The sequence below is a fragment of the Callorhinchus milii genome, unplaced genomic scaffold, assembly GCF_018977255.1.
Source record: "Callorhinchus milii isolate IMCB2004 unplaced genomic scaffold, IMCB_Cmil_1.0 Scaffold15, whole genome shotgun sequence".
Classification (NCBI taxonomy): Eukaryota; Metazoa; Chordata; class Chondrichthyes; order Chimaeriformes; family Callorhinchidae; genus Callorhinchus; species Callorhinchus milii.
The window spans coordinates 10,039,555-10,246,759 of record NW_024704756.1 but is presented as its reverse complement, the minus strand read 5'-3'; the positions used below and the strand labels follow the sequence as shown (position 1 = coordinate 10,246,759).

The 207,205-nt window shown below is 38.0% G+C and overlaps 3 protein-coding genes across 18 annotated transcripts in view; all 3 read left to right on the top strand.

Annotated features, from left to right (window-relative positions):
* Positions 1-25,929: 25,929 nt before the first annotated feature.
* Positions 25,930-78,446, top strand: hs6st2 (heparan sulfate 6-O-sulfotransferase 2). The gene is made up of 2 exons (XM_042340711.1): positions 25,930-26,542; positions 76,272-78,446. Exons 1-2 carry the CDS (start codon positions 25,944-25,946, stop codon positions 76,966-76,968), a joined length of 1,296 nt encoding a protein of 431 aa, XP_042196645.1. The 5' UTR covers positions 25,930-25,943; the 3' UTR covers positions 76,969-78,446.
* Positions 78,447-100,644: 22,198 nt separating this feature from the next.
* On the top strand, positions 100,645-192,867 carry mbnl3 (muscleblind-like splicing regulator 3). 16 transcript variants are annotated; one of them, XM_042340851.1, is made up of 11 exons: positions 100,645-100,704; positions 142,527-143,410; positions 172,035-172,199; positions 173,742-173,942; positions 175,473-175,709; positions 177,166-177,219; positions 178,970-179,120; positions 180,327-180,362; positions 183,861-183,955; positions 184,417-184,490; positions 187,714-192,867. In XM_042340851.1, the coding sequence occupies exons 2-10, from the start codon at positions 143,237-143,239 to the stop codon at positions 184,471-184,473; spliced, it is 1,170 nt and encodes a 389-aa protein (XP_042196785.1). In that variant the 5' UTR covers positions 100,645-100,704; positions 142,527-143,236; the 3' UTR covers positions 184,474-184,490; positions 187,714-192,867. The 16 variants fall into 16 exon arrangements, 13 of the variants coding, with proteins under 13 accessions (XP_042196785.1, XP_042196788.1, XP_042196789.1 ...); XM_042340854.1 differs by lacking the exon at positions 100,645-100,704 and adding an exon at positions 124,214-124,439; XM_042340855.1 differs by lacking the exon at positions 100,645-100,704 and adding an exon at positions 127,534-127,664 and having other exon boundaries at positions 187,717-192,867.
* A 9,406-nt stretch (positions 192,868-202,273) lies between these two features.
* LOC103177969 (ras-related protein Rap-2a) overlaps positions 202,274-207,205 on the top strand; it is a 14,544-nt gene continuing 9,612 nt past the window's right edge. Inside the window, exon 1 of the mRNA XM_007892399.2 lies at positions 202,274-202,966. Coding sequence (XP_007890590.1) covers positions 202,376-202,924 — 549 coding nt within the window. The 5' untranslated portion in view covers positions 202,274-202,375 and the 3' untranslated portion in view covers positions 202,925-202,966. The remainder of the gene's footprint in view (positions 202,967-207,205) is intronic.

The following is a 207,205-nucleotide window of genomic DNA, read 5'->3' as shown; positions in this document are numbered from 1 at the left end:
TATACTTCATTGTTTTTTTCCCCATCATCTTGGAGGAAAAAGAGATCGTTTTTTTTGCATAGTGTATTAAATTTTGTACAAAATCATTGCTCCATGTAAAACTAAACCAATTGTGTTATGCTGTATTTATGGCACTCCGCAGTGTTTGAGTCCCGAGGCAAATCATATCACAAAGCCCAGTAATCCACCCTTAGTCCCCAAACCATATAATACAGTGAATTAATACAAGTAATTCAAAATTAAGATTATTACCCAAGAGATAAATCAGTAAATAGGGATGTATTGGTATCTGAATAGTAGTGTTAGCTTTCAGAACTTATATGGTTACTGCTTTACGGAGGAAGGATAGCTACAACTGGGTCTGAGAGCAGAACAAGACTTTGTTTTGATTAATGATGTGGCTGTGGCCTGGTGCAATATTTAATTACTTTCTATCCTTCAGTAGCATGTGTCCCTTTTTGCTTTAATTTGCATAAGAATATTCAGTGCTATACAATACTGCTCCCAAAATAAATAGACAAGAAAACAACTTTATGTCAAAGATGTTTTTCATACAATAATTATTCAGTTCATTTACTTTTGAATCTTTTGATAAACCTGTAAGCTTCTTTATGTGCAAGATAAGGACCAATGTATCTTTAAACTCCACCGTTTTCTGTAAATTGGTTGTGACATCTTACTGTGAATTATTATATATTAGCTTAGTGTTCTGAATCTATTGAACAAAAAATATGTGAATGCTAAAGACTGTTGAATATACATTAGTTCAAGCTATTATTTCCTGGCTTCAGAGATGCTAATGATATATATGCATATTTATTAAGCCAAAGACCAATCCTGATAACAATGGGCAGTTTGCATCCCTCATTGTCAATCAAGGATCACAGATGGCATTTTCCCTTCTCCCCCCTCCCCTCCGCATTCCATTAGATAGCAAGAGAATAGTGGGGTGATTCACTAATTGTTGGGGAAACTTTACCAACTTCAATTGGTAGCTTTTATTCCCCCAGTGGTGTGATCTTGTACACGTAACAATAATGCCCCTATCAAAATCGATCAAAGTGCTTCTCGTGATTTTACTGCAAAGTGTAGTAACTGTATATTTATAATAATAATAGAAAGTCCGCTGAGACCACCAAAATCAGTATATTTTCTGATGATGAGATGAATACCTCTTGGATGCTTAATGGCTGAAAATCAGTTAGATAACTAGGGATTAGATCCACCTACGCACAAACACCCACAGATATAAATGTCAAGATGCCCAGAAAATTGTATCTGTAAACAGAGGGGGCGAAATATCTAATTGCAAAGGACAAGGTCTGCTGAATCTGAAATATTAAGCAGTCCTGCTTTATAAGTTGAAATCTTTTGGGTTGAAAGTTACTGGATACTATTGCATAATAACTAACAATAATAATCCTTGCATTTGAGCTAGCCCCTTTCATGTCAGTAGGATATCTCAAAGTGTTTCCCAGGATTTACTGTAAAGGGTAGTAACTGTATTTTGTAGGCAAACATGTTTCAGTAATCCCTTGTATAGTATTTAGTATGAATAAGGATGAGTGATACACTTTTTGTGCCCTTTAGAGCCAGAGTCTATATCTGGCTCATTTGCAAAGGTCATTTCTAATTGTTGAAAGGGTAAATTTAAATAATTTTAGATAATTTATTTGCAACGTCGACCAATCAGAATTTGATTGATGGATGTTCTCTTAATTCATTCTTTCCCAGGATTTAAAGCCTATAGTTAGGGCTCCTTACCACCCTCAGACATCCCATCTTCCTATGATTACAAAACAAGCTTGGTGTCACTTAATACAACAACAACAAAATTCCATTTATAGAGCGCCTTTCGCGTGGGTAGGACGACCCAAAGCTCTGAACAGTCAGATGTTGGGGCCCGAGCATGAGGGAGGGGTGGTGTAGGGGTGAGGAAAGGCAGAGAGGTGGGAGAGAGACCGAAGGCACGGTCGAAGAGAAGGGTCTTGAGACCGGCCTTGAAGGAAGCGAGGGAGGAAGCGAGGTGAAGGGACTGTGGGATGGAGTTCCAGAGTGTGGGGGCAGAGAGGCTGAAAATATAAATGTTAGTGAAATCTGCACTGCCAAATGTTGCATTGTGATGTAATTTACTCTGAACTCCAATTTACCTCACACTACTTCCGGGTCTAAAGTCCTAAATGCAGCAGATTTAAATTTAGGCGTAGACATAATCGCTGAACCAATGAGACACTTTATTTGTAAGTAAGCAAATCTAATGTATCCAAAATACATTAGTTAATGGGAGAATGGGATGCAGAAGTGAACAATATCCATCCATAAGAAACTGAGATCTGCAATGTTGGAAAAGGGTATTCACAACCAAATGGTAACATTAACTTTGGATACAATTTGTGTGGCTGAAGGACAAGTCTATGATGCAGTCCATTGACTCCTCATTTTGTTTAAACATCAATTTATTATTTTCTTCCCGTGCTCATTCAACAATCTATTGTTCATTACTTTTTCATCACTTTGTGATCAGTACAATTTATATCTGTCCCCTGAACATTGTGCAGATGAACATAATCATCACTTCTGCATTTGCACAGTACTCTAAGTTTATTTCCCACAGTGTAATATAGTATCTTATTTGATTTATCAGTTGAAAGACATTTAGTCCTTATTTGAACATTTGGTTCAGTTGTGGTCATGGTTTTGTGAATGCTTTTTATGATTTCTGTAGTTCTTACTTAAGAATTCATATCCCTACATTCCAGCTAAATTGCTTAGGGGAAGGAAAATACTGTAAGTAATATTTGCACACGACAATACCTAAACCTTTGAAAGCAGAGGTTAACTTAGTCAACATGTTTCATCAAAATAAGAAATTACCCCAACATTGCTTTGCTCTTGACTTCAAATGCTTATGTTCCTGTTCTTTGTTCAAGAAAGACTTAAAATTGAAATGCACAGTTGTTCCAAATTATATTGGCCAGATTATATTGTTTTAAGAAGCATTTTTCATAATAGTAAGTACTTTACCAGAGTGCCATTTCACCATACATGTTCTAACTGATGATACCACATCTCATATTTCACTCCCTTATTGACCAGCTATTGTGTATCTCATCGCACATTGCCACTCCTCACTGCTAATCTTCTCATCCTTATGTTCTACCCATCCACTCAACACCATTTCCTGATCCATCACGTGGGGACGTCCTCCTGACATTATAAGGAGTTATACAAATGTAATTTTGTTGTTGTTGTAGTTGTCACAACTAAAGCTTACACCTTGAGCCATAAAAATAGTCAATATTGGGGGAGGTTATTTCACCCACAAAATATACAGTCAATTCACTTTATAGTATATTCTGTGAAGTGCTTTGAGACGTCTTAAAGACGTGATAAGGCGCTATAACAAATGTAAGAATTATTATTATTATATTGGTGTCACTTAATACAGAAACAACAACAACAAAATTCCATTTATAGAGCGCCTTTCGCGTGGGTAGGACGACCCAAAGCTCTGAACAGTCAGATGTTGTGGCCCGAGCATGGGGGAGGGGTGGTGTAGGGGTGAGGAAAGGCAGAGAGGTGGGAGAGAGACCGAAGGCACGGTCAAAGAGAAGGGTCTTGAGACCGGCCTTGAAGGAGGCAAGGGAGGAAGTGAGGTGAAGGGACTGTGGGATGGAGTTCCAGAGTGTGGGGGCAGAGAGGCTGAAAATACAAACATAGGGTTTGGGGACAAATAATAAGAATAATTATCTCATGGCGTATAACTGGTTTTGGGAGGTGCTCCCTTTGTGAAAAGCCCTATATAAATGTACGTTTGTATTGTATTGTCTATTTTCCTCTGGATCATACGTCTTAACTTTTTAACTTTAAGGTAACTTCTTGAGTTAATTTTGAACAAAAACGTCACTTACTCCCATGACTTCAAACTTGCCAAAAAATGTAAATTGTTTTAGCAGGAATTTAACAAAAGAGGCATGGAGCAGAGCTGCTGGAGAAGAATGAAAAATGTTATTAGAGCACAGAGGATTCACCAGATCTTTTATGATAACTTCAGTGGGGAAAGTGGGAAATGAAGTCTGCAGTCTTTGGAGGCAGGGTAAGTACGTTCATCCAATTGCTTTGCATTGCATCCTATTTACATTCCAATGAAATATCAAGCTGGATTCAATCTGTTTTCTTCAATGCCGAGGTTGGTCCTCTTATTACAGAAAAATAAATCAATTGCACTGTGGAGCATCTCTTTCATTGCATCTTATCACACATACAGACTTCCTCAAAACAGGCAATTTATGTCATAACAAATTCATAGGTCATGAATTAGATGCTTGAATTCCAACGTGTCATTGAGCCAGCTTAATTTTGAAATGTCATATTGAGGCGGTGGGGCTGAACGCACTCTTTCAAATACGAGTGGATTTATATAGTCAATGATGTCTTGCCATTACAAAGCTATGGTTACAAGAAGTCAGTTTTTATAACATGTTAATATCAACGGTCATAGCTAATTAATGTTTACATTGACAGTCTCACTTAAATGCCATAAAATATTAATATCTTAAAGATAACCCAGCCTCGGCATGACATAAAATTAATATTATTACAGGAAAATAAATCAATTGCATTGTGGAGCATAATTTTTTCGACACAACATCACAAAATTGAGCATTGATTTTAGTTCTATACAATTAATGTTTAATTTGAAGGTAAATACAGTACATTCATATTTCACCATCTTTCTTCCTTAATCCTTCAAGCCACACTTTTACTGTGCTTGAAGGGGTGAATGATCCACAGCCTGGCTTCTGTCAATAATCCTCTGATGGTTTAGGAGAAGCAACAGAGCAGCCCAGGATAGCTTTCTTGTTGATTTCACATTTTGAAAGTGTCTGGCTTTTTAAGTAAGTCATAGCTTTAATTAGGACTTTTCGTTTTATTATTAAATCTCTATGCTACATCCTGCAGTATCCCTTCATCCAACCTCCTGTGTATCTCGCATCAACATATGCGAACATTGAAGAAAAGGATAATTTGTATATTTTAAAATAAATTGTATAGTTGATGCTGAGGGTAACAGGAGCATAAGTTGCTGCAGCTTAGATTTTGCAAATAGTTCAAATCAGGCATTGACATCTCCAAGGTTTGAGAGCTGTGAGCTATCAGCACAGCAATTATTATCTTCGAGGTGCCATGAACTTGTCAATATTGTAGAGTGAGCATGTGGTGCGATAAGGAAATAATACCTGCTTGAAAGTATTATATATAATACTGTTTAAAAGGTGTAGATGTGTAATAATAATAATAATCCTTGCTTTTGATATAGCGCCTTCTCGCATCTTCTAGACGTCTCAAAGTGCTTCACAGAATATACTGTAAGGTGAATTAATTGTATATTTTGTGGGCGAAACGCAGCAGCCAATTGCGCCCAGCAGTATCCCACAAGCAGTCATGGATTGAGTGACCAAATTTTTTTTTCTCTTTGAATAGATTATTATCTTGGAAAAACAATCCGCCAATCGACTAACAACAAGGTTCCTACTTACTGCTAGGTAAGCAGAGACGTGTGGAGTAAGGAAATTTGCCCAACGTTTTGCCCAGCCTGGGAATTGGTCTCTCGCTTGCGAGGTGACTGTTCTAACCACTAATCTACAGAACTTGGTGTAGATTGTGTTTCAATCTATAAAATACCTTTAAATATCTAAAATGATGTGTCTTTTCACCACCTTTTTGTTAATGTGTTTTCTCCTCCCCTTCCTCTCATGATCGTGGTAACTCATGCGTGGGCAGCAGTGCTTCTTCTCCAGGGACTCCTGTTGCAATGTGTGTAAATACAGAATCAAGGTTGGCTGTGATATTAGTGAGGCCCCAGTCACATTATTAGGATTTTATTTTACACAAGAGCTGTAACAACATGTCAGATGATACTGAATATTATTCTAATATTAAAATTGTGATGTAAAAATGACAACCTCTTAATGTTGTATCATGTTTCAACTCAGAAACACAGCTCTTTTAAGTGGCATCAGAGACATGAACCGAGAGATCATGAACATTGAGTTAATTATCCATTAGTTGAGATAGCTTGCAGTCTGTTTGAGCTTTGCTGTCTGAGTGCACTCTTAATTGTTCTTAGCAAGAGTGAAGATGGATGGATTCTATTTGATCACGACAGGTTCTTCACATAGTGTTTTGTGCAGCTTTTAAAATGTAAAGAAACCCTATGTTTATTACATCCTACCAAAGCTGGTTAGATTTGATCAAAATATTTTTAAAAACAATTTTCTAAAGTGGGAGAAAAAATTATTTGAGGTTTGCACCAAGGCTATTTATTGACTTTTACCTACAGCTTTTGACGTTGGCTTTTGAAGGCTTTACAACCGATTGGTTTGGTCCTACTTGTGGCTTTTCACAACACTTAAAACCTGCTTTCATAAAGTATGTGGTTGCTCATCAAAATTCAAACTGTATTTGGAGGCAGTGAAACATGGCAGCAGTCTATTTCTATAAAATTTTAATTAGTCAATACACCAAGCTTTTCAGTAGTACAGGGAATATCTTGCGAGATGAAGAATCTCATCATCTACAGATAACCTTGTAAAATTCTTTGTATCCTTAGACGTTTAGTGCGTTAGATCTTGTTTAGGAATACTAAAGAAAAGGGTAGTAGTAGTAATAATAATAATCATAATTCTTCCATTAAATGGGTGGTATTGTTTAAGCAGAGGAGGGAGGGAGTGGGAGATGATACCACATGAACAACTGCTGTTTCAGCTTAGGTTGGTCTGTAGGCTTTCTTTGGTTGTTACTTACATAATTAATATCACCTGTAATTCCCTTTGTACATATATGTTTGCACATGACTTATACAACTTGCATAATACATATGTATTTACACGTGGTTTACATAACTTGCTAAGTGCAAATTGGCTTCCATGTTCACATACAAAATACACAGTCACAATATTACAGTATATCCTGTGAAGTCCTCATCAAATGAAAGATACGGTATCAACTTCAGGGATTATTACAGTATTATCATTATAAATAAATGTGCAATTACACAACCTGACTAATAGACTCCACTATTCCTACTAGTTCAGAAAGGTGCTTGAGGAATGAAAATAATTCAGAAAATAACGAAATACTGGTACTTAGTGAAATAAATCCTTGAGAAGATGTATTTTCAATGTATCAGTGCCTGAGCATCCTGAACAAGCAAAATCTTCCATGTCATTTGTGCTTAATTTGTGTCAAGCTGTTTGCATTTTAAAAGTATGACAATGCTGAGTGTGAAGGGACTTTGAAATGCAATAGCGTTTATTGTTGGAGACAACAACAACAAAACTTGCACTTGTATAGTGCCCTCCATGCAGGGCCGGGTCTCAAGAGCTCTTAAGAATGGCGGAGCCTGACTCCGAGCTGGTGGGTGGGAGGGGTGGGGGGTGGGGGGGGGGAGGGAATGGTGATCGTAAGTACAGTCGAAAAGGAAGGATTTAAGATGGGGCTTGAAAAAGGGGAGAGAGAGGGCAAGGCGGAGGGATTGAGGGAGAGTATTCAGGAGCTTTGAGGTGCAGTGGCTGAAAGCACGACCTCCAATGGTGGACCAGAGGTTGCGAGGGACAAGCAGGAGGCTGGAGCCAGTCGAGCGGAGGCGTCGGGTGGTGGATTGGGGAGTGAGGAGGTCGGAGATGTAGGGAGACCCTCGAGTTGTGGAGAGTTTCCCAAACCCACAGTGATTATGGTTTAGGATAGCTCAACCTCAAAGTGCACAGTACATACTGATCCATTCAATGGGATCTGGTTTCCAACCACGCAATAGCTATCAGCTTGAATTTTATTGAGAGAAATTTACTTTGAGGCATCTCACGCTAGTGATAATTATTCAAATTCTCTACACCTATTACAACGTTGATAGGGAATTTGAATAATCTGTTTACTTACCTGCAGATGGGACAAAAATAGAAAACTCTTTAAATGAAAGTAGCAGGGCATTGCCTTCTTCATATTTTCCTTCTCCATGCCTCAAACCAATTGTTGAAACAGAAATCCTAAAAGGGAACAAAAGTAGAAATAAAAAGAGTAATAATTTCTGTGTGTTAAATTGGTGGGAAACAATTCCGTGTTTTGGTTTTCCTACAGGTCTTATTATCATCATTCCACTGGGCATTACACAAAGCCAGTGTTAATATTTTTGTCACCCAAGTAATTATTGAGCTATTTTTGTCACATGTACCACATTGGTAGTGCAGAAAAAAAAACAAATTTGTATTATTTGGTCCACTTAAGTCACAGCTCGAACCAATGCACGGTTGTGAATTCAACATCACATTTATTAAGTGAAGGAGGACAATATATGTTGGAAGCTTTCCCAGGCCTATTGTTATTAGCAGCAAAAAATATGCTCCTCTCACTTAGCTTTAGCTACCGCATCTTTTCTACTAACTGACTATCTTCTTTACTTATTCGCCCACTCAAAACTGTAAATAGCTTTGACAAAATGTTCTCAGGTGATGATAGCCCTATATAAAATACAGTGTACATTACAGTGCCATTTATTTAAAATCAAATTATCTACTGCATGAATTGTGCTAGTATAAACTCATCAAGCCAGTGGCTGCATGAATAGATCACTCCAAATGACCTATTCCATTAATCTGTGGTTGGCACCTTGAATTATAGCATACTTTGTGCATTTTCTAATATGGAAATGAAGCAGTTTGTGGTTCCTGTAACTGGATGCTTTCACACAGTTTATTTTCTCTTCGAGTAATGTTTGCTTTTAATTAAAATAAATAATTTAAGTGTATAATTTACAACCGTGAGTAGAATACCCTATTTTTCTGCTGAAGCCACCTTTATGAAATATCATAATTTAGATGGAAAATAGAATTGTCCTTGGGAATTTTAATCACATTAATTGACTGGCTAATAATTAATTAGTGTAGTATTAATTAGAGCCTAATTTAAACTATTAAAGACTCTCGGAAATGATATGACCTTGAAGTTGGTACATAACAATAACGTGTATTTTCATTATGAATCAATACAGTAAGTGTTTTTTAAAATAAATTACTGTTACACATTTGGGAAATTACTGTTCATTTGAGCTGCTATTTCTTTCAAATTCTTTTATTGTGTAGTTAAAATAAAAAGGAGATGAATTCTATTGTATTGTGTAAATTGATGCATTACTACAATAAAGCATACCTACCTTTCACCATGGAATTAAGAGCACTGAACTAAACAAGCACCCCAAAACGCTTAGAAGCGTCCTTACTATTCTGATTCATTTGATGTCTGAAACGAAAATACCTTGGCAGCATATGCACCAGAAATGGTTTGTTTTCTCCAGATTGAAGGGGATCCAGATTATTTCCATTTATGGATATTTCTCCTTTGAAGTTAGTGTATGATAGGCTGAAATCATTGCTTAAAATTTAGACAAAATTCATATGATTGTAACATTAACTGAACAATCTTTATTCAAGATAATGTCACTGTATCAAAGGCAAATCCCATTGCAAGGAGCATTCCTCTCCTCACTCAATTCCAGTGGGCAAATGATCCTTAGTAACCATTCATACCCACCCCACCCCCCCACCTCACCTGATCTTCATGAATGAATAGCAGTAGATGAATACATTTTTCCTCTCTGACAACTAACATTTTGATTTACAGGCTGTGCTTTTCATCTAATGAGTTTGTGGGTAAATTACAACCATAGATTATTTACTTATTAATGCAGGACTGAAATTAAAACCATCTTAATTGCGTCTTGAAGTATATATTTCTTCTGAGACTGATTTAATAAATTACAACAGGAAAGAGCAAGCAGAAGTCTTAAGCTCCCAAAAAGTCTATCAGAAATCCATTTAATCCCAGACCTTTTCCCTAAACCAATTCATTAACTACATTTTCACAATCTGTAGGGTTGAGAGTGCCACCAGATTTTTTTATTTCTTGTTAAATGGAAAAAGAATTCTGAGCACATTTTTGTAATTACTTATCTGAGCCAAAGTAGTCAGACGGATAGCCTCTAATTTTTATAAATCTATTACATTTCAGCAGGAATGAACCATCTAAAATCACTTTTGCTGTAAGTAATGGCGTATATACCCAAAAAGATCAATTGTAAAATATTAATCGTATCGGCAAGAGTAAAGCATTGATCCTTTCATTTTGCCAGTTTCATAACACACTTTCTGAATTTCTATAAATAAATCCTTCACATTTTCTATCTATAATTTAATAAATCCCAAATCAAATTGATGACTAAATGAGAGTTATTGGTGAAAAGGAGGGCCAATTGAAACTAGAATAGAAAGGTGTAGAGTTGGGAGTGTATTTCCACATTGTTAGTTCCTGAATTTGAAGTGACTTCTGGTCATTAATGTCTGTGGTTATGGTAAGGCAAGGAATGTTTTAAATAAAATAACAAACCTTCTAAAATAAGATGAAACCACAGTCATTTCCAGCCTCTGTTTCGTTTATGCATTTCCTCTGATGCGAAATGTGGTTCCTCTGAAAAGTCAATATTCTTACTTTGTCTGCTTTAGCAGCTTAATGTGTTTAACCTTGTGGGTGGAATGTCAATCCATTGACATTCAGGACAAGAGCTTATAAAGTACACCAACCTTGATTGTGCCAGAATCTTACAGAGTTATATTTTCCGACACATATCAAAAAGTTAAAGGCACATCCCTTTCTCTTCTCTCTAAGATAATAGTACTATAGGGGTAATAATTGTGAGGTGTGTTGTTTTAACAAAGAAATGATTATAGAGAAGTGTTTAATAGCATTTATCTATGGCTTTTTTTAAAATTAACTATTTAAAATAATTTGTGAGATAATAACCAACTGAGACAGCAGCAGGGCATAAACATGCCATCTCCCATAGCAGCCATGGTCTTATGGGGTTTAATGACAGAATATATCTGTTGGAAGATCTCAATTTTCCTCCGCTGAGCCGGGAAGGAAATTCATTGGAGATAAAAGCAAACCAGAAGCTGATCGAATTTGCACTTTGATACATCATTGTTGAACAGAAATTGGAAAGTCACTTTCCATGACAGAAACTCTTGTGCATTATTGAGGAAAAAAAAGTATGTCTGGGTTTGTTGCACATTTGAAGAGAAATGAAAATGACCAGAATCCCTCTTTCTTTTGTACAACATACATAATTTAATCCAATTTGATTTATATATGCCATCTGCTGTCCTATCATGCAAACTGACAAACCAGTGAACGTGCCCAGGAAAGCTTGAAAAAGTGAGTTTTATACTGAGTGTTCAGATTTTTTGATTAAAGAATATATGAGTTTTGTTCAGCAGCTGATTTTACGATTGACTTTCCCAACACTAAGTCAAGATAAAGAAAACATTGTGCCTATTGTGTATTTTTTTTAAAAAAAGCAAGAAACCTTACACTTAGAATCCTCCAATTTGACATGATACGTTGAAATCTTGTTTTAAATATAAACCCATTCTGGATATGAACTTAGTTGCCTCAAGAATAAAAAAAAATGCCCACACTTAGGATAGAATGCTTCTGGAAATGAATTCGGGAAACTGTGTGATTCACATTATTTATTTTATTGCTTTAACAAATAAAATGGTGAAAGCAATCAAATGAAACTACTGATGCATTTGTGAAAGCAAATCCACTAACTGAGGAGCAAATATAACCTTGGATTTGCTGCTCACTAGGAGTCAATATTTGTCCCGTGTCATTGACCTAGGGTCAGTGGTAATCTAACAAGTCAACAGAAAGGCAGCTCAGTTTTTAGAATGAATAATCATTTGGAAACTGGCAATGTGAGCAGAGGCGCAGACTGGATTTGCATTCAGTTAATTCCACTCAGACCTGATCCAGATTGTCCAAGGTATTTAAATTAAGAAATGCCTGAACCTGTGGAGCTGGTTACTTTTCTGCCGATTCTCTATTGACATTCCTCAGGAGGAAAATTTTCTTCCACCATGGGAGGAAATGCAAACGCTAATCTAACGGAAACCGTTCTTGCCATTAGCTACTTATCAGTTGTCCCATCTGATACTGATCTTTGCAGCTGAGGTGCTGATTCTAATCTCCTGCTTCAGTGTCAGATCTTTGTAGCTGACCTCTTCATCTGTGTTTGGTGGAGCCAAGAGCTGAGCATGCAGAGACATTATTAGATTATTAAATCAATGACACTAAGGTTATTAGTCACAGGCAGTCGGATTACCTGACACTGTAATGATGTTCTACTTATAGCTCTGTGCAGATTGTGTCCCTGAAGTGTGGAAATTATGACTAGAAAATTAATTTTTTGATTCCACCAAAGAAATATTGGTATTGGAAATTATACGGTGCCTCCACAGCCACATTGAATCAACATTAAAATGCTCAGTGGATATAATAGTGGAATGTTTTATCTGCATGGTGGCAATTTTTTAACATGATTTTTAATGGAGTGTATTTTAAAATGAACATTCGTCTATAAATCATGATGTTTTGCAGTAAACCAAACCACCCTGAACCATTCTGAGTAGGGTGGAGATGAGATATTCACTCTCTGCAATCTTTGCTGTGTGACCTCTTCAACATTCACTCGTAGACACAACCCATGGAATTTTTAAAAAAAAATTAAATTGCTAAGGAGTGGAAAAAAGTACTTCGCAAATCATTATACAGAGGTTCAGATGAAGGAAGCCTTCCCATCTCATCCTTTGAGAATAGCTGCCCTACTGTCCTCCTATTACTGTTTCTTAAATGAGTTACTGTTTCTTAAATGAGTCTACAATCTTGGCCTCAATAATCCCTTCCTGGTAATCCATTCCAGTTGTTAATTACCTTCTGGGTAAAGAAATAGCTCCTGGTGTTTTCTTCAAATTATTCTTTGTGACCCAGAACCTGTGTCCCCCTTGTTCTGCTGCCTCAGTGCATCCGAAAGTATTATTCAAGTTAACCTTCTTAATCCCAACTGGAATCTTATATACATCTATAACGTATCCTCTGGGGCAACTATTTCAAGACTGAAGAGCACTAAACTATTTAATCAATGGAATTACACATATGAAGTTAAAAGCTCTAACTAAGGACATGCCTACACATCTCAGTCTTATTGATGAGCCTGACAGGTTTATCAACCATGAATGTTGCATTGGATTATCACGGTCCTCACTTGGCTTTATCAGAGTTTTTTCCTTGGAACCAGGGAAATCTCACTTACTTTCCTTCCTGTCCCTTCTCCCCCCACATTAAAGGTTCTAGTTTTGCTATGCTTCCTTCTCACATTTACTCTTTCATGCATGTTAAATCTTAATTTTAGTGAAAGAGTGTTTTCCAATATAAATCAGTGATACTGCTGATCAAACAATCTGGACAGCCTGTGTCCTTCCTGTATTACAATATTTTCAATTGGCAATCAATGCAGTTGCAGCTCATCATTTCCAATACAATCCAACTTGCAGATGCAAGATTTATAATTGACAATATTTGAGGTTTTCTTTCATCCAAATCTTGACAATATTGTGAATGAATCTTTCACTCACACTAAAAGTGAACTCTGCAGTTATCCCTCACTTTCATTCTGAGACAGACTAGGTTACACAATGATGAAGATACCTCCCCACAGGGAGTAAAAGAAAATTGGTGACTGATTTGCCCCAAGTTGATCTATACATCTCCAAGCTGCTGCTTACAGGATGATATAGATGGAATCTTAATGTTGGTTGCCTGAATACCTTCCAAGTTGTTTGGTACAAAGAGACTTTAGCAAAAGGAAATAACTAAATTAGTGGGTGAGAGGAAGAGAATATACCTTTTTGAAACTAAAAATATCCTATTTGACTGAAATTCAGAATTATAATTACGGTACTTTAATCGTAAGATTTCTCCTGATTATTTACTCCCAAGCCAAACATGGTAAGTTACCTGATTCCAAATTTCCATGAAGTTGCTTTGCATGTATTGAACAGGAACCTAGAGTGATCAGCCTGCTGATTTTCATTCTGTAAACAAGCTGAAGATGTCTCACCTCTGTTCACTGTCTTCACCAGTCTGAAAATTTGCCATGTGAGTAGAACCTATATCTTATCTATGGCAGTACCTCACTTAGGGAAAGCAACCTCTTCCACTGCTTCCTCCTGAATGTTCCAAGTTCTCTTCACTTGGGTTAGTGGAGGCAACTCTACAAGCGGATTAGGGATCTTAGCACAAATGACTACATCAAGGCAGTTTAGCTTTGATTAATTTCAACGGACCAACTACTTATAACATACAGGGCTTTAGAGGAATATTACATGAAGATATTGCATATAAATATCTGCACCTTTACCTCTTGTGGTTATTCCTCAAATTATGCAATTACTGGCAACATGAGCTAGATGGAATCTTTTGAATGATTAATGTCTCGATATTTTTTCATCTGGTGCTCTGACCATACTAGAGATTCTCTCAGAGTATCAAGAAGTCTGATAAGACTACACAAAGTTAATAGAAACCTCTTTTAATCCCAGAATAGCATCTCATTCGATCCACTGGGAGTCAGAACCGAGAATGACAGAATGAGTTTGGAACATTTTAAGTTGCTTCCAGAAAAATAGCAAGTCTCAAATTTGTTTGAATATTTTATCTCATTCAATAAATTCATGTGTGTGTATGTTTCCTTATTTAGTTCCCTCCGGCACTCCACTCAATCATATACTACAGTTGTTTAACTAGGTATAGAAGTGCTTCTTATCTTGTAGTACACAGCATTGCACCAGCTGGCATATAATGAAGTAAGGGAGATTAGAGATGAGACTGAGTGAAGTTTTTCCTTGATAGATTTTCCATTTATAAACGATGTTTGTGTAAGAACATAAAAATGTGTTTTAGCTGGTGCCTGAAAAAATGTCTGCGTAAATTATTAGCAATTATTTTCAGTCTCAACAGGATTTGTGTGGTAGAGTTAAACATACAGTTCAGATAATTCTGGTAAGGATAATTGGGGCTTTGGGAGAAGTTAGTTGTGACAGCCTCAGGGATTGCAGAAGCAGCCTCAGAGAAGGAGGTGACAGTTATGGTCTGAGAAAATGCAATGGGAAAATCATTTGCATGTGAGCAGAACTGTGCAAAGACATTGCCTGCTATTTGAGCTGAGTTAGCATCACCTGCTTTCTAATTTTTCTTCCATCTGTTAAGCCGTTTCAATTGCTGGGGTTATCTAGTGATTTGTTTAGTTTAATGAAAATGCCTCAATTGTCTATTGGTTATTAGAAAATTAGTCCCCCTTTCCCTCATCTTAATTGTGAAAATTGTTCAGGAGCATCCAAAGGAATTTATATTTCAAGATGGTTCTACTTGTTCCATTGTGTAAAATCTGGTGAAGAGACAGACATGATTTGATGAAACTCGCTGAAAAGGTGTTAACAATTAAGGCTCAAAACACTGCTTTTATAATTATATTAAAGTATTTTGAAACAATTGTTTGTTAGAGCTTGGTGGTGAATTACTTGCATCAGCCTACACATTTCATGTGAAGCAGTTGGTAGTGCTAAATATAATTCTAATAGTGCTCATTCTAATCAGCTGAATCTACTAAAACATCATCCAATAAATATATCCCAAACATTTATGCATCATCTATGTAATCATCCGAAAGATATATTAGGCTCAAACTACAATGGTATGAAAATTACTATATTGCCCTCATGCAAAAATAAAATGCATAGATCTTGAAGAAACTGATTTCACAAGATTGGTTTGGATGAAGAAGTCCCTCTGGTGCATTTGATCTCTTCCACATTTCATTCCAGATCTTCTAAAGATAAATAAGCTTTTAAAATTAGACCAGGGACATAGCATTATACAGCTAACACTGTTCTTAGAGTATTCCTAACACCCAATTTTAATTATTTTTGTAAATGATCTCATCGTGTTGTGTGGGACGCAGACTAGTTATTTATGTTCACTGCATACCTTGAATATAATAAAAGCTACAATTTCAGGCATAGAGGGGCAAGGCTTAAATAAAACAAATCAAATCAAATGCTCAACATTCTACCCTGTTACTCAGATACAGTGATTCCCAGCCTTTTAGAGTAATATTCCTAGAGCAATATTGTAAATATTATGCAAGATTAGATCTCTATTAGCAAAGCAGATTCCCAACTGTACTCATACACATTAGCCCACAGATTTTTCCACAATATGCATATCACCTGTGCTTGATGTAACTACTTGCAAAACTGTTCAGAAGACTTGAGATCCATCACAGTGACCTTGCCCACTTTGCAAACAGGTTCAGCAAGGTAATTGCCCATAAATTAATTTATCTTGTAATTGCTAATGTTGAGTTCTAGCATACTACATGTTTTATCATTTTAGAGGATTCGTTAGTCTCATTTAAAGAGGTAATGCTACCATTTAGAGAGCCTTGGAGCATGCTCAGGCCCTGGAGAATTTCTTCTCCAGAAACACTGTTGAAATATCACCACTCTATTTTTTAGGCCAGGAGAGTTTGTGCTACAGCAGATATTATGTAGAGTGCAGCAAAATCTGTTGTAATGTTTTTTTTAAATCCCATTTTGTCTTTTTTCTTCCTCCAATAGTGAATCATTCCATGGTATGCCTCCACGGGTACCAGCAACCTTCTATTATCTCTTCCAAGCAATCGCTCCAAGTATAAACTTTGATAGATTATGATGCTAAACCTCAACTAAACCTGTTCCTCTGCTCACCCAACATCCACACATTGATAGTTTCCAGCAATAGAATAGAAATGCTAACCATTGTTTTCACTGTCTTTCTCATGGAAATTGAGACCAAATACTTTTCTGGTCTGTACCACTACAGATGATGCATTTGGAGAGAAAACAAAATGTGGTTTGGGGATTTTTTTTCGAGTGTATTTTTATGTTCACCAAAAAGAAGAATGGCAGTACTGGGAATAAAACATTTTTTCAGCTCACCATCCAATGAACCACCCAGTGTTAGTATTGAGCACTCACATTGACCCCTGATCCCAATCTCAAAATGGAAGGTACATTGCACCAATGATTTTCAGCTGCTGTGGTAGAGGTGCGCAGATTGCCCTGAGATATGAAAACAAAGCCAAAAAATTAAACTTAGGAAGGAATTTAAATTCCTAATACTTGAACATATTGAGAAAAAACTATTATTAAATCAAAATATTTCAGTGAACCCTGCATACTCTTTAAATGTAGTTTTGGTATTGAAATCTGTGTTGCATTCACTGTATTTTTTAAACTTTTGTTTTAACATGCCAAATGAAGGATTGATTTTAACCATTAGGGAATAATATTATGTACTGAGGAATCTAGAAAGAAATTCCATAGAACATTACTCAACCTTCAGTTTCATTGCTTCCACGACTCATTTCATTACATCAGGTCCTGTGCCTCTATGCGATTCATAAGAGTATGTTTTACATCATTGAAATTCATCATGGTGAAATGTGCATTTTAAGATGAAGCATTTAATGATTGTTTGGCTGAAATCTAATATTTAATTCATAGTACATTAATAAGTGAAGCAAACTGAAGATTTTGTTAGGCAAAACACATTAATGCGAATTAGACTTAAAAATTCACAGTTTGCAAATGATCTGATACAAATCACATTTTGGTGCATTCTTTTTTTTAAAAATGTTTGTAATACATAAAATTCTTGAATGCATCCCTTAGTTTATTTACCTTGATTTGTTTACAGATGAAACCCTTGAGGATTACCACTGGAACGTGGAACTCTGAAGTTCTATACACAAGATGAGACAGCACTTTCAGGAGTGGAGAAAATTAAAGGGGAAAAAACATGTTTGAAATAATATAAAAATCAACAACTATCCATTTTCAACTTTCTTTTCAATATTTCTTATTTTTTTCCTGAGAAATTCTGTGGAACGAGGAATGTTACCTCGAGAGTAAATAATGACTGGAACAGGTTACCAGGAAAGGTCATGATGCTGGACTCATTTTAAATAAAAATAGCCTGATGTTGTGATGGAAGGACAGTAAGGTAAGGATAAGATTGAATGGTCTTCTTCATCTGAACTTCTCTTACAAATACCTTAGACCTTAACTTGGTCAGTATTCTAGAAATCCTCTCTCTTGTGATCTGAAACTGATTTTATCATTCCATGCTTTCTTAGGTATGTTCTCCACTGCCAGGGAACACAGCATTTAATGACGGAGCCTAGAAAAGCCATCCAATGAAGCAATGAATAATACTGTAGTGGAAATTTGGATTCAAACTTGTGACCCAATGTCAAAGCCAACAAGTAGTTAAATGCAGAATAAGTTTGTATTTAAAATGTCCATTTTTATTTATGTGGCAATTTTAAGTGTGCTGTAATTTTAAGAAGACATTTTGATGTATGTTTATTATTTTTCCATGGACTGGTTGAAGCATGACATTTGAGAGGCAGAGATGTTAATAATTTTTCCGCCCAAGGTGAGTAATAAAATACTTTTGATTACTGTCATGTGGGTGATGTTTTCATGTCACAATTATTTTTGTGATTTATCCTCAACAAGGTTTGACATTCAAGGATCACAAGACTTCCTCCTAGTCATGACACGGCCTTGACTGCACAATAACCTAATTACATTGGGATCGGTTGTCCTGTGGAACAATTAGGTGAGATTAGCCACATTTGAGCAGTCCTTTATAAGCACCAAATATGTCAAATAAATGGAATATATTATTCACTTTTAATTACTCTAATGCCTGGTACATAATTTGTTCTAATGTTAAATATTGGTGATTGACTGCCTACTTTGTCATAATATCTATCTTTCTCTGTCTTTGTCTCTAAAAATCTCCGTAAATTAGACATATTATCACCTATATTAATGAACGTTCCAGAGCTGGATTCTCAAGGCTAAATTAACTTATTCTTTGGCAGTGGTATACCTCGTAATCAGGTTTCATTATGTACAGAGGCAAAAGCTGTCACTGTTTGACAGGTTTTAGGGATTAAAATGATCAGCCTGAAATTCTCCTAGAATTATAAAATGGATAATCATTTAATTTACATTGCTTTCTTAACCTTTTAAGCTCATTGGGTTTAAACGAGATATCTTGCATTTTGTATTCAGTTTAATCAGCCTGAGCAGTGATGAAGAAATGATGAATGGGGACATCATTTTGTACCTACATATTTCAGAAACTGCTTATCTGCAGGGACTAGCAACATTTGTTTTGGATTTTCTTTTTTTACCAATACAGTACAGATAAAAACAGATCAAGTTACTTTGCGCATAGAATTGCATTTACTTGCAACTTTAATTAAATCAAGCATAAGCACTCACAAGGGATAAAAATATAGCTAGACTTCTGATTAGAAGAGCATTTATTATTAAACTTGTTCTTTTTATAGGAATGAACCAAACATAAAAACTGAGGAACCTTATATGCTTATATTACTTAAATCATAATAAAATAATCATTGCTATGATATTTAACTTAACTTCAATATTCCATATGGCCTTTCCCTTTATTGACCCAGGATCAAGTGTGAATTTAAACAGTAGAAATGCAATAAAATAGCATAGTTTACAATTACAATAAGTCTCAAGAGGTGGAACTAATATTTTCTATATAGGGTTGTTTGACAGTATCAGAGAAATAGGATGACGATTTTTAAACTGAAATATTTAAAAAATATATACATTTTTACATGTTGTTCACAAACCCAATCCACTTCCAACTGTTAAGAATCATGCATTCTTATGCAATGGGGAAGTCCAGTGTGTTGAACTGCATGTTTAAATTATATGTCATTAATTGTGCATGCAGTGTTCCCTAAGAAAGATGATGGATGTAATTGCATCTGGTGTACTTAAGCCATCGCTCAGACTTTTTCAAGAATTTTGCCTCTTTGAAAAACAGGGATTTTTAATGGTTCAAAGTGAAAGTTCTGTGAAAGAATAGGTGAGAAATACTGCACCATTCAACCACAGGGAGGTATTATCTTTTCTACAATTCATTGCATGGATGAGAAACAATAAAATGAATTGAATGGTGAAAAAATAGTGTTGAATTTGTATCCAACACAAGGGTTTGAAAACTTGGCAGATAATTTTGTTTGTGACAAATGGTTGAAGCTCACAATTGTATTAGTAGATGCAGAGTTCTTCTTTAAGATTATTAGTGTCATCTTATTTATTGAAAAAAGCAATACAATTTTGGCAAATGCTTTAGATGACATGAAGTAATAGTATCAAAATAAAACTGAAGGGAAATGAGAGCAAAGAGACAAGTTGCTGTGAGAAATGAATACGGCATGTTATAATAATAGCAATTCTTACATTGGTATGGCATCTTTCAAGTCAAGAGGATATTTCAAAGCACTTCACAGGTTGCACTGTAAATTGTAGTGATTTTGTACAGCCAATATGTGCACAACAATGTCCTACAAACAACCGTGATGTAAATTACCAAATTTATGGAATGTTTCCACAAAAAACAGATATTAGAATGAGTTGCCATGAGAAACTGGTGCATGCAAACGCCAAAATGGTCCCATTGTGCAAAATCCTCCAGCTAACAATCTGGATACAAAATAGAATTAAATATTTTTATCTTACCCTTATTTTACTTGTATGATATATACTAAGATTGTTTAGCTTACAATCCGCTCAAGATATAATTATTGTTATTTTAGCTTTTAACAGATACTATTACCATTAACATAGACTCTTTATTCTTTCCATTTATATTATGTAAGCATTCTTTAACGTCTCTTCAAATGTAATTAGCTACCATCTTAAATGTATATTTGTGACGTTGGAAGATTAAATTGACCAGGCTGTTTGTTACATTTGCTACCTTCATTGCAGAGGCAACACTAATATTTAGATCCACGACTCCAAACAACATTTGAAAAGGTTGCCATATTGCAGCTTATAGCTTAAAAAAAACACTGCTCTTCCTGCTTCATTTTCATAGCTATGGTTCTACTTCTAAAGGCACCCAAGAACAGCAGATTTATGGGAGCAGTTGAGAAGGGATATAATCCCACTGACAATGTTATGTTGTTGTATGATAAATTTTAGACCATGTGAGAGGATGATGGCATCTTTTTATCTAAAATGAATTATCAAAGACATGTATAAATGAGAACAGAGTGATGAATTACTGAGGGAAATAGGAACATTACAGCTGCAATATACAATAAGGCAGATATATTGATATAGAATACAAGTCACTGGTTTGACAAAAGGTAGTGCAAAAGGAATAAACTACATTACACAAGCAGTTAATATATGTGATTAAGTACATTTCATCCAAATTTATGTTGCTTTTATAATAGCTTATGATTTATATAATAGCTCGTTTTACATCCTGATTGGTTGGAAGTGGTTACATTTCTTTAACTTACAGTTACCTACAACAGAAAAATCATTTTTTTAAAAAAAATTCATCTAAACCAAATGAAATAATTGCAATTGCCTGTTACTAAGGAAAAAATATTGATATGATCTCCACTTTGAGCAAAGATTAAACCATGTAAATATGAAAATAGTTGTATAAAATAATAGTTTTAAAAACGGTCCCTTTAGTATTGAACAATATTTTTTCATCTACTGGTCAACTCACCTTTGAAATGCTGAGAAGTTTGAATAGCTTTGGTGCTTCTATATAATGTATGTTACAAGCTAGTTGTCATGGTCTTGTTCAATTATTCAACAAGATTTATTTATGAAGTGTCTCTCATGGTGTAATTAATTAAGTGGACTCCAATTCTAATCTGGCCTTGTATTGAGAGAGGTGCTGAATTTAGATGTTTGCTGCCTCAGTTTGTTTGAAATTAAATGTGTGCTGAGACAACAGGTGCAAAATATTTGTTATCCGTCTTTATGTGATATCTCTTCCTCTCTTTCAAGTCTCTTACACTCCATCTTCCATCATAACTACAAGCATCCTGCTCTCAAGTGACTGCAGCGTAACTCTGAAATCAGTGACTGGAGATTTCGCAGAGCAGGATCTATGGTTATATTGTCAGCTTTACCACATTCAGATCAGGTAAAGCAGAGGTTTTCATGTGTGTATTTAAATGCATACAGGGAATTCCATTCACCAGACACTGGTTGCCAATTAGAGTTTCAAAGTTCAAAAAGAGCTGTCACAATAATCTGCTCTTTTTCTCCCTTAGACATTTAAAGAAGTACAGCAGGCTGCCTGATTTCTCTTTAAACGAAAGATTGTTTGGGTACTCTAGTGGTGGCACAGCACCAGTAACCAGGATCAGTACTGAAGCCAAGTGTAATCGGTAGTGATTGATATAGAGCGTTTGGTGTCAGTGCAGCAAAAAGGATTGCAAGGCACCAGCTCCAAGCATGAACTATAACAGAGGTGTAAAAGGTTCAAAGAAGCAGCCCAGCATTCATCACTGCTATTTTCTTTCCTTGACTGCGGTGAGGTTCCAAACCTTTGCTTAGTGGCTCCTGCTGAAGGTCCAGCCAAGGTAAAGGTCTCCCACCATATTAGTTGATAGATGTGAAATCACATCTCAGGATTGTACTCCCTAAATGAATAGGTTCTTTGCCCTTTTGCTTTCAAACATTTGATCACTCTTTGCTTGCTTGTCTCGTTGATAGACAGTCGCACCAATTTAATTAACTGATTGACTGCTCTGCTCTTTTGAGAGTGCAAAATAAAAATCAACAAACACCCAAGCTTGTGGGGAGAAGGTGACTGAAAGCACAGATGAAAAGCAGAGACTCCAATACTCCACATTATCTGCTCCGTGTTTCATTTTTGCAACAAGGTGAAATTTGTATTGTGAATGTGAGCTAGGAAGTGTAGTTTAAAGCAATGACAAAGGCACAATGTAAGCAGTATTCAGAAAAAAAAGTTTTATTCATGTGTTTTCTTCCTTGACCTGCATGAGAAGCAGGCATTAATTTGCTCAGCCTATCATATGCCACTGTGACCTGGGTGCACTCCTTTTCAAATCTTCTTTGTTCATTGATAGTCTCCACAAATAGATGATTCACCCTCTTAAGAGAGCATGGAAAAGAAAAAGTTTTTTTGAAAATACATTAAAAGAGAAACATTCATTATTATTTCCTACAAATTACACAACATCTCACTAGGCCATGTTGTCCACAATGCTACAGCCATGGTCTGTTCAACACACACATCTCAATATACTGACTATTATTCCAGCACTCACACATTATCCTTTTTGCTTGAAGTGAAGTAATTTGTGACCTTTTTTAAGGGATTCAGTGGGAAACAGTAATTAAGTGAAAAGTTAGATCAATTGAAATTTCACCCCCATGTTTCCTGGAGGGAATATAGTGGAGTTATATTTCTTGTTCATAACATCATTAAATTTAGGGCTGTTGGCCCAATACAAATTCTGAGCATGAACATCAAAATTGGATGTTACTATAATTTTTTGTAATACTATTAGAACCAGTTTTGGACAATGGTTACTTGTAAGCTCTTGGGCCATGCACAATGTTTTAATGGGAAAGCAAACTTAATTGATTTGCAAGCATTGCACTTTTCAGTGATTGTATAAGCAAAGGGTGATACAGAATTACTCCTTGCTCACTTACGTGGCTAAACATTCCACCTCGCTGATGTAAATTCTGATCTCTACTTTAAATGTTTTTGATTGCATTACTATTTATCATACATTACAAGTCATGCAAGCTTTACTAAATTTTACCAAATATTCAGGTACAATCTGGCCAACAATAAATAACCTGCCAACTGAATCTGAGTTGAGTACACCAAATGCTCAATACCATTGAAACAACAGAATTTAGAAAATAACAGTTGGTCATTACCCTGCAAGTCTCCAAAGGCACAGGTTGTTAACCAGTTTGGATTTTTTAATATGTACACTTTAAAATACAAATTCATATTTTAAAAAAATTACCTACGATTTCTGCTTTTCAAGAAAAAAGGGAAACTTATCAATATTGTCTAATTTCCCTAAAAGGGAAACTTATCAATATTGTCATTGTTATAAACAAACATCGGGAAAATAATGTGGAAATAAAATGAATGAAGTGTAAATTAATAATTTGTGATATGTAATTACTTGATTACAATTGTATAATTACTTGAAAACAATAAAGCAATGGACCACCATTCTAAATTTTTTTTGTAGTTGTTATCAGTGGTATATCTGCTGTGTAGCTAGCCAACTGTTGTGAATGCAGGATTATCATCACAAAGCTCTGTCAGCTCAGGCTCCACAGCTTTTTTTCATCCTTTTGAGGGTAAATAAGTAACATGTCCCAAAATACCCTAAGGATGGATGGAGACTGTCCCATCTGAATAAATACCATGCCTTGTGATTATCATCTAAGTACAGGGGATAATGTCTATCAGGGCTATGTAGTTCAGTTCTTGCCCTAAACAGCAATTCTTTGAAGTGGGCATGGATGCTGAATTGATGCTAGGAGTGTAAAATAGAGAGCTCTAGGTTTCATGCAGAAGGCAGTAGGAGTCCAGAAGCTGCTCTGGTTTTGGTACACAGGCAGTAAGTACAGTACGCAGATACTGAGATTGGTGCACAGGCTATCTATACACATATGCATACACAATACAGCATGTACACAGTGTGCACAGGGTTCTAGGGCTGCTGTCATCATAGGACTGGGAGCATGTGGGTACTGGGAATGCAGAAGCTTGCCTTAAATATTTCTGTGACCACAAAACTAACAGTGTACAGCAAAATGTGGGCTTGATGTAGCGGGTACTCGAGAACATAACAGATACAGCTAAAGCAGCAGCTGTCGTAAGCACAGTTACTAGGAGCTACAGCTGTTGCCTCAGTGTATTAGCTGCTGTGGGCTCAGGCTGTAATGGGCACAGGCTGCTGATTGCTGTGAACATGGCACACATGGTTCTGTTGGCTCAATGTAGGGTTTGCTGTGAACACAGCACACAGGGTCCTGTGGGCTTGGTGTACAGATTGCTGTGAACACAGCACACAGGCTGCAGTGGGCTCTGTATGGAGACTGCTAGGAGCTCAGTGTAGGGATTGCTGTGCTGTGAGCACAGAGCACAGGGTCCTGTGGGCTCAGTGTGGAGATTGCTGTGAGCTCAGTACACAGGGTCCTGTGAGCTCAGTGCACATGGCCCTATGGGCTCAGTGTGGAGATTGCTGTGAGCTCAGTGCACATGGCCCTATGGGCTCAGTGTGGAGATTGCTGTGAGCTCAGTGCACAGGATCCTGTGGGCTCAGTGTGGAGATTGCTGTGAGCTCAGTGCACAGGGTCCTGTGGGCTCAATGTGGAGATTGCTGTGGGCTCAGTGTGGAGACTGCTGTGAGCTCAGTGCATAGGGTCCTGTGGGCTCAGTGTGGAGATTGCTGTGAGCTCAGTGCACAGGGTCCTGTGAGCTCAGTGTGGAGATTGCTGTGAGCTCAGGGCACAGGGTCCTGTGGGCTCAGTGCGGAGCTCAGTGTGGAGATTGCTGTGAGCTCAGTGCACAGGGTCCTGTGGGCTCAGTGTGGAGACCGCTGTGAGCTCAGTGCACAGGGTCCTGTGGGCTCAGTGTGGAGCTCAGTGTGGAGACCGCTGTGAGCTCAGTGCACAGGGTCCTGTGGGCTCAGTGCGGAGCTCAGTGTGGAGATTGCTGTGAGCTCAGTGCACAGGGTCCTGTGGGCTCAGTGTGGAGACCGCTGTGAGCTCAGGGCACAGGGTCCTGTGGGCTCAGTGCGGAGCTCAGTGTGGAGACCGCTGTGAGCTCAGGGCACACAGTGGCCGCTGCTGACAGAGTGCCGGCGGCAGACAGGCGCGGGGACTGCCGGGATGTTGGAGGTATAATCGCGGCTGCGGCCGCCGGCAGAGAGGGTCCGAACCGCGCGAGGAGCTGAGAGCGCGAGCGGGCAACGGGCAACGGGGCAGCACCGACAGACAGACAGACAGACAGACGATAAATAAACGGTCAGTCAACGGTCCGGGAAATGGTGTCGGATGAACGGTGCCAGGAACATGGATGACAAGTCCAACAAGCTGCTGCTGGCCCTTCTTATGCTCGTTCTCTTCGCCGTCCTGCTGCTCCAGTACGTGTGTCCGGGGAACGAGTGCCAGGTGCAGCGGCTGAGGCTCTTCTCGTCAGGCGGCGGCGGCGGCGGCGACGGCGACGGCGGCGCGGGGGTGGACGGCCCGGCGGCGGCGGCGGCGATGGCGATGGCGGCGGCGGCGGCTGAGGGGGTCGATCCGTACGGAGCCGAGGACGAGAGCGCCGGGCGCTTCGTGGCCCGTCTGAACTTCACGGAGCGCGAGCTGCTGCGGCGGCTGCGCTTCGACATCAGGGGCGACGACGTGATCGTCTTCCTGCACATCCAGAAGACGGGCGGCACCACCTTCGGCCGCCACCTGGTGAGGAACATCGAGCTCGAGCGGCCGTGCGACTGCCGGGCCGGGCAGAAGAAGTGCACCTGCCACCGGCCCGGCAGGAAGGAGAGCTGGCTCTTCTCCAGGTTCTCCACCGGCTGGAGCTGCGGCCTCCACGCCGACTGGACCGAGCTGACCAACTGCGTGCCCGCCGTCATGGGCAACGGCAAGACGGCGAAGCCCGGAGCGCCGAGGTGAGGGTTGGGGGGGGGGCGCGGGGGCTGGAGTGAGGGGGTTTTGGGGGGGGGGGGGGGGGGTCGTGGTCCCGCTCGGGGGCTGGAGTGAGGGAGTGTGGGGGTGGTGAGGGGGCTCGTGGTCCCCCTCGGGGGCTGGAGTGAGGGAGGGGGTCGTGTTCCCCCCCCTCGGGGGCTGGAGTGAGGGAGGGGGTCGTGTTCCCCCCCCCTCGGGGGCTGGAGTGAGGGAGGGGGTCGTGTTCCCCCCCCTCGGGGGCTGGAGTGAGGGAGGGGGTCGTGTTCCCCCCCCCCTCGGGGGCTGGAGTGAGGGAGGGGGTCGTGTTCCCCCCCTCGGGGGCTGGAGTGAGGGAGGGGGTCGTGTTCTCCCCCCCTCGGAGGCTGGAGTGAGGGAGGGGGTCGTGTTCTCCCCCCCTCGGGGGCTGGAGTGAGGGAGGGGGTCGTGTTCCCCCCCTCGGGGGGCTGGTGTTGGGAGAGAGCTGCGGATGGTCTGGGGGCGAGGAAGGGTCGAAAGTCTGCTCCGGTCCATGTGGGGCTCCAGTCACCGTCTCTGCTCGTTCACTGAATCATTATTCTACGAAGAACTTTCTTGGGGAGAGGGTGTGGGTGTGTGTGTGTGTGGGGGGGGGGGGGGGGGGGTAGAGGCAGCGCTTTATCGTAAAACTTCAGCCCAAGTCAGAGAAGCCGAAGGCTGTTGCTGTTTTTTTTAATAAAAAAAGGTCCAGATGAGAGGTTTTATTGCGGTTGGAGCCCGAGTATCTATGGAGGAGGATACTCAATGCCCAGTATTTCTGTCGCTGAAAGTTTCGAGTGCACGGATCATCTTTGTTTAAGTTTGTAAACGGACCGAACTGCCCCACTGTGTGTTATGCACGAATCTCTGTCACACTGTTCGCTCGGCTTTCCAAACGGATCCTAATTACTCCAGGGAAGGAGGAACCCACCCCTCTGCTCTTGGAAACGCTGATTTTTCTCTCACTCTCGGGAAGTCCCGATGCATGTGATGGTTTTGAGTTTTAATCAAACACTGGTGGCAAACCGGAACCCTCTCACGGTGCAGTGGCAAGGAATGATGTTCTCCAGAGATTCGTCTCAGTCGCACTCTCGATTAAAAAAAAATGTGTTCAAAGTAACCAGACTTTTTTCTTTGCAGATGCGTGTTCAGTTTAGCGGTTTGTCAGCGCTTTTCTGCGTGGATGCAAACCAAAGATATGTTGATTACTGGAATTTGAACTGTCAGCGTTATCACTTTTTTGAGTATAGGTGGGTGGTTGATATCCCCCCCCCACTCCTTTACTTGAAGATAGTTAATCTGGGATTTTACTGATGTTATTTAGTGCGACATTTGGTTTGTATAATTAGACTAGAATAAATGTTGGGATACTATGGTTAAAAACAAGCGTCTGGAGCAGACCATGACTTATTCTGGGGTCGTGATACAAAGCTCAGCGAAATGTTTTATTTGTGGCAATGTTGATGCTGCCTCCCTGCTATTCTTTGGATATATATTTTTTAAGTACAGATGGTTGATGTATCTCCTAAAAGTTTTTAAGGTGCATTTTTTGACAGTTGTGGGATTAAAGGTATTTTTGTGATTTTTACCCAAATATTTATAATAATAGTAATCCTTGTATTTGCTAAAGCGACATCTCAAAGCGCTTCACAGAATATACTGTAAAGTGAATTGACTGTAGATTTTGTGGGTGAAATGCGACAGCCAATTGCACGCAACAGTGTCCCACAAACAGGCGTAGATTGAGTGACCAACTTTTTTTTGAAGGGTTTATTACCCCCAGAAGAGCGATCCACCAATCGACAAACAACCGGGTTCCTACTTACCGCTAGGTAAACTGAGGTGTTTGGAATAAGAAAACTTGCCCAACGTTTCCCAGCTTCAGAATAATGATAGACTTTTATAATGTTAACAGTCTTTTTCGGATGTTGTATGACTTGGTTTGCATCTACAGCATATTTCTATTTTTAAAAAAAATGTAATTGAGTGAAATTTTTCATGCATTAGAGTACACGAATAGATGGTGAATATTAGAAGCAATATATTTTGAAAAATCATTGTCATATACCCTGTAAGACTTCATGCTACTAGATTTCTACTGCAGATTTATCCTATCTCTGATTTTTCAGAAGGTGTCTGTCTTCACCTGTAATGTAAACAATTTGTTTTAAAGTTAAAGATTTGGTGACTTGGGTTGTACTGAAGAGGAATGGTTGGTATGTTAATACTGTTTTGCCCACAAAATTCACATTCAACCCACTTTACAGTATATCCTATGAAGTGCTATAAGACGTGATGATGTAATAAGGCGCTAAATCAAAATGCAAGGATTATTATTATTTTAGTGGAGGTCAGTGTGCTTGTGGGCAGTTTGATTGTGAGGCTCTTCACATCAGGAAGCTCTGTCAAATGTAACTATAAGTGAGAACAGTAGAGCAGAAGCAAGAAATGAATCCAAAAGGTGTAAACTGGATAGATATGGGAGGGGAAAGGGGAAGAAGTGAGAGGAAATTACAGGGCTTGGAATGATGTGTTCAATTGACAAGTTAGTGGGAGGAGGTTGTGCAGACCTTTTGCCAAATAATTTTGCTGTTGTAAATCTTGCACTTATTTTAATTTTATCATTTGTGAATTATGGTCTGGTTATGAAGACATTGTGAAAAGCATCTTAAAGTTTTGCAAATTCATTGCTTACAATATACATTGCAGAGTTATTTATATTTGTGTTTCATAAAGGTGATGGAGTGGATTATCAGTGCTTGGTAATGAAACGTTCCACCTTTTGCATTCAATGTTGGTTTTATTATTATTATAATTATAATGTTGGTTTCAAACTGGTGTGCTTTCAATAGGACATAGTGGGAGTTCAGTGAAGAGTACTGATGATAATAATAAGAGTACTGAGACTGAAGATTCCAATTTGTGTGAAACTTGAAGTAATGAGGGTTTTGTTGGGAAACAAAAATTGACAGGCAGTGATTTAAGTGTTTAAAATGTTTAGGGCATGGGTGATATTGGTCCCTTAAAGCTCCTGAAATAACACTTTAAAAGTGTTTCTTATGCTTCATGTTTCATGTGCAGTGCAAAATATCAACCCAACATACAGTAAAATGCGGAGCTGACAAAATGTGCATTTTAAAAATGATTCCTGTAAACTGCTGTGTTGACTGATTCTATTGTTAGAAAAGAGCTGACTTTCTACCAAGCAATCAGCTGGATGGGGATGAATTCAATTCTTGTGTGTGTTTTCTGGGAAAAAAAACAGGAATTTAATGTGATAAACTCCTTTTTTTGTCTTTTCATCTTGTGCTAGCAGGTGTCCTGGGTACTGATTGTGGAACACTTCTTATCCATGGGCAACACTAGAACCTCAAATGGCCAACTCATTTTACTCTGGGATATGGATTGACCTTTTAGTTACTTTGAGGTACATAGTGTATTAAGATAGTTCCAACAGCGAGTTATTTGCAACTTTTAGTAGTCCTGAAGTAGGTTGGCAAGGTTGTTTTAAGTTACTTCAGCAATAAATATAGCTGGAAATAATGAAACACTGATATGGTATATTTTTGTTTATGAAGATTTAATTGTCTGAGAAAATGCTTTTGTAACATTGATCTTCATGTCCTGAATGTTAAGTGATCCATTCCTTATTCAAGTAAAGTGAATTGATTATAATAATAATAATAATAATCCTTGCATTTGGTATAGCGCTTTTTACGTCGGGAGAACGTCCCAAAGCGCTTCACAGAACACACTGTAAAGTGAATTGACTGTATATTTGTGGGCGAACGCGGCAGCCAATTGCGCACAGCAATGTCCCACAAGCAGTCGTGGATTGAAAATGACCAATTTTTTTTTATTATTGTTTTTGGTTTTGGAGGGGCTATTATTAGGCGTGTGGAGTAAGGAAACTTGTCCAAGGTTTCGCCCTGCCTGGAATTGAACTCAGGTCTCTCGCTTGCAAAGCGAGTGCTCTAACCACTGAGCTACAGGACTCTGTAAAATTATGTATTTTATGGGTGATTTGTAGATGCAAATCCTGACTATTGTTGGTATTTGGATTAAAATTAGGAATAAAATGTTGATTTCAATTCACAAATTGGTTTGCGATTGTTGGCTGTTTCTAAAAACTGACAGTTTTCAAACATGCAGTTTTGTGATTATTGAAGGGCTAATGGGTCGCTTCCAAATGGGATTGTGTACTTAAGCAGTAGTGTTGCTGTTGGAACAAAATTAAGTTGCTAACGAAAATGACATGTTAAATTGGACATAGGAAGCATAAACAATATTTAATTTAAATCATCAGAATCAACTTAAATGTTGAGCTAATTTTCTTCAATGATTTAATTGTTGTATTTGTCAGATAGCCTTCAACTATGGCCATTTGGCTTTCTTAGTTTCTGTGAGCAATCCATTGTCTATTTATTGAATTAATTTAACGTACCTTTTGAAAGAAAGCAGAGCAATATAAATGAGAAAAGCATTGATTTACATCAAATGGATTAGACCGCTGTGTCCAGAGTGCTGCATTAATTTGGTTTTGGTAATGAAGTTGGAGACAGTGTTGCTTCACTTGGCATCACATATCAGTAACTAGATATACAGTGGGAGTTGTTAATAAATTTTACAGTAAAAATTCCTGTCTGTTGAGGAAGATTAAATTTACACCCATTTAGTTCATTATGTTTACAAGCTGCAACATTTTACATTAATTTAATGTTACAGCAGCTCCAAAGTAAATGCAGTTGATTCCATTCAAGTAAACTACTGTAGTTACTTGAGTATCTTGCAAATAGATACTCAAAAGAAAGCTTGTGCTACCATTCTTAATTTCTGCTAATGATTAGTAACTATTTTTAGTCATGAAGCTGGACTTTAATAATAATCCTTGCATTTGATATAGCGCTTTTCACGTCGGGAGGACGTCCCAAAGCGCTTCACAGAACACACTGTAAAGTGAATTGACTGTATATTTGTGGGCGAACGTGGCAGCCAATTGCGCACAGCAATGTCCCACAAACAGTCGTAGATTGAAAATGACCAATTTATTATTGTTTTTGGTTTTGGAGGGATTATTATTAGGCTCTGTGTGGAGTAAGGAAACTTGCCCAAGGTTTCGCCCTCTGCCTGGAATTGAACTCAGGTCTCTCGCTTGCAAAGCGAGTGCTCTAACCACTGAGCTACAGGACTCCACAACACAGAGGGATTCTCTGAAGTCTGGTAAATTTGGTTTAACCAACCCTTTGTTATTGGCATGTATTTTTATATGTTAAATCGTTACTTCCAGGTATATTTGTTTGGAATCCACATGCTGATTATTGCACTATTTAATGAGTTTGAATTTCTCCCTGGATAGAGAAAACAAGAATTTTTAACTTATTATCATAATGCTACGGTGGGAAATCCAAAATTCCTCTATCTTTTTGGAAGTCTTAGAAATAAATTCTTGGAATGCCACAAGAAAACAGAGTAAACAGATGCTGTCTTGAGCACATTGTGTGAATTAAATAGGTTAGGCAGGTGTTTGGAGTGAGAAATGTAATAGATTATCAGTCTGTCAGCTCTGCCAGTGGATATAAATTGATGCTAAAAATAAGTGAAGTGTTGTTAACATTTTACATAACAGAATAATATTTGGTATGTGAATAATGAAGTATTTTAGTTATTGTTTGTTTCAAAAGATTAGCATTGGTAAAGGCTTTTCTTTTTTAAAATGTTGTATAACTATGTTCACCTTCATTTTAAATTATGGATGTGCAGCTTTCATTTGAAGAACCCATATCTAGCTTGAAGAATCCTTATCTCTCTTGAAATCTAAGTCTTCAGCAGGAAACAGTTTGAATGCAAATCTGACGGTAGTTGATATCTTGCATTCAGTTGAAGGAATGCATTTGATTCTGTAGAGATGTGTTAGTTAAGGCAGAAATTTAGTGTACTGCACAGTAATAGTACTTGAGGATTAAGTTGACTATTTGCCTCACCATCTGTTCCTGTGTTGGTTGTTCTTAAAACAAATTGAGATTGGTTGGAAGGACCATACCTGGAATCTTTCTTAATTTGTGCGGTTCAGTGCAACAATATTCACATACATTTATCCAACTGTCAGAAAACTTCCAAAACTAGTTTTAGCTTAAGTAGAACAGCTTTTCCTCATCACAACCTAGCATGCTAAACCTTCCAAAAAGAACACCCCTTTCACTAATCTGCATATTCATTGCCTTGGCATTAATCTGAATGTTCATTCCTGAATAACAGGTTAACTGCTGGAACTAAATACCTGTAAATGAGCCAATTCATAGCTAATTTAGTAAATGGATTTTGAAGTTGTAAGTACAGTATATTGGAGTAAGTAGGTCCTTGAATAAGTAGGAACATATTGAGTGGAGAATACTAGCTTTCAGAAGTAAGGATTAGGCATAAATTTATCAGACACAAAATGTCTATTACAAAATAAATATGTTGGTCAGCAGATTGCAATTCATTAAAAACTTGAGTTTCTTATTTAAACTAGTTATCAACATTGATGACTTGGTTTGGCTTCTGTTAAGATTAAATGCCTTCTTTGCTGTTTATTACTTTCAATGGTACAAGTGATTATTTTGATGAGTAACAGTTGGAGAGCAATGAAATGAGTTCCTGCCACTCCCTCAGTGATCCATTTAGTTATTCAGTGTACAAAAGATCCCTGAAGGGATTTAGTTTAGTTGAATTGTGCTGCAACAAATCAAATACAGTACAGGATTGCTGTAATGTAAGATGGTTTATAGTTTGTTACATTTGTATTAAATGTGGATACATTTGAAATCCGTTTAACAGATGTGAGGGACTTAATTAGAAAGCTGAAGATGAAATATTATAAAGCTTTGAACAACAGACTCTTATTAAAATAGTATAAAACCATGTTGTCTGAAGCAATTGCACTGCATGCCCTGCATCAGTGTGAAGAGGGTTTCATTTTACACTGCTGCACAAAACATTAGTACCTCGGAGAGTGGGAGGTAAATTACCAAAATGTACGAAGCAACACATAGAAGCGAGCACATTTTCTAAGCACATTTTCTGGCACACAAGATTTAGTGTTCTGGCTTTTAGTTGCCAGCATAGAAATTGAATCAGCGTAAATAATGTTGGACTCTGGTGACGTTTTAAAATAAAAATGCAATCTTGCTTATTGTATGTTTACTTCTACAGTCTGTAAAGAACATTGAGATGTTTCAACATTGTAGACAGTATACCAAATGCAAAGATTATTATTTTCGGATTGTCTAGTATTCTTTCTACTAGAGCGCTTCACTGCAGCAAAGCCCTTAATGTTCTTGTAAGATTGGCTTTACTTAATAGAATGGGTTGGTTTTGCTTTCGTTAATTACACTGTGTTCCTGAATTTGGCTTTCTTTCCCATTTTGCTCGATTATTGTATTGTTCACTAAACAGTAAGACATTCAAATCTGTCAAGTGGGCCTTGTGTCTCACCACTGTAGCAAATCCTTTATCATTACAGATGCCACAAAAATGTGGCTGTAACATTTTAATTTGGTTGGAATTTATGTTGGACTGTAAATTGAATGTTGAAGTATTTCAGAGTGCCATGATGTCAAGATGATTAATGTTTTCAAAGAGCAACAGTTTGAAAGACTTGTCAGCATCATCTGTATTTCCATTGAACTTCATTGGAATTGTAAGGTTGTGGGTTCAAGCCCCACATCAGAACTTTGAACTCACAATCTAGGCCGACTTTTTAATTCAGTGCTGGGGCATCAATGAAACACTAATGGATATTAAAGATCCCATTGCACGTTTCTGAAAGATAAAGACATTTCTTCTGGTCTCCCGGCTAAGAATCATTCAAACAAAATTGACTTCATGGGTGTTTGTGGGATATTGCTGTACGCAATTAGCTGCTAGGATCACCTACAAAATACTTAGCCACAACACTTTACAATGAATTTTGTGCAGTGCTTTGAGATGTCCTCCCAACATGAAAGGCACTATATCAAATCCAAGGATTAATTAATTAAAATTCACAATTTTTTCTTCTGGGTTGATTTTTTTCCCCTTTGTGTGTTGTATTGTATCTTAATAGTTTAGTTATTTAGTATTGCAAAAGCAAATATTCTGTTTTTTAGAATGACACTTCCAAGCTTGGTTAAATTATTTGCCTCCAACTAAATAATTATCCAGTTAACAATTTGGCCATTCCCGTTTCATTAGTTTGACTAAACATCAACAGATTGTTGTGGAAAGTGGTGATGATGGCTTTCTTCATCTACAAACCCTCCCCCTTCCCTCCCATCCCTATAGAACACATATAGAAATCTGCTTAATCTGGAAAATGCGTATAAGGTTATTTTAACATTAATGCTAATATTTTATGCATCGTTCAAGGTAACTGGAAGCTGATTTAACATAGGAATGCCAAGTCCTTTGTACAGCAGTATATGGATGAACTCTGAAAAATAGTGAAGTAAGCAGCCAGAAATTGCAAAAGACTTGTGATTCAGGCTAAGGCAATGTTTGCATACAAAGCCCTTATTATGGTGCTATCAGCAGAATAAGATCCAGCGTTCATATTGTGAGTGGCAGTCAGCCATTCACTAATTATTGGGAACCTCTCCATCTCCCATTTTTGATAGCAACTGAGACAATCTGAATATAGTACATGTGAAATCAAATGAATTTTATCTTAAAGGTTATTAACAATGTTTTGTAGCCTCAAAGGTACAATATTTACAGAAGTATGCAATTAAGATGGAAGTTTAAAATGCCTGTGCGTGAAATTAGTGAATGGAAATTGAATAGTGCTGTTGCACTATTCTAAAAGAAAGCAGGGTATTAAAACATCTACATTTAGGTTTTATTTTGACAGTTGGGATGTGGGGGGAGGGGCGAGTGAAGAGGAGAAAAAGAGTATTCATGTTCTACAAATAGGGATTTGTCCCGTTTTGGAAGATAGCTATACGATTTCCTGGATGGTAGACGTAACATTAAGTTCCTTTTGTGACTGGATACCTAGAAAAATTGCAACAGCTTGTGCTGCCTTACGAAAAGGGGTCCTGTGAGATTGATTGTTCTAAAAAATACTTTGGTTTTCTCTGTCGTCCTTGCTGATTCCTGCCCACCTGCATTATCCTCTCTGCCTGGGTGTGGAGAAGGAAAAGAAACATTTATGTTTGTGCCCCTCCCCAATGGCTCAGTTGGTGAAGCTAGTACAGGGTAACCTCAAGTGACAGCTTGGAATTGGCATATCTCGCACAGTCATTTTAATTTCATGGTCCTTTAAATCTCCAAATGCCATTTTCAATAATATCAATCCAATTTAACGTTTTTTATTTCTGCATTCTGAAGCAGTACCAATATATTTTCTTGTAGAATATGAGTTATAGGTAAATAACCATATTTGGATCCTTCAAAACATTTTTCTTGTCATCTCTGAAAAAGTGATGTGGGCAAATTTAGCTGCCCTGTCCCTAGTGGTACTAAACTGAACTTTTGGATGTGTATGAATTAAATGCTGAATTCATTAATAGAGCAATGTGCACAAAACAATGGGCATGTGTTGCTGAGTCTTGTTTCGGTGGATAATCTGTTGAACAATAAGAACAGACTGTCAACATTGAAACTATGGAGAATAGAAAACTTTACTGCTTCTGGATGCTAATTTTATTTTGAGACTTAATGGAAGCTGTGATCATCTATGGTCTGAGTGTTTATTTGCTATGTTGCTATGTTGTCTATTTGCTATCTTGTGGAATTGCCTAAACTATCAATTTCTTAGTCAGGCATTAAATATGGTAACTTTTATTTTTCTGTGATGCCTTCGAAATGCATGTGAACTGCTAGAACCAATGCTGAAGACAAATAACAGACATTTCTGTTGTTACTAACACAATCTCTTTTTGTGGCCTACTTGCAGCATTATTATTATTATTATTACAGTATTACAGTATTATTACAGTAGAGGCCATTATTTAACAATTGACAAATGGAATAAATATATAAGGTGATGAAAGGTTGGTTTCACAAAAACTATATTAATATTTTGGCCAAGTATAAAATATTTCTTTTAAAGTTTATTCTTTAGTGCAATTAATATAACTGGACAGTTAAATATACTTTTTGCACTAAATGAGGGGCGCTTGTATAAGCCATGGCACATGGCAATGAATAATTGATGTTAAATGGGTGTTTTGTCCACAGTCTGTCGTTTCTCTGATATACTGCTATATGTTCCTTTGCCATCCATTTTCCCAACAGAGTGGGACAGTGAATTGTTATTGTATACACGTGTATGTTTGATGAGTAAAATGTGTGAATTTAGATAAGGTGGTCTTTTATTGGTGTGAATAGAAATTCCATGAGGAATTTTTTGCTGCTGAGTTCATTGTTCTAAGTGGAAAATAGATAAGATTATAATTCTACAGTTCTTATAATAACCAGCTCTTAACTTATACTGCTGGAAACTATTTGAAAATGCTTCCAGCAGTAGAGCAATTAGGAGTGGCAACAGTATATATATATATATACATATGAGACTTTGGGATAGGAAATATATATATATATATATATATTTCCTATTCCAAAGTCTCATTTTACATGGGCTGGGGAGAGTTCTGCATTTGCGCACAGTAGTGGGTACTGGAACAGGGGAGGGCCATTTCCCTTGTTGTTGGCTCAACATACCGAAAATAGACCCATCTTTGATGGCATAAGTGCTATAATATAAATGGGCTAATAAATAAGTTAGATATTTATTCTGCAATAGCAAGCTTATAGTATTTTGAATCGGAGATATCACATTTCTTATTTTTAAGAGGTAGAGGTTCAGTTAAAATAATGATCTGATCAAAATAGTACTAAGGCCAAATTTCTGATGTCAATCCTGTGAATGTTTATTTACCTTGTGATGAGGATAATGATTGATTGATTCTGATTTGTTTTCTTGGAATGCTTGTTGGGATATTTAATGAGAGAGGTTAAAATGAGAGAGCAACAGAGTGCAATTAGCTGAGGGTTAGAGAAGCGTGCAGTTTTTGTAAGAATTAATAAAGCTATGTTTGAGGACCAAACATGAACATGGTAAATTTCATGCAGTGATTTAGCTACAGAAGTACACATTTTGGGACAGATCTTCTCACTGAGCTTTCCTTCCAAACCAATTCAGGTCACATTTTAACTTTACTTTTTTTAAGTTCATCCTGTAATTATGCTTCTGTTGAAGGGTCACCCACAAAATATTTTAATATGATCGACCAGCTGCATATTTACATTTTCTGCTTTTATTTTAAGATTCCAAATCTCATCCTTTCCTTTCCAGCTCTTGTCTAATAATTATGTGCTTTGCAGTCTAGCCCAAATATGTGTATTTTTGACTAAATTGCTCCTCACAGTAAGCACAGCTTAGCTTAATTTTAAGACTCATTTGTGATCCAGAGTTACTTAATTAAGTCTAGTTCTGTTGACCTTGAGCTCCAGCTAGTATGTAAATTGAACTACATACTGGTTTAGCATGTAGTTATGAAAATAATTTCTTCAATAATGATATGTCCTGCATTTTTCCATTTGAGTCACTGCAGGCAATGAGTTAATATCTTAACAAGTGGGGCCATGTATTCCAATAAGTCTGATCCTTTTGTCTTTCTAAATTATACTAATTAGAAATTTGCTTGGCTTGTTTCAACCATTGGAAACGGCTGATTCGAATCCACTTGTAGCAATAAAAACAGTGACATATTTGACACTGCAAATATAAATTGGTCGGGACAGTTACGTAAACAGCTTGCATTTATATAGCGCCCTTCATGTGAGTTGCCAGGAAGTGAAGTGATTTGAAAACGAAAGTGAGGATCTTGAAATCGATCTGTTCTGCAACAGGGAGTCCATGGAGCCTGGCAAGAAATGGGGTAATGGAAGAAGGGTACGCAGCCTGGTATAGATGAGGACATGGGCAACAGTATTGTCTCATTTAAACTTTATTTATACTGGAAATGGGGAGACCAGCGAGGAGTGCATTGGGAAAATCGAGGTGGGAGGTGACGAAAGCATAAATGAGGGAATAAAGAGCCATTTTAAATGTACTTTAAGTCTGGTACAAAAACTGAACTTTTAACAAGATGGGTATATACTTGGCTTTATTTGACAAAGATGGGCAATGCTCCATATCAGTAAATGACTAGCCTTACAGCCTCAGGCTTCTTGTCACAATTTTACACCTTGAATATTCTTGCGTCCCTAGTGATTACTTCCTCAGACCTGAAATTGTCCAGAAAGGTTTTCTTTACAGAAAGACAACAGAGTCATTTCACTATAATATTCCTAAGGGCTCTGTCCATCTTCATCAGCTGCCAACGATGCTAAACATTTCCATCTTGTAAATGATTCACGTGTTTCAATCTGCAATTATAGCAGTCGAATATATTCATCCATTAGGTTTCAATTAAAGTGCTATCACAAAGACAATGCAAATGTATTCAGCAAGTCTTAATGATTCTGTAAGGTTTTTCTCTTTCAGAGATTTTCCTACAAATCATGTCAATGATGTATTGTCCTAGATTTAAAGGTCTATTTCCAGTGTTGCTGTGATCATTTCAGAAAAGTATAATAGTAAGTTTTCATGCTACGTTATTTAAATTCTGTAATATCTTGTGAAATTCCAGAAAAAATAATTTCTTTCTCCCCTCGATATTAAAATTTTAAGCTGTATTTATGAAGTCTTGAATACAATAAATCGTTTTATTCATGTTATTCATGTTCTGAAAGTGATGTGGAAAAGAAATACAGTAAATATTTTGAATATTTTGAAACTACTACATATCAACATGTATAATATCATCTGATGGAGTTTGAGAGTGGTATGCTGCAAAATGCTACCATTGCTCTGTAATGAATGCAGATTGGTGCCATTGTCTTGCACCATTTCTAATGCAGAACTTATAACTAACCCTTTGGATATAAATATTAAAAACACACTATCATTCAGTGGGTTTCTCTTCTCCGTGAGTGGTTTAGATAATCATTTTACATGTTAAATCTATCATCTTCTGATGTCTGTATCATGTCTGAGTAAATCTATAATTGCCCATAGTGCACTGTGTAACTTCTGGGTACCATCATTCAGGTCAATGGGTTTAAATCACATACTGAATTTTTAAATCTGGAGTACTGTTGATAATGTTTATGCTGTGTTCAGTTATGAAGAATCAAATTAGATTAATTACAAATACGTTAGCTTGACTTTATTTTGTAGCCTCTTGAAGTGAATCATGTTTTTCTAGTTCTGTGCATCTCAACTGAAGTTAGTTTGTTCATATCTAGATTATCTATGCTTTCAAACCTGAATCATGGCCTGACTCGATCATTTCTCCAATGTGAGAGCATTGAGAACAGGTTCAGCTTTTTGAGCCTCTCCTAAACGTAAAACCCAAAGTCCTAGAGGCATCCTTGTTTCTCTTCTCTGAACTGCCACTTCAATCGATGACGTTGGTGAGCATAAGATTCAGCTCATTTGTGATGCCCTCCTACAAACCTGGTGATGAACATCGCATAACAATGACATCTGTAAAACAGCTCCAAGCATGAGTTGGCACCTTCAGCACAAGAGATTTAAAAATAACACAAAAAATATGATCTGATGAAGAGTCCATCATCCAGGGGTTTTACAACTTGCGTAATCTGTCACATTTTTCGTTCTGTTAACCTTTTTCAGGTTATTTTAGTTGCAAATTGCGTTCAAGGTTGGCAAGTCTTCAGCATAACACACACGCAATAATATATACATGAAGGGTATGTTGTTGAGCTTGGTTTTCACATTAGTCACTTTTTCATACTTAAAAGGCAAGTATTATTATAAAGTTACGCTGCTAGCAGTATATTGTACTGTGCAATGTATTTTGAAGACCCAGTGAGACCATGCTTCAAAAAAAAAAGAATTTGGTCACTCAATCCTGACTGTTTGTGGGACACTACTGTGTGCAGTTGGCTGCCTCGTTTTGTCCACAGTATATCTTGAGAAGCGCTTTGAGATGTTTTGAAGATGTGATAAGCTGCTATATCAAATGCAAGGATTATTATATGACTGCTTCTCACACCAATTCATTCCTTAAAATGCATTTATATTGCAAATTCTAGTGGTTCAATATAGAAATTGTCCAGAATCAGTTCTGTAGTATAATTTGTCAATGGGATAACTAGACACAAGTGTAACTTAATCTTGCTATCAAATGCATTGTGGTGACAAGATTGCTGCCTTCCTCCTTTAACCATTATTCCCATCAGACTGCTTACAAAATGTCAGTTAATGTTGGTGCATTAGTAACTGAGAGTTATGAAGGTTGTGAGACATCTCAACATTTCAGCTGCTTTGAGACTTTCATTGCTGTCTGTGGGTTGATATTACCATGAACAAAATCGTAGGCATTGTTTAGTTTTGAGGTATGTCTAGCACTTGAAAGATTTAACATTTGTTGCATTTGGCAATATTCATGTTTGTGATGAAGTAAGCATCCATTATTTCTAACTAAATTTCCAAGCAGCAATTAATTTGCAAGAAAAACATTTGACAGACATGTATTTTAAAATGTCTGTAAAGGCCGGTTAAATACGTATTAAGATGGCTGGTAAGTTCAGCTGCTTTTAGGTGGTCAGTGCATGTAAAATTCATTCCATAGTGGTCTTTGAAAACTGCTAGTAATGTATTTAAGCATATCCTTCTCATCCTGAATCTATTTTGACTCGAGTAGTGTTATTCCTGATTTCCCCACCCCCACAGAACATTTTTTTTGAAAATATTCCTGAAATTTTACTTTTCCAAAATGTGTAAAACTGGTGGTAAATTAAATTGACCATTCTAGAGTTGTATCCCTTGATCCTTCTTAAATAATCAACTTGTGATTGCCACTTTTCAGTCCTTTGGATTTCACAAATCTCGTAACCTTTCAAAACCTATAACGTAACTGATACAATTCATAGGGAGTTGGATATTACCTGGAGATTTATGTATAAAAATAGTAATTGACGGGATTGGAAACAAACGTATTAGAAAGTAAAGTACTTCTGTCTAATAAGTGGAATAGATATTAAGCAAATATCAGTGGGTCAAGAATAAATAGTACATTTTTAAGTCAGGTCTTGGAATTTACCGCAAACAAATGAATTCATGGCTAATTCCACATTTTGTAGACTTTGTGGGCAATTCTGTTACTCACCATTTGCTCTAATTCATTTGGTTGACTACGCATACAATTTGAGTGTGAGTGAGCCACGCACCTCTTAATCTTCTGGGAAGTTGGATGACTTCAAATGAAAAGGTCATTTTGTATTCTATACCTCTGTAACACATAGCAAAATAATATATGATGCCATTTCAGTTCATAATTATTGATCCAATAGTGGAAGCTTGCTGTCTGTTACAAAACTTGCTTCTATCCAATAAAGGAAAGTTTCCAAAAACTGAATCAACCTAGTTCAATGAATGCTACCTTGTATATTATGGTAGGGTTAGAATCTGTTTCAAGGACATCTCACAGTTAAGGTGATATTGATCAACTACTCTCATGATTCACAATATGATGTACAGTGCAGCCTTCAACACTGCAAACCTATTTTATCCTATTCATAAAAGGAATAATCATAGCCTGCTGTTAAATTGATTTTTTTTTGTATTGCCATTACCAACAGGTCAGTTAATTGAGTTTTGTTACCCTGTATTCTGCTGTTGCCTGCATTTCAAAACTTAATCTGCACTCTCCATGCTATTGATCTTTTGATGTGCATTTGCAACAAAGCAACCTCCAACTGGAAATTTATGTGCTGTAAAGTTCCCCAGATGTTTTACATTGTGCATGGGAGTCACAAATAATACAATTCAATATTGATCAGGAGACAGCAGCCAAATACAATTAGTCCAGTCTAGCTGGCAACTAATGAGGTAATTAGGTGAGGTGATACCACATGATATCAAAAATACCCTGTGCAAAAGGGCATTGTATTAATCATTGTTAAGATTTAGGTTATTTTGTAAACTTTTCAATATTTTTGTGAACAATTGTCCTGTTAATTACCTTTTTTTAAAAAAAAGACCATTTTTGTTCTTGAAAAATATAATGGAACTTGGATCTCCTGGGTGATATCTGCCATGTTGCTCATGAGGCTTGTGTCAATTGTAAACTATTGAGTTTTATTTGTAATGTGTTCTAATGCATGTTCAGATAATGGTGAGGAATTCACTGTAAAGATTTTCCCATTTTTTTGCTTTCTGCTTCTTACTTTGTGGGTCAGAGTTGCACAGTTACTGGCAATCCACACACATGCACTTTCCAGTTGGGGATTCGTTGGATTAGGTGCACTTTTCTCTCCCCAACCTTGCATGCTGAGCAGATTGTAGTTTCTGATCCAAGATTAGTCAATTGATCAGTACAGTTAATTGAATTTGCAACGTTCTAGTTTATTTGGATTAAGACATAAAGCCATCAGGGAAGCTACATATGAACTATAGCTTTCCTGTCTTTGTAGCTATACATTGTTTCAAAAGAACTACATGTTGCTTGTGAGTTTTGACTGCTTCTTCATGAGAATCTGTGCGCTTGCAGAAAATTAGTGACAGATGAAGAAAAGGCAAATGAAATGATTGAAAGTGATGGCATGAGGAGTGTGAAGAATTGGAGCAAAGAAGAACTGTCCAAGGAGAGAGGGAAAACCACAGAAGCGAAAGGAGGGGAAAGGGGAAGAATAAGAGACCTAGGTGAAAATTGATTCATCAAAATAAAATCCCTAATTTCTTTCCAGGAGATATTTCTAATAGGATTGGGTTTGGAGATTTTTTTTGTATAACCTGAAGAATATTATATCTTGATTCAATTTCTCACTGACTCGAACACTGGGCAGTTATTTTGACAATACAATACTTCAGCCCACCCTCCTTCAAGACCCGTGCTTTTGATCAAAACTTCACAAAATTGGTTCGGATGAAGAAAATCGTTCAGTCAATCTTATCTTATCTTTCCAGAATACCCATCCTGCCATCTTATTATAACATCAAGCTGTGTTTTAAAATGAGTCCAGTGTCTTGGACTCAACCATCCTTTGCCTCAACCATCTTTTGTGGCAACCGGTTCCTGTCATTAATTACTCTCTGGGGAAAAACTCTGGTGACTGACCTAAATTGCCTTTAGGGACTCTGAACTTGTGTCCTCTTGTTCAGCTGTTTCAGAGTATTATTCTAGATTCACTCTTTCAAACCTATTTAAAATTGTATACACCTCTATAAGGTCTCCTCTGTGATGAATTATCTCAAGATTGAAGAACCCTAGCATGTTTTAATCACTGCTCAGAATCTTGATTCATTGTATGCTGAATCAGTTGACTTGGAGCTTGTTAAGGAACTGTAGAATTCAGTTATATTTTCAAGGATTCCAGAGTGATTTATTGCAACATTAATACTGGTAAACGTAGCTAGAGATTGCCTGTGGTTTTCCCTTTATCCTGTTAATATAATGCTGTTATCAGAATCAACAGCTGAATTTCTGTAGTCAACATTCTTTGAATGTTGTGTAACATGGTGTTTGATATACTGTAGTATGTGTAATACAATTGCTTTTTTTTAAATTTAAGAGCTAGACTCCATGGATATTAAGCCAAGAAAGGTAGATGACTGTCTTCTGGCCTGTTCAATGCTGGTTTGAGATGGCTCACATTTTCTCCTCCCTTTTCTTGCTTTCCCATTTTGAAGCCCTTAGTTATATTAATACTGCCTTTGAGCAGCATGTCTGAGACTGGGATTTAGTGACAAATGTGACATATGCTTATAGCCGAACTGGATACATTTACACTTGTAGCCTGCAAATGTTTGAACCACTAAGCCCAGGACTAGAGATGCGTTTTCTCTGCAGACTGTTAAAACTGTGGTGCAGTATTCTATATTGGTTAGATGAAGCTTCGAAGAACACCAAAATTGCTACAATGGTGACAGTCAAGATTTGTTTTCCTACGTATCTATCAACTGTTTCTGCCGAGTGAAGTAATTTATAAAGCCAATGTACTACAGTTCTGATAACTTGACTTAGGCTTAACTTGTAACTGCCATCATGCTGTCAATATCCTAGCCATATTTACTTGGTTTTCCCTTTATCCTGTTAATATAATGCTGTTATCAGAATCAACAGCTGAATTTGTATTCAGCTCCACATTTGTATTTTTCACATGGCCAACTCGCCACTCCACATAACTCGTCACTGAGCTCTTTTCGCTTGGGGTGATGAATTATCAGGAGTTTACTGTATTTTGAGGGATCTTGGACGGGTATTCTTATTTATGTTTGTCATTGGGAATCTAATGAGTTCAGCGGCTCAGATTTTTGAAATATTGAGGAAAGACCCTCAAACTTTTTACTGAATATCAACCATCATTCCATTTTTAGAATATATGACTAACTGAACTAGTCAGCTTTTTTCTCTGAAGCCAAATTGCAATAAGAAAAAAGATTGTCTTTTGAGATGTTGTCATTGTTTTTCATCCACTGTAGTTTTCGCATGATTGGCAGTAAGGTTGTGGTCTATAGTTATTGGGTGTAACTTCAATTCTTCTCCTCCTGCACAATGGGTCAACAGTTAAAATTGCTGAACCAGGCAGCAGCTAGTTAGAGAAAAAAANCCCCTGAGAAAATCCATTTGTCAGTATGAGTAACAAACCAGAAGTATATAGTAGTCCCAAACTGATTAAAGCTAATGCATGTTTTTGAATATGAAGGTGTTCTTGTAGGAAATGTATTGAAATGTACCCAACCAAGTATTTTGTGAAAATTCTCTAGAGAAAATGTTCAAGAATATGGTGTTTAATCTGAATAATGTGTTTCATCGGGAATGATCTATGATCCAGTATGGCTTTTTGACCCGTGCTGATCCTTGCTATTCACCGTCATCAAAGCTTTCATGCGCTTCTTGGTTTGATTTATTCATTCATTGCAAATAAAATATTCTGTATTTGGCATGCTAAATGCTACACATTTCAAGTCCCTTATTCTCTTTTAGTATGTGATACTGTCGAGCAATGCAAGTTTCAAGCTTCAGCCTGTAGTTTGTCATTTGCCTTTGAAGCTTCTGAATGCCCCTGACTTATGCTGTTCCTGTCTCCCTTCTTTTTGCCTGTGATCTTGCTCTCTTTCAGCTGCCATTAACATTGCAGATTGACACTTGGAGCATTAAAGGCACACAGTCCCTTAGCAATGAAGGTTATAACATTCCAAACAACACCTTATTTACACATATAGCACAGCAGTTATTTGCAAACCAAAAGAATAGGAAGCATGAATAGGAACCTTTCATTTTGTGATAATAAAACTCCTCAAAAAGTAAATTAATTTTCATTAACAGTTTTCTGCACTCATATGCAAGTGTCATGCACCTCACAATTAGATCAACAAGTTCAGTATTTTAATATTTTGCAGAACTGTTTTGAATATTGTTGAAATACATAATCCCAGTAATATTGATATTAACCTAAATCAGCATTACATTTAAGATTGGGGATTTGTTGTCAATTTAAAGTGACTCTGTATGTAGCATTTTGTATAAATTAATCCAAAATAATTCTTAAGAATTTATTTGTTAATGTAGCAGTGATTGAAGTAAGGAAGAGTACTAAATATTTAAAGGGAGTACAATGCTCTGCATAAAAACAGCAGAACAACAGATTTTCAAGATATCAATCAACATTTAAGTTTGTTTGGCCACTTCTTATTTCTCTGCAAGATTGTTTTTATTGAAAAAAGTCCTGCTGGTGCATTTTTTTCTGTTGTATTTGTGCAATCAAACCTCTGATCTATTTGTAAACTGTTTGTGAATTAGGAGCCAGACATTTTTAAATTGCTTTAAGTGTTGCATCTTGAATTACAGCCAAAAATAGCTGTTTAATTTATATTCCAAATGTACCATTATAAATAAATAAGGAGAAATGCTCAGTTTTTGTAGTTGGTTGGAAACCCCGTTGAGCAGCAGCACTTAAAGCTTTGTGGCTTCTTCCTGGAGTCGGCAGGACATAATGTGATAAAAAGGATGTTGGCTTGTGGCAGCATCTTTTGATCTCAGTGGGTATTTTTTCTTTGCAGAAAGATTAAAAATAACTGGGAGCCTTGCATTTACTATCAGGAGATCATTGTACAAGCAGAATTGGTGTAATAATTTATTACAATATTTCAGGCTTTAGTAAGGGGATGAAATTCTGCTACTAGTTCTACATGCCATGACCTCAGTAATTGTCTGCAAGCATTGAAGAATGAAAAATTACATTTTCTGCTGATCTGACTGAAAAAGTACTGTATTGTTCATACTATCATCAGTAAATCTCTGTCAAGCTTTGAACTATTCAATTACTTATTGAGAAAAATACAGTGTAGATTTTTGTCAGTGGGGCTGCTGTGTAACAAACCCGTCAATATCAATCTAATATCTCAAATATGATTGCAGTTTTTGCATTTATTTCTATGGATGTTTAAAAGTGACTTATTTATTTTGTGGTGGTACACCTGCTCATAACTTTTATTGTACTGCAAGATTTAGATATGGTTATCAAATCATTTCCCTATGCTATTTCACTCTTGCTATAAATACATTTTTATTAACTGTTTCCTTGTTTTTGCTCTCATTAAACATTTTTAATTTAGGTCAAAGACCTTCCCATATTTTATATTTTAAAAGAACTATAATCTGTGAAGGTGTTAATTTTGTAAAATTAGCAACATTGTTGAATTTTATAGTTGTATTCACCTATCACAATGGAATGTGTCGTACCCTTTGCTGGAATGAATCCTGAATTCTAAAAAGCTGTGACAAGCAATTGGTAGTATTGGGTGAAATCTAAATTTGGTAGTTGCATATTAAAAGAAATGGGTATTAAGCATAAATGTGCAAGCCTCAAATAAAAATTAATGACAAAAATAAACTTAGTTTGGTGTTGAAAATCTAATTTCGGTTTAGTGGTTGTAACTTAGAAACATCTCTTTTTGTGGGAAAGAAAGAATCTATATTCACTCAATGTGAAGTAGCAAAGATACCCAACCCCTAAACTAATGCATTAGTCTAGACTGGGATTTGGATTTGTTTGTTCTGCTCGTTAAAAAGTTGTTTCATTCCAATTCCATTTCAAGGTGTATATGGGTGAAACCACGCTGCACAGTTTCAGACGTTTGAATGGCTTGAGGATTTCACCAATAATAAACTTTCATCCTCCACACATGTGACAGAGCTAGTTCCTGCTCCCTGAGCTATAGTCAAAAATGCTATAGTCAAGGTTAACGCCACCAGGAATACAGTATATTTAACCTAAATATAGGTTATTTGACCTATTGAAAAGGTCAATGGAATTTGATTTATTATGCTTCTCAATGTCTTTTGATTTGAGAATATATTAATGCTGATGTATAAATTGCTTGGGTAAATATGAGAAATTGCATGAATATCAATTTATGAAGATATCAATTGCTGTTAAATGCTACAATAAATCTGCCAGCAAGTTAGTCAGATGTAAATTATTTTATAGTTGTTTTTGTATATTTTTGAATGACATTGGTGCATAATCAGTTATGTTATCTGTACCATACAATTGACAAATTAATTTACTTTTTCTATGATCAACCATTGTATTCAAAAATGCAGAACACATTTAGGACATGGTGAGCTATAAGATTCTGTAGAAGGCACCCTTACCCTTTCATATTTCTTTTACATCCCTTCATTTGACATCCTAAGAAGAACCTGAATTTGTTTTTGTTTGGATGACGAGCAAAAGAGATTTTCCTTACAGAAGGGTGTAGGCTATTCTTGTAATATAATCATCTCAATGTCATAGTGTCAGTTTCAAGGAGACAATGGCATAATATGTGCAAACTCTCCGTGCCCTTATCCTCCTATTCATTATACTCAAGAAATGAGCAAATCCCACATCCTGACAGTATAGTAAGCTTAGTGTGACATGTCAGGGGCCTGCCTGTAGAGAAATTAAATGATAAAGGTTTACTCACTGCATTTCATTGGTTTACTGCTGCTGCTACCACGACATTTGCACTGTGCTCCATTTGTCTTAATCAACGGCTCTAGTTAGGTTTTGTTATTGCACTGTCACTGCAGATTTGTACTCTGTGATAACTGATCACAGGTTTAGTTCAGAACTACCTTGCTCTTTTCCTAAAGGAGGTAATATCTGGGCCTGTGTTCAAGAATAACAAACAGGAAAAATATTTTTTTGGAACTTGGATGCTATCAGGAAACATTTAACATTTAGATAATCTACACCTAAATAAGACAATGCTGTCGAACCCACTGGCCACTTTGCTTTTCAGTTGTGGTCACTTCTACATTGATGAATCAACTTACGCTTCACAAAAGAAATAGAATATAAACTGCAAAATCACTCGCTTCGTATGATTGGACGCGCATGTTTTCTGTACATTATAGTGTAGCGTTATCCTATCATGCATACGTCATATCCGCAGCACATACTCTCAATTTGTATTGTGTGCCATTGTGTATGATGACATAGCACAGTATTACCATTTCAGTTGGTTGATGGAAGTAAAATTTTGTTACTGAAAATTTATTGTTGCGTAGAAATCACAGCTGCTAATTTGCAGTGCTGAAATAATATATGTAATGGACATAAATGTGAAAACAGTATACAGGTATACATGTACAATGTTCTGTATGTATTGTATACGAGTCCTTTTTTATTATAGTGTGGCCATTTCTGTCTCTCAGTGGCCACACCTGTGACCACTTGTCAATTTGAGTTGGACAGCACCAGAAGAACCCCATTATTTAAAATGTCAAAGCATATAGATAAGTTTTTAAGTGATAAAGAAGAAATATTAAACATTAGGAAATGGCAAATATGTTTCCACATTCTGGAACTTCATCCCACGGTCCCTTTGCCTCGCTTCCTCCCTCGCATCCTTCAAGGTCGGTCTCAAGACCCTTCTCTTCGACCGTGCCTTTGGTCTCCCTCCCACCTCTCTGCCTTCTCTCACCCCTACACCACCCCTCCCCCATGCTCGGACCCCGACAGCTGTCAGCGTTTTGGGACGTCCTCCTGACGTGAAAGGCGCTCAATAAATGTAATTTTGTTGTTGTTGTTCACAAATTTAAGTAGAAGTCCATAAAATGTGTGTTATGAAGAAATTCAAAGAACTAAATACCCCTTTAGTTTATGACTGGGGGACAGCTAACATAATTTGACATTCATAACGAGGAGTGAAACTTGAATCAAAGAATTAAGCTAAATGTCAGTGGGGGGAAAATAATCACTTTTCTGAAAACGTGTATATAGAAGCCAAATGTGGAGTCCTGTAGTTCAGTGGTTAGAGCACTCGCCAAGCAAATGGGTTTGATTCCCAGCAGGGTGAGACCTTGGGTAAGTTTCCTTACTCCACACGCCTGATAATAATCCCTCAAGAAAAAAAACAATAATAAATTGGTCACTTCAATCCACAACTGTTTGTGGGACACTGCTATGCGCAATTGGCTACCTCGTTTCACCCACAAATATACAGTTAATTCATTTCACAGTATAAACAAAACACAAAATACTGCAGATGCTGGAAATCGGAAATTTTCACTTTACGGTATATTCTATGAAGCACTTTGAGATGTGAATGCAAGGATTATTTTATTTATATTTATTTAAAACAAGGTGACAGCATCAAGCAATATATTTCCCTGGTTGTTTGAAATTGGCAGTAATTGCACTGATCAGTGGAACTACATCAATTCCAAAATAGTGGAACTGTACTAAAATGGGTCTGCTTCACATACAAATTGCACTTGACAGCTTTGAGTTTTGTACCAAACCAGAAACCTGAAGATGCCGTGGCAATGTACAGATTGCTACCAAAAATACCAATTCTTAGTGTTTAGAACAGTAATGAAGTTGAATGTACATCGTGTATGTGTGCTGAAATTGTTACACTAGCAGAAACACAGTGCAAAAGCATAGTCATGGCTCTTTTGGAAGGTGTGAAAATTGAAATGGGTTATTGATTTAGGGGATTATTCCCTCCGATGCCAGAAGTTTTGTGAAGAGTGACGGTTTGCTTAGGAACGTGTTCTGATGGCTGGATATGGCTTCTATATGACTTTTAGAGGAACTCTGTTTTCCCACTATTGATGTTGGACTAAATTTTCTCCTTGTGTTTTTTTCAATATCCATATTATGTCCAAATATCTTGAATGGATACAATAAGTTATCCATCTAGACTTGTTACCTTCTAAGGAAACCAAATGTTGTGTAATTATGATAATGATAGCAATTTGGCTCTGAAAAGAATTTAATTCCGTAATTTTTATGGAATTCATATAAATTGATGGAAAGGACTCGTAAGACATTTAATAAACCTCTATCCACGAATCTTTAAATAAACTGGACATTGAATTAATAACCAGTTACGTAAGTAGCTAGAGTGAATATCCAGTTGGTAATCGTGTATATTCTACAGTGTAAAAGCTAAGAGGTGGAACTAAGTGGTCCAGGGGCTCTTCACTGGTGGTGGGGTGGGGGAGGAGGCAGGAGCAGTACTATTTGTAATTCTCCAGGGATGTATTCTGTACACTGTTTACACTATTTGTAAATGATGTAAAGGAGGGTACATCTGGTAATAAACTTGCTGATAACAATAAGCGATGTGGTTGAGTAACTCACATAATAGAGATTAATTACTGTTGTAAAATGTGGACTAATTAAGTGAATAAGATCAGAAATGCTAGAATGGTTTTGGTTTGGAAATGTAAGTTAATATACATTGGCGCATGAAATCTGGATGCAACTTGAATGTGTAGAGACGCAATATTTTTTTCTAAACAGTGTTCATTGAAAGCAACATTGCCTAGAGCAGTGTTTCTCAAATGTGGCCACCCCACGAGGTGTGCAGCTGTTTTAGCCAGCTTCACGTCAATGTCTTGCGATACAACAAACTTGCAATACTGATGTAATTGCTTTTTTAATATTGATTATAACTGAGCATCAATTCTGGTCTCTGATAATAAAAATAATAATAATTAATGATGATGATAATATTTTTAGGCACATCTCCATTGGTTTTCATTTACTGTCCTGTTCCTGTTACTGTTGTGTGAGGTTTTACGGAAAAAGGGTTTTCTCAAATATGGTTTGTCAAATGTACAGAGATAAATGAAAACCATTTCAGATGTGCATATGTCTATATTTTCTCTATTTTTAATGTGATTAATTAGTTTTAGAAATTTTTTTAGCACCGCAGCACCAGTAAGTGTTGGTGTAAGTGAGTGTAGGCCACCCAAAAAAGTTTTTTTGTTTGAGAACCACTGTTCAAGGGAGAATCTTCCCAAAGGAACGTTTTCTAATTAATTGTGGAAGTTGATTCAGAGAATGAGGTGCCTCCTGCTCATGCTAAGTACCCTGTTTTTGTGAGCCTAGCCTAACTTTTTCAATTTTTTTGTTTTCTTTTCACTTCTTTTCCCAAATCAATCATTTCAGAGTTGCCCCAAATAAACAATACTTTAGAGGATAAATCTATTGAGCCTTGTTTGATTGCAGTGTGAGTAATTGACATAAAATAGCTCAATTCAGACTCTCAAGAAGTTCATTATCTTTCCCACCAGTCTATCGCTTGTCAGTATGAGTCATTGCCACTTTAAACGTCTTTTTACTGTCAGTAATGCCTGTATATAGATGACCTGTTTAATGGTATAACTGTCTTAAACTAAGTTATTTTGTGTACTGAAATTAATGTTGAAAAATAAAAAGTCTGATTCTATTTGGATGGAAGAACCAAATGACCTTAGATTTTGAATATGATGGGCACACTTGTTTTCCTTGTTGTTTAACTTGTTGTTTAACTTGTTTAACTTGCCCTACTTAATCCTGGGTAAATTCAGTATTTCACTTAGCATGAAAATGTTGATGACAGTGCTCATGTTGATTCTCCACACATTGTGGGCGCAGAGATGGAGGAAATCATATTATGAAGAAAAATATGAAATGGCTATTGGTCTCACCTGGGTCACTCTTCTGCATCTGTTGATAAATGGCTGACAATCAGTATTAGTACTTTAGTATCCCCTCCATCTTCATCAGGAAGTCTTATTTGATATGGAGAAAGGTTAAAAGCAGATGAGGGAGACAAATACTTTCTCCTTCAAGAAGAAAGTTAATGAGGAGAGTTGTGAAGGGCATTAAACATAATTGGTGTTCAGTTAGAATTACATATAACATTACAGCACGGAAATATGCCATTTGACCTAACTAGATCGTGCCAGTGATTATAATCCTCCACGAGTTTCCACCCCTCCTCTCATATCCCATATTCTATTCTACTTTATGTAGGCTCCCTCAGTTGTTTTTCTTAAACTGTTTGTTTTGTAACTCTGATCTCTTAACTCAAGATTTTGTATTTTTTATGTTCTCTATTTTTAGGTACTAGATTTCATAACAGAACAGAAAATTAGTTTTCAGAAACAGTGTTAAAATGGGTCTTAAATGCATTCTGTGAAGTAATATTTGACACATTTCTTGTTTTTTAAGACACCTCAGACCAGTTTGAGTAGATTGATATTTAGAGGGACTAGAACACTGCATTGAATCTGTCCTCTGGCAAAAGTTCAATGGAGCTTGTATCTCTAAATTCTTCTTTGTTGTAGTGTTACTGTCAGCGCATTGAATGCGTCAACACTAGCTGCATTGGAATCTTTTCAAATCTGTATATTTGACCCTGGTGAAGATTGGTCAGTGGAGTGTGCTGTACTGTATTGATGTATTGATTCTTGATTTCACTCAAATGAAATTTTAGATGAGCAGAGTTCCAGATTTATTTGGCAGATTTTAATAGTAAACTGTCAAAACCATGAATTCAATTTCAATGGTCAGTCTTATAATTGATCTGTTCATTTGTCTTGAGTGGCTGACTCTGAAATCCACATTTTTATGTAAAGATGATGCAGAATATGTACCTTTCATGTCATATTGGGCATCTCAAAACTGTTGACAGGATTTACTGTGAAGTGTAGTGATTGTGCATCCTGCAGGTGAACCTGGCAGGCAATTTGCACACAATGTCACACAAAGAGCCAAGTAGTAAATGAACAGTTTTATTTGGGGGATTGTTGGTCAGAACAGAGGGAGTTACACTCTACTGTTTTTTCACCTTGTGTCATTAAAATCCACTTGAACAGGCAGACAGCACCTTGCATTTTTCTCCAAAAATGCAGCACACTTTTCTCCAAAAATACAGCACACCCCCATTGAAGTATCAATTTGCCAATTTTCTTATTTTATGTTGCATAATTTCTCCACCAGGAAGCAGACTACCATACTTTATGAAACAAGGTTTAATTACAGACAGTAATATCCATCATTTCCAGTTCATGACCCATTGCTGTGCAGAGAGCTTTTTGCCAGTTTTAGTACACAGTACTCTTGTGTCCTTTAATTACCACCCTGACATTTAACGTCTCTTTGGCTGTAGGTGATTTTCTCCTTGAATATTTAGCTCTGAAATATTTTTCAATTTTAAAGTTTGATGTTTATCAGTCAATTTCTTTAAACCAGTGAGGAATTATATTAGATTTTGACATAGTTGAGTCCTACATTTCAGGTAAAGTGACATTGGAAATTTAGATTAAAATATTATCTCAGCACTATTATGGGAAGCATGTAGCTCAAAGTGATGAAGCTGAATCTTTGGTTAGACTGGTCCATTCAGAGAAAATCAATTAAGAAATGAATGATCAGGACTCCTCATGGCAAACTGCATATTCAGAGAAGGGGTTGAATGTCTCAAACTTGGTGCGTCATATCCTTGGCATGGATGTATTTTAGTAATACCACTGTAGAACTTGTCCAGTTAACATGACATAAGTGTATACTTGAAAATTACCCAACCTAAATAGACATCTTAGTTACGCTCTTTAACACCCACTTTGACACATTGCTAAATCTTATCAGTTGCAGTACTAAATTCTCAATCCACCCCCATTCCCCAATTGAACCAATAGCTCCTTCCATGTCTTCTTAAAACATATGCTGTTGCTTCAATCAGGAGTTAGATGGAAAACCATAATGAAACTGATTGAACACTCATCACTGATTCTGTAACTGATTTATTTCAGCAAAGCAAATGGGAATTGGAAAAAGATGTTCATTGTCTTTGCTATTGCTTACAAGAAAATTAGTTCTTATTCAGTGGGGCAACCTGTTAATTTTGACCACAAAACAAATCTCTTTTCTTATGTTCTGTTTATTGAGTAAGTTATGCCAGCCAGACTGGTTTGTAGTTTATTTTCTCATAAACTAAGTCCTGGTGTTGAATTGTAATGATCTTATCAAGCTTTGCAAGATCTACTACCAGCTTATGAATGAGTGGAAATCCTGAGATTGAATTACATTCTTTAACTTTATCTTTTATCAGATTACTGAATAGTATTGTTCCACAAATAATAGTTGTTCTTCCTAAAGTATTCTATTCAGTGTGTGAATTCCACAATTGTGAGGTTTAACATACATAGATGTTATTACATTCAAAGTAATTGTTTCTTGTCAGCCAGATGTCTGACATGTGCGGAAACCCCTCACCATTGCTTAAGAGTATCCAAACCAAGCTGTCGTTTCCATCCATTCCACCTACACGTGGAAATCCCAGAGATAGATTGTTGGAATGGAATGCGCACTCTTTCCTTGAAAGGACTCATCCTGCTTACCTAATTCCGGAAAGTATTAGGCACAAGTTGTCAAGAGCCAAGGCTTGGGGATCCCACAGTGTGCGTTGGGGTACTGCTGGAGGCTAACCAGCTAACGCTGCATAGCTTGCCATTGATATTGCTTCCGATAAGCTTTCCCGCTGCTTGTCCAGCTAGGACCACTCTACCTGTTTAGGGCTTTGACTTGCAAGGTTAACAGGAGCTGAGTGGGATGACTATTGCCCCCAGTGAATGGTCTACCCTTCCAGGACATGCTTGCTGTCATCAGCAGTGCCCTTGAATACCGTGGACCTGCCTGGCTCAGCTCCAAGGAGACTCCGCTTAATTCAAAGTAAGAGTTTATACAAAGTTTATACAATTGTGGGACATTTGCCTACAAAGATATTTGTCCACACAATGACATTTCAGAGTACCAAAGCTGTTTTGGTATAATTTTTTTAATAGAATCTAGCAGTAAATTGTCTGTCCTCAGTTTTCAGTGATTTTTCTGTTGAGGCATAACCGGTTGGAAACTTTTTCCCTACTTTTACAAGGCTTTCCATGAGTTGGGAAGAAGATGTCTTGTTACTACTTAAAACACTGCTTTTCATAAACATGCAATCATTTATACACACGTGCTATGTGGCATAGATCAGAAGATATCTAGAAAATCTCTTGCTCAGCCAATTGAAGGATCAATATGGTGAGAAGTACAGCCACCTATGACACAGAAATTAAGCTTTTATTTGACTCAGCATGATGAAACCAACCAAGAGGTTAAGGATCTATACAATTTTTCAATACTTGAGCATTGAGGTAAATCTGTTCATAACAATAGTGTTTGTTTTATATATTTTTAAATATTTTTAAGGTACATTAATTTCTATACAGTAATTAGAAAAATCTTCCAATCTCCAGCAGTGCTTCTGTTGATATCTGAATCTCATTGTAGCTATGCATAGTGATACATAAGATGTAGCGGGATATGATTTAGATCTCACACAGGGTTGATTTTTCATCATTTGGAAATTTTATCTGCACCAAGAATGAGACCAAATTCAAACCTCAGATCTCTTTATGGTTAATAGATAATCTGTTAGGTTAATAGTTATTTTAAAATACATGCTGTAACACCATATGGATTCCAAAGTCGTTGTGATGATGGTTTTCAATTTTCTTTTAAAATAAATCAATTCTTACATTTGATATAGCACCTTTTCAGATTGGGAGGTTGTCTCAAAGCACTTCACAGGATATACTGTAAATTGTAGTGACTATATTTTGTAGGTGAATGAGGCACCCAATTTTCATAACAGCAGTGTCCCACAAATAGTCATGAATAATGACCAATTCTGGCCAGGGGAACAAAATTTTGATTTTATTAATGCCACTGTAGGTAGATTTAGACTGGAAATTGCTGGAAAGGAAATCAGGTAGGCACTTATTGACTAGTTTCAACATATAATTTCTTGAGCTACATATAAAGGGGGAATGCAAGAAAGTGGAAGAGAAAACAATACTTTTAAAAAAAACTGCTAAAAGAATGTGAGAAGGAACTTTTAACACATTCATTTCTACTTGTTGACTAATGACCAAAATCATTTTTAGTAAGCTTTTACTGAAATAGAAATGCTCAATTTGCCTTCTGAGGCACTTTAGTATATGTATAATTATGGAAAATGTTAAGAAGTGGAATATCCAACCATTTTAAATAAAATAAGTAGTTGAATTATTCTAGTTGAATCGATCATAAGGCAGAGTTCAAACCTAATAGATTTTTGAATTGCTGAATACAGTACTGTTACTCTAATTGATTAGTTCTGGCCTTACTAACATGCCAGCTCAAATTAATGTTAATATTAATGTTGGATGATTTGTGCTGGCTTCTTCACAGCTTGATAAGATAGTGGAGCATTATGTTTGTTTGATGTGGAACCTTTTTGGAAAAGCTTGAGATCGTCTTAAATGTGTGTAATTTTGCATTTCAATTTTATAAGTACCGACCATAGTGTTCATTTGGAGAAGGAACAATGTTTCATCAGCATCTGAAATACAAAGGCAGGAAATACTGTATATGATTATAATCTTTTATCAGAACCATATGGATTTTTTTTACCAGCTGCATTTCTCCCAATGTTTTTTCATTTCAGATTAACAACATCAACTTGCATTGACATAGCGCCCTCCACTCAGGGCAGCATCTCAGGGCGCTTAACAGTGGTGCAGCCTGACTCGAAGCTGGGTGGGAGGGGGGAGGTGACTGTAAGCACGGTGAAAGAGGAATGTTTTCAGGCGGGACTTGAAAAGGGGGAAGAGAGCACGACCTCCGATGGTGGGGCAGAGGGCGCGAGGGATGAGCAGGAGTCCGGTTCCAGTCGAACAGAGGCGCTGCATGGTGATTGGGGAGTGAAGAGGTCGTGCTTTCAGCCACTACGCCCCAAAACTCTGGAGCATTCTCCCTTAATCCCTCCGCCTTGCCCAGATTAATAAATAATAATAATCCTTGCATTTGATATAGCGCTTTTCACGTCAGGAGGACGTCCCAAAGCGCTTCACAGAACACACTGTAAAGTGAATTGACTGTATATTTGTGGGCGAACGCGGCAGCCAATTGCGCACAGCAATGTCCCACAAACAGTCGTAGATTGAAAATGACCAATTTAATTATTGTTTTTGGTTTTTTGGAGGGATTATTACCAGGTTTCACACCTTTCTCTTTGTAATTCATGTACTGAAATGTTAAGGTAATGTTGAGACTTGATGCTTTCATACTAGAATTGTATGAAATACAATTTTCACCCACAAAATATAGTCAGTTCACTTTACAGTATATTCTATTAAGCGCTTTGAGACGTTTCAAAGACTTGATATGGCGCTATATCAAATGCTAGGATTATTAGTATATAAATAAGTGTGTGTGGGGGGTGCATGAGAAATGGAAGGGATGAACAAAAAAGGTATAGAGGAGGGTTTAACTGCAAGCAATGAAGTTAATACATCACAACAAATTCAGCTGGATGGCTTGCAAACATCTTTCCCAGAAATGGATTTTATTTTGTTGAAGTTCCGAACAAGCTGTTTTAGTTGTCTTGGAAATGTATAGGTATATACTATCTATTATTGAAAATGTATTAAATGGTATATAGTATTAAATACTGTGCATCATGGATCTGTAGGCACACCAAGTAGTGTTTACCACAGCTGGTCTACAGTTTTGAATTTTTAATCATCCCAGATCATTTTCAGTAAATGGAACTTCAGGCTCAATTAGTGCTGTCAGGTTCAATTTTTCATTTATCTACTACCATAGCTTTTCTATCCTGTGTTTGCGGTAATTGTACAATCAACGGGAAAGATGACACTGGTCGAAGATGGATGTCTGCAGTGCTTCCTCTTCTGCTGCTTGTCTTTTCTCGAGTAATTGTGCAGAGAAATCTATCTGCATTAGGTCATCATACAGAATTCAATTGCTCAGTTAAACTATTGAATTGTTAACAGTACAGCAGCATTTTAAAAACTACACAAAGTTGATTTACTTTTTGCTAGATTAAATTGACCATAAAGATTTCACACCATTTCACATTGTTCATATTGCAGCATCTCTTTGCCATTCATTGCATGATTTGTGGTTGAATATTGGGCATTGCCCAAGGCTGTTCGTTTCTCAATATTGCAAATTAACAACAGTGAGACAAGGATTGTTTTAATTAAGCAATTTTCATTTACAGTGTAAGTAATATTGCTGAGATTTGTTGTAAGTTAAAAGAAGTAAGCTTTCTTTTAAATACAATATTACAATCTGTCATCTGATGTTTACTTTATAAACAGTACATATTGAGTGCAGGTTGCACGAATAAAAACCCTAGGAATGAGCAGAGATGAGAACCACTTACATTGCTATTTTTAAAAAATATTTCTTCTCTTTCTTTCCCCCACCACCCACCACCGCTGCTTTTCCTTCGAGAAACTCAAAAATGTTAAACGTATCAGCTTTACAATACTTAGTAATGCTTGTAGTAATGGCCCAGATTTGTTGGACTGAATGACCTCCTTTGTGAAAAATTCTCAGTTTCTGTTGAGCTCTATTCTAATCAAAGCATTTTATAGTCTGTTTCTATTACCTTGGGAGGGCTGAGGATTGTTTGGCACTTTCACATATAAGCACACACTCAAAATGTTAGTTTAATAATGTTATACTTTAAAAGTTCTTGGGTGGTCTTATTTACGGAACCATTTCTGAACAGAATTGAAATTTGCCCTGCCTATATCAACACTGCAGTGGTGCAAATCTATGTATGCCGAAACCAGCTTCTTAAGGGGTTCATGGCAGACTCTAGCGCAATTCATTTTCTAATCGCAAATTGTCTATACTTATTTTGGTTTTTGTGATTGAAGGAAATCTGACTGTATTTTGGAAGGATTTTGGAGCCCTTTTTTATTTTTGGGCAAACATTCCCTTAATTCAAGTGATGCCAGCTGTTTCCAGTTTTTTCTTCCAGAACAGTGACACTAAATTTTGGTTGCAGGCTTGATGGATACAATATATGTGCTATTTCTAAATGCTTCAGTTTTTGTTGAAACGTTTTCTGCTTTTTTTTAAACGAACATAGTATTGTCAGCTTATTTTCATTTATATCATCGTTCCCACTTGTGTCTTTCTTGGCCATACTTTCTGAAAATAGTGCATTTAATTTAATCTGAGAATATCACAGTTTCTGCAGATCATTACTTTTGGTGCAGTTTGTATACTAGTGAATTGCGAAGGCTCTACCACCTAGTACAAAGGAGTTGTGAATGCAGACAGAATGTCACCAGTGAAAGCATGCGGAAGAGCACTCCAATATCAATTAACTTGTCCAAGGAAAAGCAACTATTGATTTGTTTTCCCTGAACCTTAATGAAGCATGCTCATAATTCTTCAGGGGCAGTAAAACTTCTGAATCTGAAAGGACAAAACCTTTTTCTATGAAAGCAAAACCTTTTTCTATGAAAGCAAAACCTTTTTCTATGAAAGCAGTCTGTTTTTGGAACTGATGTTCTGCCTTCATTTGAAGCTACTATCATGGATTTTGTAGAAAATGTTTAAACTCCATTTTGTTTTATAAATCTTAGAAAGAGCAATTCTGTTCATTAGGAAGGTACATTTGAGATTCAGACCCTTATTTTTGGTGGAAAAGAATATATAAAATGAATTTTATTCAGATGACATCTTTTAATACATGTGAATTACAGATTCACTCGATCACTTGATGTAACTTCATTGGCCAATTTATTGGGCCCCATAAGTGTGAGATCTTACAAGGAGTGCATTTGATATACAGTTCAAGATGTATGATGAACATCCTAATGTAGATTTGCAGCATGGATTCAGCCCAACTAGTCCATGCCGGTATTTATACACCACCCGAACCAACCCTCCTAATCCTCTTTCCCCAAGCCCCTCTATTTCCTTCTCCCTCATGTGATTAGAGAAGGGAAGCACTTCCAGAAGCTTGATCGAGTAAATTAAGTGAAAAGCTTTGATTTTTTTTCAATAGAATGTAATTACTCTACTAAGTAATTGGTATTCCAGAATAATCTGTTAGAAAAATATACTGGTGTAGCTTTGTTAGTACTGTGGAAAGAAAACATATGAGGAATTTTCTTCTACCAATATTTCTTTTACAAGCACCCAAATTCTTTGTGAAATTAACTACAGTGCACCCTGAAGACAAATCAAAATTTTCTTCTAAAATGTTCTGTAGCAGATGCTAATTGATGTAGAATTAATTGCTTCTTTTGGAAGTTGGTTCCATATACAGTATATTTAGAATTGGGGGTGTAGAACATTTTCTCCTGCTTAATGATCTTAATTTTAAATCCGTGCCATACTTGTCTTCTGATGATGTAAATCACAAACAGCCTTCTTATGTCTGTCACATCTGTGACTGCCTAAATCATATTCTCTCCCATCTTCAATTTCCATACAAAAACATTTTTAGCTCATAGGTTGTTTCTTCTGAACCCCTTTGAACGTTTTAATGTCATTTTCAAAGTATGATGCCTGAAATTACACACCACATTCCCAATCAGCCTTACCAGCGATCTGTACAAGGTTAGGATAACCTCTTTTGACTTGTAGTCAAGTTGCAACTTAGTATTTGCTTTGTTGGTGGCAGCTTCACATTGATTGGAAATATTCAGTGAATGATCAATAATAACTTCTAAACCTTTTTTCTTTTCCACCTCTGCTGATGGACAGTTCTTTATTATGTATGGTGCATGTTTACTATTTCGGGTTTGAATATCCATTGCCTACTTTCAAATCCATTAGATTAAAAATAACTTCAATGAGGCATTTGCATAATAACTTAAGTTTACACTTCAGTACCTTCAGATTATTGATAAATTGGATCCAATATCCAAACCAAGAAATAGCAATGAGAAACTGCTAAGATTGATTAGCATACCTATTATTGGCAAATCAGAATGCTCAAATAATTAACTTTAAATGAAAGACTTCACAGGGCAATTGGATAAAACTTTTTAAGAACACCCTTGTCTATCACAGTTAAACCAGGAGATGCAAGTAGACATCTAGGACTATTTGCTGAAGGTACAGTTTATTGAAAGCAATGTGGAGTAGGTACCCAGCAGCAAAACTCAAAAAGGCCTGGAAAAAACATTTTAGAATCTTGCCTTACATTGCCAGTGCCAGTGATTGTTACTGTGAGGTTATTGAAGAAGAGCCAATTTTATACAGGGACATGCAGACTCTGGGGAGGAGAAGGTTGAATGAACTCTGGCATGTCTGGAGACGCCATCCTCTTCTGTGCCCTGAACCCAAATCCCTTTTTAATCTCATCGTACAGGCAAAGTCTGTTCAGTAGGTCAGGTTAAGAATATCTTCTCGAAATGATTGCTCCTTGGAGTGTGCTTGAAAAAGATATTTTCTCTTTATTCTGATTGAAAGCCAAACTATTATTGCTCTCAGGTTAGAGGTCCATTGCAATGCACTTTATCCATGTGTTTTCCTGCATGAAACTGGAACAGAATATTTAAGAGATTTTGAACAAACGGATTCATGTGGATCCTAGGTGACCTGTGCTACCCCAAAGATTTGTATCTTATTGAAACAAGACCCGTTGTCCATGTCATTGATCTTAGTTGGTGGATATTGAAATGATAATCCAACTTCTTTTAACAGTCACTAAATCGTAACTTCTTTTCAAGGTGATTCTCAGCTTCCTTAACAAGAATCTTGAGCCTTTGGTTTAAGATGGTTCATGTCAATTCACATGACTGACGGAGAAACTGCTGCTTTAATCCATTTTGGAGCTGGGTAGATGACATCTGGTTAAAGAATTCCAGGAAATGTGAGGGTGTATATTGGGCCCACAAGCAGATGCTACAATTGAAGAGGATGCTATAGATCTCTGTATGGAGTACACAAAACAACCCGCATTTGATGTGAAAAAAATATTCTGTGCAGTGTTTCTCCCCTGCTGAGAGTCTTAATTGGTAGTGTTGTTCAGTTTTGCTTTTAAAGAAATGCAAAACAAGAATGAAATTCAAAATGTAAAGAAACATTGGCTACAGATTGTAAAGAAATGTATACATTTGTTGTTTTACCAATTTTAGCACAAAAACAGATGTTCCTGAATATTAATATAATTTAGTGAAGGTAAATTTGAATGTAGAATTGTTGATAATTTTCATCCTATTGCAGAATAAGATGCACCAGAGCAAGGACAAAAATCTGTAGTAAATAAAAATATTGAAAATGTTATTTTCCTGATGTGCCATCTTATTAACATGATCAAGCTAGATACTGCATATTCCTGTATATAATAATGAGCCTTTACAAAAATTGAGGCATTGCAAATCAGAAGGCTAAACCATGATCATTAGTACAGTATAGCCAATACCCAAGGTGTAAGCTTCATAAAATAAATCTGGAAACGTTGTTTGATTATGATGGAATGTGTTTTAATAATCTTTTTAAAAAGGATTACTTGGTAAAATGAGTCGAAGGCTAAAGTTGCAATCATAATGGACCTTATTTCAAAGCCATTATCAAAGTAGGGCATTGCCTATTGCTAAATGAATATTCTACCTCTGGCACATACATATTTGTCAATATTGCTTTAACTAGCTACTTGGAAAATAATAAACAATAATTATTTGTTTTGTAATCAGTACATTGATGGCCTCCACAAATGTAACCATCATGCTGTTTTAAGAAAGTTTGGGTGGGTGTATCTGATTGTACCTGGAACAAAGTATCATCAGAAAAAAATCTGGTCAAAGAGTTAGAGGCAGATGCTTACAACAGTTTCAAGTATTTATAGAGTGAGTACTGGAAAGAATCCACCAAACTTTGATCTTTCTACTTCTATATCCCATAATTGATAGCACTCCACCTTTGAGAACTTAGAATAGTGCCTTTTCATTTTTTTACAGAACAGCCCCATGTTTCAAAATTTATCAATGGATCTATAATACTAATCTGGTTGAGTCATAAATGCAAGCTGTTGTTTTCTTTCTGCTGATTATCCTCTGATACCTCGTCTAAGTCTGGACATTTTGTTGATGCTTGAAAGTAAGCAATGGTAGGCAATCTGCTATTCAAAGGGAGTGGAGGAAGGGAGAGAGGGAGAAAAAGGAAATGACAATAGAGCTAGATCCTGTTAAGTTAACTTGTAGTTAATAGTGATTGAACAGATATATGGTAGTAAAACTCAATTTGAAGATGAGACCAATTTTAACTGCATTTTATTGTGATGTGTATCTTGCAAACTTGTTTTTTTTTAAAAACAGTGATGATGATGCCCTTTTGAACAGGACGGGACTTCAAAATCCTATTAATGTTCCCTTTGTGAAGCCTCGTTTCTCTGCAAAATGGATTTTTTTTTATTTCTCAACTTTTAATTCTTAGTACCAGATAATCTTTTTAAAAATTCCTAACTAGCCTACAGAACATTATTTGACTTTGCAATGCTTAAACCACCTTTCAATTAATCTTCATGTCGACTAAGGAAAATGAATAGTCTTAACTAAAGGTTTTTTGGCGTTAGCGACACTGTCCAATAAAAACTGATTTGATTCAGATATATAATTCCATTATAAGCAACCATAACTTCACTTATAAGGCTTGCAGACATGATTGTAATGTGACGAGTCATAGTATTACCTTGTGGTAAGCACAGCAGTGATAGGGAGCACGACCTATCTCTCTGTGAGTCATGTTTGTGGGGATGCAGAAGATGAGAAATGGTGCAACAATAGTAGCAGTCTGAACCTTGTGATCAATTACATGTCAGCAGAAAGAACATGATTTTTAAATCTATATTGTATTTCAAAACCCTTCGCTGAAGCCTGCAGTGCAATCATTTTGTGCTGGAATCTTTTAGAGGGTAAATTATATACCCCAAAACATAGATAGAGGCTCAGTACTATTTCTTATTGTGAAGAAATAGTGTTTTAATTGTGAATATCTTAGATTTCATAACCTTTAACTTCCACAATCTTTCCAAAGTGTTCTGAGCTTTGTTAGTATGGGAACCTAATTATATTTCTGGAACAAATATTTTTTTATTTAAAAACACTTAAAGTCTAGTTGCAGGTATGGATAGAAAGAGATGTCAAATTAGACAGCTAGTTTGAGCCTTTCAATTTCTTTATTCTGCATTATCTTGTACAACGCATTGTTACAACGTATTCTTGTTAGATACCTTTGGGAAAAGGTTACTGTTTTATTACTTTATTGATATGTGATGAATTCTACCCATGTTGTGAGGGTGTCTTCTACCACTTTTTGAAAATGTTCAGACAGTTCAAATATATGTACTGCACTTTATTCCTTTGTGAAAATCATACTACTATAGTATCTTTAATTAGTTATTTAAACAAATGAGATTATGTTACTTATAGTATATTTTTCTGAGTGTATTGGAGCATCATTTACCAGCAGTGCTGGTTTGGATTTTAAAAAATTTGCATGAGGACAAAAGAACATCTGGATCCTTCCATCATCGATGAGGTGCTTTTTTTTTGTCCCATCTGTGAATGAATTTTCCAGTCATCTTGGATCCAGTTGAAAATTCTCAAACTTCTCTTTATCACACCAAATAAATAGAATTTGAATAAGATGGTAACTACCAGCACAAATACATTTATGATTAGTTATCTTTTACTGGCCAACACGGGAATCCTCCAGGTCCTAAGCTATGAAACTCAATTAATTCATTATCCTGTATGTTACCAAATTCACCAAAAGCAACTAATTATACGTTGCCAGTAGTGGGATGTTGTTGGTGATAAATATTGTAGCTGCCAAAGTCACTAAACCTTAAAAAACTTAGAACAACAAAATTACATTTGTATAGCGCCTTTCATGTCGGGAGGACGTCTCAAGGCGCTGGACGGACAGGGTTTTGGACCCAAGCTGGGGATCGGGATCGGAGAGGGTGGAGGGCGGGGGCAAAACAGGGTGATCGAAACCACGGTCAAAGAAGTGGGTCTTGAAGGTAGTAAGGGAGGGGGCAAGGCGTAGGGACTACAGGATGAAGTTCCAGAGGGTGGGGGCAGAGTTGCAGAAGGCCCATCCGCCAATAGTGGGGCGAGAGAGGTGGGGGACGTGAAGCTGGCGGGAGCCCGCTGAGCAGGATGGTGAGGTTAGGAAATCACAGAGGTAGGGGGAACCAAGACCATGGGGGGCTTTGAAGGTGAGGACCAGGATCTTGAACTGTATCCTTTGTGTGATGAGAAGACACTGGAGTTGGGCAAGGATGGGGGTGATAGTGTCACTGGTGCGGGAGAGGACACGGGCTGCAGAGTTCTGGATGATGCAGTAAGAAACACTTTTGAGACATTTCAATGTGATAAGGTGTCACATCAAATGCTTGTATTATTTATTTTAAAAGAACTACTATATTTTAATTATATGCTTTACTCCTTTTCCATAATTAAACTTTATAATTGTTACTTTTTGAATATAAGTTTTAATTCTTCTGAATTACTTATGAAATTGGGAATTAATTTTTGTCATATTTGACTTGTTAGAATTACTGGGAGCGTCTAATAGAATCTGCCAGATTTCTTTGTATTTCTGATTTAGCTAGGTTTAAAGCCTTTACTGCCTCAAGGATATTTTCAACAAAGTTTTGCTGCAGCAATTTATGTTTATTTTCCTTTGATACGTAAGTACTCCATGGCTGTTTGTGGGATGTTGTTGTGCTTAACTGGTGTTTCGCCCATAAAATAAAGTCAAACCACTTTACAGTACATCCTGTGAAGTACTTTGAGATGTCTTGATGACATGATAAGGCTCTATATCAAATGCAAGGATTATTATTATCTTAAAATGACAGCAATGCATTATTTAATTGAACCATTAATACGTTGTAATGCTTTGTGTTTAAATGAAGCTTTCTTCCCTGAGATTCTTAATTTTCTTTTGTCCTGTAACAAATCCTTCATTTTTAAAGTTTTAATATGTAGAATCATTTTGCCATAATTTGTCTTTCTTCATGTACAGCAACTTGCATTGTATAGCGCCTCTTCATGTGGGTAGCATCTTGGAAAGCTTAGAAGCCCCCATGCAGCATTTCTGTATTAGATTAAGAATATTTACTCTCATGTAATTCCTTCCTCCATTCCCCTCCTCAACACTGAAATGATTGATCTCACTTGTCTGTTAATGGTTTAGATTATGTGTGTTCAAGGACACCATGCCTGCTTCATCACATTGTCATGTATTGTGTATTGAAAAGTTGAAAGTAGCACCTGGATATTTTTAGTAACTGTCATTGTGAAGTAACAGTTACTCTACATATTGACAAATGCAATTTAAATATCCTTAATTACATTGTTTAGATTGAGAGAATTTGATCTTACATTAAAATAAAATTAATGAACTGCTATGGTTATCTTGGCTACTTATTTTTTTTAAACCCAGAGAAGTGCAGCTTTGGCTCCTTGATTTTGTTGTGACATAGCACTTCGGCTCATTCTTAAAACAAATTCTCCATTGATGTCATGAGCACTCAGGTTTGGAGAAAAAATATGTTAACAATTTAAAGGATGTCCGAGTCAATCTTAGGTCTTTTAACTGGCAGATTTTTGAAAATGGTTACAGATATCTGAAAATCATTTTCATTTAAACCTTGTATAAAGCAAGATTTCCTATCTGAATGTAATAATTAGAAAATTGTCCATTTCAGTTATCCTGCCATTTCTCTGAATTGTATCCTGACCTCATTGCAATGGGCCATAATGGTCTGGATTACATTAAAAAGAAGCATTCTGTGCTGGACTAACCCTGGAATTCTTCCTGAGGCCCTATTTATACTGCACACTTGATAGCGAGTCCAAAATTCACTGCCAAACATGCAGTTATAAATACAGCAAGAAAGAGATTTTTCAAGGAATACTATGCAGTTTACTATTATCGGGAACATTTTAAGTTTGCCTAAGAACCAATTTAGTTTCTAATACATGTGTGGTTTGATTAAGTGCGGTATTTTAATTAGAATTATTAGACTGCTTAAAGTAATATTGACTGCCTTTCAATACTAACAGAACCATAATTCTTTTTCGTTACCAGATCATGTTAAGTTAGTGAAGTGAGTTGAATACACTGCTGCTTTAGAGCTGAGACCGACTTTTATGATTCTGAAATTTTATAGCATTAAACAAAATCGATAACATCCAAATCTAAAATTATGATTGTCTGCTAATGTTCTTATACTTTGTTGTACTTCAGGCTATTGTCGACATTGATCAGTAATGTACTGATTGAATGTTTGCATTGATTTTTTTACTGCAATTAAGTTTAAAGTATTTATAATGTTTTACTAAGAATTGGAATAAAGTAAATAGAAACCCAAACAGGGATTTCTGTACTGATGAGCTCTGCTTGAAATTAGCTAGATGTTAACATGATTTTAGGAACGCAGACTGCCTGAAGTACTTCCGCAGTGAGTAAGCTTTTCTCTTTAATCTGCCATCACCATGTGGTTTTCCCTGCCTGCTGTGCTTCTCTTTTCTGTCCCCATTATAGTGGTAGAAGCCAATTTTATAGGAGGTAAAAGGAACATTCAAGAATGGAAAATGTAATGAGCACTTGCCTGAAGGTCATATGTTCAACGAAGTTAGCATTGAGCCCTGACTTAAGATATATTGATCCTAACTACAGTCTGCTATTGCATTGTATCAGTGCCTTGGTCTCAACGAACTTATTTGCTTTAAATAAGGTACTTAAGTGGGATTTGTGATGTTTGAACAGCTTACTGAGTAAATAAACAAAATGGTTTATTCGTTCTGTTTATAAAGGAGAGACTTAATTTGTAGCAATGGAAACAATGCTGCCGATACACTCTGACTCTGATGCACCAAACATATAACCAAAGCAGTAATGCTCCTCTTCTGTTAGAAACTTAGACATTTTCTGCAATGAAGGGGGCTGTTTGACTCATTCTGTCAGTTGCAGTCACCTGTTTAGGTAGACTTGAAATAGATTTGAAATTGGTGGACTTCAGTTTTGTTACAATGAGCAGTGCATTTTAAGAGCTGCTGTGTTATGCACTGGAATACCAATAAACTCGACATGAAGTCATGGGATGTAGGTGAGTCATGACTTGGTGAATTTCTAAGGCCAAATAGATTAGGAAGGAAGGTGAAGGCATTTTTTTCTTCCTGGTCTCCCACATGTTATGGAAGTGAAATTGCTATTAGAACAGTAATTTTCCTGTTACAGACAGTGGAAGCTTACTAATATGACCAGAGTGAGCAATTTTGAACACATTGCTGGTTGACCTTGCTTGTGATCTTATACAGTATTTCTATACTATATAACATTGGAATGAAAAAAACTGCAGAGATTTGATCACATTGGTGGGCTGACCTTAAGGCGAGTTTCCGCGTTTGCACAGAATAATTGTATTCTGCGCTTTGGGACGTCTAGCATTTTGGGACTTTCTCCCGACGTGAAAGGCGCTCTATAAATGTAATTTTGTTGTTGTTGTATCATTACTGTCTGGAGCAAAGCTGAAATTTAACTTGGGATTATTGGTGTGTGTTTCTGTATAGTTATGGGTTTGCATTATCGGTGCTAGCAGCATAACTGTACATAAAATGTATTTACTTGACATCAATAGCATTGTATTACAAGACGTGTATGATATCCGGTTGAATCAGGACGTGAGGTGCCGAAGCTGTGAATTAGTTATTGAAACATGTTTTTCCTCCCTCATAGACTGTAAGTTGAAGTGTAACCATCTAATGGTAAATGTGTAGATGATGAAGAATCTTTCTGATAAGCAGAAGTACAGGTACATCTATTATGCAATTGCAGTGATTGAAAAACAATAACAAATAAGTGGAAAAATAATATTTTCCAACTTTCAAACATTTTTATTACATAATTATTTTTCAGCTGAAATGTAATGTTTCCTGTGGGTTTAAGCTCCACACCAAGTTTTTAATTTATAATCCAGGCCAGCACATCCCAGTGAGGTATTTAGGGAGTGCAGCATTATTGAAGACTGAAAAAACAATTAAAAGGACAATATTAGAATTGTGTACAGTCAATTACTTCTGAAAATGTAGTAGTAATACTCCTTGCATTTGTTATTGCACCTTATCACGTTGTCAAGGCGTCTCAAAGCACTTCACAGAATATACTGTAAAGTTGCATGACTGTACCTTTAGTGGGTGAAAGTCCCACAAACAGTATGAAGTGAATGACCAATTTTATTTGAGGGATTGTTGGCTAGGATACTGGGATAAACTCCTCTCTCTTTTCAAAGAGTGTCATGGGATCTTTAATATCCACCAGAACAGGCAACAGCTCAAATAATGCAACACACCCCTAGGACTGTATTGGAGTGTAAACATGGGATGTATGGGTTCCATGTCCTGACGTGCTGCTTGAACCCATAACCATCTGACAAAGTATCCTTCTGAACCATGCTGACATACATAGTATAAGGTATCTCAATATTACCACAAATGCTAAAATGAATATTAACACATCCAGTTGGTCTGCCTTGAGCTGGCATGCTAGAATTTAAGACTAGGAAAGGCAAAGTAATCACAATAAGTTTTAGATTATTTTGGTGTCTACTTGGAGTCGCTCCAGAGTGACTCTCGCCTAGATGTTATACGTCTCCTGCCCCTGGGTCAGATGATTGTGGGTTCAGGTCCCACATTAGGACTTTGAGCTTGCAGTCTCGACTGACACTCCAGTGACACTCCACTGAAAGAGCACTGCATTGCTTGAGTTGTCATCCTTCAGAAAAATAATGTTTCTTATCCTCTGCCTGAGAATATTCACAATTGACCTTTTAAATAGCATAAATGTATGAGCAAGATCATTATGGTGCACAGTCTTTCCTTTGGGTATAGTAACAAATGGTATTAGTATGCCTCTATTTATTCATCATCTACTGCATTAACACAGTAAAAGGTCTTGAAATCTCTTCAATGCAATGTGCTCCTGAAATCATTGTCCATGGTACATACCAGGATTAATCCCAATAAAGGCACCTGCACTTCCATTTTTCTGACCTGACTCAAAGGTTTAAAAATACAAGCTGAAGTAATTGCAACAGTGAATATTTTCAGACTGTAAATAAATTAATATTTAATATAAAATAAAATGCCTTCAGATATATCATAAAATCATGTTAAAAGTTAAATATTTCTTTGGAATTTTTTTTAGAACTGGAGTGTAAAGCAATCGCCCATATAGTATGAAAATTGCTTAAAGGAAGGGTGTCTATTTTTAGTTCTGATTTGGTTTGTTTTTCTCCTGGTCATCTCACCCCAAAATCGAATTCCTTTACGACCCAACAAATTTCACCTCTGAAATATTAGGAACCATTGCAATAAAAATATTAGATTCAATGAGTACCATAAATAGTTTCTTCAATAGCTACTTTTCTAATAAAAGTTCTTCCCTAATCCCTTGAGCTGAATGAAAATTAAACTGAACATTTCACCTTTGAAAGACAATTCGAACTTTAATTTCAGGTTTTTCCACCTCACTTAATGTAGCTTGTCTCTTCTAATCAGCAGAAACCAATCTAGACAAGTTATAAAAAATTAAGATTGGGAGCGGGATGGTTAGAGGCAAAATAAGAAACACCTCTAATGCTGAAAACTTGCCAGGCAAATTTGACATTGGTTTGTTAGCAAGTGTTGTAGGTTGCTGGAATTTCATGGAAGGACTATATATTAAATTCAAAAATATTACATTTTGCACACATTGCTGATAGATTTATAAAGTAACACCTTGCTGCAAAATCTGTATTTTAAAAAGATGGTAATCTATAATCATTTTGGTGTTCTTATCATACATTTATGAGCAGCTAAACGTTTAGTAATGTTCACAGAAGTCATTCATCCATCAGCATTCATTACCACAGGAACTGTGCCCCTCCATAATAAAGGCTATTTACAATTGCAGATTTGGTCAGTGTTCCTATTTATTAATTCCTGGCCTTTCTTACCATTGCACCCTGAGGTAATGATGGACCGGATTCTGTGGTTATTTCCACTCCTCCATTGGACAAACATAAAAAGACCTAATTTCAGTGTGGCGCACTGTGACCCTGAGAAATCAAATTGCCTTTGAATTTGAGTTTAAAGAGTGTTTGGGGAAAAACTGCAGCTCTAAGTCTGACAGGTTGAGGATATCTCTAATGATTTAGATGGACTTTTGCGTATTGAGTGATGGTTTGAAATGATTATTGCTTAATTTGGGGAAATGCACCCTTTAGTTTAGCCTCTAGTAGCTGGTTCAATACTGTTGATAATTAAGTTGCTTAAGGCAGCAGTTTCTTGATCGTGGTCCGATAGCATAGATTGAAATAAAACAAATTTTGTGAGGCTTTTCAGTGTCTGAAGTAATCAAATTATTTTTTGTTTGCAGCAATACTGACTGGAAGAATATAGAGAATTTGTTTATTTGTTAATCTTATCTTTAGAGTGTAAAATAATTACTATTGCAGAATGCAAGCTCAGTAGGGAAGGATGAATGTTTCATCATGTGAGGAAGTATGGCTTTAAAGTGCCATTTAAACTTAATCACTCCCCTAGGAATCGCGAATTCTGAATAATAAACTTAAATATTCTCTTTTATAAAGATGTGCAATGAATAATGTTGAATTCATGATAATGTCCAATAATTCTCTTGTGACAATCACTGGTTGCTGAGTTCTTCCTTATTTGTGTAATAAAACAGAAGTTACCGCTGTTTTCTGTTCTGTTGTCTGGGTTCCATCAATTTAATTCTTCCACTGCAATAAAACTAAAATAAATTGCAAAAACATGACTGTAGCTTAAGATAAAGGCAGATCTTTACGCAAGCCTGGTCAGGGTGTGATCATGTTGCTGATGCTGTGAGACAGTTTGCAACCACTGCAAGGTCATTTTGGGAGGATTTTGTCCTTCCTTCAAAATGGGCATTGGGAGCCGAATGGCCTTTTAGCACAGTTACCTCATACTAAGTTTATATCTGGAACTTTTATTAATGTAATTGAGTTTATTACAGTACCCTTTCTTTGAGCATAGTTGCATAGATTTTCCAGACCTTGTAGCTTTTAAAACTGTTTCACTCGTTCAGAGCACACATGACCATCCAGTAGCAGACACTATAATTGTTGCCCTGAAGGGGCTGATTGGTTGACAATATTGAGCAAGTTAAACCATTTGATGAGATTAAACTCTATTAAGATTGTTTCTACATTCAACATATTTTACTGTACATGTTCTGTCACATTATACTAATCATAGAGATTATTAAACCTTCCAATAAATTAATTGCAGCGTACAGCTATCACTTTTTATGACAAGGTATCTTTCTGGATTCTCAGATATCATAATATCCAAATCTTGATCACTAATAAACGATTTGTTCTGATTTGATTTTTTTCCACAAGAAATGTAAATGCCTTTTGATAGCTTTATGCAATACATACAATTGAAATGCATTCTCTTGGAAGCTGAACTTGCAGATTTGAATAGAATTTAATTTGACAGGTGGCTTTGGTGGAAATAGATTTAAAGAGAGTAACTTTACGTTGGCAATTCTTATTTGCTTTCCATTTTACTTTGCTCTGACTTAAACAAGAAATTTTATTATACAGTTTGATAGTAACTAATGAAACTGATAGCATTAAATATTTAAGGAAATAATTATCTTCAACCACAGTTTAACATGCAATCGATGGATTCTCATTTCTGCTAGTGCACAAACTTGCAGGAATATATAATATATATATTATCAAATAAGAGGAATTAAAATTTATTGTTATGACTTTATTAACTTTTAATAAGCTATATTTCATATTAATACATAAAAATGTGTTTCTGGCTTAAACTGTTTGTTTAAAAGCCTTGGAATATGACACAGTTAGCTTGCAGTACATCCATATTCATCTTGTAATTTTGGTTGAAAGTTGGAAGTGGAAATCAGAGATAATTAGTATATCCATGAAAATCTTTCCAGCAAGTACAGCTTTCTCAATCCACCATGTACCATTGTGTTACACTGTACAAAATAAATGTTCATTCCATATATGTTTAAAAGCTAAAATAAACTAGAGTCAAATTCACAAATCTGGGTGACGAGATAATTGGAAGTTTTGATTAGGAGATTTGGGCACATTTGTTATGTTGATGACTTGGTAGAAAGCCAGACATTTGCTGCAGTTTGCTGCTCAATCGAAGAACCAGAATTTTAAAACAATAATTTTCCACTGAAAATCTAATTCTGTATTAAAATAAAATGAACAGTTATGTTACTGTTAGGCATCCCCAAGTTAATTATATTCAGTACATTTCTGTAACTGAGGGAAACAAAGCTACTGCAATGTGAGGTTATCTAGTACATTGGTTAGGAATGTCATTTTTATAGCAAAACCAATACAGTATTTGGATGTAAATATAATAATGATATCTAATACAAAATTGTGTCTTAGATTTTACTCTCTTAGGCATTTACTGATTCCATACAAGAGGAATCTAGTTATAAAGAGTCAAAAGTGAAAAGATTGTTGAGATGAGAGCAATAATAAAAATAAGTTGTATTGATTTTTAGCAAAGGGTCTATTTTCATTGCCTTATATTGATTCATGCCATTTTCTGGTTTGCCTTTTTCAAAGCCGCAAAAGGACCTTGAGGTTTTCTGGAGCTAGTCAAGGTAACTTGCAGGAGGACTGTATTGTCGAATAAAAGAAACCATGTCATTCATACAGAACAGACTTCTAAATATGTTTAGATCTATTGCATCTGAGGCAACTTCTGCTGTTCTGTGGACAAATAGCTAAGATCAGGCTTTGTTAATCTATGTTAATGGTGATCCTACATTTTAAGAAGAAGAATCTTGAGACTTAATTTTAACCTTTGTTTGTACTTTTTTTTATAATTCAGAAGACTTGGATCAAGACAGGAATTATCTGTCAACTATATATATCTGCGGCTATTTAAACTTTGGTAATTTAACCTCTTGAGAGCCTAATTTCAGTTTTCAATTTATGTACATTTTGCAATTTTCTGCATATATGGTGAGCGTTAAAACTGTAGTCGGAGAAATATACAGAGCTGAAATACATTTTCAGTGAAATCTTGAGCTTTTAACTTGCATTCTATGTCATAGTGCAATTCTTAATGCTCCTTTTTCACCCACACATTTATCTGCATCTTTGTTCTCCTTGGAGAATGTTACCATTTAGGTAATAGTAAGATATGTTACTACTACCATTTAGGTAATAGTATTACCATGTTTCTAATCCAACTTTTTTTNCTACTAAATGTACTGCTAGACTTTATCAGGAATTGAACCTACAACCTCTGGTCTTTGAAGCTAGATACTGAATTGAATAGTATCTTTATCTGAGGCTATCTAGGGAGGAATTTAGTAAAACCTTAACTGAAAGCTGTCACTACAGTGCATATCAGTACTTCAACATTCTCTGTGGTTACCAGGGCCCTTACAAGAGTGGTGATAGAGTGAATCAAGTTGATACTAAGGACTGTATTTCATACTGACGACGAAAATGAGAGCAGGATAGCTTACTTTTACTTGTAGATTTTCTGCACCAAAGTACTGAATATAAGCCATTGAATATGGCTTGTGGAATTTCAACAAACAGTCTTAAAGAGGAAAGTATCCCCATTCATATCTCTGAGGTTCATTCAAAAAATCTGAATTCTATACCATAAAGGTTGGGAATCTGCCCTTTAATAGAACAAATCTATTATTACAGTTTATACACTAGATGAACAATGAAAACTGAAAACATACCGTTATATTGATGAAAGAGTTGAAAAGGTTTGCATGAGGTCATTGCGAGTCTACAATATTGCTGAACTGTGATATACAATTCTATGTCAATATTACCAATTTTATTCATGCCTTGTTGATATCTTTTTAAGTATTTGCTTTATAAGCTACTAATGGTACATGAACTGAACATTAAATTTTGAACACTGCATCCCTAACTGTCCAGCGCATTGGGATGTCCTCCCGATGAGAAAGGCGCTATACATATGTCATTTTGTATTGTGCATTGTCTTTGCTGCATTAACTGATCTTATAGGCTTTAGTGCCAGGTAGAATGTATTGTAAAACAGTGACCCCTAATGTTTTTTTAGTGCCAGTAGATGTTTTGTGTTGGATTGTTGATTTACTTGTAGATTTGGGTATCTCAATGAGAAATAAGCAAATGTGAAAAATCAATGTATTCATTTTAATAGATTCTTCCATAATTAATCTTTTAAAATTAGTCTATTTCATCCAAGGGTGTGCAACAAGAATAAAAANCCCTCTCTCCCCCTCTCTCTCAACAGAATTGTTTCAATACAATTTTAAAATAAAGCTGCCGAGGTATAGTTTCATGGATAATATTGAGTATGGGGAGCTGCATGATGATTGTAATAAAATATAATGACTTATTTCATGTTGGCAAAAAAAGTGAGAACATGAGAGTTAATGATGTCATACCCATAATTCTCTGAAACATATTCATTTGTGCATTTCTTTTGATAGAAACTACTACTACATCACAATCCTACGAGACCCAGTGTCACGTTATTTGAGTGAATGGCGGCACGTGCAGAGAGGGGCAACATGGAAAGCTTCGCTGCACGTGTGTGATGGAAGATCTCCAACTCAGGAAGAGCTGCCAAGCTGTTACCCAGGAGATGACTGGTCAGGTTGCAGCCTGACAGACTTCATGGATTGCCCATATAATCTGGCTAACAACAGACAGGTCCGCATGCTGTCTGATCTCAGCCTTGTTGGATGTTACAATTTGTCTTCTATGGCAGATGACAAAAGAAACCAAGTTCTTTTGGACAGTGCAAAAAATAACTTGAAACACATGGCCTTTTTTGGCCTCACAGAATTTCAAAGAAAAACTCAGTATTTGTTTGAAAAGACTTTCAATTTAAAGTTCATCACTGCATTCACCCAGTATAATAGTACTCGGGCTGCCAATGTTGAAATTGATGAAGAAACTCAGAAGCGCATTGAAGAATTGAATTTTCTGGACATGGAACTTTATGACTATGCAAAAGACTTGTTTCTACAGAGATATCAGTACATGAGACAGAAAGAGCACCAGGAGGCGCGGAGAAAACGACAAGAGCAACGCAAATTGCTTCGGGAGAAGCAAGGCCACTTTAATGAAGAAGCTGAGAACTCAACAGCTGATTATATTGGCCATGTAGAGAGGTGGCGATAATGTGGCTGGACAACCTCCATTTTAAACTTGTGATCTAGGAAAATATTAAAATTTGTCAAGTTGTGCAAGCACTGAAAAAAGTCTCAACGTAAAATTGAAGTATGTTAAAACAGTCTGAGGTGAAATATGCCTTTGCTTTTAATCTGTAGCTGTAACTTAAATTTGCTGTTCACCTTCATTGTTCTCTATCGGTTTTTGTGCTTGTTTGACTGTTAGCTGCTGTGGCTAATTATGGGGAATACAGTCAATTTAATCACTTAAACAGTCTCATAGGTAAATTTACATTCATCTAAAATATTTTAAGGGAAATGAAATCAGCTTTCCATTAAAATAATGTTAGGAAAAATGACTACTTAATGTTTTGAACAAAAAAAATCGATTTATTTATGAAGACACCTACAGTTCAAGACTTCTTCAGTCAGTTAGTATTGGACATAACAGAAATTGGTTTCTACCTTGGCAAAAGATATTGCTCAAAATATTTCATATTTGTACACCAACTCAATCTGTCATTCCTTCAGAAATGTACATATATTGAATTCCTCCTGTTTTTTTCCTCCTCTTTTGATGGTGTTTACTCTTATGGTACGATTAGATGGTCTTCTGGTTCTTCACCCAAGCAGCCATTGTTTGTTATGTGAGCCTAGACAATGGCCGTATTAATTTCACCCAATCCTGTTCACACAACATTCACACGCTCATTTTCCAGCAGGAGGACCTGAGATAGCAATTAGAACTGGAAACTCTGACCCATTTTTTACCTTTCCATATCATGGGCACTGAGCAAAGTGTAGCGTCCTCAGCTGCTCAGTGCAGTCTGAGAAGGGAAACTGATCTTCTGCTCTGGAGGTTTAGGTCTATATTGAATGGTAGCCGATAAACCATGGGATGAGGAACCCGTTATACATCTTTTTAAATGTACTGTGTTGAGCTGACATGTTTAAGACCACTTCTTATGTTACAATGACTGTGCCTGATTTATATGGAGTTGCTAGAGAAATGAATTGTGTCCTAGCTGCTACAATTTTCTGATTTTATTTGGTTTTAATAATATGTGATAGTGTCTTCTTAGCTAGTTAATATTAGTTAGTAATTATTATGATTAATTATTCCTAAACACTCCAAATCCTGCAACTGTAACTTGAAATTTACACAACAAGCAGCTCAAAGGAACAAAATGACATGGAATTTATATTGCCTCCAGAAGATTCCACACATTGAATAATTGGGCTCTAATAAGTAACTATATTAACTATACATTGGTCAGTATTGTTCCTCATGATTATAGCACATCAGATAAAGTTTGTTTGAGAAAGAAATTATCTGTCTAGGGGAAGGGAGTAAAAATCAAGAATTCTGAGAAACAAAGCAGCAGAGTAGATACATTAATGTATACATAGAAGATAGATATAATCTAATGACAGTGTGTCAATCTGAGTGGAGAATAGGATGTAAACTGTTACAATGATGTACATTTGTTTTCCTTCTCTCCCCCCCCCCCCCCCCCCCCCCCCCCCCCCCCCCCCCCCCCCCCCCCCCCACCAATTGTTTGGAAGTGTTTGTTTCTGAAAAGCATTTTGATCCAGTTTAGCCTGAAGAAGTGCGGTATGGCGAGTTTATTGCTCATCAAGAATTCCTTTGCGTTATCCTTATGACATATCAAAGGAATGTTACAGATCAGCAGAGATTCCTTTGTAAGTTGTGGGTTTTTGAATTGTAAATAAATCTGTTACAAGAATTTTAATTCACTGTTTTCTAAAGTATGATATATTTTGTTGCATGTTTTGCCTTATTTTCAGAATCTTCCTCTTAATTCCTTGGATCATCTGAGAATATGTCTTTCATTAGACTTGCTACAAACTGTAGCTTTAGTGCATTAAAACATTTCCCCCACTATTTACAATTTTGAAGTACTGTTCAAGAAATATGGTGCAGCTCAAGACTCTGAACCATAGTTGAGAAAGTGATTTCATGAATCCTTGAGCAAGTGGACTCCAAATCTACATTATTCAAATAGGAGAAAAATCTTCTAATTGAGTGTTTTAGTTGAAAGAGTCATTACATGACAAAATACAAGAATAACCAAAGGCCTTTTTGTTACATTTGTAAATGTCTTCGGTTTATATAAATCTTCTTTGCCTCTTGCCTTCAAAATCCACCTCTACACCTGCAATTTATTTTGAAAAGACTCATCTTTTCAACTGCAATTTTGGTTGCCCCCTCGTCGTCCCCCCTCCCCCCCAGGCACCTTGTCATCTATGTGAAACGCTTTGAGCTGTCCTCCCAATGTGAAGGGCATCATTTAAATGTAATTTTAATCTGAGTTACAAAATACAAAGAAGTTCATGAACTGCCAATTGTGGGTAGTTGAATCTGATGCAAGATGGAAATGAGAAGTGGAACATGTTTTCTGGAACAATGCACAGAAGCTATACATTAAGTTGAGTATTATATATTCACTCTTCAAAAATTAATTTCTCTTAGGTGCATTTACTATTAAATTCAAATGACATGCAAATCATATTTTTAATATAAAAAATAAAGGAAAGTCTGACATTTCAGTGTAAAGTTAAATATTTTTCTAAAAACCTTGAGGCTTACAGCACTGAAATAAATGTAAGTGAACAAGAATGTACCCAAAATTAAAATTTAATGTTACCACTCAATTAACATTTAATAAAGAGAGTGTTGCAAGAGGCAAATATGCCGTGGCTTTTTGGTCTGTCTATGAGCAAAGATTTGGGAGATTGGACCTTGAACTTTCCCTTCTAGGAAATGGCAAAATAACTGATCAAATGGTCAAGAATTGGTACAACACATCCAGTAAGATGTGTCTGAATAATAATAATCCTTCAATTTGATATAATGCTATCATATTGTGAATACATCTCAAAGCACTTCACAAGATTTACTGTAAAGTGTAGTAACTATATGTAGGTGAATGCAGCAGCCAGTTTGCATACAGCGATATCCTATAAACAGCCATTAAGTTACTAACCAATTTTATCTGGGTGTAGCTAGCCAGGATACTGTGGAAAACTCCCTTCTGTTTTGAATAGTGCCATTGGATCTTTAACATTCCACCTCAGTAGCCATCAGACAGACATGTTCTACTTCTGAGGACTAATTTATTTTTTTTCCAAAGGGATGAAGTTCATTCAATGTTTCATTCTATCAACAAGGATCAATAGGAATTGCAGAATATCTGGGTTAAATCTAATATTACAGATTTTTTTTGACACTCAGGTGTTTTTTTTCTAATATTGATAAAATATTTTGCATCCCATGTCACATTTGCTATTTATTCTGTAAACAAAAAGGGAGAAATCAACTTGGGGTGCTAATATGAAGCTAATTTGTTTTGATAATTCTTTCAACTCAGCAATACTGGTATTAAATTCCAATATTGTCAACTGTGAAGTAGGCCTCATGAAAGATTCACAACCTTTTGTTAGAAATTGTTTCTAATTTTAGTTTGGCTATTTCATGGATGCATTCTTTATTCTATTGCTTTAGATTACAAGAAATCATATTGACACAAATTGCATAAAAGCTTGATATTGCTTTTTAATCATTTTGTCCACATTTCATGTTCTACTTCATTGGATCTAATATGTCTAGTGTTTTGTCTCCATGTGTTTTGTGAAGTTGAAATTTAATTTATGGATTATATATTCCATAATGATGAGCCACGTGTCTTAACAAATGGCTTCATTTTCTTTTTAATTTGAATGTGTGCATGAAGCCCTGGTTTACACTGATTCTCTGCCTTTCCATTTATTAACGTGTTTATTGTATATAGTGGTCTATTATTTAAAGGAAGAACAAAAATTGTGAATTTACAGGGCAGATTTTTACTTTATTTACACCATATGTGTTAATCCTAGATTCATGCATTCCAAATGTAAAGACTGATAAATAATGACATAATTTGATTATGTGACTTGAATAACTAGAACTGGGAAATAAAAATATATAAATTCAATTTCCTTGTAAAAGTATCTGTTTAGTGTTTGGATCAAATCAGCACACATCTCCTCTTTCCCCTCCTCTTCCCCTAAGCTTGAGGCCAGAGTTAGAAGCTAAGCATGCTTTTACTTTAAAGATGTTTGTTTCTTTGCAAGTTTACCAGATGATCAGAGGCACTAGTGTGAAGCATAAACACAAAGGGCAAAACTTTGTAAAGAGCACACATTGCAACTGAACGCCATGCAAGCAATTGAAAATGAATAATACCACTTTGATATAATCTTTCAGTCTGGCAAGTACTCTATTAATATTTAACTATAATCCAGCACCTATTTTGTATAATCTATGTTAAAAATTGCATCCCATGCTGAAACACAAATATATCCACTTACAAGCCCCTGAATCCCAATCAATTTCTAACATTTTCAATAGTTGCATTGCACCAGCGTGCATGTTTTCCTCGTTCACACAGAGAAGCCCAGACCAAAGTCTAGACCAGAGATATAGCAATACCAGTAGAGGAGTATCAACAATACCATCACATGTGAGCACCTGTCTGAACTAGTGCACAGAGTAACAACAGGATGCCAAAGCTATGGAAGTGAACAGTACTCCTCAGGGGGAGGAAGATACTGATCTCTGCTTTTGTTTGGGATTTTGCTATCACGTTTCTCTGTCTAATTTGAAGAAAACAAAACAAAATTCATCTACTCAATTGGTTACTGTGATTAGTTAAGTACGAGTGCTATTTATAGTTTGGCTGAATAATTGTTTTCTTAGTGAAGAGAAGTCAGGAGAGACGAATAAAAAAAAGGCAGAGGAACAAAAAAGGTAGAAAACTAGAGAGAAAGTAGTTAGCGGGTAATGCCTTTACCAACTTGGCCAGTGTCAGGGTTCTGAGGACAGTATAATTTAAGATTTAGCTGCTTAAATTCTGGAAGTGTAAATAAACTGTTTTAACAGCGACCAACAGAGGGCGATCTAAGTTTGCCAAAAATGAACTGTTTGTGATCATGTTTGTGAGCATTTCGTGTTGAAGGTGAATAAATGAATTTACAGTATATTTCATGTGGAGTATTTTTATGTTTCTAAAGTACTCTACTCACCGCAGTAATTATTGTGCTTAATAAACGTTTTGCATTAATTTGTCCGCTCCCTCCGCTCAGCGGACTCTAGCCTGCTACATGTCCCCCGCTTTGCCCCCACCCTTTGGAACGCCATCCCACAGTCTCTTCACCTTGGCCCCTCCCTTGGCTCCTTCACGGTCCGTATCAAGACCTTCCTCTTTGACTGCGCCTTTGGTCGCCATGCTATCCTTACCCTCCCTGCCCTACTGATCCCATCCCCAGCTCAGATGCAAATCTTGACTGCCCAGCGCCCTGAAACTTCCGACGTGAAAGGCGCAGTACAAATTATTGTTCTTATTTATATATAATCTACTTCCTTGGCTCCTTATATCCCATTGGATCCTTGTTTTCATTTTTAAATCCCTGCACGGTCTCACCCCACCCCTATCTCTGTGACCTCTTTCAGCATTACCAATCTAGCCGCTCCCTTCGCTCAGCAAGCACCGTATTGCTTCATGTTCCCCAGCCATATCCGCCCACTGTCAGCAGGCGGGCTTTCAACCATTCTGGTTTCTGGAATTCCATCCCTCTGACTTGCTTCATCCCTCCTCTCTTTCACAGCACAAAACATTTTTTGAGCATACTTATGGTTCTCTTTCCCCTCCCCAGGCCCCTCAGCTCCGACCCCCAACTTGTTAGGGTGGACGATTGATTATTTAAACATTAGAACAAAAGATTGCTTGAAGTATCTAATTATTACAAGTCATTGTTAGACATAAAGATCTTTGCAGTATTTATTGTAGATATTTACAATGAAATGCACATCAACCCTACAACAGCTAGATGTCACTTGAGCACTACACACTGCTAAACCCTCTATCCTGACAAGTAACAATCTGTACTGTACATGTAGAGCTTTGTATCTGTTAATTGAAATGGATAGGAACCACATATTTTGAAGATTATTTTACAACTGCTCCCCATCGTTTCATTGGATAGCAAGTCCCCATGAAGCACAACTTGATGTTGCAGACACAATATCAAATGCACCGATTATTATTTAAACACAAAGACCTAAAACAAAGTTCAAACCCAATAATGGATGTTTCAAGAGGTGACGTTTAATTTAGTTATTTATCTCTGCTCCACATTGTGAACACTGATATACCCAAAACTTAACTGGTGTTAACTGTTCAGGATACATTTGTTTGGCGCATTAGATTGCTCTTTTGAATGTTGATCAATGTAAAGAAAACTCCCAATTTTTTTTATTATTCTTAAAAGCACAATTACAAACAAGGCCAAGTGGAATATCACACATGAATTTGGGTGCCAAAGAGCTGTTCTTTTAATCCAGGACAAGTCGCATCTTAAAGAATTGAGAAGCAGATTAAATAAAATAGATACATCTGCGGTAGCTTTTTAAGGCGTGATGCATATTTTATCAATTTAGTGTTTCTATGCCTCAAAGAGCTTTTTTTTGTTTATTGCTTAATTCATGTTGCTTCTCGCTATGGAATGAAACTCAAGCTGCCTCTCAGTTGTGTGAAAGTACAGTTTTACTGTTCTCATAACTCTGGTATGTTATACTGTGGTTTTAATGCTAAAGAGTTGGGTGTGATTGCAGGCAACTGCTCTATTGATTTAGACACTATATGTACAAAGGAAGTAAGAGTATAACAGGTTATGATTGGTGAAACATCAATTTGTGCTTTTCTCAACTGTGAGAACATGTAGCTTTGGAAAGCAGTAAAAATGGTTTGATCTTTCATCGTCTTGGCTCACAAATGAGACCTGAGGCATGATCACTTGAACTAAATATCAGTGGGCTGATGCTATCTATTGATAAGTAATGAGTATACACATTAAATTACTTAATTTACACATCAATGCCTTTAAAAAGATAAGGATGGTCATTGGAATGTTAGCATTCGGATGAGCAAATGTGGATATTTATTTTCAGAGTATTCAGAATACGAATGAAGCAATCTCACAAGAACTATAAGAATCAAGATGTTTATGGCTGAGCATTGTATCTGGCTACTACTCTGTATAATGTACCATTTCCTAAACCAGGGGACTGAGCCCAATTGTAACACCCCTAGTGGAACCCCAACTGAGATCAGCTAACTAACTACAGACCTAGAACCTTTCTGTTTTTTTACGACTTAGCTACTCGGTGGATAAACATTCCGACGTATCTGAGAAGATTAAACTGGTTTTAAATCTATTGCAGATTGAAATTTGCACCATAGTCCAGATGTGATGGATACTGCTCTGAGTTTCATTTTTAATATCCCAACCTAGGTTCCTCTCCAAGAAAGCTTTCAGACAATTTTTCTTTTTAATGTTAAACACCCCAAAAAACAAAGTTAAACCTCATTTATTAGCAAGGCTGTTTTTAATAAAGAGTAGCTCGGGGGCTGTTGACAGGAATGCTCATCTTATTTTGATCATCTGCTGTTGAGATGAAATGACACTGTTATAAATCTTTCTAAAGAGCTCCTTGGTTAATAAAGAACTTTTCCAGCAACTCTTGCAAAGGTTTCAGGGTGATGTCTGAATACAATGAATGAGATCAGATTGAGATCAGATTGCCGACCAGTTGAAAAAATTAATACTCTTAAGGGAGGCTGGAAGTCTTTGCCCAGCCCAAGTCAAGGACTATGTTCAATGAAGAGGACGAAAGTGGTAAAAATTCAAAATGTTTCATCTGAATAAAGGCTTCCTGCAATAATAATCCTTATAATTATATAGTGCCTTTCACATTAACAGACCACCTCAAAGCACTTTGCAGGATGTACTGTTAAGTTGTCTTTGTGTTTTGTAGGTGAACTTTGTGCGCCCACCAATGTCCCAGAAACACCCGGAAATCATGTGATCATGTCACTTCAAAGCATTCAGATTATAAAATGGTATCGTTAATTTAAGAAATGACAATTACAGGAAGTCAATCCTGGTCCCAGATCCAGTGTGGCCACTTGCACATTTAGACTTGGATCAAATTGTTTATTTATTGTGCATAACATTGGTGACATAAGTTTCTATTTCTAGTGGTGCACTACAACAACAACAACAATTTGGATTTATATGGCGGCCTCCACACCGGATAGCGTCTCAGAGCGCTTCACAGTAACGGATCCCGGGATCCTATCCTCGTAAAGATGGTGACTGATGCTGACCTTTGGACACCGACTGCCCTCTGGTTGATCTTCCAAGCAGCCATTATAATAATAATAATCCTTACATTTGATATACCACCTTATTATGTCTTCAAGACGTCTCAAAGCGCTTCACAGAATATAATGTAAAGTGAATTGACTGTATTTTGTGGGTGAAGCGCAGCAGCCAATTGCACACAGCAGTTTCCCACAAACAGTCGTGGATTGAGTGACCAAATTATTATTTTTTTTTGAAGGAATTATTACCCTGGGAAAAGTGATCTGCCAATCGACTAACAACCGGGTACCTACTCACTGCTCGTTAAACAGAGGCGTGTGAAGTAGAGAAACTTGGCCAATGTTTTGCTCTGCTGGGAATCAAAGCCAGGTCTCTTGCTCGTGAGGCGAGTGCTCTAGCACTGAGCTACAGGACTCCACAGGACTCCATTCTCCATGTTTGAGCCCACACAATGGATGTTGACGGATGATTTGTTTACAAAGGAGAGCATCACATCCAAGTGCTAATGCTCATATACAATGTACATCCATGAATTTTCCCGAGTGGTGGGATTGGGGCTGGGAAGTGTGTTTGATTACTGAACAGCAATCGTGCAGGGAAGAAACAAACTACTTCTGAGCTCAATCATTAGTTCCTGAACTGCTGCCTAAGATCAACTTAGCACAGCATGAAGATTGAATTTGAGGGCTTTCCCTGAGTGGCTTATTCCAGATAGAGACATTACCAGAACAGGCTTCCGCCTCAAAGGAATGATGGACACAGAGAACTAGAAGCAGGAAATGTGCCAAAGGTGAGGAAAGGTAAATGCAATGTGTATAAATCTATCCAACTTTGATCAATCATTTCAATCTGTTTTTATTCATCAAAATAAAATATTATATTGACTTATGCGTATGGAAGCTTAGGGAGCAAAACTGGAGTGAATGGAGTAGTGATTTAACTTGATAATATTACCCAAAAGTACTGGATGAAAGGGGGAACATTCTCCCTGAATTCAATGGCACAAGTTTAATTTTTTGAGTACATAAGGAACACAGCTGTGTGTGAATAAACCTTTGGAGAGGATTCAAATGTTTTGAGTACACCAATGAGATCTACAACATTTAGACAAGGTTGATTCTGCCCAGGGTGAAATCACGAATAAATTGTGAATATGTAATCAAGGGGAAAAAATCAAAGAATACTCGACTGAATCTGAATGCTGCTCCCTCAGGCAGTTATTCCTGATTACATTTTTGTCATCCACCCACAAGATAAAGAGGAATATGGCTGTAATCCTGTTTTTCAGTCAAGTTGCCTTGGAATACCTTTGCAGATGTTCAGCACATTTTATGGGCAGGTTTCTTTCCTTATAAGGTTGGGATTTGAACTATAAAAATAAGAAGGCATCTGGAGGGAGGGTTTGTGTTTCATCAACAGTTTCCACATTCCTGCTCACTGTAAATGCATTGTCCATGTAATTCAACTATCTCCACTTGAAAGCTTGCAGTTAACTTTTTTTTACTAAATGATACATCGATGGCATCACTTGAAAAGTTTCCTCTGTTTGAGATTGCGCCTTACCCAAATTTTAAATGCACAGACACTCTTGGTAGTTTATTCCTTGGCAATAAACTGAACCCTATGAAGGGATTTCATCAATTGGCCCAGTTAATTATCAAGTTTGTCAGGTGTCAGCATGGCTCAGTTGATAGCATTCTCGCATCGGAATGAATCCCATGTTGGGATTTTGAACTCACAATCTAGGCTGGTACTCCATTACAATGCTGGGGGAGTGCTCCATTGTCGGAAGTGCCGTCCTTTGAATGAGATATTAAACCATCTGCCTGTTTATTTAGTCTACGGCAGTTTGTAGGGCATTGCTGTGTGCAAATTGGCTGCTGACAAAATACACTTTACAGTATATCCTATGAAAATCTTTGAGACCTGATGTGAAAAACACTATATATCAAATGCAGGGATTATTATTGCTGTGATTTCAATCTTTATTCGGATGAAACAATAAATCATGGTTCTGTCTCCCAGGGAATATTAAAGATGGTATTACCTGTGGTATTACAAAGATGAGCAGTGAGGTGTCCAGGCTAACAGTCCACTCCCAGATGAATTCATCCAAAATAGATTGATTGTTTTTCTTCTCATTTTAGTTTATGGGCATTAACGGTACAGATTAGCTGCTGTCTTTGCCAACACACATTACCAACAGTCATAACAATTCATAAACCCTCGGCAATGTTCAACAGACAATGTTGCTACTTCTTAAAAAAANCTTTTCAATCACACTTTCCATAATGCTTTTCATCGTTACAGAATGAAGTTTGTTACTCTTAATTTGTTACTATTCAACAACAACAACAACAACTTGGATTTATATAGCGCACTCCACACCGGACGGCATCTCAGAGCGCTTTACAGTCACGGATCCCGGGACCGAGCCAGGGAGAGGGGGAGTCAGGTGACCAAAGGCGCGGTCGAAAAGAAAGGTCTTCAGCAGAGACCTGAAAATAGGAAAGGAGGGAACGAGATGAAGGGCGTAAGGAAGGAGTTCCAGAGCCTCGGGGCATAGTGGCTGAAGGGTGAAGCGGAGGACTCGGGGACAAGGAGGAGGCCAGACCCGGAGGAACAAAGTCAACGGGTACTGTTTTGAGGGTAGAGGAGGTCAGAGAGGTCGGGGGGTGCAGAGGAGTGCAGGGACTTGAATACCAGGGTGAGGATCTTGAAATCGATCCTCTCTGGGATAGGCAGCCAGTGCAGTCTGGCAAGGACTGGGGTGATCCGTGAGTGGAATTTCGTGCGTGTGAGAATGCAGGCGGCAGAATTTTGAATGATTTGGATTTTATGGATGGTCGTGGATGGGAGACCGGTGAGGAGGGCGTTGGAGTAGTCCAGCCACAAAGCATACAGTCACTGCTCTTTACGTGAAATCTTGTGAAGCGCTTTGAGACATCCTCCCAATGTGAAAGGCGCTGTATCACTATTATTAGTTAGTAGTACTAGGGATTGAGAGATTCTATTGTGTGAAGCATATTTTGATGTGATAAGGCAAAATAAATGTCAAATATTTTATTATTAATAATAAATAATCTCATCTTAAATTTTCTCTCCCCTTGGTTTTGTGGGTTTTGCTTCTCACTACTTTCTGGGGCAGGTTTCCATTCCTGATCTCTTTGGAAGAATACCTGTTCACGTTTACTGTAAAATTAAAAATAAATCTGGCCTCTGTATTCCTACAATAACAGTATCATCTCTTACTGATTGTCCTACAGATTTTTGTGTATTGATCCCCAAATTTATACCTTATCCTTTATCCACACATGCTTGATACAACTTTCCCGTTTGATTGAAAACAAGCTACAATCCTTGAGCCAATGATTAACGAATGTAAACTGTTGGATCTGAGACAGTTTCCTGTCTGCCCCTGAGGGATCAGGAACAGCCCATTAATTATTATAATAATAATAATAATAATAATAATAATAATAATAATAATAATCCTTGCATTTGACATAGAGCCTTTCACCTCAGGAGGACGTCTCAAACACTTCACAGGATCTACTGTAAAGTGTAGTTATGTGTATTTTGTAGACAAACACAGAAGACAATTTGTGCATAGCAATGTTTCTCATACATCTAAGTGAATGACCAATTTTTTATCTGGGGAATTGATGATCTTGGACATTGGGAGAAATTCGCTTCTCTAATTACAGTCTGAATGAGGGGAAAAATAAGAGACCAGATTCTCCCTCGACCACTTAACATCTCCAATCTGCTGTACCATTTACTCTGATTTTGTTTTCTGCCTTTTATAAATTTGGCACAAACATTGCAACTGTGCAGACCAGCTGGATCGTCCCTTGGTATCTTTACGGCCAACATGTCTGGAAGTGTGATTGGCACAGATGATCCCATTACCATTAAGTCCTGGCTTAGGGTTTGTGGTGCACTGACAAATGAGCTTATTTGAGAAGACGAACAGTCTTGGAAGCTACGGTGACTGTATGTCTTTGGTTTTGAGTTGATTTTGTTCTGACGTATTTAGCTTTCCATTTGAATCCTTTGCTAGGCCTTTGTTAAGCAGTCATAATTAATTCTATCTTGTGATATCACCCGCTTCCCACGAGTATAAGTCTCACTATAAACTGATACAAGTATGACATTATTACTTAGAGATTCCTGGCATATGACACTTTATCATATGCTCCATTTTACTCTCGGCAGATTTTGTGGTTGTACAGTTTTGCCCTGTTAAGTGAGGCGGTCACATCTCATTGGATATTGGCAGGCCTGGCTAGCCAAATGAGTTGTTCCTTACAAGTCAATTTATCTTATGCTATGCTACTGTTATTAATAACTGTATTGCATCCCGTTGTGATGTCCCAGCTCATTCTTATCTACCAAAGGATACCCCCTCCAAGTCTATTTGATATTCATGGTCTATACTAGCAGTTTATCTGCAATATTCTTCCTGTACAAGTTTCTTGTCTAGTCAAAACGTTTCCCATTTATCCACAAACGCAATTCCCTCCTGCACACATCATTTAACTAGCCACTTATTGAAGTCAATTATTTTGTGCATTCCCCCTAGACAATACTGGAAGCAATTTATATTCTTTCTTTAGTTCCTCAGACCTCTGTCCTTGATACTGTTTATCCCACATGGAATATTACAACCTGATTAATTCCTCTTCCCCTTCATGAGTTTATCAGTTCTTAATCTGATTAAAATGATTTCAGCTTTGTCAATGTCTTAATAGTTCTTTCAGTCATACAGAGAAAGAAAATTTCCATGTGTAGATGCCATTACATATATGGAACTCTCAGTCTGGTTTGAATACTCTTAAGCTTGGTGATGGGTTTCTGTATGTGTTATACACATGGCTGATCAAACTAAAATCATCACACAAGCAAACACCAACAGGTATTTGTGCAGCAATTGGATTTTTATGAATGCCCAAAAATAAAGTGTTGTTGAATTTCACTAGAATTGAGTTGTTGTGTATTTCCAGTATCTTTCTTTTCTTATTACAAGTTATACTGCACAATTTCTCTGATAATAATCCTCTGCAGAAGTGAAGGAAGTTCAGAAGAAAATAGAAGTATTTAAGAAATGTACAGAAGCAATGCATATTGTTTACAATGGGGAATGTGTGTTGTCTGGCAAGTTCATCAGTTGTTAGAGAAGAACCAGGTGGGTTGTCAGGTTCTTTGTTTGTTCTGCAGATTTTTAGTGGGTTTGAATTGTTTAGGTCTGTGTTTCCAGATACCACTAAAATGCATTCTTTGACACTGTGAGAAATAGTGCGCATTCGTAAAACGCTTTAAAACCACAGACTACCTGTACATCATGTTATTTTATTAATTAAATAAAGAATGTTGTAAGTTGTACCTGGAACTGGGGCCTGGTTTCATCAAAAGATTCTTTTTAAAATTTTAGCAAGTCATGATCAGTTATTTCTTATTCTGCTACATGTCTTTTTACTTTGTACAATAATTTACTTTGTACAATAATTCTCTACCAAAACCCATATCACCCATTCATTACTGATTCATGAATTCATTGATTTTATTCCCTTTTTGATTGATTCAGCCTGTGCTGCACTAGGTGGCAGTGTATTACTAATGTCAACAGCTCCAAGTGTGAAGTTATTCCTGCTGTTAAATTCAGCACAGAGTGTCCTCAGTACAGAATTGTTGCCTTTGATCTTTCTTTCCTGCAATATATCAATCTCTGCATTCTTCTGAACCCAATCCATACTTCACCACCTTGTGTCCTTTATAATAAGAATGAATTTAATTTCCCTTGATCTGAAACCTATAATTATCTTACTGCTCTCTTAAGAAGAGGCCAAACATAGGCCTGTAAATAGGATTTCTTATATATTGCAATGAATCTGACCAAGGATCATATTTTAGTAATCTGATTTTTCCAGATCACCAAATGTTAATCAACTGATTGATTCCCTTAATACCGAACTAAACCAATCATCTAAAAAAATCTTGGATTTCTGAGGAATCTTGATTGCATTTATGAACAATAAGGGCTGAATATTTGCTTCAGAAGCACAAATGCTGTATTTCAGCAGATAGATTTTTATGTTTGAAAGTCAGATATGCCAGTTTTACATTGAATTACATTGAACATTACAGCACGGAAACAGGCCATTTGATCCTACTAGTCCAGGGAGTTTGTATTCCATCCTTTTTCACTCTGCTGCACCCCTCTGTTCCCTCATGGATGCATTCCCTCAGATATTCTCCAATGTTTTTCTCTCTTCTGATTTGTTGCACTCGTGCTCAAACAATAAAGTTCCACGGATACCAGCTATTAGCACAATTTACTCTCAGTGGTTAATATTGATGGTTTTATACGGTTTGCACAACAGCACCTTTATTTACAACCTCTATTTCCCCACCACATTATCCATGCACAGGATGATTTGAGATTAGTGAATGACTAAACCTTCGGAAAAAGTATTAACAGCGGCATTGTTAGATGGGGCATGTGTTGAAGCTGAGAGTTTAAGAATGATGATGCTCCAGGCCATGGGTTACAGTGGTTCTCCCTCCCCCAGTATAATGCTGTTTGCTGCACTTTTATTTCAGTTTTAAAAGACTTTAGTCTTTTATGACTCATGGTTTTCCCTTTGAAGGCTGGCAAGTTTGAACCTTCAAAAGATTAAAAAAAACAGAGCAGTACAGCCAGACTCGCCTGCAAGCCTGAACGAATCCATTATTTATTGCACTTGCACTCAGAACCTATTCATCACAAGAAAAAGTGTCAGTCATCAATGAGGTAAAATCTCACTCTCAGCTAAATGTTTGACCTAGGATCAGGGTCCCTATTGTAATCGAACGGCATTGCCAATCTTTCTGTCAATCTCTGTGGATCTTGAGCATTTATAGTCACAGTTTGTTGGTGGCACAGTGTGTCAACTACCAATGTGCTGTGCCATCATGTCACACCTGGATCGACTGCCAACATGGGAGTGGAGGATTCCAGAATGATAAAAATTATGCAAAGTATTTTGCCTACAATATCATACCCCTCAAATCCGTTTGTCCAGAGCTGAATAAGCAAAATTTGTAGAAGTCAGTAAAGAAATAGTCCTGAAACTGATAGGATTACAGTAGAAGTTGTTTTTTTTTACACCACAAATGCATATCGTGTCAACAATGTTTGCTGTGTAGCTGCTGATGTTTCATTGCAGCTTTATCCAACAAAGGTCATTTCACAATCATACACATTGTATTTCTGTTGTGCTTGCTCGCTGCCATTTCTGTGTGGAAAGACACTGAAAATCATTAATGACTGCAGAGGGTTTTTAGCCAGTCGGACACAGTTTATAAAAATCCCCGCTGCCTGTTATATCAATCTTATAGTCCTATAGTCCTATCATAGTAAATTTTAATGTAACTCTATAAGACAGATGGAAATACACCACAATTTTTTATGTAAATAATTTGTTGTTGTTGTAAATAAAATTCCTTGCACTTGAGTAAATTAACATTAAACTATATTCCATGTTACATTATAAATATTTCTTCAGAAGTTGAAATCAATATTTTTGTTTACGAAATACATATTGCTACACTTTACATGCTGTGAAGTGCTTTGAGACACCCTCCACACATGAAAGGCACTATATCAAATGCAAGGATTATTCTAAGTATGAAATTACAATAAATTATTTAAACATGCATAGCATGCTTAAACTATGGTGATAGAGCACTCTGAAGATTTTGCGTCTGATTTGTCTTTTTCATCTCACTTCAGGCCTAACTCCCATAGGCAGTGCACACTCCTCCATCTCTCCATTCCCTCTACATCTACCCATCTGCCTGTTCCTCCAAGTTTCCTACAAATAGTTTTGCAAATATACGCCCAGTCACTGCACTTTGCAATGTCTCCTGTGAAGTGTTTCAGGATGTCCTCCCGATGTGAAAGGTTCTGTACCAAATATAAGGAATATCATTATCATTTGTTGTGTGTGTATATAGTGAGTGGCGATTTTACAATGTATATAGTGTAACAACCTATGCAATTTCATTTCATGTTGTAAAAATTGCTATAATTTGCATTACATTTCATTTTAATTATAGCTTGAGTTTGGTAACTAAATAGTGAAATGTTTACTTGAATGAGTGGAGTTAATTATTACTCAAAGTAGCCTATTCACTTAATTTTGTGTTAATCTTACTACCTTGAATTCTTACCGAGCTTTATCTCTTGCTTTCAATGTGTGTAATGTCCTGTTTTAGTACTGAAAAGGCAATGATCCTTTGAGTGCGTAGAGTAATGGCAGCAGCCAACAGATTCAGGACTGCAAGCTACAGAAGCAATAGAGCAAATGAATAAAACATTGTGCGGCTCATTGGGAGATGCTGAAACATGCAGAGGAGATTCCGGCTGCTGAACCATTAGAAAAAAATGCAGTGCTTACATTGAGCAATGAAGGAGCACCAGTCAATATTTGGACCTGAGCCAAAATAAGATAAGGCAACAGGGGACATCTGCTTCATTGCAGACTGCAAAAAGCCTTTGATGTAATTAAACCTATTAACAATCGCTGAGAACGTGGTTGGGCCTTTTCCAGGTACCAGTGCATTTTCTAACCAGCAGGCCTTTTCCTATATACTTGCCAGATCCAACAACAAGAACAACTTGCATTTATATAGTACCCTTCATGCAGGGTTTGGAAGCAGTGCCTAAATGCAGGTCTGACTGGCAAAGATGCATTGCATGGTAAAACAATAGTATTCAATGGCAAATCCATTTTTGAATATTGATCATATTATATAAAGCTGTATGATCCTTATGTATCTTATGGACTACTTTTATGATCGTATTAGTCAGGAAACACTGTTCCTGTTTTCAGGTCCCTGCTGAAGACCTTTCTATTCGATCGCGCCTTTGGTCACCCTCCTCCCCCTCCTCCTGGCTCGGTGCCGGGATCCGTTACTGTAAAGCACTCTGAGACGCCATCCGGCGTGGAGGGCGCTATATAAATCCAAGCTGTTGTTGTTGTTGTTGTTGTTGAATAGAATAGAATATTTTTTAAGCAATGAAAATACAAGACTTGTAAACTTAAAAGTAGCTGCAGATTCTTGCTTTCAGTAGCCTTGATATAATCTGGAGTTATCTGTATATTTCAGATGGTGTGTACTGTCTGTTTCCATAATTTTTTTTCACAGATTTTGAAGCTTTACAAAATAAAATTTATCATGTCACGCAAGGAAAAGCAAAATAATTTACTGATGTATTCTGGCTTGATTTAAATTTCCAGTGTGATGTCAATTTATTTTCAGATCTTATTAGTAATGTTTCCTTGCATGAACTGAATTATATTGCTACATTATTTACTAGAGCCTTTCAATTGAAAGGGAGCTTTTTGATGAAGTTGTGTTTTTAGAAAGCACCTATAATTTTTACACAAAACCAAAAGTGAAGCATTTACTTTGCCCTTCTTTAGAGAACGTAATCAAAATTGCCATCATAAATACAGGCTGAGATGTCAATTGACATTGGCACATTTCAGAAACGTTTCCAAATTTACAGTTTCATCTTAAGTGAAATTAAGAAAAGTTAAATTTGTTACAAAGCTGAAGGCATCAAATAAAAAGTTCTTTACTTCAGTTCGTATAATGACAAAACTACTAAACTTTACTCAGAACTAATACTCTAACCTAATGCGTGAGCAAGCTGTTCTGATTCTGATAGATAGATAGATAGATAGATAGATAGATAGATAGATAGATAGATAGATAGATAGATAGATAGATAGATAGATAGATAGATAGATAGATAGATAGATAGATAGATAGATAGATAGATAGATAGATAGATAGATAGATAGATAGATAGATAACAGCTCACAGATAACATCATGCAATCCCCAAAGTAAGTCTCACTAGAACAGTATTCATGGCTGTACTGAACTAAGAAGAAAACTGGTGACCAATAAAATAATTATTGACTAGTTGATGTTTTATTTGCTTTCAAATGGTTTTAGAATCTGTTGTGCAACCAAATTGACTTCCGAGTAGGCTGTCAGTGCTGCCTCCTTCTTGTTGACACTCTTAAACAGATTAAAGTGCACTTTGTCTGCATACTAAGCAGATTACTGCTGAGCCATTGCTGTCAGACAAATTGCTTATTGAAAACAAGAACTGCACTTAATGCATTCACAAGGAAACGTTCCATGCCAGAGATTTTTAAATAACATCTGTCGTCAAAATAGTGCTAGCATATGAGAAGAAATATATTTTCAAAGTGTTTGCTTCGATTTTGTAAACTTCTGACAGATTACGTGTCCTTAAACTGTCAGCACCAAGTTGATAAAGCTGTACATAAGGCTAAAAAATCATTTGTGCCGTCGCACTTCAATTATCAGTGTGTTTACAATATCTCTTTTAGCACTGGCCTATTGAATTTCTCATTGAAAGAAGACTTTTGATTCAACCTTGGCACAGTGTCCTTCACATGAAAAGGTCTTTGCTGAAGGGAAGGGGCATCAAAAGGTTGAATTTTTATCAGATGTTCAGTCCACTTGAAAGCATTCCACTTATAAGTCAGTAACTTTACAGCACGGTGTGTGTGTTAATAAATGGACCATACAATGTATTAATGACTGGGAGGAGAACGTGTGAGTACACCTCATATTTGTGACTTTTCCTCATTGCCTATTTCTTATGCAGAAAGATTGAGAGCAGAGTGAGGGAGGGAATGTAAGAGAGAACTTTAGAAATATATAAACTGCATGAATAACATAAGGGAAAGGTCTGGGAGTGCATTAGAATTGTAGGCTGATATCACTGAACAAAAGCTAGACTTTCTCTACCTTTGAAGAAGATCCCTCAGGTCTAAGCTGCACTTCATCAGATTTACTAAATGAGAGAAAAAAATAAATTTACTAAATAAATTCTTCACAACAATCCATACAAAGTGGAGTCATTATTTATTATTTCAGAAATTTATCATTGGCCATTCAAATCCAAGACTGTGACTTTAATTTTATTGATGAAGTGAACTTATTTTTTTAATGGGATTTCATTTATAATTAAGAGACTGGAAAAATGCCTTACCATTTGCGAAGCAATCAATAATTTATCTTGACTTCAGACAATGGTGTTTCGGCAGAAAGGTCTTGCACATCATGTGCTCTCTTCTTTGTGGTGGCCTTCATCAGAGATTGCAGAGATAATCCCCTGTCTGTGGTCAGTTGTCCTACTCCAGCCTCTTAATACAGACAGTACTTGTTCTCACAGGAACTTCAACAATGAGACGAAGCCCAGGCCGAGCCGTCTCCCTTATCCATTACAATGTTCAGCACTACATGTGAGGATCTGACAGTTGTGCCAAATTACTCCTAGAGAAAAGTGATGATGTATGATGCGACCATTCTGTGTGTCGCTGATGGCTGCACAGTCTTGTTATGCCTTCCATTATGTCTGTCTGTCTGGATCAGATATCTATCATTGCTAAATTGTGCAGGATGCAACCGGCAACAAAATATTTATTGACTGTTTTTTAGCTGTTCTGTAATATACATATATGCCTAATTTAAAATGCAAACCGTGAGCTGTATAACTGCTGTGAACCTGTGTGCTCCATTCTGCATATTTTGTGTTTGCTTTGGTGATCCTGCATTGCTGTGATAATAATAATAATAATAATCCTTGCATTCGATACAGTGGCTTATTACGTCTTCGAGATGTCTCAAAGCGCTTCACAGAGTATATTGCAAAGTAGATGGACTGTGTATTTTTTTTGGTGTGGGCGAAACATGGCAGCCAATTGATGAACCATTGCCTCAGACCATGACCTTTTCTCATGTGTAGAAAGGAATGATTTTAAATATTCAGAACTGCAGACATGCACACCATCTATGTCTGTCCAGACATCTGAGTTGGGATTCTTGTTTAAGAGCCACAAACTAGTTAATTATTCCTTACATAAATCTCCTACTTTATCCTGAATTCGAAATATTGAACAAGTCATAACTGTAGCCGGAAAATAACTCTTTTCTGCCTGTTTTTAAAACTTGTGAAGACGAGACTCACAAGTGTTTAAATAAAAGTGAGAAAGCCAAAGTGTCAATAAAGCCCTTCTTTCCCTTTGTTGTTTTTCTCATGCTGTGTAGTCTGTTACATAAGCAGAATTGCCGGATCCTATGGGAGACAGCCTGCAGCAACCCAGCCTTTCAGCTCCTGCTCTATAAGGTACATTTTCAGCATATTTGAGTTTGTTACCAGGTCCTCCACTTAATTGAACATACTGTGATGTCAGGCAGCTTAAGTGGAATCGCAGTATTTATTTTGACCATTCCATATTTTTTTTAAAAATTCAATTTCACAGGTTTATATTGATGGTTATTCGAAAACTAGATATTTGTGATATTTACAATTGCAATTATTTACTTTTATTAAAATTAAAATTGTGGACATTTTATGATACAAAATAGTTAATAGATCTCCCCCAAAATATGCTGAATAGAGCATCAGAATAGCTTTGTTTGTTCCAATGTCTATTACTGTGTTTACACTTGAACAGATGGCATCTATTCCCCCAATTGTGAGACAATGAGACACTATAACTAATTCATCAATTCACAAATGCTTCACAATATGTATGAAAAATTGCTGCATAGTTTATGTGCTGTGTTAATTCAATGCCCATTTTTGTCAAATAATTTATGGATGCATTAAGACTGCAGAGGTTAGCTTATATCAAAAGTATAGAACAAAGTCATTAAAAAACATCATAACTGTAGTTTCTGTATTTTGTCGAATTGTAGACCTTGGTAAAATGGATTCAAGTATCATCAAGGTGATGATTGGTTAGGAATTACTCCATTAATTATTGTAAAATGAAGGTGTGTACTATACATTGCCCTTTGACATTGTCCAAGGCTTGGACAATGTATTGTGTTATTTTGCCATCAGCATTTACATTGCGGGGAGAAATTCCAGAAACATTTCAATCTAGGCAAGAAAACAGGTTAGAATGTGGTGCAATATACCAGCAACTTCAAGATTACAGAGGAGTAATCATAGACATCATGGTATTGAAGCAAAATAGTTCAACATTTACTGCCTCTTAATTTATGTTTATGTTTCTACAATATCAGTGATCAGCATATTAATTTTACATTTTAATTATATCATATCAGTACACATTTTTTTTGATGTGTACATCTGCCACTTACAAATATCTGTCTTTAAATGCATTAATTGAATCACATTGTGTGATAGTAATTTCTCTATCGGAAAGGAATATTTATTACGATTGCATTCAAAATAATTCTATTGTAGCTTTCAGGGGAAAAATGCCTTATCCAGACAGCCAGAAGAACTTCTGGGGTACGATGATTCAATAAACAGAGAGGAACGTGTTGCAATGCAGGGATGAATTCAAGATAAGCTATGACTGCAGGAGACACAGGGTAATCTCATAGCCTGCACTTGGATAGATATGGAGAACACATTTGTTGCTCCTACCTGTGAATGCAGTGCAAGAGTTATCCTTTCATGGAGTATAACTAATGAAGACAAAAGGTTATCTTAAACTGTACTAATAGTTATTGATGAATGTTCTCCATATAGTTACTGTACTTTCATTTCAACCCTTCTTTAGGTTGCCTGTGAGATTCCCAGCTGTGCGTTCAGTTCTACGATTTTTGTTTATCGGGTACATTCATCTGTATCTCTATATTGGTGTGGTAATTACCTTGCTAGGCATAGCCTTTTACATTCTGTGCTTTTCAATGTCGATACAATCAATGTCACTGCATGTTTATTTAATTCGTGTGAAGAAATTTACAGTTATTCGCAATAAAAACAAAGTTTGAGCAGCAAACAAATATTTAAAAAATATCTGCATTGCAGATTTTATCCTTGCATTGTAAAAAAGAACCATTTGACAGAAGGAGAAAGGGTTTGTCTGATTTCATCCCTGAATGTTAATGTTGAGGTCCCTTCTGGTAGTTAAAATGACAGAAGATGATACCTGAGCTGAATGGTTTATTTGAATCAGTAAAGGCAGGTCTTCTGGGTTCTGGCACTTTCTGACATTTCCAGTTGTAATATTTGCCTCTGGTATAGAATACTTTAAGATTCATTCTTTTTCCCCACAGAGTAGATAAGTGGAACAGCATCACTGATGACATAATTAATTCTGGTGTTATTAATACCCTTAAACAGTGTCTGGATCAATACTTGTTGAGAAAGCAGATTGAGGTTATTGGGCTAAAAGCAGATTTGCTTGATTCCTACTGGGGAGGGGAAAGGCACATGGCAGTCTTGGTGATAGGTGATTAACAGAGAAGTGGGGAGTCAATGATCAGGTGACCATGCTTGAAATGAAGAGGGAATGGGCTTGATGGGTTGAACAACCTTTATTTATTTATTTTGCTTATTTTCTTCCATAAATTTGAGTAATCGACCCATCGACTTAATTTCTGTGTTTGGACCCTGCTTGGAGCCACGATTTCTCTTTCAGCAAAGAGAAAGTGACTGTGTGCATGTGTGGGGGGAGGGCAAAGGAAGGGGAGAGGATTGGGTGTCTCCATAGATACAATCAATGTCACTGCATGGTTATTTAACACATTGTACACAGTGTACATTCGCCCCACCCCGGACTAAAAATTCCGCAAGTCTAGGGGCAACTTCCAGAGTGAGAACAGGCCATCTTTCTCCATTGGAGTCAATCAATCTAGCTCGAATAGCAGCTAAGAATTTCAACCTGAACTTTGCTTAATAGTGTAATGCTAGAGCTTTGTTTGGCTTGCCCTATGGTATAACGTCAGAGGGTTGATAGACTGGTGATTTATTGTGAATTGCTGTGCAGTGTGTATTATTCATGTGCTTTTTCTTCTATTTCTTCATTATTTCACCCTTGAATATGAATCATCTCCTTCGTCTGCATTCCTTATACTTCACATAGGGTTCAAATATGTGGTATTTGAAGAATCCATCAAATTTGTTACAATGTGTTGCATTTTTCACCCCATAGTGTTTTTTCCCATAGCATTCTTGTGGGTGGGTTTTATAATCCAGGCAATGATTTCTCAGGCAAATTTAATGTCACAACTCCAGCTGACTTCCGTGATCTCTCCTTGTTTCTTTCTGCTGGTAGCAACAGTATTTATAAAGGTCATGAATGCTGGCTTAGTGCCATGTGGGCCTGTTCCATTGCAGGAGGTTGAGAGGATTGTTTGACAGGCATTTCTGTGGTGAAGGCTCTTTTCGTTTCACTTTCAATTTCTTAACAAATCTTTTGTTATATTTCAAAGTGATTTGTACAAAAGGGTTGGGAATTTACCAGAAATACTGTAGCCTCATATATTAAAAAACAACTCTGTTTTTAGCAAACCTCCGCTGGGAGGAGAGAAAGACACAGAGCATGACAGAAAGCAGACAAGCCAATAGCCAAGCACCACACGTGATTTGCTCTTGCATGGTCAAGTGACTAGAGTCTGTTGGCTTGCTGGCAGTAGTGACAGACATAGGAGTACAGTATTAGGTAATGTATATCATTTAATCTCATTGTAAAAGCTTTAAAATCACATTAGCATTGATGCAGTCTTCACGGTAATGCATAAACTCTTTATTGCAAGGCGAATGCAATCCAGTATTGCATTGAAATAATGGGGGTTAGAAAGATACAAAGAGAGAGAGATCACATTTGACATGATCCCTTAAGATATATTCACTGTCGGGCTATTTTAAAAAAATGTTTTTGTGGGTCCCATATTTTTTCTGTTTGGTCAGAATTGCCATTATAGGACATCTTAAATGTGTGTTTACTTAAGGTCACTTGCTGTTAGAATATTTTTTGCTTGTGTCCAACAAAGTGGTACGGGAAACTGCATGAAGCTCATTCTGTTGTTTGAACACAAGAGTGTGCCATTTTACTGATCAGTTCCAGACCTGTGCCCAGTTAGCTCCCATGCAATATATTCTGCATCCAAGAGATTTGTGAAAAACATTTTGCTTCATAAACTTTATTCATGTAAGGCTCAAGCATTCAAGTGTTGGTTGGTTATTCCCAAGGTTCTGTAAGTGGCATTCCTGCATTTCTGCTGAGAAAGAAAAATGGTATCTTAGTGCAGTGTTTGTCACCAGCAGCTGTGACTGAAGAAAATCTTAGTAATTATAAGTGACCGTTCAGCTTTCCACTTTCTAAATAGAATGGGTGAGTTTGTATTTGAATTGAACATATGAAATATGAGCCCTATCCTCATTCTTAGATACAAGGAAGGAATGACGAGAGATAGTTGGTGTGAAAAAATATTATGCTCTACATGTTCCTGCGTTGACATATTTATGAGTAAATAAATGGCTTTGTATTAAATAAACAATCAGACACCTCTGACAATTAAGAACCATTGCAAACCATTTTGCTGAATAAGCTCAACAGATATAATATACTATGTTGCTTAAAGCGTGTGATTTCTGACTTTTTGTTTTACTTTGTTACATTTTCTGGAGCACAACAAAATTTCCCTTATCCCCATGATGTTATGGAGTTGTGTGTTTGCTCAGGGCAGCAGGTTGTAAATTGGGGAGGATTTTCACATCACAACATCTCACAGTTATTGAAATCATTACGTTTTGTTCGAAAAGATCAGTTTCATTTTCAGTGGAAGGCTATGTAATTCTGCTGTTTTGTGGTCACATCGTTTTTCATGATGCAGTAAATAATAATAACAGGTTGTGCTTTCAAAGTGGACTTTGTCAGGTGTGATGCACTGTTGGTTTGGTACGAGTTGAGATTTAATTGGTCAGCTCTGCCCTGTGATAAACTCACTTTAAGAAGTGAAACTGACTATTTTACTTATCTGGACAAAATTCCACATCAAGTCCTTTTAGTTCAGAGATAGCTCAATATTACAACAGGAGACCAATTGTTATCAAACCATTCAACACCTTGAATCTCAGGTTATACACCGGGATCCTCAAGCAAATGTGAGAGAATAAGTGAAGCTCTGGTTAATAGTTTTCAGAGGTCTGTAAACACTGGAGGATTTTCTAAGGCTTATTCTTTTCATGAGATTTAGTGTATCTAATTACTTTTCTGTTTTTTCTCCCCCACTGGCAAACTCCTTCCTGCTTCTCGTCCAGCCTCTTCTTGTGAGTTGCACCTCCATGGGTGCTATAGCCTTCCCAAGTGGCCATTTTGGCATTGCTCATGTCTGGTCTTTAACAGTAAATGTCATTCAACTATAGAGGGCATCACAGCCAAATCTGGCTTCTCCCTACCTGACTGCCACACATATGCGCGACTGGTAGAGGATGCTGCAGCGAGACGAGGAGCAGGACCAATAAGCCAGGGGTAATTTAGCCTTCCCATGCGGTCAATTTAACTTTCCTTTGCAGTCCAGGTTGAGATCAGCTAACTCAGCACAGAGTGCGGTATGAGCCAGTGAGCTCCTGGTCTAAAAAACCAATGCAGATCCTATCGTTTGCAGGCGGGAAAATAATTGTAACAGATGTTATCAAAGCTTGTCTGAAGAGCGCAGATGTTATAAACTATAGTCAACGTGGATTTAGAAGTAATGCAGTGCAGCATGGCACACAAATTTACAAATTTGAGGAAGTTCCACATGTAAGACTTTTTAAAAGAAAGTTAAAACTCATGGCAAATTAACTTGACTTTAACTTGTTCTCTCACATGCAGAGGTTACTCTTAAGTTTTTTTAAGATAGAAATTTCTCCTCAAAACTTGCCTTCTGACAGCACACCACGGTAACTTGTATCACAGTACATTGCAAATATGTTGTTTTTTATTTTAGACTGCAGTCATGGAAGTACTCGGACAGCTTTATTCTCTATTGAATTTTGCTTGTATGCAAATATGTGATATGCCTCCAAGGCACTGCCTCTATTTCACACAGAGAAGACATGCCAAGCATGTGCATCAGTTTACACCCTTCCCTGAGGCATCAGTAAAGAATTTTCCCTGTGGAACGTCCACTGATTTCGCTAATCCAAGTGTCAGTGTGGGTCACTAATATGTTTCCAGACACTAAGGACTGACAGGCAAGACATGTTTGCAAAAATCTGAACTTGCTCTCAGGGAACACATTATATTGTAGTGTTACTCATACTCACTCTTTGTCAAAGGCTACCATTCTGAACAGTGTCTTGTTTGGAATCAGGATCCGCTCTCAGGAGTACATCAAGGCCCCGCACCATGAAGCAATGGGCTTGGGCTTGCTGTAGTTCTATTAATGGTACAAAGAACAGCTTGGCTCCTTTGGTAGAACTTGCCTCTGGGTCAGAGATTGTGGGTTCAAATTATGAATTGGAGACTTGGAGCACATGGTCCAGGCAGACACTGCAGTTGGGTGAGCAGGTGCTATCCTCCCCCCTCTCCGCTAGTCCTTAAAAACCTCTCCCTCCAACATGCCCTAGTTCTGATGAAGGGCGTGGACCCGAAACATTGACTCATTTTCCTTTCTCCATAGATGCTGCCTGACCTGCTGATTGTTCCCAGCGACTTCTGTTCCTATTGATTACTAATTTGTAAAATAGCATATATTTCCACATTACAATCCATCCTCCATTGCTTATTTATTTATCTATTTGTTAATTTGGTCCAGATCTCTTTGGGTGTTAACAAGTAGCCTAGCCATATATCTTTGAGTCACCAGAAATCTCTATAATAACGTAACCTTGTCCATGTCATTTATCCAGAACAGACCTGTAGAAGTCCAGTCGTCGCTGCCTATCAAACAGAACAATTTTCATTTTGTTGTCATGAAAGAAGAGGAATTGCTTTGGCAGCCTGATTACTTTAAATAGCTTGATAAAAGGGTTTTTAGCATTCTGACAGTTTTGTCTTTGAAGTCATTAGCACTCCTCTGGGGTTCTTGTCTAGTGTTGAGTCAGTGACTATCTCGTTTTCCAAGTCTGATGTGTAGGTCTGAGATTGGTTGGAAATTGTTAACAGTATTTATATCACAAGGTAAATTGATGAGTGCATATGGGATTTTTTTTATTAACTATGATAATTGGATCAGAGTATCAGCTTTGCACCTTAGCTGAAATACAAAGAAATTGAATTGGACTATTCTGTCCAGGCCTGACAATATTAGATATAAATTCAAGTCACTTTGTGGAGCTGAACCTAGAATCTCCTGCTGTAGAGCTAATTGATTGTTCCGTTTCCCCACGTTGTACTAAATTTGGATTTCAAGGAGCTGTTTCTTTGCTCTTGCACAGTGCAATCACATTTTAGAAATGCGTGCTTTCTCACATACTGTATGTAACTTTTGCATCCAATTGTCTGTTATATATAATTTAGCAATAGTAATAACTTGCACTTATGTAGGGCCGATCATGTAAAATAAATGTCTAGAACCACGTTACAAAATTTTATTGATTAAATAATTTTTTAAAATTTGTAAAGGCAAATATATATAGAATCAAATATATATCAGAAATACCATGAGCACTTTGATCTAACATTATCTCTTTGTAGTTCCCTAACTAATCTAGAAACTAAATAAATCCTCAGCTAACCATTTGTTATATATAATTTTCTCTACACCAAGGTTCAAGCCAGCGCTCTCAGCTCTTCCAACTCTGGTTTGTCCAACTCTGAAACGCTCCGAGACGCTACTTTGGGTGAGGGTGCTATATAAATGCAAATTGTTGTTGTTGTATTGCTTGTTCCTCAATCCCTTTGCTCCCACATTACTGCCTCTGCCTACTGGAACTCTTCCCAAACCATTTTCTTTGCTACCTTTATCCCAGCCTTTGAAATCCACCTATAGATATGTTTCACAGGTCAACATGAAGCTCCAAATAAAATTGTTTTTTCAAGCCCTACAAAAAAAATTGTTTTTTAAAAAAAAGCACATGGGATACTAGGCTTTATAAATAGGGGAATAGAATACAAAAGTCAGGAAGTTACAATGAACCTTTATAAAACACTGGTTAGGCCTCAGCTAGAGACTGTGTTAAGTTCTGGACACCACATTTTAGGAAGGATGTCAAGGATGCCAAAACCAAAAACAATAATAAATTGGTCATTTTCAATCTACGACTGTTTGTGGGACATTGCTGTGCGCAATTGGCTGCCGCGTTTGCCCACAAATATACAGTCAATTCACCTTACAGTGTGTTCTGTGAAGCGCTTTGGGACGTCCTCCCGATGTGAAAAGCACTATATCAAATGCAAGGATTATTATTATTATTAAGGCATTGGAGAGGGTGCAAAGGAGATCTACCAGGATGGTACCAGGAATGAGGATCATCAGTTATGAGGAGAGGATAGAGAAGCTAGAATTATTCTCTTTGGAGCAGAGAAGGTTAAGAGGAGACTTAATAGAAGTTTTTAAAATTATGAGGGGATTCGATAGGGTGAACAAGGAGAAACTACTTCCACTGGCGGGTCGGTCGGTAACCCGAGGACACCAATTTAAAATAGTTGTTAAAAGAAACAGCGACGTGTTGGGATCTGGAATGCATTGCTTGAAAAGGTGGTGGAAGCCGATTTGATAACAACTTTTAAGAGAGAAGTAGATAATTATTTTGGGAGGACAAGTTTGCAGGGCTATGGGGAGAGAGCAGGGGAGTGGGATTGATTTGGATAGCTCTTTTCAAAGAGCTGGCACAGACATGATGGGCCGAATGGACTCCTTTTGTGCTGTATAATTCTATGAAAGATCATATATATTCATTGTAATTTTACTAGTCAGCACACACTCATTGTTTTTTTCTCAGAGTTGCTTTTGGCATAATTGACTTAATCGTGTGTCAGTATTAATCATCAGGACACTGAAATGCACTGAATGCTGGTGGAGTGCACAGCTAAGGTGAACCATTTGCTTATTCGCCCCGGGCATTTGCTTGAATGAGTGGCACTCCTGTATCAGAGCCACTCAAGCATCTACAAGTTTAAACCAACCCAGAAACAGCTTTAAAGTGCATTGTATACAGGGCACTGATTGTGTTGGAAACACAACTAATTATTTTTCTTGGACGCTTTACGCTCTGGATTGAGGCTCGCAGGACAATTGCTATAATTCCTTTTTCATGGGACGTAATGTTTTGAAGTCACCTTACAAGAACCAGAAATATGCAGATAATAAGCATGACAAGTGGCAGAAATTCTTAGAAGTGTTGCTTCATAGCTGCATTAAGTGAACAATCTCTGAAACTATATTTAAAAAATACTTTTGTTGAGAGGAGGTGCCCGGCATGCTAACTGTGGCATTCCCAGCCAAGTCAATTATAATCACAAAACAAAGACAATTCATTGTATTACAACATGTGGAAGGTTACAATAGCATTGTGTTCTGATGCTTTTGTGAGCTGCTGGATTTTTGATCTTGTAACTCATGAAATACCACACTCCAAACCACCTATTCCCAGCGACTTCTGTTTTATTTTCAGAGTTCCAACATCTACAGTATTTTGCCTTTCATCTATTATTCTACAATGCACCTGCCCTTCCATTCTTATATAGGCATGGTCAAGTATTAAGTGAAGTTGAGGTTATAGAGCTACATTATTGACCATGAGAGTTTCAGAATTAAGTGAATTAGAATTCCAGAAGCACAAGCTTTCAGCACTAGTGCACACTCCAGGTCACTTTGTAAGAGGCAGGTAGCTTTTTAATTATAGTGACAAAAGCATATTTATTTTATTTTACACCTGAGCAAAATTATTTTAAAAAACAGGATGAGTTTCTGCTAAGCTTGGCCCGGATATAATGTGTTCTTTGTGATGCTGCACAATTGTAGCTAGAGTTTGCTGAGAGGCACGAGGTTTACATAAAGCACTTAAATATTAAACAAATGTCTCATCTGGTTCCATTACATGTAACACACCACTTCTGAATAGAGATTCCGTTGTTTGTGCATACTGCATCTACATTTTACAACCTTCATATGAAAACTGGGGACACTGTTAATATATGTAACAAAAGTGCAACGTTATTGATACTGAATCTCGTGTAACAAACCTCATACAGATCGGAAATAAACATTGATATGAGCTGCACACTCGCAAGAAAAGGTTCTTCGATGGGACAGTTTACACAAGATTACAAAGGCTATTTAATATGAAAGCTGCTTATAACAGATAGTGTGTCAGCATTACATTGTGGAGACTGTGCCAGCAGATAATGACAGGGTAAAACAGAGCTTCACCAAGGTAGCTACAACCACGAGACTGCCAATTAAAGTTACACCTACAAGGTACAGTCATCCTAGGGCCATGGAGAGGCCTTCCTCTCAATAATGAGATTTCTTTTAATAATAATAATAATACTTGCATTTGAATAAGCGCTTTTTCACGTCCTCTCGACGTCTCAAAGCGCTTCACAGAATAGACTGTAAAGTGAATTGGCCGTATATTTTGGGGCGAAACGCGGCAGCTAATTGCGCACAGCAGCGTTCCGCAAGCAGTCGTGGATTGAAAATGACCAATTTATTATTGTTTTGTTTTTTGAAGGGATTATTATTATTTTCTGTGTATTGTGTTAATATGGTAGCTAAATGAAATGCAAAGCACTTTGAGTCCACACCACATGATGTGGAAGCAGGTATGTTAACTGCAAAGATAATTATTAATAATAACAATGTGCCCCTGAGATTCAAGTGATGGCATACATAATAATGTCATCTCGTCGCAGAAAAAAGTGTTTTCAATGCACATTGTTCGTTCTGTCTTTGGCATTGAGACGCTTCTCATTAGTCGCTTTCAGTCTCCTGATTAAACAATGAACATGGCTATGCCCTTGAAGGAATTGAGACAGTTCTGTAAAAAAATGCTCATGTTTTAGTTTTGTTTTCATTGACTGAGGTATAGGTTGTAGATATTACGTGAGAAGCGCATCCCACATTTAATGTTCGCGTAAGGCAGAGAGCATGGGTCAAGCCTGAAGAAATTGTGAACACGATACTCAAGTCTGCTTGATGAGAGGTGTGAAAGCATTTTATTCAACCCTCCCCCCCCCCCACTTTGTACACAAATATTGTGTGATATGCCTAGTGATGAAAAGCTAGTTGCTTCCCTGAACAATATTTACTGTGGGGACAATTCTGCAGCACAGTGCAGCACTGTCCCTGAATGTAATTGGGTGGAGTCAGCATTTTACCATCTCTTGTCATGTGGTTGATGAAGAGGTTGCAGTAATAAGAATGTTCACGACTGCTCCCTTTTTTTTTGGCTTTGATCATTGTGAGAAGCTGTAGTTCTTCATCTTGTAGGCACCTATATAAAGTTTAGGATTCCTTGTACTCCTAACACCTCATAAAGCTTATGGGCAGGCATTTCAGGGAGTTGCCTGAATGTAGATTAACTGTCAGTAGTTTTGTGGAGATGGATTATGTGCACAGAATAAATGTGAAGTTCTATATAAATTCAATAACAAGCATGTATTGTATGCAGTTCTGTAAACTTGTTTCCTATACTTTTGAATAATTTAAATGGCTGGTAACAACTTAAATACATACCTCACGTAAATATTTGAGAAGCAGTTGGTCATTGGGCTATCGTTATCCAAAGGGGATCAACCATATATTCACTAGATCTTCCAGCTTTAGTCTAGCTCTTCTGAAAGAAAAGGATCTCACACTTATTAACCAGTAATGGAACAGCGACTCTGACTCTTGATTCCAGATACTCTAATAATCTTAAGGCTTGCTTTAATAAGTTCAGCAACATTGCAGTGAAAACTATGACATTTCATAACATTTAAAGTAGCCACTATCACATTATCATACTTGCCTCCTGCTTGTACAAAAGGCAAATCACATTGAACCTTTATTGTATGTAAATGCTGAATGTAAATAGGCAAGATGATACTTGTACAAGGAGTTAAGCAAATGCTATCTTAGTTTACTGACTGTTCTAGGCATTTAATTAAGTGTAAATTGCACAAAAGGGTTTGCTGCTTCTAGAAATTATCACCTCATGTGGGTTCTCTGAATATTTTTCGTGGTGCCACTGTGAATAATTAACAATAAATGGTGTGAACTAATGCTCTAACTAGGAGTTGTACCTGCTTAATCTTTCATTTTAAGGCTATGTGGTTAACAGCTGTTGCGATGCAATTATAACTTTCACATTAAGTTCATATTAGAAAGCACAGCAACAGAACAGATTGTTGTCATTGAGGACTGTCTCTCAGGGATGTGAATTGACATAATTTTTTTCCATTTGTTCTATCGTCCCTCCAAAAACAAAAACAATAATAAATTGGTCATTTTCAATCTACGACTGTTTGTGGGACACTGCTGTGCGCAATTGGCTGCTGCGTTCGCCCATAAATATACAGTCAATTCACTTTACAGTGTGTTCTGTGAAGCGCTTTGGGACGTCCTCCCGACGTCAAAAGCGCTATATCAAATGCAAGGATTATTATTATTATTATTATCATAGCGATGTCACTTGCACAGCTGTTTGCTGAATAAGATGCTTGCAATTTAGAAGGGGAATCATTCTCAGAACTTGGTAAATATAGTGAACCTTGGTGTTATAATAATCATATGAATAATCCTTACATTTTATATAGCTTCTTATCATGTCAAAGCGCTTCACAGAGTATACTGTAAAGTGAATTGACTGTATATTTTGTGGTGTTGGTGAGCTTATGAGATTTTCCATAGGGTCTCTTTAGCATCAGGCTGCTCAGTGCTAGCAGAGACTACAAGCCACCCAACTTCAATGCTCAGTAAGTCCCTTCCTGCACAAAGAAACACACACAGACCATCAGTCAGACCAATTTGCCTTCCCCACCCACAGAATGCCTCTTGGCCTGCTATTTGGTTAAAACACCTTAATACACTGCAGCAGTATGAAGACAAGTGGCTTATGGCTTTATGACACTGAATGTATGTATTGTACCTTCATTTAAATACATAATTCCACATAAAAGTTGTACTGTTATAAATCAAGACCTGAGAGGTATAAATTTTATTGTTTTGGATTAAAATATTGTCACATACGATGGTGCCAGCTGCTTTTTTATAATACCTCTCTGCTGGGACTGAAGTTGAAATACAACAAAATAAAGTTGATGTGCACCTCCAGAAAACTGCATTTTAATAACTTGTCATGTACCAGGTTTAATGTGCCAGCGCTGTGTCTCATTGGCATCGTAAATATTATGCAAAATAAATGTTACTATTCTTGCAATGATGTGCAAGGGCTTGTGTCAGTGATTAGCTTCTTACTGGGGTTCACTGTCTGGCAGTCTTCACCAAATCGCTGAATGGAGGTCTGAACGAAGAGAACAGACTTCTCCACTGTTACTGACATTTTCCAGTTGAGACACATGGAGCAAAATTCCACCTGGGTCTAGGTTTACGTTATTAATGTAGCATTTTAGAATGTCTAGAATTTGGCAAATTGTTGAATTCAGTCTTTCTTACCTTTGAAATCAATCTTCTGTAATTCTTAAATTAATTTATTAGCTTCAAAATTAAGGCTCTATTTAAGAATTGCCAAATTCTGTAGGTTCTGAAATGCTACATTAATAGAGTAAATCTAGACCCTGGTGGAATTTCTACTTTGTCTTGTGTTAATATTTATTGATAGTGTTGTCATATTTATAACCTCAATGAGCCACGAGGCTAGATACTTAGAATTATCGTATTATAGCTTATTAAGATATGTTTTCAGAATTGAAAGTCCATGAGTGTGGAAAATAAGGAGTGAGCAGAAACATTATGCCAATTTCTATATTTAAATAAATTATGCAAATATACAAGGATACAATAACACAAGTTGTTCTTATAAGTTGGATACTACAAGCTTTATTGTGTGTACATTAGATGTAGTTTTTTCCAACGTGTTGTGCAAAGGCAAAGCCGATGCAAATCCCTATCATTAGGAGTTATCCAGTGTTGCTTTAAGTATTGATCATCATTCTGTACCAAGCAAGAGATACCCACTGAACAGGCAGGAAACACACAGTGGAGGAAATAAGCGATTACCGAAGGTCAACACTTAAAAACAGTATTACCCTGTTATTTCTTATTTGCATATCACTCAGGCACATTTCTCCAGTGGCTATTTTATTAGCAAAGGATTGAACATCCCAAAATGCTTTATTTTTTACTAAGAAAAGAAATACTGTATCAAAATTATTCAATAGAATACTCTGTGTTTAATACACTAATGTTATGTTGACTGTTTGAAAGTAATTTTTGTCATTATTTTGGTCTTTTTTGTATAGATGTTTATTGCAATTTGTTACTGTTGTATTATGTTTACTTTAACTTCACGCTGAAGTGTGACCCAATAGGTTATTTGCTTTATATTAAAGACTTTTTTTCTCTGTTGTGTCGGTTTCAAATGTTTTTGCTGGTTTTCATTCTATTTGATCCTGAAGTTATTCAGCAGGTGTGGATCCCTAGAGGCGTTATCTTTAGGAGAATCTTTAGTCCCGTGGACTTGTTCAAGCATGTTTACCTATTGAGAGGGAATGCAAGAGAGCGAGATAGAGAGAGTACTTTGAATGACATGTTAAGCTGAGGTCCCACCTACCTGTTAAAGATCCCATGGTGCTATTCGAAAAGAGAAGGGAGTTTCTCCTGACCAAAAATCCTACAAATAAATTGGTCACTTCACAACTGTTTGTGGGACATGGCTGTGCGCAAATTGGCTGCCGTGTTTGCCTACAAATACAAAGTCATTACATTTTTCAGTAAATCTTGTGAATCGTTTTCCCTATTGTGAAATAGGGAATCTTTTGTATTGGAGTGAGTTCGAGGCTCACTCCAATTATGAACAGTTATTGTTAATGCATGTTTTGCTGGCTGCTACACAATTGAAACAAATGCCACTTAGGTTTCTGCTCTCAGCAAGTGTTCTGTTCTTATTGTTTTAGTTAGGATTCCTTTGTGCATGCAGGTGAACTACTTATGTATGTCACTGGGGAGGCAGTGGACTGGATATTGTTTATAATGACAGCAGTCAGGAATGGTGAGAGAGAGGGAGTGGTGGGAAGTTCTCCAGCAATGCTTCATTTGAGTGCTGAGTGACAGATTATTTTGAGTGCTGTTTAAGAGGATTTTTTAATTGTGTTTTAGCTTAAGGCTCACTGCAGGTAGATTCGAGGATGGTGTACAACAGCTGTAATGTTGTCAAACATATTTCTTTAGTGACATTGCATTTCGCCCACAAAATATACAGTCAATTCACTTTACAGTATATTCTGGAAGCGCTTTGAGACATCTTGATGGCGTGATAAGGCGCTATATCAAATGCATGGATTATTATTATGTTTCCAGATGTGCTCTCAAACCTCGCAGTTAATTTATTTTGGAATCTGACGTTTCCTGTTTTGTGCAATATCACTGCACCTGTTGCACAGTAGAAAATTAAGCGGGCCTGGAAATGAGTGCTTCTTACTTTTATCAAAGGTCATGTAGAGATATTATAACGACAGTGAATAACTGATATCTAAATACTTCACAATTTTCAAACTAAGAAATGTAGAGAAAGGCCCAAGGCCCACAGTGCAGAACACTGCCAAGGTTGAAAAGCACAGCAGAGAAGGGAGCATCAATCAAGATATAGTGGTTAGGTGACAATTAACTTGTTTTTTTAAATTCTGCAGAATGTCAGAGAAAGAAGTTGAGCTAAGGGGTTCTACAGATCTGAACGCCCTGAGATTGCAGGAATGAGGGGCAGACTTTACAACAATATATTTCATCTTCTATTACATTATTGATTTGATTGCTTTACAGCTACCATATTATTTACTTTTGTTAGTAAAACCATGTCCGCCCTTGATATAGCCTAAGGTGACCATATGTCCCTGATTTCTGGTGACAGTTCCCAGATGAAGTATTGTGTCCCTGGCCAAATTTGCCCTGTCTTGAGTTCAGCAACAAACTGAGCAAAAACAATAACATTCTAAAACAGATACACTCAACAGAGAAAACTAGCCGTTAATCAACAAGCATCTCCGGTCATATATTTTTATATATGTATATATATGTGTGTGTGTGTGTGTGTGTGTCCAGATTTGGTTTACAAATCATGATCACCCTAATATGGGCTGAATTTCACACAATGATTGTGACATTTATTGCTTATTGATTTTATCAAGAAATAAATTCTGCAGTTGATTCTTGGGGAATTCTAGCCGCAGCAATAGTGTGGTTTGGATTTTTGGGGTGTTTTCTTTTCATGTATGATTGAGGCAGTAATAATATATTCCAGATTCATTATAATGTGTGTGGTAACCGATCCAAACCTACAATTATTTAGATGAGTCTTGCTATTTATTTCTGTCTCAATCCTTTTCAGTTTAGTGTGCAGCTGTTACCCATTTTCCTAATTATATTTGGTAGAACTTGACAAGGCCTGAACAGTGTCTCGCTGTGACTAAGTGAGGTCTTAGTCTTGTGGCCATAAAGAACTTACAGTAGATATAGCAATGAATCAGCTATACAACTGTCCATAGATGTACTGAAGGCAAAAAATAAAGTAGCAAGTAAATTTCATCTTTCATGTAAAATATTTCCTGATTTCAGATTAGTTATTAAGCATTTCATGTTTGTGAGCCATTTTGGTGCGATTTTTAGTGATACCTAGCAATAGGTATAGAGAGAAGGAAGTAAAATAGGATCTGAGTAGCTATCACAAACATTGACTTGGTAAGCTGAATGGCCTCCTTCTGTGCTATCATTTCTGTAATTCTGTAGCACAGAAAGACATAATTTTTACTGGGCTTCAAGGCCACCCAAAGTGATATAACATTCTGGCATAAATGAGTGATTTCTGTTTCCCAGCTAGTTTTTAGTAAAGCCAACCAGACAGACTATAAAAGGCATCTCCCAGACTTTATTGAAAGGACACGTTATATGTATCATATAAAGGAGCGCATTTCAATTAAATGTGATGCATCAACCTGCAGTGACTACAGTGTACAATTTTTTGCTGCAGATATATAAAACTCTTAATGGTTAAAAAAAACTAACCTGAATGCATTTGAATCTAAGTAATATTCAGCACTTAAGGGGTCAAGTCTACTGTACGACATAGTGTCAATAATCTTTTGAACAGGAAATAGCTGAATAGTTTAAATCTATATCTTCTATGGATATAGGAGACATGGGATTAACTCACTCTTCTATTGGCCCATTGAGTCTGGCAGTCAGATGGTTTCAATTTTCAATAGTGCACAATTGAATTGATGGATAGGCCAAATATCAAGTCAGTAGCAGCAATGGCTGAGGTATTAAAGGGAAGTTAAGGCACGAGTGGGCAGATATGTAAGCTTACTGTCGTTTTTGATTGGTGTAGAGAAGCCGGAGAACTATTTTCAAAAATGTGGCCATATGTGAAACAGATTGGGTCCAATAGGGGATCTTGGAATGTGTTAAGGATTGTGTCACTTTCTCAAAATATGCAGTCAATTCACTTTACAGTATATTCTGTGAAGCTCTTTGAGACGTCTTGAAGACATGATAAGGCTCTATATCAAATGCAAGGATTATTATTATCCATGAGTCAAGAATCCTCTTGAACAGCGTTTAAAAAGTCTCACACAAGAAAAGGGAATATTCTCAGTAATTTTGAGACAGGATGTTTCTACTTTAAATATGTTGGTGATAAATTAATTTACCAACAATGCACCTTCCATGTGATTGAAATGTCTCTCATTGTAAACTCCAATTCTCATCACATGAACTTGCAGACAGTTTCAGGGTGACTTGAATGATTTTTTTAAAAAAATCGAGGAATTATTGGCCTTGGAACTGTAGTTTATTCTATTCCTTTTCTTTACAAAAATAAAATCTATCTAATCATAAATCAATTCTGAGATGCTTTTTAAAAAAATCTTTACGACATAGGTCAGAATTGGAAGCCCGCAATGGAGCCATGTTCACGTCCTATTTACTCAACTGAAATGTTGCCAAATTTCAAAACCATCGATGTGCAACCAACCAAAAGAACATAATGTCACTACAATCACCACAGTCAACTAGTTTAAAAGAAAGAACTGAGTTGTCCCACTAGGTTTTTACGAGTTGCTTAAAATAATCTGATGGAAAGTTCAATTGCAAACTTGCAATCCTTCCAGTTCACAAGATCACAAGATCGGTTTAGATGAACGCATCCTTTTAGCCCATTTGATCTCATACTGCCTTCAGCCTCGCTCAATTGATAGCTCTCTTGCCTCTGAAGGTTGCTCAAAAGATTACTGGCTCAAGCCCCAGGTCAGGACCTTGAGCCCAAAGTCTATGAAAACTGATCTTGTGCTTTCTTGCTGTGCATATCCAAAATTATTATTCTAGATTTACTATCTCAATCGAGTTTAAAATCTTGTATATCTCTATAAGGATCCTTAAGGCCTGAACAGCCCTCTTAAGTAGTGGTATCCAGAGCTATATGCAGTATGGCTTGAGCAGATCTCTGTCTCAGACCTCTGAGATACCCCACTGAATACCTTGTTAAAAACCATCATTTATCCAATTAATATTATACAAGGAAAACATTTTTTTNCTCATGGTTGCTTCCATACTTTCCAATGATTGAGGTTAGACTAATTGGGTTTGTGGGTGTCAGCTATAGGTTCTATTATCTTTTCGTGAATATAAGACCCATATTTGCTTGCCTTCAGTCTGCTGGAACCACACTAGTTGTGATCGACTTCCCGATAATGTCTGTCAGTTCTTCAAATCTCTGGCCTTATCTCTTGAACCTGGACCCAGTTCATCCATCCAGGGTATTGGTTTTCAGCCTCTTGAGCCTATGTAGAACCTCAATCTCACTTAACGTCAAAATTCTGGAGCTCAATGTCTGCTAGATGGTGAGCAGCAGGTTTATAATATCTTCCCTTGCAAAAATAAACATACAATAAATAGTTGTTTAATATTTTACTATCTCCTGTTCATTCTTTTTTCAAACCCCTTTGGGGCCCTCAGGGATTTAACAGAGTCTCTGACTACCCTCCTACTGTTTAACTTTGTAAGTATTTTTTACCATTAGTGTTTGGCTCCCCTAATCTTTTTTTCAATTATTTTCTGTACAGTCTAGAATTCAACCGGTCAACCTCTCCTTTCTCTACAAGGTTTGTAAATCTACCTTGTTTCTTAATCTCCCTTTTATTTTCCTATTGATCAGTTGATACAGGCATCCTCTAAAAGCTCTGCATTCTCTCTCTATAGCTCGTGCTGCGTTGTTCAGACTTGCCCTGCTCCAGATTGCAGTGACACATTAACTATGCATGAAAGTGTATATGGTCGTTGATATATGGTACTATATTGTTAATAAACCTACCAGCAAGGAATACGTAAGATTACATTTTATGAGTCGGCAGATGTGCAACTTAAGGAATGTGGTTCTTTCTGGAAAATATAAACGATTGTCACATAGAGTACAAAACAGATGAAAATAAGAACAGAACCAGTTGAAGGAATTCAGCTTGATAGTGTAGCTTTAATGTGTTGCAAAGTTAATGTGTCCTTTCTGGTTAAAACAACAAGGTAATGATAATAATCTTTAGCATTCGATACTAAGCATCAAATTGTATCATAATAACTATTTGTATATATTTTAAATGTTGCAAATGTTGCACATCATTGTAGAGTGTAAGCAAAGTATATGATCAAACAGTATAACATTTCCTCTGAAAGTTCCTCCAATTACTCAATTGGTTAAGCACTGCTTGGTGTGAAACTGATAGAAAAAGGCCCATGAGATCCTCTGTTCTTTTGCCAATCTGAGTTACCTGGCTCATCCAGTACAGTAGGGCTGCGGCAATTGGGCTCAATGCCTGTGGGCTAGGGAGGGAGAAAAACAGCCAGAGTTCCCACTGATCATTCTACAGTGATCTACTACTGAAACTGAAATCTATATATGTGGGTATAGATTTGCTAAATACACAATTTGGCTGAGCTATTTTGTTGCTGAGCCAACCCACATGTACTGTCGTAACTTTCAAGCGAGGTACTTGATGCTGTGGAACCAGCATCAATCAACATCTTGAGCAAATTAGAGGAGGGGGTGATGTTTTGACTGTTCCTTCTTTTAAAAAAATTGAGAGTAAAACATAATTTTGTTCTATTAGTCAACGTGGTATATAGAATTTCATTGGTGCAGCTGAGACATTCGTGGCCTGAAATTCCACCTGGTCCTAGCCTGCAGGACCATTTTGTCATGCAGAATTATGGAAAATTCTTCAGTTCCATCTTAAGCTTTTTGTAAGCTGTTGTTTCTGCTGTTGCTAAAAAGAAATGGCTTCCAAATTAAGACTGAATTTAAGAATTTTTTAATGATTCTGCTTAATCTTTCATCTTAAGGCAATATTGTCTTTTAAGCCAGGGTTACCCAAAAGGGGGTCCGTTTCGGAAGGGGAAGTGAGGATCACAGGAGACGCCCTGGAACACTAAAGGCTTTGGAGGTCTGATGAGCAGATATGATTCCTGGTTCCCATGGTTCCAGAGCACAGTGTTTCAGGGCAGCCTTTTGCAGCACCTATAAGGGAAAGAGGGAGATCAGCGTAGCCTAAGAGGCTGGTCCTCAGTCAGGATACTTAATGTCCTGGGGGTCCTTGAGCCCAGAAAAATTGGGAACCCCTGTTATACATGACAAAAGGGTGGAATTTTCCACCTTAAATGTATTTGGTAAAGTAGAAAGGGCCTGCCTGGAAACCCAGAGCCCTTTCCAGCCTCACAGAGAGATAGGAGTGGATAAGAGTTCAGAATGCAGTCGTTGATTGAATAGATTGAAACTTGGAAAAGAGTAATCCCACAGCAATGAGCTGCACATTCCTGTGTGTGTGTGTGTATTTTATATATAATTATATATATATGTGTGTGGAAATGAATGGTCTTGTGATTTGTTTTTGGTGAGCCGGGTGTCTGACACAACAACAACAACTTGGATTTATATAGCGCCCTCCACGCCGGACGGCATCTCAGAGCGCTTTGGGACACATGCAGAAACCCATCACCATTGCTTAAGAGAATCCAAACCAAGCTGATTTCCATGCACCCTACCTACATATGAAAATCTCAGAGATAGATTGTTGGAATGGAATTTGCACTCTCTCCCTAGAGGGACACATCCTGCTTACATAATTCCCAAACGTATTAGACGCAGGTTGGCAACAGCCAAAGCTTTGGGACCCCAGAGTGTGTGTTTGGGTACTGCTGAAATCTAAGCAGCTAAAACCACATAGCTTGCCATGCTGGCCGGCAAACTTTCCCGCTGCTTGTCCAGCTAGGACCACCCTACCCGTTAGGGCTTTGGCTTGCAGGGTTAATAGGAGCTGAGTAGGATGACTCCCTACCCCCAGTGGCTGGTCTACTGCCCCTTGTAACTGGCTTGTGATGAGCAAGACTGGCTATGCTATCATCAGCAGGGCACTGGAATACTGCAGACCCACCTGGCTCAGGAACCGGACTCCCGAAACCGGCACAGAGGCAAGTCACCTTGGAGCCAATTCAGCTCCAATGAGACCCGCTTAACAACAACAACAACAAGATTACATTTGTATAGTGCCTTTCACGTCGGGAGGACATCCCAAGGCACTTAAATGTTCACAACACATCCAACGAGGTCTTATGAACAATTAGCAAGTTTTTTCTCAAGACAGAGAGAGTCTAGTTTCAAAAGTTACTGCTTGGTGGGGGGGATCATAGAGCCCGTTTTGTAAGTAATTTTATACCCCTATGCAGAATTTAAAAATTCTGAAATCTAATAAAAAATACAGTAAATTATTGCCAATTTGGACTGTTGCTCTACTAAAATTTCCTTGAAGCTATGTGGCACATTTGCCAAGGTGGGCACACACACTGTAGCGAGTTTTACGTGACAATTGTAATTTTATTGGCAGCTTTTTCTATATCACTAATTATTAATGTTACTGTTAACACTATATTTTTTATCCTATATTAACACAATACAGAGTGTTAGCACTTCATACAGAGCTAAGAGGCGTACTGAGAACTTTCCTTGAGCTACATACACTAGATGCTTGCCAAGATTTGAAGCTTTTCATGTGTAGGGGGCCAGGCGGCGTTATTATCTCAGCAGGCCAGGCATTGAGGTTAATGACTTGAATCCTTTTGAACTTATATGTGACAATGCTTGGGATAAAGGAAACTTATTTTTTAAGCGTCAGATGAAATACTTCATGAAGTACCTGCACAAAGGAGCAAAAGTAAGTTTGGTAGTTTTCAAGAGGCACATGATGAAGTCCTGAACAGAGACAAAACTAATCTAGAGTGGTTACACCTTTGTTCGCAACACAGGTATTTAATATATTCTGCCTGAAGCATATTTTTAAGGAATACCGATGCGCTGCAAGCAATTAGAGTTTGATCCAAATCTCATATACACGATGATGAAAATGACCTCCCTAAAGTTTTAAAAAGTAGGTTTGCCAAATAATTTTCTGTACAGTGTGCTTTTGGAGTAATATTTTTAACTTAGGATCTGTAGTTTAGTTTATAATTTAATGTATCATCACTCTTCTAGACAGACTGAGCTAAACCCATGTTAGTATGAGTGACCCCAGACAGATTGCAGCAGATATGATCATTGATCAAGTTTGAGAAATTGTGAAACCTCTTGATGGCTCAACTCTATTCATGTCACAGTGGACATCATAATGTAAAATAAACCAAAGTGCAATCAGTCATCAGAAGTGACAGTCATCTCTATCCTAGTTCTAGCCCCTGCCCTTTGGTAATCTGATCATTTTCAGGGTAACAGTTTCCCAATCTGTTTTCACGCATAACTCCACATTCCATTCCATACATCCCTCTCCTGGATGATAAGTACCATAGGGCAAAGCTGAGAATTCCAAAGATTTCAAAATTAATATATGGCAAACTGCAAATTTTTCCTTGGTTAAAAACCTTGCTTATTTCAGTTGAAGACAGGTGAGCAAAGCACTATACCTCAATGAAGTGTTAAACAAGGAAAGCCTAGGACTAAGTCTAAGGACCACCAACTGATGGCTCGAGTTCTGCAATCTACAGTGTGTCTGGGTAAAATGTTTTTTATCCATTTCAAAGTTGTCAAGTATATTAAAACCATAGCAAGTCTGTATATGTGGTTGAGTCAGCATATCCCTGCTACGCTGTGATTACAAATGATTTGCTATCACAGATTTATCTTCTTGTTTTCACTCTTCTGGCTGACGTTTCTTTTTCCTTTGCCATCTGACACCATGACTTAGCACAAAGAATGTGAGACCAGGCACAATCTGCTGAAGATTTCTTGCATGCTTGGAAATTAAACCACTTTTGCTATTGCACACCTTCTCAAATATCCCCACACTGTGTAGGACTTCATCCAAGCCCCATCCAGAAATATCAGGAGGTGGGAATTGGAAACTCATGACCATCAGTTCAGGTAACGTTTAGCAAGGAATTCATGACTGACATTTGGGGTGCCGTCCTCTCCTATGACGTGCTCAGCACCATTATGATGCAGGTCAAATCTCAAGTTTTCTGTGTTTTGTGAACACTGGCTTGTTCCAAATGCCTCCTGCCACTAGCCCTATCATTGGTGAGCCTTCAGCCATCTGCCCCCGGTCTCTGGAACTTCCATCTTGGAGTCCTTCTGCCTCGTTCCTCCCTCTCCATCTTCAAAACGCACCTTAAGCCTCATCGCTTTGACAGAGCTTTTGGCCACATTGCCCCTTCCTTCCTCGACCAGCCATGGTTGCCTTTTATTTGTATGGAGCTCTTTGAAATGTCCTCCTGCTAAATATAAATTCTTGATGATGTTCAAAATTGTCTCCATGTGTGGCCAATATGTACATAGATAGCAGATATCCAGACAGTAAATATTGGACAGTACTGGACTTTGGAAAATCCACACACCATGTAAGAATGTGGACGATGATTTGTCCATATTGCTTTATTAAAGGGTTACAATAAATTGCTCATTTGGCACATTCTGACAAAGAAACCATGAACAACTTTAACTGTACACAAAAGTGGCTGGCAGCCAAGATTTAAAACCTTATTGCAAGGTCAGTGGTTCCACATTCAATAGAGTGGCCAAGCCATTGGGACCAAGGCCAGCCTTACCTTTTGACCTTCCCATTTTGTAGCAATTTCAATTTGGGCACAATTGTTTAGAGATTGAAGAGTGAACTTTATAATTGGCAACAAAGTCTTACAAACAAGCAGTTCAGCAAAATTTTACCTTTTAACAATATTAGTGTATATAACTGGTACTTATTTGCCTCACAGACATTGATTAAATACCTTTTATGCTGCTGAGATAACTTTTTGTTCAAAACCAGTTGGTTTAAGGCACTTGATGTGGCTCCTTCTATCCATCATGCATATATGGCTTTCACCATTAGGAAAGACCACGCTTGCTTATCTTTTTCACTCTTAATATTTGCCTAAAATTGACCATTCCAGTTTCCTCAGTCACAAGATAAACTGTCATCCTCTGTTTATGATGCAATCTCTGTTTATGGATTCCCAGTCAAAAGAAGCTTAAAGTCTATTTCTTCCACTTGTGGATACATACACCAAATTTATTTTGATGATCAGTGCCTTACTTTTGCATAATTTATTACTTTGCTACATTCCACTATTCCCCAGATCTAACCAGTATAAACCTTTAGAGACATACACACTTCAATGGTATCAAGTCTGAGCTCAGTAACATAGACTAGATACAATCCTCAGGATAAATCTGTCAAGAATAGATAGAAATCCTTCAAACACAAAACAAATGTACTTTGTAATACAGGGACAAAGGCAAACAAAAATTAATCAACAGGAAAACTAAAAGATGTTTGAGAAGAAAGAAGATTTGCAAGCACTTGTAGGGAGACCATTGAAACAACATACAAAATTATACAGAAGCAAGTTAAAAAGAGTAGATATTGGGAGCCAAGAGAAAACCTGGGAAGCAACATAACAGCAGATGTAAAGCATAATGCAAACCAAACCTTGCCAAATTCTAACCTGAAGAGGATGGTCGGGGAAGAAGTTAAAACATTAAAGGACTCAAAGTGAATTAAAAGTAAGGTCAAACAAGAGACAGGAAATGACAGCTCTTTGTAGTTTTTTTTATCAGTCAGAAACAAAGAAAATGCTGTCCAACAATCAACACATGTTCAAACTTTGAAACTTTGACATTAGTGAAGTAGAAGTTCTAAGTAGGCTCAGCCTGAAAAAGCAATATTTCCTGACACAGATGAATTATACACCAGGACACCTATGTTCACTGCCTTTCATAAGGAGAAATGTGAAGCACCGACTGGGGAGCTGCTACCAGCCTGGCAACAGGTAAATATGGTCCCATATTCAAGAAGGTGGAAATACAGACTCATTAGCTTTACCTCAAGAATTGGAAACTGAAGGGAATCCATAATCAGAAGCTAAATGGAACATTACATAGGTAAAAACAACCAGCAAAATGGCAGCCAAACTGCTTCAAAATGGATATTTTTCTCTATTCTAAATTCATACTTTCTTGAGAACAGTGGCATCCCACACTGACAGCAAGGAGCTATATGATGTAATGGACTGAGACATCCAAAGGTCTCTGTTAAATTGCCACACCGGGGACTTTTTTACACGCAAATTCCAGTGGATATGAAGGGTAACATTTTTGATTTGGATTACTAACTGACTAAATGAAATAAAACAGGGGGTAGTCATTAAGAGAGTGTGGTCAAAATGGGAGAAGTACTGCGTAGTTCGATGCCAGGATGCTGTCCAGTTTCCAATATCGGCCAGGACACTGGATTCATTTAAGATTCAGCTCAGTGTTGTAATAGGAAGATTGTAGGGATTCACCCAGAAACCGTGTGACCAGTCAAACCTCCAAATCTCTGCAATATAATAAATCATAACTCGGTTTAGCTTTCCGGTTCTGCGACAAATTGGCGTTGTAAATATTACAAGAATCTATAGGGCCGGCAAAGGGAGAACCACATCCTATTACCACCGCTTATTGGTTCGGCTGCTTAGCAGCAGTCTTGAGATTTACTTGCACTCATCAAATATTTAAAGCACCAGTGGGTCATGGAGATACAAATCAAAACTTGCTTCAGAAGGAAACTTGTAAAATGTACAATAGCTCTGCGGTTGCCCACAATTTCCAACTCTTATGTCCTTAATATTACCATGCGGCTTGTAAGACATTCTGTCCGCATTGCCAAGGGATAATATCCATCTTCCACATTGGATAACTTCTCTTGTAGTGCAATAATGCAGTAGGTGCCCTGATGATTTTTGCCGGTGATAATTATCACATCGCACAGGTCATCTTTGTTCGCACCCTCCGCGTAATGTTGTTGTTCTAGCGATTCGGAGAATGAGAAATCAGATCACTTCATTATTCTTATTGTTTTTAACTGGACTCGGACACGATACATCGAAGGCGTACTACGCCTTTGCTTTTATCTTGTGCCTCTGAATCCTGTGCCTTTGTCTGTGTGTGAGGAGCCACAAGCAAAAGAGAGGTGACATTTGAAGTGGTGAGATCCACTGTGAAGTGAAGTATAGATATGGTGAGTCAGTGTAGGGCATTCCTGTTTAATTGATCTGTTGATCTTGTCTTAGTGTGTGTGTGTGTGTGTGTGTGTGTGTGACAACGACTTTCAAGCAGAGTAAGTGAGGCTTTCAGCTAAAATTGATATGACGACCAGTCAGACTGAACCCTTGAAGGCAAAGCAGTAGATCTGAAGGCCATTGTGCACTTGGGGAGTGTACCATCGCTGCTGAGACAGAAGGGAAATCAGGAACGAGCAGAGCTCAGACACACTGTGGATGGATAGATAGCGCAGCTCAAAGGAGGAATAAAGACGCAAAGCGACATTAGTCAATTGGCATCTTTGCCAACTCTGTGGGAGAGAGAGAGAGAGAGAGGAGGGAGGGAGGGAGTGAGAGGGGGGGAACAAAAAATATTCGTTGTGCTTCGTTATTTTTTTTCCCAGTCCTCACTAAAATCAGCGCTTTGACCCCAACCCCCACAGTCGACGTCCGATTCCCGCAGAAGCCGCTGTCAACCCACCGGGACGAGTGGCCCCGGAGCCGGGACCCCCGTGCGGTCGTGTACACGGGGGCGTCGCTTTAATTTGGTTAAACCTAAATGATTTGGAGACCGGTGCATTTAAAATGGCGGTAGTCGTTACACATCCACACTGAGACCTCACCCAGACTGGTGTGTGTGCGTGTGTGTGTGTGTTTTTCTTTGCTCGGTGGTGCTCCCTCCTCTGCTGTCACAGTTTATTTTCTGGTATGTTCGAGTCGGATTGTCTGTGCGCTCTGGCAATCAGCAAAGAAGCTCATGGTAAGGCTTGTTATTACTGTCCAGGGCAAAGGGGGGTTGGGGGGGGGGGGTGATGGATGGGGGTGGGATGGGGGGTGGGGGTGGGGGGGTACTTATAATTCAGTGAGGGTCGTGAGTTTTACCACGCAGGACGTTTCATGTTGCGCGCAAAAAAAAAATCTTGATCGCCGGAGAGGCTCTCGCACCACGAAAGGGAATAGTTCAGTTTCCAGCAGAACGTCTTTTGCGCCCTTCGAGAGAACAAACAACTGGATATCCGCCAAGACTTTTTATGTGGTTTTTTTTTCTCTCTCACTCTCTCTCTCTCTCTTCTCTCTCTCGCGTCGGTCCTCTCGTGTTGTTGCAAACTGCGTTTGTGCCGTTGGTGTTGGCGGCCGATTTTGCAATGTGGTTTAAATAAAGTTCTCTGCAGAAATGTGCACTTGTATGTAACGTACGTGACTGGGACAAAAACATGTCAAATTTTGCATGTGGTACGTTGAAGAAGTCGAGGCGGATCTGTCGATATGTTTAAGGTGAAGCATTAAACATCACTCGTCGGTATTTTTTTTTGTGTGTGTGTGTGGGGGGGTCATCACCTGCGGATTGCATCGGTCTTCAATTGAACGGAAAAAAAAACCTAAATTCAGACGCCGAACTAAAACAAATGATCGCAGCGTAATAGATGGCGCAGCAGAACGCCACATTAACAATTCCATCAATTATTCACTCTTTCGTGGCAGAAAGGTTATTTTGGGGCATTTTTTTTTTTTTTTTTGCAAACCCAGCCTGAGCTCACTTCTTGACAGGAGAGAGCTATTTCAAAGAATAAATCAATACCCGATCTGATTGTTTGCATTAGTCACAGAAAGGTTCTCGCTTTCATAGTAGTGGGCAGAGCATTTTGCTTTGAGTACATTTTGCATCTGGAATCAAATGACGGACTCGGTGGTTAAAATTATGTTTTGAGTTTTGCAGTTCGGGGGACTTGAGTGGCAACACCTTTTTTTGCAATCGAGATGCATAGAAATCTTCAGGTCATAAACAGAATACGCCTGGGATGGAAATTCCCCATCACAGCTGTGGTAGTCAGGTTCGCCACCTGAAAAACAAGGCACGATTAAATCGTTGGGACAGGGTGGGAAAATAGTCGATCGCAAAGCTGGAGGGATAATAAAAAAACACTAACTCACTGGGTCGCAACCAGCAACCCCCCCAAAAAAGAGCAAAATGCGTATGAAATGAGATTGCAATGGTCCCAATACCACCGGATTTTTTAAGATCAAAATTGAAATTGGAAAGACGTGAAGGTGGATTGAATCTTATAAGCAAATGCACCTTTATTTATAGACAAATCAACTTATGAACGAATACATCTTTTTTTTTGGGGGTGGTTGCTCCCTCTGGACACTCAGGGACCTCGAATACTTGTGGCTTCTCCTTGTGTGTGGTTTCAATCAGAAACTTTAGAACAATGAACGTGTTTCAAGAGGAGTCATTACTCTGCAAACCTGAGATCTGATCCTGTAATTAGAGAGTAGCAATGATCTAAGCGGTGTGTAACACTATTAAATATCACAGGCTGTGTGTGACACCAGTTCCCTTTTGCTGCTCGACGCTGGGTTGGGTTTGTTACAGTAATTACACAACCCATCGACTCCCTGTAGCAGTTGTAAAATAAGCCTTAGCAAAGTGCTTTCGATGGGATATTCGAATCCCAAATCTCTCACCTGTTTCTAAACAAGGCAATTAATGATTCTAATTCTGACATCCGCCTCCCTTCATTTCACCTTTCTTTACCTCATTCAGCCCAGCTCCCAGATTGGTAAGGCTCCTCCTATTTGTTCCGCAGTGACCTTTCTTGTATATAATAATTGTAATAATAATAATAATAATCCTTGCATTTTGATACAGCGCCTTATCGCATCTCCGAGCCGTCTCAAAGCGTTCCACGGAATATACCATAAAGCCGCGGTGACTGTGTCGCGCACGCGCGAAAGGTGGTGAAACGCGTACCGACGGGCGACTCGTGCGACCGCCGCGCACCAACAGAAAAACTTTTCTCCGCTCGTCCCGTCCCGTGCCGTGCCGTGCCGGCCGATCAAAAAGGGTCAAAGAAGTGCGGGCGATTATCAAGTTCGTTTTATGATCTGCAGAACTTGCTTTTTCTTCTTTCTCGAATAGAATTTTTTTATATTATAGTGTATTATATTTTTTTTTAAAAATCGCTCTGTCAACAACAACAATTTGCATGTTGCCCTTCAAGGCTGGGCAGTGTCCCCCAACCCCACCCACCCAGAGGGCCTGGAGTGAGTGAGAGTGAGTGGAACTTGACTGTCTACCTCACAGATGAACCTAAATCGGAGTCCTGTAGCTCAGTGGTTAGAGCACTCGCTTTGCAAGCGAGAGACCTGAGTTCAATTCCAGGCAGAGGGCGAAACCTTGGGCAAGTTTCCTTACTCCACACAGAGCCTAATAATAATCCCTCCAAAAAACCAAAAACAATAATTAAAATTGGTCATTTTCAATCTACAACTGCTTGTGGGACATTGCTGTGCGCAATTGGGTGCCGCGTTCGCCCACAAATATACAGTCAATTCACTTTACAGTGTGTTCTGTGAAGCGCTTTGGGACGTCCTCCCGACGTGAAAAGCGCTATACCAAATGCAAGGATTATTATTATTATTATTATTAATGCAGGGCATCCAGGCCATGGGCTGCGAGGGTGGCAGTGAAGCTCTGGCTGCCCTGCGCCCTGTACCTCGTGACCCCGCTCTGATTGGCTCCTCCCCCTCCTCTCCTCTCCCCCCCCCTCGAGGAAGGGGGCGGAGTTAGGCCTTTCTGGAGGAAGGGCCCCCAACGGTTTTTTTTTGGCGGCATTCGCTGAGTCTGACTCCCCGGTTATTTATTTATGTTGTGTGTGTGTGTGTGTGAGGAGAGAGAGAGAGTGAGGGATTGATCGATCGATCGATCAGAGGCCACTTTTCAGTCGCAGCTTTTCATGAACTCGCGGAAACCGAGTGCTGCAGCGGCGGCTGATTGATCGATGATCGATTGATTGATCGATTGATCGATCGATCGATCTCGCGAGAGAGAGAGAGAGAGGAGAGAGAGGCGGAGAGAGAGAGAGCGAGAGAACATGGTGGTGCTGCTGCTGCTGCTGATGCCCGTGAAGTAGTTCGTTCGGCTCGAGCTGCACTTCTTCCTCGTCGACGAGGATCTCGGTCGACGCCGGACTTTCTTGAGGTGGGAAAAAGAGAGTTGATTCGTGTCTCCCATCAGCTCCTTGTGACTTGTTTTGCGTTCAGCGGCGCGTTGTCGAGAGGTGTGTGAGGGGGGGTTTGAGGGAGAGGAGGAGGAGGTGAGGGTGGGTGAGGGGGGGGTGAGGAGGAGGGGAGGTGGGTGAGGGGGTGGGGGTGAGGAGGAGGATGAGGTGGGTGAGGGGGTGGGGGTGAGGAGGTGGGGGTGGGTGAGGGAGAGGAGGATGAGGTGGGTGAGGGGTGGGGGGTGAGGAGGAGGAGGTGTGGGGTGGGTGAGGAGGAGGTGGGGGTGGGTGAGGGAGAGGAGGAGAGGTGGGTGAGGAGGTGGGGGTGGGTGAGGGAGAGGAGGAGGTGGGGAGGGGGGGGGGGAGGAGGAGGTGGGGTGGGGAGGGGGGGTGAGGGGGGAGAGGAGGTGAGGGTGGGTGAGGAGGTGGGGGTGAGGGTGAGGGAGGAGGGAGGGTGAGGAGGTGGGGGGTGAGGGAGGAGGAGGTGAGGGGGGGATGTGAGGAGGTGGGGGTGAGGGTAGATGAGGAGGTGAGGGGTGGGAGGGTGCGGAGGAGGAGGTGAGGGTGGATGAGGAGGTGAAGGGGGGTGAGGGAGAAGAGGTGGGGGTGAGGAGGTGAGGGTGGGTGAGGTGAGGGGAGGGGATGTGAGGAGGTGGGGGTGAGGGTAGATGAGGAGGTGAGGGGTGGGAGGGTGCGGAGGAGGAGGTGAGGGGATGTGAGGGGGTGAGGGTGGAGGAGGAGGAGGAGGTGAGGGGATGTGAGGAGGTGGGGGTGAGGGTGGAGGAGGAGGAGGAGGTGAGGGGATGTGAGGAGGTGGTGGATGAGGAGGTGAGGAGGGAAGTACTTTTGGATCGATCCCTCAAAGCGGCACTCCTGGTCAGGTCAGTTTGTTTGTTACCGGGTTTTTTAACTTGTGTGTTTAAAAAAAACTTTCATCTTCAACTCAGTTCTTTACTTGTCGGTAATTGTTCTTTTTTTTTGGACGTCTACTTTCGAATTCCGGTTTTTTTCTCCCCAGGGTTTATCGCAGTTATTATTCCTATTTGATTATTAACGTTATTATTATTATTATTTTATTGTTAATGTCATTATTATTATTATTTTTGTGGAACCTCTCCAATTCTCGGTGTTGTCAATAGCACCTTCATTCATTTATTTATTTTAAAGTAAGTGAGTTCCAGTCACAGGAGGAACAGGAGTCTCAACGGGGTGGGGAGTAGGGTGGCAGGTGAGGAACTTCTCCCATATGTTGGGTACTTTTTACTGTGTGTTCACTGAAAATTATTTGCTCAGAGAGAAAGAGAGAGGCCATTTCTGGGTAACTTAGTTTCACTTCCTGTTCTGAGGATGTGGAGCTCAAAATCTGCAGCATTTTTCTCCCAATAACAAGCTCTTGTTAGCAGCTGCTGGCTTTTTTAAAAAAAATGGCTATAAAGCTGTCAGTGTCTGAGCCTGTCTCAGTGCAGAACATTCTGCGTATGGGGGGGGGGTGGAAAAAAATCAGTCGAAGTAGGCAATGAATTGCCCTGTAAGTAAGAAACGGTGTTTAAATATGTGTTGCACCCTGTGCAGGTAATACACACTCATAAAGCACTTTGGGACTGCGTGAGGGGAGCTATATAAATGCAAGTTGTTATTGTTGTAGCTTAGATGCCGCTGAGCACAAGCCAATTAAAAATACGTGATCCAAATTCAGAATAAGGTTTTTCTTTAGCCCACAAAATATACCGTCAATTCACTTTACAGTATGCCCTGTGAAGTGCTTTGAGATGTGTGTATATATATATCAAATGCAATTAAAATGCAAGGATTATATTACTTATAGATATGCAAATAGACCTAACCATACACTATATTCCCATAATTAATGAAGAAAGATTGAAACAGAAGGCGATCATTTGTAGGATACGGAGGAACTTGGCTTTATAATTCTAGAATTGATGGAACACAAATGTTTTATTGATTCTGAGAGAAGCATTTTAGGATATTTCTATGAAGGTTCCTGTGTCAGGAATGGTAGAACAGTGCCTGATGAGATATTGGTTATTGTTATTGTGTCCCAGATGCTCCCAGAGTATAAGCGTAGCATGTCACTCGTGCCTCAATAACCCTGGCTCAGATATAGGACACCGCTCTGGCCTGGCACCGGGTTACAGGTGGTCTTCAGGGGGTGTTATTTAGTCATGTCTGACGTGGCATGAAACTGTTATTGACTCCCTTTAACAACCCCTTACGCTAACCAAAAAGTGGTGTTTGAAGTTTAGTATCGATTTGATTTGTTTCCTTTTAATTTGTGAAATACGAATGAACTGTGCTTTCAATGTGCGCTTTATGCCCGGAGATGCAAAAATGTCATTTATCACAGGACAGAAACGAGCAGTGAGTGCAGATTATCGTCATCGATGATGTTCTCAGGGAATTCAGTCAATCCTCCACATGTTGGTTTATTCCATAAATGAGTTCAAATGAATTTGGCTGAACTTATTGAAGAAGCTTTGTATATACAGTACCTCCCTCAAAAGTAGAAATTGTATGTGGTTAAATGATAAAAATGACTTCCTAGTGTTCTATGCCTTTGCCTTATACATCTACGTCAGTGGCCTATATTGTGGTGGACTCAGCTGTTAGTGTTTACAACATGACTTGTGTTATGTGAGTAGGAAGAATTTTCACCGTTGAGGCAGTTGAAGGAATGGCTGCAGTAAGCAAGCCTGAACTGGAGCGGACTGTGAGTGAGCTCCATGTGCCCTTGGGGTAGCAGATTAAGCATACTGAGAGAGAGAGGTCAGGACTGGACCACGAAGCAGTCTGTGGAATCCAGCCAGAAGTGTAAGTAAGACTTTTTTTCTCCAGCATCACAGACGTGGCAGTTCTGCCGAGTTAGCTGAAATGAGGCTGACATCTGTAGGTCAGGCCTGATTAGCTGTTTTCCACCCTCTGCCGTTACTACAGCGACTAAGGAGGATTTAAGGCTGAGCATGTGGATGACAATGTTGCTGATTCAACAAAAGGGCGTACAAGATGCGTCTTTTCCCTTCTGTGTGCAAGTCTGTGTGACAAACCTAAAGGAGCCTGAATAATTTCCCATAGTAACCTGTTGATTTATCAGAATTACCTAGCAACGATTTCAGGCATTAGAGCATGGATCCACCCAGCCCACCCTTCCCATTAATGTTTCTTTACAGTTTTTCCCTCTGGGTGTAGTTTTCAGACTGGAAAAAAGATGGATAATATTTGAGCATCATCTGTTGATTGTGTAGTATTGCCTAGAGACAATTGACATTTCGTTGGTGTGCTCACACGCTCAGCGCTCAGTGGGTTCAATGTGTCTGAGTTTTATATATTTTTATACATTCTTTATTCAATATTATTTAATTGTCCAACAACATTTATATTTCCACATAATACTAGTTGCTTTATATCTAGAGTATTCCACTGTCCTATTTTGCAGCTCATCTCATATGCTGATTGTCTCACTTTGATCAGCATATTGCTAAAAAGGCCACTATTATTTTCAGATGCATCATACCTGTTCCACACTCTCTAACTTTTAATTATTCATTGCAGAAATGAAACGGCTGTTATATGAATTTCTGATAAACTTTATATTCTTGATCATGATCAAATACCATTATGATATTCAGCACTTCGTCGCCTTTCCAGCTAATGTTGTGTGCACATTGGGAATCATGTGCGTAGTTTTGGGCAGCCTACCTTCAAAATGACATTGAAGTGTTGCCGGGGGAAACACAGCTAATTCTGAACTTGGTGCTATGAAGAGAGGTTGACAGAACTGAACTTGTTCTCAGTGGAAAGAAAATAATGGTATTACCATGCGATCCTGATCTTTAAAATTATGATGATAATAATAAGCCTTGCATTTGGCTTAGCCCCTTATCACATTGGAAGGACGTCCCAAAGCACTTCACAATATTTACTGTGAAATGGAGTGACTATATATTTGTAGGCAAACGAGACAACACAATTGCCCACTGCAATGCCCCACAAACAGCCATGAAACCAAACTCCCTTCTCTTTTGAAATAGTGCCATGGGATCTTTAACGCTCACCTGAACAGCCAGACAGGACCTCGGTTAACGTCTCATCCGAAGGATGGTACCTCCAACAATGAAACAAACCCCCAGCTCTGCACCGGAGTATCAGCTTAGACTTTGTGAGTTCAAGTCCCAGTATGGGACACAAACCCACAACCTTCTGATGTACAGATGATGAAGTTGTAAGCAGGCTATTTGACTTGAACATTGAGAGAATAGAGCTGTATTTAATACTTAAAATGAGAAGTTGAAGCGATACAAGAGATGGACAGTGTTTTTCTATTCCCAGCCAAAGCGTGGGGACTGCTTCGATTCACATACAAAACAAATTGGACAATTCACTGCTTGTGAAAAGTATTAAAGGATATAGGGATAGATGCTGGGTGAAATGAACAAATAATCCACAATCACTTCTGCGCTGAAGGGGGGATATGATTTGTATGACATTGTAATCATAAATAATATGCCTTGCATTTTAATTTTGAACAGTTCTGATCTTATTACAGCAAGTTGTAAAATTGCATCCTTGAAAATAATATTTAATTCCTTCACTAAATGCGACTTGGAAAAAAGCAAACACTGGTGATGTTGGCTGATATGTAGCTCTCAATGTTATTTGCAGAACTTATCACAATGTAGCTGAATACAGGGTGTGATAATCCTCTTGGGCAGGGATTTGCAGTGTTGTATCACCATGGGACTTGTAGCTTATAAGGTTTGTGATATAGGAAGACAAGAGGACTTGAACCATCATTATTAAAACAGTTGCAATCTGCCACGCTTTGCTTCTGTAACACACATCTATCCACCAAACTACAGTGCAGACCCACTTTATAAGATAAAACCTGTTGGTATGTCTGCAGGGTGGCATAATCTGTCTGGCACTGAAGGAAAAAAACGTAATGAATACAGCCAGAATTATTGCACTGAAATCAGGCTAAATGTTGGTGCTAAAACCCCCCACAGAGACGTGTTGTCTTCAGAATTTTAGCTGCATAAGTGTTGCTCTAGCTCAGTTGTAGTGGTAGCTGTTGCTGGGAAAGCTAAGGCCTTTTAATCGAGAACAGATCAAGTAAAACATCTGTTTCTCACTGTTACAAATGTAAAATGATCAGTGCGGTTGTGGTAAGTTAGTTTTATTTGGTTTGACTGTAGTGCTGAGAGGAGTTGCTCCTGCAGGTGTCCCGTCTCTGCATTATTTCATATTTCATTCAGTGTGGTAATTATCACAGCAAATTCATAATGAACTGCCACAAATTTACCCTGTTTTTCTCTGCAGCTGAGAATGGTAACCATTCTCTTGCCCAGGGGACTTTGAGATCAGTGTAAAGACTGTTTTTCTGATTTCAGGAGAAAAGTGAACCATAATGCTTGGTGTAGTTCAGCTCTTGCATCCCACTTTTTGGTGTAACAGTCAAAAATTGCTAGGGATGTAGTTGCTATGATGTCCACCTGAAGGAATAGAACAACTTCCTACAGCATTATTTTTGTGGTAACACATATTGGCCTATAATGTTATCGTCAATTTAGCAACAAAGAATTACTTTGGCATAATTGGTTTAGGCAGCAGATTGGCCTCACTGTACATCAGCGCAAGAAGAACTCGGTCACTTTAGATGCATGCTATTGAGATTTATTTGCCAAAGGATATGTTGAAAGAGCCCTCCTGAAGTTCAGCCATTTTGACGTGTGCAGCTGCAATGTGTTGAGTAAGTTATAAAATTCAGGTGTAATTCTCCATAATTTTGACACAACAAATCACCCGGAAGTTGTTTGTTTTAAACATGGGGAGGATTTAACTGAAAGATGTATTCAGCAAATTTGAGTAATTGTTGGGATGTGATTCTTGTGCAAACTATTTTCCATTTAGTCCATCTTCAGCATGTATTTCCAGCTGCAGTTTAGCCAAAGGGTTGACAGACAGCATTGTCGAGTTGTAGGCATTTCCTGCTGCAGAATTTTATCATATTAAAATGTTGCTTCTAGTAGCCTGTCAATGTAATTGTTTTAAAATGTGTTTTACTACAATAAAAATAACCTTCACGGTGTCCGTCTCCAACAGTAATCAGTGCAGAGAATGTCTCATGTGAAAGCAGTGTTTGGACCAAAAAATAGTGACCAGGATGCCTACTCTCTTTGGAGCAGTTGGACCCATATAGAGCCATGTGAACACTACAGCACTAAACACCCTATAATTGTCCAAGTGAACAGAATGAAATGTACTCCTGTAATGGTTTCAATAGAAGTACAGCAGCCCTACTAAAATTGTGCAAAAAAAAGAGATGCAGTGATGCTGCTATTGTGATCTTCCTTTAGAGAGAAGCATTTTGTTTTTAGTGAGAGCAATCAGATTAAGGTTCAATTGAAACTTATAGGCCAGTAAAACCTTTGACTACATTAATTCAAGGCAAAATTTGAGACAAACCGTAACATTTCACGTGGGATTATAAGGAACAAGTCTGAGTTTGAGTAGCGGGGTGAGACCACCTTAAATAGATGATCTCTAATGTGGCTTCACACCAGTTTTGGTATAACACCAGCCACTTGAACCAAAATCAACGTTAAAATGTTCTCGGGCTGTAGCATTTCTATATCATTAATATTAGTGGCTCTTTGCTACTACTAAAAAAAAACTAGCTGGTTAAATAATAATAATCCTTGTATTTGGTATAGCACCTTATCACGTCTTTGAGACGTCTCAAAGCCCTTCACAGAATATATTTTAGAGTGAATTGTCTGTATATTTTGTGGGCAAAACGTCCAAAGAGAGCAGAGTACATGTAACTAGGAGCAGACCAACAGTAACAGTGCAAGAGTTGAGCAGTGTCCGTTTGTGATCAGGTTTCCAGCTCGATTTCTGGAATTTTGAGATGGACACTGCTGTGCCACTGTTCTGTTAAGATGAGATTGTCTCTCTGCAGCTGTCCTTTAGGGAGTTTCAAGCACAAGAGCCCTGATTTGGAGAGATGATAATGTTCATTCAGCATGGTTACAGAAATACAAGGAAATCAGATAACCTATCCAATGTCGCATGTCTGCTTTGTTTAGTAATTAATGAATAGCACTTTTGATTTAAGAAAATTCAAAAGAGTAACAACCATTTTGTTAACATCCTGAGATTAGTGGTGCTGCACATTCTATGTAATTCTATGTTAAAAATCTAGCCCCAGATGAATTTTCTCTTTTTTTGCAGTGAGTGGGTGTGATTGGAGAAAAGGAAACATTTTAAAATAAAATATTAATCTAATGCATTCGAAGTGCAATTCAAATGGTTCAAAATATAGTATAACAATAATAAAATATAAAATGTAGTAGCTAAAGACAACTTCAACCAAATAATACTTTTAGTGAGGATATACCCATTTTAATTCTCATTTTTATTCATTTTTTGGTAGAAATTTCCCAATTTCTTTAGAAATGCATTCCATTCATACCTGTAAGGCAGAATACAGCACATCCCAGGATTAAGTGTTCTTGTGTAAAACCTGAAACAACCCCTCCTATCTATGTGTAACTGAGTTTATAACTTACATTCCCAGACATTCTAATTGTTTGTGGCCTATCTTAAAGGAGTTTTAGGCTCTATTTGCTGTCAGCAGTTGAGCTAATGTTGTAATTCTAGCATTTAGTCGACCAAAGAAATCCAGGGAGGAAATGTGTAAAGTTACATGGCCCATTCCTTGTGATAATTACAGTATTACAATGAACAAACGCGTTGTGAAATGCTGGAAATTTCAGTCCATGCAACAATTTTAAAAATATTTTGTTTTAATGAGAGATAATTCTGCACTCCTACCAGAGGTGGTTCTTCACGAACTAAGCAGACAACAGAGCCTGCGTGTTAATTTCCATCTGCAGGCTGAGCCCATTTCCCACATGGTCTGTGTTCAGCTCAAGAGAGTTCAGGATAAAAGCAACAAGGTTGTTTTGGGGATTTTGAGGTACGAATTAAGAGGAGAGGCTAAGTAGAAAAAGATTGAGGGGGACATGCTTTAAAATCATGGGTTAGGTTAGGCAAGACATAGGAATAGGGAATCAGTTCTCTAATGATTTAGTTACCTAGTCCTGCATGTTTGTAAAATATATGTTTTAACAAACAATGCCCTTTAAGGAGTAAAAGCACATTAAAATTCTAGTGGAACCATTTAAATAAAGGGTGTAGTGTACAAGGAATGTCACCTTCCTCCCATGTTCTGAATGCAGAAGCAAACTAGTCACCAGTAGCTGGAAGCAGCTGTGCCTGTACTATGGGTCTCTGTCTTTTGCAGGTCTAGGATATGGACAGTGCCTCACTGACATACTGGCACTGTTTTGTTTCTACCCTCACAAGACTCATTCTGTGTACAGCCTTTCATGTTAGGGCAAAGTCAGGAGAGGTGGACAGAAAGTCCAGCTGAAAGAGTCAAAAGTAAATAAATAGAACAGTGGCTTGGAGATAAAGCCAGCTGCTATATGCAAAGTTTAATCTCTTTGCCCTCTGTGTTCAGGTAAAACTTGTTTCTGTGATTGCTTTGAAGGTATTTTGTTTGGCCAACATGGTATCTTGGGTTTGTGAAGAAGGTTATAAGCAACACATTTACTTTAAAAAAATTAGGATTGCACAATACTTTGAAGGTTAAGTAGCATGTATGTATTACTGGTTAGGAATTTTATAACAGCAGATTTTTGCTTGAAACAAGAATCCTGAAACTTGTGCCTTGCTGCCATGTTTCCAAGTTTTAGTTACTACTGTACCAGCAGTTAGGTGTTTATTGATCAATGGAAAATTTGATCCTGATTAGAATAAATACAGCTGATCTCTCTTTATCCTCCTCCCCAACCTCACTATACACTGCAGTTCAGATTGGGCGTGTCAAACACTCGATTCCCTTAAGGGTTGACTGACCTCACGATTTTATGGTCAGAGTTGAATCTGTTCATATTATTTTACACTCAAATCATTTTAGACTTTATCAACAGTTTCTGATGCAGCCCATTTGCAATCTCAAGCAATAGTGGAACACAGACTAGATTAGGAAAACAGTCATTTGTAAATGGGGGTGGGGGGGTGCACGATAATGTGATTGTTGGTGTCATTTCATATTTGCTCTGAAAATGTTCATGATGTGGTTATGCTGTCCTTTTAAATGCAGAAGACTGAACTAGCCATTCTGTGTAATTATGTATCTTTGGCGTTTCAAAGAAGTTTCGAAGTGATGATGGTGCGAAAGACCTGAGTGTTTTTGAAGAATTGGGTTTTATCCTCTGAGATTGCATAAAATATGTCAGGATCTGTACACATTGACACTAGCTATAGCAAGCATTTTGCAGCTCTCTTCCCCCTCTGGTGGAACATTTTTGACCGTGTGTCTCTGGCAGCATATGTGTAGAATCTTACTGTCCATGTGCTAAGATTTATGCACATGTCAGAGCAAGTATTCTTTGTAACTGAGCCTATCTAGGCTCAGAAAGGTACAAGCCAGCACATTATCCCCAATAAACTGGGTGAATTCAGCTTTGATTATCGGACTGAAAGTCTTTTTAATCAATAATAATAATACTTGCATTTAATATAGTGCCTCATCAAGTCTTCAAGATGTCTCAAGGAGAAAATACTGTTAAGTGAATTGACTGTATATTTTATGGGTAGAATGTTTACGTAATGAGATTTCTCTTTTTTTAAATAAACTCTGCTTTCCTATTTATCTACGTGGAGCTTAACATGTTTGTGTGAACATTCACACAGGTCCAGGAGGTAAATGGGGACCTCCCTCCTGGACTGGAACCTGTGTACAAAAAGTGAAAAGTAGCCTTGGGACTTGTTGATTACTCTATGTTTTACATAACGCGACATGGAGCTACATGAGTAATGGAGCATCAACAGTAACCGCCAGCTCCATGTAAGATCCATTTATCTTGTTGAACGATTGAAATCCAACCTTTAGATGACGAGCAATATCAGGTGACATTTACAAATCATCATCATCAACAGCAACAACTTGCATTTATATAGTGCCCGTCACACCAGATGGTGTCTCGGAGCGCTTAATCAATAGAGCAAAGCAAACCCAAAGTGTTTTGCCAATGCCAACTCAGTGGTGTATGTATGATATTATCATCCAGAGATGGGCTTTAATCTTCTACTTTTTCCCAGTGTTGCTGCCTACTGGCACTTCTAGGTGGATTTTAAATCAAAAATTTCTTTGTTACTGTTTGAGCGACAGGCTGATTTAGCAGAGGCATAGATCTGCTCTGCTGTGAGCCAACATTATAAAGTTAGCATCTCCATCCATTCCCTTGTGTGGATCTGCATACTGAGTCCAGACCACAGAACCGCCGAACCCATATCACTGGATATTGCTGCATCACCAGTGCAGTAAAAATCCCAAGGTGATCAAAAGTGCAGAATCCTTGCGAGTGCTTTTATGGAGTAAATAGGATGAGACGCTACCCTGCATGGAGAGCGCTGTTTAAGTGCATGTTGTTTTTGTATTCAGAAGACAACCACTCAATAACTCTGGGTAGCTGGTACCTTTTTCACTCATTAAGCCAGTAGATTTCATGTTGTGAGGAAATGCCATAATTTGAGGGAAAAAAATAGCATTTATAATAATAATCCTTGTGTTTGGTCCTGTAGCTCAGCAGTTAGAGCACTCGTTTTGCAAGTAAGAGACCTGGGTTCGATTCGCAGCAGGGTGAAACCTTGGGCAAGTTTCCTTACTCCACACGCCTGATAATAATCCCTCAAAAAAAAAATTTGGTCATTTCAATCCCCGACTGTTTGTGGGACACTGCTGTGTGCAATTTGCTGCCACATTTCGCCCACAAATGTAGAGTCAATTCACTTTACAGTCTATTCTGTGAAGTGCTTTGAGACGTCTAGAAGACGTGAAAAGCGCTATATAAAATGCAAGGATTATTATTATTCTCAAAGTGCTTCACAGGCTGTGTTGTAAAATGTAGTGACTGTGTATCTGTAGGTGAACCTCAGCAGCCAATTTGAGCGCAGCGATACCCCACTCACATTCACCTTGGCATTCAAATGACCAATTGTCCTACATGAGGAACAGTTGGTAACATTTTTTCAAAATATCCCAAACAAAGACAAGTGCATTGTACTTGTCATGCGACATTGGTTTCACTTGATCAACTTGTATTTAAGAATTTATCCCTCTCCAAATGCATTGTTAGTCAAATAATTAAAAAAGATAGTGCCTTTCACGTCAGAAGGTCACCTCAAAGTACTTCACATATTATACTGTATTGTGCATTGACTGTATACTTTGTAGGTGAGACAGTAGCCAACGTGCGCACAGCAATATCCCACAAACAGACAAGCATTGAAATTGTGAAAGAGTAAAATCTATTTCTAAAATGGAGGATGTTCATACATTTGAACAGTGTTATAACATACTCCATTAGAATGCAGATTTACCACAATTGCGTTGTGGATTCCAACAAAATTTCAAAAGCCCAACATCACGTCATTGAAATCTGTCATAGCCAGCGGCTGATCTTAATTGCTGTTATAAAGCCGGCTGAAATTTTATTTACTCCCAACCTTATAATGTATCCTGCAAAGTGTAACAGAGATCTACTGTATATTATACTGACTCTCCCTGTAACATTCACCAAATTCAAACAACCTCTTGTGCAATTTGCACTGCTTATAGCTCCAAATCTGAAATGGCTTCTATAAATTGGTGCTCACTATAACTTGTTTTCTATATCGTGGTTATGGAGCTGTATACTTGAATTTTTTATTGAGATTGTTTCCAATCATGACCGAGTGTAATAAAGAGTGGGTAAAACATCTTGCTCGCCTCTCTGGGTATCTCCCCTCTCACACATGCCTCTGGTCTCATCATATTGCCCATGCAGCTAACGTTAAGTCTCCTGTAGCTAATCCTCTTTCAAGCGTCGCCGGTGATGGCTTCCTCTGCCAGCTTCTGCTCTCTGATCGTTCTTTGCCCCTCCCTTTACATTACCCCTCAAACACGAGTGGTATGACGCCTGTGTTTGTAGCTCCCTGATTTGTAAGTCTCAGCTACTAAATTGCGGACTGATATGTCTCTTTATTGATCACTCACTGACAGATTCCAGCTATTGTGAAGTTCCAGTCAATAAAACTCATCAAATACTAGGATACATTTTGAGGGCATTTGCGTACAAGTCAAAACGTTCTAACCTTGAGCAGATCACTGGTGAGGCTTCATTTGAAACAAAAGACATTTCACTGCATATCTATTTATAAGCTCCCACCATCCACACCAAATTTACCAGACTTCAGGGAATCCCTCTGTATTGAATTTCGGACACCTTACAAACTTAATGCTTTGTAGAAGATTCAGAGAAGAGCACAAGGATTGTTGTGGAACTCAGTTTCAGAAAGGTTTCAGAGCCGAACTTGCGTTCACTGGAGAACAGAAGATTGAGTTGAGCATGGTTTAGGTCTTTTAAGATGCTAAGAGGAATAGATGATTTTGATCTGCTGGTTACTTGCCATGATTATCAAAATGGAGGCATAGGTTTAAGTTTCGCTAATGTCAAGTGAGATTTGAAGACATTGTTTTTTCCCCCCTTGCAAATTAATGTTTATATAAAACAAGACTGTCAGTACAACCAGCTGATGCTGTGCTGATTAACTGTTTCAAAATTGGAACTGGATCATTTTCTGGTTGGGGCAGAATTGGATGTTACATGGATAGGGACAGCCTAAGAAGAGCAAGTGCTCCACATCACATATTGGTTTCCAAATTGCTGAACGTGTGGTGAGAGTGAGAGAGTTGGGCTTGGATATTAGTGGTGTGGAAGACTAGTAAATATTCTAGACATTTCAATTGTTTGCCTTTGGGCATCAATGCAGAACTTTCTCCAGGAAATTGAAGGTGTGGAGTCAGTAATATGATGAGATTTGTGTGGCTTGCGGTAGGAATGGGTTTGATGGGTTAAATGCCCTTTTTTTGTTCTAGGTTTTACCCTGAAGTACTTTTGAAACTTGCTGGGTCATGTTCAGCCATACTCCATCCACCCTTCCCACAGTTACATTCCTCACAGCTGTGTAGCTCTCCTGAATCCCTGTTCAGGTTACTGTGTCTGACTCAGTTTAAAATGGAAAACATTGCAAATAATGCAGAGTGTAATGTGATACAATTTACATTTACATTGCATGTCAGGAGGATGCCTCAAAGTGCTGATAATCTTCACCAGCAATAATAATTCAATCACATCACATGCCACATTTTAAACCGCATAATCTCCCATCTCTTTGCCTTGCCAAGTCTCCCGATGTTTTAAGAAGTAACATCTTGTTAATTCTGTTTTACTATTTACTCATATCAGATTATTATTATTATTATTAATAATAATTAATAAATTGTTATCTTTCATATTTCTGTAATTGAATATGAAGCTCTGAAACTACCATTTTTAAAATACACGCTGCTGAGTGTTCCTGTGTACAAAGGCAGTCATCACAAATCCTCTCCCCCATGCTTGAGGGTGCTGGGGAATTGGTGCTTGTCATCATGGGAAGTAAAAAAAAATCACCGGCCCCATCCCCTGCTAAATGCTCACTTTATAGAAAATGATAAAAAAGTAAACAAAAATATTTTGCATGTTTTTCTATTTCATATTGAACAAACATATCAGAGAATGGGGGAATCTGAGGAATACCCCACCTACTGCAGTCATTAGATGGATCTTTACAAGTCAGTGATGAATTACCAGGTCCTCCTCACTTGTGGAACAGCCTGGGAATTCCACCGTTTCCCTTTGTGTACACTTGGCTGCAGCTCAGTTCTTTACCATATCTGTGCACGGCAATCAGATCAGTCTGAAAAGAATTCCCGTCAACGATGCTTTATTTTGGACCAGTTAGCAGTCGTAGGTGTTACTGGATTTACAATTAAATATGATTTAATTTTTTTAACATCAAAATAATACCCTCATTCCCTGAAATAAATCGTGCTTGTATTTCAAGATGCATGGCTGTGAATATAAGGCTGCAGTGAATTGCTATGCTGCATTTTCTTTATCTGACTGACTGGCATAGCCAATTATTTGTATGTCTACACAGCTCGACGTGTAATACTGTCCGCCTTGAATTTGATGCATCTTGTTAATTATGAGCAGGAAGAAGATCTTTATTTTGCCTCTTTTTTTGCAGTAGCCACTGCATTGTTTGCTTACCACACCCTGTTACATTTTACATCTCAACACTGTCTGGCTGCACTCTGATCGTGGCATTCAGCCATAAACAGTTAGACATTTTACGGAACCGCACGGAGCAAACTCTTTTTCCCAGCTGCAGCTGATGTGATTCTGAGATTTAACCGTTTTGAAGAGCGCGTACGGTTGTAAGGGAAGAGTGAGCATTGCCGCTCAGGCAGATCTATTTACACCACGAAAACAGGGAGGATTTGAACCTTCCACTGTACTGTACATCTCCCTGATGCAGCAGAAGCAGCCGCATCAGACTGAGGCATTTTCTGTGCAGTGGGCATAGCAATGAATGTCTGCCAGAGTGAATCAATATGAGACAATCCTTTTTATTGGGCAAGTGCCCAGGCTCTCACTGCAAAGCTAATTTCAATTGGTTCTTCCCTTTACCATGCGCAGCTTCAGGAGGGGAAATGGCCCTTTTTTAATCTACAATGGCTGACTGCACTATGCTGCACTGTCAGTATCTGAATGTTTCGTGGCATATTGCTCAAGTTGTGCAAATTTAACATTGTAAAGGAAAGGTTTAATGTCTTTGTGTCTGTTTTTTTTCCCCCTTCTCTTATATCTTGTTTTCTTTTCCCACAGGTTGCTGAAAAGTGCCTTTCCTGAAGATTCTGCTGCTTGGATTTCTATCTAGGGCTGTCTGTGTGCTTTTTTTTTCTTTTGCCGTTGCTTACAGCAGTTCTTATAGAGACGACAGATCACCTTTATCCTTGTGCTGCACACTCAGTTTTTCAGCCTTTTGACGTTCCACAGCAAGTATTCAATTTTTTCCCCTCTACTTCATCATCGTCCTTGTTTTTCAAATCGCCTGTGAGCAGTTAATGCAGAGACCTGGGAATAGAAGAAAAATTTCCCTCAAGAGGAGTGAAGCTTAACTGTAAGCTGAAGCAGTGCCAGAAGCATACGGTTACGCCAGAATAATCAAAACCAGTAACTGAAGAGCACGGAATTCCACCGACAGGCTGCTGTTACCTACGAGTAACTTTGTCACTTGGTACAAAAGGCTAGATTTTTCTGCCAATGCACATCTAAAGGGTCTGCCCCATTAATTGATGCCCGATCATCGCGTGATGAGTTTTTAATTTAAAGTTGGCTTTAGGCTGATGTCATGTTTCTGCAGAGCAATCTCACTAAATGAAACCTAAGTGCTGAAAAGAAATATATTTTTTACCAAAGGAACAAATTTATTTGTTAAGTTATAATTTTAACTTACTTTTATACACTTTTCTAAACTAGAACTGTTCTTAAAAAAGAGGGATTCAGTTACCCACATATCCTTTCAGTTTTCTAATATGGCTGTGAATGTTTCTATGGTCCGTGACACAAAATGGCTGACGTTAGAAGTGTGTAGAGAATACCAGAGAGGGACTTGTTCTCGGTCTGATGCGGAATGCAAGTTTGCTCATCCTTCACGAAGTTGCCATGTTGAAAACGGTCGAGTTATTGCCTGCTTTGATTCACTGAAGGTAAGAATTTTATTACCTGTCTTATTTAATCGTTCTTTCATTTCACGTCTCGTTTTTTTAAAGCGATATTGCGCTCTCAAATGTTATAAATTTGGCACGTCGCAGAATGAAAGTTGATTTAAGTTCAGTCTTTCACAGTGCAGTGCTTCTCACAAAGTCAATCTGCATTGTCTAAATACAAAGGAATGTTTAACTGGAAATGTTTCAAATTCAGAAGTAAGTTTCCAAGATTTTTTTATCCAAAGTAAGTATGTTTACAGATTTTGCAGTTTATGCTGAGATTCTGTGACTTAAATTCTTTGGTAAACTGAACTTGTAAAGAAAATCAGATACATTTTTTTTGAAGGGCTATCATCTTCGTGACAAGTGTTTGACACATTTCTTCTATTCCTTTAAAAATATGCTGATGGAAACAAGATGATGGAAAAATTATCACCTCAGCATAATATAATCATGTTAAAAGATCCATTAGCTGTTGTGGTTTTGCCACTCCCTTCCAGCTCTCAAGGGAAAAGGTTTGCCACATACCTTTTCATGAAGGCAATGTCCTTTTAATATTTTCTCAAGATGATACATCAGCCAGTGAGTTACATTTCAGATCAGTTTCCAATTTGTTACCTATGTCATGTTACATTAAGATATGGAGGAATAAAAGATTGATTGGAATGAACTGGGCAATGAATTGGATCTTGAAGGCACAAAGTCTTCACTTTAAAGTTCCATTGTATTAAAATCTTTCATCTTAAAATTAATGTTTTTCCTTCCTGTCGCTTTTCCTTTTAAAAGCTACCATTTGATCTGTTTGAAGCGTTTTGGTTTGTGTTTTTTAAAGACCATTATTTAGTTTTACTATAAAGCAATTTTTTGGAATAATCTTTATTTCTGCCATAACAGAAATAATGTGAAAATATTGAATGAAATGAAGATTTTAAGACTATTTTGTCAGAACTGTCCGTTTAAGATTGTTTTGTCCCATTCCACATTTGTTATCTTGTAAGCTCTGATTATGTATGTTTATGTATTAGATCTTAAATGTAACAAAAGTTTGGTTTCTATATATTGACTTGGAACTAGAATACATTTGCTAATAAATTATCCTAAAGAGCCCAGTGTTAACAGGTAGGTGATTCATTATTATAGTGTAAACACGCACAGTTGGCTTTACTGCATTTTCTTCCAGCAATTTACAGACCGGCCACAGCTCTCTCTGTAGAAGAGTTCCTGTTAGGATATTACAGCATCACAAACTTTGGTGCAGCTACAACAGCTTGTCCATAAAGCAGTGAGCTGCTCTCATTCTGAGCAGCAGCAGGATTAAGAGAGGAATAGAACCAGCAAGGTTACCTCTCCTGAACGCTATCGGTGACCCTTGCCAGACATATTCACTTACAGATATAATGAGAACAGGATCAGGCTTAGCTGTGCTATCCCTTCCCTCTTCTCCATCTCTCCTACCCATAGTTGATCGCCCTCTGAAACTTTACGTTGCATGTATAGAATGGCCTTTGATTGAAACGTTGGAGAGAATCAGTGCCTGTGGAGGTGTATCTCAGCGTGAATCCATGCCTTTAGGAGAGAGCGGGGAAAACTATTGACTGCTGTTAAATTATTAGAGGACTTTGGCCAAGTAGACATTCTTCACCTGTGAGAGTTGGCAGCAAGGGTTGACAGGGTGTCTTGATCTTGTCCTCACCTGACATCCACACTGGATAATAATCAAGATTTGAGACATTGGCCGAAAATTCTCTCCCTAGACAAAAAAAAGGGCGCTGACACCAATTATGGTGTACCCACTGTCAGCCTGGCTGAGCTCAGCTAATTCAACACAGACCTTGAATCAATCATTGGATCTTCCAATCTGTATAGCTGTTTCTCTTAAGGTAAATGGCTTCACCAACTCAATCAGCTAATCCAAAAAAGCTTTCATTTTTACTGTTGGAGGAAACAACCATTGAATTTTGGGCTGCATCAAATTTCCCTGTGAATTAACTATTTGAATATTTATTCAGCAGCAGATAGCTGGCATTGTTTGGACTATTCATCAAAATGAATCACAGAGTGCCTCTGGAACACTGTTAGGTGTCATTTCATGATTGAAAAGTGGAAATGGGCTTTGCTGGTTAGGGATAATGATATTCTCACTCTGCTAGATGCCACTTTTTTGCCCATCCATTCATGCCCATTACATGTAAACAGGATTTGAATGTACAGCCCGCGGGCGGGAGCCAATTTACCATGTGGCCCCCAAACTGCAGTCAATATTTCCCAATACATCGTCATCTGTTTTCTACAATCCTTGCTTTGGGGCATCAGTCATCAGCATTACTAATATCATTCATGTTTCTCGCATGTGAAGGCTATTCGATCCCATTTAATGTTTCAGTACAAGGATGTAATAAATGTACGTGATATTATTTTCCTATCCCTCCTGCATTTACCCCTGGAATGTATGTTTTTTCCATCTAACCAGCAAAGCCAAGGCATTCTGGTGCATGGACCTGTGCAGCACTGCATCCTTGGTTCACGGCTTCTCAAACGCTGCATAGATATCTCCAGTGCAGTATCAGTAGTGCATAGGGCTTCTCCAACTCCACCACATGAGTGTTGCAAGGCTAAGGCTAGCAAAGCTTGACAAAGGTGTTGCTTGACCATTAGGCATGATGTAACCTGGACGTTTGGAGATTGATGCTGATGCCTTTTCCCTCTGTTACTGAGGTGCTATATTGAATGGAGCAAAATTCTCAAAGAAATGGAAATCTTTATCTTGAAATTCTGAATATGCTGCTTATTGTTGAATATTTTCTAACTGGGCTAAGTCCTCCCAAATATCACCATTGCAACTAACAGAGACATACAATTTTCATCCACCAATCTGGGATGTATTCACAACCTGGTCCCACATGTGTTAACACAATGCTGTATGTCCTCTGCCTTGCATGGAATTTTGCCCAACTATTCCTGTAAATGCAAATTTTATAAAATTTTTGTACCTCAACAGGTAGCCCGGCAGTTCCAGCATTCAATCCCTGGATCCATGTATAAAATACCCATCTTAAATGCTAACCTGACTCTTAGTGAAACTAATTTTGCCAGGCCTTTGCCACTCGATAGAGATAGTAAAAGCAGAACTGCCTGATAAAGCCTTACATGCATGATAGAGATGGAACGAAGGCCATTGTTAATATTAATGAACCTTGCTTTTTTAATAATAATCCTTGAATTTGGTGTAGCACCTATAACTTCAAGAAGATATCCCCAAGCTCTTCACAGGACATGGCGTGGCTACGTATTTTCTAGGTGATTGCTGCAGCCGATTTGCACACAGCGATGTCCCACAAACAGCCATGAAATGAATGACCAAATCTTATTTTGAGAGATTGCTGACCAGGACACCAGGAGAAACTCCCTTCTCTTTTCGAATGGTGCCATGGGATCTTTAATGTCCAGCTGAGCTGGAGACAGCATCTCGGTTTAACGTTTGATTCGAAGGATGGGTGTTGTTCCCTTATTGTAGAGTTTGGGAAGCCTAAATGCAGTACTTAGAACAAGGACTCTTAAGAACTCGATCTCATGCATCACGCCCATTTGCCGAGAAACAGCAGGAGCTGCTTGGCAAAGTAACCTTAAAAATGTACCTCTCTTCTTTTGCTTACGTATTCTGAACATCTATTCCTAGGTTTGTGCCGTGTGTATCAGTGTTTGAATTGTGACCACATTTCATGCCATTTTATTTGAGCAGTGTTACCTTATTCCCTACTAATTGTTAAAACGGAAGCTTCACGATTATTATTTGAATATGCAGAATAACTGATGAAATGATTATCATATCAGAACTTTGCAGTGTGCCTATAATGGTGGGTGCTCATCGTTCCACATTATTAAGATAAGATTATTGTTTTCTTGCATCTGTTTTGCTTCGGAGTCTGATAAGAATTAGTCGGTGGATTTTCATTGATTTCAAGCTGCAGAGTGAACACTGTAAATGTTTTTCTGATGATTAACATCTAGAAGGTATTCTTCAACAAAGGACTGCTTCAAAACAATCAGATGTTAAAAAAGAATCAAAATGCCTGACTTGTTGCTGAATGTTGGATTTCAGATGGTATCAAATTGGGTTGAAAAATATTTTATTTGTCAACGAACGGCATTGTATTTACCATCGAGTAATTACCCTCAAAGCTTCAGAGCCATAACTTACCTATTGTGTGCAATCTTCATCAAAGGAAAGTATCTTTTACAGCTCTCAACTAAATATCTTCCATACCTCATACACAGCTCGTTCAGGAGTTCTTTGCTATGTCGTCCATGTGCTATGGAATCCTGTAGCTCAGTGGTTAGAGCACTCGCTTTGCAAGCGAGAGACCTGAGTTCAATTCCAGGCAGAGGGCGAAACCTTGGGCAAGTTTCCTTACTCCACACAGAGCCTAATAATAATCCCTCCAAAACCCAAAACAATAATAAATTGGTCATTTTCAACCTACGACTGTTTGTGGGACATTGCTGTGCGCAATTGGCTGCCGCGTTTGCCCACAAATATACAGTCAATTCACTTTACAGTGTGTTCTGTGAAGCACTTTGGGACGTCCTCCCAACGTGAAAAGCGCTATATCAAATGCAAGGATTATTATTATTATTATGTTATGTGCTCATCTGTCCTACACAGCTGCTTGATATCATCTTCAACTCCATCTACAGTCCCTGGCATGGCGTCAAGCTCCTCCACTGTTAAGCGCTCCTAAGTGTTACCCCACATGAAGGGCGCTGTATAAATGCAAGTTGTCATCGTCGTACTCTCAACTCCACCCACTCCCTCATTGCTAGGTTTGCTTATGTCTCTTTCTCATTGGTGATAAGGTGAGATATGGGCAGATATGGCATCCTGTGTCAGTGAATTGAACCAACGGCTTTCACTGGTACTTGGCTAGCCCGCAGGCAGATCCTAATGTGCTGCAAGATTGAGACTGAGTATACATGAGAGGGAGGTAAAGTTGGGATTGAGGTTTGAAGCTGACACCAGACAGTGTGGCTTTGGCATATGCTGGGTACACATGGAAAATATTGTGAAACAGTGAGATGCTGAGGTGCAAAGATAATGGAGAGAGAGTTTTACAAGCACAGAAAGGCGATGGGGACAGGCAAACAAGAAGTGGTGAGATCTCGGAGTTGAAAGAGAGGAGCAAATCCAAGCAGCATGAAGTGGTTGAAAGAGGGGAATAATGACATTCTTCTGCTGACTGTACATCATTTAAGGAGTAGTGTATGATTTATATGTCTACTAAGTAAAACAATTACCCTTGAAAGGGTAATATCTCATTACAAAGATTATTTATGCCTGTAATCTTCAATAAACCTCTACTCTCTACCCTGTGTGCATGTGTGTGAGGAGAATAGATATGCTATGGGAATATACTGCAACCTGGCCCACTGTTTTATTGAAGCATTCATTCTGCTTTCAATTCCAGAATACAGTATTTGTTTGGGAATGCTTAATGCTTGAAAGTTGTTCCTTTTCATTATCATAACAGTCAGAAGATAGATTTAATTTTATCTGACAGGTACTTTTAAAAGAAAGTATAACATGTCACATGTGCTTTCCCTGGCCCTGTGTCTGATGAAGGTTTATGTTTTTGTTGTTGCTGTTATTTTCTCTACTATGCATGTTTGCTGAACTCCTTAAGATCACTTGGGTTATAACTTATCAGTGCACTTTTCTCACTGCCTGCTGCTATGAATTCTTTGTGATTCAAGTCTTTACAGGAGCTATGGGCATGAATTTAAAACGGCTAGTGGGAGGCTCATCGAAAATGTAATTCTACCACCATCAACCTGCTTCAAGATATAAAAATAGATCACGTATTTGTTTATAGATATGAGTGGTGTAGCTCACGCCTTCTAGTCCATCAGCGCTGACATTCTGCATGTGGGTGGGATGAACAAGCCTCAGCCTACTGCTCACTCACTGCACCCCACACAGTGACTGGCACAGTGGCTAACTCGAGAGGGATGTGGTCAACTCTCGTCAATCCAGCTGCCTTAGCAAAGCGAGGGGTGTCTGGTATAATGAGGGCAATGGATTCCAGAATTGCTTGAAAATATAGATATTTTAAAAAAAAGTAGTAACAGGCTTTATCAATGACATTTACGTAGAAGTGGAATGCATCATTATACTAATAGTGCAGTTGATGCAGACATTTAAAGAGGGGGAAAGGTGCATTTAAAATGTTAATCACTCTTTATACAATATAAAGTTATATTTGCATAGCCCTTTTCACGTCGGGAGGACGTCCCAAGGCGCTATGATGCTGTATAAAATATGCCCAGAAACTCAATCAAACATTTGCAATGTATTTTTTACTTTATCCTGAAACATTACATAGAGAATCCTATGACTGAAACAAGATGTGAGTTTATGTCAACAGAGAAAAGACTAATACAGAGATTGGTGTTTATTTTTATCACCCAATGTGTTGCTGAATGCGATTATATTTATACATTGCCACTTCACTTCAACTAAATGAAATGTACCTGTACTTTAACATATATATTTAAGCCAAGGAGAAATTTGTCTCATCTTACAAATTTGACAAGTTAGAAGTTGTTTCAAATAAAACACTTTCACACAAAATCAAACCGACTTTATTTCATTGGCGTGAAATGCACCCTCAGGGAAATCGGGAAGGGGTCAACACAGCCATAACGTTATAATAATAATAATAATCCTTGCATTTGATATAGCGCTTTTCACGTCGGGAGGACGTCCCAAAGCGCTTCACAGAATATACTGTAAAGTGAATTGACTGTATATTTGTGGGCGAACGCAGCAGCCAATTGCGCACAGCAATGTCCCACAAACAGTCGTAGATTGAAAATGACCAATTTATTATTGTTTTGGTTTTGGAGGGATTATTATTAGGCATGTGTGGAGTAAGGAAACTTGCCCAAGGTTTCGCCCTGCCTGGAATTGAACCCAGGTGTCTTGCTTGCAAAGCGAGTGCTCTAACCACTGAGCTACAGGACTCCACACGTTATTGCAAGTTTGTGTTTCTCTATCAAATGTGCAGGTGAGGATTTCCATGGCTTATGTTCATCAGATAGTAACAAAATGAGTCTCTATTACTGGCGATCCAAATTGATCACTTGATTAACCTTTGGTAAGGAAAGAAGGTGCGTTCTGATCAAATGTAAAGTGGTTTATATATATTTTTTTCTGGCAGATAGGGCTCCTGGCATGTTTGTGGGGTGATAAAAGTCAATTTACGTTAAACATTGAATTGGTCATTGCGAAAATTGTTCATATTAAAAAAAACAGAAAAAGACTGCAAATGCACAGCAGACCGATCGGAACCTGATGGAGAAAGGCACGTTAATATTTTGTGTGTCACCTTTGCTCAGAGCTCTTTGCGCTACACCGGCACCCATCTTTATGTTGCAGGATAGAAATTACCACTTGCCCGAGCTATAGTTTTGCACGGAGAATGCTTGGTATATAAAAATATATGAAGTCTTTTCTGCTGCATTCAGGTGCCGAAACTAGTCTGAAACTACAGTAGCAGATGGGAGTATTCGTCAGAATCAGTTATGTTCATTTACAGAAGGAAAATGGGAACATTTGGGAGGACGCGTAAGGCTCTTATACCTTCGGGGATAATGAGGATCAAAATGTTAAAATATTTAACAGAGGAAAGTTTGGTGTAACCAGGATTATAAAGGTAAATGTAAAGTGGTTGATATTTTTTTTTCTGGCAGATAGGACTCCCGGCATGTATGTGGAGTGATGAAATTATCCTACAAATGCCTGAAAGGGTGGTGGAAGCCGACTTGATAACTTTTAAGAGAGATGTACATAACTATTTGGGGAGGACAAATTTGCAGGGCCATGGGGAGAGAGTGGGGAAGTGGGATTGATTTGGATAGCTATTTTCAAAGAGCCGGTACAGACACGATGGGCTGAATGGCCTCCTGTACTATTTGTGGGACATTACTGTGCGCAATTGGCTGCCGCGTTCGCCCACAAATATACAGTCGATTCACTTTACAGTGTGTTCTGTGATGCGCTTTGGGACGTCCTCCCGACGTGAAAAGCGCTATATCAAATGCAAGGATTATTATTATTATTTGATTCTATGATTACACCCAAAATGTGCTCTTTTGTTAGTGACTGCAAAATATCTGTGGTAGCGAAACATTTAAAAATATATTTCTGGAGCCCACCCGAGTCAACATCCCCCTTTCACTGCAAAGGACAATGCTGTATCAGGAGAAAATAAACATTGTACTAAATCTTAAATGTGATTGGACCAGTGCTGACTGAAACAACAATGTACATTTTAATATATTTATCAGGTTACTATTTAGCATTCTCCCTAGTTCTAGTAAAAGCAGGGTAGAACAGCCAAACCTATTTAGCTAGCACAGCTAACATTCCATGGTTGATGCAAGCCTGCAATGGAGGAAGTATGGTAAGATGGATTAATGATGGAGGTAAGGTTCGACAGGCAATCTCCCTATTTGAATTATGCTTAGGGGCTGGGAGAAACTTACCACAGCCTTTCTTTAAGAGATTAAAGAAGTCAGGTGATGAGTATGGGAGGACTGAAAAAAGGAGAGCAATTATTTAAAAAAAAGTAAACTTCTATCCAGTATTGACAAGTTAATTCTCACTTACCTGTCAACGGGTATAGATAATTTGTAGTGAATGAAATTGCCTGTTTGATCAAAGTTGGCTAACCCATTGCTGAAGAAGTACGTGGATTCAGTTAGTGATTTGCAGAGGGAACGGGTATCAAATGCAAATAATATGGGCAGTCAGTTTCCCCAGTTACTTTACCCCACTGTAAATCTGCCCATGTGAACTGGAGCTTGCCCATGTAAGAGTAAAGGGATCTTTCCTGGAGAAATCTTAACTCATGTAAACATACAGAAAAAACATTTGTTGAAATCGATATCCTTGTTTTTTTGATTAGTCCATGAGATTTTGTTTCATCTGCTCACCATCTGAAAGTTAGTGCAGTGCTAGGTTATTTGTAAACTTGCCTGGACACAGACCATTTCAACATTCGGCTAGCATTCTCTCATGCTGTTTTTACACTGTCAGGAGGGTGTAGCAATGTGTGAGTAGGAAGCCCAATTTATATGCTGTACTTCAAGTGAAGCTGAAAAACACCAAATGTAGACAAATTCTAGCATTTCTGCACATGCACACAGCACCCAAAACATCACACACAAAATACACACTGTCACAGCACCTTACAGTATATCCTGTGAATTGATGAATTCAGTTTTAATTCGTATAATATTCAGTGCAAGCTGCCATCAAAAACGATTGACCAAAAAANGTATCTCAAAATGGGATTGCTTTAATGACTGATTTCTTTAATGAAGCACAGATTTTCTGTGCTTAAGAACCAATTTCTATCACTATTGAGAGCCCATAGCTGCTCTTCCAAGGATGTCTTTAGTTCCACTACTTCAGCTACCAATTTGGGCCATATTTCAGATCTTGACCTGCAGATTAAGGAGGTAGGATTGTGAAGAATTAACGACTGTGGTTTCATTTGCTTCAAGACTGGAAGAGAATCTGATCCCATGCAGTGACCATTATTTCTCAATTTACGGATACTTTTGAAAGTAGTTTAATAATAATGGATAACTTTACCTGTATGTAGAGCAGTAATAGATAACTAATAGCAGCGAAACCTAACCCAGACATCCCTCACCAAGGCACTCATCCCCTTGAATCTTATTTTTATGATCAATCAAAAACATATCTGACACTGTACACCACTAGTAAATGTGTGCTCCCACTAAAATTGTTTTGTGAATAGTGAATTGTGTTCCTTGGGAGTAATACCCAGAAATTATTTTGTGTGTTAAAGGCTTGGCTTGCACAGTGCGGGCACGAAGTGTGGCTTGATAATCAGCAGTTTGATAGATGCAGCCACCTGAACTGAATTGGAACAAACTGTAATGAGCAGACATTAATTCATTACTAAAATATTTTTAAGGAGTTGGAGCAATCTACGAAAAAAATTAATATGTTTTATACACATCCACTGAGAGAATTAATGGATAAACACTAATCCCCCATGCTAATATGAAGGTGTTTGTCACAAAGTGGATTGCTCATTTATCCCTGATCCTGACAGAATGTATTTGATGGTATCGCAAAAGAGATGAAATTGCAGAAAGGTGTCATTGGTTAAATATATGTAAAGGATCCATTGTGCTGTCTTTTCAGCCCAAAACAGCTGCCTGGGTTTAAATGCAGCTGCAGGCGATCAAAAAGCGATCAGAAAGCGCTTGGTATGCAGAACTGGCAGGTCTAAACTGCAAGGTTACTGTGAGAGCGTAACAAAACCAAATGTCAAACAAAATACATGCCAATTCTCTGTGGGTTCCTGGGGTTACAGGTGTGTTTTGGAATGCCACTTATGTAAATGGAATTGTCATGTGTTCTCTGACAATTGCTATCATTGGGAATGTACTGATTCTGCCAACCTTCCTTTATTATTATTAATATTATTAATGTGTTGGGTTCACTACAAGTAATACAAGTAATATTTATAACATGTTTGGTATCACAGGGAAATAATTTGTTACTGTTTTGGGCTTAATAGTGAATGGCTGCTTTGTGGGTAGAACACCCTGCAACGTCAGGAGAATGGTTTCTCCTGCTATTTGTTTTTAGCTCTGAGGCGCCATCTTGATTAAAATGAATGGTCGAAACTTCTCTTTTAAATTTTCTGTTCAATCTTGATTTTTTAATCTTTTTGATGCCAAAATTCTGAATTTCCCAAAGTGCCTTTGTTTACTCTTGGCATTGATCATCACATTGAATAATTCTACTTCCTTCAAAGGTGTTCCCGTGCCTTTAAATAAAAATACAATATACATATATACAGTGCGTTTAGCGTTAGGAGGACGTCTGAAAATGATTACGTATTGTAGGATTAGAGCAGATAGTTCCAGCATGGACACAGTGGGTCGAATGGCCTCCTTCTGTGCTGTAAGCTGTGTGTAATTCCCATTTTAAAAATTGGTTTTGTCTTGTTTTTTTACACTCCGTGCCAAAAATATACCACTGTAATTATAGAGTGCGCTGACCTCCTTCCCCCATTTGCAAGAACAGTTGAATTTTAATGAGTGACTGAGATGAATATTCCATTGTACACTGAGGCGTACGGAGCCTAACAGTGGAATCCTTATGTCAGGTTGTGACTTGGCAATACATTGGCTCTTGCTGGAGTGGGGGGAAGAAAGGGGATGGTTTTAAAACTACAATTCTGTATCTACCCAGGTTCCACCATTCAGAACAGTTCCTGAAATAAACGACATTTTCGGTTTGTTATTTTGATAGCTTTAGTGTCTTAAGGAACATAAGTCAGTTTCTAGCCCCCCAAAATCCTCCAGGTAAAATACATCACTCTCCAGAAAAGAAGCGTTGTAGAACAATGTGGTGAATTGCAAGCAGCCTCAAAATAACCACTGGCATTACTGGTACCATTAGCTGTTCTGTAGTAATCAGGAATGCTGCGTACCTTATGCCATTATTTCCTTTGATTATTCCTGGAATATTTTCTCTCTGCTACATTGCATACCAAGAATTGGCAAGGACAGAGGGAAAGACAAGATAAAGGGAAAAAGCAGAGAACAGGCAAAGATAGAGAGGAACAAAACAGTAAAAAGAAAGATATGCAGTGAGTAAGGAGACAACTAGAAGCTAGAGAAAGAGGAAAAGAAAGCCTGTAAGACAAAAGGCTATATGATGTGGGTCCGTTCTCAAGATTACACTTCCCAGAACAGGAATCAAACAAAGCATTGCTTAGAGCCTTTCATGTATAATAATCATCTTGAAGCACTTGGCATATTTAATCGTGAACACCAAAAAGGGAGACTGAAAGATGCTAACCAAAGGCATAGTTATAGAACCATATCATACTATGGGGGTTTGAAGATGGGACAGGAGGAGATTTTGGAAGAGAGTTCCAGTGGGCCGTGGTGTGGTGATTGAAGGACATGTGGTACGTTTATTATTCAGTACACCCAGAAGATTATTCTCTGGTGGAGCAACTTGTGTGAGGCTAGAATAAAAGATACCCTGCAGTGAGTTAGAAAGCTATTAAATAGCTAATTTGAGAGATTCTTACGATATATACCATAATTACAAAGATGAGGGTTAAAAAATTCACCTGAATTTTAGGATTGTTTCCTTTTGAATAAGTGGATACCAGTTTTCACAATGTGTCCAGCAAGTATTTTTGTGGCGTATGAAATATTTTAATATAATGGTGAAATTCACGGTGAGGTATATGAATGCAGCATTAAAAGAGACGCAGTAAAAATGGTTGCTTTTCTGGCTCTTTTTCTTTCCTCCAGTGTGGTGAGTGCTCATTAAGAATGAAACATTTGTAGCAGACATGAAATCCGGTACTGAGGTGAAAATGATGATGTTTCTTAACAGATTTGATGCAACAATTAGTCACAGTGTTGAAGGAATAATTATTTAAACTGAACTATTGACTATTACTAAAAATCCTTACATGCCGTGTTACAAATATATCGCTATAACCTGATCGGATTACAATTGTTAAAGTTATACTTGGCTGGTGTGCCTCCTAGATACTGTATATAATTGATATAAAACGTATATCAATTCTATTATTCTGTATCAACAAGAAAACTTGATAAAATAGAGATTAGATAAAAGCTACATTGTAGCAGGTACGTGGCTTGTTTTGCATAGGCCTCTGCATTTGTTATCTCATTTTTAAAGACTGCTGGAAAAGCAGTTAATTAATATCTTCACTGGTGAACCTGTTGTATTTTTCCAGGACATTCTGCTCTGAGTGTAAATATTATGATCATGGAATGGGATGTGTCTTCATTTTTTTAAATTCTTTTCTAAATAACTAGAAACCAATAACACTAGTGCGTAAATGATATTGCTGTGAATGTTGTTCACTGCGGAGGAAAGTTTGTAGCATTTCATAACATTCTCTCAAAGCCAGAGTCCGAAGATTTCCCTGCTCCCACCTGCAGGTTTGATACTCTTAACTCAGCTGGTAGGCGTTCGTTGACAAAATACATGGTCACTTTATAGTGAATCATGTGAAGGGCCTTTGAGACATCCTCTAAGACACCTGTGTCATGTACAAGGATTTTTTTTCTTATTGTAAAGCAGTAGCAGTTGCCTCATAACTGATTAAAAAAAAATGCATTTTCCCTTCCTCGGCCTGAACAGCGATTGCAGCTAAATATTTTTTTCAGCGAACATGTGGCAAAACAGCAGGGGTGTTCAGACCCGAAATCAGTCGATTCCAATAACATTCTGAAATGCTGCGGTATTGTAACAGATTCAATGTGATCTGTTATGAAATGTCACAAGTATACCCTCAATGAGCTAAATGGTTGTAGAGAAAGGATAACATAGAACTGACCTCCCTAGATTCACAGGTTGAGTTGAGATGCAACTTAGGTAACTGTACTACATTTGACATGAATTAATAACGTATGTGTTCAAGAGGAATAAACTTGTCAAGTACTGAACACTTCTATCATTTCTGTACATTTCTATTATTCAATAATCTTCCAATTAACAAACAAGAAATACCATACATTCCCACCAGCCCACATGGTGAAGTCTGGTCAATTCTTCTCAACCAGTTTAATCTGCCTGGGGACCTCTCCACTCCTACTCGAGCAACAGAATGCACTCTGTCATTTTTTAAACTGTTTTTTATTCAAAAAAATTATAAGCATTCAAAAAGAAATTGTAGGAACATTTAATATAATTAGATATGGATAGGGGTAGGATGTTCAGCCCATTCAGCCTGCTTCATCACTTTATTAGTTCATTACAGCTAGCTTCTTTTTGACATCTTTTTAATCCTGTTTAAAGACCTAAACCTTGTCCTTTTGCAATCTCTCTTTCTCTGATGAGAACAGTTTCAGTGCTGGGAGCTTCTCTTTGTGCATTAGAATTCTCAATCCTCTGGTAGGAAACCTCATTGCTCTTTGTTGAATGCATCAATATCACATTGAAGGTTATGTGCCCACAACTGTATAGATTACACCAAATGTGGCTTCATCAATGATCTCGATAAGGTTTTAATAACTTATTTCATCTTGCTTGATATCCAGCCCATTAAATGATTAGCTTTGTTGATGATTGCTCCATATTGATGACTGGATACCTTCAGTGAATGCTCAGAAATTACACTTAATCTTGTTCCTGTTCCACCTTTGTCAATGGATGTTGCTATTTTCTGCTCCAATAAGGTTTAGGTGTCAGTCTGATTCAATCAGTAGCCTACTCGCCTCCAAGTCTGATGGTTGTGGGTTCAAGCCACATGTTGGGGTTGGGATTTTGAACTTACAGTCCAGACTGACACTTCAATGAAGTGCTGAGGTTATCCTGCATTGTCAGAGGTGCCATTCTTCATATGAGACATTAACCTGAGGTCACGTTTACTTGTTGTACCAGGTAGATGTTAAAAATTCTATGGTAAATTTTGAAAGGAGAAGGGAGTTTCTCCTTCTGGCCTGGCCAAACGTCCCTCAAATAAAATTAGTCATTCACTTCATAGCTGTTTGTGGGATATTACTGTGCATAAATTGGCTACCATGTACCCTTAGAAAATGCAGTCACTACACTTTATAGAAGATCCTGTGAATCACTTTGAGACATCATCCCAACTTGAAAATTACTATAGCAGATACAAAGATTATCCTTGTTTTTAAACTGTGCGGTCTGTGACCTCTGGTCTGCAATCTCACAATTCCAATTTGATTTAAACATTAATTGGGTGATATGAAAAATCATAAATTATATAAATGTAATAATTTTGAGAATATTTTAATATGTTTCACTGTGGTTCATAAATATAATGTAATCGTTACAAATAGATACCAGGGATAAGAAGTTTGGACCTAAATGTAGAGACCGGAGGGGACTTGAGGGACTGAACTTATTTTCAACAGAACAGAGAAGGCTGAGCAGAGGACCTATTAGACATCTTTTAACATTATGAGGGGTCTTGATAAGAGTCAGTAAGGAGAAATTATGTCCACTGGTCAATGAGTCAGTGACTAAAGAACATCAATTTAAGATGTTTAGCAAAGGAGAAGCTTTGGAGTATTTTTTTAACCAAGTTGTTAGATGTGGAATATCCTGCTGGGCATAGTGGTCAAGCACAATCCATATTAACTTTAAAAAGGGAACAAGATAGATACTCAAAAAAGAGCAATTTGCAGAGGTATAAAAAAAAGGCAGGTAAATGGGACTGATTGGATTGTTCTTTCAAAAAACCAAACGAGGAATGATGGGCCAAATGGCCATCTTCTGTGCTGTAAAGCTCTACGCATGAAATTATCTGTTTCATAATGATGAGATATAACATGATATGAGACTTGCCATAGTGTTACACATTGTGAAATGCTGCTAATTTCGGGCTGTGATCCTTAAACATATTTTAATTTTCATAATGTGTACAATTCAAGAATTCTGTAGTATTTAGGTTTGATTTCATTTCAGTGTGACTTGACATTATAAGCTTATTGAGAATTAATAACAGACTGGTTACTTTGCAAGACCATGCTGAACAGATTAACGTCATTGAGAAGGGTAAGTAGCCAGGCTTCAGAGAAGGTCAAAACCTGGGTGTTCTCCCATCAGGACTTAGCAGAAAACCGAGTAGGAGGAAATTGAGCATCATGGTATGGTCACTATATTTCTGTGAGTCGGTTAGTATAGAATTAAACCAGTCTGGAGGTATTAATGCACGGTTATAAGTCCACATATTATTTCAGGTGTTTTACCTTAAAAGTGAATATGAAAATAAGTATGCAGAACAGTAATGTTAAATTAAACAACAATTTTTATTTTTAAAAAGCAAAAATGATCAGTACTGTGTGCTGTACCTAAAGTGATGTAGCATTTCATGTAATCTTAGTTGACAGAAGCCATACAGAAAGTTAACTACTGAAATATATTTACTTGTTTTGTATCAAATGCCAACCAAAGTCTCATGTTGTTTATGAGTTAACATCTGCCATTCTGTACTAACTAGCCATTTGGTTAATTGATTTACATTTAGTGTTACAGTATTTTAACAGCACATCCTTGCTTTCCATGAACAAAACAATGTAGATGTAGGAATTTGTAGCATTTCAGAATTAGCATTTGAAACACCACTGTTTGCATCTCATATTGATAAATAATGAAAACAACAATCCTTGTATTTGATACAGTGCTTTATCGCATCATCAAAGTCTCAAAGCACTGCACAGGATTTATTGTAAAGTGCAGTTACTGTGTATTTTGTAGCCAATTTGTCCCTTTACTACTGGAGCAAAAGTTGTGCAACATCATAGTTTGACATGGTTGGAACACCACTCGTATTGGTGTGCCACCCCATAAACCAGCAAGTACCATTCATTCATTAGTTTATCCTCTTAAAGCCTAAAGATTTAATTTCCAAATTTTCATGGAGTTGATTGAAAGGTTGCAAATGAAGCTCCTCAGCTCAGAGAGGAAGGAGCTTTTAGTCCAATAATTGTCATTTTCTCATGGCCATCTACGTATTGGAGAAAGCAGTCTGGGGAACAACATATCATTATGTTAAGAGTTTGCCTGTGGCATCAGACACTATTTGTAGTTAATGGAGAAGTAGCATTTGTGGTTCACATACTTGAGTTTATTGAGCAAAGGGATATGAATAGCAATGAGCATATAATGGATGGTGCCAAGCAGGAAAGGTATAACTGGCACTCCAAAGGGCTCTTGAATTATCTTCTATTAACAAACTTAATTGTAGGGAATGTCTGGGAAACTCTTGAGATTGTCAAAGGCAGCTTTACCACAGTGACCCACTCAAAGAAATGGAGCAAGATTGGATAGGTTCCAGTTTTATGCTGAGAGTGTCCTAAAAATTAAAAAAAACTAACTTGACTTGTAAATGTTTTGTCCTATCTCTAGAGAGTTGTAATTTATAGTGTGCCTTCATTATGCTAGAAAGCTGATTAAATAGTCCGTCCATTACTCCAATCATAAACCACCCAAGAATATTCATTATAACCATGATCATTTTCATTCCATACATTCATCCATATTGATCATAACATCAAATCTATCTGAAGACTGAAAAAGAGCTGCATAAAATGCCACAATTGGGATAGTTCAAAGGATTTACTCTGTCGTGATTAGTACTCCAGTTAGACTGTTCTTCACACATAATTTAATCTTTCTGTTCTATTCTGTCCCATTCCTTCTGCTCTACACCATTTCAAAGTTGATAGAGACTAAAGGAAGCCTCTGGCAATGGCACTCCTTGATGACTAGCTAAGAAGTCGGACTAGAGCTAGCCAGGGTGCAACATGTACTGCCGTGTCTTCTCTTGCATCTTTTCTTAACTCGTGGCTGAAATCCAAATTGCATGTATCCTTAGATTGGATAGACATAGCACTGTACATTGGGGGAACCAAATAAGCTGACCACAATTTACACTATATTTAAAATTTGCTGCACTTATTTGTATTTCTAAGCAATAAAATGCCTCAAGATTTTTAAACTTACTGCTAAATCTGGCCTGTTTATACATTTCGGAAAATGTAAACTGGATGCTAAACATACAATCATAGAATTACATAGCACAGAAGGAGGCCATTCGGCCCATCATGTCTGTGCTGGCTCTTTGAAAAGAGCTATAATAATCCTTGCATTTTGATATAGTGCTTTTCACGTCTTCTCAACGTCTCAAAGCGCTTCACAGAATATGCTGTCAAGTGAATTGACCGTACATTTGTGGGTAAAACGCTGTCCAATTCAATCACACTTGCATGTCGCAATTTATAGAAAAGGCAACTGAAAAATTAATTACTGGAATGACATTCTAAAAGTATCTTCATTGTTCTCCAGGCATTGATCTCTGGATAAAATCTAATCTTTTTCCATCTGTAACTCCGGTGATGATCTTCATCAGTTTACAAAGGGGCTCTCATTTACAATTCTACCTCATTATCACAGAGGATTTGGCTTACAACTGAAGATAAGGATTTATCACATATGTTTGTGTATAGAGGCTTTTTTTAGTTGAAAATATATATTTATAAATATAATAGTTAGTACAACAGAAACCCAAAACAAACACAACAACTTCTGTTATAATTTTTTCCTTTTCTTCCGATACAAAAAACATTCCGTTGTTTACGGTACATTCCTTCACCACACATACGTTTGTGTATAGAGGCACTCTTGATATAAGTGAGGAATGAATATGAGGTTTAACATCACCCCCTTCATGCTGTTACATTTGTGATAATAATTCCTGACTTCACTGCCTACATAACTTGTGTGGGTTTGAACCCGCCTCTACTTTGAATACAAATGGGAGGTTTAAGGTGGAACTGAATTAGTTTGGGTTCACTTTATAATCAACTGATTTGTAACCGAAAAACAGTGACAGTAACAACATTCAGAATACAACTAATTATTCTTTTTAATAGCAGGTTTTTATTGAATTTTGCAAAATAAAATTGCAAATTAATCCTCGTCCTGAATTAGAAATGTCAAAATTGAACCCTGTGTGGGCTCAAATTTTTAGGATTTTTCACAGATTTGTACATTTGCCACTTAACGATTTTTAAGCGGTATAGTGGTGATATTTAGCTTCTTAAATTGCCATTGTCTACATAGCTTAATTATTAATCAAGCTTTTATTATGACTTTGTTGTGTACTGATCATTAGCTTGTGACTTTGAGGTAAATCAAGATCCTCATTATTGATTATTACTTTGAATAATAGAAAGGTATTTTGTCAGTGCATGTTTCCTTTAATGTCATGAATATCTGATGCTTTATGAACTGTTACGTTCGTCATATAAACATCTTGCTCTCTGACCCCATTTTGTACTCCCACGGGTCCCATTGTTCTTTTCTAAATCCAGTCTTTGGTTCCCTCAGACGCTCTCTCTGCATTAACTTGCCATCAGTTTCCACAGTAACTCAACTCTGTTCTACACCATCTATGCTCTTGACATCTGCATTTTCATGTGCCTTCCCTACCCTCCGCTCCCCACACTAAATACGTGCCTCTGTCCGAGCCCACGCCCTTTACATTCTCCTGTATACGAGAGAAATGGCCAAATACTCATAAAATACTAACCCACGTTAGCGTACATCCACCTTAAAATTTAAATCCCCATGTGAGGCCTCTGTTATGCGAACAGTGTATGACTGGTTATCAATAGATCTTTCTCCTAAGTGGCCTGAAGAGATTAACCAAGGAGAAAGAAACAAAACACAGAGAGAAAAAAATAAATTATGGTCCATTGAAAATTCTTGGACCGTAAGTTGAACTATTTAAGACCTTTCAAAGGCCAAGTATCAATAGTGGGAGAAAAGGCAGCATCAATTCCCCTGTTGTGTTTGCTCTACTTGACATATGAAATAAACTACTCCTAAAACAATTTAATCCAGAGCACTGCTGCAGCACAAAATGACAAGAAAGAGTCAAATGAAGAAGGACCTTTTTGATCTCATTCTTATTCCAGAATACCAATCCTATTGGCTTCCATTTACAGCGTTGTTTATTTGTTAATGAGTCTGGTCTCAACCACTGGACCAAGTATCCAGTTTGTTGTTGATTACCTTGTTTTTAAAATATAATTTTGCCCTGTTGTAAAATTCTCTTTTTTTAAAATAATAATCATCATACTACTTCTTGACTGAAAAGCTACTCAAAGGAGCTCATCTAAATGTCTGGCATTGTTGCTTTGTAACTAACTGCAGTGCTGCAACCATTAAGGGAAACTTTCAGCTGCTCTTTTACGTCAACTCCTTATGACACAGCTCAGTTTGTGAAATCGCTATGTGGGAAATTACAATCCTCATCTTTTTACCAATCTAATATAAAATAGTTTGCATTCCCAGATGATGTGTTTGTTTGGTGAGGTTACATCAAATGATTTATTCTTCATTTGTTGAGATACTGTACAGATATTGCACACTTTGAGGTTGAATGTGTTATGTGTTATGTTATTATTATATGTGTCTCTTAATTTCTATTTTTTCTACATTATACTGCCTGTGCCTCAAAACAACTCTTGGTGAATTTTGTACAAGAAAAAAATCATTGTTGCAAGCATGTTTTATATGAATCATATTACAGGCAATGTATTATGTGTTCGAGAACTGGAAGGACAGAAACCGGAAAAACTGATCCAATGTTAAGTTTACAAAACTTGTAAATGTTTGGAATGCTTGGAATGTGAAAAAGACTATTTCTAACATATATTGTTTAGAAACTTTGCTTGCATAGAAGTTACTATTTAATTAATCTCCTAAAGTAAAGATCTCCATAAATGTTCCCTGATAACTAAATATAATCAAAGTGACCTACAGAATATTTCTGTTTCAACACCCCCCAGTAACCAATTTTTGAACCCTGCCAACTTGCTCTTTTTCTCTCTCTCTTGTTCCCAATGCACACCTGGAGCACAGGACCCATTTTTGACATCTCAATTTCTACATCGTGTTTTAATGTACAGTACAGATATTTCTGTCTGAGGCTGAACAATTGCTAATTATAAATCGTACGTCAGCACAGAAGGTGACCATTGGCCTATTGTGCCTTTGCTTAATCATTTGTAGAGATTTTTGGTTTCAGGAATTTAATAGGTTTGGGCTAATATGACGAGGACTATTTTCAGCTATAGTAAATGTTGGATTGTACTGTGAGATTCTTTTCCCCCACATTTTCAAATTATTTAATACTATAGCACTGAGGGTGCTGGGTGGAGCAGTGGGTAGCACATACATGAGGACCTGGCTTCCATTTCAGCCCAAACTGGTGGGAAGAACATTTCCACTCACTGTTGGCTGTGAGGGTCCTACGTGAAGTGTGCTTTAATATTCACAACATAATTCCTACTTGGCGCAGGCACAAGGAAAATTGGCTACAATCTCGTAGAAGTCCACTCTTAACTGGTCTCTCTGAGTGAGAGGCCATAGGATGGCTTGTAAGTAGGGACAAAAAATTCTGATGGAATATTGTAGTGACAAATGCCTTCTTTAATCTTAATTTAATAACTAGGGTTTTTATGCATGTTATTTAAATATTATCATGTTATTGTGCTAGTAGCAGTAAGGACACAGGAGGCATTTGACAGGAAAAGCCACAGAGATGGTAAAGGAGGATGAACCAGCGGTGGGAGCACCAGAGCTGTGGCCCTCTTGAATGGTGGAGCTGTCCCACTGTGTCAGCAATGCGGTTCCATCTACCATGAGGCATCAGCTTGCAGGGCTGAGCCAAGATAATGGCTCCAGAGCTCAATTATAAATGAGGCACAGCACGTACTTTCCTTTCTTCATATCAGCCCAAGGTTGCTGTGTGGGTGTCATTTTGCAAACCGTGGGAAGTGTTTTGAGAACAAATTCACTCCTGACAAATATTTTTTTCCCTTTGTACTCCAGCAATTGTGTTGTACCTGGAATGAAGTGGAAAGTTTAAGGCAGATTGAATGCAGAACTCCACCAAGGTCTGAGGACATTGGGCTTTCATGAAACTTGCAACCCAAAGTTTTTTTTAAAAGAAACTGTAAATAAACAAATTTGAGCTTGATGTTACGTTTTCATCCACAGTGAGGTCTAGATTGCAAAGTTTGTAAAAACAAAACTTGTAAGTAGTGAATCCCAGATGTGTCATGGTCGATCCACCAAATCTCCACTCTGATATTCAGTCGATGAAGTTGGTGTCCAAATGATGATTCAGAGTATTGGTTGTCACACAATACACTGGAATTCACTACTTATAATGTTCATTGCTGTATCAATAGAGGAGTGTGGCACTTTGATGTCTCTTGGGTGTGAAGGTTGCCCATCATTTGTTGATTATATCCTCGTCCTCACTTTTAAGGCCCTCTACGGCCTTGCCTCCTCCTACTTCTCTGACCTGCTAGTCCCCTATCAAACTGTCTGCTCCCTCCGTTCAGGCTCTGGTCTGCTCCATGTCTCCTGCCCGACCTGCCCTACCATCGGTGGCCGGACTTTCAGCCTCTTTGCCCCCACCCTTTGTAAATCCATTCCACAATCCCTTCGCCTTGCTCTCTCCCTTGCCTCCTTTAAAGCAAGACTCGTTTTCGATTGTGCCTTCAGCCACCCTCCTACATCTCATCCAAACTCTGTCCCCCCCCCCCCAACACGCTCGGATCGTGATCCCCGACTGTTCAGGGCCTTGGGATGTCCTCCCGTCATGAAAGGCGCTTTACAAATGTAATTGTGGTGGTGTTGTATGTTGGTAACAATAAAAAGTCTTACTTTTCTTGGGACAGATTTATTGTGACTCAATTTGCATGAGTTAGATGAAGAGGCAGTCTCATAAATTTCCCAATTTGTCTAGATAATTGTGAATAAGGTCACTTGTGTGGTTAAGTAAAATTGGTGAAAAGAACTTGGTGTGTGGAATTTTCCCCATTTGTTAAGAATCAAACTAAACTTGATACGCATTGCAATATGCAATACGCATTGGAGCAATGCTCCATATTGCTCCATTTTGAGTCTACCCAAGAAATCTTGAACTTCAATCTATTCAAAACACTGCGGTTGATGTTATTGTACTCGTTAATTGATCACTGCAATATTTTTGCAATCAAAATGATCCACTTTTTGGTGTGGTGCCAGAGATAAGCTAGAGTCATAGCCACAAAGGCTGGTGACTCAGTAAACAAATAGGTAAACATAGTGGTCTAATGGGAATCCAATGCCTGGAGATCTGATGAAAGGGATGGATTGTTTCTGAATCTGAGTCAGTGGAGATGTATGTTCCAGTTCACTATTTAATGTCATAAATGTATCCTCCCCACATGCAGTGCTCACATTATAGTTCTGTTTTGTTGCAGCTGATGCACAGTGATAATCCTTGGAGGTAGAGTTGGGTTTTGGATGTTTCTTATAGTTTCTATACTTCTTTCCAATAATCAGTTGAGCGGATTGTTTCACTCAAATAATAATTGATATATACAGCATATTAACTATTGATTGATGAGTTGCAATATTTCTTAAGGGTTCCAAATGTTAATTTTGATTGATTTTGTTATTAATGATGGATTCAGCTTCCTCAATCACTAAGTGAATAGCTGAGCCATACCACCCAAGAAGATGGATTCTATTCCCTGGTCTGTGGTGAGTTATTGCATCTAAAACAGGATAAAAAAATTTGCACTGATTATTATAGGACAGTCTTTTGAATCAAGCTGTGGCTAAATAAAGTAAATTTTTTTTATATTGTCACTTCCAGATTTAATACTGAAATGCTGTTTTGGTCAATTAGATCCAATTAGGGACATTCATCTAAAGCAAGAATATCTTGAATATGTCAGAGGTTAGATGCCACATTGATTCCAACCAAGAGTGATTTGAAAAAACCTTCAGAAACACTAAAACAGATGGAGTTAACATATAAACATTACCAACTATACAATCGGATTGCAATAAGTGGGTGTATGCAAGGTTATTGCACGGTTGAGTTAAGTCCTAGCTTCACATAGGACCGATAACACCTTTTCCATATATTTGGCGAAGAGTACATTTGTGAATTCATTACTACTTACCTGCAATCTGGCACCTTGAGAAGTGGGGATTGTATCCAACAATCTGCAATGGATTAAATCCAACCCATTTGATTTTAACTGCTTTAATCAGGGTAAGATCCCTATATCTACTATTCCAAATCAGATTTTTTTAAATAGATAATAATAATAATAATCCTTGCCCCTTATCACATTGGAAGAATGTCTCAAAGTGCTTCACTGGATTTACTGTGAGATTTGTAGGCAAATTAGTAACAGGGCAGGTGTGTTTGGATGCGTAAAAATATACAGGGTGTCTTGTCTCTTGTTTCATTTTAGCGTCAAAGGATTAAAATAGGCTAATGACAGCATGACAATCACCTCAATGGAAATATAATCTCTGAATGCTCAAAACACTGCCATTTTTACCGTGTATATTTTTTCGGTTATTAAAATTCCAGAAAAGAGAAGATAGCTAACTCTCTGACTAAACTGATGGTCACAGGTTATGCAACACATGCAAACACTTGTGAGCAATTTTTAAAATCTATTTGATTTGTGAGGTTGTTTACAAGAACTGCACCAGTAGCTAGGTGGATTAGCTGGTCACTACATTTTTTCATCTCACTCCCTCTCCTGAAGGCAATCACCCAAGTGGCCATTCTTCAAGTGTGCATCTAATAGGGTGACTAGTTAACGATACAAGAGTAGGGCTTGCTCCCACACTTGTCTCTTGCCTGTAAGTGGCACTCTTAAGATTGCTAACAAAAACTTCACAAAAGCATGAGTTTGCAATAAAGCAGAAATTTGCCTCTTGTGAACCTACCTCCTCCCATCTGCCTCTGGCTGAAGTTTGAGACCCATGAATACAGAAGTGGATTAAGCTTCATTGTTACAGATCCTCAAACAACTGTGTAATTGGAGACCTTGTGGCATTAAGTATTTTGCCTGGGTTGCCCAGAGCAATTCAAAGTACAATTGACCTTTTGATCAGTCCATAAAATGACCGATAGGCCATTTCAGGGGTCAACAAACAGATGTTTTTTTGTTCTGCTGTGAAAAGTATAAGCAGTAAAACAAATTGGACAAGTATTCTCAATACAATAGTCTGAAAGAGATTCAAAAACGCAGCCCGCCCTCGTATTGCCAACGTTACTTCTCTTCGGGTGATTAAAGTCAGCCGTGACAAACAGATCAAACAATATTTTAAAACCAGGCATAGGATCAGTAATTGATGGTTGGAAATAGATATGTATGTTACAACATTTTAGTGTAATGTTTGATTTAATTAGTATTAATATGCAAAAAGGGGAAAACAAAGTAAAGAAAAATATAAATGTTAAAATGTGGAACAAAAGATATCAACATCACACCATATAAGGCAGAACAAGAATAGTGCAACAATAACAATCATTAAGGCAGGTATCTAAGGTAAGAGTTATCAATATAGATCTCAAGACTAGAATACTTGTCGTGAAAGTTTCTAAAGGGCCAAGCGGAGAAGAACTATAAGAGGTCTATTCAGGACCAGTGTTGGCGTTGCTGCTTGGGACTGAGACAGTAAACCATGGAGTCTATTATCTTCCCATCCCTCACATCCTGAAATGACAAACACCAACCCACAACTGGGAGGGCAAGCAGTGACCTGCTCTCAGACCCCTGTGAATGCTGTTATGAGCCAACTGCAAGGAGGTCTATGAGAATGACCTTAATACAACGCACTTCCTTGTGAGAAACCTCTGAACAGTTCTTTGGTTTCGTGCACAGCTGAGGTTGTAAAGTTCTTGAAGAAGGAATCAAACATGTGAACTGAACTTGGGTGTCCTCACATTCTCTAGGTCTGATAAACCAGAACAGGTTTTGATACATATGCCAAATACTTCATGGATCTTTCCAAGTGATTTAGCATGTTCCGGGAACTAATTCACTTAATGTATAATTTTCACACCAAGAGACTTGGGTGCATTTGAATTCTGCGCTAACAGCTCTTAAAGTGAATAATTGTGCTACTAGCATGTCACATGTCATTCCTTGACACTTCTCTTTTCACTTTGGTAAGTTGCGAGGCATGTTGTAGCTATGCACAGTATGGCTTTACATTATCACTTTGAGCCACATTGTGATTGAGTACAGATGGAGTAAACATTATTGCAGCAAAGCGTCAAAAGAGAAATACTGCATATTGTGATAGATTTGCTTTCTGTACAGGTGTGGCCAATGCTCTGTTGAGATCCATGTTGGGACCCACATCTGGATATTACATACTGAGGTATTTGAATACATATGGCATTGCATCTAGTTGACGCATTTGCCAAGGAATATATTAATAATAGTAATCCTTGCATTTGATATAGTGCCTTATCACGTCTTCAAGACGTCTCAAAGCACTTCACAGAATATACTGTAAAGTGAATTGATTGTATATTTTGTGGTGAAACACGGCAGCCAATTGTGCTCAGCAATATAAACAGTCGTGAATTGAACGTTGGCATGTTATCGGTTACATTTCAAGTTTTCTCTGTATTACATTGTTCTACATCATTTGCATTCATTGCACCTATTACTAATATTTCTATTCAAACCATGAAACCCAACACTCCTGAAGGCTAGACTCATGATTAATTGGCATAGCCTGAATGTTTGTTGATAACTGAGGTGCACACTGTTCTCTGCATATTCAGTGCAATCATAGCAAATGCATAATACAAAGGCCTTGAAATTTCTTTTCTATTTTCTTCCTGTTGTACCCAGCTATAAAGCCTGGCAAAAATCAATGTGTCTGGCTGGTTCCTCAGCATAGCATTTACTGATGGAGCCTAGAAGCTTGTTGCATTTTAAGTATTGAGCACACATGCCATAATTTAGTGTAAGCTCTCTAGCCACATGATAGATATTCCTAAAAAAGCAAAATAGCTAGAATTTTGTTAAGAATAGTAATCATAAATAGTGTTGTATATTTCAAATGACTTTTTACCCCCCCCCCCCCCCGTGTGCCAGGAAGATATATGTGCACCTAATCCTTTTAATCTGCCAAGCATCCTGTAAGGTTAGCAGACATGATCACTTCTCAATTTGTGAATCTCATGGGCATCGGTGTACTGACATTGTTGAAAGTGTCTGTTCATTCCTTTTCTAATTATCATATTCACCAGACTGCAGACAGTGGAAGGTCAAGAGCATCACTTTACTTCATGACCTTGGCTAGAATTGTATCAGCCAATGAAAGTCATGGAAGCAGATAATAATTGGAAAGAGAAAGTGGTAAATAGAATGCTAAGCTACCTGCGACTTTCATATTCTGCATTTGAAATTGATGCAAGCCGATACCATTTGAATTCAGACAGTAGTTATAATGATCATCCCATAGTTGCAGAACATCTCTGGTGCTGCATATACAATGATTTGGGCAATGCAGTGGGAATTCAGATGTAATGGAGGAATGATTCACGAATGTAATAAATGCATTATCAAGATGGCCTGTTTATTTATGTTTACTCACATTCACGTTTACTCTACATACAATGCTGTTTTTCTTAGCTGGTGTTCTTAATTAATAGATCCAAAGAGAACTTCTCCAGTAACTGGAAATACATGGCATTGACTTGAAGGAACCTAATGCTGAAAGTAGATTCATTTGAAGTTGTGTTCCCGAGTTGACATGATATAATCCACATTACTTAATGAAAAATTTACCCTCATTGATTTCTCCAACTGTTGCTACTTGTGTTCTAGGGCAGGATGGTCTAGCTACAAGGTTCCACATGCTGTTCTTTGGTCACTTGACAGGGGATGTGCTTTAATCAGTGCCTTCTGCAGTGGAGTGTTCTGCAATCATGAAATGTGTGACCTTGTCAAGAGCCAGTGAAGCTTGCACATAGCAGAGAAGCAAGTTGAATGGTAGTTGGTATATGGATTAGAACTCAGCCTCTCAAAGAATGGTCATTCAAGTCTGTGAACTCAAGGGAATCTTGTGGTGTATTATACTTCCAAGACTCAGACAAGGAAAAGTTAGTTTCAGGTAGAGGATTGATTTACAGTAGCTGCTTTTTAAACTCAAGATTTTCACAGATATGTAGAGTTCTTTGGCCTCATTAAATAATGAGTTTCCTCTGGCTCGAACTTTACAGTCCCATTTTGCCCCTAGTATTTCAAAGTCAGAGCTGGGACAGAGATTCATTTGCTATGCTTAATTCATTTGGAAATCCAAATATTTAAGTGCTTCTATATATAATACTTGCATTTGATATAGCGCCTTATTACGTCTTCAAGACGTCTGAAAGTGCTTCACAGAATGTACTGTAAAGGGAATTGACTGCATTTTGTGTGCAAAGCAGACAAACGGTCGTGGATTGAGTGACCAAATTATTAGTTTTTTTTTGAGGAATTATTACCCCCGGAAAAGTGATTCATCAATCGACTAACAACCGGGTTCCTACTCACTGCTAGGTAAACAGAGACATGTGGAGTAAGGAAACTTGCCCAACATTTCGCGCTGCTGGGAATCGAATCTAGGTCTCCTGCTTGCGAGGCAAGTGCTCTAACCACTAAGCTACAGGGCTCCACTTCTATTAGTTGCCCCCATTTCTAAACAGAGAGTATTTTGCAAATTAAACATGTTCTCTGCATTTATCAGTCACTTGGCAAGAGGTCAGTTTTCTAAGGAGGATCTTATGACTACCCATTTTCCTCATAATTCAGTAAAGGTTGTGTTTTAGCTTGCTGTTAAAATATGCGATAAGGTTGGTGTGATTCTCACAATAGTCCCAGGCCCACCAACAACAAAACTAAAATTGTGCTATGTGGTTGAGGGTAACAGCATATGCTTTCATTGAGGCAGTGTGTAGAGAACCAGTTACTAAATACACATCAACTCCGTCGAGTGTTATTTTTGGAATTGAAAATATAAAGCAAAACGTGCAGTAGTGGATCTTTGTTTTGATCAATGTTCTACATCGTGTTTGTGGAATAGACAATTGGCATGTACCAAAAAANTGTGTTTTGCTGTTTTCCATTTTAATGAACCATCTTAATATGTTTTTTTCTTGGTTGTTCGTTTGGGCAGGGGCGTTGTACTCGAGAAAATTGCAAATATCTCCACCCACCCCCGCATTTGAAAACACAACTAGAAATCAATGGGCGTAACAACCTAATCCAGCAAAAGACAGCAGCCGCCATGCTGGCACAGCAGATGCAGTTTATGCTGCCAGGCACACAGCTGCAGCCAATGGTAAGTTGAAGTTTATTTACTGAATTTGCACACCACATCCGGTCAAAAAAATATATATATCTGAAACACACCCGCAAGCACAGTTTGATAATGTTGATGACACATTATCAATAAAATCTAGTCAAGTTTCCGATTTGCAGGACTGTAGCAGCGTTTGAGTAGTTGAAATCTCCTGTGTGTGAAATTGACTGTTGTCTGAAATGTCATGTCAGCTCTGACATCTGTCTGATCTCATATATTCTCCCTCTTGGAGTCCGGGCATGATGTTCACTTGTACTTGCTAATCTATCTCTCACCTGCTTTACTGCAATGGGAGATTTGTTTTAATGCTGTGCCTCGGTCAAAAATGTCACTGCTAAATCAGAACTTTAAAAAAAAGATGTTTGAAGAAATGTAATTTTAGACCACTCAATGGGCAGGCAGATAAATGAAAAATGTATAGCCATATCTCTTAGACACTGTGCCTTTGGACAATCGTAAACAGGTTGTGTTTTAAAATGCACAAATATCACATCAAACCGATTCACAGAGCTTTTGTAGAACCATAAAGAAAATTTCCCTCATTCTTCTCAATGAATTGTACATAGATACAGTACTTTTACAGAAATGTTGCCTTGTGGCCATATTCACCATAATCCCACTGTTAACATTCACTTGGAGTCTTCCGACTGCAAATTAGTATTCATGAGCTATTCACAAAGTCAGTAAATCCACAAAATCAGGCGACACCTCAGAAAACCAAATTACAGAAGACTTCAGGTGTTGTTAATTACTGGCAAAAGAAAATATGGCACGGCTTTCCACTGTTTTCTATTTTCAGACTATGTCTCTCTAAATTTTCCTCTTCCATTTCCCTCCCCGCCACCGCACCTTCTCCCGATATTTTTTCCTGCAGTGCACACAATGAAATAATTGTTGCTTTTGGCTGACCAACTTAGAGGAATCTTGTTCCTCTCCCAAAGATTGTTATTTCTGTACTCAATATCAGCAGCTACTAATTGTGATACTGATTCTTTGTTTGATCACCCTTCCACTTTCCACATTTCTTTCACGCTCATTTGTTTTTTTTTCTGTTTGAACGATTGTCGAGGTGGAAAACTTTCCAAAACTACTGAATATCCAACGAGACAATGGCACCTCTAGATATTTCCCACATTTATTTATTTAAACCCAATTTTTGGAGAAAGCACTAGGCATCAGTATGAATACTGACTGCTCCACAAATCCATTTTTGTCATGAAACTGAAGATCGTTCAAACACATTTCTATCGCTGCTTGATAATGGAGCTACTGTTTCCTGTTCTTATATGCAAGATCATATATGTGACATTGTAACAGGTAATTAAGTTTTGTTGAAGATTTTACATGACGTGCTTTGAGGAGGTTAGAGTTTAGCAAAAGGTATGTTGAAAAGATTTGATTGTTGAATTATTTTGAAATGAAAAAGAGATACTACACTGTCTGTTTGGATTGAAAATGTTGTGTAAACAGGGATTACATTCCAGTGTGCTATAAATGTGCTTTTCAAACTTTTATCCATAGACCACATTTCCTGTAACTCCATCTTTAGCAACAAACCCCACAATGGCTTTTAGTCCCTACTTGAGTCATATGGCACCTGGAATGGGTTTGGTTCCTACAGAACTTCTACCAAACACACCTGTTCTGGTGTCAGGGAACCCTACTATTACAGTTCAAGGAAACACTGCTTCACAGAAGCTAATAAGAACAGATAAGTTGGAGGTATCAGTATTTATACTATGTATGTTCTCGCATTGTGTTACAACTTTGGCTTACTCTGCCTCATAATATTTCTCTTTTTGAAAGATGAATTGCTATTGTAGTTAGTTCTGTAGGAAATCTCTGTTTAAAATATTTTTGAATTTGCGGAAAGAAGAAGCTGTATGATAACCCGGGCACTCCCATGGCACAAAGTATTGGAATACTTGTGCATTGAATCATAAAGTTTTGTAGAATACAGGGTTGTACCAGCGAGTACCCACATGTTGAGTTCCTAACCTCTGAGGAAGGTGCCAAACAGAAGCAGGCCATTTCAGAAGAGGAAGGGAAAGAGATTCAGATAGCAGGTTAACCTGTAAAGTAGCGCTCTGAGACTCTACCCTGTGTGGAGGGCGCTAAATAAGTGCAAGTTGTTGTTATTAAGGTCATTTGGTCCATCAAAAACAGTTGTTAATGATCTTTATATATAATATATATATAAAACATTAAGAGAGTACAAATTAAATGTACTGTTAAATTAACTGAATAACCTTATTTAATGTTTTTGGTAATTGCATTGTGCTCAATTGTGTGATTCAGTAAATTAAGGAGAACATTGTCCTTTCACCACTGTCACTGTGTGAATCCAAATTGGATGAACAACCACTCTCACCGATGGCTGTAGGTTCTTGAAACACACAAGCCTCCATGATTTCAGCTATGTTCCCACTGGATCCTTGCATTTGCATTTGATGTGGATCCAGACCGCAAAGTGCTTATAATTTAGTATAAATTGTCAATCTCGACATTGACAATGCTGAGATCTGGGACTCTCCAGAAGTCGAATTTCAGTTAGAAAGCCCCACTCTAGACCTCTGGGACACAGAGTACCAAGTCCCAAAGCTTGAGCCGGCATACTGCAGAACTCATGTTTTTGCAGCTTGCAGGTTTACAAGATCAGTTTCAGATTAATAAGGTTCTTCAGCCCATCTGATCTCATCCCTACAGCACACTAATCTTACCATCTACCTATCACAGCACCAAGCTGTTTTCTAAATTAATCCAGTATCCTGACTTCAACTGACCCTCCTGGGAAAGATGTGATTTTTCGAGTGCCATTCATTCTGCAAATATTCTAGTTTTACAGTTGAAAGTAAACTCAGCTGTAAACTCTTCCTGCATCGATCCTACTCATCCCTACTCGTAACAGTTGATTCCTCAGATCACAGAGAAAATATGAAGAGTGAATAAACAAATTACAGTCTACTGAAATTGATCTCCACCGTGAGCAGAATGAATCGCACTGAAAATCTTAAATATTATTAACTGACTTCTTTACCCCCTATCTCCGACGTATGAAATTGCTCTGGGGCAATGTTAATTAATAATTTAACAATTTAATTCTAATTTGATATTTCATTTTTGGTATTTCAACTTTAGGGGAGAGGAGAAAAAACATATCTTGAAAGCCAGTTTATTGACCTTAAATGTTCCGACAAAAAGCAAATTATTCCTAACATTCTTCAAACAGTTGCTAACGACTGGTTTCATTAGGTTTGCAGGGAATTTCAGCGTGGAAATTGCACTCGGGGTGAAAATGATTGCCGCTACGCACATCCAGTAGACATTTCAATGATAGATTCAAATGAAAACACTGTTACAGTTTGCATGGATTATATCAAGGGTCGCTGCTCAAGGGAGAAATGCAAATACTTTCACCCTCCTGCGCACCTGCAAGCCAAAATAAAAGCAGCTCAACACCAGGTGAACCAGACTGCAGCTGCTGCTATGGTAAGTAACAATGTAAGGAGGCTTGTAAGAAGTAGCTTCAACTTTTTAATCTAATCTAGTGTAACGTGCTATTCATTTTTAAACATTGTTTAATATACGTTTTAATATAATGCCTCCTTCTGTATTCTGTTTTCCAATTATCCTTAAATTATTATTTTATTCACAATATGTTTTTGAACAATTCAACATAACAATGAAAGATTATTAATTTCAACTGCGCTAAATTAACTGTAGAATTTGATTTTATTAGAACATATTTCAGAAAAAACTTATATTCCTTTAACAAGTATGAAATTGCGTTTTTTTTATTGCTGTAACATTGTCAATTCTGTTTTTGTTTTTGCGATAATTTAGATTACAATTGTTTAACCACTGTTCCTTGCTAGTTCAGTTTTATCATGATCCTCGATGTTCGTGTTTCCTGCAAATTAATCCGAAGTAAATAGCAATATCCTCAGAAATGAAAGATTTTTTGACATGTAAATTATATTTTTATAAAATGTAAACATATTTAAACATATTACCTGCTTTACACCTTGTGACAGTCCTAGCCATTCTTGTTCTGCTTTGTGCTTGTCAGTGGCAATGCTAGATAGCTTCTGGTTTTGCATTGACAGCGATGCCTCAAGCTTAAACTCTAAAAAGCATTATTCCCTGCAATAGGTGATCGAGGTGTTAAGTCCTGTTTGCAATATTTTAGTGATCTGCAAACACCCACATTGCTGCAAGTGTTTTTTTNACACAAATGGATATTTTGGAATAAAATTCTGCTATTTGTGCAAAATTGGTGGCCACCGATGGCCCAATCTTTGCATATCCGCCAACTTTTTCTGAGTGAAGACTTTGATAATGAACACGGTTGAATTAAAAGCCCGAGTAGGCCTGCCACTTTCTGTGCGTGTGTGTGCGCGTGTGTGTGTGTGTGTGAAGCAGGTGACTGGCAGCAGTCCGGCGAGAGACGAGGTGTGTTAGACGTTTACATTCTAAACTCCCGTTCTTTTTTTTTAAAAAAAAATCCCACAGCAACACCAAAAAAAGCAAGATCAAATATCTTATTTTGTGTTGAAGTTTTATGTATCGTTGCATTTTTTTAACTTTTTTTTGTTGTTGTTTTAAAGTTTGGGTTTTCTTTTAGTATTTTTTTTGTTAGTGATTACAAACATTGACGTGACAACGGCTCGCTCGTACCCTGGGCGTATGGGAGCAGGATTGTCAGTTTGTAATTGTTCGGCGTATTTATAGCCTGTTAACAGTAACAGTAGCGAGAGACATCCTTTGTTCTGCATGCTTGGTCTTTTTTAATATGTTGTATAATGCATTCAGATTGTTTTTTTTTCTCTTCACCTGTCCACCAATGCATTGCTGTCCCTATGACGCACCTCTGCTTGCTGTTTATGTTAATGCGCTTGAACCCATTGGCCCATTGCCATCATGTGCTCGCTGCCTGCTAATTAAGACTCAGCCAGCTGTCAGATCACTGAAGCGACCCCTCGAGGCAACCTTTGACCTGGTACTTGGACCTTTCACCTTCTTGCTTTGCATGTAGCTTTTGTGAAATATGTTGTGAAAAGAAAGCATGGTTGCTTTTCATTTATTGGTACCATTATCAACCCTTAGGACACTGCCGTTGTACGTCGATCTGTTTAGAAATGTGCTACCCGAGTGCAAAATTGGTACCATGCAATCTCCTAAGGGTTCATCATAGCAACAGAGATACATCCGCAGTGAAACCTGTTTCTATAGCTTGATGAACCCAAAACAACAGATGCATTGTCTGCACTAATAAAAAAAAACCTCTATCGGAGGTGCTGCCTTTACTTTTTGTCCAGCTTGTGTTTGTTTCCCTTGGAACATAATCTAAAACAGAACTAAATCTTATAAATTGCAAATAAACTCATTGATCTCCAATTTAAGGAGGCAACGTACAGTCCAGAAAATAGTGAATTAACACCGCACCTAAAACAGGTTTGACTGTTAATGATGTGATTTTGGCAAAAAGTGGATCCCTGATCATTTTATTTAATATAATTAATCTAAATGTGCTTTAAACTCCTTGCAATCAATTCCAAATTACATCTTGGTGAAACTCCAATAACATTACAAGGGTTTGAAAGAGCATTCTAAAAAAAACACTATGTTAAGAAAACATACCACTCCTCGAAATGACAAGAAATCCTGGAAATATCATCAAACTATATATATGAATTGTAACATGCCCCACACAGTATATGATGACTAAAATAACAGTTACCAGTGACTGCAACATGAGCTCAGATGCCCTTCATAAATCTGAACTCTTCAACTGAAACTTACTTGCAGGAATCCATTATTCTACACTTTACAAAACAACTTTATATCTAGATCGGTTGACATCAGCTGCCACATTGCCACAATCACTGTGTTATTTTGCAAAACAGCTACAATTACTTTAGTCTCTGATTACTGCTGCTTAGAACAAGCATTTTGTTGTTATTGTTGCTATAGATGCTTCTTTATGCTTGTAGTTGTCTGCAGGGTTCCCGTTAATGTAAAATGTCAGCCTGTTTTCTTTAACTGCAATGCCCCCTACACTCAAAGTGGTGCTGTGCTTTGAAGGCTGTCAATTGTGCATCATAAGACAAAATAGAAAATCAACTTAAAACTGTATTTATACTTTTTATATATCACTTTGGAACTCACTTAAACTAGATAAAAATGTACTTTTTATTTCCCAGATTTTTGTAGTAAAACAAATGTAGAAATGTTTTTTTGAGGCTGTTTGTTAATGGTTTACATATTTTATGAAATGGGACCTGGCTCTTTAGATCCCATTAAGTCCCAAATGTCAATTTTATAATACTCTAGCGAGAACCCTAGCGAAGTTCTGTTATCTTTATTGAGTAATTTGCATATATTTTAGATTTTCATAGTATTTAGTTGCTAAGCTGCAAATGCATTATTTTTCCTATCATTTCATTGCTGTCAGACTCCCGCCAGTCCAACCTTTTCTCACTTTAAGCTTGGTAAATCATGTCCTGTGTTTAATGTCAAAGTGAAGATGGTTAAGCATTCACTTCCACTAGTGATTCTCAAAGCTTTTTACTGCCTTTCATGTTTCTCTCACTTGTATTCTTTCACAATGCCTTGCAGCTATTGTCTGCTTCTGCTGCTGCCTTGCTTAGCTATACAGTTGCAGGAGAATGGCAGGCCAAGTTTTTTGGTGTGTGTTTTGTGCATGCTTCATTTTTTTCTACTTGTCTTAATCAATTGCTCATCCACAGGCCCTCCCGCCTGGTGCACTTCAACCTTTACCAAAGAGGCCAGCACTTGAAAAAACCAATGGTGCCACCACAGTCTTTAACCCCAGTGTTTTCCACTACCAACAGGCTCTAGCTAATATGCAGCTGCAACAACCAACATTCATCCCAACAGGTTAGTTCCTAACTGTACACTTAATCTTATTATTTTTATAAGGTGGCTTTGCAAGACTTTGCTATGGGTGGCTTTAACCCACTGAGGGATGAACTGGTTATCAAATCACATTTAAATCTAAGTAACATTCAGTTGATTATTTTGTTTTTGTATCTTTGTTTCTGCATTTAAAGGAGCTATAGTTTTTGTAGATATAAGTTCCGCATGCGTTACAGCCTCTGAATTTTTGGAATACTTACTAACTTATATTTTAATTTAAAGGGTTAGGGTTCTTCACTTAAGTAATTTCACCAATTGTGAGTGAAGAAATGCCGATCTATATTAGTGTTCTGAGCTACATTTTCAGACCCACCGGGACGCCTCATGGCTATTATTATTTGCAGCACAATTCTGCCACAAAGCCATCTTGCAGATAATATTTTATATTTTTAAATTCCTTGAAGATATTCAACAAACTTCTTATGGCCGATTCATTGCTCCAAATAAGAAATGTTTCAGAGGCTTTCATCAAAACATTTCCTAACAATTACCTTGGTACAAAATCCAGTGTGGGTCACACCACCAATGTTCTTGGCTGATATGGATTATTCATATTATTAACTCACTAAACATATTGATATAAGCAAATCAGAGATGTTTCTCTCCAAAGGAAAGACATCCAGTAAAGATATGATTAATATTTGAATAGTCTGGCAAATACAATGGTGTAGCTCCTTTAAAACAATTATTACTTGACTTCACATAAAGTCTTATATGAAGTTTTGTGCAGTTTTAATAAATGCATTAGCTCTTGTGATGACAAAACCTGCTGTTGTTTTTCAAACATATTGTCTGGTTCAGTATTATTTGGTGTGTTCCTCTTTTTGAGTCACTGTGACTCTTATAGTTTTCAATTTATAAAGTACAGGTAAAATACAGACACTGGAGAACTGATGCTTTTCAAAATTAATCATGCACCTTCTGTCTGCAAACAATGCACAGGCAGTTCAATCATGCTTTTAGTTGTTTCTCTTATAATTTTAGAATAAATTGTAGTTTCAGTTTCCATTAAAACTAAATTCTCACCTTGCATGTGCTGAAGTAATGAATATTGTGGCTCTATTGGCCAAAACCTGTTTTCAATTACAATGAGTGTGAACACTAATGGGTCTCTAACCAATGTTCCTTTTTTATTTATCCTTCCACGCTTCACTGCATGATCTGCAGGGTCAGTGTTGTGCATGACTCCCACTGCAAATGTTGGTAGGTTTCAGCTTTCTCTCTCTAATTTTTTTCTCTCTTTCTTTAACCTCTTCTCCCCTCCCCCCTCACAGTTTCAAAATCCACTGTATGTTTGCGCTAATCGCTTAAGATTGTTAATTTCAGTCAGTATTTCAGTTCACAGAATTTTTCTCTTGTACAATGCAAAGGTATCAGTGATTAATGCAACCATTTGAGATTTCATTTACACTTTAGGATTTTAGCACCTAGACACAGAGTTTGGATAAGGTTTATAGGCTCACTAAATGGAGATCAGTGCTAAAGGAAAGGATTAACCGTGGTTCAGATCAAAGGTTAGAACTAGTCTAGTCAGTTTGGGTTTCTGGTTTCTGGAATAGATTTTCTCTGAATAATTTACCAAATCCCTCTAGTGTTTAACTTCCATTAGTGACGCTCCATCACTCTCAGACTCCTGAAAAAGTCTGTTGTTATGGCTAGATTAATTAATGGAACAATTGATCACTTACACCAACATGGCCAAAGAAATACAGGAGAGATATATTTATTGTTTATACCCACAGTAGGAATTTGCTTTGCGTATTGGAAGATAGAAACTACAGTTTGTTGATAACATTTTTGTACATTTGAAAAGCCAACCTAGCTCGCTGTGCTATTTATTTTCTGAAGTAAAACACTTTAATCATCTGTTGAAAAGAATGAAACGGAGCCCGGCTATGAAATTTTAATAGAGCAGAAACGTGACAAGTGTTTGAGAATAGTGGCAGAAGAAAATTACAGATAAATCCTTGCAGACATTGCAAAACAATCTGAAGAGAAATTAAATCAGGCAAACGTAGAACAATAACACTTCCATTATAAACTCCTAAAATAAGCACATTTTGTAGAAGTCTTAGAAATAATGGAGGGCACTTTCATTCCAAAGCTGGTGAAGGCAACTGAATAAATTAATTTACTGATTAAATGTGTAGAGGAAGGTGAAGATTGTTAATGCTGATTGCTAAATATTTTCTGCAGAGTTGAGTGAGCTTACCATTTTAGTCTTTCAAATCAAATCAAAATGTTGACGTGTAATTGTTCGGAATTCGAGCAGTCTTAAGAGCCTATTTCAAATGTTTTTTGGAGTGAACTGAAAAACTGTCACTGCTGCTGTAGTCCTCAAGGGGTTAACATCAGCTGCCTCCTGCCTCGCAAATCACTTCTCACTGGCTTTCACATATTCTTAGCTATGTCATGCAGAAATGCACGCGGTTTGTGCCCACGCTATTCTAAGTGAAGGACAATTGGTGACATAATAGGGGAACGTGTGATGGTCATCTATTACCAAGAACAGTATTTCTATACCTTGTATTTGGAATAGCTGTTATTGTGGTGTTATAGAGCGGAAATACAAGAAGAGTTTATTTAAACAAAATGAACATGAGTTCTAATATTAAAAAAAAGTAACAATATCTCCTGAGCAGCTCTTATGGAAGCTGTGTATGGTCTGTTCTGCTCAAGTGCAGTAGGTGTGAATGTTTTTTAAAAAAAGTGAGATCACAAAAATCCTCAGGGTGTTTAGCACCTTATTTTTCCCCACAAATGAGCTGTATGTAGTGCTGCTATCAAAATTAGAGCTAGACCGTTTAGGAGTGAAATTAGGAGTCAGTTTTTCACCCAAAGGGTAGCGGAAATCTGGAACTCTCTCCCCAAAAGGCTGTGCTGGATCCATTCACGTCTTCAAGCCTGATGTGGATAGCTATTGTTAGGTCAGGGTATTAAGGGATATGGGGCAAGGGTGGATAATTGGATTTGAGGTACAGATCAGCCATGATCTTATAGAATGGTGGAACACGCTTGAGGGGCTGAATGGCCTACTCCTGTTTCTATGCTACTATCAGTCATGAAAGCAGAGTCAGAACACATAGCCATTATTTTGCAGTTCTGTTTTATCCTCTTATCTCTTCAACGCGCTTGTGGTCATTCACAAATGACCTATTAAGAATTAGAGGATATTCTGGGATATGTTGTCCTTGTGTGCATTTTTTGACATTTATAAGGTTACATGTACAAAGGCCTATGTTATGGCCATTTCTATCAATCTATAACCTTCATGGTATCCAATGGAAGCTAATTGGGGTATCTCCTTTTGTACCTCAGCCTGGACTGTGCTGGTTCTATATCTTTATTTGTCTCTTTATAAACAGAAGCACAATTTCCCCGATGGGCTGGTTTATTATAGTATGAACAATGACTAGATTAAACTGGCATCAAGGTTAGCAGCAGTTCTAGTTTTCCTCTTTTGAATATTGCCAGAAAGTGTTATTAACATGAGCCCCTGCTATTTATTCGCACAAGGCTAAGATTGACCTGATAGCATTAATATTATTTGAGTATAGGCAGCAGACAGGACTTTGGTGAGTAAGAGCAGATTTCATTCACAGTCACTACCAAAAATATATCTATATTTCCCATCCGACTGAAAATTCCATCATAGAAATCATAAAAGTAGCACATTGGTACTAATAAAGTGCAGGCTTATGATGGTAGATGGCATTTCAGGTGTCTGTGAGGGAACCTGTAGAGTATAGCTCAGAATAGGTGAATTAAAGAGTACATATCTGAAGTATGAGCCCACATTCTGTTCTTTAACTACATTTAGCCTACATAAAAGTGGGTGTATGGTCTAAGGTGAAAGTACATTGCATTTACTAATCAATCTTCCCTGAAGGATTGTCTGTTTTTTAATCATTTGGTAGAAAATTATTAAAATATCCTTTAAAGTATAACATGATTGCACAGAAGCCTTCCTTATTAGTGTGACATTGAATTGCTGAGACCAGTGGCTAATGCACAGAAATAATATTGTAAGTGATCTCTATTTAATTGCACAATTCAACATATTAAAACTAACAGAAAAAGCTTTTAGACTTAATTTCATTAAAACAATTCTTAGTGTGAGAGGTATGTACGTTTCCGTTATATAACCATTGTCCCAGATCAGAGCAAGCGTTGAGTGAGTATATATGGATAGTATGTGCACCACGACAGGAAATCAATAGACGACTGCCATACTATGCAGGTGACTTTATTCACAATTTGGTTGGTATAAAACTGGTTTTGGCGTGTTTCTAGTGATTTTTTTTTGACCGGGAGTTTGTGAAACATAGCTGGGTAGTTAGTGGTACTTCTATAATTCTGAATGGATTATTTTATTTAAAGCACCTGTTAATTGCTTCAAAGTCTGTGTTTTCTTCTAATTGCGCAATACACCATTATGTGCCTGATAATGTGTTAAGTCTGTAGGATATTTTGAGTTATTAATTATGATAGTAATAAGCTTTTCCCCTTTTCTCTTGTTTTTTTTCAATGCTATCTTGCTTTGCACTATGATTGCATGCTGCGCCTTGGTGTAACCTTCATCGTGATGTTACATGGCTTGTTGCTGTGATACCTGCCGCACCCAAAACTCACCACATATTGCCATGGTTGCCATAATGCTCTGCCCTCCTGTTTGTCGCTTCCATGGTTCCTTACTGAAAGTGCCCATGATGCACGGTGCTACACCCACCACTGTGTCTGCAGCAACAACACCTGCTACCAGCGTCTCCTTCGCTGCAACAGCTACAGCCAATCAGGTTTGGCTCTTTAAATAGTTTTGTTTGACATTTGTTACTCCAATTAAGTATTGCATTGATCAGCGACAATTTCAGTGTGCGTCAGGTGTCTCGTTTGATAACTTTCAGGCAAGAAATGCGGATTGGTATTGTTTTAAACAAAATAGAATTATTGTTGCATATTATTTGATCTGGACATACAGGGTGACCAAAAAGTCGTGATACCATTGTGATACTAATGAGTCTTAAAGAAATGATGATATTTTTGTGTGTTTTTTTAGATAATAAGGGTAGTTATCACGCCTTTTTGGTCACCCTGTAGTTGTGCATAATTTAATGATGATATTTCCCTTTAAAGTTTTCAGTCCATTAATCCATTCAGTACAAATAAATGTTTTAATTTTAAGCGATAATTTATAGGAATGGTAAATGTAAATATTATTTAAAAATCCAACTTTAATATGAAATCTTTTCTATTATAGATGCCCATGTTATCTGTAGATGAACTGAGTAGCAGCATGTTTGTTACACAGATGTAGGCATTACGAATGGAAAAGTAAGTTTATTTTAAATACTCTACAGTCTAGAATTGTCCCATAAAGTAAAGGATTTGTACTATTTTGAAGTGATTCATTGTAATTGCTAGACCCTTTGTTTTAGACACACAGTATTAAACTATCTTTTAAGTATATTTCACCTCAATAAAAATTAGTTACTAGGAACTAGAATTGTACAATCATAATAGAAAAGATTATGATTTTAATATTAAATAGCTTGTACTTTTATCATTCTCAAAACTTCCAAGTTGAGTAACTGTATCTGTAGGCACCTTGCAGCTATTTGCTATAAGGTTAACAAAGAGCCATGAAGTGAATAACCAATATTTCTGGAGTTTGTTGGTCAGAACACTGGAAGAAACTCCCTTTTCTTTTCAATAGTCTCACGGGACCATTAACATCCACCTGAGCAAATTTATTATAATAATAATAAATTAAGGTAGTTAAATTGATTCAGATTTCAACAAGTGCTATTCTTTTCACCATAGGTGAAAACAGTATCTTTGTTAATAAGGAGGAATAATATTTCAGTCATAATGTTAGGGTACTTTTGTAAATCATAAGCATTTCTAAATGGAACCTTATTCTCATGCAATGAGATTGGCTTCTTTTTGCAGTTCATGTGCTACATTAAAGCACTTTGAGACATCTTGAAGGTGTGATAAGGTGCTATATCAAATGCTAGGATTGTTATTATTATTATATGCAATATCCATTGCTTCCAGATTCTGTTGTTGCTCAATAGTCATCTGTGTGTTTCCTTCTCTACCCCCCACTTTAGATTAAATCCTAGTTCCTTGTGTTCCTAAACTATGCGCCTTATTTGATTTTGCCTTTTTTTAAAGTGGTGTGTTAATTAGATTAAGAAGCTCAAAAGTCAAGAGGCTGTAGCTAACCAGTTGCCTTGGCATCGCACCTTTCTACCATTGTTTTGTCAGAGGATGCGAATATCTTAGTTGGTACGGACCCCATTGAATTATTAATAATTTAAAGTTATGCAGTGGATTTACAAGGCAATGCCAGGGAAGGTAAAGGTACCGTACAGGCCACAGAATGGGTGGGGGAAACACTTTGGTGAGAAACTGGAGGCTGCAATGTCTGTTTAAAAACCCTTTTTTAAAAAAGAGGTGGATTAACAGGATACTACCCAGTTAAAATGCACAGCAGCATGAAGTAAAGGAGTGAGGAAGCCGACCTTTCTAAGTGAGTGCCTTTCAACCCTTAACAGACGGGCAGAATGTAATGTTAACCTTAGAAAAGTAGCTGCTGCCCTGCAGGTTTCACTAGAGCTGTTAAATGATCAGCCATAAGTGCAGATTTCATGGAGCTCATCCATCTGTGGTTAACCGTTCAGATATCCAGTCATTTGTAAAACTGTATACAGATGTAACGTGCCTGCTGTGACAAGCCCATGCAGCCCCTGTCCAAAGCTCCATGAAAATGGAAAGTGACAGTCTTATACAGTTAGGTATTGTAAAACAGATTTAAACAATAACCACCCATGCACACCAAGTTGGACACGCAAACAGGTTTTGGGAAACGTTCTTCTTGCCTGACAGCAATAGTGTCAATTATAAATAAACAATTTAAGAATGTCTCTTCAGAAATAAATAAAATGAGTTGTCTGATGCTGTACGAGCTGAACAGTCCATCTTATGTAGGTATTTCCACTTTGTGTTCAAGGGGTGCCTCAAGCTAACTGTCTTGCGTATCAGAGATACATCTCATCTGTTGGGAATCCTAGGCTTTTAACTAAAAGATTCCTGACCATCCATAAAGATTCATAAAGAGATACAAACTTACTAAAATTAGGTATTTTAGGATCTAACCTCAGGGAGATAATGTGTATCTCAGCAAATGGTTTCTCCTCCCGCTCCTGCCTGGTCACCTGCGAGATACTCTAAGGCTCCATCCTTGACCCTCTACTTATTCTTATCTATATGCTCCCTCTGGGCGATGTCATCCGCAGACACGGGGTAAACTTCCACATGTATGCGGATGACACACAAATCTGCTTTGCCTCCTCCAGTACCAACTCCAGGTCTGCCGATGTTCCATCAGCTTTTCTGGCAGACATCAGGCCTGGATGAGCGTAAACCTCCTGTAGGTGAATATGGACAAGACGGAAGCCATACTCCTTGGTTCACGTCAAATTCTTTACTCCTGTAGATCTAAACTCCTCAACCTCCCTGAGCTCTCCCTCCGGCTCACCGAACGAGTGTGCAATCTAGGTGTCTGGTTCGATCCCCAGCTGTCCTTCCTTCCCCACATCCGGTCCCTGACCAGGACTGCCTTCTTCCACCTCCGCCACATTGCCCACCTCTACCACATTGTCTGCCTTCGACCGTACCTTATCCCAAATGCAGCCAAAACCCTTGTGCATGTGTTTGTCACCTCCTGCTTGGATTACTCAAACGCGCTCCTTGCTGGTCTCCCCAGCTCCACTATTCAAAAATTCCAGCTAATTCAGAACTCTGCCGCCCACATACTGACCCGGACCAACTCTGTACCCCCACATCTCACCAGTTCTGGCCCAGGCTCCACTGCCTCCCCATCACCGATTGGATCGACTTCAAGATCCTCACACTCGTGTTCAAATCCATTCACTCCCTGGCACCTCCCTACCTCTCTGACTTCCTCACTCCCCAATCCATCACCCGTTGCCTCCGCTCGACTGGCACCGGCCTCCTGCTCATCCCTCGCACCCTCCTCCTCACCATTGGAAGTCACGCTTTCAGCCACTGCGCCCCGAAACTGTGGAACACTCTCCCTCAATCCCTCCACCTTGCCCCCTCTCTCCCCTTTTTCAAGTCCCGCCTGAAGACCTTCCTCTCCAACCGGTCACATCTCCCCCACTCCCCCCCCGGCTCGGAGTCAGGCTCCGCCACCGTTAAGCGCTCTGAGACGCTACCCTGCGTGGAGGGCGCTATATAAGTGCAAATTGTTGTTGTGTACAGTTGCGAGCACTGGATTATGGAGGACCTGTTTTCTGCAATAAAATGAATGGTAAATTATTTCTGGCTGATTGCGGTAAATGTCTTACGATATTCATCTACATTAGGTTGCTACATATCGAATGTGTTTTAGTATTTAGTAAGGACTGTAAAATAAGTGAACTATATATTGAATAGGATTGTTTACCTTTACAAAATGCATGGCTAAAATGTTTTAAACTCAGTTTGTTGTCTTCCACCCCTCCCCGCACTTTTTCCTTTGCTGTAGCAGTTCATGCTGAGATAATGAACAGCAAACTGATGGAGTACCAAGACATCTCCATGGGGAGCTGCACACGGCCTTTCTGTAAATACTCCCATCATCCCCTTCCTACCACCTCCGCAGTAAGCCTACCACAGCCTACATGCTAACCAAAACCAAAATGATGGGAATGTCAAGAAACAAAAAGCACTATAAAAAGTCAAGTAAATTTACATACTCCTGTTAGACACTGCGCGTATGTGTAGGAATTAAATGAGGTATATCACTTTTTATATCTCATTACTGTAATACATTTAACCAATTTATGGTAACACCATGATGATAAAATGCATTTTCGAAGTATGAAGACTGTTGGTTTACTGTATTATCAATAGCAATTGTTTATCAGTTTCAATTTTTATGTACGAGTGCTATCTTAACTGAATGTTAAGTTTACATCAGAGTAAATTGATTTGTTTTTAAGAAAATGTCTGTCATGGTCCAGGTTTTCCCTAATCACTTTCTATTTCACCATATCTATTTTTATGTTAATTCGTTTCTCCTTATTAAAATGAATGTTAATGAGAAACAGGACAAAAATATCAATAGAAAGCAACACTCCACTCTAATTTGCATCACAATCTGCAGTCTTTATTGTGTAACTTATTCCCATTAGTTAAATCTTCTGTGTATAACCTGTTTGCCATCAAGTTTTACAAACGTAAAGAATACAAATTTAGCATAAACTTACATGTTTTGTGTAGCAATACTTTCAATGTAAATATTAATGCATGTATTCACATTTACACCTGCAATGAGAAACTGTAATATTAGGTAGTTATTTAGGATCAGGAAATTCTTGATGAGCTGTGCAGTACTTAAATGTATAATCTTGTCTATAATCACTTCATCATTAGCAGTTCTAAATTGTTACAAACAATATTTAGATATCATTATCAATCTGCATAAAACTAAAAATGTGTCACTTAAAACAATTCTACATTTAACCAATTGATAAATTCCGTAGGGCAGTTTATAAGATGATTAATCTGCCCATCAACAGTGTGCTTACTATTACAGATGTTTTACTCCTGTTTTTCCTTCAGTAGTATTGTGATGAAATGGAGCTGATAGTTAGGGATAGCCTGCCATGTTTTTGTGTTATCTCATTATATTGCTGGTCAAAACTATTTCCTGCTCACTGTGTACCAGTGCCTCAAAGAAAGGAGAGGTGGATATAACTAAGCCGGAATGAATGTTGTGTATTGGTGATATTAAAGGGCTTGGTTCATTGAAGCTAAAATACTTTCTAATAGTATATTCCTGCGTTATTGTTAATGTGCGAGGTGGACTCCTCCTGGGAAGCTTCCAAACTAAAAGCTTGGAGGTTGTCTGTAATTGTTGGTAACATCAGACAGGAATGCACAACTTCACTGTACAGATTGGCAATCTGTTACATCAACAACTCTGTGACAATATTTCATCTATTACCGATACTTAAATATTCATTCCTGTTTCAAATGTAAGTTCACAACATTAAGCTTAAGCGATTTTGATTATATAAGTTGTGAATAAGAGTGGAAATATCCATGCCTAATCTGGGTCTCAGCAGCATGGACAGACATTCAGTTTTCAAACGAGTAGAACAATATTCGGATTAACTGCATCCAGTTAAAGAATCAATTAATATTGTTATTTAAATGATGTTGTGAAGCAGCGTGTTCCCTGTCTGTCAAGTCCTTCATGCTGTTTAAGGATTTGGTTAACTGGGCTTCACTTTGAGAAAAAAAAGTTGCTTCTCTTTCTTTTGGAATAAATGACTAATATATATATATTATATATAACATATATATTCACTGCCATTGTCTAGGTGTGTAGCTCTGGTGATGCTATCAAAATTTTTGCACATTCAGAATCAATTTCAGAACTGGGGAGGTGAGCATGATCTAACAGAACATCATCAGAAATGTAAACTAACAGTTTTCTCAGTGCATGGTTAATACAGTAGAGCATAAGTATTGTCTCTGGATATTAAGATGCACAGCTCTGGAACAAGCTTCAATGGAACAATCCTTTGAACTGATTCAGTACTATCATACTTCACTGTAGACAAACCCATACTTTAGCCTCCAAATCATGGTCCCAGCATCCACCCCATATCTGGTACGGATTACTTGCAGTGTGAACAGAATGTAAATCTGGAACTTAAAACAATTTCCCATAAAAGGTCAGAGCACTGAAAGGATACATGTTTGGTTATTAAAGATTTATTGCTTTATTATGAAGCAGACTTCTTTTAATGAGGATGTTCAGGGTAGGAGGATGAATGAGGTGCCGCACATGTTTCAGTGTCGCTGGGAGGTTAAGACTGATGTTTTTAAAAAAAAGCTAAGGAATGAAAGCTTGAAGCACTAGTGTCTTCACCAAATGAAATCAACGCAGGCAAAGCTGCCACTTCTGAAGTAGCACTAAGAAGAATATAGTTGTGCAATGACTTTACTCCAATGATTTGTTTAATTAAAAAAAGTCGTCAAGACTATAAATGTCATTAGGTTGAGTGAGCATTCTTCATTATAGTCACATCGTCAGAAAGTGACTCTAAACAAAGTCTTCTCTGCACCACAGGATCATTTGTTTAAATGCCATGAAAATGTGATTATACATACTGCAATTAGATTGTTGGACTCTAGTGCTGGTTAGTACCAGGGAAGATTTCAGCAGTTCTGCTTCATTTCATGGCCATGTAATCATGTATGTTTATTTTTATTTCATCCAAAGTTATTTCTCTTTGTTTAGTTTTCTCAGCCTTATGCAAACGATATGCAAGAATACTGAATCTTGGATAAAACGGGTCATACTGAGGGAAAGTGGAAGATGAGGTAGAGGACGAAAACAGGGATTTTTCTATTTGGGCTGGACAAATTTAATATTAATGTTACGTTTTCCATCACAAAAGTGCAACACAAACTGCATTAACTATCGTAATCACACCAGTGCTTTTATGCTACCTAAATTATTTTAGGGCAAAGTTATTGCACTGTTACCAGCCATATGTTTCATTAAGTACATGAGAGTTTTAGTTCTGTTATAGTTTACAACCTCTGTTACTATAGCTGACAGGAATAAAGAGTTCTAAATTTCTCCAACCTTGTATATTTCACAGTACTGTATGCTGAGAAAGAGAAATCTATGAGGAAAATTTTCCATTCCTCTTGAATGGATTTAGCAAGATATTGACCTGATTTTACTGTGTGCCTGTTAAAGGCCTTAGATGCTATAATGGTTTAAAACTATGTAATCTATATAAATCTATAGAGGTTTTTGCCAATAGCCTAATCCAAATGTAAGTACATAACAACACACTACATACCTTCAGTGACATGATCATGTCTAAAATTTTAATTTCTAGAACTAATTATTTTACATTTCTGATTTTTTTATTGCTTAGTTTTAATTACAGTTAAATAGGAACTAATGTTTTAAATCTGAAGGAGTGTTAATAAAAGTTTTTAACATTTGTATTTGAAACCATTTATTGATTCATTAAGTCATTTATTTTATTGCTAACCTTCACTGAGATATGATCACGTTTAAGAATACAATACATACCTAGTTTGTGTAGTTTACATTTTAGAACAAAAATAACTTTGTATGTAACTCTTACAATGATAGATTCATTGTTAACTAATTATGATATTGAGTTGTTGCTATGGCAACAAAACTACAACATGGCTACCTTTGTATACATTATTTGTGAATTTTCACTTGTAATTTTAAAAAAATTGTACAACAGCATGAACTTTAAAAAGGTACAGCTAGACACTCTCAGGCAAAAAGTAATGATATTCTTTGAATATTTTTGATTACCCAAAGTTCCACTTAAAATGTACGTGAGACCTGAATCTGTGTCTGTATGTCCCTTTTTCAGCCAAAAGAGGTTAACAACACATGGATTTAGAATCAGGTTTTATAGCTAGTTGAAAGTGTGGTGTGGGTACAGTGTTGTAAAAACTCTGGAAATGTGATATGCTGCAGTTTAACTGATTTGACCTGTTAGTGTACGATTGTGTGTGACACATCTTTTTGCACTTATGTACATAGTTAATGAAAGAAATATTCAGATCTTATTTTGAATAAAAAAGGATTGTGTTATTACAGGAAAGTTTGTTAAGGTAAATAAGGTAGGCATTACTAAGGCTTTGAAAAAAATGAGGGACAGTTTTTGCTATAAAACGTATCTGAAAGCATGATGTTGCTTTGCTGTTGAGAAAAGCTTTGTAGTTTGCCATAGCTTACTGTACAATGAATGAGAACAATTTACATTCAGTTCCGGGGTCTCAGAATTGAGCTTCAACAGACAGGTACAATCTTACTGTTGTAATTCAAAAAGTTGACGTGCTCCAAACAATAAAATATTCAACCAAATTAGTCATCAACACACAAAGACAAAAGAATTACAAGACATTAAAAACAACCACATTACATTGATCTCAAAGGTTCAAGTTCTATAATACTGTACACAGATGCAACCTGATGGTGGAAGCCAAATGATTTTGTTGCCATGGCTGTTGTATCCTAGCAGATGAGGGGATGACTTTCCTGCTTACAGGTTGGAGAGAAACCTGTAACTAGGGCCTGTGCTTTCATTCATTTAATGTGCATATTGTTTCTTCAACTGCACAGGAGGTCATTTTTGTGTCTAAAGCTCAAATGATTATATTTGGAATCTCTGTGTACAGGTTTACAAATATCAAGAATAGCAAATACACAGCATTACCTGTATGAGAACAATGTTTGCATACAAAAGCTGTTAAATACTGTGTTGTACATCTCAATATTCCGCTTTAGAAATTGGCTTCAATTGTGTGCTTAATTTTAGATTCCAAATGATAATTCTTGCAAATTATGCAAAATCACACAGCAAAAATCTAAACAAAATTTTCCCTTTAAAGCAGAATCCAAACTTCACACAAAAGTCAAAGCAGTTCATTCCCTCAACTGCTACAAACAAGATAGTAGCTTCGTTTTTATTTTTCTCTGGATTGTTGCCAGATTATATTGCTGTAGTGCTTGTATGTGCTTTAGATATGACGTGCTGTATGCTACATATTTCAGTATTTTACTTCTTATATTGCCATTGTTTAATTTCTGATCTTTTAAAAATAAAGTGCTTAAAATGGTTATGTTTTTGTGTTTTTATTTTAAATTATATACTATTGTTTTAAAAGAAGTATTTGGAAAATTTTCAAGTGTGGATATTTTCTGTATCAAGGGCACGATAGGACACAACTGTGCAATGACCTGGAAAATTGCAATTCTGTCTAATGCAGGACATTACTAAAACATTAATTCTTGCATTATTGCCTTGAGTCATCAAAAAAAGTAAAGTGTCTATATTTGTAGGCAAATGCTTAATGGATCCAAATTAGGCTGATGTACCACTTCAGGATTGGTACATGGATGGAATGCTCTTAAAGAGAAAACAAAAATCAAAATGATAAATTGGTCACTCAATCCACCACTGTTTGTGTGACACTGCTGTGCGCAATTGGCTGCTGCGTTTTTCTCATAACATATACAGTCAATTCACTTTACAGTGTATTCTGTGAAGCGCTTTGAGACGTCTAGAAGACGTGATAAGGTGCTATATCATCATCAAAAATAATTCTGGTAACTAAGCTTCCTGCTGCTTGCCCAACTTGGACAATTTCATCTCTTGGTCCAATGATGAGCCAGACAGGCTGATCAATCAAAAGTTCCCTGAAGTCCTGCGAACCTACCTATTCATACAGGGCAGGTATAGATTATGTTGGCTCCTTGCTCATCTCATGCTTGCAGACTACCCACCCCCACCATTGTAGCATCAAACTTCTTAAAAGATTGCAATAACTTGTCCTCTGCCACGCTTCCTGACAACCCATGCCGGCTATTGTTTACTCTCCTTGTATAACAGAACAGGAATCGAGTGAAATGAACTGTGGGAATCAATTTTAAGTAATCCCACTATAAAAAGGTAAATGGCTGATAGGAATAGACTTCTCAGAGCTTCTTCACTACATTTTCTAACAGCACTTAGTTGGGGGATGTGCACAGTGTTTTAAAATTGTATCAAATGCTCTGCCAAGAACTGTTCGATGAATCAATATTTATGAGCAAATCACATCACTAAAATCTAATCTATCAAATTCAGAATTAGCATTGTGCACTCAGTCATGAATAACAAGAGCTGAAGGAGAGGCATCCGTTAGCAATACATGCCATTTGTTTGTGGTTTGAACGATGGAAACAATTTTGCACTCTTCCATTGAATTCTATTCAACATGTCCAACAGTAGAGACCAGATGCTTGATTCATTTGCGATGATAGAACCTTATGATTCTCTTGAACATGTAATACTCACAGGGCAGCGGGTTCATTACCGTGATGCTAGGCTACACACTGAGGCACTATTCTCTCTTTGTTAGTTATGGCATTCACATAATCTACACGCACCTCCTCTGCCCCGTGGATTTCAAGCTTTCTTTTATCACCGTCCTTACAAAACTTAACATTTTTCACATTCTACAAACTGCTGTTTCTGAATCCCCCTAATTTGGTGTTTGCGCACTCCTTAAGCACTATGGCCCGTTTTTCTTCTCACTTCGAGATCTGTATTTTACTTACGGTAACCACACATGTAGCTTTTTGTTTTCTATTCCTGAAGAAAAATGATACAATGTACCCTTATAAACTCAGTGTTGGTATCACAGGAGGGAGCAAATGCAGATTGCGTTGAAGCAGTTGGTAGTTAAGATGTTCAGTTCGCCTTTGTAGACTGTGACGATTGTATAGAAATACGTTATGGTTAGTTGCTGCAAATGATATATTGCAGATCAAATGACCATTATGTAGGTCAGACCAATATTTTATACTTTCTATTCCAGTGTCACACAAGGACACAGGCACAACAATGTTACTTGATACAGGCATCAAACTGAGAGAAAGTTCTTAGGAATTCTTTCAATCTATGTCAAGGTAACATGATGAGTAAGAACAGCAAGCACAGAAAGGACGGTTAGGCAGGCGTCAGAGTTTAATTTACCCAAATAGAATCAGTTATTTGATGTGTGTCAATATTACTGTGGCAAAGTTTGTTTATGCCTTAATTTGAAGAGCCTGGTCAGTGGCTAGGATCAGTTACATCTAGACCATGTTGCTGGCGGCAGTCGGCACTGGCTCAAAGAACCAAGCACGTAACTCAGTCATTCAGCTATATTTGACACTGCTGATGAAGGGTTTATGGCAACAGAAAAAGAATCATTGCAGGCAATGAGCGCTCCACATCAGGAAGTTCATTTTCTAAATATGCTCACTTGACCTTTATGTTCTTGTGTATTGCAACCTGAGATCAAGGCATCTTTTCTTGCTTCTTGCAACATGCTTCGAACGAGCAACAAGGAAATCTCTGCTGTGGACCACACATTTTGTTTAGGCAGCAGAGCGGGAGGCAGAACCACCTTGTTATGAAAGGTTTTACACCTACTTAGTGGATGGAAAATGTTTAAAAATGAGCAGAGAAGCTTTCACTTTTACTATTCGTAAAATACACAACCAAGAAAATTATGCTGTAATGGCATCTCATAGTGCAATCCCATTTAAGGTAGAGGGAAGTAGTGACATTGTAAGAAGATATTATGAGAAATGCACCACTCCAGAGGTTTATTTGTTGGTCAACAACCACTATTGGTGAAACTGTTGTTAAAGGGTGTTCAATGATCAGCTGCTTTCCAGGTGATAACAGGGTTCCTTTGAACTGTAATTGCCATCATTGAAAATTGTCTGCTGATTCGTACACTCACAATCAATGTCACAGATTTTACAATTTGTAGGAGTGGTTTTTGTGATTACGCTGCTCAATCGCTCCTTTTTAGGATGGAATGGAATGCCAAAGTTTGGGGATGTATTGGGCTACCAGAGTATAAAGTGCAGAAGGGTTCAAAGTTGCCAGCATATACACATGGTGCTGACAGCACATGATTATCAGGGAACAATGCCAATACAGCTATTGGGAAATGCTTTACAACCCATCATTCTTACTTTCTGCACCGCTTACGGTAAGGAGCCCTGCAACACAGTGGTTGTGTACACTTATTGAAAATGCAATTAGCAAGCTTAAAGGGCACTTGAGAAGACTTATTAACAAAGTATTAGTACAGTAACATTCAAACCCACAACTACGATGGCTCCTGCATATCATCTGTGGCAATCAGGTCTATACATCTCTGATTAGAAAATCTATCATTGGAGCATCTGCAATTGGAAGATTTGGGCTGCCACCCAGACACACAGGATATACACAATGGTGTTATCTGTGTCAATGGAAGTAGCACAGGACATCACAATTAGTGTATTAATAATATATTTATATCATGCATATTATCTCTTTCCAAAGTCAATTGTGTTAAGGTGGTTTTACATTTGTTTTTGGTCATGGCTTAGACTGCTTGCTTGTACAGTTAAGTGTTTTGAGTTGAAGTATAAAGTAATCTGTAATGCTCATCGCTTGCTACATCATTATAACTGTTCATTGCACCTATTTATGTGGTCTGTTTCCTGTCTGGCCTAAAGCTATCCATGCCTCATATGTCCCTATTTAGATGGCGTGTTTCTCATGGGGTATATAAATATTTTTCATTCCACATGTACTTGTTTATGTGCTGTGTTTCCCAAAGGAGCTACTTTCACTCCTTTCTCAAATACAATTATTCATGTACCATGCTTTCTTCCCCCTACCCATCCTCCCCCATATAAACACTCATATTAATATACTATATAATGTCTTCCAAGTATACTTTTATTGAAGCACTCGTAGGACAAATAGAGTCACTATACAATGGAAAATTACACACAAAAAAAGTAAAACAAGGATAATACTGTTCTTTTTGGTGCAATAGTTCTACAACATGAATGGTCAAGATGTGGATTGAACTGACTTTTATTCGAGAGTACTGCATATCATTAGGCAAGTTTCCTTACTCCACACCCCTCTGTTTACCTATAGGAACCCAGTTGTTAGTCATTTGGTGGATTGCTTTTCTGGGGGGAATAATCCCTTCAAAAAAAATTTAAAATAATAATAATTTGGTCACTCAATCCATGACTGTTTGTGGAACACGACTGTGCGCAATTGGCTCCTGTTGTTTCGCCCACAAAATATAGTCAATTCACTTTACCATATATTTTGTGAAGCACCTTGAGATGTTTCGAAGACGTTATAAAGCGCTATATCAAATGCAAGGATTATTATTATTATTATTTTCATTATTATTATTATTTCCAGCAGTGATTGGGAATATTGAAGAACTGGAATAGGTAGGTTATTTAGGATTGATCAGGAATATCGAAATATATTCAAAATGAGCAGTGTATGCAGGACTGATAGAGAATATTGACTTGTAGCCTGCATAGACAGTGTATCCGGTACTAATCAGAAACATCAAACAAGATGGGTGAGCCATGTAATTGTTACTGGGACTGCCAATGCACATGCTGTGTGGGCGATGCATTCAGATTGGGAATGTTGAGACTCAGGCTGTGTGGGCAATGTATCCGGTATTGATTCTAATTGTCAAAATGATAGACTGCAAATCCCTTTGTCGGTCAGTTAATCCATTTTATTATGTTGCTTGAAATTTTTATACTGCATGTGCAATCTGCAGCAGTTTCACAGGGACACAATCCCCCTGGTGGTACGATTAAACCATGCTCAGTTCATTTTGGTAATATCTCAGCGTAGATGTTGGTATTTATTTTATGACCAGCAAAACCTCCTGAATATTGCCATGACTCATCCCTCCATCAAGTCTCTCTAATATAATTCTACATGCAAGTGCCATCATGATTTATCCTCTATGTGTAGCTCAGCTTTATGTGTATTCACTCCCAAACAGTGTTGAACAAGCATTGCATTGCCAGTGATGCTGTCCTTTGGATGAGATCTCATGTCACAATTTCCAGTGTCCTACAATTCCCCAGATACAAAAAAAATGTTTATTCATTTCATGGCTTTTGGGGGACATCATTGTGTGCAAACGTTTGCCTACAAATACAAAGACATTACACTTTACAGGGAAACATGGTGAAGTGCTTTATTAATAATAATAATCCTTGCATTTGATATAGCGCTTTTCACGTCTTCTAGATGTCTCAAAGTGCTTCACAGAATATACTGTAAAGTGAATTGACTGTATATTTGTGGGCAAAACGCAGCAGCCAATTGCGCACAGCAGTATCCCACAAACAGTCGTGGATTGAAGTGACCAATTTATTATTTCTTTTTCTTGAGGGATTATTATTAGGTGTGTGGGCTTTGAGCTCACAACCTTCTAACCCAGAAGTAAGGGAGGAGCAATTCCAGCTGAGCCACACTGACATCCTAAAATACTAGAAAATCAGAACTATTTAAACATTCCGTTAGAGTGTAATCTTAACCAAAGCTTTGAGATGTATCAACAGGATAAAGCAGCATATCAAATGCAAATAATTTTAAGGAACAAAAGGTGTATAGGCTGTTTCCTGCAGAGCTTGGAACTATCCATATTAACCTGAGCCCCAAACAATAAATGATCAGAGATCAGACTTGTACCAGAAGGTATCATTGATTAAAAAATACTTGAAGCCAGTCCCAAAGGTGATGCACATCAGCAGGTTCTACTGTGTAGGAATGAGATTAGTGTTCCTGATTTACGTTTACGAATGATGAAGCTGTTTTGCACACTGTGATCAATGACATTCCAGACACTTTCTCTTCTGGTCTGCTGAGTAACAAGAGAAATTGCACCACACATTCAAATTCACAACTCAGTCTTTTCTGTATCCTGCAAGACACTTTGATATTAATTTGCTATTTATCACCATTTTCACTCAACAAAACTAAAAGCATGCCACAAATTCTTTCTGTAATCAGTTTCCATTTGTTTTCCTACAACTGCATTCTTATAGAACGGGTACTATTCTAACTGCACTGTGATCTATGCCTGACCTGACATACCTTGCAAATAAGACAAGACCAGGCGCATTCAAGGCAGTGTGGCCTCAGGCAGAACAAAGCTCAAGTATATTTAGTTCGGTTTTGATTTTTAGAAAAGGTTTATTGATGCAAAACCAAAAGAATAAATATTCTCCACAATGAACACTGCAGACATTATTCTTGTGGTATTCTGCTGGATCAGGTCTACTCCCTTTCTTAACAAGTTAAAGTATTCTCTTGAGTGCATCATTACAGAGCCTTACAAAAAAAAGGTTTTCAAGCATCAATGTAAAAAAAAATTCAAATAAGGTAAACTCTTAAATGTGTCTATTTTTCTCCTTGAAAGCATTCACTAAGAGAGTAGGGTGGACTTGAATACAAAACAAAATGCTGAGGACTGACATTTCTCAATGCCTTAGCCTGAAGAGCATTGTCTTAAAATTTAGCATTTTGCAGAATTTTAGAAGATGCTTGAATTCAGAAGCCGGTTTTCCATAGTTCTGTTGAAGAATTTGCAAGCCTCTGAAACTTTGGTTTATAACCAGCCAACGTGAGCTGAGATTCTAAAGTATAGGCTAGGTTTTCCTAGAATCGCTCACATTCATCTACCATATTGGTAGATGAATGTATTTGTATTATATATGGTGCTCCATCTAGTGATCAGGCTGCTCAATTTTCCTCATGAAGGCAGACAAATTTAGGCAACGGTTGAGGCTGGAATTTGTCTCTGGTTAGATATCCAATATATCACCACTACACCTACCAACAATTTAATTGACATTGGGTTTCAAGTCATATTAAGTATGTTCTTACAAATACACCATTGAGGCAATTTTAGCTTGAATCCCACTAGCATGCTGTCCTCTCTCACCCTGGAGGAAGGAATGGTTTTAGCCAAGGCAGCAGGACATGACTGGCTCAGGTTTCTAAGATAAGGGACTCCATCTAGTGTTTTCCCTCAGAACTGGTTAAAAGTACCCATGGATTCCAGTTTACAACACACTTTTTGGGTGAATTTTCAACATCACTCCACTTTACAATATATCCTGTGAAGCCCTTTGGGACGTCCTAACATGAAAGGCACTATATCAAATGTAAGGATTGCTATTATTATTATTTCATTCATTTTGCAGAAAAATAAACATTACCTTTACCGCACGATAAAAATAGATCACACTTCCTGTCTTATAGATATATATGTGCTTCAGGTACTCTCACAAGAGAAGTGAAACTGCTGTAATTTACAGTCAGCTCAGCCTTAATCTATCCTGCCTATACATTTGACTTCATCTATGAGACTGATTAACAGATGTGGCCCCTCTCCTTCCGTTCTCTCTTGGGGGTGCCAAGCCATGCAGCCAACTTCAAAGTATTCCAGCATTTTCAAAATTATCCCCACACCTTATTAACGGTTTTCATATTGAACCTGTAGATACTGCAATCTCCTAGAGGTCAGTGACCCAATCCTCCAGCTCATTAAAGGAATTTTACCCAATTATTAACAAAACCCATTCACACCAATGGGAAATTAGAACCATCTTTACAGCCAACACAAAGTAATAACAGGTGGGTTCTCCAGAAACTGAGAAAGTATTGTTCTGTTTACTTTCTAAATCCAGTTTTGCATTTTATATGCCTCTGTAAGATGCCCTCTGAGATTTCTTTTCAAGGTTTAGATGCCAAGCTTTTGGTGTCTGCAAATTCTAGGTAGACTCAGCTACACCCGCCAAGTCTCACTTATTTCCAGGTTGCCAAATCCTCCGTTCCGCTCAGTTAAATGGGTTTGCAATTGGTGCAACTGTTTCTCTTCAAGTGGTCTGACCAATGGAATACTTTGATCAAGGGGATCAATCAATCACCATAATTTAAGGATTCTGACATTCATTTATTAGTCAATTAAAAAAAACAGTGCCTATGTATTATTAGTTTAGACTGGTGCGCACCTACTGATGTCATTAGGAACTTGCTCGGGATGGCTCAGGGTTGCTAATCTTTTTCATGTTTTTTTTAAAAACTTCTGTTTTTTTTTGGAGGGGGGGGTAGTTTCTCGAGTTTACCAGAAACGAGATCATAGGATTGGTTCGGATGAGGAAGACCCTTTGGCCCATATGACATTCTCCTTCCAGAATACCCCTCCTGACTCTCTTCCCATTACAGCATCAAGCTGTAATTTATTTTACATGTTTATATAAACAAGTCCAACGTGCTAGGCTCAACCACCTTTCCTGGTAAGCCGTCCCAGTAATTAATTCCCCTCTGGGTAAATAATAATAATCCTTGCATTTGATACAGCGCCTTATCACGTCTTTGAGATGTCTCAAAGCGCATCACAGAACAAGCTGTAAAGTGAATTGACTGTGTATTTTGTGGGCGAAACGCGGCAGCAGCGTCCCACCACAAACAGTCGTGACCGATTTATTATTAATATTATTATTCGTTTTTTGACGAAGGAATGTGTACTTGCTGGTGTCTGTCCTGAAATTGCCAGTTGCAACCCTAAACCTCTGTGGTGCTCCTTGTTTGAGGTCTGGGTGCAGCCGAGAGTATATATGGATTCTGGGCTTATTTTATCGAAGCCATTTAAAGTGTTACACAGGATCCAGGAGGTGAGGGGCTCCTCTGGAGCTGAGGGGGAGGAGGTGATCCCAGAGAGGGGGGAGGAGAGAGGGGAGGGGGGTGAGAGAGGGGGAGGGGGTGAGAGAGGGGGGAGGGGGGTGAGAAAGAGGGGGGAGGGGGGGAAGGGGGGTGAGAAAGAGGGGAGACAGAGGGAGAGGAGGGGGAGAAAGAGGGGAGGGGGGAAGGGGGGGAGAAAGAGGGGGGGGGAGAGAGGGGGGTGGGGGAGGGGGTGAGAAAGAGGGGAGACAGAGGGGGAGGAGGGGAGGAAGAGGGGGAGGGGGGGAGAAAGAGGGGAGGGGGGAGAGAGGGGGGTGGGGGGTGAGAAAGAGGGGAGACAGAGGGGGAGAAAGAGGGGAGAGAGGGGGGAGGGGGGGAGAAAGAGGGGAGACAGAGGGGGGGGGGGAGAAAGAGGGGAGACAGAGGGGGAGGAGGGGGAGAAGAGAAGAGGGGGGAGAGGAAGGGGGAGGGAAGGGGAGAGGGACCATTTAGAGAGTCACACAGGAAGTGTGCGCCACGGCCTTTAGTGTCCGTGTGACCGGCGGCTTCTTCACCCGCCCCGAGAGCGAGCGCGAGAGAGAGAGTGAGTGAGAGAGAGAGATCGCGAGCTGCTGCTGCTGCTGCTGTTGCTGCTGCGGCGGCGGCCATGGCGGGGCGGAGAGGAGCCCTGGAGCGGGTCTGAGTCTCGCTCTCCCCCCCCCCCCCCCCCGCCCCCTTTCTCCTCACACCACACGGTGCGGCCGATGCCCGGGGAGGTCGGAGGAGACGACGACGGACGCTCCGGTTTGAATTAGGCCCCACCCCACACCTCTCTGTGTGTGTGAGTGTGTGTGTGTGTGTGAGAGAGAGAGAGGGACAGACAGACAGAGACAAGACACCGAGGTAGAGTTTGTGAAGCGGCCGCTCTTTGGCGTCGAAAGGCCCGGTTGGTTTTGCGACTTGAGCCCGAGGAGCCCCTGCCCCTCCTCGGGCCCCCGGGGTGGGGGGGGGAGAGGGGAGGGGAGGGAGTGAGTGAGTGAGTGAGGAGGGGAGTCCGCCGCCGAGGGACCCCGCGGGGGGTAGGGGGGGATGAGGGAGTACAAGGTGGTGGTGCTGGGCAGCGGCGGGGTGGGCAAGTCGGCCCTGACGGTGCAGTTCGTGACCGGGACTTTCATCGAGAAGTACGACCCGACCATCGAGGACTTCTACCGCAAGGAGATCGAGGTGGACTCGTCGCCCTCGGTGCTGGAGATCCTGGACACCGCCGGCACCGAGCAGTTCGCCTCCATGAGAGACTTGTACATCAAGAACGGGCAGGGCTTCATCCTGGTGTACAGCCTGGTCAACCAGCAGTCCTTCCAGGACATCAAGCCCATGAGGGACCAGATCATCCGCGTCAAGCGCTACGAGAAGGTGCCTCTCATCCTGGTGGGCAACAAGGTGGACCTGGAGAGCGAGCGGGAGGTGTCGGCCGCCGAGGGCCGGGCTCTGGCCGAGGAGTGGGGCTGCCCCTTCCTGGAGACCTCGGCCAAGAGCAAGACCATGGTGGACGAACTGTTCGCCGAGATCGTGCGGCAGATGAACTACACGGCGCTGCCGGATAAGGAGGATCAGTGCTGCTCGTGTGCCCTCCAGTGAACACAAAGCGAGAACCTCGCACCCATGGCCATATTGGAACAGGTGAGGACATGACAAAACCAATGGGGCTTCTTCTTCTCCCCGCGCCTCTCTCTTGCCCCTCTCTTACCTAAGGCTGGGGCTTCAGGTGGAGAGAGGGGCAAGAGAGAGGAGAGGGGTGGGGAGAAGTTGGGGCTTTAGGTATCTAAAGTGCAGCATCACACACACACACATATATATACAGTCAAATCACTTTACAGTATATTCTGTGAAGTGCTTTGAGATGTCTCAAAGACGTGATAAGGTGCTATATCAAATGCAAGGATTATTATTATTATTATCTTCCCGATGACCTTTCAAGGTGGTGAACGTGGAGTCTGCTTTATTGGTAACTTGTTACCCCCCCCCCCCCCCCCCCCCACCCTGCCTGTGGCTGATCCCACTTGTTTTTTCAAGAGAGCGCAGTTGTTGTTAAGCCGGGTTGAAGCAGTGATCTGCGGCTTCAGAAAGAATCGCCAATTGTCCCAATTAAATAACGCTCATCAATCAAGTGAGCAAGCTCTTTGTGTGAAATATGACTTCCATGATCTGAATCTATTGGCTTTTAATATGATGGCTACACAGTGACAGTAAAGACCTTCCTCCTTTTATAGCACCTTACCATGTTTAAACGTCTGTGTTCACAAGTAATTTCTGTTAAGAGTGCTGACTTTTTTATAGGCAAGTGTGACACTCACTTGTGCCAGCAGCAAGGTTTCACAAAGGGTAGTAGGTAAATGTCCAATTAAATTGGAAAATTATTGGCAAGCATAATGGAAAAAAAATCTTTTTTAATTGGAATTGGATCTTAGTTTAATTCTTTTTAATAAAGAAAACGGCACCTTTAACAATGCAGTGCGCCCCAGTAATACACTGGAGTGTCAGCCTAGATAATGAGCTCAAGTGCTAATGTAGGGCTTAAATCCACAACCTTCTGAAGTACCATATAACTAAATGTTCAATGAATGGTTGGATTTTTTTTAATATTTCAGTATCTGTTATTGTTTTAACAAAGCACTTCGTAATGCACTCGATAAAGATGGCAATTGAATGTTGTGGGGCTACAATCAAGTCATGTTGATCTACAGCAATTTCTTATTACAGTTCTGACTAGTGTAACCCTATTTGTAGGTCAATGCATAGCCTATATAATTTCTAGTATTATACCATAATCTTTACCTGAAAGTGCGAAAAATAATCATTTTTCCTGAAGCTACTGACTTGTGTTGGGGTGTTTTCTTGTTTTGGGCATCTCTTCAATATCTTGCACAAGTGTTCATTCTTCATGCATGAACCTAAACCGTGAGATTGTTTGACTGTGTTGGAAAGTGAGAAGAAGAAACCGTAAGCGAGCCAAAATTTGTATACATGTGCTTTTAACTGCAGAAGGATCCACATTAGGAATCCTGTTCAAATTATCCCAATTCTTGCATTGCTCAGATCAATTGTAGCATTTCCTCCCCTACTTGAACTGAAAGTGGCTACTAACTTGCTCCAAACCAGACATTGAACCTGGAAATGTGATTGTCTCTATGAGCTCGATGTCATTCTGGCTGGCATGCATCGAAACAGTAGTGGGGCAGGAATTGTAAAAATATCTTATTGGACTTTTTTGGCCATAATTTTGGAACATAATAGTGATATAATAGTGAAGAACACGGCTTTATGTTGCTATGGCCAGAGTCACGCATGACATTTTGTTCTACTTTTTTGGTAGGAACAGCACTGGTAGAAATAAATTGATATTTTGGTTCTGGTGGTTCACCAGAACCAAAATATCAATTTATTCTACCAGTGCTGTTCCTACCAAAAAAGTAGAACAACCTCTTTTTTAACTGAAAACAATTGCTTTGGTAACAGTATGTGCAAAGTCTTGTGAGGAACTGTTTAAAAAAAACAAGCTTAAATCATTATTTAATCGTTCCTATAGCTTTCAATAAATGGCTTTCTGCTGTACGTATTTAGCTGCCAACTTTCCTCCTGAAGAATCCTACATCTTTATTTCAGAAGGATGTGTTGTAAAACTTTGAAAGGTCTAAAGGAAAAGGGTTGTTGTATAATTGAACTTTTGTGTTCGAGATATCTTTTTTAAAAAAAGGGCAGTGTTTGACATTAACATATTAGTATGTCGTCCAACCACACAGATAGTGATCTTACTGTTCTGAAGAGAACCAGAGAGTTGAGAGAGGAGTAGTTAATGTTTCATCAAAAGGAAGGAGTATTTAACCACTGATGTTTGCCCACTTTCCTGTCAAAGAAGTGATGAGAGGAGAAGCTAATGGGAGGGCGCGTACTCCTTTACAAAATAGTTTAGGGAGAGAAGGGGATAGCATTTCTGCAAAAATCCAAACACTTTCTCAAGTGGGGGGAGGGTGTCACTTCCTGCAAGATCTTCTTAGCTATTGTACCAAGTGCTCTGAGATGCCTTCCGGGGTGGAGGGAGCTATATAAATCCAAATTGTTGTTGTAGCTATTAAAAGCCAAGCATATTAAATTTAAAGTTTCAGCCTTGCAGTTAGCTATGGTACAATTGCAAGATTGCAAAAGTATTAATTGTAAGTTTTTATTATTATATGCATAATTTCTAAGATTTTATTTATAATGCATTACGGGCTTTTTAATTATTTTAGAGGGTAAATTTATTGATTGGGAAGATCCCAGGTTTGATCTCTGGTATGCAATAATTTTGCTGTTCTTAGTTGGGCAACTGTAGGAGTGGTACAATTGTTCTCTGCACCATGAGCTGGTTGTGCTATGTTTTCTGTTCCTTTTTGCCTATCCAGTGAAGTACACTTGAATGGCGAGTTGGGCTAACTTGTGATTTGTTAAAATTCTCCTCAATGATCAAATGGCATCCCAGCAAACCTCCTGGCTTTGTATGAAGACCGTTTACTTGGGTGAGGTCCTGCACTCCTGCAAGAATTGGCATCTTCAGGAGGGGAGGTTATTGGTGAGTTTTACAAAAGCACTTTAAATCCACATTACTATACCTTTTATAATAGGATGCATCACCTAATACAACTGGGTACATTCTGATTGAAACTTCCTCACAGATGCGACGAGAAGCTATAACAGTTCTCGTCTCAACAACCACAGCAAGGCAGCAGGAATTCTAAATTGCTTGTAATTTAAAGTGGACTGGGACGCTTCCCTATGCGAAGGGTGCTATATAACTGTAAGTTGTTGTTTTAATTACAAAACTAAATTATTAGATTGAATTACTTACTATTCCCAACATCAATCATACATTTGTAGAAGTTCAACCCTTTTATGAATCACTGTTGCAAAAAAAATGTGGAGAAAGAAGAGAAATTGTGCCAAAAATTGGCTTGAGAGAATATCTAGCCCAGTGTTGTGGTTACTTGGTAATCAAACTTATAGAAAGAAAAAGTATTCGGAAATAACCCATTTACTAGTTAAGCCAATGTATTCTAATACTTCATTAGTTGTTTCCGCTAAACCTATAAATGGGTTTGGGAAAGCAAGTGAATAGAGGATATATATGGCCCTTCAGAAGTATACGCTACAGCATGTGATTGAACATTACAGTTTATTCAGCCTCCTGCAGTGTCATTGCTGCACATTGATTAACTGTTTGAGAAGTTCGTTGTAAAATGTGTGGTGACCTGTGGTTAAATAAAACCGACAGACGTATCAAACTAGATATCGTTGCAATTCTGTTTCAACAGGAAATTACTTTTGAATACTGATAGGGTAACAGTACACAGGTAAAAGTGCAATGGTTCAACAACTACTACTTGCATTTATATAGTGCACCTCCCACAGGGAAGCTTGACGGTGGCTGAGCCAGGAGCTGGGGGAGGGGGGAGGTAACCGCAACACGGTTGAAGAGGAAAGTCTTCAAAATAGATTTACTCAGGTTTCTGGGTTTGTGACATACTTTTCATAAGCTGATTTTGATGTTCTCCCAAAGGGAGTATTATTTGCTCTTGTGAATGTTTAAACAGCAACTGTGAAAATGGGGGACTAACATGAAATCAAAATGTTGTGAAACATTGCAAAAAAGGCAAGTACAGATCAGTGCAAAAGATTTAACTTTGTAAACAGCTCCCTTATAATTCCAAGAATGTTCTAACATGTCACAGCAATGGGGTGAGATGCAGGTCTGTACGTGTGCTTTTCCCTCATGTGGTGAGCTTCTGATCTGAATCTTGTGGAAGTTAAGCATCGTTTCACAGGAGAAGATGGGAAATACCAATTGGCCAGCCAAGAACCATGGACCACATTCTTCCCAGCGGCTAA

Excerpts from the sequence above, each read along its gene's own strand:
- hs6st2 (XM_042340711.1), top strand. The coding sequence starts at position 25,944 with ATGGATGACAAGTCCAACAAGCTGCTGCTGGCCCTTCTTATGCTCGTT. Across the intron at positions 26,543-76,271 it reads GCGAAGCCCGGAGCGCCGAG|AAACTACTACTACATCACAA; the intron begins GTGAGGGTTGGG and ends TTCTTTTGATAG.
- mbnl3 (XM_042340851.1), top strand. The coding sequence starts at position 143,237 with ATGGCTGTGAATGTTTCTATGGTCCGTGACACAAAATGGCTGACGTTA. Across the intron at positions 175,710-177,165 it reads AGACTGCAGCTGCTGCTATG|ACTCAGCCAGCTGTCAGATC; the intron begins GTAAGTAACAAT and ends CTGCTAATTAAG. Across the intron at positions 177,220-178,969 it reads TCGAGGCAACCTTTGACCTG|GCCCTCCCGCCTGGTGCACT; the intron begins GTACTTGGACCT and ends GCTCATCCACAG.